This window comes from Pan troglodytes, chromosome 3 (genome assembly GCF_028858775.2).
Source record: "Pan troglodytes isolate AG18354 chromosome 3, NHGRI_mPanTro3-v2.0_pri, whole genome shotgun sequence".
Classification (NCBI taxonomy): domain Eukaryota; kingdom Metazoa; phylum Chordata; class Mammalia; order Primates; family Hominidae; genus Pan; species Pan troglodytes.
The window spans coordinates 100,903,472-101,191,829 of record NC_072401.2 but is presented as its reverse complement, the minus strand read 5'-3'; the positions used below and the strand labels follow the sequence as shown (position 1 = coordinate 101,191,829).

Here is a 288,358-nt window from a genome sequence, read left to right as displayed (position 1 = left end):
AATGGCTACCTTTGGGTAAGTGTTGGGGTCCTGTGACATCTTTCTGACAACCACGGAAGTGACTATACTGTTGCGGGAAGTCAGGGACCCCAAATGGAGGGACTGGCTGAAGCCATGGTAGAAGGACATAAATTGTGAAGATTTCATGGACATTTATTAGTTCCCCAAATTAATACTTTTATAATTTCTTACACCTGTCTTTACTGCAATCTCTGAACATAAATTGTGAAGATTTCAATGGACATTTATCACTTCCCCAATCGATACTCTTATAATTTCCTATGCCTGTCTTTACTTTAATCTCTTAATCCTGTCATCTTCCTAAGCTGAGGATATATGTCACCTCAGGACCCTGTGATGATTGCGTTATCTGTACAAATTGTTTGTAAAACATGTGTTTGAACAATATGAAATCTGGCCATCCTAAAAAAACAGGATAACAGCAATTTTCAGGGAACAAGGGAGATAACCATAAGGTCTGACTGGCCTGCAGGGCCAGGCAGAACAGTCATATTTCTCTTCTTGCAAAAGTGAATAGGAGAAATATCGCTGAATTCTTTTTCTCTGCAGGGAACAGCCCTGAGAAAAGAATGCATTCCCAGAGGGAAGCCTTTAAAATGGCCACTCTGGGAGTGTCTGTCTCATGCAGTTGAAGATAAGGGATGAAATACGCCCTGGTCTCGTGCAGCGCTTGCTAGGATTAGGAAATTCCAGCCTGGCAAATTGTAGCCAGACCAGTTGTCTGCTCTCGAACCATGTTTCCTGTTAAGATGTTTATCAATGACAATGCGTGCACAGTGGGACATGAAACCTCATCAGCAATTCTAATTTTGCCCTGGCCTTGTGATCTTGCTCTGCCCCCATTTGCCTTGTGACAATTTATTGCCTTTTGAAGCATGTGATCTCTGTGACCCACACCCTATTAGTACACTCCCTCCCCTTTGAAAATTGCTAATAAAAACTTGCTGGTTTTGAGGCTCAGGGGCATCACGGAAACTGCCAACATGGGATGTCACCCCTGGAGAGCCAGCTGTAAAATTTCTCTCTTTTGTACTCTTTCCCTTTATTTCTCAGACCAGCCGACACTTAGGGAAAATAGAAAAGAACCTACTTTGAAATATTGGGGGCTGGTTCCCCCGATACTATACTACAGAAACCCCCTACCCAAAGGCTAACTTTGGGTAAGTGGTGGGGTCCAGTAACATCTTTCTCACAAACCACAAAAGGGACAAACTGAGGCCACCCCTGACCCAAAGGAAATAGACTGGAGAACTGATTGGATGACTTTGGGTAAGTGGTGGGGTACCCAGATAAAGAATGGGATTGGGTTAGAGGCCCAACTTAGGGGAGTTAGAGTCTCTCCTACGACAGAGTGGGTTAGAGGCCCCTCTTAATAAAATGCAAGGAAGCTTGACCAACCTCGGGTTAGAGGCCCAACTTAGGAGGGTTAGATTCCCTTAGATTTAGGGGGTTAGAGGCCCCTCTCAGTAAAGTCCCTCTCGGCTAAGAATAAGTTTGGCACTGTGGGATGTTAACTTCTATTCTCTTTGGATTAATCTGCCTTGAACTCTTTGCTGATGGCCGTGGGTGGCAGGGTTAGGCATGTACAGCATCGTGGGACATGGGGAGCTTTTTTCTCTACCAAAAGGAGAAACTTGAGAGCTAATGAAACTGCTGGAAAAAAAATCCCTTCACAACAGCAGCCTCCTGAAATTTTCAGTGTTGCTGCAGTGGGTGGATCTTTCTCTGGCCGCCCTGAGAATTTTGCCTTCGCCACCTGCCACAGGTAATGTTTGTCTTTCTCTCCTTTCCCTTTCTCATCTTTTCTATTACTTAGGGTGACCATCTTTCCCAGAGACCACGTGTTGAAACTCCTAGTCAGAGGTTGGATTAAAGATGACGGGGCCCATCTGAGGGCAAATTTAAGCCTTGCCAGTTTGATATTGGGTGCTAAGCAGAGTGGCTAATGTCTATGTTTTATCACATGTATTTTGCTCTGGCCAGAACGAAAAAAAAAATAATTTTTCTTTATGATGTGACTTGGCCCCCAGGGCAATGCTGCTGCAAGCTGGATCACTAGGGCTGCTCAGGAAAAGGGAACCTAGAAGCCTGACATGCAGGGAAAAGGGTAAGAATTTCTTACCCATCAGATTTCTGGCTTCTCTTTCTCTGTGCAAACAGTTGAATAAATGGTTCAAAAAAAAATCAGTATTTATCTTCCCTGTGAAGTTTAGATTAATGCAAAAAGCAGTTATTTTATTTTTTGAGACAGAGCTTCACTCTTGTTGCCCAGGCTGGAGTGCAACCCCCACCTCCCAGGTTCAAGGGATTCTCCTGCCTCAGCCTCCCAAGTAGCCACCATGCCCAGTTAATTTTGTATTTTCAGTAGAGATGGGGTTTCTCTATGTTGGTCAGGCTGGTCTCGAACTCCCGACTTCAGGTGATCCACCCACCTCGGCCTCCCAAAGTGCTGGGATTATAGGCATAAGCCACTGCGCCCAGCTGAGAATTCTAAGTCTAATCTTAAGCTGGTGTATTTTGTGCTTGAATTCGTTTATCTTTAGGATAAAACATGGGCTTAGAACACCTGTAAGCCCGCTTTTGAAGACGACCCGGCAAGCTGGTCTGTAACAAACTTGGCTTCGGGTCCCTGAAACAAAGAAAAAAACTGGATGAAGTCTCCACCTTGTTTTATGTCCTTGGGAGCTTGATCTTTTAACCCTGTGGTGGTGCTTTCTTTTGGTCTCCGCCTTCAGGGAATAGGAATTTTACGGTTCATGTCATAGTTAGCTCTAAAAATCATATTAAATAGTTAAAAACATTTTGAAGCTCAAAATTAACTACTCTAGACTTCTTCTGGGAGACAAAGTAGCGACTGTCCTGTGCTGTAGCTCAGTAGTCAGGGTCTTGCACTTTCACAGTGGCTGTCTGGTGTTCGATTCCCCACCTACAAAATAAGTCATGTCTGGTTTAGTATCTGAGTGACCTTGTCTATTCTCTTCTCATCCATGGACTGTCTTAAATTTTCCTTTCTCTAAGCACCTAGGAGGTTACCTTTGGTAAAGTTCAGAAGCTAGAAATATTGGCCGCTTGGCAAGGCTAAAGTCGGGTAATAAGAGATCTGAAAGGATTTTGTTTGTTTGTTTGAGACGGAGTCTCGCTCTGTCATCCAGGCTGGAGTGCAAGCTCCCCTTCCTGAGTTCACGCCATGCTCCCGCCTCAGCCTCCCGAGTAGCTGGGACTACAGGTGTCCGCCACCACGCCTGGCTAATTTTTTGTATTTTTAGTAGAGATGGGGTTTCACCAAGTTCGCCAGAATGGTCTCCATCTCCTGACCTCGTGATCTGCCCGTCTCGGCCTCCCAAAGTGCTGGGATTATAGGCATGAGCCACCACGCCCAGCTAAGATCTGAAAGGATTTTTTTAAAAAGCGCTACAGTTAAAAGTCAGCTTAATTAAAAATGGATGAACAAGCTATAGATATATTTAAAAGGTCTTTACGTTATTCTCTTCTTGGAACTTGTTTTTCTGGGAAAAGGTTTTTTCTTCTCAGTCGACTGAATTATTCTCTATTTCTTTTGTCTTGCCACTCTTAATGCACACACGAGAGGCCCTAAAATAACTTCTGGTAGCCTGGGACTCCTTGGGAAAAATAGAGGAGGCACCCCGTTTTGGGAAAAAATTTCTGTTTTCCTCATGAAACCCTAGAAATTAAAAGCAGATAGATCCCTCTCAAAATCAAAGGTTTCCGTTCTGTTTTGCATTGTGTTATCTGATGGTTTTGAGTTTTGGGGGTATCAGAAATTACTTCGCATTATGAGAGAGTTTTGGTGTGTAATAACTAGGTAGGAAATATACTTTAAGGGATGGCTAATAGTAGTTATGGAGGGATACTTGACCAAATCTTTGCACACTTGGATCAAAGAAGCATGCTTTTGTCCACCTGGAAGATAAGGAAACACCTCCACCCCGACTGGGAGATGGGAATCCCATGAAGGTTGGGCTAATTACAAAATAGGCTAATTGGATTTGGGTTGCCTTGCAATGAAATGCAGAGTAGAAGCACTGCTCTGTCTTCTCCCATAGTATTTCCCTGCTTTGGGGGATCCAGGAACCAGTAAAAAATGGCACTCTTAATTCTGGGGATCTGTCTTTGCCTTCAGCTGTTTATTTGCTGCTTTTTTGGCCCTAAAAAGGCATGCTTTTCTGGCCCTGTTCCTCTATGGGGTCCACCCTAAAGCCAGTCATCCAATTAAGAAACTGGCAAATGAAAAATCTTACTAGTGCTGAATCTTCTCTCTGCCTATGTATTTATACGTGTTGTATGTTTATATATAAAAGAGCTCTAATTAATTGGCTTAGAAAACTAAGTGCTTAAATCAAATAGTTTGTCAGAAAAATGGGAATTTTAATGCCTTTTTCTTCACATGACTTTAGTAATCTTTAGGAAAAGACAGTTTTAAAGATTATTGGTAATATAAAATGCCTTGAAAATGGAGATATTTGGTCTAAATTGAGGTCAGATATCAGATTTGCTAACTGCTTCAAGGTCACACGATTTCTTTGACTTTTGAAAACTATTCAATTTACCTACCTTACAGCCATTAGATTCTAGATAAGGCCTGGGGACATGTGGAATTAGCCATGCCCCCTAACTATACAAGGAAGATTATAAAGAAAGAGATTTTATATAAGAAACGATCTTGTATGGTAAATTCTTGTCCTAAAGTAAAATGACTGGTTGTTTAATAGGAGGAATGTTTAGGGCAAGTCCGAAAGTTCAAGGATATCTCAGATGGTCTGTGTAAGTCATGAAAGGATCTGTGCAAGGAAATTTATGTGAGAAATGTACATTTCAAAGGTTGTTAGGCCACCTCAATGCTTCATAAAATGCCACTATGACTCTTACTGTAAAACTTGCCTGCTTAAGTAAGGTAAGGCCTGGGATATGTGGAGTTAGCCACAGCCCCTAGTTATGCTGGAGGGCCAGCTGTTAAATGCACTTCTGTCTGGTGTGTCCTAGGCTAGGCTCCACATCTAGTACATAATTAAAATCTCAAATTTACCAAGGTTTTCACCAAAAATAGAAGTTGCTAAGACTTAACATTATAACATGTAATTAAAACTACTAAAGAAACAATTTTTCATGAAAGGTGTGAAAAGAAAGTAAAAGGTATTTTTGGTGAAAGATTATAAGAAGTCGTAGGAATGTGGATTTTTTCAGCCTAGAATAAAGTGTTAAAGGATGGTTTTAAGTAAAAAAAAATCTAAAGGTTTAAACAAGTTATGGAAGATTTATAAAAATTAATTGTAAGACATTCTGTGTGTGAACATATTGGCTAAAATTAAAAGGGTATTATTCAATTTTTCTGTAAATTAAACATTGGAATAGAAGCACAACAGATTTTTCTTAGAGCATTAATCTGCTGTTTCACAAAAATATAAAGGGTTATAAAAGGTTTATAAGAATATTACCTTGTGGTTAAACATTAAAATTGATTAAATATGTCTATAAGGTTTTATTAAAAATTGGGATTAACATTAATAGCACATTAATGTAAAGGTGTAATTTGGCTTATTTGGTATAAAATCATACAGGAAGCATTATCAAATGTGAAATAGTGTTTTGCTTTCTTTGGACTATATTTGCATAAAAGTGTTATTGGTATATGTTTCAAAGTTATGGGAAACTCCTATAATTCTAATATGAATTAGTATATGTTATTAATAATTATAATTATTATGTAAAATTTTGTGTGTCACAGAAGTAACTAAATTTCCTTATCAATTGTGGTTAAACTTTTTATCATCCACAGACAATTGTTGTCTTGTTTTAATCCTCTTTAGAAGGTGGTTTATATAATCAACTATAGAACTCTTGCAGGTGTTCTTAAACACAGGTTTGCTGGCTGGGTGCAATGGCTCATGCCTGTAATCCCAGCACTTTGGGAGGCTGAGGTGGGTGGATCACCTGAGGTGGGGAGTTCAAGACCAGCCTAACCAACATGGAGAAAACCCATCTCTACCAAAAATACAAAAATTAGCTGGGCGTGGTAGCACATGCCTATAATCCCAGCTACTTGGGAGGCTGAGGCAGGAGAATCACTTGAACCTGGGAGGCAGAAGTTGTGGTGAGCCAAGATTGCGCCATTGCATTCCAGCCTGGGCAACAAGAGCAAAACTCCATCTCAAAAAAAAAAAAGAAAGAAAGAAAGAAATGCAGGCTTTCTAATAACTTTGGAGATTGTGACATCAGAATAAAAGAAAAAACTTTCAGAACTCTCATAGAGAACTGAAATGTTCATAACCATCAAACAGAAGTTAACTACATGGCCTAAACTGAAGAAGTTTAGTCTTTTTAACTTTGCTTAAAACGTTGCTGATCCTCTGTTTTGTTTTTCAGAGTCAAGGAAACTTTTATTTTGAGCTATTTACAGCTTTTAACCGTTGATTGTACTCCTATGAACAAAATTTGGAGCATATTTATTTCTCTCTACCTGATTTCTCCAGAATTTGGAAACTAGTTGTGAGTATTCTTAACTTATGGCACTATAGTTATTTGCATAGGTGCAATAAGAGGCTGTTTTCCTTTGTAACAGGACACAATTGGAGAAATTGATTATTTTGCCAAGGCCTTGACTGGAATAGTGTGTTTCCCTTTAGGGAATTTAACTTGACTTACAGAGCCACTAAAAACCCCTTGGGGAACTGGCCTCATACCTTGCCTACAACAATCCTTGTAGAGGGTTTCTAATATATGGTAAGTAAAGAATGTAACTTTCTCACAGGTCTGGGAGCCCCAAGTTATCTCCTCAAAAGGAGAGGAATTTACCCAACTCATAGGTATTTGGCAGGGCTCAGCTTTTAAAAAGTCTTGTCTGAGATTCCTTATGAAACAGAGTTCCATCAAAGATAATTAAAAAGCCTATGTGAAAAATAATTATTCTTGCTGCATTTTATACAAATAATCAGGCCAAGTATAATAAAGCAAATCAGTCGTACTATAATTTGTCTTTAGTAAAACTGGGAAACTAGAGTGAGAAATACTATGTTTCAAAAGCTATGGTACACTTGTTATTAAATTCTAGTCTTATTATTGTTTTTAAGTTTGTTTCTGCATTTAGACTGACCCTGCTTAATCCTGTAAACCAACCAGTGATCTCTGGCTGCTGCTCAGAAGAAACAAGAGGGATGGGTAATGTAAAAATCTGGATCAATATTCTAATTCTGGGCACATTACAATCAGCTAACAACTCTGTATCAGCTTAGTTCCAGCAGTTGCCCAGTTCATGAAAAGCCTTCTAATTTAATTTACCTGGAATAACGTTACTTATTTTTATTTGCTTTTGTGGAATATATTGCTGTTACACTCTTTGTGTAGGAATACGGGACAAGCTTACTGAATGTTTTCTTAAATTATACACTTATTAATCTTGCAGATATCACCTTTTGTTGAAACTCAAGAGTTATGAATGGACCTTACCATATTGATGCTTTCTGACTGAGCTCCTCTCTACCCTGAATGCAAGAGACCCCTGATAGTTAGGCAGGAATATCATTGCTCAATTCAGCCTGAAGAAGTTATAGAAGATGGACCTTCATCCCTCTGCAACCCTTAGGATTAAGAGTTCTCTTATAAAAGGGACGGGGGAATGTCAGAGGCATGTGAACCAGAACAACTCCATCTTAAATAGGAGCTGGGTAAAATGAGGCTGAAACCTACTGGGCTGCATTCCCAGACAGTTAAGGCATTCCAAGTCATAGCATGAGATAGGAGTTCAGCACAAAATACAGGTCATAAAGACCTTGCTGATAAAATGGGTTGCAATAAAGGAGCTGGCCAAAATCCACCAAGACCAAAGTGGTGATGAGAGTGACCTCTGGTTGTCCTCACTGCTACACTCCCTCCAGCACCAAAACAGTTTACAAATGCCATGGTAATGTCAGGAAGTTACCCTATATGGTCTAAAAAGGGAAGGCATGAAAAATCCACACCTTATTTAGCATATCATCAAGAAGTAACCATAAAAATGGGCAACAAGCAGCCCTTAGGGCTGCTCTGTCTGTGGAGTAGCCATTCTTTTATCCCTTTACTTTGTTAATAAACTTGCTTTCACTTTGCACTGTGAACTTGCCCTGAATTCTTTTTGTGTGAGAGCTAAGAACCCTCTCTTGGGGTCTGGATTAGGACTCCTTTTCTGTAACACCACCACCATCCATTTGTAATCCAAGTCGGGAACCCAATACCATCATTGATCCTCTTCTTCTCTCCCCAGTTTGTCACTGAGTCTTGAGGAGTCAACGTTTTTCTCTTTTTAAAAGACGTTAAATGCAGAAATAGAAATCTAAATTAACCTTCCACGCAGGCACTTACTGATGAGTCTAATATTGAATCATGGGCTAATACACAACATCCTATGCTGTATTGTCTTCCTCTCCTTCTACCTTGCCCTCCTTCCCCTTGAAATTTCTTCCTTTATCGTTTGGGAGGAAATATCCTCCTGGAGGCTCGGTAGGAAGTCCATTGTTTCCTGATACCTCACCACCTTTGTTTTTGGATATAGACTCAAAGCCAGGTAGATAGTTGTTTTCAAAGTGAAAATCAGGATGTGAGCAAAGGCATGTGTTTTTGAATATAGACTCAAAGCCAGATAGATAGTTGTTTTCAGAATGAGAATCAGGATGTGAGGAGCAAAGGTGAGTGAGATCCTCAACTGAGGCCTATCGAATGAGAACAGGTGGTTTTACTTTGCCGGAGTTCCCTCTGGTTCCTTAAGTTCCCAAGCATGAGTCTTTGAGGATGTCTGGTACATCTTTCTGGAATGCATGAGCTAATTGGCTAGTCTGGGGATGTCTGTCATATATGTAAGAGGGTACCTCAATTTATGACTCTGTGCACTATTTGGCTTTATGCACATTTAGCATATAAACTCCTATGTATAGTAAAAGACTTACTATGGCTTCATTATTCACTCCTTAAAAGATGTTTTGCTTGTGAAGTTACTCCCAACAGTGTAATAAAGACCATTCCAATGCAATTAAAATATATTTTGATTTACAAACAAATGTTTCAAAGGCAGATATCTTCTGCTGTGTCCGGTGATATATATGGGGTGGAAGAAAAGGACAAATGGGCAGTCCCTGCATTGCTGGAAGAATCATATGTATACACACATTGAAAAAGGAGAAAAAAGCTTTCTTTTAAAAACTTATTGATGCAAATCAGTTTATAGAACCAAATCCAATTTTAAATCCATAGTATCTTCATTGTTTATAGTTTACAAATCTCTTTCTATGGTTTAATATGAACATAAATAAATGCAGTAAAGTTATTTATTTATATTTTCTTTCCCTTGATGTTTTGATCTCATGATAGTATAAAATCTCAGCATGCAGAAGTTCTTTAGTGAAATGTCCTTCGAAAATTCCCAGTGTCACTTAATGACATATAAATGGTTACAATACAAGCATTGGCTTCTTCCCATAAGACACACATTTTTCCTGTTACATAGGACCACCCATGTTCTGATTTGATCCCAGCCATAAAGCAAAAGGGAACAATCTTGCAGTAGTTGGCTCAGCCATCATGCCCATCCTTGCACAAAGCCAGACTGGAAACTTCATTCCAACATGAATACTAGGTTACCTTTCTTTTCCCAGGCTATACATCTCTTTGACTAGCTTTCTTCATGTATGAACACCAAGCCTCCTGGTGGTGGGGATGATTGAGGAGCAGGGAAATAAAAGCACACTAGATAAATCTCATTTTACAAATTATGAGGAAATCTGGGCTCTAAACTCTAATACAACATAAATTAGCTTATCCTGTTGGATTTTTATATAATTTTCTAGGGCCCTATATCTCATATTTACTAGTTTTAGTGATGTTAATGCTTATGGTTGTGCATGGACAGAGCTGTCTGATGGGTTTATAGGGAGGCTAACTCTGAAACACATACCAGACTGAGACTGCCCCTGTAACAATTCCAATAGACTTTCCAGGAAAAACCTCTTTCTAACCCAGAAAAAGCCCATCCTCTATTTTTTCTTTCATTGAGCTCCATCTAATGGCAATTGCATGCTTTTCAACAAGGAGAGAAATTCATGGCTTCCAGGTAAACGGTAAACTCTCTCAAGGGTGTCAAGGGAGCTGAGTTTGGGCTTTCTCAGTAACAGTAGTAAGCCTTGGGGTTTATCATTTTCTGCATCAGGATTTTACTGATTGGACTGATTTCAGTTCAGGGCACACAGAAAGTCAATGCAAGAGAAAGAATATGCTTTTACTTAATCATATCATAAAGCAATGTACCCCTGGTGCACAGCTCCAAGACACATTTGTCAGAGCCATCCAGCTGTTTTAAATGCCAAGTCAGATAAGGAAATAGCTGGCTTGAGACAGAAGACTTCAGGCAGCCTCTAGAACAGCCCTTTACTGCATTGTTTTATAACACTGAGGCAATGTAGAAACGTGCAGAAAAATGCACACAGCAGTGGGTGTGCATTTCAAGATGAAAACAGTAAGAGCAAAGATCCATGCCTCATTGGTCACTATACTGCTCATAGGAGTGGAGAGACCTGCAGTAACTGTTCCAAGGCTGTCATTCAGTAGCTGCTGAATGCACGCTCTGCTGAGTCACTGGCCTTGGCAAGTCGTGTTGGCTGGGGCATGGTAGGCAGGTGATAGAGAAAAAAAAGCTGCTCTTTAAACTTAGCTGCTCTTTAAACTAAGTTAGTTCATTTTATAAGACACACTTTTAATTTTAGTACATCTCTTCTACTTCTTATGTTTGAGCCATTCAAACAATATTATAAATATTTTTACTTATAAATGTCTTGAATAATTACAAATAATCAGTCTCCAGGGAGAAGGAGACTGGCTTTTTCTTCTCTCCCACCAAATATGTAGATACATGCATACACACGTATGCACACATACACACACAGATGTATACACACACACACTTACAACTGCCTGCCTAGGGAGAATTTGTGTTTTTTCCTCATAAATGCTGGTTTGGAGAAATTAAAGAATCCAATACTAGATATGGAATAGTACAGAAAAAATGAGCAAGACCCATCGAAGGCACCCCTGTCCCACATCTGTGACTAAAGGCCTCTGTTGTATACAGCGCTGTCCTTGCATTCAGCGTGAACTCAGGCTACCATGCGAGGTGGGCTCCTCTGGGAAGCATTGCCAGCTCCCACCTCAGGCCTTTACACCAACTTGCCTAATTGGAAAGATTTTCTATCCTCTGAGTGAGCCAATAAGTATTTCCGCTGAAAGCCTGTGAAAGGTGGGAATGATACATCCGGAAGCAGCTGTTTGAGTTCCAAAACACCCATCAGGCCAGCTGGAGGTCCCTTTATTGTCTGTTTGTTATTGAGATAAAGGTGCTCCTTATAGAAGAAACTGGCTTCTCAAGGGCATTGCATTTCAAGTGTCTTACTATATTTACCCATGTCCAGTAGGAGTGACTTTGCTCTTCCAGTCAAAGGTGAATGATGATCACAATGCCTTGAACATAAAACATGACCTAAGGGCTGGGATGACAGTAAAAGAGAGGCCAAAAACACAGTCATATATCTCCTTTCAATTTCAATTAATTTAGGATCATCCACCCAGCTCCCCAAACCAGATACTTCTTTAATATCTCTGCTACTGTTTTGTTTTTTGGCCATAATTTTTGTTAACAAGGAAATTCTTGTCCTGGGCAGCCTTCTCCTAGAGGGCAGTAGAATAGCAATTTCTGTAAGGAAATAAGGATTTAAAGAGAGAGAAAAAGTCTCTGTGTCCTTCTATACTGAACTTGTTGCCTCCCTTCGAAGTGCCAGATTGTTGCTCAGGAGGAGTTTCGTAGCATCACAGGAATTGATCCTTCACTTATAACCTTATTTCTTTACCCCTCCACAGAATGCAAGCTCCAAAAGGATTCATTAGCATGCAAACTCCCTTATAACCAACACCCACACTGTGTCTCAGACCTAAAGGTAATAATGTGGGCCCATAATCCTCTTCCTTCCCTGAGACAGGGGAAGGTGTATTTCCTCAATTCTTCTCATTCATCCACCCACTGGGAAGATTTCAGGTTGGCCTAGAAATATAAAGCTCAGGATATGACGCAACAACATTTAAGCCCTGCTATTCTTCTGACTGCCACAATTCAACAGTTCTTAGGATTGCCTGTGCCAACTTATCAGATATTCATTCAGCCTCAAATAACAGAGCTGTCCCAAGAATGGCTTACATTCATGAGGGTTATTTCCCAGAAACTTGCAGTTTATTTTATTGTCTGCAACGGTATCACCCCTCCAACTCTGAGAGAGTCTAGGGAGTTGAGATTTTTAGTCAGGTACATTGTTACTTGGAAAAATATGAATAAGGAAGCTGGGGGAAGAAGAATGAATTTTGGATAACAAAATAGTAACTCATGACTGCTACAATTCCAGCATTTGTTGTGCTTGGCAAATAGTAAGTTACACATATGTATTAAATGAGGCCCTAAGATGGTAAGACAAAGCATGATCAAAGCCAGAGCACTTATCCTGAAATGATTAGCCCTTTTGGGATGTTACATGTGACTAAGAAAGCGTACCCAAGAAAGTTTCATGGTCATAGACATAAGCATAAAAAGCAAATAACTGATTCAGTTCTACTTCATCCTTGCCTCACTCTATGAAACAGAGAGAGAGGAAACTCAGAATAGGTCTTTAATGTGATTCTAGTCATTCTTATAGTAGTATTATAGCTCTCAAAGTTACAAGGACCTTGACACTAGCTCTTTCCTCAATTATGTGTATGAATTCCAAGGGCAACGGTCCTCACCACATTTCAGATCTGATATCATGTCTATAACTTCATAGAAAGCATCTCAAAAAAGGTACATGACTCATTATTATTGTCTTGGGAGAGACTTCATTATTTAGCACTTTAATCACAGATGAATTTTCATATAACAGAGGTGTCCGATGATGTCTTTGACTTCAATGAAACCTTGACAATTCACTTCAACAAGGTTTATGATGCATCAACTGTATTCCAAAGACTGTGCTTGTTCCTGAGAATACAGAGAGGAATTATACACTGCTTCTCTCCTCAAGCAGTTTATAATTCAGTGGTGAGAGATTGCTGATACGGTGAGTGTTATGACAGTGGACAAGCATGATGCTGTAAGATGATGATGGAACTAAACTCATTTGGAAAATATTCTCTAGGGTTGTTAGAAAGATCTGAGATGGGCCTTGGGGTAGAGTAGGACTTTATCAAGTAGAAGGAGGTGGTTGAAAATTGTATCCTTTTGCATTTAATTTATTAAAATAATTACATTAGCACTAGGTAAGAAAGAAATGCTGAGTATGAAAGAAGTCTGTGTTTGGGAGAGTTAAAGTTTGAATTTGAATTAAAACCATACCTTTAAAGATGGTTACTAAACCTGTTGAAGATATGGTCATTAGGCACATCACTGCCACAATCCTAAGAAATGTGAAAAATATTTTGCAGACTGATGAAACTCTCCAAAGACTAAAGATATAAACTCTCTTTTCCCTTGACCTTTGATAGAGAAAGTTGAGAGTCACAGGCAACCTTCCCATAAATTTGTAATTGTGAGTTGGGAAGTGCCATTCGGTCCCTTGGAGAGCAAAACCTTTCCCAAACTAAGGATTCTCAGATTACAGTCTGCTTAAATGATTTCAAAATACTTAAAAGGATATTTAAAAATTAAGTCAAGGATCTAGCAATTTTCTTCATAATGCAAAATGCCCAGATGTTTATAGAATTTACATTTGCAAAGTTGGAAAGTAGGTAAAAAGCAATGTGACCAAAATCTTCAGACTGAAGTTTTGCCCCTGCTAGGAGAGAACAGCTGCTTCTGTGACAGTCTAAGAAAGAATTCATGCCCCCTCCAACCTCCACTCTAATCTCCTTTCCCTGACTAACATCAGGGGAGCAGAGATAATCTAGCTCAGAAGTCACATGGAGGTAGATGTTACAGGAGACCAAATATCCAAACTGTAGTCAATCAAAGCACATGATATGGTTGTAGATGACTGACCCAATTGGAGCTTAAAATGATAGTACAGACGAGATGCCTTGGCACTCTGTGTAGAATAGTTAGATATTTTATTCCCTCCCAGATACTCTGTGTTGCTGTTTGTTTTTTAAACCCCAGTCAGCTTGGATGTTTCAAGTTGTGTTTTTTTCATTTTTCAAAGCTCTGATGTGTGTTCCACATAGAGGTATCCAAATTTAGCACATCTTTGGCTTGAGAGAATGTGCTTACTCTTTTATAGCGTATTTACTGTCGTGTTACTTTAATTTAGTTGTGGGTTGCAACCGAGCATGGCACAACTGCCTGTTTCATTGTGTGTGTGTGTGTGTGTTTTCTCTTGCACTGCTTTTTGCCTCTTCACGGAAAATTTATACACAAGCCAGGCTGATGATTGGTTCCCTAGTGAGAGTAGCTCACACTCTCCTCTGGGAATGTAGGAAATGGAGCAACCTCAGTGTCTCTCAAAACCAGTTAAGCATTTATACATAACCTGTGCCCAAATCTTATCAGACAATTAAGACGAAAGGACATTTCAATATAATGAAATGAAATTGCAACTTTGACTTTTGAACTGGAATCATTGAAATGTCCTACTCTCCCTTAACTCGGTCAAAAACTAATCTATTATAGGTATGACAGATTAAGGACAACAGCCTCCCTTGGTCCTTTCCAGCAGTTCCCTTGGAGAAGGTCCTTTCCTGTGTGACCATTAATGAGCTGGAGCTCCTTAGCACCTAAATATTCCTAACTGTACCCAGGGGCCAGAGCACATGCAAGGAAACTGAGGGTGACAGATGGGGAAGCAGAAAGAAATCCTTCTTGGCAACAACCATTTCTTCTAAGAGGCATTTTTCTTGTTTGGCTGGCTCAAAGAGCATTCTATTTTTTTTTTCATGGAGGGTATAGACAGCTTTCTGCAACACCTATTTTCTTGTTTATTGAAATTAGGAATCAGGTGTATATGAAAAATAGAAATATTACAAATAGGTAATTTTAAGATTTGTAGACCTCAAAAATAATATAATATCAGTCATTTAAAAAACCCATTAATTCTGGGATATTCAAATATTGCTTGATACAGAGGAGATCTCTTAAATAGAAACTTTTTTTTTTTTTTTTTTTTTTTTTGAGATGCAGTCTCCCTCTGTTATCCAGGCTGGAGTGCAGTGGCGTAATCTAACTGCAACCACCACCTCCCGGGTTCAAGCAATTCTCCTGCCTCAGCCTCCCAAGTAGTTGGGACTTTAGGCACACACCACCATGCCCAGCTAATTTTTGTATTTTTAGTACAAAAGGGGTTTCACCATGTTGGCCAGGCTGGTCTTGAACACCTGACCTCAGGTGATCTGTCTGCCTCAGCCTCCCAAAGTGCTGGGATTACAGGCATGAGCCAACATGCCTGGCCTTAAATAGAAACACTTTGCATGATATTTCCTTGTTTATATATGAAAATCAGATATAGATCAAACAACAATCAGCTGATTAGCAGATCGTACTATATTGCTACTCTAGCCCAAGTTAATTGTTTATTTAAATTAGGATGTTATTATCTTTACGAGGTTTAGTTTGCTAGGGGCTCCATAACAAAGTACCACAGACTGAGTAATTTAAATAAGAAAAATTTATTTTCTCATAATTCTGGAGGCTAGAAGTCTGAGATCAAGGTGTCTGCAGGGTTGATTTCTTCTGAAACCTCTCTTCCTGACTACATTGTAGATGGCCATCTTCTCCCTGTGGCTTCACCTTTTCTTCCTTCTGTGTCCTAATCTTTTCTTACAAGGATATCAGACATATTGGATTAGGGCCCACCCTAATGACCTCATTTTAACTTAATTACCTCTTAAAGACCCTATCTTTAAATATAGTAAATTCTGAGGTTAGGACTTATATGAGTTTGCAGGTTGGTATGGTTTGGCTGTGTCCCCACTCAAATCTCATTTTGAATTGTAGCTCCCACAATTCCCATGTGTCATGTGAGGGACCTGGTGGGAGGTAATTGGATCATGGGGGCAGATCTTTCCTGTGCTATTCTTGTGTTAGTGAGTAAGTCTCATGATATCTGATGGTTTTATAAAGGGGAGTTTCCCTGCACAATTTCTCTTCTCTTGTCTGCCACCATTGAGATGTTTCTTTCACCTTCTGCCATGATGGTGAGGCCTCCCCAGCCACATGGAACTGTGAGTCCATTAAACTTCTTTCTTTTGTAAATTACCTAGTCTTGGGTATGTCTTTATCAACAGTACGAAAATGGACTAATACAGAGGTATATAACTTAGTTTCAAACAGGAGGTATTAGCAAGCAAAATAAATTTGCAAATACATAAATTTTTCTAAGCCTACTACATTTCAGGCAATGGGATAATTGTTTTATATACATTATTTCATATACTTCTTACACTGACTTGAAAAGCTAGATTATTAGAATCTCCATTTTACAAATGAGAAAAGTTGAGCTAAAAATGTTCATTAATGTTTTCAAATCTATAGAGAATGAATTCTCAAAACCATATCTGTACATTGTCTCCAGAAAATGGAAAAATTACTGTTATGCTCTTGTAGGAGTGAAGGGAACTTTCCTTCTACTCTGATATTTTGATAATTTGCATCTCTGGAATAAACTAACAGTAGACAGATTAACAAGAGGAAAAGCATACAAATTTATTACATGCAAATGCCCAAGAGCCTCACAAAATATAAGACTCAAAGAAGGGTCAGATGGTTGAAGTTTAAATAGCAATTTATTTTTAAGAGACAGGGTCTTGCTCTGTCACCCAGGCTGAAGTGTAGTGGTGTGATAATAGCTGTCACTGCTGCCTCAAACCTCTGGGCTCAAGTGATCCTCCTGCCTCAGTCTCCTGAGTAGCTGGGACTACAGGTGCATGCCATCATGCCAGGCTATAAATGGCATTCTGAGCTACAGAAAGAAATAGAGGCTTAGGACTTCTTCATGTGAGGGGTCAACACAAGCTGTGAAAGGGTGAGGGAAGGAAATGTATGGTGAGCAAAGGTGTTTTGTTATGCAGGTAGTCTCTCAGGTGACAGTATAGGTGGTATAGTGACCTTTAGTCTTCTTTCCTATGAGTTAATCTTCCCTGTTCGATGGACTTTTAAGGCAGGAGCTCATGACAATTACATTCTTTTTTTTTTTTTTAATTATACTTTAAGTTTTAGGGTACATGTGCACATTGTGCAGGTTAGTTACATATGTATACATGTGCCATGCTGGTGCGCTGCACCCACTAACTCGTCATCTAGCATTAGGTATATCTCCCAATGCTATCCCTCCTCCCTCCCCCCACCCCACCACATGGATGAAATTGGAAACCATCATTCTCAGTAAACTATCGCAAGAACAAAAAACCAAACACCGCATATTCTCACTCATAGGTGGGAATTGAACAATGAGACAATTACATTCTTTTGCGAGGAACTTCCCTTAGTCAAATAAACAAACTTCAGGGAAAGCCCCTCCCTGCACTTGGAGGAGAAAGAGGGATGAGAGATAGGAGGGCAGAAGAGGATCAGAGACCTTGGTTCTTCTTTAGTTCAAAGTACTCAGCATGCCAAAGCACCATACTTTGGGGTATTGTTTTCTGAGCCCCAACATTCCTTTGCAATTTACCCAAGTTTACATAGCTGATTGGCAGACAATACAGGCCTCCTGATTCCTTGTGCAGCACTGATATGCAAATAATATTAAATAAATCTATAAACAAATGTAGTTTTTAGTGAAGCAGGAAAATTTCCCCGACCCCTTTGTGGACTGGAACTAGAGTGTGAGCATGGGAACTAGCTGGCTGCTTCAGCGCTGGCAGGGGCAAACTCCACTCACTCAAACCCGCTGTGCTCAACTCCTTGCAGAAGGGAGCATGCAGGTGAGCAAGTGCAGGAGCCTGGGTGAGTGCTTTTGGCTGTTGGCAGGAATGAACTCTGTATAGGTCCTGTGGCAGCATCTAGTGGGGGTGCCTGCAAACCCTGAAGCCCCAGAAGAGTGTTACAGTCAATGTCCTTTTAGTTTTGCCACCTGTGGACAGCTTAAGTGTTAACACCTCAGTGGAGGGTCAATGTGACAGTCTTTTGCACCCGCACCCGAGTTCTCATCCAGTATCCAGGAGGAATGAGGTCACATGAACAAATTTGAAGGATGGTAAATGTGGAGGATCTTATTGCCAATGAGAGTGGCACTCAGCGGGAAGGGGAGATGAAAAAGGGATGGAGCAGGAAGGTAATTTTCTCTTGGAGTCTGGCTGTCTCCAGCTGGACTCCTCTCTGAAGTTATGCCATCAAGCTGTCCCTCTGAAGTCAAGCTGCTTCTCTCTAACTGTAGCCTCCGACATCCATTGTTTCTCCTCTCTTCTGCTGGTGGAACCTGTGGTTTTTATGGACATAGCATGTGGGGCAGGGCAGGCCATGGGAGGTTTTGGAAAAGGCAACATTTGAGCAGGAAAACAGGAATGTATGTTCTCACTTTGGGCTGTGGTTCCAGGCTCCCAGGTGGCACCCTTGCCAGGGACCTGCCCCCTTCTGCCCAAAATTTCCCTGCCTCTTGTCCCTATCATTACTACTCTGCTTATTAAAAACAAGGACTTTACTTTTTCCTTCTGTTAGTTAGACTTTTTAATTTTTCTAGGAACAGAGAATATTGAACAGGATGAGTTCTTAAAAACCATCAATGCTTTGCTTGTTAACCCAGTTAATTAGGGCTATGGAAAGGATATATACTGGCAGGATAACTAACCATCCCAGTTTGCCTGGAACTGAAGACTTTCCTGCAGTATGAGAGTTTCTAAAGCTGAGATAGTCTTAGTTTAGAAACAGAAATGGTTTTAGAAGCAGAAAAGAAAAGAAACCATCTTAGTGATCAGAGAGCCAGGCCTATGAAGGACTAGGTGATCAATCTGAATACAAACAATAGAGACTCCCAAGAGACTGATATGCAAATGGACAATGTCCAGACCATATATAAAAACAGAACTTTGATCCACAACTTGTAGAAACCTGCCCAGGAAACCAGCTCCTTATCTGCAATGAGCAACACAAGAAGCCATCCTGCTGTAAGTCAGACCTGCAGGAAGCCAGATTGCTATCTGTAGTGATGATCCAGGAAGCTAAACAGTAGCTGCTATAGCAATAGGCCCCAAATAGCCAGGACTTGATTAATAATTGACAGCATCCCTAATTTTGATCTCTGCTTCCAACCTAGGACCAGAGAAAGCAGAATATATACCCCTAACTAATCACACAGGACAACCTGATTCTGGTTAGCCCACTTATAGCTTCCCCAGGCCAAAGCCTCCGATCAGTGCATGCCTGAAGCCTTCCCTTTTTTCCATTGTAAAGCTTTCCCACTTCTTTGCCTGCCTTTAAATCTCTGCCAAAACTCAAGGGATGATGCAGACTCTTCTGCTATAGCAAGCTCAGAATAAATAACCTTTGCTTTTCTCATTTGGATGGTCTCTGTTTATTTCCACACTCCCGTAACTGCCCGATGGGTTCTTCCTGCTCACTACACAAATAAAATCAACTCACCAAGACCATGACATTGCAGTAAAGAAAGAGTTTAATTGACATAAGGCCAGCTATGCCATGTGGGAGACTGAGTTATTACTCAAATGAATCCCTGAAGGCTCAGAGGTTAGAAATTTTTCAAAGATAGTTTTGTGGACAGGAGGCTAGGGTAGGAAGCATGCTGATTGGTTGGGTTGGAGTTGAAATCATAGAGAATCAAAGCTGTCCTCTTGTGCTGAGTCAGTTCTAGGGTGGGGGCCACAGGACTGGTTGGCACGTCTAGGTGGTGACATCTGGTTGTCAGAAACGCAAAAACCTGAAAAGACACCTCAAGAGGCCAATCTTTGTTCTACAATAGTTATGTTATCTTCAAGACTAATAGGGGAAATTGCAAATATTATGACCTCCAGAATAATGACTGAAAATTATTTAGAATTCAAGCCGCTCTCATCCTCCTAACTTGGTGCCATTTCATTAAGCTTTACAAGAACAGTTTAGTTTTTAGAAAGGTCTATTATTATGTAAGCTATAAATTAAATTTCTCCCAAAGTTAGCTTGGGCTATGCCCAGGAATGAGCGAAGGGAACCAGCCTGTGAGGCTAGAAGCAAAATGGAGTCAGCCACGTCAGATTTCTCTGACTGTCATACTTTAGCCAAGGTGGTTTCAATACATCAACAGGGCACATTGTTGACTCTCTAGTGTTCCAGCATTGCGGCGACTCAGCATCTTATCCTTACTGCTCTTATCTCTCCAGCTGCCATAGAAAATACCCTGTCATCCTTGTGTTCCCAAGGCTTCTGTTTGCTACCTTATTCCTGCCTCCTTCAGGTTCTCTTCTCCTCCACTAGCTGCATTTCTCCTAGAGCTAAACTCTCGAAGAGATAGAAAATCTGACTGCAGTATGTATTGAGCACCTAGTGAGCATCCTTATTATGCATTGTTATGGCTCCAGCCAACTGGTGAACTGCAGGCCAGACTACAGATTGCTGCTTTTGGCTCAAAAGCCTGTTTTGAGGCAATTATCTGTGCTCATCGTAACACCATCATATGGTTCAAAGCATGGCCGTTTATGCATAAAGTATCATTTCATTCAAAAGGTGTATGTGTACACTCCATGTATTCTCTACTTTTTTTCTTGTTTCCAAGAGCTCCTTTTCCCGGTATATCTGGAAATAAGAAGCTCTGAGTAAGTGCTCAATCTGATTTGGCAGACTTTTATCCCTGCCTTGTTACTACTGGGTTTTCTTGAATAGAATCTTACAAATCAGATTCCAAATGAACAATATGGCATTCTCTCACCTTACTGAATAGTCCTTTGCATACGAATAATTGTTATTAATTCATAATTCTATAAACTACTTTATTTTCAAAGGAATTTGAAACAAATAATGGCTACTTCCGATTCCATTTTTCATAAAGTTCTTCAAGATATTTAATCTTGAATTACTTGTATTCTCTTATTTGTCATGTATTTCTCATATTTTCTGAGTACCTAATAACTTTCGGGCACTATATGATTATCTATCTGTCATATAGTCCTATTTCCAAAGCAAAATTGTTATGCTTAAATCTTCAAATTACTTCACTGTAGTTAAATCAGTAGAGGAGTAGTCAGAGAAACAAGCATAATTTCAATAACAGAAGGTCACTAGGCTTAAGGGTTGCAGTTTTAGGATCTAATCTCCATTGCCCATGGAGATGAGAACTCCTATTTTGTGGCACACAACTAATCTAGATTGCAGGAAGATGAGTTCCAGAGGCAAAGGGAACTAGATTCTGTCTTAATCCCACAGCCACCCAATTCTCTTAATTTTTAACTTTGTAGTCACTAGACAAATAACTGTTCTTTTTTACAAATAGCTTTTCTAATGGGAAATACAACCTGTTGACCAGTTAAAATTAGAGTTTACTCTTCCTGGCAGTGGTGTTTCTCTCAGTGTGCTGATAACAAGTATTTCATTGTACAAATTTTTATTTCCTGAGTGTGATTTGCTTGTCTCAAGATCTTATCAAACTTGAAGGAAAGAAACTTAATCAGCCTAGAGGTCCTCTCTGACCAGAAAAGAGATGATACACCATGGAGTGGACATTCCTTTCATGTCTTTCTTTGGTGCTGAGTATAGATGCTAGGGCGTATAAACAAGTATGAATGACAGTAGTTGTCAACTCATTTCTGAAAGCAATTGGTATTGTGAGTTTATCCAAGGAAGACCCAGATAGCACAGATCTAGGAATAAAGACAGGGCTGTGGCATTCTGCTATGAGAGCCAGATGGGTCAACACTCAGAAGCACAGGGCAGGTAATGGATGTGTGTGTGTGTGTGTGTGCACGTGTGTGTGTGTGTTCCAGCTATAGAGAGGTGTGTGGGCATGGGAAGTAGGAAAGGGGATTGGGAATGACTGGAATTGGGGGAAAAAGAGTTTTATTTTCAAAAGCCCAAATCCAGGTGTTGGGTTCAGAAAACAAGCCCAGGAAAAATGATTTCTTCAAAAACTAAGAACTGAGAAACAGACCCTAGCAAGCTTGGGACAATTAAGAAGGGCTTGCTGTTTCCATTCTGTATCACTTAGTATTCTGCACAAGGTATGGCCCTGTTTTGAGATTTCTATCATAAGTTAAATCCATTCTTATACCTTTTCTAAATCTTGCTGTAGGTTTGAGAAGCAGAGTAATGTTGAGGGCCACTGCTGTGTGCACAAAGCTGCAGCTTATGTAAATGCTCTATTCATCATTACTCAGCGATGGCAAAGGTAATCACTAATAACCTCTGCAGGTTTAAAACTTCTCACCAGCTGTCAAATGACCATAAAAAGTATAGTTGACATATCTGCAGAGAAAAATTCCAGGCTGGATGAGGTTTACAATCCTTAGCTGCCCTGATTCTGTCCCACCTTTTTGCTTTGCTTTACCTTTTTGCTTTGCTCATCTCTTTGCTTTGCCCTACCACCGTCTTTCCAGCTTCCTTAGCTAGAATGGCCCCTGTCATCTGCACACCACATCCTTACTCATACACTGCACCTCTCATCCCAACCATGCTGCCACCATGTAGGAAAATTACTCTTACTTCACCTGAGCAGGTTAGTCTTTGACTCTAGCATAGAATTGGATGGCACAGAAAGCACAGCTTTTTTCCCCTTACCTGACTAAACCTCACCTCACGTGACTAAACCTAACCACATGTATCTTAGCTAGAAAGCATTACTCCACCTTAGTTCCTTCTTGTTCACACCCTGTCTACGTTTACTAGATTAAACAGATGTGGATTCATGCTGTTAAAATTATGGTAACAGTCTCATCCAGAATTGATTCTCAGAGTCCCAGGGTGCTCAGTCACTGTGTCTTCATTTCCACCCTACTCACTGTCCCTCAGGAAGAAAGCCATTTCTCAATGTGTTCTCAAGCTTTCTGTCTTGAGCCATCACCATCTCACTGACTTCATTCATGGTGGGCTCTATGGCATTGGGGCCCAAAATATTCAGCCTTATGCCCTCATTCATTTCACTCCAGCTTGTATAATTTACTTGATACTACATGTTTACTAGCTAGTGAGATACTAAGATTCATTTCACCCTCAAAATAAGCTCAGCTTCCTCATCTACTATTCCAAATTGGCATCAGGGCCAAATCTTATCATTATTTATCTGTCTCTGATGACAGATTCCATCCATTCTCATTTCAAATCTCTATCAGTTACTTCTGACTAGGAGAAACAGAATGTCTGTCTTTTCATTTTGGAATTGTCCATATGGGTTCCCTAAGTTCCTATTTCCTCTCTAAAAGATGCCTTTAAATCTTAGCTCATTTTCAGAACAAGGAGACTCTCAGTGAGTAACCAAACTTATGTCAGCAGCTCTACTCATTGCCCAGGTTGTTCTAGGTGACTCACCCCTGAGGAAACTCTGAAATGTCATTCTCTAGTATCCTGTACCCGCACTACTTAGCAACAGCAAAACTATTTTACGCTGACTATAAGCACAACAGATACAGTTTCCATCAAGGGAAAAGAAGAGCTAGTAACTGACAAATTCAAAGTATCAATTACTCCCTAAGCTTAATATCAGAAAGAGCCCATAGTCTCTATTTTGAAAGTGGTTTTCCTGGTCCACAAGACACACTAGTATGTCTCAATAGGATGTTTTTAAAATAATGTACTACATGTAAACTGCAGCTCAAAGAATGTAAACAATTGAAATCATCATACCATGATTCAGGAAAAGTAAGAAGTTATTTTAGAATAGACCTGATCTTTTTTTTTTTTTCTTTGATGGAGCCTCACTCTGTCACCCAGACTGGATGGAGTGCAGTGGCACAATCTCGGCTCACTGCAACCTCCACCTCCCGGGTTCAAGCAATTCTCCTGCCTCAGCCTCCTGGGTAGCTGGGATTACAGGTGTGCACCACCACGTCCAGCTAATTTTTGTATTTTTAGTAGAGATGGAATTTCACCATGTTGGCCAGGCTGGTTATAATCTCCTGACCTCAAGTGATCTGTCCACCTCGGCCTCCCAAAGTGCTGGGATTACAGGTGTGAGCCACTGCTCCCAGCCTAGACCTAATCTTTACATTAGATTTTTGGCACACAATGCTGGTATCATTCAAACATTAAACTTCACTAAGTGTATAGGAATTTAATTCACTCACAAGCATTCTGTAAACTTTTAAGGTTTATGTATTTTTATGAAACATTTATTTCTATAGGTTCTTATGTTTTTGCAATTATTTTAATTAAAGTACATTCTGGATTTGCTATGTTATCTTATTAAGAAAAGATTAGAGAATCTACATTCTGATGAGTCAGCATAGCCAGTTGGCTAGTCAGAAATGACTCTGTGTTCATCAGTATCAGCTGTGACAAGTATTTATGTCAAAGGGCAGCCATGAGCATTTGTGCAGGCATAATATTAATCAGGGGAAATATTAATCAGAGAAAATGTATAACATGCAAATGATGAGTGTAAGCCTTCTACTGAAAAATTACATGAGTAGTTCTCCAATTTCTGCTTCAATATATTATAGCTTCTTGGTAACACAAGCAGGATAATCCTTTAGTTCTATCAGAAATACAATTGCCTACCATGGTTTAACATTTGAATTTTCTTCTCAGGAAACGTTATGGCGTGAAGCAAACTGTATCGGAAGATGCAGCTCCACATCATGTCTTAGCCTCAGCAGAACGGTAGTCAACATGAGCTACTGAAGCTCAGACATGATATAATAGGGTTTAAGTTCTCTCTTCTTCTGTTCTTCTTCAAACTAAAGTAGATTACTTTCACTTTACTATTTTAAAAATTATATTTTATAATAAAGAAATATACCTCCATAAATGGTAATGGAACAAATGTTATCCACATTACAAAATTATTATTATTGGATCCCTACTACCTACCACAAACAAAAATCAGTCCTAAGTAGACTAAAGATTTAAGTGAGGAAGAAGAAAATATAAACCTATAGAAGAAAATATAGTAGGATATCTTTAAAAATTGGAATAGGGTAGAATTTTTTAGACAAAAGTAATCCAAACCATGAAGGAAAAGATGAATGAATTTGACCACATTAAATATAAGGACACTTTCTTTTCCCCTCCCTCCTTTCTGTCCTTCCATAATAATGCTACCCCAAAACTATAGGGACCAGGGGCCTGAGCAAGGAAGGCACATCTTACAAAGGCAGCAGCATCTCACAGAGGTGTTGGGTGCTTTTATGAGATAGGAACATCCAGTTCTGTAGCAGCCCGGCGAGGTCAGTAGATTGCTTTCATATGAGGACTGACCAAATGTGAAAGCAGATTGAGAATAATGGGAGCGAGATTTCACAAAGTTGGAGAAAAAAGTTGCAATTACAGAAAACAGGGAAAGCTAATATAAACCCCAAAGTTTTCAATATATGGAGGTCATAAAAATAAATATATTCATACATACGTAAGTGTGCATGTGTGTGTTGCTCTCTGCATGGCATATTGCTCATTTGGAAAATATTGCTTCACTGAGATATGCAGATCTTCCAAATTTGACACTTTTTATTGTATAATATCAAATAAACACATTCTTAATAAAGCCATTAATCAGAAAAGTCTTTATGTATTGGGAAACTGTTTCTTTACTGTGCAGATACAAGTTTTCTAAATTCTGAATTTGCCTAAAAGCTTAAAATGGAATTTTGTCATTGGCCATAAAGACTGCCTGGATTCTCTAGAGAATACACCTTCCAGTCCTTGCTAGATTGGAGCAGAGGTAGTCACTTAGCTATGAGGAGGTGTGGGAGGCTACCTGGGAATCTACATGCTCTTTATACATACTTTTATCATTTCTCACTATATTTCTCACCATCTACTTCCACAGTAACTGGTGCATCCAATGCTTGGGACTCTCCTTGGTGCTGCTGGATGAAACGGCTTGCTATTTTTGAACATCTTCCTTTGCATCTTAGATGCTTACATTTCAGCTTTCTTTACTCTGCCTAGCCAACATCTCATCTTCCAAAAGTTTATTGACATACCTCATTTCCCGTAGTCTATTCTCTTTTTAAATTGTGGTTTTAGAATATTTTTATCTTTTATTGTTGTTTTAATAGGGCTTAGGGGAGGAAATAAATATTTGTGCTTAATCTGCCATGTTCAAGGCTCCTGCATTAAGAATGTAATTTTAAAATTTGTCTTTCTCACCTCTTCAAACAAAACCGTTCAAGCTTAGAGGATTCATGTCTTAGATTGCATTCATAATGTAAAGAATATCACCCATCTTTCTTCGATAGTGAAATTGTGAGACTTCTTAGTGGTACAGGTTGCGCATCAAAAATCCCAAATCTGAAATGCTCCAAAATCTGAAACTTCTTGAGTGCTAACATGATGCTCCAAGGAAATACTCACTGAAGCATTTTGAATTTTAGATTTTCTGATTTGGGGTGCACAACTAGGATGTATAAAGCAAATATTACAATCTAAAAAAAATCAAAATCGGAAACATTTCTGGTTCTAAGCATTTTGGGTAAGAGATACTCAACCTGTAGAAGGCAATAGAGATGAGGAATGCTAACAGTCATTTTTATGTGTGCTAATTTTCCCTGTGGATTAAAGCTCCTTTCTGGGTGTAAATTGTGGTTCAAATATTTTGCCCACTTTTAAATTGGGTTGCCTTTTCTTTTTTTAGTATTTCTATTCTGGGTACAACTTCTTTGTTAGCTATGGGTATGTAAATATTTTTCCCGTATATGGTTTGCCTTTTCATTTTGTTAATAGTGTCTTGATGAATAAAAGTTTTAAATTTTAATGAAATCAAATTTATCTATTTTTCATATATAATTAATACTTTTCGTGTCACCTCTAAGAAATCTTTGTCTCCCAAGGTTCCAAAGATGTTCTCTTATGTTTTTCCTAGAAGCTTTATAATTTTTGCTTTTACATTTAGGTGTGTGATCCATCTTGAATTGATTTTTATGTATAATGTGTGGTTGAAGTTGAGGCTTATTTTTTTTCCATATATTTATTCCAGTTTTTCCAGCTCCATTTGTTTAAACAATTTTTCTTCACCTATTGAATTGTCTTGAAACCTTTATAGAAAATCAACTGACTCTGTATATAAGGGTTTATTTCCCAACTCTTAAATCTTTCCTATTTTTTGTCTATACTAATGATAATTCTAAATTATTTTAATTACTGTAGCTTTATCATAGGTCTTGAAATAAAATGTGAGTGCTCCAACTTTTTGTAGAATCATATTGTTGATTTCTATAAAAATGCTTCAGTGTTTTGATTGGGACTGGGTTTAACCTATAGATCAATTTGGGAAGAATAGACCTCTTAACAGTATTGTGTTTGTTGATCCATGAACATTCTATATCTCTCCTGAAATTCATTTAGATTTTTAAAATTTATTTCAGGAATGTTTATAATTTTAAGTATAGAGATCTTTTATATCTTTCATTAACTTTATTCTGAAATATTTTGTATGTTTGTTGCTATAATTTAAAAATATTTTACAATTGTTTTGGGCAAGTACATAAAAAGAAAGTTAATTTTTTGGTATATTGATCTTATTTCTTATGACCTTTACAAATTCACTCACCAGTTCTAGTACCGTAGTTTTTAAAAATAGATTTCTGGCCAGGCACGGTGGCTCACATCTGTAATCCCAGCATTTTGGGAGGCCAAGGTGGGTAGATCATTTGTGGTCAGGAGTTCGAGGCCAGCCTGGCCAACATAGTGAACTACGTCTCTAGTAAGAATACAAAAATTAGCCGAGTGTGGTGGCATGCACCTGTAATCCCAGCTACTTGGGAGGCTGAGGCAGGAGAATTGCTCGAACCCGGGAGGTGGAGGTTGCAGTGAGCCAAGATCGCGCCACTGTACTCCAGCCTGGGCAACAGAGCAAGACCCTGTTTCAAAAATAAATAAGTAAGTAAACAAATAAAAATAAAAATAGATTTCTTCATGATTTCTAGATGAAAAATCATGTCATCTGGAAGATAAATATGGTTTTCATTTTTTCTTTCAAATTTATATATTATTTTATTTCCTTTCCTTGTCTTACTGGGGGGTTTCTCAACCTCAGTGCTATTGACATTTTGAGTCTGTCCTGTGCGTCCTAGAATGTTTAACAGCATCCCTGACCTCTACCCTGTAGGTAAGAGTAACATCGCCTTTTCCCCAGAGTTGTGAAAACCAAAAATGTCTCCTGGCATTGCAAAATAATCTCTTGCAGGGCAAAATCATCCTCCTGAGTACCACTGCCTTTCTGCATAGACTGGGACCCCCAATGACATGTTGAAGAGAAGTGGTATAAATGGACATTCTTGTGTTGCTTTCAATCTTAGAAGGAAAATATTCAGACTTTTGCTATTAAGTAAAATGTTGGCTGTGGGTTATTGTTATATATGCCTTTTTATCAAATTGAGAAAGATTAATTCTAATCCTGGTTTACTGAGCTTTGTTTTTTGGTCATGAATGGATATTGGATATTGTGCAATGCTTTTACTGTGTGTATGGAGATGATCAAATGATTTTTCTCCTGTATTTTGTTAATATTGTGAGTTGCATTCTTGATTTTTGAATGTTAAACTAAACTTACACTTTACTTAGACTGTATTATGCTTTTTACATATTGCTGAATTTCAGTTGAAAATATATTTAGGATTTTTGCACCAATATTCTTGAGAAGTATTGTTCTGTAATTTTCTCTATTTGCAGTATTTTTGTCAAGTTTTGGAACCGGGGTATGGTATCCTCAAAAAGTGAGTTGGGAAGCTGGCAAATTTGTAATGTAATTCTCTATTTTCTGAAAAAGCTTGTGTAATATTGGTATTATTGTTTGTTTACAGATTTAAGAGAACTCATCAGTGAGCCCATTTGAGTCATGATTTTTGTGTGTTTGGGAAGATTTCTAATTAGCAATTCAATTTCTTTATTAAATGAAGAGTTATTAAGAATTTTGATTTCTACTTGTGTTGATTTTGATAGTAGTTGGTTTTGGCAGGGGTAATTTGTCTTTTTCATCGAATTTGTCCAATTATTAAATGGGTTCTTGATTGGATCCATCTCATACTAATTTTGGTATATAATATTTATCATATGAACATATATTCATATTTATATACACAATTAAAATTAATTAGACCAAATAGGAAATCATCCTGGCTTTTCAGTCTTTGTAATGACAGTTAGTAAATAATCTGAACAAGGAAACTAAGTAAGTGTTCATTATTCCGGTTAATATCTTTGTGTGTGGAAATAAGATATATTTTATACAAACTCCAAAGTGTGATTGATTGAAGGGAGTATAAAACCAGTTTCATATGAATTATTATTTTTTGTTTTTGTTTTTCATTTGTTTTTTATTATAGCCATCTCTTTTTAAATATACTTTAAGTTCTAGAATACATGTGCAGAATGTGCAGGTTTGTTACATAGGTATACATGTGCCATGGTGGTTTGCTGCACCCATCAACCTGTCATCTACATTAGATATTTCTCCTAATGCTATCTTGCCCCTTGCCCCCTGCCCCCCAACGTGCCCCAGTGTGTAATGTTCCCTTCACTGTGCCCATATGTCCTCATTGTTCAATGCCCACTTATGAATGAGAACATGTGGCATTTGGTTTTCTGTTCCTGTGTTAGTTTGCCGAGAATGATGGTTTCCAGCTTCATCCATGTCCCTACAAAGGACATGAACTCATCCTTTTTTATGGCTGCATAGTATTCCATGGGGTATATGTGTCACCTTTTCTTTACCAAGTCTATCATTGATGGGCATTTGGGTTGATTGCAAGTCTTTGCTATTGTAAATAGTGCTGCAGTAAACATACATGTGCCTGTGTCTTTACAGAAGAATGATTTATAATCCTTTGTGTATATACCCAGTAATGGGATTGCTGGGTTAAGTGGTATTTCTGGTTCTAGATCCTTGAGGAATCAGCACACTGTCTTCTACAGTGGCTGAACTAATTTACATTCACACCAACAGTGTAAAAGTGTTCCTATTTCTCCACATCCTCTCCAGCATCTTTTGTTTCCTGACTTTTTAATAATCGCCATTCTAACTGACGTGAGATGGTATCTCATTGTGGTTTTGATTCGCATTTCTCTAATGACCAGTGATGATGGGCTTTTTTCATATGTTTGTTGGCCACATAAATATCTTCTTTTGAGAATGTTCACATCCTTTGCCCACTTTTTGATGGGGCTTTTTGTTTTTTTCTTGTAAATTTGTTTAAGTTCATTGTAGATTCTGGGTATTAGTCCTTTGTCAGATGGATAGATTGCAAAAATTTTCTCCCATTCTGTAGGTTGCCTGTTTACTCTGATGATATTTTCTTTTGCTGTGCAGAAGCTCTTTAGTTTAATTAGATCCCATTTGTCAATTTTGGCTTTGTTGCCGTTGCTTTTGATGTTTTAGTCATGAAGTCTTTGCCCACGCCTATGTCCTAAATGGTATTGCCTAGGTTTTCCTCTAGGGTTTTTATGGTGTTAGGTCTTACATTTAAATCTTTAATTCATCTTAAGTTAATTTTTGTATAAGGTGTAAGGAAGGGGTCCAGTTTCAGTTTTCTGCATATGGCTAGCCAGTTTTCCCAACACCATTTATTAAATAGGGAATCCTTTCCCCATTTCTTGTTTTTGTCAGGTTTGTCAAAGATCAAATAGTTGACGTGTGGTGTTATTTCTGAAGCCTCTGCTCTATGCCAGTGGTCTATATATCTGTTTTGGTACCAGTACCATGCTGTTTTGGTTACTGTGGCCTTGTAGTATAGTTTGAAGCTAAGTAGCGTGATGTCTCCAGCTTGGTTCTTTTTGCTTAGGATTGTCTTGGCTATACGGGCTCTTTTTTGGTTCCATATGAAATTTAAAGTAGTTTTTTCTAATTTTGTGAAGAAAGTCAATGGTAGCTTGATGGGGGTAGCACTGAATCTATGAATTACTTCGGGCAGTATGGCCATTTTCACAATATTGATTCTTCCTATCCATGAGCATGGAATGTTTTTCCATTTATTTGCTCTCTTATTTCCTTGAGCAGTGGTTTGTAGTTCTCCTTGAAGAGGTCCTTCACATTTCTTGTAAGTTGTATTAATAGGTATTTTATTCTCTTTGTAGTGATTGTGAATGGGAGTTCACTCATGATTTGGCTCTCTGTTTTTCTGTTATTGGTGTATAGTGATTGTGATTTTTGCACATTGATTTTGTACCCTGAGAATTTGCTGAAGTTGCTTATCAGCTTAAGGAGTTTTTGGGCTGAGAGAATGGGGTTTTCTAAATATACAATCATGTCATCTGCAAACAGAGATAATTTGACTTCCTCTCTTTCTATTTGAATACCTTTATTTCTTTCTCTTGCCTGATTGCCCTGGCCAGAACTTCCAATACTACATTGAATAGGAGTGGTAAGAGAGGGCATCCCTGTCTTGTGCCAGTTTTCAAAAGGAATGCTTCCAGCTTTTGCCCATTCAGTATGATATTGGCTGTGGGCTTGTCATAAATAGCTCTTATTATCTTGAGATATGTTCCGTCAAAACCTATTTTATTGAGAGTTTTTAGCAGGAAGTGGTGTTGAATTTTATTGAAGGCCTTTTCTGCATCTATTGAGATAATAATGTGGTTTTTGTCATTTGTTTTGTTTATGTGATGGATTACCTTTACTGATTTTTGTATGTTGACTTAGCCTTGCATGCCAGGGATGAAGCTGACTTGATTGTGGTGGATAAGCTTTTTGATGTACTGCTGGATTTGGTTTGCCAATATTTTATTGAGGATTTTCACATCTATGTTGATCAGGGATATTGGCCTGAAATTTTCTTTTTTTGCTGTCTCTGCCAGGTTTTGGTATCAGGATGATGATAGCCTCATTAAATGAGTTAGGGAGGAGTCCCTCTTTTTATATTATTTGGAATAGTTTCAGAAAGAAAGGTACTATCTCCTCTTTGTACCTCTGGTAGAATTTGGCTGTGAATCAGTATGGTCCTGGGTGTTTTTTGGTTGGTAGGCTATTAATTACTGCCTCAATTTCAGAACTTGTTATTGGTCTTTTCAGGGATTCGACTTCTTCCTGGTTTAGCCTTGGGAGGGTGTATGTGTTCAGGAGTTTATCCATTTCTTCTAGATTTTCTGGTTTATTTGTGTAGGGGTGTTTATAGTATCCTCCGATGGTAGTTAGTATTTCAGTGGGATCAGTGGTGATCTCCCCTTTATCATTTTTTTATCGTATTTATTTGATTCTTCTCTCTTTTCTTATTTATTAGTCTGGCTAGCAGTCTATTTTGTTAATGTTTTCAAAAAACTAGCTCCTGGATTCACTGTTTTTCTTGAAGGGTTTTTTGTGTCTCTATTTCCTTAAGTTCTGCTCTGATCTTAGTTGTTTCTTGTCTTCTGCTAGCTGTTGAATTTGTTTGCTCTTGCTTCTCTAGTTTTTTCAATTGTGATGTTAGAATGTTGATTTTAGATCTTTCCCACTTTCTCCTGTGGGCATTAAGTGCTATAAATTTCCCTGTAAACACTGTTTTAGCTGTGTTCCAGAGATTCTGGTACATTGTGTCTTTGTTCTCATTGGGTTCAAATAACTTATTTATTTCTGCCTTAATTTTGTTATTTACCCAGTAGTCATACAGGGAGCAGGCTGTTCAGTTTCCATGTAGTTGTGCCATTTTGAGTGAGTTTCTTAACTCTGAGTTCTAATTTGATTGCACTTTGGTTGGAAAGACTGTTTGTTATGATTTCCGTTCTTTTGCATTTGCTGAGGAGTGTTTTACTTCCAATTATGTGGTCAATTTTAGAATAAGTGCTATGTGGTGCTGAGAATAATGTATATTCTGTTGATTTAGGGTGGAGAGTTCTGTAGATGTCTATTAGGTCTGCTTGGTCCAGAGCTGAGTTCAAGTCCTGAATATTCTTGATAATTTTCTGTCTCATTGATCTGTCTAACACTGGGAGTGGGGTGTCCCACTATTATTGTGTGGGAGTCTAAGTCTCCTTGTAGGTCTCTAAGATCTTGCTTTATGAATCTGGGTGCTCCTGTATTGGGTGAACATATATTTAGGATAGTTAGCTCTTCTTGTTGAATTGATTGCTTTACCATTATGTAATGCCCTTCTTTGTCTTTTTTGATCTTTGTTGGTTTAAAGTCTGTTTTATCAAAGACTAGGATTGTAACCCTTGCTTTTTTTTTGTTTTCCATTTGTTTGGTAAATCCTTCTCCATCCCTTTATTTTGAGCCTATGTGTATCTTTTCACGTGAGATGCATCTCCTGAATATAGCACACCGATGGGTCTTGACTATTTATCCAATTTCCCAATCTGTGCCTTTAATTGAGGCATTTAGCCTGTTTACATTTAAGGTTAATATTGCTCTGTATGAATTTGATCCTGTCTTTATAATGCTAGCTGGTTATTTTGCCCATTAGTTGATGCAGTTTCTTCATAGTGTTGATAGTCTTTACATTTTGGGTTGTTTTTGCCATGGCTGGTACTGATTTTTCCTTTCCATATTTAGTGCTTCCTACAGGAGCTCTTGTAAGGCAGGCCTGGTGGTGACATAATCCCTTAGCATTTGCTTGCCTTTAAAGGATTTTATTTCTCCTTCACTTATGAAGCTTAGTTTGGCTTAATATGAAATTCTGGGTTGAAAATTCTTGTCTTTAAGTATGTTAAATTCTTCTCTTCTGGCTTGCAGGGTTTCTGCAGAGAGATCTGCTGTTAGTCTGATGGGCTTCCCTTTGTGAGTAACCTGACCTTTCCCTCAGGCTGCCCTTAACATTTTTTTCTTCATTTCTACCTTGGTGAATCTGACAATTATGTGTCTTGGGGTTGCTGTTCTTGAGGAGTATCTTTGTTGTGTTCTCTGTATTTCCTGAATTTGAATGTTGGCCTGTCTTGCTAGGTTGGGGAAGTTCTCCTGGATAATACTCTGAAGAGTGTTTTCCAACTTGGTTCCATTCTCCCTGTCACTTTCAGGTACACCAATCAAACATAGGTTTGGTCTTTTCACATAGTTCCATATTTCTTGGAGGCTTTGTTCATTCCTTTCCATTCTTTTTTCTCTAATCTTGCATCTTCATGCTTTATTTCATTAAGTTAATCTTCAATCTCTGATATTCTTTCTTCCACTTGAATCGATTTGACTGTTGATACTTGTGTATGCTTCACGAAGTTCTCATGCTGTGTTTTTCAGCTCAATCAGGTCATTTATGTTCTTCTCTAAACTGGTTATACTAGTTAGCAATTCCTCTAACCTATTATCAAGGTTCTTAGCTTCCTTGCATTGGGTCAGAACATGCTCCTTTAGCTCAGAGGAGTTTGTTATTACCCACCTTCTGAAGCCTACTTCTGTCAATTCATCAAACTCATTCTCCATCCACTCTTGTTCCCTTGCTGGCAAGGAGTTGTGATCCTTTGGAGGAGAAGAGGCATTCTGGTTTTTGGAATTTTCAGCCTTTTTGCTCTGTTTTTTTCTCATCTTCATGGATTTATCTATCTTTGGTCTTTGTTGTTGGTGACCTTCGGATGGAGTTTTTGCGTGGTTGTCATTTTTGTTGATGTCGATGCTATTGCTTTCTGATTGTTAGTTTTCCTTCTAACAGTGAGGCCCCTCTGCTGCAGGTCTGCTGGAGTTTGCTGAGGGTCCACTCCAGACCCTGTTTGCCTGGGTATTACCAGCAGAGGCTGCAGAACAGCAAAGGTTGCTGCCTGTTCCTTCTTCTGGAAGCTTCATCCCAGAGGGGCACCCACCAGATGCCAGCCGGAGCTCTCCTATATGAGGTGTCTGTTGGCCCCTGATGGGAGGTGTCTCCCAGTCAGGAGGCACAGGGATCAGGGATCCACTTAAGGAGGTGGTCTTTCCCTGAGCTGAGCTCGAGCACTTTGCTGGAAGATCCACTGCTCTCTTCAGAGCTGGCAAACAGGAACATTTAAGTCTGCTGAAGCTGTGCCCACAGCCGCCCTTTCCCCCAGGTGCTCTGTCCCAGGGAGATGAGAGTTTTATCTATAAGTCCCTGACTGGGGCTGCTGCCTTTCTTTCAGAGATGCCCTACCCAGAGAGGAGGAATCTAGAGAGGCAGCCTGGCTACGGCAGCTTGGCACGCTGTGGTGGGCTCTGCCCAGTCCGAACTTCCTGGCGCCTTTGTTTACACTGTGAGGGGAAAACTGCCTACTCAAGCCCCAGTAATGGTGGACGCCCCTCCCCCCACCAAGCTCCAGCATCTCAGGTCGACTTCAGGCTGCTGTGTTGGCAGCAAGAATTTCAAGCCAATGGATCTCAGCTTTCTGGGCTCCTTGGGGGTGGAATTCACTGGGCTAGACCACTTAGCTCCCTGGCTTCAACCCTCTTTCCAGAGGAGTGAACGGTTGTCTCTTTCTGGCATTCCAGTCACCACTGGGTTATCAAAAAAACAAAGCAAAACAAAACAAAAAAACTTGTGCAGCTAGCTCAATGTGTGCCCAAATGGCCACCAGTTTTGTGCTTGAATCCCAGGGCCCTGGTGGTGTAGGCACCCAATGGAATCTCTTGGTCTGTGGGTTGCAAAGACCATGAGAACAGTGTAGTATCTGGGCCAGATAGCTCCATCCCTCACAGCACAGTCCCTCACAGCTTCCCTTGGCTAGGGGAGGGAGTTCCTTGACCCCTTGCACTTCCTGGGTGAGACGAAGCTCCACCCTGCTTCTGGTCGTCCTCTGTGGGCTGCACTCACTGTCTAACCAGTCCCAATGAGATGAATCAGGTACCTCAGTTGGAAATGCAGAAATCACCTGCCTTCTGCTTTGGTCTCACTGGGAGCTGCAGAAAAGAGCTGTTTCTATTCAGCCATCTTGCCCAAGGCTATGATAGCTATCTTATTGAGTGCCTCAAAAAATTATTAAGCAAAGTGTTACGTGAATTCAGAGTATGCTAAATAGCTTCCAGTCAGGGGAAACTAGTGAAGTCTTCAGGAGGTGGAAGCTGTGAGGCAGCCAGAAATGGACAGCAGAAAAAAAAAAAAAGGCATAAGCTTGGGGAAGCAATGAAGAGACATGGAGGCAAATCAACATGAGGAATAGTTAAGAAACAGCAATGTGTCCAGTTTGATGGGATCAAGCCTGCTCAAGAACAGCAATTGTGGTTACATAAGGAATGGTGTCTTGGGAAAAGTTTCTGAAGGTCCAGAAACGCCAAAATTTGAAGTTTAGATTTTTTCCTTTAAGCCAATGCTTTTTAATATTTCCCTCTCTTCTTTCTTTTCCCTTCATTCCCTTTCCTTCTTTTTCTGAATTTTTTCAAATATCAAAGCAGAGCCCTTCCTTCAGATTAAATATTACATGGCTGACTAGAATTGAAAATAGGCAAAATCAAAGATGTTTCATCAAAATGTGTGCTGCATGGAGGAAACCTTAAACTTGTCACATGATCCTCTCCTTGAGATGGCTCCTGAGGGGTCCTCCTAGGGCACTTTAAAATCTAGATTAAAACTGCAACTCTAAGCAATCGGGAGTCAAAGATTTTTCAGATGAGAAGGTGAGCCTTTTCCCAGTAAGCCTTGAGAACATTATTTTGCCTCTGTGGGGCTCATTTTCTCCCTTGTAACATGGAGATAATGATACCTTCCAGAGAGCTTGTAACATTGACAAAAAAAGTATGTGGCATAGTGCCTGGTCTATAGGTGTTCAGATAAATGTAATTGCAAAGTTAATGATTATGACTATGATAATGGAAACAGAAGGCATTGCCAGACACCAAGTTTCAAATTCCCAGTCTTATTACCAGATTTCTATTGGGATTGAATTCCTGGCTTACTCCAACACCAGGGTCAGAAGATCCCAGAAACTCAGTAGCCCTCCTGAAGAGTTACCACCTCTCTATGTGTGTACCTCTGGCTATTCCCGGATATTCAGGAAATGAATCTCTTTGAGGTTTTCCTGAGTCTGAACAAGAACCGAGCTTGACTGATCCTCTATGGTGGCGCTGATTGTCCTAGCATGCCTCCACTCAGAAGTGCTACTCTGGTATGAACCTGGTGCACCAAAGACAAAACAAGGAACTCTCTCCTCTCCACACTCAGCGTGGCATAACCCTAAGTATTTCCTACTCCAGAGGAATCAATGCAGCAGATTTCTCCACTCCAACTCTGGAACTCTGAGTAAAGCAGCTGGTTACACTCTTTTCCCTTTAGATTCCCATGTGTCATTTTATAAATAAAATACATCTGACTTATGTCATAGCTATGACATATTTTCTGTGAATAGTCATCTTTTATGGGAAGGTAAATTCATTTACTGTTTATTTATTCATTGACGCAACAAACAACTATTGAGTGCTCAGTGTGTGCCAAGCACTGGTTTGAGTAGACACTAAAAATACACTGACAGACCAGCCTGCAAACTAAACATCACAAAAATACTAGTGATATGTTTATATTTGCGTGTGCATGTGTGCGTGTGTGTGTACAGATAGATGTACACACACTCAAAGGAAATTTAATATGGAAAGTCAAAGTCAACTTCTAAATGTGTTTGTGTCTTTCCAGGCTGACTTATGTGGCATTGCCAACACCATCTGCTCTAGAGCAGAAAGACTACTTAATAGGCAAAAGCAGCTGCCAGCTTAGGCTCAAAGTACTCTTTTAGTTCCCTCCAGGATGACCTGGTATGACCACCCTTTCTAGGTAAAGAGGATTCCATCGCCATTTGACAATGAATCCTCAACCCGATCAAAGAGAGATCATGTCAACCTGGCTGACTTTAAGTCACAGGAGGGTGGCATTTTTATGACTTAGTACTACCAAGCAAAGGCCAGTGTGTCAATCACTCAGAAGGGTGAATCTAGGTAAGTTTGGTTTGGGATTTGACTATTATCAATGTTTCTATACCACTGATGTGAGGAAAAATAATATTTCTGAAAAACTAACATATATTAATTTTTCCCTGATATTTTGAGACATAGTAAAATGTGGTGGCTAATCCCTAGAAAGTGGGTGCAGGGAGGGGTGAAGGTAGCGGTCATCTGGGGAAGAAAGGAGAATGAAATTTGAGGTCAAGGTGTTCTCCTCTTGCAAAATGATGACTTGAAATAAAAATTAGTTTTGCTATAGGAAAAAAACCTTAAAAATCTCTTTCTTAGAGGCTTGATATTGTCAGATGAGAGTTGCAGTTGCTTCAGATACTTTATAGGGATTTGGCCTGAAATGAAAGTATCCTAATGCCAGCTGCTCTACAGTAGGCAACTTTGGCAAATTGCTTGATAATGGCAGCAAATATTGCAAGGTTATTGTAAGAAATTTCGAAAATGTAAAATGCCTAAAGAGAAAACAGTCTCATTTATAACCCATTGACATCCATTTCCTATTCTCTCTTCATTTAAAAATAGCATAATTAAAACTATCCATATATAGCTTTTAGTCTACTGTGTTTTGACATTGTATAAGTAATATTTTATGAAAGTGTATTTTATTAAAGTGTTAATGTTAACAATTATTTTACTGTTAAATGGCCATACTGCCCAAAGCAATCTACAGATTAAATGCTATTCCTACCAAACTACCAACATTATTTTTCACAGATTAGAAAAGATTATTGCAAAATTCATATGGAACTAATAAAGCCTGAATACCCAAAGCATCCCTAAGCAAATGGAACAAAGCTGGAGGGTTCACATTACGTGACTTTAAACTATAAGCCTATAGTAATCAAAACAGCATGGTACTGGTACAAAAACAGATACATAGAACAATGGAACTTAACAGAGAACCCAGAAATAAAGCTGCACAACTACAGCCATCTGATCTTCAACAAAGTCTACAAAAATAAGCAATGGAGAAAGGACTCTCTATTCAGCAAGTGGTACTGGGATAGCTGGCTAGTCATTGGCAGAAGAAGAAAACTGGACTTCTACTTTTCACCATATACAAAAATTAACTCAAGATAGACTAAAAATGTAAATGTAAGATCTCAAACTATAAAAGTCCTAGAAGAAAACCTAGGCAATATCATTCTGGACATTGGCCTTGGCAAAGAATTTATGACTAAGTCTTCAAAAGCAATTGCCATAAAAGCAAAAATTGACAAGTTCGACCTAACTAAACTGAAGGGCTTCTGTACAGCAAAAGAAACTATTAACAGAGTAAACAGACAACCTACAGAATAGGAGAAAACATTCACAATCTATGCATCTGACAAAAGTCTAATATACAGAACATTTAAGGACTTAATTCAACAAGTAAAAAACAACAACAAAAAAACCATTAAAAAGTAGGCAAAGAACATGAAACAGACACTTCTCAAAAGAAGACATACAAGCAGCCAACACATGAAAAAATGCTGAGCATCACTAATCATCAAAGAGAGCAAAATCACATTGAGATACCATCTCACACAAGTCAAAGTGGCTGTTATTAAAAAGTCAAAAAATAACAGATGCTGTTGAGGCTGTGGAGAAAAGGAATGCCTATTCACTGCTGTTGGGAATGTTAATTAGTTTGGCCACTGTGGAAAGCAGTTCAGATATTTCTCAAAGAACTTTAAACAGAACTACCATTCGACCCATGGAATATTATGCAGCCATAAAAAAGAATGAAATCATGTGCTTTGCAGTAACATGGATGCAGCTAGAGGCTATTTTCTGAAGAAAATTAACACAGGAACAGAAAACCAAATACTGAATGTTCTCACTTATAAGTGGGAGCTAAACAGTGGGTACTCATGAACATAAAAATAGCAACAACAGACACTGGGGACTACTAGAGCGGGAGGGAGAGAAAGGGGGAAAGGTTGAAAAACTATTGGTTACTATATTACCTGTACGATGAAGTCATTTGTACCCCAAATCTCAGCATCACCCAAAATACCCATGTAATAAACCTGCACCTATATCCCTTGAATCTAATGAAAGTTGAAAATATTTACAAAATTAATATTTTAATGTTTTAATGTCATTAAAACATGTAAATAAGAAAATTATTTTATTATAAAAACTAACCTATGTTAATCGCAGAAAATTTAGAAAATAAAGTTTAAAAAATTAAATTTTTAAAAGATAACTAATCACTCTTAATATAGTTAGCTCTAAATTATAGGCAAATGTCTTACCTCTAAAAGCTTCCTATTATTTATCTTTAAAATGGACATAATGATAGTAATTTCCTTATAAGACTTATATTTCATGTTAACGTAAAATGTTTTTCACAGTTCCTTGTACATCATAAGCACATGTTTATAATTTTATACCAGTTTTAAGCAAAGCAACATCAACCTATACAAATTGTTCTGTAAATGTAATCTGCTTTTTTAAAAATATGAACAATATATCAGGATCATTTTTCCATGTTAGTAAACATAAATCTGCAGTATAATTTGAGTAACTATGTAGTATTTCTTTTTATGACTGTGCCATACTTATGAGACAATTAGACTGCAAATGTAATTTTTAATGGTTGTATAATATTTCATCATAAATATGTACTTGGATTTATTTAACACTTTGTGTCATCTGTTATGATTCAGCTGCCCGGGGAAAATGAGGCCATCTTAATAGTAATAAAATATATTTCTCTGAATCTCTTCCAATTTTCTTCTGCTGAACTTTAAGTTCTCTTTAAAGACTCCTTCTCTCATTTCCAACAGTCCCCAAGGGATTCACCCATCCCTTCAATCCAAAAATAAGGAGCACATGCCATGTACCAGACAGTGCAATAGGGATGCAATAATGAGAAAAAAAAAGATGCAGCTGCTGCTATCTTGGCATTTCCAATCTTAAACGAGAAACCAAACCTTAACCAAATAATCTCCCAGGCAATCAAACACAGACTATGTTATGCACTACAAAGACAAAATAGAATGCCATTAGAACAATGGCAAATGGCCAAATATAGACTGGGGCTCAGGGAAGGTCTCTGAGGATTTAGATGATTGAGATGATATCTGAAGTGTGGAGAGGCTCCCTAGGTCTGGGGAATGGTTCAGGATGAAGAGGGTTGCTTCTGGTTGGAGGAACAGCAAGAGCAAAAGCTCCCTGGCAGGAGGAATAGTGTTGCTTGAAGCCTCTAGGCTGTGGGTGAATGCATACAAGGATCAACATGCAAAGCCAAGTTGGCAGGTACCACCCATTTGTTTGAAAATGTAGGCTTTATTGTTATTCAAGCATAGTGGGGCCAGCAGATCAGGAGATCACTGTTATTAAAAATTTAGTTTGTTATACTCACACATCCCCAGAGGAGGAGGGCCTGCCACACCACACCCAAGCTGAGTTAGGGGTTGGGTTGGGGGCGGGGACATGGAGAAACACCAGAGTCAGTCAGGAGGCAGAGAGATTTAGTGGGAAATGTGGGAAATAACCATTATGGTGGTTTTCATGGGAAGGAACAGAACAGGCAGGGTATGCAGATTTAGGATTGGCTAATTTGAGTAATTTCAGCAGGCTCTAGGGCATAAACCTGTCTCTAGTTTTCTGGTGCCATGCCCTGGGGTGATCAGGAAAGGGGTATAGTAGCCCTGAGTGTGAGAGCCCAGTGGAGGAGGTGGTTGGGGGTATGGAACCTTAATTGGTTAGCGTACATATAAAAGACACTCACAGGCTAGTTGTTTACTATCTCTGGGAATTAGCTAGCCCAGGAGGGGCAGGTTTTTCAAAGTCAGCAAGGCTGGAAGATGTTAATGCCCTTTTTATGGAACTCTGCAACTCTCCGCAACTACCCCTTTGGATGGAAGCTGGGAAGCATGACTATTTTTATCCCATTAAGAACTGTGCTCCAGTTGGCTGTTACAGTTTGGGAGACTCCACTAAGCTCACTCAGCCTACCCCAAATCAGTAAGCACGGTACTAAATAAAGGAAAAAAATTAATTAAGGGAATAATGAGCCCTTGTAATGGTTTGACACCTACTCCAGAAGAGACTGGCTTTTGAAAACTCTGATTCCAACTTACTTAACACCTTTGCAGAGGTGTTATAAACTAGGAGAGATCAGTTAAAGGTAATGACAATGTTGGGAAATATTTCCTGATATTACTAAAGTTCTGTTCTGTGAATTGTTCCCTGAGAAATTAAACACCTTCTCATTGAGCGTGAGAACTAGCCCTGAATTTCATGAAAGATTGAAAAGCTCATCACCAGCAGGTCTATTTCTGCTCTCAAGAGAAATTGATAATCTTCAGAGGCCAGGCCCTTCCCCACCCCTCAGAGTAGCTATTGTACCTCTCAAATGGTCAGAAGTTTTTTTTTTTTTAAGTTTTATCATTCTATATTGTTTTAAATGGTTTTGTTCCATTATGACCTTGTTCAATTATAAAATAAAACATGAGCTATCTAACTAAATAAGCTTTAGTAAATGCATAGAATTGTACACTGCGGTATAGCTTAAAAGTGAGTGTAGGAGGGTGATATCAGCAAGATAGTGGAGGAGAAATTTTCAGTACTTGTTCCTTCACAGAAACACCAATTTGAACAACCATCCATGCATGAAAACATCTTCACAAGAGCTAAGGAATCCATATAAGATATTACAGCACTTGGGTGGAGCATAGATATAAAAAAAGACACCCTAAAGAAGGTAGAAAGAACAGTTTCACCTTATCTGCATCACTCCTCCACAAACCTGGGCACCACAGTATGGCAAAAGATACCCTCCACCTAGGGGAAGAAGAGTGAAGTGAGCACCTGACTTCACCATCAACTCTAGTTAACCCTGGCACCAGGCCCACTCCCATGGACCCAAGTGCCAAGCCCATCTCCGTGGACTCAGGTTCCAGGCCTGCCCCAGCACCAGGCCAGCCCCAGTGGACTCATACTTAAGTCATGCTCCAGCACCAGGTCAGCTTCTATGGAAACAAATTTCAGGCTCACCCTTGTGGACCCAGTCTCCAGGCTTGTCCCTGAAGACACAGACTCCAGGCCAATTGTTATGGACCCATCATGAGCCCCATCCCATTGGACTCAGATCCAGGCACATCCCTGCAGACCCTGGTATGAGGTCAGACCACCTAAGTACACCAACAGGAAGCACACACATGGACCCCACTAGATGGCCCACTTAGAATTTCTAGGCAAGGTGATGGGAGAATAGCTTTCTCTTTTGAAGCTAGTTTGTAAATACTGAAAGAGGTGTCTACTTCTTAAATGTGTAGACACCAATACAAAGACACATGGATCATTAATAATCAGGGAAGCACAGCACCACCAAAGAAACAAAATAAAACACAAGAAACCAACCCTAAAAAAATGAAAATGCATGAACTGTCTGACAAAGCACTCAAAATAATTGTCTTAAAGATGCTCCACCTAGCTACAAGAGAACAGAGACAATGAAATAAAATCAGAAAAATAATACATGAACAAGATAAGTTCAAGAGATAGAAACCATAAACAAGTACCAATCAGAAATTCTGGAGCTGAAGAACACAATGACTGAACTAAAAACCTCCATGGTGTGCTTTAACAGTAGGCTCAGTCAAGCAGAAGGAAGAATCAGTGAGCTCAAAAATACACCACTAGAAGTTACAGAGAAACAAAAAGAAAAGAAAATGAAAAAGAGTGAATAAAGCCTACAGAACTTGTAGTACACCATCAAGCAAACCAATTATGAAAGTTTCAGAAGGAGCAAAGAAAGGGAAATGGAGCAGAAGCCTATTTAAAGAAATAATTACAGAAAACTTTCCAAATGTGAAGGGGTAAATAAACATTCAGATCCACAAATTCAAATAATTAAAGAACCTCAGATAAATAAAGAAATGGTCACTGGGACACATTACAATCAAAGTCTCAAAAGTTAACTACAAAGGGAGAATTTAGAAAGCATTAAGAGGAAAGTGACCAGTCACAAGTAAGGAACTCTCATAAAACCATCAGTGGACTTCTCAGCAGAAACCTTGCAGGACAGGAGAAAGTGTAATGTTATATTCAAAGTGCTGGAAAAAAAAAACCTCTGCCAACCAAGGATACTATATTTAAGTGAGCTATCTTTCAGAAATAGACAGATAGAGACTCATAGACAAACAAAAGCAAAGAGAGTTCATTACCAGTAGACCTGCCTTGCAAGAAACACTAAAGTGAGTTCTTCAGGTTGAAAAAAAGGATGCTAACTAACAATATAAAAACATAAAACTCACTGTAAAGATAAGAATATAGTCAAATGCAGAATACTCTAATAATGTAATAGTAGTATGTAAATTACTTTGACCTCTAGTATGAAACATAAAACTATTAAAAATAACTATTATTATAATATTGGTTAATGGATGGATAATATAAAAAGATGTAAATGGTGATGTCAAAAACATTGAATATGGGAGAAGGAGAAATTAAAGCATAGAGTTTTTGTATGTGATCAGAATTAAGTTGTTATCAGTTAAGTTGTTATCAGCTTAAAACAGGCTGTCCTAACTATGAGATGATTTATGTAGGCTTCATGGTAATGACACAAAAAAATGTCTAGTAGGTATACAAAAGATCAAGGAATAAGCATAACACTGCAAAATCATCAAATCAGAAAGAAAGACATCAAGAAAAGAAGAAGAAAGGAACTACAAAATCACAGAAAACAATTAACAAAAGACAACAGTAAATTCTTACCTGTCAATAATTATTTTAAATGTAAACAGATTAAAATATCTAATTAAAAGACATAGGGCCAGGCACTGTGGCTCTTGCCTGTAATCCTAGCACTTTGGGAGGCCAAGGTGGGCGGATCATCTGAGATCAGGAGCTCGAGACCAGCCTGGTCAACGTGGTGAAACCCCAACTCTACTAAAAATACAAAAATTAGCTGGGCGTGGTGACAGGTGCCTGTAATCCCAGGTACTCAGGAGGCTGAGGCAGGAGAATCACTTGAACCCCGGAGGTGGAGATTGCAGTGAGTTAAGATCATGCCACTGCACTCCAGCCTGGGTGACAGAGCAAGACTCCATCTCAAAAAAAAAAATAAATAAATAAAATAAAAAATAAAATAAAATAAAGACATAGAGTGGCTAAGTGGGTAAAAACAAAATTCAAATATATGCTGCTTAAAAGAGACTCAACATAGTCCTAAGTACACACACACACACATAGGCTGAAAGTGCAGGGTTGTAAAAAATATTTCACAAAAATGGTAACTAAAAGAAAGCAGAGGTGGCTATACTTATATCAGACAAAATTGACTTTAAGTCAAAAACTGTGACAAGAAACAAAGAAAGTCATTATATAATGATAAAGGGTCAATTTATCAAGAAGATGTAACAATTGTAAATATATATTCACCCAACATTGGAGGACCTAAATATATAAAGCAAACATAAACGGAATTGAAGGGAGAGTAGACAGCAATACCACATGAACCAGCCATCTCACTTCTGAGTCTATATCTAAAATATCTAAAGGAAATGAAATCAGTATTCTTTTATTATTATTATTATTGAGACAGGGTTTTGCTCTGTTGCCCAGACTGAAGTGCAGTGGCATGATCATGGCTCACTGCAGCCTCCACCTCCTGGGCTCAGGTGATCCTCCTGCCTCAGTCTCCTGAATAGCTGGGATTACAGGTACCTAACACCATGCTGGGCTTATTTTTGTATTTCTTTTTGCTGTTTTTTTTTTTTTTTTTTTAGAGACAAGGTCTCACTGTGTTGCCAAGGCTGGTTTCAAACTCCTGGACTCAAGCAATCTGCCTGCCTTGGCCTCACAAAGTGCTGAGATAACAGGCATGAGCCACAGTTCCCGGCCCTGAAATCAGTGTCTTGAAAAGATATCTACATTCTCATGTTCATTGTAGTATTATTCACAGTAGCCAAGATATAAAATAAACTTAAGTGTCCATCAAAGGATGAATGAATAAAGAAAACATGGCATGTATATACAATGAAATATTATTGAGCCTTAAAAAGGAAGGAAATTGCAATATGGATGAACTTGGAGAACATTATGCTAAATGAAACGGGTTAGGCACATAAAGACAAATATTGCATGATCTCATATGTAGAATCTAAAAACGTCAAACTCATAGAAGCAGAAAGTAGAATGGTGGTTGCCAGGGGTAGGGAGAGGTAGGAGAAATGAGGAGATATTGCTCAAAGGGTACAAAGCTTTGGCTATATAGGATGATAAGCTCTGGAGATCTAATGTATAGCATGGTGACTATAGTTAGTGATACTGTATTGCATACTTTAAATTTTCTTTCTTTTTTTTGAGATGGAGTGGCGCTCTGTCACCCAGGCTGGAGTGCAGTGGCATGATCTCAGCTCACTGCAAGCTTCACCTCCTGAGTTCACGCCATTCTCCTCCCTCTGCCTCCCGTGTAGCTGGGACTACAGGCACCCACCACCACGCCCAGCTAATTTTTTGGCATAATTTACATTTTCTAAGAGAATAGATCTTAAATATTCTCAGCAACAGAAAAGAAAGCTAATTATGTGAGGTGATGGATATGTTAAGTAGATTGATTGTGGTAATAATTTCACAGTGTATGCATATATCAAAATATCACATTGTATACTTTAATATATATGATTTCTATTTGTCAATTGTACCTTAATAAGGCTTGGGGGGGGGAAGAAGACCCCCAAAAATGAGACACATAAAATAAGTTGAAGAACAGTACATAAAATGTAATTTCAATTGTGTTATTAAAAAGAAAAGATATTTTAATATTCATGAAATATATCTGTGCTGAGAAAATGCTGCCATAGGCAAGAGGTGTAAGGAGGTCAGGAGAGTGATAAGATACAGGAGATGTTTGTTTTTCAGAGGTTTTGAATACACTATTTTCTTTTCCACCTGAGATTCTCCAGGTGACAGGATGCCATTTAGGAGGCTCATGCCTTGTATGTAATTTAAAACATTAAGCTCTTTATTTGTTTGCTAAATGTTGTACTTTAATTATAGGTCAGAAAGACTCCTAATAAAATAAACTAGTCTTTCACAAAACTGTTTTATGTGCCATTCACTTTTCAGAATGGCTATACCTTCCACCAAAGAATATAGTGAATCTTTCAAGTAACTAATATATTTCTCTTGTTTGATCAATGCCCACCTAGTTGGCACGTTTCTATTGACCCGTAGCAATACTGATTTTGCGGTAAACAGTTACAATAGTTTCTAGGCAAAGAATGCTTTGTATGGTAGACATACACTACCCCCCAAAATGAGACAAGTCACTCAGTGGCTGATCACAGTTGAAAGCAGAATCAATAAATCTTTGTAACGTTGGGCTTGCCAAGCAAAGCCCTGTTGCACTACAAATATACTGACTAGTGAGAGAGAGAGTCTCCAGGTCACATCATTCACTCCACACCCCCAACTATCTTTCTTCTTCTTGTCCAACTTTTTTTTCCATGACCATACTGCAGTCTCTGCTGAAACTTAAGAAAGACTAAAAATCAGGGACAGCTGTTGTAGTTGGAAACAACCATGTTTTCTGTGTTATAGTGGTCATTGAGCCCAACAGCTGCACATATGCAAGGCCAGTCAGTGTTCACTTTAATAGAAGTGTCTTCTCTGGAAGAAAAAAAATGCCATCAGAACCTCAGATTATAAGCTGATACTGTGGGTTGTTTCATTTTTGCACAAGAAATATTTTTTCATTTGTTTCTTCCACACATATAAACTTACATGACAGCACTTGCAGTTAATTTAAAGTCAAAGTGGGGAATCATACAGATATATGTATCCATGTTTAAATATTTTATTTTATCTTAAACTATAGACGTTTATTTATTTTCTAATGTCTAATGTAGGTCCAATGATGATTTTGGTGTGAACATGGTGTTTGGAGTTCTGTTGTTGCCTCTTTTATGTGGATGTCACTTTTGTATTTTGTAAAATTTCTTAATGTATTATGCATTATAGATTTCTTTAAAGTAGAATTAACACTCCAAGATAGTTATAAAACAATCTGAGAGTAGCTTCCATCTAGATTTTTACAATCTTTCCCCAAAGAATTAACTCATTCATACATAACTCCTCAGCAGCATTGTTAGTAATTAGTTTTCTGATGCTAATACTTCTTAGTATTCATAGAAACAATGTATTAGTCAGTTTTCACACTGCTGATAAAGACATACCTGAGACTGGGAAGAAAAAGAGGTTTAATTGGACTTAAAGTTCCATATGGCTGGGAGAGTCCTCAGAATCATGGTGGGGGGTGAAAGGCACTTCTTACATGGTGGCTGCAAGAGAAAATGAGAAAGAAGCAAAAGTGGTTTTTTTTTTAACATAAACCCATCATATCTTGTGATACTTATTCACTATCATGAGAATATCATGGAAAAGACTGGCCCCCATGATTCAATTACCTCCCCTGGGTCCCTCCCACAACACGTGGGAATTCTGGGAGATACAATTCAAGTTGAGATTTGAGTGGGGACACAGTCAAACCATATCATTCCACTCCTGACCTCTCCAAATCTTGTGTCCTCACATTTCAAAACCAATCATGCTTTCCCAACAGTCCCCCAAAGTCTTAACTCATTTCAGCATTAACCCAAAAGTCCCCAGTCCAAAGTCTCATCTGAAACAAAGCAAGTCCCTTCTGTCTATGAGCCTGTAAAATCAAAAGCAAGCTAGTTACTTCATAGATACAATGGAGATACAGGTATTGGGTAAATACAGTCATTCCAAATAGGAGAAATTGGCCAAAACAAAGGGATTACAGGTCCCATGAAAGTCTGAAATCCAGCAGGGCAGTCAAAATTTAAAGCTCCAAAATGATCTCCTATGACTCCAGGTCCCACATCCAGATCATGCTGATGCAAGAGGTAGATTCCCATGGTTTTGGGCAGCTCTGCCCCTGTGGCTTTGCAGGGTACAGCCTCCCACCTGGCTGCTTTCACGGGCTGGCACTGAGTGTCTGCAGCTTTTCCAGGTGCACAGTACAAGCTGTTGGTGGATCTACTATTCTAGCTTTTGGAAGGCAGTGGCCCTCTTCTTACAACTCCACTAGGCAGTGCCCCTGTAGGGACTCTGTGTGGGGGCTCTGACCCCACATTTCCCTCCCACACTGCCCTAGCAGAGGTTCTTCATGAGGGTCTTGCCCCTGCAGCAAACTTTTGCCTGGCCATCCAGGTGTTTCCATACCTCTTCTGAAACCTAGGCAGAGGTTCCCAAATCTCAATTCTTGACTTCTGTGCACCTGCAGGTTCAATGACACATGGAAGCTGCCAAGGCCTGGGACTTCCACCCTCTGAAGCCACAGCCCAAGCTGTACTTTGGCCCATTTCAGCCATGACTGGATTGGCTGAGACACAGGGCATGAATTTCTTTCTCTCTGAACTTTTCTTCAAGACTGTTACTTTCCAGTAGTACCTAGTACGAGGACCCTGGGCCCGATCCATGAGACCACTTTTTCCTCCTGGGCCTCAGGGCCTGTGATGGGAGGAGCTGCTGTGAAGGTCTCTGACATGGCCTGGAGACATTTTCCCCATGGCCTTGGGTATTAACATTAAGCTCTTTGCTACTTATGCAAATTTCTGCAGCCAGTTTGAATTTCTCCTCAAAAAATGGGTTTTTCTTTTCTACTGCATCATCAGGTTACAAATTTTCTGAACTTTTATGCTGTGTTTCCCTTTTAAAACAGAATGCATTTAACAGTTCCCAAGTCACCTCTTGAATGCTTTTCTGCTTAGAAATTTTTTCCACCAGATACCCTAAATCATCTCTCAGGTTCAAAGTTTCACAAATCTCTAGGGCAGGGGCAAAATGCTGCCAGTCTCTTTGCCAAAACATATCAAGAATCACCTTTGCTTCCATTCCCAACAAGTTCCTCATCTCCATCTGAGACCACTTCAGCCTGGACCTTATTGTTCATGTCACTATTAGCATTTTTCTCAAAGCCATTCAACAAATCTCTAGGAGGTTTCAAACTTTCCCACCTTTTCCTGTCTTCTTCTGAGCACTCTAAACTGTTCCAACCTCTGCCTGTTACCCAGTTCCAAAGTTGCTTCCACATTTTCGGGTATCTTTTCAGCAATGCTCCACTCTACTGGCACCAATTTACTGTATTAATCCCTTTTCATGCTGCTGATAAAGACATACCTGAGACTGGGAAGAAAAACATGTTTAATTGGACTTACAGTTCCACATGGCTGAGGAGGCCTCAGAATCATGATGGGAGGTGAAAGGCACTTCTTACATGGTAGCAGCAAGAGAAAATGAAGAAGCAAAAGCGGAAACCCCTGATAAACCCATCAGATCTTGTGAGACTTATTCACTATCACGAGAATAGCACAGAAAAGACTGGCCCCCATGATTCAATTATCACCTCTTAAGTCCCTCCCACAACACATGGGAATTCTGGGAGATACAATTCAAGTTGAGATTTGGGCGGGGACACAGTCAAACCATATTAAAAAAAGTACTCTCTTTTCACTCTATTTCACTGACTTATATAACATATAATTAAATCAATATAATCAAAATAACAAGTACGACTGGCATTTACTGGCTTGAAGACAAAGTCCAACTGATCCTTGGACAGTAAGTGGCTCTCCTGGAGGGACTAGCGGGGGTAGCTCTCTGTGGGAACAGCCCACAGCAGTGCCCCATCAGCCACCAAGTGCATCTGTCAGCACATCTTACTTAACTCTGGGAGAAGGTGAAGTACATGTTGGTTCAAGGAACATCTGCTGTTTATTAATTTCTTTTAGAGATTTGCAATGCGTTTTAAGCAGCATGACCCTTTCTTCAGTTGCAATCATACACAGAAAAACAGAATATCCATCAAGAGAGGAGCTGTTCTGGGGGAGTTATATTCATCATCTTTATTCCCCCACGGTGGTCCTTGAGAAACATCTAGAAATGTCCCAGGCTATATGAAGCACAATATGACAACCTATGACAGAGTCCAGTCCTTTTGTATTAAAGTGATAAACTGGAATCTAAAGATCTTGTGACCAGAACTCAGTTTTTCTACTTCCTGAGCTTATACTTTTTTTGTCACATTTTCCATCTTTTACTTCCCATGTGACTTGCAGCTGCCTCTCATGGGGTCTTTTAGACATCTGATTTTCTCTGAGTGGCAGCCCAGAGGCACTTACAAGTACCCAAGTGCCCACCTCCTTGGTGTCAGCCCTGACATTTGGCCTAGAGGTTAGGAAGGAAAATAGTAGCTTGGCTCAGCATGTCCTTACTCTATATAATTTACTGAACTTGCCGCAAGCGACTGACCCCTGTGAATCAGGGGTGTGGTGGACCAGGCATGAATTTCTTTCTCTCTGAACTTTTCTTCAAGACTGTTACTTTCCAGTAGTCTGTGGGTCTAAGAGGTTTTATTTTTTTGACGGAGTCTCACTCTGTTACCAGGCCTGAGGGCAGTGGCACGATCTCTGCTCACTGCAATCTCTGCCTCCCAGGTTCAAGCGATTCCCCTGCCTCAGCCTCCCGAGTAGCTGGGACTACAGGCACACATCACCATGCCTGGCTAATTTTTTGTATTTTAGTAGAGACAGAGTTTCATCAAGTTGACCAGGATGGTCTCGATCTCCTGACCTCGTGATCTTCCCACCTTGGCCTCCCAAAGTGCTGGGATTACAAGTGTGAGCCACTACGCCCAGCCAGAAGTATTTTTATTGCCTGCAAATTGCTCCCAGGGGGGGTTATATCCAAGCTGGGCTTGGTCAGTTAAAAGAGATGGAAGGGTAAAAGAAAATTCTAGGCAGAGGGAATATCAAATGCAGAGCCCTTAACTTGACTTGAGCAAGCACGGTATTACAGAAGCAAAAGATAAGAACAAAAGCCAGAATCATGAAGGGTTTTATAACTGTGCTAAGGAGTTTGGATTTTATTCTGAAGGGAGTGGAAAGTTATCAAAGTTAAAAGCAAGCAGGGGAATGGTATGATCAGATTGTGATTTAGATGGGTCACCCTGTCAACACCAGAAAATGAATGGGGACAAGGAGAGATTGAGGCAGGGAGACCAGATAGGAGGCTGTAACAGTAACTCAGGGGAAAGATGATAGAGACCTGAACTAAGGCAGTGATAATTCAAATAAAGAGGAGGAGATAGATTCCTAGATATTAAGCATGCCTCTACTTAGGACACTTTCCAGTGCTAACTGACTAGAAAGCCAGATTAAAGTGGCCAAAACAATTTTCAGGGGCATGAAAGAGAGTGTAGATTTCACATGTAATCAAGCTTCAGATTCAGTTTAAGGAATATTGTAGAGCTTCTAGTTTTCCTATTGGGGTTGCCATGTATGGCTAGATGTGCGGTGCACTAACACAACTTTATTTTTTAAATATTTTAAATGTTTTTTGAGATGGAGTTTCGCTCTTGTTGCCCAGGCTGGAGTGCGATGGCACGATCTTGGCTCACCACAACCTCTGCCTCCTGAGTTTAAGTGATTCTCCTGCCTCAGCCTCCCAAGTAACTGGGATTACAAGCATGCGCCACCCCACCCGGCTAAGTTTGTATTTTTAGTAGAGATGGGGTTTCTCCATGTTGGTCAGGCTGGTCTCTAACTCCTGACCTCAGGTGATCCACCCGCCTCAGCCCCCCAAAGTGCTGGGATTACAGGTGTGAGCCGTCATGCCCGGCCACAACTTTAAAATGTGCTATGATTATAGACCAGAATGTGTTTGAAGCCTCTTTGAGTTGTGCAATGCTTCAACTCTTCTTCTTATGGTTGTGCAAACAAAAATTTCCAAAGATAGTCTACACAGCTTCTTGAGAAATGTCATGCGAGGTATATAAGCCCTAAGATCTAATGTAAGACTGAAACAGTTATTGCTCCACACAGGTGCTGAGAGAGGTAAGAGAGGAATGCCGATGGCAACAGGCTCTGAGGTAGCTGGGGAAGGACCCCATAAGAAGGTAATATAAAGCCCTTTGTATCAAAGCAGACTGAGGGAAAACTTCCATCAATGTGTCACAGCTTGGAAACTAGTCCCAGTAGGGACACTCCACAATGGTGCCCAATTCAGGGGCTCAGGATATGGACTGCAGAAGAATGTGGAAGAGTCTCTAGATTGCTAAGCTCCTCCATAGGATCTGCTCCCCAAAACCAAGAGTCCTTTTCTTTCCATTCTCTTTTTGGGAAAGGCTGAGATACATGCACCTTCCTTTGCTTCACCATAGCCAATAAAGTTTGTAAGTATTCTAGAAGTAGACCCTTTGTTCACAATCCATGATGTACCTGAAATATGTGAAGAAGTAAATGAATATGTGTACTTGCCCATTACTGTACACAGTAGATATATTTCTGATAAGTTGTAGATACACTACATAGAAACCAAATTTTACTTTTAAATAGTTTTTATCATGGTGACATTCTAAAAATATGTAGCAACTATAGTTTATTTAAACATTTATTAAGCATTTTAACCCAGGGTGGACATCTGTAAGACAGGAAAATTGCAGATGAAATTACACACACTGTGTTGATTTTATCAGTGCTTAACACATATATGTATCTGACACATAGTAGACACTTGATGAATGTTCACTGACTTCACAAATAAATGAGTCTGTTCAACCAAGAGTTTCTACACAAATTATCTCATCACTAACAAGTCTGTGAAGTAGGTGTTGTTATCTCTGTTTTACATAAAAGAAAACAAAAGCTCAAAAATGTTAACTGACAAGTCCTCAAGGCAGAACTAATAAATAATGTGGCTGGAACATTAATTGAGATTTTTCGATTCTTTCCACTATTTGGCAGCTATTTGTAAAAGCTTTATTCTGAATAATTCTGATTTTTGAGAAAGCTACTGAAGAATCCTCTTATAAAGAAGAAAACCATGTCCTCATTTAAATTTTGTAAGTAAAAAAAATTGGCAGGGGGGATTTTTCTATAGTGGGATTCTCATCTTATAAATGCATGAAACACTAGTTTCCATTCATTTTGAAGATGGAATAATTGAGTACCTGAAGAATATACAAATAGTTGATAGGCACAAAAAGAGAAAAAGAAAAAGGGCAAAATACAAAAAAATCCACAAAATTTTGACTTCTTAACTCTCCTATTTTGTTCTGCCTATTGTTATCACTTCTTTCATTTTTAGCTAGCGTTATATAACACATTTCTTTTTTTTTCTACCTGCTTTCAGATTGAAAGATTTGTTTTCCAAAACTGTTATCCTAATTTGTTGAGTTGACTTGATAAACTGATAAAATAGAAATCTTCCAGAGAAGAACAAACAAGCTTTGAAAGAAATAACAGGTGTTGAAAATGATGGGTGAAAGGGACCATGATTCACTGGGACTCTGAGGTTTCCTCTGCACAAAATCTAATGCAGTTGACCCTAATGTTGGGGGAAGCTGGTTTCATAGTGTCACCTCTCCAATATGCCACAAAGAGTATACTCTGCCCATTTGTGGTTATTCAGATTCCCACATCTCTCCCACCAGCATAGGGACCCCTTGGGCTAAAGTCAGCTTAAACCATCACATCCTCCCTTGGTGATCCCCATGGCTTCCACTGGAGATCATGTTCCTTGGTTCCTGTCCTAAATCAGTGCTGAGCTTTGCACACTTGATGTGCTTTTTCTCCACTATCTTTTTTTAGGTGAGGGTGAACAGAAGTCCAAGGATCAGGTGCTGGCTACATAACAGAGAGATTTAGTTTCTGTCAGGATCAAACGTGAACATAAACCAAAAATAAGGTCAGTACCTCCACTGTTAGGGTCCTTTCAGACAATAAAACAGGATACATATTTATAATCTGTAAACACCACTCAGGAGAATTTGTAGCAGGCAATGCACTACCTTAATTTGATTGACCCAATCCTTTTTTTGACTGTGAAACTGTCCATGAGGACACACGGCAGTGGGTCTCTGCAACCTCAGTTGGCATTTTCCAAGAACTGAAGAAACTTCAATCTTATCTTTGGTTAATCTTCTTTCATTCAACCTGCTCTGATTCAGAGATCTTTTTATTCATACTTTTTCTAAATCATTGAACAGGAATTGATTAAATATCAGATTTTAAAACAAAAAAATAAATTTGCTGGGGGTTTTAACTGATAAAAGAAGGTCCAATAAGATATAAATAAATACATGCATGCATGAAATTTTGGTGGAGGTGGCAAGGTACTCCCCAGCAAGTAAACTGCAAACTCACAATGGTGTTTACTGAAGTGCACTATTTTTAGAAAAGGCAAGTCTAATAGAAGTTGGCTTTGAGAGCCGTTTGATCCAGCCTTTCATCACTATGAGGTGGAGACGACTTTGGCAAGCCCTGAGCTGGGAGAAATCACCACCAGGGCTTCCACTGCACGAACCTCCGCCCTTGTGACCAAACATAGCCTTGCTGTTTCAGGAAGGTTTGCATAAAAAGGGATTGATTTTCATTTGATTCTGCAGATGGACTCCCTGAGCTAGCCTGGTGGAAAGGAAGAGAATAAAAAGGGCAAAAAAAAATTCTTTGGCAGTTCTGGCCAGCTTCCAAATGCTTCAAGCTGCCAGCACAACTGGCTTAATCTGCTTCTTTAGAGCTGAAGACATGCTTAACTTTCAAGGCCAGAAACTCAAGACTTAATGAGGGATAATCTAAAATTCTGAATCTTTTTTTCTGGTAAGAAACAAAAACAAAAGAGAAAAAAAACAAGCTACCATTCTTGGACTCTTCTGCATTTAAAAATTTTTAATTGCAGGAATGGTGGTCGTTCTCATTTAAAACCATTTTTAAAATTGTAAAAATGCACAACATCAATAAGAAAGAATCCTCTTGCATGTGTTGTTATTATATGATTGAGTTAAAACTGTTTAAGACAAGAAAATATCTCCCTGAAATAAAATATATTGAATTTGATCTAAAATTGTTACTTTTTTGCAGACCATTTATCATGGGCAGGCATTAATTTTAGTTTAGTTACAAAGATGAAAGATCAATAAAACATATTCCCTATACTCAGGGACCTCACAATCTAGCAGGGGAAACACAAAATCATGAATATATAAAGATACGTCTCCAAATTTTCATGCAGTGTGAAGAGCATTATGCGAAAGATATGGGCAAGATGTGAAAACAAGATAAGGTAGCAACAAATTCAGCCTAGGTGGAGAGAAGTTGATTAAGGCTTCACTTGCATATTAATGTTTGAGCTGGGCTTTAAGGAAATATTATCTAACAAGTGTTGGAAGTGAGACCAGGACTAAGTGAGGACTTGGAAAGCACTTGCTAATGGTGAGGTCAGCTCTGTTCAGACAAGGGGGTTGGGCCACACACAAGATTGCACAGCTCCTACCACCTGGTCAGAGCTCCAACAGACTTCACCAGAACTGGAGCATTAGGCTTCTGACAGGGCTTCTTGCTTCACCCATCATCCTTCTATAGAAGACTTTTCTCCCCAGAGTTTTAAGATTCAATACTTTAATATATAAATCATTTATTTCTTAAACACATGTTTATAGAGTGCCTACTATATGTCAGGCACTCTACTAGACACTTGGAATACACCAGTAAACAAAACAGAAAACTCTGCCCTTGTTGAACTAATTCCCTGGCAGTGGGAGATAGTCTTACCATGAAAAAACATAATAGATAAATATAAACTAAAATTTATTGTATGTTAGAAAGTAGTATTATTTTTTAAAAATATGAAAGTGGATCAGAAATAGTGGAGTGGGAGGAGGTTGAAGTGTTTAAAAAGAGTGGTCAAGGTAGACTGCACTAAGGCAGTAGTCTTTAAGCATAGACCTGAAGGGGTTAGCCATGTGAGTCATTGGGGAAGAGTGTTATAGGCAGAGGGAATAGCCAATACAAATGAAAAAAGTATTTTCAAAAACAGCAAAGAGGTCATTGTGGCTGGAACAGGGATCAAGGGAGAAAGAAATAAAGTCATCTCATGAAGGGTCAGGGTATCACAAGATATCTGGCTTTACTTGGTGGGAAATGGGTTTAGAGCAGAGGAATGAAATGCTCGGATTTATACTTTAAAATGAAACAACCTGGCTGACTCGAGAATAGACTGTAGGAGAAAATGTTGAAATGGAGCATGCTTGAGAGACTACATCAGCAACCAGCAGAGAGAAGGAGGCTGAAAACAGAGAAATAAGCAGAGGAAGTTGGGTGAAGCAGTGAGAGTCTGGATATATTGTGAAAGCAGAGCCAATAGGATTTGATGATGAATTGGCTGTGAGGTGAGAATGGAAGGAGTTGGTGATGACAGTTGGCCTGAGCATCTGGAAGAATGGAGTTGCCATCCACTGAAATGGAAAAGGCTATAGGTAAAACAGGCTTGGGGATAAGACAAGGAGATTAATTTGGGGCATATTAAGTTTAGACACCCCAGCAGAGACAGAAACCTGAGTTTGTGGGAGAGGTGAGAATGGGGATATTGATTTGGAAATCATTGGTGTATAAATTGTGCTGAGTCATAAGCCTGGGTGAGATCACAAAGTGAGTATGTATACAGGGAGAAGAAAAGAAGATCATGTGCTGGGAAAGGAACAAGCTCAAAAGACGGAGAAGGACCAATGATCAAGTTAGGAAGAATACCCAGGCACTGTAGTTGCCTGCAAACCAAATAATGAAAGTTATAATCAAAGAGGAGAAAATGGACACCCCTGTCAAATGCTGATGAAAAAAGCAGAGAACTGCCCTTTGTATTTATCAACATAACTGTTAAATTCAGGGACTCATTGGTAAATTTTACAAGAGCAATTTTGGTAGAGTGGTCAAGGTAAATCTTGATTGGAGTAAATCATTCAAAATTTCTGCTTTAGAGCCATATTCCCAAATTTTCCTATTTTTGCCCTGCATCTGATCCTCCTATTCACCTTGCTGTTTTCATTTTTTTTCTTCTTCAACTTATATTTTAAGTTCAGGGGTACATTTGCAGGATATGCAGATTTGTTCCATAGGTAAAGGTGTGTCATGGTGGTTTGCTGTACAGATTATCCCATCACCCGGGTATGAAGCCCAGCATCCATTAGCTATTCTTCCTGATGCTCTCCCTCTCCCCACTCCCCCAATAGGCTCCAGTATGCAGTGTTTCCCACCATGTGTCCCTGTATTCTCATCATTCAGCTACCACTTGTAAGTGAGAACATGCAGTGTTTGCTTTTCTGTTCCTGTGTTTTCTGAGGATAATGGCTTCCAGCTCCATCCATGTCCCTGAAAAGGGCATGATCTCATTCCTTTTCATGGCTGCATGGTATTCCATGGTGTTATGTACCACATTTTCTTTATCCAGTCTGTCACTGATTTACATTTAAGTTGATTCCATGTTTTTGTTACTGTGAATAGTGCTGCAGTGAACATACATGTGCATATATCTTTATAATAGAATGATTTATAATCCTTTGGGTATATACCCAGTAATGGGATTGCTGGGTCAAATGGTATTTATGCCTGCAGATCTTTGAGAAATTGCCACACTGTCTTCTATAATAGTTGAACTAATTTACCCTCCCACCAACAGTGTATAAGCATTCCTTTTTCTCCACAACCTTGCCATCATCTGTTGTTTTTGACTTTTTATTAATAGCCATTCTGACTGCAGTGAAAAGGTATCTTATTGTGGTTTTGATTTGCATTTCTCTAATGAGCAGTGATGTTGAGCTTTTTTCATATGTTTGTGGTCTCATGTATGTCTTCTCTTGAGAAGTGTCTGTTCATGTCCTTTGCCTGCTTTCTAATGGGTTGATTTTTTTTCTTGTAAATTTGCTTAAGTTCCTTGTAGTCTTTGGATATTAGACCTTTGTCAGATGGATAGATTGCAAAATTTTTCTCCCATTCTGTAGGTTGTCAGTTCACTCTGATGGTAGTTTATTTGGCTGTGCAGAAGCTTTAGATGCCATTTGTCAATTTTTGCTTTTGTTGCAATTGCTTTTGGTGTTTTTGTCATGAAATCTTTTCCTGTTCCTATGTCCTGAATGGTATTGCCTAGATTTTCTTCTAGAGTTTCCAGAATTTTGGGTTTTACATTTAAGTCTTTAATCCTTCTCGAGTTGATTTTTGTATATGGTATAAGGAAAGGGTACAGTTTCAATATTCTTCATATGGCTAGCCAGTTATCCCAGCACCATTTATTAAATAGGAAATCATTTTCCCATTGCTGGTTTTTATCAGGTTTGTTGAATATCAGATGGTTATAAGTGCGAGGTCTTATTTCTGCATTCTTGATTCTGTTAAATTGGTTTATGTGTCTGTTCTTGTACCAGCACCATGCTGTTTTCATTACTGTAGCCTTGTAGTACAGCTTGAAATTGGATAGCATAATGCCTCCACCTTTGTTCTTATTGCTTAGCATTTTCTTGGCTATTTGGGCTCTTTTTTGGTTCCATTTGAATTTTAAAATAAATTTTTCTAATTCTGTGAAGAATGTCAATGGTGGTTTAACAGGAATAATATTGAATCTATAAATTACTTTGGGCAGTATGGCCATTTTCATGATATTGATTCTTCTTATCCATGAGCATGGAATGTTTTTCTATTTGTTTGTGTCCTCTGATTTCTTTGGGCAGTGGTTAGTAGTTCTCCTTGGAGAGGTCCTTCGCTTCCCTTGTTAGCTGTATTCCCTGGGTATTTTATTCTCTTTGCAGCAATTGTGAATGGGAGTTCATTCATGATTTGGCTCTTTGCTTTTCTATTGTTGGTGTATACGGATGTTAGTGATTTTTGCAAATTGTCTTTGTATCTGAGACTTGGCTGAAGTTGCTTATCAGCTTAAGAGGCTTTTGGGCCAAGATGATGGAGTTTTCTAGATATAGGATTCTGCCATCTGCAAACAGAGATAATTTGACTTCTTCTGTTCCAATTTGAATACCCTTTATTTCTTTCTCTTACCTGATTTCCCTGGCCAGAACTTCCAATACTATGTTAAATAGAAGTAGTGAGAGAGGGTATGCTTGCCTTGTGCTGGTTTTTGAGGGGAATGCTTCCAGCTTTTGCCCATTCAGTATGATATTGGCTGTGGGTTTGTCATATATGGCTCTTATTATTTTGAAGTATGTTTTTTCAATACCTAGTTTATTGAGAGTTTTTACATGAAGGAATGTTGAATTTTATTGAAGGCCTTTTCTGCATCTATTGAGATAATCATGTGGTTTTTGTCGTTGGTTCTGTTTGTGTGATGAATCACATTTATTGATTTGTGCATGTTGAACCAAACTTGCATCCCAAGGAAGAAGCCAACTTGATGGTGTTGGATAAGCTTTTTGATGTGCTGTTGGATTTGGTCTGTCAGTATTTTGTTGAGTATTTTGCATCAATGTTCATTAAGGATATCAGACTGAATATTTTGTTTTTTGTTGTATCTCTGCCTGGTTTTGGTATCAGGGTGAAGATGGCATACAACAAGTTAGGGAGGAGTCTCTCCTTTTCAGTTGCCTGGAGTAGTTGCAGTAGAAATTGTGCCAGGACTTCTTTGTACCTCTGTAGAATTCAGCTGTGCATCCATCTGATTCTGGGCTTTTTTTGGTTGGTAGGATATTTATTAATGTATAAATTTCAGAACTCATTATTGGTCTGTTCAGGGATTCCATTTCTTCTTGGTTCAGTCTTGGGAGGGTGTATGTGTCCAGGAATTTATCTATTTTGTCTAGATTTTCTAGTTTATCTACATAAAGGTATTTACAGTATTCTCTGATGGTTGTTTGTATTTCTGTGGGGTCTGTGGTGATATCCCCCTTATCATTTGATTGTGTTTATTTGATTCTTCTCTCTTTTCTTTTTTATTAGTCTAGCTAGTGGTCTATCTATCTTATTATTTTTTTTCCAAAAACACAGCTTCTAAATTCATTGATTTTTTGAAGGTTTTTTTGTGTCTCTATCTCCTTTAGCTCAGCTCTGATTTTGGTTATTTCTTGTCTTCTGCTAGTTTTGGGGTTTGTTTTCTCTTGGCTCTCTAGTTCTTTTAGTTGTGACATTAAGGTATTAACTTGAGATCTTTCTAGCTTTTTGATGTGGAAATTTAGTGCTATAAATTTCCCTCTTAACACTGCTTTAGCTGCATCCCAGAGATTCTGGTACATTACCTCTTTGTTCTCATTAGTCTCAAAGAACTTCTTGATCTCTGCCTTAATTTCATTATTTACCCAGTAGTCATTCAGAAGCAGGTTGTTCAATTTCCATGCAGTTGTGTGATTTTGAGTAAATTTCTTAATCTTGAGTTCTAATTTGATTGTTCTGTGATCTGAGAGACTGTTATGACTTTTTTTTTTTTTTGCATTTGCTGAGGAGTGTTTTACTTCTGATTATGTGATTAATTTTACAGTAATTCTCATGTTGCAAAGAGAAGAATGTATATTCTGTTGATTTTGGGTGGGGAGTTCTTTGATATCTATCAGGTCCACTTGATCCAGAGCTGAGTTGAGGTCCTGAATATCTTTGTCAATTTTCTGTCTCCATGATCTGTCTAATATTGTCAGTGGAATTTTAAAGTCTCTCACTATTATTGTGTGGGAGTTTAAGTCTCTTTGTAAGTCTGTAAGAATTTGCTTTATGAATTTAAGTGCTCCTGTATTGGGTGCACATATATTTAGGATACTTAGCTCTTCTTGTTGAAAGGCATTATATAATGGCTTTCTTTGTCTTGTTTGATCTTTGTTGGTTTAAAGTCTGTTTTGTAAGAAACTAGAATTGCAACCCCTACTTTATTCTGTTTTCCATTTGCTTGGTAAATTTTCCTCCATCCTTTTATTTTGAACCTATATGTGTCTTTGCATGTGAGATGAGTCTCTTGACCACAGCATACCTATGGATCTTGGCTCATTATCCAGCTTGCCATTCTGTGTCTTTTAATTGTGGCATTTAGCCTATTTACATTTAAGGTTAGTATTATTATGTGTGAATTTGATCCTGTCATCATGATGCTAGCTGGTTATTTTTTAGACTTGTTTATGGGTTTGCTTCATAGTGACACTGGTCTGTGTACTTCAGTGTATTTTTGCAGTGGCTGGTAACAGTTTTTCCTTTCCATATTTAGTGCTTCCTTCAGGAGCTCTTGCAAGGCAGGCCTGGTGGTGATGAATTTCCTCAGCATTTGCTTGTCTGAAAAGGATCTTATTTCTCCTTCATGTATGAGGCTTAGTTTAGCTGGATATGAAATTCTGGGTTGGAAATTATTTTCTTTAAGAATGTTGAATATTGCACCCCAATCTCTTCTGGCTTGTAGGGTTCCCACTGAGAGGTCTGCTGTTAGTCTGATGGGCTTTCTTTTATAGGTGACCTGGCCTTTCTCTCTGCCTTCCCTTAACATATTTTCTTTCATTTTGACCTTGGAGAATCCGATGATTATGTGTCTTGGGATTGCTCTTCTCATGAAGTATCTTACTAGGGTTCTCTGGATTTTCTAAATTTGTATGTTGGCCTGTCTTGCTAGGTTGGAAAAGTTCTCCTGGATGATATACTGACGGATATTTTCCAACCTGGCTCCATTCTCTCCCTCTCTTTCAGGTATCCCAGTCTGTCACAGGTTTCATCTTTTTATGTAATCCCATATTTCTCAGGGGTTTTATTCTTCCTTTTCATTATTTTTTCTCTATTCTTGTCTGCCTTTTTTCAGCAAGATAGTCTTCAAGCTCTGGAATTCTTTCTTCCACCTGGTCTATTCTGCTATTGATATTTGTGATTGCATTGTGAAGTTCTTGCATTGTATTTTTCAGCTCCATAAGGTCGGTCATGTTCCTCTCTAAACTGGGTATTCTAGCTATCACCTCCTGTATTGTTTTATCATGATTCTTAGCTTCTTTGCACTGGGTGACGAGACACTCCTTTAGCTCAGTGAAATTCCTTATTACCCACTTTCTGAAGTCTACTTCTGTCATTTCAGCCATCTCAGCCTCAGCCCAGTTCTGTCTTTTCTGGACAGGTGTTGCAATCATTTGGAGGACATGAGGCACTCTGGCTTTTTGAGTTTTCAGCATTTTTGCATTGATTCTTTTTCATCTTTGTGGGCTTATCTACCTTCAATCTTTGAGGTTGCTGACCTTTAAATGGGGTTTTTTGGAGTTTCTTTTTGTTGATGATGTTGTTGTTGTCTGTTTGTTTTTCTTTTAACAGCCAGGCTACTCTTTCATAGAACTTCTGTGGTTTGCTGGGGATCCGCTCCAGATCCTAGTTTCCTCGGTATTTCCCATACCTGGAGGTATCACCAGTGAAGTGTACAAAACAGCAAAGATGACAGCCTGCTCCTTCTTCTGGAAGGTTCATCCTAGGTGGGTACTGACCTGTTGCCAGCCTGAACTATATGTGTAGGAGGTGGTTGGAGACCCCATCAGGAGGTCTTACCCAGTCAGGAGGAATGGGAATAGGGACCCACTTAAAGAAGCAATCTGGCTGCTTTTTGGTAGTGCAGCTGTGTTGTGTTGTGGGGGACCCTTCCTCATCTGCACCATCTGAACTCTTCAGAACTGGCAGGCTGGAACAGCTGAGTCAATGGAACCACAGAGATTGTAGCTTCCCCTCCCCCTTAGAACGCAGTCCTTCTCAGGCAGACTCTAGCCTGTTGCTGTCAGCTGGCTGGAATTCCAAGCCAGTGGCTCTTACCTTATGAGGTGCTGTGGAATGGGTTTAAGACAGAAACCAATGGCTCTTAATTTATGGGGCCTGAAAAACAATGCTGTTTGGCTCCCTGGATTCAGCCCCTCTCCTAGGGGTATGTATGGATGGATCTCCCATCTTTCTGGGAATCCTGGGGCAGAATATGCAAAACTCCTTGGTCTCTGTGCGTGCCTGAGTGGATGCTCTGCTGGGACTCCACACAGCTCTGTGTGTTGGAACCAAGGCCCTGGTGGCATGGGCTTACAAGGGGATATCCTGGTTGCAAAGATTCATGGGAGAAGCATGGTTTCCAGGGTGGGATCACACAATCACTCACTGCTTCTCTTGGCTGGGGTGTGGGTTCCTTTGGCTCTGTGCTGCTCCTGCGTGGGCCATTGCCTCACCCTGCTTTTCTTCATTCTCTGTGGGCAGAGCTGTTTTCCTAGTCAGTCCCAATGTGAGAATCTTGATACTTCAGTTGAACATGCCAAATTTACTTGCCACTTTGATTCTTTTCTGTGAGTTCTGCAGACTACCGCTGCTTCTAATCGGCCACCCTGTTTTACTGGTTTTTTTGTTTCTATCTTCCTATCAGGTTTGTACTTGGTGCTTGGCCCCATCTCCATGGTTACAACTTTGCTTCCTTTAAATAATGACTATCTGTCCCAAACACATTGCCTTCAGATGTGTCAAATACAAATCTCTTCTAGCTCTCACTGACCCTTATCTTCATGGCTTGTTGCTACTGGATTTTTTTCTGGCTTTAGAAGGGACCAGAGAAAAGCGTCAAAGAGCTTACTGTAAATTGGATTGCTGGCAAGTCTTCCTGGTACATAGATCCTAAACCAAGTTTCTTTTTTCCCTTCAACCCAGTCTGTTTCATTTTCCCTAAGGCAGATTCACCAACCTGGCTGTAACAATTTGTCTTCCTTTCCATGAAACTGGGATATTTCATGTCTTTATCTGGCCACAAGACCTAGTTTTTTTAATGGAGAGTTTTATCTCCTGGAAACCTGTCTTTTCTGAATTCTTTTGAATTCTTTGGCACTTTCTACTTCTAAGATCATCCCATATGAGAACTTCCACTAAGTTTTTGTTATCAAGAACAGGTCTTATATTCATCATATTTGCAACACTATATGCTAGGTTCTGCTGAAAGCTAGAAAAGAAGGTCACGAGGGTTCCTAATACTTTTCATCAAAAGAAATATGATATAGAGTATTCTTCAGAAGCTTATGCTGATCCTTATGTTTGTTGTGGCTCCATTCAATACCAAGACCTGGCTATAATGTCAGCATGATGGTAGATCTAGTATTTAAATGTCCTTGAAAATTAAGGGGATGAGGGGCTAAGAATAAAGAGTTGTTGAATAATGACTGCTAAAAGACACTATCCAGGGAGAAAACTAATTTCTCTTTGTCCGTATTCTTTAGTCCAAATATTTTATGATGCCTTCCTAAAAATAAGCACAGTAGTGGCACTTTAGAATGGCCGTAGTGGTTATGTAAGTCATCCTAATAGCAACTGTGTAAAATTGACCATTTACTTAAGTTAACAATGATGGAAAATTGTGATGGTAAGCTCTTTGACACTTTGATAAAAATGATGATAGCCAGCCTCCAAGATGGCCCCAGTGATTTCTTCCTTCCAGTATTCCCACTCTTATGTAGTCCTCTTCCACAATATAATGGATGTGACTTCCAAAACTAGGTTATAAATGGTGCCATGGATTCTGTAGTGCTCTCTCTCTTTCTTGGATCACTTGCTCTGGGAAAGCCAGCTGCCATGTTAGGAAGCCATTCAAAACAGCCCTGTGGAGAGGCCCACATGGTGAGGAACTGAGGTCTTCTACCAACAGCCAACAAGGAACTAAAATTTCTTGCCAGTGTATGAGTGAATCTGGAAGTGGATTCTCCAGCCCCAGTTAAGCCTTTGTATATCTTGAGCCCTGTCCCACATCTTGACTGCAACCTCATGAGAGATTCTGAACCAGAACCCACTAGCTAAGTTCCTTCCAAGTTTCTGACTCACAGAAACTATGTGAGATAGTACAAATTTTAAGCCACTAAATTGTGGCATAATGTGTTATGCAGCAATAGATTACAAATACAGTGTTGTATGGAAACTTTTGAAGGTACTATCTTCTCTCAAATTCTAGAGCGCTAATAAAATAATTGACTTTGTTTATCTAGTGTCTATGTGTACAATTTAATCTCCATTTGAAAATGTTTTCAGAATTCTGGAAATTTTATTTCTTTACCTTAGTATTTATCAAATTTTAACAACAGCACTTGATGATTCAAAAGTTGGGCCTTGGAATCAACAAATTTTAGTTTAAATCACAGTCCTGCTATTCATTACCAGTATGACCTAAAGAAAGATGGGCCTCTGTTTTCTTGTCTGAATCATGATTATAATAAACACCTAACCTAAAAGACTAACATGAGGATTAATTAGATAATTGCAGGATCCCCTAGTTTCCTCTTGCTTTCTTCCTGTGTCCTTACTGAAAATCACAGAGTGCCTTGACCATTTTGTGACCCAGCCAGCTGCAAGTTTTTCCCAGCAGGCCTGAAGCCAAACTAGGGCCTTGAACATTCATAGACATTAATAAAGGTCTCTAGGTTGTTGCCCAAAACACTGAGAGGAACTGGCTCCAGCCTTGAGTAAAAATTTTTAAACCCTCATATAAACTCTGTACCCTGACCCCCGCTCTGCAGACATACCTAAGTAAAATATCCTTTTTCTCTCACTGTCTGTCACAAGGATTAATGCAGCACTCTGTAATTAGGTTCCCCTAATAAATGCTTTGGGCCGATTACCCTGGCATTTATTGCTTCTTTCTTTGGAATCCCAACCAGCTCCATCTCAGCTTCGTGTGGGGACACCCCTTGTAGGAATTCCCCTGACACTGCTTTTGGGGGTGATTCCAGCCTCAGCGTCAAAGGACCAAAACAATAATATATGTAGACCGGGCACGGTGGCTCACACCTGTAATCCCAGCACTTTGGGAGGCTGAGACGGTCGGATCACGAGGTCAGGAGATCAAGACCATCCTGGCTAACACAGTGAAAGCCCATCTCTACTAAAAATACAAAAAAAAATTAGCCGGGCGTGGCGGCGGACATCTGTAGTCCCAGCTACTTGGGAGGCTGAGACAGGAGAATGGCATGAACCTGGGAGATGGAGCTTTCAGTGAGCCGAGATCGCGCCACTGCACTCCAGCCTAGGAGGCAGAGTGAGACCCTGTCTCAAAAAAAATATATATATATATGTGTGTGTGTGTGTGTGTGTGTGTGTAAAACAGCATATTGCTAGCTCATAACAACTACTCATTAAATTGTACCATTGATGATGATATGATGATGATGAGGATAATGTTGACATGATGATGAGGATGATGGAAAAGGAAAAAATCTCCTTGTTTTTAACCTGTAGGTAAATTCTTTATGAGGTAAAAGATAGAAACTTTGCATTTCTGTATTATGGTGTTCTTAGTTTATTGCCCTGTATTTTCTTCTTGAACATGTATAATTACATCTTTAATAATCATTATTTAATTTGGCAACATAACTCCCTAGCTTCTTCACCGTTTTCCATAGCCCATGATAAAGAAGGCATGTTGCAGGTATTATCATGATAAAAGCACATACTATCGAGTCAATTAAGGGACAATTTTATCTATAAGTTTAATTTTGGTCATTATTTAGATTCCTACTGATTGCTTTTTCTGCAGTTAGTTTACTTGATAGTAAAGAGATAATGAAATGCATAAATTGTTCAACTATTCAACCCTTTGTAGAGAGGTACAACCATATCCTTTGGCCAAGGGTCTGAAAACCTTGTAAAGTTAGTTAAATCTCAATAGTAGGATTAATTTTAAAAGCTACATAGAGTTCACTTTCTTTAACAAAATTTTACTGTGTCTCAATCTCATAGTTAAATGTGAGTTTGGATTTCCTTTCCCCATGGAGTTCAACAAATGAGAAAAGAAGACCTACTTATTATCACTGATATGACAAGTATTTGGTGCTTCTCCTAGTCTCAATTTTCTTATCTTTAAAGTGAGTGGATTGAGCTAAATGACTTACAGAGTAATTCTTCTTACAGATTTCTACTCATGGTCCAAGTGGTGAACCACAAATCCACTTCCCAACAAAGGCTACAAAATAAATGCTTTGCTGAATCTTGTTTCTAAATGAATATCTAGCATTAGAGGAGAATTCTACCCAGCCTTTTATGTGTCTTTGGAGTATCTGGGGTCAGTAAGTTATGAAAACTTTACTAGATGGTCCCCAAAAGATCAAAACTCATTGCTAGGATGTCGTTTGTGATGAGACTGCAATAGAAATGATAGCAACAAACAACACTGATGGGCTCACTGTTTTAAGCAATTCACATGTATTAACTTGTTCAATCCTAAATCTGACTCTATCAGCTATTGCTATATTTTACAGGGTCACCTGGTGTCTCAGTAAGAGTATTCTACCTTCTCCACTTCCAGACATAGGAGAGATCATTCTTATTCTCTCTACAGTGCTGTGGCCTAAGCAATTGAGTCATTGGCATTGTCTTCTTCATGCCAGTAGCCATGGAAGCTGAACTTTTAAAAAATGTAGTTCTGCAAACCTAGAACTAAATAAGAAAATGTCCATTCACGGCAAAAGGATAAATGTGTGCTCTAGAAGTCCGTTCTGAGAGATATAAACACTTTGCTCAGAAGCCGTAAAGCCCAGTATTCCCCAACCCTTTCACTCCATTATAAACACAAATACTGTAAACACATACAGAGGGTGTTCACTCCTGCCATTTTACATAACCTAAATTTGATTGAATACCAAAAGAAATGGAAACACATTTAATGGCTTTTTTAAAAAATGCAAGTAAACCAGATGAATGAATCATTTTATACAAGAAAGGAAACAAATAACAGGAATTTGAAAAGATCAGGGCTATGGCTAGGAAATAAAAATTTCTGCCTTTCTAGCTAATAATATGGGTCAGTGGTTCCTAGATACGTGTTTCTTGTGTTTATTTGATTTGTCTAACTAAGGCCATTGGTATTTATGAAAGCGTTTCCATGGAAACAATGTCTAAGGTGCACAGCTGGTTCCAAATGGACTTGTTTCAGACACAGAACAGGAAGCAAGACTTCAGAATAGAACTCAGAGGCCAAAAGGTATATCTAACCTCTGAAATAGAGAACTTTCTTGAACTCAAGGGCATTTGATTTATATAAATTCATCCACTCTGTGTGTGGGGATGGGGAACTCGGAAATAAAATGTTGCCAAGTGTTATTTTGCATATATGTTCTTTATTATATACTGAATAAATACGTGCATTTATATATTGCATACAAGTATGTGCATTCACATATTATGTTATGCAGGTTTTTACTCAAAATCCTGAAATCAGAACTTATGAGTGATTTAAAGAATTTCTAAGGATAATTTTCACCTTTCCTGCTTTTTATTTTAACATGTCTTAGAGGCCCAACCAGATAGCAGCCTGAGATGCCACTGTGAATTAAAATGTCCCTGTGAGTGAGTGACAAGGCTGAAAGGATGGATGCCTCCTGGTTCCAAGTATTAATTCAGATCTGTTTGCTAATAAAGTAGTGTCTCTCCCTTTCAGATACTGCAATTCACCTGGAATAGAGAAGGAGGAGAAGTCAAAGTGGCTCAGGAGTGTATTTGATCAGTCTGTTAGATTTGATCCAGAATTGTGCAGAAGTTGCTTTAGTTACACTAGGACAGTTGGGAGAAAACCCAGGTAAGAATATCTTTCAACTAGGAGGACACATTCCAAAATCAGTGAGAGAGTATTCTGTAAGGTATCGTATTAGAAGTGTGTTGTGTTGAGTTAGAAATGGTTTTCTTGCACACAATTTTGCTTCCTCAGCTGCTGAAGGCATACAGAGAGGATGGCTTATCAGAGTTAGTCAGAAAAGCCCTCTGCAGTTATTTCTATTCTTAGAGGCTGTGTGCGTGGTAAAGGTACAGAAATCAACTCAAGTCTTATGGAAGGGGGTATATGTTTCAGGGACTAAAATAATACCACATTTAAATCAGGTAGTTACTTGCCTAGGAATGAAAAACCATCCTCTCTAAAAAGTCTCTGGAGGTTTTTATTTAAATGTTTTCAGCAAAATAAACTGTTACTAGGAAAACATGTTCTCATAAATATAAGAAGGGTCTGCAGGCCTGAAATGTATCTGGCTGATGTCTCTTTCTTTGTAATCCCACTAAGCCCAGATACTCAGCCATGAAAGTCAGAACTCCCTGCACCCTTCATCACCCATGGCTGCTGGCAGAAAGCAGCCAATGTTCTGAGCTTAAAGTAAACAGTCTTTCTTGATTAATGACCCCTGACCTTTTAAAGACTATGTATTCAGTGAGCTATTTTGACCACAGAGGCTCTTACATGATATATGGGCTGATCAACAGACATGGAAGAATTCTGTTGGCCTGGTTTAATGAAGTGCTATAGCATACTCCAAACAGACCTACTCTTGATTTGCCTCATCACTTTTTGAGCTGAATTATAAACTAAAATCATTACTTCAGAATTTATTAATTCTGAATTTGCATCATTTAATAACAGCATATTAAGTATTTTATCTTTGCTTTAATTTAAAAAGTGTTCTACTAAGCAAATTTATAATGTAAACAAGATGAGGAAATTTTTGCAAACTTTTGAAAATTAAGTGTTTCTAAGGAGTTTGTATACAACTATTTGTAAACAACATGTTTGTAATACCCATAGATCATAATGCTTTGATGCATTAATTATAAATTTTTTTGCCTATTCAGTAAAGGAGTATTTTTTCCTAAATAATCTTGCTAGCTTCTCTCCAGTTATCCAAAAGTAATTATTAGACTATTTAATTATTGATTCAGTAATGTAGATAAAAGAGCATTTGCTGAGTTTCTATTGTTCAGTCATTACAGAGTTAATAAAGATGTATTGATGCTCACTATGTGCTAGGCCCTTTTTTGGGCACTCAAGACAATATCATGAACAAAAGAGAAAAAATAAAAAGAACAAAAAGAAAAAAGAAAATCTTTGTCCTTATGAAGCTTGTATTGTCCTAGATGTTAGAATTAAAACAATAAATATGTTAGACATGATTCTTGCCTGTATACAGTTTTGATTCAGGTGGGAAAGATGGGCAACAAACCAGGAAAATAATTTTATAAAGAGAATTCAATAATAAGGTAATGTACAGGATGATGGGATAGGACATGGTCATTCTGACTCCCACTTTGGATACAGTGGTCAGAGAAGATCCCATGAAGAAATGATTAAGCTAAAACATGAGGGATAAGAAGGAGCCGGAAATTTAGAGCCAAGGGAAAGGGGAAGAGTTTTTCAGGCCGGTTTATAGCCCTAGGCAAAGAAGAGTTTGCTGGGGGAGGAACCTATGACTGGAACTTAATGTGAGCAGCCCTGGAGGTTCAGGTGGGAACCAGATCATGTGTGTCCTTGTAACCTGAAGTAAGGGGATTGGGCTTTACCTAAATGAAATGGAAAGGGGTTTAAGACAGGGAGTAGCAACCAATTTCTATTTGTAAAAAAAAATTTCTGCCTGCTGGAGAATGGATTGCAGAGGGGCACGGAGGGAGCAGGAGGGCAACTTGGAGCCATGTAAGAATGGTGAGGGCTTGGACCACGGTGGTGACTTTGAAGATGGAGAGTAGGGAATGGGTTTGGGATGGACTTTGGAGGTTGATTTGAGAGCGTTATTTAAAAATGGGAGCACCGTAAAAGGGAAGAACCAGGTCTAAATTGATGAAGTGCCACATATTAAAATGGAAAAGACCAGGGTAGAAATAAGGTTTGCTGAGGGGAAGGTTGACATGAACAATGATGAGTTCACTTTTTGATGTGTTTAACCTCTGTAATGCCAGTCAGGCATCCACATGAAAATGTCAAGTAGCCCATGGGATATGTGAGCTAGAATTGAGGACACTGTTTAGGCAAAGGCATAAAAATTAGCAATCATCAGTAAACACAAAATGTTTAAAACAAAGGGCCAGGATGAGATCAACGGAGAAAAGAATATAGGTGATCAGGGGTCAATTAGTCAGCAATTCTTTATTGTGTGCTCCTTATGTGAGAGGCACATTGCCTCATCAATGTTGACAGACAAAGATGTATAAGACAATATCTTTATCCTCAAGAGACTTACATTCAAGGTGAAAGGAAAAACACATACAATTGAAAGCAAATGTCAATAAAAGAATCAAAATGTATTAGTCCAGAGAGTAATTACTTTGGGTATCAAGAATTAGACTCATTTTGTGATGGTGCTGGTAGTCTGGGGAACCCTAGATGGGAGGCTGGTCTAGGATTCAGGGGGATTGTAAAACTTCAGAAACTAGATGGTTTGTATACATGTGCGTATTTTTTTTTAAAAAGAGTGAATTGTGAAATTCTCAAAGGGTTTTCTGAATCAAAAAAAAGGATTAGAAGCATTGCCATGGGAGATAAATTTAGTCTCAATCTTAAAAGGATTGGTTAAATTATAGAAGGTACAGAGAAGGAAGAAGGATATTTCAGGAATGGGGAGAGTGCAAAGAAACTTCCTGAGATAAAAAGACATTCAAGGCATCTGTGGGAATAGTTTTAGACACTGTGTTTGGGACAGGGGATTTATATAAAGCAGTGAATAAACTAAAACTGGAAAAATAGGTGAGAACTGAAATGAGGGACAACCTTAAAGGAGAACTAAGGAGATTGAATTTTCTTCTACAGACCATGGGGATTTATTGCATTCAATTCAGCTAAAAAATATTGAGCATCTGATAAATGCAAAACAATGTGTGATGTCCTGGTGTGTGTGTGGTAGGGGGCGGAGACTCACATGTAGTAGGAGAAGGGTTAAAATTTCTCCAAAGAATAACAATAGTTACCAATCATTAGCATTTATTCAGTGCTTACTATGGGCCGGGTTCTGTACTGAGTGCATTAAATGTATTCTCTAACTTAATCGGCACAACCTTATTGAAGTGTACCCTTTTGGGATACAAGGAAGCTAAATTACAATTCCTCGGTTATGTGACTAGGAATGGTGGAGTCACTATTCAAATTCAGGCAGTGTGGCACTGCCCATGCCCTGAATGTTGGCTCTGACTCCCTGCTTCTCACACCAGGGGCACTGATACCTCTGGAGGCACTCTGCAGTGTACTAAGTGGTATGTGAAGGACAAAATAAATATTGTATATTTTAATAAGCCATAAACTGTATTTCAAGATTTGAAATATATACATATGAAAACAGACATGATTGTAAAAATCACATGAATTCTTAATGACTATATTGTATAACATTTATTCAGAAAAGTGCACAATCATAAGGATACAGCTCAATATACTTTCACAAAGTGAATGCATCCATGTAACCGCCACCCAGATGAAGAAATACAAGATTATCAGCACTCTAGAGCCCCAGTGTGCTCTCTGACAACTGTAACTAAAATTAACCACTATCCTGATTTCTAACTAATGACTGATTACTTTGTCTTGTTTTAGATTTCTATATAAGTAGAATCATATAGTATGTTCTATTTGCCACTGACTTCTTTTCCTTAAAAGTATGTTTGTGGCCGGGCGCGGCGGCTCACGCCTGTAATCCCAGCACTTTGGGAGGCCAAGGCGGGCGGATCACGAGGTCAGGAGATGGAGACCATGCTGGCTAACACGGTGAAACCTCGTCTCTACTAAAAATACAAAAAATTAGCCGGGCGCAGTGGCGGGCGCCTGTAGTCCCAGCTACTCGCGAGGCTGAGGCAGGAGAATGGCGTGAACCCGGGAGGTGGAGCTTGCAGTGAGCTGAGATCGCGCCACTGCACTCCAGCCTGGGAGACAGAGCGAGACTCCGTCTCAAAAAAAAAAAAAAAAAAAAGTGTTTGTGAGATTCATTCATGTTGTTACATGTGACAGTAGTTTGTTGATTAAATTCACATAGTTTTTAAGATAAAATATGATGTCACAATGAAATTTTTTGCTTTTTGAGGGAATATACAGCAATTTTTTGAGAATGCAATTAAGTCTCCTTCTGGTCACTCTGATGACAAAGTCTGAACAACACAAGAGCAAACACTGATTTGGGGTCAGGAGAAATGGATTTTAGTCTTCCTCCACTATTCATAGCTGTGTGACCTTGGGCAAGTCTCTTCTCTAAACTTCTGTTCCGGTACTGATAAAATAAGAAAGTTAAGCTAAAATGTCTGTCTTTAGTCTACTTCATTGTGAATGTTCTTTACTCTAACCCCAAGCTTCAGCTTAGTTTGGGTTTAACTTAAGGAAAAGTGATAGAGAAAATACATTTTTCCAAAATAAAATTATTTTTTCTATTATAAAAGAAAAGCACATTTGTTCTAACAATTCAAACAACACAGAGCTACCTAAAGGAAAATGTAATAATGCACTCATCCCTTTGTTGAATTCTACCTTCCCAGACATACAAAAATAATGTTAGTTTTGTATTTATACTCCCATAATATTTTCCATGCTGATAGAACCCTATGCTTACTTAAATGGATGTTACTGTTATTGTTATTGTTTTTTTTTTTTTTTGAGACGGAGTCTGCACTGTTGCCCAGGCTGGAGTGCAGTGGTGCGATCTCGGGTCACTGCAAGCTCCGCCTCCCGGGTTCACGCCATTCTCTTGCCTCAGCCGCCCGAGTAGCTGGGACTACAGGCGCCCGCCACTATGCCTGGCAATTTTTTTTTTTTTTTTTTTTTTTTTTTGTATTTTTAGTAGAGACGAGGTTTCACCGTGTTAGCCAGGATGGTACCGATCTCCTGACCTCGTGGTCCTCCCGCCTTGGCCTCTCAAAATGCTGGGATTACACGCGTGAGCTACCGTGCCTGGCCTGTTACTGTTATTTTTGAAATGGAATGGTACTAACACATTTTATTCTTCAATTTTCTCTTCATGGAAATCCCTTCAAGGTTAAAACTGTTCATTTGAATTAAAGTCTGCACAATGTTCCATAGCATGCATTCACTGTAATCAGTCAATCATTTCACTATTGATTGATATTTAGGTGGCTTCCTTTTTTTTTTTTTTTGCTATCATAATGCACTACAACAAGCATCCTCATGCATATAATATTAAGCCTTCATAGTCTTTCTCATTTTGTATGATAGATATAAATGGTCAGATTGTTTTCTAAAAAGTTGCTCTAATTTGCATCTCAGTACTTGAGGTTTGTGAAGGTTTGAATGTGAGATTTAAAGAAAGCGAAGACATGACATCTTAAATAATTTTCAAAAATATTCATAGAAATAGAAAGCTAAAAAATAAAATATTGAGTGTATCTTTACAGGCTCGTGTTTGAAATTGCTGAAGTCTGAAATCAGATGTGTAGGAAGAAGAAACATTTTCCAAAATAAACAGAAACAGAAACATGGTTTTAGCCCCAAAAATGCAATATCAAGAATTAAAAGGTGAAAAAAATTATTTCTTAAAAAAAAATCACAGAAATAAGTCACTCATGTGGTTCATAGACAGGTAGCTGAGCTGGCTGGTTAATGAAACACTGTTTCAATATCAACCTGAAAAAACTTACAGTAACTTCTTAAAGCCTAATGAGGCAGCTCTTCTGTCCTGCCCTCCACAATGGGGAGGGTATCCTTGGCCACTCACTTTTTGGGTCCTATATCGTTCATGCTGGGATAACAGACAGATGTCTCGGATAAAATGGACCAAGATTTAGGGTTAGGCTACTTGAAGTTGCCAGTATTATATAGAGAAAGATTTGTTTGTCCTGTTGATATTTCATTCTGAGGCTAGTCTAGAAGGAATAATTTTCCATTATCCAGCAAAATCTGAAACACCAAAACTTCCACAACTCCCTTGAGAGAAAGCTAGATGAAAACCACTATCTGGGACAACAAGTCAGGTACTAAGAGGAAAAAGAAGGGCAATGGGAGTGAGGAAAGGGAGGGCAGATGCCTAACAGACCATTCAGAGAGGAGAAGGAGAGGGAGGGAGATCAGAGAGGAGTGACTCCTTGATATACAACCTGATGCAAGGGGGAAAGTAGCAAACATTTTTGCATCACCTCTGGCCTCTGTGTGCAGGCTTGAGTGGCTGTTAGTAAGGTTTTATTTCTGGTGGTGAATTGTTTCTTCCTGTCCTTCCAAGTTTTAATGGCATAGCTAAGGGGTTGCATCTACAATGTGTATGGCATGAGTCTACAATAACGTGCTCTTCTTTGCACAAGAAGATAGTGCTACTTATTCATCCTCACGGTACATGCTGTTTTTCTATTCACAGGGATAGTTTTATACTAATCCTGCCACTCCGTTTCCTTGGACTCCATGGTGACCAACTGTTCCTGTGTGCAGGCAGCTGGTTGAGGCTGTGAAACAGCTAACTGGCCAGCAGTGGGCATGACCCTGTGACCTCCACCAAATAGACTGAATGCTCAATCATCAACTTAGCGTGAGCTCCAGTCACTCAGAGCTGGGTTCTAATCAAGGCTCCAGCACTTATGATTATGAAAAGTCATTCAGGGCACATGTCTTCACTCAGCCTCCAATTCTTATCTATAAATGGGAATAATAGTTGTTCTTTCATGGTATGTTTGAGAGGAGTAATGAGCAAAAATATGTAAAGCATTTACCCCAATAGACAAATAAATAACACTCTTTGGCACCCTCAGGAAAAAAGATAATACGGTGCCTCTCCTTCAGATGTAATTCTTTTGCATGCCTACCTTGGCCAGGAGGAGAAACAGCTGGCCACCCTCTGAGTATTAAGCTGTGGCCCACAGAAGAGACTCCTTTCCATCAGTGTGTGTGAATAGCTGTGCAAGTGTCTATGGAAAGCCTGACACAAAATTTCAGGTAGTCAGAGAATATCCCTCACCCACCACAGCCCAGAAAATCCTGAGAAGGTCTGTGTTTGGTAAATCCTTTTTCTGACTCCTTATTTGAGTCTGAGTTTGACTCTCTCTTCATTTCTGGTCTAGTGGTACACCTTTGATAAACTGTTCTTCCTTTTGAATAACATATTTATTTATCTTATTATGCCACTGTCAGAAACCCTAAATATAGCCGTGTCCTTTTACCAACTGGTGGATAGTCTGGCCTTCATTCTTTTACATACCATCATCTCCAACACTTTCAGGGAATGCTAAGAAACTTTCTCTGCAGAGATAAAAATAATGATACTGAGTCATTGCCTTTGTTACTCTTTGAATTCCCATATAAAGTTATCAACTAAGTGTACCTAGCCTGGTCTAGCAAGTATGCCTGCTTAATATGGTTTAATGCTGGTGACATTAGTCACTGTTAATTGCTCAAGAGTTGAGATCAGGTAGGCAATCACTGAGTTCATCTGTTAAAAAAATGACTGTAGTCATATTAAGGAATAAAAGGCTCCATGGCTACCCAATGACTGCAAGTTATTTCAACAAAACTGACAACATCCATTTTCATAGTAACATATACTACTCCAGAACTCTGAAAATGCCAGAGGGAAAGCAGTTTGGGGTTCTTAATTGTTTTACTTTAGCCTTTATCGTTTTTCTATTTATCAGTTGTTTTTTGCTTTTAATAGAGTCTGTTCTATTCAAAATTTTCAGCTCACATGGTTTTTAAAGATAATTTGTGGTTTGAATTAAACCCGACTGGAAATTGACTTCATTTGAAAAAGATTTCTCTTCAAATTTTTTCCTACACTGGCATTCATTTAGCTAGAAAGCAGTAAAGGAGCCACACAGATACTTTGGAGGTAAGTACTACTGTCAGAATGATGCTCTCTCTTTGCCTCTTGGGGAGTTTTAACTAGGGCTGTGCTCTGTGGAGGAAGCAAGATGCTGCAGGTAGATTTTCAGAACTTTGGGTATTAAGCAATTATGTTTTAACCTACACTTAGGGCATATGACCTTCCAATTTTGTAGTGTGCCAACTGCAGAGAGAAACTCAGCTGAAATCTGTTGTCATGACAGACAAGGCCATATGAAAAGTGCTGGAAAATTCCTCCTTAGACTATAATTGCCTTGATGGGCAGAAACTCTGCCTTCTATTCCACTATGGAGTATGTATGCACCACAGTGCTCACAGCTGTGTTCATGGTTTATCGTCCAAGACATGGTTAGCCTCAAAGCAAAATTTAAATGGGACATTGAAAATACTCAGCTTGCCTGAAGGAGCCAACTATATGTTATTTCATTTTATTTCTAGGATTATGATCCTTAATCCCTGAGTACATAATGTGTACACAGTTTTGTTATATGAAAAACCAGAAAAAACAAACAAGTTATGTGGTATATGTGTGGTCATGCAGATGAAATGAAATTGCCTAGTGGATAAGTGGCTTCCTTCTAATTGTGAATCCGGGTGCCCTGTAGAGTATTTGAGCATGGAAGTCAGCAACACTGTGTAGCATAATGGTAAAGGTCCAAGCTCTGAAGCCAGACTGCCTGGGTTTGAAGTCTGTCACATAATTTCTTAACATCATTCTGCCTCAGCTTTTCCATCTATAAGGAATTAGAACAATGATTACACCTAACTCATCAAGTTGTTATGGGGATCAAATAAATTAATACACACACATTTAAAAATGTTTCAAGTAGTTCTTGGCACATAGTAAATGCTATGTAAGTCTTAGCTGTGAATATTGTAATTACTATCATTAAGAATCTAAGAGCTGGGCATTGTGGCTCACGCCTGTAATCCCAGCACTTTGGGAGGCCGAGACAGGTGGATCATCTGAGGTCAAAAGTTCGAGACCAGCCTGGCCAATATGGTGAAACCCCATCTCTACTAAAAACACAAAAATTAGCTGGGCGTGGTGGGGTGCTCCTGTGGTCCCAGCTGCTAAGGAGGCTGAGGCACGAGAATTGCTTGAACCCGAGAGGCAGAGGTTGCATTGAGGCAAGATCATGCCACTGAACACCAGCCTAGGCAATAGAGTAAGTCTCTGTCTCAAAAGAAAAAAAAAAAAAAAAAAACTAAGATAAAAAAAAACATGGTTCTCTATAATCAAAGAGTTGATTGCACATTTAGCAAGTTCTCTCGCTCTTTACTCTTTCATTCTCTTCCTTTCTTTGTTTCTTTCCTTTTCCTTTCCTCTTTTACTCTCTTCACCTAGATCTCTGGCTTTATGTCTATATTCTGATTCTTGGTATTTTTAGTCTTGCCTTAAGTCATACTTTTAATGGCAGTGGTGTGGGCAGAAAGGAGTTGAGAGGATAACGGCAGACCTGTGTTGTCCACAGCCCAAGTATGAGAAGGTAGATGCTTCAGTTGTTAGGGGCTCCCACTCCATACCTACCCACATGCCTATTCGGAGGAAAGAACATTTTTCTGTGTGGAGGTGGCATTCATGTTGAAAGGGGATGGTTGATGGTGTTATTTTTGTTCCCTGCAAATGTGGTTGTTTAAAATAGTGCTTTATTCAATCGGCATAAGTGACACATAGACTATGTATAGTGGTGGAACTGGGCCTGGCAGGTGACAAGGGTCAGATCTCACCAAAATCAAGCATCATGGTTCTCCACCGATAGTACCCAAGGAATCAGCTCTGAGGATGGCCAGCACAGACCCCCATCTTAAGTTGACTGGCAAATTTGCTTGCACAACTACCAAATTGTCTGAAATGGAGGTACCTCAGAGCCAGTGAACGGGGATTTTGGCTTCGTTTCCATGGGGCATGCCAGTGGGTCACATTTCCTCTCTGAATCTCCCTCCAAGCCGCACTGTACTCTTGAAGGGTAAGTGTATTTGTTATTCTTTTGCTTTTTGACTCAGTGCCCTGCAGGCCTGGAATTCAGCCAGCGTAACCGAATCATGAGGCTGCAGCTCAGGCTATATTTAATTGGAGGTTTGTTGTCTTGCCATGGTTCTACAAGTTTAGGGATCTTTTTTGAGATTGATTAAGGCACTGTAGGGATTTGAAGTAGTGTCAATTTTGGCTCCATGTGCCCTTTTTAGTGACCATAATGAAAAGTTTGCTTAAAGTGTTAAGTTTAGGTCTTTGAAAATTGCCCTTTTATACTTTGAGTCACCACAGTAAGGATTCTAGGAGAGATTCTTCTATTTTGAACCAAACAGGTCGTGTTTCATAGAGTGTAACTTTGGGGAAAGAGGGATGGAATATTCTATTCCTGTGAAAAGTTTTACTACCAAAATTCATCTGATTTGGCTCTCCAAAGAAAAAGAAATGCATAGATTTTGAGGCAAATATAAGGCTACCATATGTACCAGGGAGACTTTGAAATATTTCCAGAGTGTCCTTAATTCATGCGAAATGTGTGAAAAATTTGAATTTTATTTAAGAACAAGTGGGGGGAACCATTTAATCAAAAACTTGAGAGTGAAAGATGGCTGTGAGGAAAGAATAATTTCATACTTGCTAGACATCGCTATAATAGATTACATAGAACATTTGGCTGATTTGAATTAGAATCCACATGCCTCCTCCACCCCCAACCTTCTCTTTTCATCTCATTAGAGCCTCTTCTTTCTACCCTCAAGTGTGGTTTCGATATGACTACGGAATGGACACTAAAAATATTTCTGGAATGACGTGACCCTCTCTCACCCCATCCAGGAAAGGGACAAGGCTTCACAAGAAACAGCACATGCTTTCCTTTCATTTCTGGAAGTCCCGGGGTCAACCTACAGATGCTGCTTCTTCCGTGGCCGATGGCATTCAGACTCCTCGCTGCTGCCGACGGTGCCAGGCAAACAACTGGACAGGACAGCTCAGCTACAGAACACTGGCCACAGTCTCGGCCAGAGCAGCAGCCCCCCAGCCACAGACCACCTCCACCGCCTCATCCAGGAGCCTTCCCACCTCCCTCAGGCTTGCTGCGGCCCCGCCACAGGGGCTGAAGAACTGGGAGGTGGTGGCAGCAGTGACAGCAGTGCCTACAGCCTTGGGGCCAGTCCAGATACGTGGGACCCTGCTTCGGGCAACTCTGCAGCCCCTCCGGGGCCAGAGACGGACCCAAGACTTCCCCAGCGATCACCATTGTCTCTTCCTGTCGCTGAAACCTGGGCAAGGGCTCATAATGGAAGCTGCCCCTCCTGAGCTGAATTCGAAAGCAAGACAGGCGGAGGTGGGGGACGGGGTGAGCAGTGCTCAAGACAGCCAGGAGCTCAAGCAGCAGCTGTGGCCACTTCCCAAGCCTTCAGCCTCCTCCCAGCGAGAGGCGAAATATGTGGACATGTGTGCTTCAGCTGAAGTCCAGAGGGAGAGTCCCCGGACCATGAAACTTACCCTGGGGCACTGCCCTGGGGGTCAGAGGGCCTCTAGGAGCCCAAAGCAGAAAGCCCAAGATGAACCCAGCAGCAAGACTCCAAGCCCCAAGAACAATCCTGCCTCCTCCCCACTCTCTAGATCCCAGCACTCTGCCTCTGAAGAGGGTGGCAACTTCTCATCTTCCTCATCCTCCTCCCCGATGAACAAAGCAGAAGAGGATGGCCTTTCCAAAATGGAGGACTCCACCACATCCACAGGCGCTCTGGCCACCTCCTCTTCATCCTTAGGCTTCGAGAGTGAGAGTGGTGAAAGTGAAGGTTGCCAGGCCGTGGGAGGAGAAGGAGAGAAAATATCAGGAGGAGGGGGAGGAGGAAAAGGAGGAGGGGGAGGAGGGGCAGGAGATGGAACAGAGTGCAGGGACATTATTGCCAAGTCCCAGGGCAGCAGGGACCCCCCCAAAGTCGAAGAGGCTCACTACATCACCACCCATGAGATCCAGCTGAGTGAGGTGGAACAAGACATGGATTTCGACGTGGGACTGGCCTCCCGCTGGGATTTCGAGGACAACAACGTGATCTACTCGTTCGTGGATTATGCTTCCTTTGGTGGCAGCGACGAGACCCCAGGGGACATCACCAGTCTGACCGAAGAGGACGACGACAACAGCTGCTACCTCAGCACCACTCCCAGCACCACCACCACCCGGACGCCCAGCCCTACAAGCAGCGACCTAGCCCGCCCCAATGCAGGCCACAGTGGCCGCGACACCAGCAGCACCGAAGTGGGCAGTGGCCCCTCTGACAGTGGCCCCACTCCCCCACCCACTGGGCCTGGCACTGCCCCCCTGACTGAGCCCTTGCCTGAGACCCCGGAGGCAGCTTCAGGGGCAGCAGCCGCCGCCGCAAGCAGCTGTGGGAGTGCAGCAAGCCAGATCCTCCTATCAATCAAACCGGCTTCCCGGGCTATAAATGAGCCTAGCAACGTGCGTGCAAAGCAAAACATTATTTATGCTGCCAAGCATGAAGGCGACATGAGCCTCCGCGTCTCTACAGCTGCTGAACACAATTCAAGTTCGCTGAAGCAAAACCCGGCTGCAGCAGTGGCTCAGGACCATGCAAAGAAATTCATTGCTGTACCTGCTCGCCTGCAAACCAGGTGCGGGGCCATCCGGGCGAAGGAGCTGGTGGACTACTCCAGCGGAGCCTCCAGTGCCGTGAGCGAACTGGACGATGCGGACAAAGAGGTGCGTAACCTGACCTCCCGGGCCTTCCGGAGCCTGGCTTACCCCTACTTTGAGGCTCTGAACATCAGCTCCCGGGAGTCCTCCACCACGCTCTCCGAAGTGGGCTTTGGGCGCTGGTCAACTTTCCTGGACTTAAAATGTGGGGGTGTTGGGGCCAGGGTGGAGCAGAGCCTCCTCAGGAGCAGCGCGGCCTCTGTGGCTGCAGGTCTGAGGAAGGGCAGTGGGGCCCGGGCCACTGCCGACCAGCTCTACATCCAGTCCAAGAAGTCTCAGACCAAGGCCTTGGAGTTCGTGGTCAGCAAAGTCGAGGGGGAAATCAAACATGTGGAGACGCCCCTGTGTTTCCAGAAGCAGGTCCAGACGGGCTCCCGCGTCGTCACCCTTTTGGAGCCCCTGAATGTACGCAGTGAGAGCAAAGCCAGCTCGGCCCCTGGGCCCGGCAGGGCCACCAAAGGCCCCGGCAAGGGTCCCGGGTCGGCATACACGGACGACGGCTCCGAGACCTCCGAGGGCAGCAAGCCCACCTCCCGCGCCGATGGCCCCCAGAAGTCCAAGTTCGCCTCCAGTCTGCTCAAAAATGTCATTTCCAAGAAGATGCAGCGGGAACACGAGTTCAAAATGGAGAGGGGAGAAGTCACGGATACATCCCAGCACCTCTCAGGCACCTCCAAGGAGACGGAGGGCGCCCGCGGGAGCGAGAGACAGCGAGAGAGGGGCCTGCAGAGGCAGAGCTCTCGTCACTCCGAGGCCGGCTCCGAGTACACAGTGGTCAGCATGTCCGACGCGGGCGGGGAGGGGTCCGTGGCGGGCTCCAAATCCCCAGTCTTCAAAGCCAGTACTCCTCGCGAGCGCAACGCAGGCCCTGTCCGGAATTTCGCCGATGGACACACGGAAGTGTGTGAAATTAAAAAGAGTGCCTCAGAGACCGTCAAGGGCATCTTCCTCCGTAGTCAGAACAGTGCGTTCCGGTCATGGAAGGAGAAAGAGGCCGAGAAGAGGGAGGAACAAGCCCCCATAGGGAAGCTGAAGCTGCCCAAAGGAGGCGACTGGCGGGCTGATCTCGGGGAGATTTCTGCCAGCAAGAACACCATCATGTCTCGCCTCTTTGTCCCCAACATCCAGCAGACACCCAAGGACAAGCAGCCGAGGAAGCAGGCCACCAAGTACCCTGCTGCTCAGGCCACCTCCACAGCGGTGATCAGACCCAAGGCTCCCGAAATCAAGATCCGGCTGGGGAGTGTGCAGCAGCCGAGCTCAGACTTCAACATTGCCAAGTTGCTCACGCCCAAGCTGGCCGGTGGCAGCGCCTCTAACCTGTTCAAGACCATCGAGGACAACAGCAGGGCACAGCAAAAACTCTTCCGCGGGGACAACCTAGAAAAAGTGCCCCATTTCCAGGTGAGAGACATCAGAGACAAGTCCAAGGCTCAAGGCCCCCTCCACCAGGTGAGAGATGTCAGGAAACTAATTAAAGGGTCAGGGGATAGTAGTGACAAGGGCAGTGTTACCCCAGAGCAGGGGCTGACTGGACCCAAACCCAGGCAGCTGTCTGCAGCAGCTGGCGGATCTGGATCCCTGTCCCCCATGGTGATTACATGCCAGGCTGTAGTGAACCAGAGGGAAGACAGCATGGACCGAGAGCCCAGGGAAAGCATGGGCAAAGGGGGCGGCAGCAGAGTCTTGAATTCTTCCTCCCCAGAAGGGACAGTCTTGGTTCACAGGGCATCTGGCAGGCTGCCTGTGGCTACCATTGCCCCCAATAAGCCCGAGCAGGGCTCATACCTGCCTGTGCTCAAGATTGTCTCCAAGGCTTCCACCCAGAAGACCCCAGAGAAGCTCAAGGAGGAGGAGGTCAAGGAGGAAGGGAAAGCCACGAAGCCAGCCCGGAATGCCCTGGAGAAGCTGACTGCTGCCGTGAGGTCCATGGAAGAGCTGTACAGCTTCAACAGGAACGAGTGGAAGCGCAAAAGCGACCCCTTGCCTATGATGATGGACAGCCACGTGCTGTCGCTCATTGCCAGTGAGGAGAGGGAAGGGGTAGTGGTTGCTGATGGAGACCACGACAAGCTGTCCAAACGGCTGGGTGAGGTGGAAGAGCGGGGCACAGGAAACAAAGCTGGTGTGGTCCTGCGAGGGGCCCCCATAGAACGTCTGCAGCGGAGAAACTCCAACCCCAGCGCTGAGAGTGTGTCTGCCAGGGCAGCGGCCTTTGAGAACCTGGCCAGGGAAAGACCCCGATCTCTCTATATTCCCCCAGTCCACAAGGATGTAGAGAGAACCCAACCCCTGCAGCCCCTCCCACCACTCCCCAGCAACCGGAACATGTTCACAGTGAGTGCCAGCAGCATCCAGAAAACTGGGGGTGTCGCTGGCAAGTTCCCACAAGGGCCTTCTCCGGAGAGTCCTTCAGCAGCTAAGGGCATCAAGTCGCAGGGACTCCGGTCCCTCAAGATCTCTCCAGCCACCCGGGCACCTCCTGATGAGGTGACCAACAGGAAAAGTGGCAGCAATTTGGAGAAGAGCAACAGTGACTGTGAGAATTACCTGACCATCCCTCTTAAAGGAAGCTCTGCTGCAGGGGAGCTTCTTAGCAGGCCTGGGGCTTCCAGGGAGGGGCCCCCCAACTCCTCAGCTGCCACTCTGTGTAGTTTACCCCCGCTGAGTGCCCGCAGTCAGGTCCCCAGTAGCTCCAAAGGCTCTCAGGTTAGTGGAACCAGCCGACCAGCTTGGCGTACCAAACCTGACAACGCCAGGGAGACAGTAGCTGCCCCCCCAGGGCCACAGAGCCCCGAGCATCCCCCCACCACCATCTACCACCAGCCGCCGCTGCCCTTCACCCTACAGGGGGCCCAGCCTCAGGTCCTCTGCTTCTCCCCACCCAGCATGCCTGCCCCAGCACCTGCAGCCTCAGCTCCCGTCCCCACAGACCCCTTCCAGCAGGCACAGCCTCAACAGACCCAGCGTAAGATGCTCCTGGATGTGACAACAGGCCAGTACTATCTGGTGGACACACCAGTACAGCCCATGACCCGGAGACTGTTTGACCCTGAGACAGGGCAGTATGTGGATGTGCCCATGACCTCCCAGCAGCAGGCTGTGGCTCCCATGTCCATCTCTGTGCCTCCCTTGGCCCTGAGTCCTGGGGCTTATGGACCCACCTACATGATTTACCCTGGGTTTCTGCCTACCGTGCTGCCCACCAATGCTCTGCAGCCCACACCAATTTCTCGCGCTCCAAGAGGCAGTGAGCTCTCCCCAATGGTGGCAGAACCTTCCAGCAAAGAGGCAGCTGCAACGTTCACCGAGGCCCCATACTTCATGGCTTCTGGTCAGTCTCCGGCCTCCTCAACCTCCTCAGCCCCAGCAGCCACATCCCAGCTCCTAGGGGCCAAGGCCTTTGCCCAGCTGCATGGCAAGCCTGTCATCAGCATTACTTCGCAGCCCCTGGGGCCACGGATCATTGCTCCCCCTTCCTTTGATGGCACCACCATGAGCTTTGTGGTAGAACACAGATGATGAGCAGCCACCAGGAAGTGGAATGAAAAACTGCTGGTAAGTGAATTTCACTTTGATAATCAGGTTTAAGAGAGTAAGAACAATATTTTTTTGTTTGTGTTTGAAGTGAGAGATTTACAATAAAGGAGGCTGTCTCTAGAAATGGATGTTTTGAGAGAATAGAACAAAACTGCATCCAATTTACAAAGGGGATAATTTTGCCAGGATTCCCCCTCTCTCTAGGCTTCAGTCCCCAAGGTCGGCCTTTGCCCTTTGACCTTTTCAGATTGCCTGAGTGTTTTTTCCCACCTGAGAGTAGAAGGGAAGTGAACCTTGGGTCTGTTCCTTCAGTCTGTGGTGAACGTTGTCAGGGCAAAGAAATGAAAACCCAGCTTGGATTTTGTGGAGTGAGCCTTACTCTGTTCATGACAGTCCCAGGGACAGGAGGCACTGAACATCCCAGGAGGTCATTGGAAACCCCTTCAATCTGTTTGCTCCCCAGAAGTATGGAGAAGCAAAGACAGATGTTTTCTTGTAGGAACATTTTCTAAAATCTGCAGAAAAGCTTCTTTCTCCTCTGTATCTTCCTTTTGAAATTGCTTATACAAAGCGACTGTATTTTTTAAGCTCTTGTTTTTCAGTTTTCAGATAATCAGAACATGTTCTCAGGATGAGTTCAAGGTCTCTGATGTGTCTTACACACACACACACACACACACACACACACTTTGTTCTCTATGGGGGAGGGAGGATTCTGGAGCTGCAGTTACTACTTGCTTGAATGGACTTTCTGTGTTTAATCCAGTCCTGTCCAGACTGAACACATTATGCTTTGCTGCTAATCCCCACAAGACTGTTATTTTCATGTCTGCATTCTTTCTTCAGAAAAGAATCAACTTCCACACCTACCCCTAGGTAAAGGAAATCAGGGTAAATAGATTCCTGACAACTAAGTTAATCCAAATGTCCAAACAGGAATCCCTGGAAATACAGTACATGGAACTTGATAGGAAGACTGAGCTTTACTTGTTCAAACCGGGACACTTCAGGTCAAACACATGACAGGGCAAAGACACCTTCAGATAGGAGCGTAAAGGTGTCAGAACTGTGTGGGGACAAACTTGCCCCTTACACTCCTGTTCTCTTCAGATTGGGAAAGGGTGATATTATAAAAGCTTCTAGGACTTTCAGTCTTTGGTAAGATCATATTCTGAACCAAAAAAAAAAAAAAAAAAGAAAAAAAAAGAGATGGAAAGAAGAGAAATCCTATTTATGCTTCTATAATAAAAAATATGTTATTTCTCTCTTCTCTGTTATAACTGAAAAGGAACAGGAATATTGTTGCTTTGTGCAATGAAAGAGCCTTCATTCGGGAGTTAGCATCACTGGATTTTGGAGTCACACAGCTTCTCACCAGCTGTGTGATGTTGGGCCTGACAAACTTTTTAGCATTCATGTGTCATCTCTAGTAGGGACAATAAATAATATCTAACCCTAAACATGTGTCTAAATATCAGATGATATAACAATGTATTGCAAGCTAAAAATTTTGTTCAAATTAAGAGATTGTTACTGAATATTATTACACTTATTGGACTGTAAGACAATATTAGACACTTTAAAAAACCCTTAAATCTTTCTCTAAGAATTCACTTGAAAGCACAAGCCTCATTTTAGCTGCAATCTAGAAATACATTATTTAAATTCTTCTTCTGGGATAGTCTGCAACAGACACTGTGTGATGATAACAGATGAAGAGGGGAGGGAGAAAATTAAAGACAAATAAGTCATCTTTTGTTTAGTGTAGAAAATTAAAAAAAAATTCAATATGCATGGGTAGGAGACTCAGAATTAGAGAATTAGTTTCGCAGAAGGAAAAGAGTAGCCTATAGGCAAAAGTGTTTTAATCGCTTAGACAGGTGGTGTGTTTACCTAGGGCTATTTTGGACCAACTAATGCTATGAGGCCTTTGTGCAAGCTGTGGAGGTGCAGAAGCAAGGGGAAGGGAGGACAGGGAAGAGAGAAGGGAGGATCGGGCACACACTTGCACAGTATCCTCTTAAGCAGCTGCCTTTGGCCTTTCCCCTGTCTGTTGAGTCTAGAGAGATTAGACTTGGAGTTTTTTCCAGTAGACACAGATATACATTAGAGTTTTTAGCGTTTGGGACTTGAATAGTGATATTTGAAAATTTTTTCCTTTTTGAAAGCACGACCTTTATTTTAGTAAATAAAGCCCTAAAGATAGACAGAAAGGCCAAATCTGGCTGGCAACTAAAGATTAGCTTTTTGTATGCAGGTAAAAGTTGACTTAGCCAAATTGAAATAATGAATTAAAAATTTTTCAAAACTCACCTTTGTGAACATTCAATACCACCCTCCAAAGAAAAGCCAGATGGATTTTTTTTAAGTGTGTAATTCTTTTCCTTGTGTAAAAAAGTTGTAAGTACCGTTCAGATATTTCAAGATGGTCAGTGTGAGAAATCTTGAAAGGGATTTCAGGTCAAAATTTCCCTTAAAAACCAGACTTATTGCAGATATTTGTTTTGAGGTAGGGTAGGTTTATGTCCCCTTTTCAAATGAGAATTTGTGTAAATGATTTTATCTGACCACAGTATTTCACAGAGAAGAAAACTGGGACTTAGAAAGAAATGGTTTTACTGAGGTCCCCAGAGAATGAGAGAACCAGGACCTTTAGAACCAGCTCTTAACTCCTGGGCCACACCTTGCTCCCTGCAGACCACTCTGTGTTCCTTGGTGTGATGCATGGAGCAAAAAAGGGACAGTAAAGGAGGTGGTAATGAGCTCTGAACTGGCAGCAAGGACACCTGGGATCTGCTCTGTGGTGGCATTTGGCCATTAACCATCTGTGTTTCCATTTGCCTCTCTGGACATTTGTAAAATGAATGTTTCAACAAAATGCACTAATTCAACAAGCATGAATTACATGCCTACATTCTACGAGCCACTGTGTACTCCCTGTTGGGGCCGTAAACCCACATACGGATAACACAAATTAGGGGCCTACAATCCAGCAGGAGTGTAGACTTGTACACACAAAACTGCAAAACAAGTGTTCAAGAACTGTCATAACCTTTAAGATTCATTCCAGTTCAAATAATAAGTATTTCATCATCTATTTTTAGCACCACATTGCAATAGGGAGCTTCACTTTTGTTCCTTCCCGTATATATTTGGACATAAACAGCTGCTGTTATCTTTTTCTGATTATTCTCTTATAAATGTTCCTTTATTAAAAAAAAAAATTATAGGTGGGGTTTTCTCACTTCTCTTCATCCTGTGGTCAATATCCCAGTTATTCTCGGATTTTGCCATGCCACAACCCATCTAAAAAGATAATATTATTCACTTTATTATTATTTAGTACTCTCATCTCACATTGTGATTAAGGCACAAGGCTGTGTACCACCTGGGACCCAACTGCCCAGATGGCTACAGCAGTAATCCAATTGCAACACACCAGTGTACTAGGCACAGCAGTTGCAAAACTTCACCACTTTCTTTTTTGTTGTTGTTAGGCCTTTTTGTCTGCCTATTTTGGTTTTTAATGTTCCCTCTTCACATGATCTTTGACAACTTTTTAGTGAGAATTTTTTTTTAGATTTCTGTTATTTGAGGAACATGGCTATATTTTTCCCTTCCTGACATGCTCTCCTGCCCATCCACTTAGATGCTGTATTTTTGTTTTAAGATTTTAATTGGGACTTGATGCTAAATACCATTTACAAGGGCATAAAGATAAAATAAATATGTAATATTAACAAAAGAAAACTTTCATTGGCACAAGTAGTGGATATCAGCCTAAGAGAATTGCAATTATTTTGTTTCATTTGTATGTTCTTTTTTTTTTTTTTTTTTTTTTTTTTTTTTTTTACTGTAAGCCTTTGTTTCTTCATTTCTCCCTGTGTTTCATGTTGCTCCTGCATTGTTGGTCTTTCTTTTCTATTTAGTCCCTCAGAGTTATTTCTACCCCCTGTATAGGGCCCCATGCATCAGCAACTAAAGTAGCAAGAGCAAGGGCTGGATTCAGGGAGAGCTGTTTTATTATTCTAATGGGTCCCTAGACTGGGTCCTTAGATCATCAAACCCAGTCTCTTTGTATTGAAATTCCAAGAGGAAATTGGCACTCAGAGAGGTTAAGTGACCCTTCCTTAGTCACAGAACTGGGACTCAAAACCTAAATATTCCATGCCAGAGTCTTTTTCTTTTTTAGAGATGGGGTCACTACATTGCCCAGGCTGGAGTTCAGTGGTGCACAGGCGCCTTCTTCTTCTCGTCCATTTCTCCTTTTCCTTTTCTCCCTAAGGCCACTTTTCTTTGATGGAGTTACTTCCTGGTGTCTGTCCCACTAGTCTCTCTTTTTTCCATTGCCATTTGCTTGAGAATTTATTTTCTGTCCTTTGCTTTTTTTTTTTTTTTTTTTTTTGCAACTTGTTCCTTATTGCGGTTTCTCATTTTCCATTCACTTCAACTTGATTTAGTTCAACATTCCACCACCTTGCTTCTTCCCTTCTCCTCACTTTTTTTGTAGTTTTTTTTTTATTATTATTATCATAGATTAGACAGCTTAAAGGGTAGGACTGGGTGAGTCCTCCAGCTCCCTCACCTGAATGTTCTTGAAGCGTTGTACTTGGAGCCCACGCAAGTCATCTGAAGGACAGGAAATTTGCTGCTCCGGTGCATGCAGGCCAGGTAGCTAATCTGCAGGCTATAACCTAGACGTTTTATTTTCACTTCATTCCATAGTTACCTTCATGAATTGATTAGTTTATTTCTATTTTCCCCACTAACTTGGTAGTGACTTCCTCTCCCAATTATTGTAAATAGCTTCTGTTTTATTTTATCTTCTTAATGTATTTGTTTGTTTTTGCCTTTTCTTTTCTCCCTTTCCCTTTAATTGCATTGTGGCTTTCCTCTAGCTTACTATTTTGTACCTTTCTTCACGATTCCATTACCTTTATATTTTCTTTTTTAACTTATCTAAAATTAATAAGAAATTAAAAGTAAAAGCTAGTATGTATTAATCATTTAGTATATACCAAGACTTAACATCATTGAATTATTAACACAGGTAGGTACTATTTTTAATCTCTGTTTGACAAATTAAACATTAACTTATCCCAGATCAACACCTATTGAAATCCAGGCACTTGGAGCTCCGTGGCCCGTGCTCTTATAGATTACCCCCTTGCTCATTTATTTGTCTTATTCTCTGCTCGCTGGTCTCAGTTCTTTGTTGTAAATTGTCCCTCTTCCCTTATTTGTTCTTTGTGTCAGGACTTTCCCACTACCTAACTTCTCCAAAATTTTTCAGCCATTGCATTTTTCCTCTCGGCCACATCAGTACGCTAAAGGGTTAATTATATGAAACATTAAAGTCCTTGTGGATGGTGGAAAAGAACACAGTTGGAATTGACTGGCTGCCCTGCTGCTAATTTTCCAAATTTCTGTTTCATTCAGAGGAAATAGAATCTTCTGGCCATTTTACTGCCGCGGAGGGTGTGTGTGTGTGTGTGTGTGTGTGTGTGTGTGTGTGTATGTGTGTGTGTGTTGTGGCTTGGGGGAAAGGGCAGGGAAAGGGAATAAGGTAAGAAACTGACCCTGAATCTGTCAGTGTTAAGCATATACTAAAACTCTATGTGTGTTTTTCATTTGATTAAAAAACTAGCTGTCCTTAGAACATTATATGCCCCAAAAAGAAACCTGAGACGGCTTAAGGACTCCTAGGAGCTGTGGCTCCCAGAGGTGGGAGAATTTTTGTTTATGTAAAGCAGAAGAATGTGGGCTGTAAAGGTAAGGGTGAAATCTTCTTGGATGCCAGTGGATTAAAGCATTTTAGTTGAAGGGAAGCTGTGTGGCTTTTACTAAATCACAAGTACATGTGCCTTGAAGTCAGGCAACCCCAACTCAGATTCTAATACTGTTACTTACTAGTCTAAGTAACTAGTCTTACTTACTAGTTACAGTGTAGTCCAGGCAAGTGACTTGTTTTCACTGAGCCTCATTTTCCTCATCTGTAAAATGGGGTACATTTCAGGAGAGTAGTGAAGACTGAATTATAAAACCATGACAGAAGACATAGCACATAGTACATTGCTCGTAGTAAGTGTTCAAGCTCCCTTGAAACTAGATCCTCATAAATGCCTCAGAATCCCCTTATCTTCTCAGGGCCCCTCACCAGAGCGGAAAATCAGCCCTTATCAATGCAGACTCCCAGGGTAAGCATCATGGACCTGTGCCCAGGATTGCTCTGTATTTCCCCAAACCGGAGGCAGTGCCCACAGCTCTGCAGTCCTCTTTGAACTAGCTGGCTGATCTCTCAGGGCAGGCCAGTTGGCTGTGTGTCAGGGTACTCTAGTATCCCCCAAGGCCTTCCAGAATGTTATACAACTCTGAGCATAGCTTGCCAGCTGTGTGCGGTGATTTTCCCCTCTCTCTGGGCACAGGCCGGCGTGGAGAAAGGGAATATCTGACCCAGCATCCCTGTTGAACTCTGTCATGTGTTCTGGTCCTAAAACCGTGGGAAGTCATCCAGTTAAACTCCCTGGTGACACAGTGTAGTCATCCCTTCATCTTTACTGACTTCTTCGTGATCCATTCTACTGCAGTAAATATTTGTGAGGCCTCTAACAGGTTAGCTATATTGGTGATTTTTATTACTTTTTCTTTAATAGGAATTGGGAGCAACTTTACTACTTTTCAATTTCAAACCAAATTCCTCTGAAATTAATGTAAGCAGAAGCGATATTCTGTGACTATCCAAAAAGGCAATATCTACACTATCAATCCCTAAATATGATCCTAGCAGATTGTATAACCAGATTTCTCCTTCATTTCTCAGACTATTACCGTCCTATAGTGCAATCTCTCTCGACTGTTTCTTTCTTTTCTCTCTGTCTCCCCTCAATGTCTTCTCACTGCTCAAGGAGTCTTTGCAAATCTTGCCTAGTGATAGGACTCAGTCAGAGTTGTTATCAAATCCTTGTATCCACATTGAAATTATTCTTCTCAGTCCCATATTTTCTTTTCTCCCTCTTGTAATTAAATTTTCTTTTCGTATTGCTGCTTTTTATGTCCTAAGGTAGAAAAACTTACATTTAGCATATGAGAGGTCTCCAAATTCACAATGGTCCCTTTCATCTTGCAGGTCATTCCTCAATATAAAGTACAACACAATAAAATAAACATGGAGTGTATACATATAAGCTTAAAAGTTATTCTTATAGACTTCTTTTTTAAAACACATATTTAAACAGGTTTGTTTCTAGATGACAGAATTAAAATGTCCCTTGCCTTGCTACTCTGAGTGCATATAATTGGCTAGATAGCTGTTATTTGATACTTCTTGGAGGTTATTTTTCACATGAGCTTTCTTAATCCCTAACAAATATTACCTGTAGGCCACTCTATTTCTGTTTTCATAATATTATATTCAAATATCAACTCCCAAATGTTAAAAAAAACTTACTTAGGCAAAGTTCTGGTAGATATACTAGAACTTATATGGAGATAGAGAGAGAAGGCTAACCTTCAGCAAGCTTTTGAACATGTCAATGCTGTTCTAGAATGGATTTAACTAAGTTAGGTTCTAACCAGTACATCTTATTTTGAACAAAATGTACTATGTGAATTTCCACATAATTTAAGTACTGGTCATTTGCTTTACAAGAATTCTCAGCATGGAGTTTACTCATTTAATAAGATTGATAACTAAATTTCAAATATTTCCATTTAGCTTAAATATTTCTGCATGCTAATATTAGAAACATATCTATTATAATATTTTATCTTTGCTATGAATGATTTCAATGAAACGGAACATTTAACTTTAAAGTCATTTTTGAAGAGTTGATTAGATTTGATTCAAATTCCACTTGGGGCAATTTCTTGAAGTTGGCATAATGTTTAGTAAGTTCATAAACACATTTGCCAAGCACATTTTAAAATGTTAACTTCATTATTAGCATTGAAATTAGTCAAACAGTTAAATAAAATGTATTTTAATATTTTTCTTGTTTGTAAAAGTGAAATTTGCTTTTAGAACTAAAAATCTTTTCCTTGACTATGTTTTTTCTTAATTTTTTTATTTTATAGGAGCAAGACAAAAAGATGGACTATTCTTCTTTAATCTGGAATTTGCATTGTAATAGCACTAAGAATTATTTCATCTGAAAAACTTCTTCCACATGTGTTATTCTTAATTTTTGCTTCTTATAAGCTAAGTGTGTAAGTTTCTATATTTTTCTGAACAATCCTCTTAAGGCAGTTTTTATTTTAATTTTATTAAGTTGATTGAATGGTTGCATTTTTTCCCTTTATGACTATTTCTTTTTATACTTCAACACAGGATATAAGCTTTCTATTCACCTCCTTCCCCCCTGTACTTGTGACTAGACAAACAATTCCTTTGTTCCCATTGTTCAGTCAAAACATACCACAGAATGGGATTGATTCTGTTGTAAACCAAGCTAGTAAATGAGTAATTTGGATCACGAATCTCCTTATAGTTTCTTGGAATATATCAAGACTAGCTGGCTGAGTTGTAATACGTATTTAAGTTTTCACTATGATGGTCTGCTCTTTGAATCATATATCAGCCAAACCTACCCATTCTCTTGGTTATGCTCTATATGTTCTTTTATTAGGTTTGGCATGATTTCAAATGTGATTGTGAAAAATGGTGGTTGTAATGTTTGTGCTTTATTTTATTTTTCCCATTTGTACAATGCCACAACACTATTTGTTGCCTTAAAATAGAATGGCTTGAAATACTGGAAAGCCAATGATTGCATCTAAAATTAAGTACTTAGTCTCAGAAAGGTATAAAATATCTATTTTCCTTTAAGAATCCAATTATTTTTGTGGGTGCATAACATTTTTCTTTTCTTCAATAATTCCCTCCATAGTTGCATACTCGTGTCTCTCATGGATTGTTTAGAGTCTAAAGAGTGACCCATTTGGGGCAGTAGAGTAGAATATGGCACTAATTCAGTGGCTCTGATTCACTCCAGCCCTAGCCTCGCTATCCCAATAACAGTAACCTAGAGTTACAGCACTTGCTCCTTATGAGGATGAGGCAGGTTTGAAGAGATGTCAAGAATCCAAATCACAGAATCTTTTATCGACATTTAGTACTGTCTCAGTTGTAACCCAATTCTGAAGGCTATTTGAGTGAGTGTTCACAGGGAGTCTTGAAGACTGGAAGACTTGATTGAACAGATAAATATTTAGCTTGTCATAATAAGTGTATCGATATATACTTGGCAAGTGTTACATTGAAATATTACTTAATTACTTTTTAAAGGAATAATTTGAAGGTTTTCCCAGGATTTTTTTTAAAGAATCTCCTTTTATTTACCAATTTGTTTAAAGATAAAGCATTCTGGTAATTTTTTAAACACCCTAATATTATTTTAAACCTCAGCAATATTTGATTTCTGCTTAAATTTTCTTCATAAGCCACAGAATTTTATGCTACTCATGACAAAAAGTGTGAGTAAAAAACTAGGAGACTGAGTTTTGTATGATTTATATAATCTTTTTACTTTGTAGTTATGCTTCCCATCTCAGACTCTTAAAAAAAACTTAATTTCACTTTCAGGGCCTTCCTTTAAGGGATCTTACTCTGAAAAAAAGTTCTCTTGGGTATAGGGAAAGGTTTGAGGCGGGAATAGTCAGCTCTGATCACAATTCAATTGCTTGTTGTGCTGATGAGCTATGAAATGAAGCTATAGACTTTATGAGACATGAAATATGAAACATAGTCTCTGTGTATAAAAAAGATGCCCTTGTGCCAAATTCAAGAAAAAGATATTTCTTTATCATAGAGGTCTTCTTACCCAGGCACATCAATCAATTCCCCCCAGAACTTAAGTAAGTTTTCTCCACTGGGGAACAAATCTTATGGCATCAGAGCTTCCTCGTTTTCAGGAGAGATTGGCTGGGTATAAGGTAACTTAATATTGACCCAAGAAAGTAGAATCCCTTTCAGAAATCTTACACTTATTTTACTGAAAGCAGCACCAAGAAACCTCCAGTATTTGAATACACCTGGTGAAACCTATATAGGATTTGGGTGGATAGTACCAAAATTGTTAAGACTGGTTTAAAGCGAAATGCGACTTTCAGGAAAAACCAGTGGCCATGTTGAGTAGTGACTGCTCACCAACTCTTCCAAAAGAGAGACAACTCCTTCTCTAGAAAATGTGGTAGAGTTGAGGGCTTGGGACCCCTAATCTATGTATCAGTGTTTCTCACCAGCAGATTTGAGTTTTAAATTCTCACACTGAGGTAAATTAGGACACAAACTAAGGAAAGAAAGAAAAAGCTTTTCATTTGTTTGTTCTATACAAGAGGCTTCACCTTTTAGGAAGTTGCCAAGGACACAGTGATGTCCAAGTGGCTAAAAACGCAACTTTTAAATAATGTTCTATTAATATCATGTCATCTATCAATAATTTTATGGTTCTCTATTTCACCAAATCATACAAAGCTGCTAGGCCATTCACTACCTCCAGTGATAGGGAAAAAATATTTTCACGGGCATGAGGTAAATCTCAATCTTGATTTTTATTGTTTTGTCATTTCTTGAGGTTGCATGAATATTTGAATGAAGTGATATACCCTTCCTTTTATAGCTCAAGGGGAATCAAACAAGAGCCTATGAAGCCTTCTGACCCATAAAACTATTACCCTAATAATGTCCCTTTAGTTACTGAACTTCCCTTTTATTTTTTATTACTATAAAACCATTAGTAAAACATTTCCTAAATAGTGCCTTGAACTTGAATCTAATCAGAATTGCAGAGTCTGGCTTTTATAATATCCTCTTAGGGTTATATGTGTGGCTTAGTTTTCCAGAAGATCCACTTTTTACTTGTTGATAAAATGGTCATATTTGAAATATGTCCCATTTCAATCATTTCTGGAAAACTGAACACATGTGTAACCGTATAAAAATTTAATTCACCAGAATGTATGTTTTTAAAAAGTACTCAATGAAGTTGCCCTCAGGATTAAGTGAAGGCCCAGATATGTAGGTAATGACATAGCAGAGAGGCTCTCTATATGTCCATTTATCAGGGAGTAAATAAGCTAAAGCAAATCATACTTTATATCTTTATAACAAATCTCAACTATTGACATGCATTTCTAATACATCCTTATGTCACTGGAAATATCTGGTGATATAAATTCCTTTTTCTTATTTTCAAATTTGACATTATCATCCTTGCCTCTTAAAAAGATACATTTTAATTGTTTTCATACTTCATAGAAATCAAAGTCTGTGTTTGCTACAAATTGAATGCTCACGTTACCTGAAATAATACTTTGGACTGCAGGACAGGACAGTATTGATTCCTAAGTAGATTGACTATAATCTCATGATAAGTATGTATATGTGCATAGGAAAACAACATTCAATAATAGTCTTTGTGTTTAAAACTATCATGGTATACATTTTCTTATGTGGTGCTTGAGGAGTTTCATTCTACAGTTTACAAGGTGTAGGTTTGCACCCCAAATTCTCAGGGTATGCTATTTCACCCAAATACTTGAAAGAAAAAGGTGCCCTGTATTTTATCAGTACTGTAGAGGGGGAAATTTTTTGTGTAAGTTTGTTTGATAAAACTGCTTATAAAAATCAAATTCACAAAATATGTTAGGCTTTCACATAATTTCTAAGGAGATATATGTAGAAATAAGATATATATTATCAAGAGACTGCTTATATATTCTTAACTAGCTTCTGGGTCCTAAGTAGACCTCACAGGTGCATAAAATTATTAATAAAGCATGTAGCACTTGCTAATTGGTGCCTTAAGCTTGAATCTAATCAGAATTGCAGACTCCGGTCCTCTGGGAAAAAAACATGTCCGTCTGTGGCACGTGTGAGTACTAGGCCCAGGGGAAGAGTCTGAAAATTGAATTCTTTTGTGTGTCCTGTGTCTCAGAAGAGAACTGAATGTTCAGAGCAGCGTTTGTAAGCTATTAACATTCAGTATTTCGTGTTGTAACTAGAACACATTATTAGATTTATTCCTGTTTAATTCATAATGGTGCAGAATAAAACACACACATCTGATTTGATTTCTTTTTCTTTTTTTAAGTTTCATAATTGCTTTTTATGGCTAGTGTTAATGGCAAAAAGTCCTTCCCAGGGCTCCCTGAATAACCTACCATACCTGTATCCATAGCAGGTGATGCTTTTTTTTATCCCCACTTTGAAGACGTGTGTTTCTGTATTTACACATAAATCATACTATTGTATAGTAAAGACAGCAGTGGTTGAAAAGAATGTGAACACTGTAGAAGTTATGTTGGAAAAAAGGAGAGTAAATTGTGTGATTAATGGGGAAGGATATTGGATAATGTTATACCCCGGACTATGAAAAAAGCTGGTGGTAAATGGGAAGAATGTGAAATTTTAAACTGCTCTCAACGTAGGAATCTTGGTGGAAAAGTTCCTACCTGAGGTCTGATATGATTCAATTATAGAATGCAATGAGCTTGGCCAAGGGGACTTTGAATCCAGCCAAGGGAACTTTGAATCTCGACAGCTCTGAGAATCACATTTTCAGTGCATTGAATATGGAGTAAACTATTTAGACAAGGATTCTGTGAGACTAGGCTACTTACCTTTAATTGCCAGCATTTGTAAATGATTGTGCAATCTTGTGTAATGGTCTTTTATTTTGACTGTTTTGGAAAAAAAATGTTTTATTGTTTTTTTTTCCCAGTAAAAATTACTTAAAAGAAAATGTACATTGTTTGTCTTTACTTTAACTCAAAAAACAAGCTATGGATAGTTTTATTTTCTTCTACTTTAAATCCTTCATTTAATTAAAATACTCTATTAGTATTTCACATCCAGGTACTATTAATTTTCTATTGCTGTGGTAACAAATGACCACAAATTTAGTGGCTTAAGACAACACAAATTTATGATCTTACAGCTCTGGAGGTCAGAAGTCTGGTATTGATTTTTGTCTGTACCCAGAGTATTTTACTTCCTGTACCTAGAGTATTTTGGCCAACCTAAGGAGTCTGATCTGAGCTTGGCTCATTAAGTAGCATTGTGAGGAACACCTACCAAGGTGTCTGACACTCCACTGACACCAAAGAGCACCACAGACAACATGTGTCCCTGAGAGTCCACAGTGAGGCCCCAGAAAGTAATGTGGTCATCCCTCTCAAAAACTACATATCAGAGACATACATTTTGGAAACCTACTGCACAGTGAAGATTAATGCTGTAACATGTCCCTTAAATAATACACTAGTCAATTGAGATCACTATAAACCTTAAGATTAAGACCCCAAAACACTTGAACCCATATTGCACAAAGACAGACATCCAGGATTCCTCACATCTGTCTAGTGGTTGGGGAATATAGAGCAAGAAAGGAAATTAAGGGCAGTTTCAGATCTTATATGTCACCTCTGAGTCACCTCTGGCTTCCGGCTCTTGTTTCTAATCAATTCTCAAACTACAGTCTCCACTTTACATCAAGTATGCGTCATTTTTCTCTGCACTGCATTACCCCACCAGCCTTCATTGCAGCACACTCACCCCATCCTGAGTATTCCAGAAACAGCGACTGTATGTGTGGCAGGATTTGGCTGAAGGTTTGCTGTAACTCGATGGAGATTAGCAGGTAGTTCATCATATGGCAGGCAGCTGCATTAGCATACACCTTAAACCTGAACCACTGGCATTCCAATTCTTAAATAGCCCCATGCCATCTCTGGCACGAGATCATTTTCACTGGTTGTTGAGTTTATTTGTGCTCCAGACACTCTCCTAATTGCTAGAGCCCTCTCCTTTCATCTTCCACTTCCTCTGCTCCCTAGATTTCTGGCTCCCCATCCTCCATGTTTCTGTAATTTCTTGTATAAAGCAATTTACCTATCTAATGAATCCCTACTGATGCAGACCCACTACACTATATCCAGAAGATCTTACTTTCATAAACAAGCATGCCCATTGTTCTAGTTATGTACTGCTGAGAAACAATCTACCTCAAAACTTCGTGGCTAAAAATAACAAAAATCATCTGCTTAGCTCATGAATCTGCAATTCAGGCAGGGCTCAGCATGGCAGATTTGGGTGTGATTCACATAGTATCAGTCTAGGAATGGGAGAATCCACTTCCAAGATGGCACACTCACGTGACTGGCAAGTTGATGCTAGCTGTCAGCTGGAAGCTTAGCTAGGCCCAAGAGAAAAGGGTCTTGATTCCTCTTCATTTGGGCATCTTGCTGCTTGGGCTTCCTCAGAATATGATGGCTGGGTTATAACAGTAAGTATCCCCAGAGACAGGAGGCAGACAGTGCCAGTTTCTTAAGACCTATTTCAGAAACTGACAGCGTCACTTTCATCATCTCTATTTGACAGGAAATCACAGAGCCCAGATTCAATGGACAGGAACATAAATTCTACCTCTCAATGGGTGGAGTGCCAAGAACTGGGGGACATGTTTTAAAAGCACCATACTCATTAAGAGGTGTTTTTAAACGGTTTTTTTTTAAAAGGAATTCTTAAGTCAGTTCTTCAATCAGTATCATCTCTGTGAAATAAGTTTAGTAATAGCACTATTATTAACAGTATATAAAATACTATAGTGTGTGTATATGTATATAATATACACAAACACAATATATTTAACAGTATTACAATATACCATATTATATTTATGACATATGTATCATTATAATGAGAAAATTATGAGATAATATGTATCACTCCTAGCCTATAGTTAGCATTCAAGAAACATTAACTGCTATGATACACCTCCCCATTATAGCACCTCTGCTTCTGAAAACTTCAAATTCACTGTTATACAGCGTACTTAAAAATACTCAATCATTTATTGGGATTCCTTGTATGCATTATATTTACAAATATAATGCATATTCATTGAAAAAATTTAATTACAATATTTTAAAAATTAGAAAGCAGGGGGAAAAATTTTTACTTGGAGACCCACTGCACAAATTGCCTCTAGAAAATAAATATTTATAAGTATATTTGATATTTTACATGCTATTTTGTTGTCTACTTTTTTTTGCTTCATAATATTGTACCTCTTCATTTACCAATTGTCAGGTTCTAACGAAGATCCAAGGGGAGTCGGTGGGCGAGTGCGGGGGAGCTGGAAAAACACTCAAGGAAATGTAGACAGTTTCGACATGGCTTTACTCTTTCTAGGCACAAGCGAGTCCAGGCACGAGCCATATGTACAGCATTAGCAGGATAATTATACCTTTTACAAACAATAGTCGCTCCAAGCCTAGCATGAACTCACGTGGGTGATCACCTAATGCGCCTCATGTGGCATGGTTACACAATGAGCAGAGTTGTGCACCTCTGCTCCAAACTCACTGAGTCATGCTGGACTGGATGTCTGCCTCGGCCTGTTTTGACCACAGCACATCCATTTTCCTTACACCAATATTCTACCTCTTTGTCTTCCAATATTCTTGGAGGAATGATTTTTAACTGCTCTATCTTTTTTCTCATATAGCTGTATTATAATATGTTTAATCAATCTCATATTTTAAAGTATTTATAGTTTGGAGCTATGAAAATGATGCTGCAATAAATATTTTTGAACATAAATCTTTGTAAGCATCTCTGATTATTTTCATGAGGTAAAGTCCTCTAATTAGAGTTACTAAACAGAAGTGCATGAGCATTCTTAGAAATTTTGACACATGAGATTTTGAAATGTCTTCCTCCCTCCATCTCCCAATTCCACCATCCCCCTACACACCTAAATCACCAGTTCCTTAGAAATATTCTATGCTAATGAGAGCTGCCATGCAAACACTGCATTTAGAAACCTCATATTTTAGCACTTCACTTATTTCAAATTATCTTGAAGGTGGAAGCATGAGCAGCTCCTTGTGATTTGCAGAAATACATATTTCACTGCAGAAAGTAGTATATAAACTTTTACTTTGACATTTCCCTCACTTGCTACTTTACAGACATCAGGAAAGAGTAATGGACTAATGGTCTTATGTGGTCTTAGGATTGTCATTGTCTTTCTTCGTTCCTGGGTCAAGTTTCTCTAGAACAGGGCTCTCAAAGTGTGGTCCCCACATCAATGGCAAGGGAAACTTAACGTGTTTTCAATGCAAACCCTCAGACCATCTTACACCTGTTAAATCAGAAATGGACAGGGAGTGGTGAGAAGCTGCAATCTGTATTTTAACAAGCCCTCCAGGTGCTTCTCATGCAAATTTGGGAACCACTGCTCTGGAACACTGTGCCCTGGCAACACAGTTTGGTCACTTCCTGGACGGCAGCAAGACTGATATTCCTGAGTAGAAAACTCTGCTCTTGACCCATTATATTAGTGTACTAGTCCCCAGTGAGATATTTTCTCTCTAATCCTCATTTTCCTCAATGATCTTTAACAATGGAGACAATAAATGCCTGTCTCAGGGTTTTTGTGAACATTTCATAAAAACAATTCTTAAAAAATATTGTTTTCCTTCTATATTGATACAATTAATCTAGCCTTTATTTTTTTGAACATTTATCTTTTTTTTTTTCTTTTGAGGGAAGTGTCAGAGTACCAGGGCATGAGGGGAGAGTAAATTGCTTTGCTATGGAGGCTGTAACAGAAATCTTCCCACTTCAAATGGCACCTTGGACATCCTGAAGAGCAGTTTAAGTTATGGATGTCCTTAGCATCCATAGGGAATAGCTCAGGGGTCATTGAACACAGACTATACACTGCATGGAGAATACTGAGGATATATACATGGCGCTGAGTTTGAGAAGCTCACACTTTATTTAGAAAGATATTTACATAAGTAATCTCAAAGTAAAACTTCTAAAAAATAATGACATAAGGCAACAGAGAAAGGCAGTCGCCTAAGTTGGTTTGGTTAATTTCCAGTTGGGTTATATATTTAATAAGCATACATGGGAAGCAAGTGTCTCCATCGCTGGCAGATTCTATGTGCAGGAAATGTAATAGGAGCTGGGCTTGGTATGATTTGTTTCGGCAGAAGGGAAGGGGGAAGGCAAGAACACAGAAACAAACAGCTAAGGGTAAGATCTGTTTGGGACAGTGCATATTTCAGGGGCAGGAAAGGTGATATTCATGAAGAGTCATGCATAGGAGACAGGAATGAAGTGTGGAACCTGAGTGTGAGGAGAGAATTGAATTCTAGTCTTAGGAGCTCAGACTGGATCTTGCCATAGGTAGCAGACTCCTCTAGAGTTAAATCTTTCAGAATTAAATCCAGACTCTGCCTTTCGCCAGCTGTGAGACATTGGACAAGTCACTGAATCTCTCTGTGTTTTGATTCTTCCTAAACAAATCTAGTGTGTAATAATAGTTCCTACTTGGTAGGGTTCTTACGAGAAGGAACTGATTTAATGCCTGTAAAGGGCCTAGAGCAGTACATGGCACTTAACAAGTGTAATATAAAATGTTTGCTAAATAATAAAGGTAGAGAAAACTTTGTTTAGGCATGTTAAGTAATGTTAATTCTTGGGAATTGTCTGCTCATCTAACAAGTGCTTTGTATTTACCATAACTCCTTCAGATCTCATTAAAGAGCGAATGTGTTTTTGTTTGTTTGTTTTCTTTTGTTTTTTTCTTTTTTTGACGGAGTCTCACTCAGGCTGGAGTGTGGAGTGCAGTGGCATGATCTTGGCTCACGGCAACCTTCACCTCCTGGGTCCAAGTGATTCTCTTGTCTCAGCCTCCTGAGTAGCTGGGATTACAAGCGCCCACCACCCTGCTAGTTTTTGTATTTTGAGAAGAGACAGGGTTTCACCATTTGAGGAATATATGAGAGCATCTCTACCTTTAAGCATCTCTGTGTATCTTGGCAATTTGAAAGATTCATTGCACCCTGAAATTTTACTCCATGACTGTTTACATGGTTAATCTTCAGGCAAATTGAGTGGGAGAAGTCTTTTAAAAAGATAGATATCCCCAAACCAAATAGCATTGACTCATTTTCACTAACAAAGGAAATCAGTTAATTTATAACTAAAGCCTATTCTGGAAAGAGAATGTCCACACTTTTACATGTAATCCTAGAAGATTATGGCAGGAATCTTTCTATTAAAAATAGAAGGGTGAAAATAGTTTACAGATTTACATCATGTTCCAGTTAACTATGAATAAATTAAGCTTTTATGAATAGGACGGTAGCAAAGGATGACTAATGTCACTCTAGACTAACTATAATCCCAAGATAGGAGGTAAACGATTAGCTAATATACCTCCAGCAGTGGAATTTTTATCAATCTAAATATTCATTTTTTTTTCTACTCATCAAATAGGATTGCAGTTTTTACAACAGGCTCTGTAAGACTGCAGATTATTTCTCTGCACACTCAAGCTGAAGACTAGCAGACCTGACTCTGCTGGGGTCTTAGATGTCGTGGACAGTAATGGAAGCTGATACAAAGTTAAAGGAAAATAGCAGTTGGTTAAGTAGCAGCTGGGGTTGAGGTAAAGTACCCATGTAGCCTAATTCAAATATCACCACCTCGATGATGTTTTCTTTATCTTTTTTCTCTTTATGCTCCATTAGGATTTTGAATATGTTTCTTTTACATTTGTATCATTGAACTAAACTATTTTTACATGTATTGCTTCCCTCACTTCACCAAGTTTCTTGAGATAAAGCAGCATATCTTGCTTTTTTTTTAATCTAATACATTTCTTGATTCTAATAGATGCTCCATATTGCATAAGACAAATGATTAAATAAATTAACAAGTTGTAGAGAAGGACTCATCATATAAGCTTGGCTGGATTTCTTTCATTTTCCCCTTCAAACTACTCTTGACTGTTTCTACCTGCTTTGTATATAGTTTAGATTAATAGTGCACTCTTGCCCTCTGGCTCCTGGCTGATTCAGCTAAGGGGTACCATCAACAGAAGACAGAGAGATGAAAGAAAGTGAAAACAGAGTTTCCCTAGTTTCCACCCAGTGGAGATGGTGAGGGTGGTTGCATCCCTCTACCCAAGGCCACAGACCCACACAGTTTATACTCTATGGATGCCAATAATCACTCCCTCCATTGACTTTTCGGGATCCCTGTTGTTAGGAGCCTCAGGGAGCTACATCATCTCTTGTGGTTTTTTCTATATCCTGCCCACATCTTTATAGAGTTTTTTGAGCTCTCCTCAAATTACCCAGTTTCAGTTTCATGTAACAACCCTATTTCTTATAGGGGCCTTGACATGGAAGGAGAAACTGATGTTAAGGAAGATGAAGACTGAGAATAGGTAGAAGTTTAAACATAGATATGACATTCTGCTCAAGTCCTAAACAAGAATGACTGAGCTGGAGTGGTGTCTTCTGGTATTTTCTTTCCTCTCAAAAATCCTATCCATTTTATTTATGATGTAGAGTTCTCTTAAGATTTTCTCCAAAAACTTTCTACTAGAACTTTCTTAGTTTGTGGATGAATTTTAAATTCATTCCATGCCCCCTAGTGAAAAGACTTATTCTTTTACTCTTGGTAATTATCATATTTACAGAGGACAAAAGCAAAGAAAAATGGTAAAGAAAGGATCAGTGAAATCTCAGGTCAATTTAGGTATGCAGAGAAATGGATGAAAGTCATGTTTTTACAAAATGGAGGAATAATTTTTTATAATGTGAAAGTAGTGTTTTCATGATAAATAAACAAAACTGGTAGCCATTTCAAAACTTATGATGTTCATGGATGAATGTCCAGAAAATAGATTCACTCCATTGAGTCAAAACATAAAATGTTGCTTTACTCAGAAATTGTATAAGACTGCACATGAAAAGTTAGTATTAATGAGTACTTATTAAATGCTTGTTATCTGCCAGGAACTTGCTTATTACCTTACTTCATCCTCACAACAACCTATGAGGTGCTGCTCATTTTCCCAATGTAGAAGCTGAGAGGCTTGAAGGTTTATGTAGCAGTAGTAAGAAGAATAAGTGAGATTTCACGTATGCAGGAGTATCTTACTCCAAATCTCCTCACTGCTGCAATCCCCTGCCTCCTACCTTCCTGGATGCTGCATGGGAAATGTTTTCATGCCATTCTGCACCAATTCTGGAGAGTTAGAGAGAAAATTACTACTATGCTCTCCAACTACCTGTAAGGAAGAGGTAGAAATAAAGTGCAAACAAACTCCTTTTTATTAAAACTGATCAGTTATAAGATATTGCTCACTACATCTCCAAAATTAAAAACATTAACCAAATGCTACCAAGTATGTGCTGAGCAGTATGCTTTACATGCATTATCTCCATGAATCCTTAAAACAACACAATGAAATAAAGATTATAATACCCATTTTGGAAATGGCAGATAGGTTGAATCCCATGTCCAAGATCCAGCAGGTAGTGGAACTGGATTTCTAAGCCAGGCCTCCCTGTCCTATTCCCTTTCTCTCCCCACTTCCTTCTAGGGGAGGAAGTTGACTAAGTTGACAACACTGAAGCTTCAACCAATCTGAATCTCAAACATATTCTTAGTGCTGGTACAGGCACCTCAAGTTGTGTATCTCTTCTCTGTGCAGTCAGACATCTAGACTATCTTGAAAATGTTTTAAACGTTCAAATAAGCTTTTATTAATTTTCAAGCACAGCAGAACTTACAATACTTCATATGCATGAGTTCTCCATCTATGGATAGATTCAACTAACTGAGAATCAAAAATATACGGAAGAAAAATTTCATGAAGTTTCAAAAAGCAAAACTTGAATTTGCCCCACATTGACTACTAAGTTGAAGCCATGTGAATGAAGTGATGTTTAGACATTGTATTAGGTATTATAAGTAATCTAGAGATGCTTTAAAGTATACTCAAGCATGTGTGTAGTTTATATGCAAATACTATGCCATTATATAAGGGATTGAGCATCCACAGATTTTAGTACCCACAGGGGTCCTGGAACCAATCCCCCACAGATACCAAGGAACAACTGTATATTACTTAGTGAAAATAGAACTAGAGCTACTGCCATACAATTTGGGCCTTCCTTTCATGTCCCATGGTTATTAGTGTCTGTCACTGCTGTCACCACCACCACATTTTTCACCAGCATTATCATCTTTGCTATGTCCACTCTCACCACTTCTATTCAAGATTGTGCTGGAGGTTCTTGCCAGGGCAATTAGTCAAGAAAATAAAAAAAGAAAAACATTCAGATGGGAAAGAAAGAAGTAAAACTATGTCTATTCAAAAATGACATTATTCTTTACATAGAAAATTCTAAAGAATCTATTACCAAAAGATATAGAATGAATAAATGAGGTCAGCAGTGTTGCAACATAATTTGTTTTCACATGAGCAATATATTATACAAAAATAAACTATATTTTTATATACTTGCAATGAACAATGAAAAAATGAAACAAAACAAATGTGTTCAGAATAGCATCAAAAAGAATAAAACATTTGAAATAAATTTAACGTAAAAAGTGCAAAGCTTATACTCTGAAAATTACAAAACACTGTTGAAAGAAATTCAAGATGTGCATAAATGAAAAGATGTTTCATGTTCATGGACCTGGAGACAATATAATTAATTTTTGATGCACAGGTTCAACACAATCTCCATTTGAATCCAAGCTGGCTTTGTGGAAATTGACAGGCTAATCCTAAAATTCATATGAAAGCTTAAGGGACTCAGAATTGCCAAAACAATCTTCAAAAAGAACAAAATATGCGATTCACACTTCACAAGTACAAAACTTACTACAAAGCAACAGTAATCAAGGCAGTGCGGTACTAGCATAAAGATCAACATAGAGATTAATGGAATAAAACTAACAGTCCAGAAATGAGCCTTCATGTTTGTGGATGCCAAAATAATTCAATGGGGACAGAGTTGTTTCTTCAACAGTCAATGATGGGACAACTGGAAATCCATACACAAAGGAATAAATTTTGATCCTCTACTTCTCACTATATAAAAAATTAACCATGATGGACTAATTTAAGAGCTAAAATATGAAGTTCTTAAAAGAAAACATAGGGTTAAATCTTTGTGACTTTGGATTTGGCAATGGTTTCTTAGATATGACACCAAAAGAACAAACAAACAAAAAAGAAAAAGTAGAGATAAATTGTATCTCAGCGAAATTACAAACTCTTGTACTTCAAAGGCCGTTATCAAGAAAGTGAAGATACCAACAGAACGAGAGAAGATTTTTGCAAATTATGTATGTGATAAGGGACTTACACTGAAAATATATAACTAATTCTTGCAATTCAAAAATAAAAGGAAAAATATTCAACTTTAAAAAGGGCAAGGACTTGAATCATTTTTTTTTTCTTTTTTGAGACAGGGTCTCGCTCTGTCATTCAGGCTAGAGTGCATTAGCACCATCACGACTCACTGCAGCCTCAACATCCTGGGCTTGAGCGATCCCCCGACCTCAGCCTCAGAGTAGGTGGGACTACAGGCATGTGCCACCAAGCCCAGCTAATTTTTTTATTTTTTATTTTTTTGTAGAGATGAGGGTCTTCCTATGTTACTCAGGCTGGTCTCAAACTCCTGGCCTCAAGCAATCATCCCACCTTGGCCTCCCAAAGTGCTGGGATTACAGGTGTGGGCCGCCATACCCAGCCAAATACATTTTTTTATTTATTCGAAATATAGTGCTAACTTCACACCCACTAGGATGACTATAATCAAAAAGAAGTATATTAATAAGTGTTGGTGAGAATGTGGAAATATCAGAACCCTTATACACTGCTGGTGGGAATGTAAAATGGTTCAGTTACATTGGAGAAAATTCTGGCAGTTCTCAAAAAGTTAAATATAGTGTTACCATTTGAGTCACCAATTGTACTGCTAAGTATAAAGAAATGTAAACACATGCCCACCAAAAAGTTTGTACACAAATGTTCATAGCGGAATTATTCATAATATCCAGAAGGTGGAAACAAACCAAATGTCCATTAACTAATGAATGGATAAACACATGGCATAACTGTATAGTGCAATATTATTTGACCATAAAAAAGAATAAAGTGCTCATACATGCTACAAAGTGTACGAAACTTGAAAACACAATGCTAAGTGAAAGAAGCCAGTCACAAAAGACTACATAGTATATATGATTGCATTTATATGAATTGTCCACAATGAATCTAGGCACAGAAAGTAGGCTAGTGATTTCCTAGGGCTGGGAGATGGGTACATTGGAAGTGATAGCTAAAGTGTACAGGTTTCTTTTTGGAATGATGGATGCGTTCTACAATTGATTATGGTGGGCTTCTGATTCCATCAGAGGAGGAGACTGAACGACCACAGAGAAAGGGCAACAAGTCCGCCGGGCGCAGTGGCTTACACCAGTAATCCCAGCACTTTGGGAGGCCAAGGCAGGCAGATCACGAGGTCAGGAGATCAAGACCATCCTGGCTAACACGGTGAGACCCTGTCTCTACTAAAAACACAAAAAATTAGCCAGGCATGATGGTGGGCGCCTGCAGTCCCAGCTACTTGGGAGGCTGAGGCGGGAGAATGGCATGAACCTGGGAGGAAGAGGTTGCAGTGAGCCGAGATTGCGCCGCTGCACTGCAGCCTGGGCGACCGAGCAAGACTCTGTCTCAAAAAAAAAAAGAAAGGGCAACAACTCTTAGCTTTATTGCTGCTGTCACATGTTTCTCATTTTCATAACCTACTGTCTGTATTCGTTTGGCAGCAAATCTTTAAAACCAAAAGCATGTGGGAAACATCCTATAATGGGTTCAGAGAGCAGGTTCTGAGGTGAAACTACTCATATTTGAGTCCTGATTCTTTCACTTTCTAAGTGAGAAAATGTCTTCTGTGGGGCAAATTAAATGTCTTGTGTGCCCAATATTGTACTATGCAATACAGCAGCTTCTAGCCACATGCATCTACTGAACACTTGAAATGTGTCTCATCCAAACTGAAATGTGCTTTATATACAAGATATATACCACATTTTGAAGACCTAATCTTCCCCACAAAAGTAAAGCTTCCCATTAATAAATTTTATGTTACTTATATATTGATACGATAATACTTTGGATATTTTGGGTTAAATAAAATATATTATTACAGTTTACTTCGCCTGTTTTGGTTTACATTTTTAATGTGGCTACTAGAAATTCCAAATTACTTATGTGACTCATATTATATTTCTCTTAGTGCTGATCTATCATATGGAAATAATGCTACCTGTTAAATATAGTTTTTATGAAGATTAAATTAATGTACGGAAAAGGCTTTAAAATACCTCGCATATAATAGGCACTCAGTAAGTGTTAGCTTTAACACTTAGTTGAAGGTGGTCAGTTTAGAGAAGCAGGGAGCAACTTGTCACAGGCAGGACTGCAACATGAGCCAGGGAATGACAATAACACTTCACAGAAGAAAAGAAGCCACGCTAATCTTAAAGCTTGCAGGAAAGATCTGACTGGACAGAGGCCTGGAGATTCACATTAGGGGGCTATACAATTCCCAAATAGATGTCTTTTCAGAAGACAAATGTGTCTGTATGCTGGCATTTATAATGGAGAAGTAGTCAGAACTAGAGGACTGCAAATGAGGTTTAAAGTTATTTTTCTGGCTCCAATATCTTATTTCCAAATGTGGACTATCACTCTACCCCTCTTCATTTTCTATCTTGTTTATTTACAAAGGAGTTACTGTTTGTCCTATGCTGCTGCTTTCTTGTTTCTTTGGAGCATGTTAGAGTTGCTCAGGATCATCCATTCTCCACTGGGTGGGCAGATACTTGGCTCAGCAGCCCAGTAAACAGTTGGGAAATGGCAAAACACTAACATTCAGAGCACCACAGTCGTCACTGTTAAGTAAATGATTACATTTTGCAGAGGTGGCTGTGATTTGTTAAACCTCACAGGGCTGAAGCGCCTGAGTCCACAACATCTTCAGCTTAGTACCCTAGACCAACTCACTTTCCCTGCGACGTCAGCATCTTTCCAGAGTGGTTTCCCCAAGGCTGATGCTACCACATACCATGTTCCACCCACCACCTTAGTTTCTGATTCCTTTCTTCCTTTTTAGTAACATGACAGTAAAGGGGCCAGTCCAGAGCTTTATGAAAACTGGGGTTATGGCATGTTTTCAAGCTCACAGGTCCTTAAGAGGTTCTGACTGCTGATATTTTCAGTGGCCTATTTTTCAAATGGGTCTGGTCTCCCATCTAGAGAACCTGGCCTGACCTGTATTGCTGCAGAGGCTTAGCTGTGTATGTGTCTAGGCTCAGAAAGTGGCAGGAATGAGAAATATGGTGTTGGAAGTAACGAAAGACAAAAGGAATTCAATATGATTTCTACATATTTATTTTATCACACTTCGTTTTCAATTTACAACAAATAGTGGGCTAGCTAAACTTTCATTTCATGTGTCTGTGTTTAGTGGAAAATAAGCACCTGTCATTTGTTTTGGGTTTATCACCACATCTGTTTATTAATAAATATTTGCAAATGTTCAACATGGATCTTTTAATTCATACAAATAAAGACTTTTTTTCCTTATTTCATATTTTGGAAATCCAAATCCACCAGTTTCTTGAAGCAATGTTCTCTTAGTCATCCTAGCTATTGTGCAGATTACAGTTAAATGAACTAGAGCTCTCACCCCCAAAAAGGTGAGATAAAATGAGGATGTCCCTTAGAGGACAGTGTACCATATTACAGTCTCAAAAAGACACAGCAAAAGAAAAATCAAATGGAGTTTCTGAAATTAATTTTCCTGATTCCTCTGTGCTAGGTCCAATATTTTTGCAGGGCTGGAGGTAGAGACCTGAATGTCTTTGGAACAACCTCACTAAAATGGTCAGCAGAAAGATGAGATGTTATTTCTATGTGCCTTCTACCTTAAGGCTTAAAACTAACAATAACAGAGACATAAATATTAATTCTTGAAGTTGGCTAACAAGTCTTTTAAAAGTCTTGTCCCTTCTCCCCGGGCCCCCAACTCCAAAAAAAAAGAGAAAAAAAAATGGTTTGTGTCTTACTTATTTTTTTTTTTTTTTCCTGATTAGGGAACGTGTTTGGTTTTCCCGTCATGCTTAAGGAAGTCCTATCAAGAGCTTCATATACATTGACCAAAAATTGTTGAAACAAAATTGGGTTCTCCTTGTGTGGTTTTGTTTTTGTTTTTGTTTTTAACAAACACTAGTTTCCTCTTAGAGAATAACTATTCTGACTGTACCAAATGAGATTTGAGAGAGGTATAAGTAAACTAAGAACGTTGTTGAAAGCGTCACATGATGATTCAAAATGACACTGTGGGTAGCATACTGCATATACCCAAATTTGATCAAACTGCAGTTTTTTGTAGCTTTTTACAAAAATCTTAAATACAGGTAAATATGTAAACGCTGTGCTCTCAGAGAGCAAGTACTTAGTCATGCCACATTGTGTCCCTTTCGGGGAGACAAATTCAAGTAAAATATCACAGGTCAGTTTCAAAACCATCCGCTGGAAGTACTATCCAGCTGAGGGGCAAACACCACTTTGCACATCTCCGAGTTCTCTTGATGGAGCGGGAATTCACATCCTGCTAATACGCTTTCTTTTCTTTTCTGAGAGACATAACCTCTGCCTGTGGACAGCCTTTCATACTTTTTCTCAAATTGCCTGTACAACAACAGCAACAATAACAGAATTACACACACAGTTAAGTCACCCTATACCTCTCCAGCCAAGTTACTGAATGTACTTGAAGTTTCTGTTCCAAAGCAATCTGAGAAAGGATATGAGTGTCAAAGGCTACTCCATGAATGGGTGATTTTCTTCTCATTTCTTTTTATATCAACAGAAACACTTCAAATGCCTGGGATATGGGAGTCCTGCCATACATTTTTCTAGAACGAAAGACTAAATTCATTTCAGCTTTTTGGTGATGCCATTAAGCTTTGCAGGCCGTGCTGTGTCTCACCCTTCATCCCAGAAGCCCCACCTTGGGAGCACTCTCCTTTTGAGTAACAGGCAAGCCCAGCTGGATTTAAGCAGAGAATGCGGACAGAGAAACATTCTAAGAGCTCTGGCCCAAGGCAAATGTGGAACCAAACCAATTAATCATGTGGGTGGGTTGGTGGTCACTGCATTTCAACCATTAGAAGGTTGGGGTTTTTAAAATGCATCTGTGGAGGTTCATTCTAGATATAAGTTAATGTAAGTTAGTGACAGCTTAATAGTTTAACTATAATGCACAATCTTTCATTCTCTGAAAATACAACCGACTCATGTTTACTTTTATATAATCGATGCGTTTTTTAATATGAATCATGAAACGTCAGTAAAATAATGAAGGTGCTCAATTTTGGCCTACTTAAAAAAGGAGATGATGTAAGATGTGGCTTGCTGTTTTAACTGTACAAATGACCCTTATGGTTACCGTAGGTCAACTATTATGAAAGGGTCAGTGCTACCTAGACCCAAGGCATTCTAGCTCTATGTGATAGTATTGTTACAAATAATGGTTACAAAATTCAAATGACACAGCATAAATGTTACATGGAAATTATATCTTTGTATTTTAAAACACTAACTATTTTACCAAAAGCATTATTTAAAAAAATTCAGAATCCCAAACTCTGAAACTTGAGCTAAAACTTAAACAGGGTCAAGTTGCTGCTATATGGAATACTTAATAATTGCGAATTCATTTTGGCCCTTAAACATGGTAAATGGATTGCCAGGTGTTTTATTTGAAATCTTTTGTCCAGCAGTTTATTGTGAAGATACCAGACAGTAAATGTGTATCTGATTTTTTTAATGAAACTATGTGGCAACTCCTATGGTAAATCATAGGCCTTTCTTTCCTGGATAAATTGTTTCTGGATTAGAATATGATAACTATCTCCAGAATAGTCATTAGATTTTTTTTGGTATCCCAGAAACTGACTTTTTTGGCCTTATCAATTATTCTTCTACTCATTTAAAGAAAATTCATCTTTCCCTGGGTTTCTACTGTTTCGTTTTAATTCTGAAACTGAATGTTCTAAACTGAATGCAAGTTCCTGGTGCACTGGGGATGGTCCTGGAACATGACCTGAACGCTGCATCTTACCTGAATGGAGCTTCATCCTTGTCCATCTGCATGCAAACTAAGAATGGGTACTGAGAAAACTGCACTGTGGAGATAAACTCCAAGCCTGCTTCTGTTTCTGTACTGGTTTCCAGGCCAGCTTTCACAAAAGAGGAGTCCACTGTGATGTCAGTGGTTATTACCACAGTCACCCTAAACATTTGAGAAAAAAAGAAAACACTTGTTCATATTATATTTAATGGAATTGGACTAACAGCTGTAACTTTACAGGGTCTGAACATATGATGCCAGTGACTGGAAGGAAACACTTAAGGGATTCAGAGGTGACCTGGATGTGCTTAGAGTTCTGCTGGTAACCAGGGCCTGGTGAGTCTCAGATATTGGGCAGGGAAAGTTTGCCCTTCCCCTGAGCTCTCCCCTGCCTTCAGTTGCAGATGTGGGGAGTGTCTGTAAGATACTACATTGTTTTGTATGGGCATAACAAAGAACAAAATGAAAACATTCTTGGAACCCAGTCCTCTCAGCAGGTCAGAAATACCCAAGTTATATTAAAATGGAGTCTAAACTCACCAAGAAGACAATCGATGCTTATAGTTTTTTGTTAACTATCTCTCTGTTGGCTTCTAGGCAGCTATTTTAATTCCATTTCATTACCTTCTCCAAAGAGTCTCTAGAGGCGTAAGCCCTTGATTGCCAAGATATTTGAAAAAATATTGTGTTACAAAAAATCATTCTTACAGTGGGGCATGTACAGTAGGTCCTAGGAGGAAAAATATGGTGGGTCCTTTAATGATGCTCTAGATAACTGGATAAACAGATTGCATTGGCTGGGGAATATGCCCTGGATAATAATGAAGAGGATAAATAATTTCAACAGAAGACTTACTTCTACTGTAATTGAATTGTGGACTTTAAATCAAACTGTGAGAAATTGCTTTCACAATTAAATGAGAGTTCTATGCCCTTATGTTTTGACAGGAATATTAATTTTTGCTGCGCAAATTAAAACCCCTGCTGCTGTTATGATCAGTGTAAAAATAGGTCAGAGTTCGTTTTAATCCCTGAATCACTTAGAGTACCTTCTGATGTCCTATATTCAGCAAAGGTTTAAAAGATATTTTTTTCAAATGAACAAGTGGAAATGGAAGACAGATTGGTTACAATATGGATAAGGGTAGATTCTTAAGGATACTGTGTACTTTTTTAAAAAATCCAAACTACTTTTTGTTGTTGTTGCTGTTGTTGATTTCTCTTTGCAAAGAATTCAATTCCATTTCATTTGGAAAAACTTCTGTCTAGAAAGTACTTTGGAAAGAGGTGAAAGATGACTGATTATGTGGGAAGCCCTAAGTTATATTGTGAACCTTTTGATGACCAGTGTCATTTTTCATTCTGTGGTTCCTTTTAGTAACACTGTGGGTCACACTTCACATTAAATGTGCTACTGTTTGATTGCTCTCAGTTCCTTCATCCATAGTTCAAGATGAATCAAAAATTTGATTTTATCACATATCTCACTTTTGCCTGAATGTGTTTTTAAATATCAAAAAATTAAAATTAGTTGAATTTCTATTTCCTTTTTAAAAATTCTGTAACAAACAGAAGGCTAATAATTTTCATCTTCACACTAGTTCAAAGACATTGTTTTATATTCCAAGTAAAACACTTTCATTAAATCTCACAGGTAGATTAGAAAAATTAAAGGAGCTTAGAGTATTTTATTTAGAAAAAGGAATGCTGATGAAAAGACTTAAGGACTCCTAACACTTAATAGTTAGTTTCTGCACAGATGAAATTATCTATTTTATTTTTCCCCACTGAAGACAACAAAAGAGGAAAGTTTACCTTAAAGTGAAATTTCTTCTCTTGGTGGAATACCAAAAGAAGATGAACCATCTGATTCACAGGGCATCCTGTCTATGTATGTCTTTAAAAGCAGGAAAATTCTTGGCTGAGTCATATTAGGTACTGACCTGCTCATAAGAAGCTATAGACAGAATAATTTCCTATGATCACTTCCAACTCTATCATTTTATAATTCCAAATAGAAAGCATAGATTTTGAAAAGTCAGAAGGTTAATTCCCAAAACATATTAATGAAGTTCTCTGTATATAGTCTTATATGTAATTCATAAATGTATAATGCATAAACACTTACCTATTTTTCACTCGGGTTTTAGACTCACGATACCACAAGCTAAACTCCATTGCACCTGAAATATCAATAGCTAGACCACCCTGGACCTCTATATTGGCTTTTAGTCCAGATTGTAACTGAAGTTCCTAGAAGAAAAAAGCATAATAATAGTTATAAAAATAATAAGTACAATTTAGTTAACCCCCTTTCCAATGGCACATTTGACCTCCTGCTGTAGATAATTCCATTTGAGTTGTGTTGATGTTGGAGTCTTTCTCTAGGCTTGGAAACATGCTGTCCTAATTTTAAGCACCAGAAGTAGACTCTGTTGATTTGCTAAATTAATTAGTCAATTAAAATACCAGAGTGATGAAGTGCCAATTAAGAAGGATGTTTTCCTTCAATCATTGCTACACTTTGAAAGGAACAATGGTTCTCAAAGTGTGTTTCTGTGAACAACAGCATTAGCATTGCCTGGGAACTGGTTTGAAGTACAGATTATAAGTTCCCCTTCATACCTACTAAATTAGAAACTCTGAGAATGGGGTCTAGCAATCTATGTTTTAACAAGCCCTTGTATGATTCTGATCCACCTAAATTTGGAAACTTTTGAACTAAGGAAAATGAAGGCATCTCCATCGGAAATCTAGCTGTGGCTTTTTGTCCAGGGAAGTAAGGGGAGGAGGTTTGGATCAGGTGATCTCTCGAGGTCCTTCAGCACTTCTCTAGTTATGTGCTGTGGCAAATACAGTCAACTGCATCCTGCTAGAAAATAACAGACAAGATTTAAAACTGCCGGTGGAGTGTGTTTGTCCATTAGTATCAAAGGGGAACTGGTTATAGGACTGCCTGTGCCCAGCCCTGAGTATAACAAAATCCAAGGGTGCTCAAGTCCCTTATATAAAAAGGCATAGTATTTGCATGTAACCTACACCCATCCTCCCATACACTTTAAATCATCTCTAGATTACTTATAATATCTAATACAATGTAAATGCTATGTTGCTGTTATGCTGTATTTTAAAAATTGTATGAATATATACTGTCATTTTGCTATATTTTATTGTTTGGTGTTTTTTTTCCAAAATTTTTGATCTGAGGTTGGTTGAATTTGATGAGGAACCAGCGGTTACAGAGACGCCAACTGTATACAAGTTCCAGGAATTGCCTACATCCAACTAGAAAAAGAAGGCAAAGCAATTTAACTAAGCCTAATACCCTGCTGTTTGACATTTGAAATGACACTGAGTTAACAGTCAAGTTCAACATGAACTCAATAGTATTTTTCATAGGGACAGTAATTATTTACAAACATGGCCCATCCTGAGCAAATTTTGTGGTTGTCTGAAACCCATTGTTTTGTGCTGTTTGGCTGCATTTAGCCTTTAAGTCTTGCATTTTTTTTTCATGTACATTAGTTGAGGTGATGTTGGCACAAAACTTTTTAGTTGGATTGGAATCAGATTGTCTGGGGACAGTGTTGGAAGTGATAATGATTTTGAGAAAGAGACTCAGTATCCTTAATTTTGATATTCCTCCAAAGATCTTAAATTCCTAGCAACTGGCAGGATGACTAACTTCTTTATGTAACTGCCCTACTCAGACCAAACAAGCCATGCATTTGCCAGCTATAACTGCCATGATTTAACTTTCTAGCAAGGATTGTGTTGATCTCCCTGAGTTCTCTTCACTTTCCAAAAAAAGGTCACAGGAAACCCCAGGCAAAGGACTTGGTTTACAACCAGGTGTATTAAAAAAGTACGGTTGTGGCATGAAGCTACTTTCAGTCTGAAGGACACTCTTTGATGGAAGCATGAGATTCTCAGTGCCATGCTCAGGACACATTAGGAGATAGCCCTAAGGATACTTAAAGAGACATTTGATATAGAACAAAATATGGCTGCATGGGATGAAGGGATTGTTTGAGGCATTATAACTAATGTGATGGACACAAACTATCCTGAAGAAAACACAATAGTCATGCCCACATTTTCACCTATGCCTGTGAACTATGGGACCAAAATATGAGAGTGCTGTACGTGTACTCCAAACATGATTGTTTCCAAATGAAAGCTATGGTGTGCCTCACCTCAGAAGTATTCCTTTCTTTGCATCTTTTTCTCTCTTCCTAATTTGAAAATTATAATCTTGTTCATCCACCCAGTCCAGCAGAGGCCTGTGATGTGGATCTTGGCCTTCCCACCAACCATATATTAAATGGAAGGCAAAATACACCAAGTGCCATGGAAAAGGCCATTTCATGGCTGTTAGACAATGCACCTTTTGTGGGGAGAGAGCACTTCCATTGCAAGGTGGGTTATGAGGAGTGCCTTGGATTTCTGGGAAAATTCTACTTCCTTACACAAAGGGACAAAAGAAGAATGCATGTGCAAAGAGGAATTTTCTTGGACCCCCTTATAAAGATAAACCACTGACCCCTGTAGAAAAACAAAGCACTCTTTCCTTAGCACCAAAGGGACTAAGCCACATGGTGCTAATTTTTAAGCAGTATAAAGTAAGTGGAACTAACAGGTTTTGAGCACCTACTGTGTGCCCAAAGCTCTACAAAGCTTTGGTGTCTCATTTAATCCTCATACCAATCTTCCATGGTTGGCATTATATCTTAAGATTGAAAGGAAAAATCAGGCTCAGAGGCTACACATGAAGCCAGAATAAACACTCCAATTGTCTCTAGGGTGAAGACATTTCTTTTCTTTCTTTCTTTGAGATGGGGTCTTGCTCTGTCACCCGGGCTGGAGTGCAGTGGTGTGATCATGGGTCACACCAGCCTCAACCTGCTGGGCTCAAGCAATCCTCTCACCCCAACCTCAGCCTCCTGAGTAGCTGGGACTACGGGCATACCCCACTATGCCCAGCTAATTTTTTTATTTTTTGTAGATCTGGGGTTTCACCATGTTGCCCAGCCTGGTCTCAAACTTCTGAGCTCAAGGGATCCACCTGCCTTGGCCACCCAAAGTGCTGGGATTACAGGCGTGAGCCACTGCACCTGGCCTGGGTGAAGACTTTTCTACTAATATTCATGGCTATCACAAAACCTCTCTTTTGTCTCCTGGTGTACAAGAAAGCCTGTTCTAAGAAATATTGCAAAAAAAGAAAAAAAAGAGAGAGAGAGCATAGGTTTATGTCCTTGTTTGGCCCAGAGTGCATATTTATTTAGATTCTTTACTATGAACTAGAGGAAAAAGATATTAGAACTTTGTAGCTAATGTGACCGCTTTGATCCTCTTGGTCCCATAAGTGTTTCTTATAGCTCAGATGCTGACATTTTGACAACTCATCCTGTTGCTTCCATTTAGGGAAATATGTTCTTTACTGGCTAAAGAGGATCCCCTTATTAAACTGACTTTATGAGACATCTTTCTCTGAAGAGTAATCCAATTAGCTGAAGAGAGAAAGTGTGAGCAAGCACAGAGTAATTCCATCTGCCCTGGTGGCTGTGATGGGCTACCCACTGCCAACATTTCCTTCAGTGTCAGCACTTGACCTAGAGTGGTATGTGTCTCTGAAGCTAGGATGGCATTACTGGAGTGCTCTGCAGAGCCAGGGGGCCTCAGACAGCTTAATTTGTATAATAACCTCAGATCTGCCAAATACTCCAACCTGACACACAGACACTGGGCTATGTTTAATAGCTAGGGGGCAATCTTTCTCAAAGAATATGCCTTGCCTTAGCTGCCCTAGCTTAGTGAATAGAAAAACTGTACAAGATAATCTAGATCAGGGATTGGCAAACTATGGCCAGCAGGCAAGTCTGGCCCACTGGCTATTCTTGTACATAAAATTTTATTGGAACACAGCCATACTCATTTGTTAATGTATTGCTGATGGCTGTCTTCACTCTACAGTAACAGAATTGAGTGGCTGCAACAGAAACCATGTGGCCTGCAAAGCGTAAAATATTTACTTTCTACCCTTTACAGAACAAGTTTGCTGACCCAGGTCTAGATTACTCCTCATGGTTTTACACCCCGATTCAAATCCTCAGGCATTGTTTATGGGTAGCTAAGCACATACAGGTGGTGTTGAGCTGTCCTCTGTGTCCTAAAACGTGGACTACTTTTTCAGTACTTATGCTGCCTTTAGACGATTCTTTCATTAAAACTGGAATTGTGCAATGTAAAATTCTGATATAATTTGAGAACTGTTTTTTTCATGTGTGACTTGAGGATTAAGGGATACAAGACGCACTGCTCTTTGTCCTTTCTACATTTGTATTGACAGGAACAATTTTGTTCAGACACCCATTGAAAAACTATGTTCAAAAGCTTCCCTCTCAGCTAGAGATAGCCATGTAACACCGTTTTGGTCCAAAACCTAGACAGGGATTCCAAATAATTCTTGAAAAAGAGTCAGACTCTGTGACCTCTTATCCTTCCCTTCTTCCATCTTGGAATGAGGAAGTGGTGCTGGAAGTGGAGCAGCCATCTGATAATCACAAGGTGACAAGCATGAGGTCAAAAGTCACAAGTGAGAATGGCTGAGCTGAAGGAAGGCAGCTTGGATTCTGATGATATCTTAAGATTTCCATATTAACCCTGGACCACCTACTTCCAAATGTTTGTTACACTATAAAAGTGAAACTATTTAGTTAAGCCACTCTAAATTGCTTTTTGTTTTTGTTATATACAGCTATCCTGAGCTGATATGAGGAACAAGAAAGATAGAAAATTAACACTGTTTAATCCCAAATAATGAGCTTTTGGAGGAGTTTTAATACAGTCTAATATCTAAGATATCTCCCAGCCCTTAAAATCTATGATTTCATAACCAGAACCTAACAAATCAGAATCCTCAAATTATCTGGCAAACAAAAAAGCTGATAAAATCTTCAGACCACCTGTTCCAGGTGCCTCATTTTACTAGTATGAAATTATGGCTTAAGGCTATTAAGTAACTGCCCAAGAGCACATAGCAAGAAGGTAACGGAGGAAAAATTCAAACGTAGGCTATTATCCATTAATGTATTAAAACAATAAAGTAAACTTTACAAGTCAGTCCAATCATCTGTAAATTTTTATTTCAATCTCCTTATATATTCTCAATATAATAAGTATGAATTAGAGTACACAGTGATCACTTTGATTCCTTATAAGATTTTATTTAGCAAATATATCATTTTTTATGTTGCCATGCTTAGTGAAGCAGAAAATAAATCAAACTATTAAAGAAAAATTTTAAGCACCAAACATTCAGACTCAAAGGTTATTCAGATTAACCCTCTTCTGTTTTTCAGAAAATCTAATTAGGCAGACCATCTCCATCCCACAGTATCTTGGCCACTTAAATCTTACTGCACCAAAGATAGTATTGTCATTTTTTTGGTACAGTATCATAAGATTTCGGGCCACAAAAAATTGAAAACCATTTTGAAGAATGTGGCTCTAGAGAATGAAAGTACTCCTATACTCTAAGAATGAACACATCTTTCTGAGATTTTATATACATGAGAATTTTGGGCCAAGAGTCTTCATGATTTCTTGCATGTGGCTCATGGCCGTGGTTGCTTGTGCCTCTACTAATTTGGCAGGGTCAAAATGATGCACTGTATGCATCTTCATCATCGCTGTCATTACAAATGTCATCAGTGACTTATAAGGCCACATAGTTCAGCTCCTGCCTTCAGGATAAATATCACCTAAGCCCTCGTGCCTGAGAAAGCCAAGTGAGGAGACAGTGGTAGCTCTATTCTGTTGTGTCCTAACCTTTCTTGTTTCTGTTAACATCAACATTTTCTCTTTGCCTCCAATTAAAGGCACTTATTAATCATCTAATAAATGAAATTATAACATATCTATAGTAAAGGAGAAAGGGGAACAATACCAAGAGGGCCAAGTGCTTGGAATATGAGCTCCAAGATGGGCACAATTTTGTCTTGTATCCTCCAAGAACTAAGCATATTTAAAACGTGCCTGGCATATTTTAGGGACTCAATAAATACTCACAGACTGAATGAATTACCTGAGAATGATCTATTAGCAGAATAAGTCCTTTCACCACACTGATAGGGTCGCCAGATGCTGACAGCATTTTGGACATCAAATCACTGTATCCGTTGAAAAAGGTGACAGGTCTGAGCTGAACATCAAAGAGGATGGCTGACATACCAGCATAGGAGTCAAGGTTCTCCTCCCCCTCGTCAGGGGTGGCTGCGATTAAGGCTTCCAGTCCTTGGGCTTCAATAACCACCTGGATAAAATCAATATAATGTTCATGACGCAAGCTCCCTGCCTGCTCTGTAAATAATGGCGAAGCTTCTGAGCTGCAGCTAGAACTTCTCAAGGGGCCAAAAACTTAAATATTTGCAACAGCTAAAAACAAAAACTAAAACAGACAAAAACCTCTATGCCTGAATATAAGGTGGGTTAGTTTTTCATTGAATCCTCACAACCACTCTTTGAAGTACATATGATATTACCCATTTTGTAGATGAGGCAAAAAAAGTTTCAAGTTTACTCAGCTAATAAATGTCAGAGGCAGGACCCATACCCCTTCTGTCTGACTATGAAAACCATGAGCTTTCTATTTTATGATGTCATCCTACAGACTCTTAGTCTTTCCAGGACTGTCATATACAACGCATCAGCTGTCTTGCAGAGCATCTAAAAGTAGAGGGAAAGGTGTTGGCAGAGTCATTCTAAGGCTGCTGCTATGTGAGGACATGGTATTCTCTAAGCCATGACTCACCCCATTCCATGTCAAACTTTTCTCCCTAGCCAAAAAAAAAAAAAAAAGTTGATAAACACCATGAGGGGGCTAACACACTTATTTCCACAACAAATAGGAATCCTACATATTTTCTGTCCTCCATACCCAGCCCTTTAACCCCTGGATGTTTTGCATTTCAAAGTACATATCAGAAAACAGATTGTGATTCCTCAGGACAGAAAGGCATAGTATTCTGACTACAGTACTACCAAAAGGTATAGTAATATAAGATTGATAAAAATTCAAGTTTTTATAGCATTGGATCATTTAAAAAACTTAAATGGCTGTATTTACAAGGTAATAATTTCATGTACATAAAAACTAAAAAGAAAGTACATGTCATTATTAGGAAGTCTTTATAGACCATCACCTCAATTTGGATAACACTAAAGGGGTGGAAGTCAGCCAGCTGTTGAATGCCTACATTTTATTCTTTTCTCTTCTAGCAGTGTTGGAGAAATATAGATTGACTCTTTAGAGCATCATATTCTATTATGAACGGTTTTATTATGGGGAATCAATCTCTTCATAGAAACAACCAGAAAAGGAAAATATATTCTAGAATTAAATACTTGGGGGTGAGAGGAGGCTAAGAAATATATCTGTGAATAAAAATAAAATATTATTTTTAAACGTTTATGTGAGAAATATTGGCACAATTTCAGTTTTGTGAATATGTGCACCTTTGAAAAGACAAATGGACATTTGTCAAGTTCAATGGATCAAATTACTTAGGTTTCAAGTTCATATTCAAAACTTTCTCTGAGTGACTATAAACCATACAGCCTCTTACAGATAAGGGAATCATGGGCAAAATATGACAGAAGCTACCATTAACTTATACATTCTATAGCATTACCCACAGTATATATGTTTTATTTTACCTCAGCCTGATTTCTTGCATACTTTATTAAGCAAAATCCATGAGAAGTGAGTTACCTGGCTACCGTGAAGACCAGCCTTCCCAATGTACTGAAAGATGTTCAGGTTACTTCTCCTTAGAATGCCAGAACCCGAATAGAGAATGTCTAGGCTGTAAGTAGATGCCGAACGGGGACTACCTGATGACACACAATAACTGTAATTTAATAGCAGTTCCAGCAATGCTAAGTTGTGGGGTATGGAAGGAGAACCTCTTTTTGGTGTACATACGTTCTATGTAGCCAGTGTAGGCAGAAGAAGATCCACTCCTGGAGAAACGGTCATAATTGTGAGCGACCATTTCCTTCAGAACTCGACGGACAATTTTGCTGCAACATATGAGGGAAAAAAAAGCTGCACATTCATTGTAATGACTGTTTCCCAAGTCAAATTTGGAAAAAAAAAATCCTCAGTGGAAAAAAGAGGAAGCCAAATTTTCCTCATGCCTTTCCAAGAGCCAGGGTGGTGCCAGCTGGCGTGGTAGCATCAGGATTAGGGCTAGCCCCTTCATTACTCAGATATTTGAAATTTAGTTTGGTATCAAAATGACAGCAAGGCAAGGGTGTCCAGCTTTGAGGTGGCTTAAGTTGACTAGTAGACACATTTCAGGCATGGCAAAATTCTTTGATTCGTCATGGTTTTATTGTTTAATAGTGCATACACTTAAAGGAAAATTGTGCCAAACTGGGGAGATTGCACAATATTTCTTTAAATGTTTTTCTGCATTCCCTAATAGTCTCTCTCACTAATGACATATAGCAGTACATTTCCAGTATTTCTTCTATATCTGTGAAGTTTCCAATTACAGAAACAGCTCAGTAAAACCCATATAGAAATCATTGTCTCCTCTGGAGTAAGTCTTAATCCTTACCCCATTGCGTCCATCTTGTCTAAGTAATTAGTGTTAAGATGTTCATTTCTGATTACATAACATTAATCATATCAGTAATAGCAACATTATGACAACATAGCAAAACATCAAAATAATCAACTATAGAAATCTGGTCCTAGGTCTAAGGTAGAAAATAATTGAGGGGAGGCAATGGCATCCTGAGAGGTTTCCCCTCCAATATCACTAGGTTATAAGATTTTAGCCTAGAGAAGCAAAGATGAGGAGGGTTATGACAGCTATCCTCAGATATTCAAAGGGTCTTCTTGTGGATGAATGACTAGACGTGTTTTGCTTTGCTCCTGGGATAAAACCAGAGCCAATAGGAAGATTTCAGATTATACAAAGACATAATGGTAAGAGTCTCTGAACAACACTGGCACAAGTTCCCTCAAAGATGGTGAGCTTCCTGTCATCGGGAGAGGGAAGCAAAATCTGAATACCACCTGCTGGGAGACTACAGCCCTACAGTGGAGAGATACCAAGCAAGGGAGCCTTTAGTGTTCCTCCCCACTCTAATGTTTTTGGTTCTGAGACTCTGAACCATAATGTTGGTGATATTTTCCTCACAATTTCTAATCTGTTCTCTACCCCACTGTCTCCTCTTTCCGGGTCCCGGAAATGCTAGAGCCATAAGACGAAGGCAGCAAGTACACCCAGGATCTCCTTCACAGGGTCTCATAAAAGCAAACAAAGAAAAGGAGAAGCTAAATGCATTCAACTAGAAATACATGGCTGCAGAGAGATTTGGCTTCTTTTCTCACTCACTTGCTCCATTGCTCTTTCCTGAATGTCCTGCTCTTATCTCTGTTCTACTCACACCCGTTTCTTATGTCTTCCTTCAGTCTTAGTCCTTGTTTCTTTTTCTTTCAACCTTTTAATGCTGTCTTTTTTCATTTTCTTTCTCTTTATTTTCCACCCTTCCAATCTCTGTGGTGAATGCTTAAATCTGATCTTTCGTGGGGGTAGTGTTCTGCATGTAACTCAGGAAAAATGAAACTTCCTTCTCTGACCCTCTAATTCCAGGGAGGAGGCACCTTGGGGGAGCCACTTTGCATTTGGGAGGACAGACTTGGTAACTGGAAGGAAATTAATTCAGCAAGAGTTATAGAGTGATGAACTCTACTGATTGCACTCTTTAAATTTTGAATCATCTTAAAATGTGGGCCGTGCCTAAGATTTTAAACTTAAATGGGAAATTTATTTGATCTGTGATAAATGAGGCTTCAAAAATTCCTAACACTTGAAATGTTACAATGAAAACCATTTGGTAAGAATTTACATTGTTTTGTTGTACTTATTTTTAAAATCCTGTTGAAAATGCAGTTAGCTTTTAAAACATTTGGCAATATACACTTGCCAGACTGAACAAGACATCCCTACTAAAAATTATACCCAGAGTTACCACTCATGGACTCATAGTGCCAAAATGAAGTTGTTTCATCTGGCCCCCTAAATATCCCTATTATGGGAAATCTGGCACTCTTTGGTTTTATGCAACGTAACCCTGCATAATGACCACATCATTATTATTAGCTACATCGGTACCCCATGAACACACAAATAAGCTTGAATACACAGAGAGACATGTGCAATATATTATACCTTGCAGGCATTTCAAAACGTAGGATGTCTTGAACAATGGCGAGCATGTATTTATTCATTTCTTGGGGCAGCTCCCCAATAGACAGCAGGATGTTCTTGACGTCCATGTAGGATGGGTTGTTATTTAAAATGATAGCAGCTGCAGCAGTGCGCACAGTCTTTTCATGAACTTTACGGTTTTGGTGGTATATTCTGTTTAAGGTCTTCTTCACCTGTTCATAAGATGTTCAAACTTAGTGCACATCTAGATTTTTAAAATGGACATTTCAGAAGGAATAGCAGGAATAGTGAGTGTTCATAAAAATATACATGTGTTACTACATTTCCCAGATTCCTTTGTGATTTGGTGGGGGGCACGTGACTAGTTCTGGCTAATAGGCCATGGATAGAATCTATGAGGATCACTTCTAGGCTGAGGCCGTTAAGAGCTGGTGGCTTTCTCCATCTCTTTCTTCCATGACTGTAGTGAACTTCAGACCACATACTTCCTCATGCACATTAGGCATAGCATGAGAAATAAACATTTTTTTTTGAGGCGGAGTCTCACTTTGTTGCCCAGGCTGGAGTGCAGTGGCATGATCTCGGCTCACCGCAACCTCTGCCTCCCAGGTTCAAGTGATTCTCCTGCCTCAGCCTCCCAAGTAGCTGTGACTAGAGGCGTGTGCCACCATGCCCAGCTGATTTTTGTATTTTTAGTAGAGATGGGGTTTCACTATGTTGGCCAGTCTGGTCTCGAATTCCTGACCTCGTGATCCACCCGCCTCGGCCTTCCAAAGTGTTGGGATTACAGGCATGAGCCACCACGCCTGGCTGAGAAATAAACTTTTAACACATTGCTGAGATTTTGAGGGACATTTGTTATTGCAGCATAACCTGGTGTTACCTAACTAATATAGAATTTTAAGGATACTACATGGCATGGGGCTCTGGGGAGAGGTAGTTATATGAAGTAATGTTTCCTTACAATGAAGTACCTCAGAATCTTCCCATCTCTCTTTTTTTTAATTAATAGACTTTTTAAAGAGCAGTTTAGGTTCACAGCAAAATTGAGTGGAAAGTACAGAGAGTTCCCACACACCTTTTAACCCTACACACGCACAATCACCCCTTGTATCAACAATGCCCTCAGTGGTACATCTCTTACATTCAATAAATCTACCTGGCACTTCATTATTACCCAAAGTCTGTAGGTTACATTAGGATCCTTTTGTTTTCTAAACAAAACATTAGCATCGAAGAAAACGTGCCAAAATAATTGCATTCCATAGCAACAAGTAACTTCATTGATTATTAAAAATGCCTAATGATATTCAATGTGTAAGGATCTATACTAAGCATTTATAAATATTTCTTTAATTTCATTTCCCTTTACCTTTTACTAACTCCCTCAAATCTTGGCTTTGCTCTCAGATATGTAGATGTTAAATAAGTCACCCAAGAACAAACAACCAGGGAAGGACAGAGCCAGAGTTTATATGTAGGTCTGTCTTTCTCAAAAGCCTGTGCCCCTAACCATCATGATTTGCAGCCACCAACTTCAACACAAAACTGGTGGGAAGGTGCTTAGCTACAAACTTGAAACACCATTCTCGGCAGATGGTTTATCTTGAGATTTATAGATATTCTCTGCCCTAACAAAGGTTTAATTTAGATGGCTTCCTGAAAAATGTAGTTGTAGTAACAAACAAAGTTATACTTAAACCAGGATATTTCAGTATTGAAAAATGTAACAGCATCTTAAAACTTATAAAAGTAAATATATTTCAAAAAAGAATTTGTTTCTTAAAATAAGAGAATATGCTTCAATATTTATGCTTCAGGATATAGGACGTTACCCTGTGAGGATATTTAGAATAGCCTCAAATGCAATTTAAGAGTTATTTTTAAGCAGGAGAGAAGACTATTTGGGGAAAATACAGAGTGACTTGAGCGGAATTTGCATTTGACTCATGTTCAGCATGCTTTTTTTTTCTTCTGTAAATGTTGCAAATATTCTTGGAGATTTTACCTCATCAGTTATGAAAGGGAGATCATATCTCTGGAGAGCAGTGGCAGCCAGGTGGCTGATGGGCCCTTCTCCTGCTTCTGCATACTTCAGAAGACTTGGGATGCCTTCTGGAAGCAGGGCATTCTTCAAAGCCAGCAGATACATCCTAGTGTCCTCTTTTTTCTCTGCTTTTTCAAGTCCTCCCAGGATTAACTTCTTAGCTTCCACTACTGCCTGAAAAATCATATACCTTAGATATATGCATGACCATACATTGAAGAAGACTTGGGCAAGACTGGCTTTATTCTTGGGTCCAAGAAAGCAACCTACAGTTTTACAAAGTTTTGCATTGGTTGCTTGACTGAGGCACACAGTGGAATAAAAGCAAACAAGTAAAGCCTGATAAAGGTGTTATGCTTTTTTTAAAAAAAAAATACATATACATTCTTAAGAAGCAACGAGTATTATCAATAATGGGCATATTTTGTTTTGAACACATTTTGAATATATAAGGCCACTTTTTAATTTCATTGTGATTGGTTATTCAAAAAACTGCTCATTCACTGAATTGCTAAAGCAACAATTAGATGGAGGCTTAGTGTCACCATACACCTTTCCTTAAGTAAGAACTTGGGTGAGACCTCTTAGAGCTCAACCATAAAGTCTGGCTCTAAATGTTTTAAAAGTGTTTGTTTTCACTTAATTCCAAATTTAATTAATGCTGCAATATAGTTCAAAGAATATTTCTTAAGTACCTCCTATGTGGTAGGTACTTTACTAGGTACTTTTCAAATATGTTCTGTAATCAGAAAAGTCCTTTTGTCCTAGTCTGAGAAAAAGGGGGATTGAGTGTAAGTTAATAGTTTAATGGGAAAGCAAATTAGGAATAGGGACATCTGGGTTCTGGTCTTATATTTGCCACTACATATGTTTTAGAGGCTTCAGTTTCATGTTTAAAATAAAGATTCTTTGTATGACAGAGTCTAGGCTGAAAAAAATTTTTCAAAAATAAAGAGTTTTAAGATCTAATTCATCCACAGGATTCATAACCTCTGAAATTAGGCTACAAGCACACACAAACACACACACACACATACACACACACACACACACATACATGGGGTTGGGGAGAATGGATGATATGGGGAAGAGTGGAGAAGTATTAACAAAAGGCTCCCAATAGAAGGAAAGATGCTAAACATCACACTTAATCGGAGAAGTGACATTTCTCAACTATCAAATTGGTGAAAAATTCAAAAGTTTGCTAACATATTTTGTAGGTGAGACTATGGGGAAATAGGCCTTTTCATAAATTGCTGATGAAAGCCTAAAATGGTACAATTCCTATGGAAGATAATGTGAGAAAAACAAACAGAACTGCTTTTTGACCAGCAACTCTATCCCTGAAGCTACATCTCAACAATAGCAAAAATCTGTGCCTGAGATTATTCACTTCAGTATTATTTGTAACAGCAAAATAGTGGAAGCCACTTACGTGACCAGTCATAGGAGATATTAAATAAAACATAGTCCATAGACACAATGGAGTACTAGGCAGTTGTCAAAAGGAATGAAAAAGATCTCTATGTAGGGAATATTTTCACAATATATTGTTAAGTGAAAAATGTAAGATACAAAAAGAGTATGTATAGAATGATATATTTTGTGCAAAAAAGTATGTAAATGTGTGAACATCTGTTTACTGTTGCAAAAAGAAACATAGAAAGAAAAATTTTTTTTAATCAGTGATTTTTTTTACCTAGAGGAAGTAGGTGAGATTGGGGGAAAAGCATCGAGAAGCGATGAGACCTCTCTGTTAATACTTTTAAAACACAGTTCTGCCTTTTGAACCACATTACTATTTCACATGTTCAAGAAATAAAATTAAATTAACAGGATGGAAAATTATCAAAATTCAATTTAACCAGAAACAAATGAAACTAAATGTCTACCAACTTGATAATATGACTAAACAGAAGAGAATGAAAAAGAATTAATCCAAGTAACTTTTGAGCGTAGAACTTTGTGTACATGCGATGGAATATATTCTAAGGACAAAAAGAACTGTAAAAGTCTTGAACTTTACTTAGTTTGTTTATGTAGTAATATCAGTGTGGCAATTCCAAAAATATATTGTGTATGTTTTAGAATTGAGCAGGTGAATCAATATATTGGTGTTCTCGAAAACCACAGTTGTCACAGTGGGAGAAGGAAAATATAATGATGAAATGAGGGAAAAAATAACCCTGTAGTGTTGAATTAGAATTAGAATTAGAGATAGCAGTGGGAACTCACAATTTGGTAAATACATGTATTTTTTTCATTGTAAGAGACTAGTTGCAATGGCACTCAAGTAATAAGAAGTAAAAGTATTTAGAGGTAAAATGTCAGATGTCTGCAATTTACTATCAAATTATTCAACTAAAATAAGACAGAAAGAGATAAAGCAAAGATGAAAATACGTTAACAACTGATGAATCTAGATGAAAGATATCTGGGTGTTCATGGAATTGTACTATTCTTACAACTTTTCTGTAGGTTTACATTTTTTCAAGTACAAATTCAGTGAAAATAAGGAATTAGGATGCCAGGAGGTCAAAACATAAGCAAAAGACAAACATAAAAAAGAAACATGTGGCATAGTACTGGTTGTGCACTTGTCTAGCTGCCATTCAGACTGTCACAGGACTGTAGCTTTTATGCTAGTAAGTTCTGAAAGGCTATAGAACTACACAGAATGGCAGGTTCCTTTTACACAGCATGCATATAGTGTGCCCAGTAGCTACCTTAAATTTGTGCTTATTTAATACAATACATAATTTTCTTTCCTTCCTTTCATATATCTTTGATTTGGACAAAACATAGATGAGTGTTTCACAGCAGAAAATTCAAAAGAAAAACTGAACCTTTACTACAGTTGTTCTGTAGTAAATTCACTATGGCCAAATCTTATTATCCTCAAAGATGAAAAAAAAAATGTTTGCTCAAAAACATTAACAAAATTGAATGCCAGTGATAGTAGATGGTTTGCAGCTACCTTCAAGGTAATTTTAAAGATGTGATGAGAACCAGGCTGTCCATTATCAGAAGAACTTTAAATTTGATCCTTTGTTCTGTTTCCTTATGCTACATGACTTTCCTAGGTAACCCCAGTCTCTTTCAAGGTTTCAGCCACTCTCTATTTCTGACCCTAACTTCTCTCCTGAGCTGCAGGTGAATGTGGACACCTGCCTGTTGGACAACTGAGCCTGGTGACCCAAAGGATTTTGAACTTAACATGGCCAAACCAAACTAATAGCTCTACTCTCCTCCCACCCCCAACCAGGCTGTATAAACCTTACTTAAGTGGTTGGCATCACCATACACCTGGTAACCTCAACTGAAAGCTATAGAGTCACCTGGATTCTTATCTCTTTCTCATTTTCCACATCTTATCAGTCACTAAATAAAGTGGCCCTTGAATCTATTTCCTCTCGGCCCTCTGCCCCTACATTAATTCAGACCTTTACTAATTCTTGCCTAGGTTATTGCAAATGCTTCCAGTCAGATCTCACTAACTCCAATCCAGTAAACAATCAGTCCACACAACATCTTGCTTCTTTCTTAATAAAAAATCTGAGTGTGTCATTCATCTGCCTAAAGACTTCACTGTTCTCTTCTTTCTATGGAATGAAGGCCAGACTCCTTAGCTTGTTATTAATGAAGATCTGGCTCACCTTCCATCTCTTTTCCCATCTTTCCTGTGTCTCCACTGTCACTTATCTGCCCCCAGAAACATACATATTTTATGTTCCAACCCCACAGAATTTCTCACTGTTCCCAACCATACCAGGCCTATTTTGACTTTGGGCCTTTTCATACATTATTGTATGTCTCCTAGAATGTCTTTCATTCCATACTTTGACCTCTTCACTTAAAAACCTCTTCTAGATTAAGTGCAAAAATTGTTATTTTGGTGGAAACTTCTTGAGCACACTCAAACAGAAAACTTTGCTGCATCTTCTGTATTGTCTGAGCACTTTGTTTATATTTCAATATTATTTATTTGTTTATATTTGATAAACAGACTAGGAGTACTTTGAGGATGGTAGAATATTTTATGTATCTTTTTATTTGAGGACTAGCATCATGCCTAGTACAGAGTAGATGCTCATTAAATACTGCTGAATAGATCTTTTGATATGTGGGTTTTATCTTTTGCCAAGATATTTAATACACAAATAGCTGAAGTAAATCAGCTACTCAAATAATTATGGAAATTGAAAAATATAAGAAGTCATGCTTCCCTAATATAAAAATAATAAATTTAATTTCTGCCAGAACTTAATAAGTTAATACTCAAGCCTTTTCAGTACTACTGTTTTTAGTGATCTTTTTCATACTTAATGTATATTCTAGTTTTGGCTTGCCTCTTTTGGGACCATTTGGTTTCAAGAACATTTTCCCTACTATTTTTAATAGCAAGCACTTAGTAAGCAAAATGATATATAGTGCTGTCTGAGGTAGAAAAAATGCTGATGGGACACTGGCTGTATAATGTGGACAGAAAAAAAGACTATGTTGTTATATATTTAGCATCTTTATTTGCATTATAGAAAGATGGACTGTGTTAGACATTAATCTATTTTGGTTTTCCATATTTAGTTATACTTAAAAAGTGTTTTTGCTTTTTGCTTTTTAATAAGAAAGACGTGAAAATTGATAGTCCACTCAGGCAAGTGGAAAAGCTTTAGGCAAATGAAATTGAAAATAAAATATAAAGTTCTCTGTGATTAGAAGTAACTAAATTCCTACTATCAAAACTTAAAACTGGAAACCACACTTACTATATACAAAGTTCTACTCTAGGAGATAGCCTTAGAGTCTAATATTTCTCTGAAAACAAGAAGTATATCATACACACCATTTAAAACTGAGTACATAGTGGGCACTCAATAAAGTATATGGGTAGGGAGGTTATTGTACTATTCACTTTTTAGCAAGTCTTTATTAAATATTATCTATGTACCGGGAACTGGTGAGCAATTGGTGTTGAAAAAAACTGAGATCCATTTCTTCATGGAACTTACATTCTAGTGAAATAGAAATATACAATAAACATAATAAATGACTGAATTTTAATATATGTTAGATGGCAAAAATTACTATGCAAATAAGGTAAGTAGAATAGAGTAAAGAGAATTAGGAGTGCCAATAGTAGGCAGCATGGTGAGTATCAAATGGACAATGGTGTAGAATGATGTAATACATGAGATTGGATTTGCACTTACTTTGAGTTTGCAGCCTTCATTCTGACACAACTTTCTGACAAGTGTCCCAATGATGATCATAACAGTTTCTCTGATGTCACTGCTACCAATAGAACCTTTGAACTTACTCTATTAACCAAATAGGGATAAAATAGGTTACCAAGACATTTAAATATTTCCAAGGAACACTTTTAGTTAAAAAATAAACACATACTTGAGAAAGTATTTTTATGTTTCTAGATTGCAAACTCAGAATTTTGCTTTTGAGACACTTACACATTTGCTATCTAGCTTTGAATTGAAGAGTTAATCCCCTTTTCAGGGATTTTTAACCTGTGGTACAGGGAATTCTTAACCCTGGAAGTTTATGGATTGGATTCATGGGGTCAATGAACAAAAAAAAAAAAAAAAAAAAAAAGAGAGGTGAGGGTTATAAAATTTTATGTATGAGTAAAAAAGGGCCTCATCACTTTTATCAGATTCTGAATGGGTACATTTTCCATAAAGATTATGAACTATTCCACTAGATCATAGGTAGACAAGTGCAATTAAATAGATAACATTCTTGGACACAAGAGAAGTCTAGCTTTTGTTTTCAACATAAATCTTTAACAGCAGAAGACTTGTATCTCTTCGATGTAGGTGTATTAAATATCATGAGAATTTTTGAAGTCAAAACAAATCTTGTAAAATTGATTACTGAAGCATAACCTAGATTTCTCCCCTCTGAAATTCTGTCCTATGCTATATAACATGATAGGTGAACACAATCTTTAAATTTCCATATAATTTATACTATTTACTGAAATTATGAATAAGGCACTAACTGAAATAATTTATTATACAGTTAATAATTAGTGGATAGAAAATACCCCAATTTGAATATGAATACTCAGGAGTCTCCAGTTGATAGCCTTCATTCAGATCTAAGAAACTTTTAATTACTGTTAATATTCTTAAGAAGTTTTATAGGAATTGAGGGTCTTTATTTTCTATTTGACTTACAATGAGGGCTCTCAGGAGTTCTTCATTGGGATGAGAAGCAAATCCACAGGCATAGAGAAACCTCTCCTGGAGGATAATGCTGCTGTCACTTTTGAAATCCAAAAAGTCCAAAATGGCTTCTAATGAGTCTGAGGTCTGAGCAGAGGTGACAGCATCCACCAGCTGAGGTCTATAAAAAAAGGCATAATCATGGATATCAATGTTTAGGGGAAGGAATACTTAAAAATCTCTACCATTCACAGAGTTTCTATTGGTTTGAGTTTTCTCAAGAAGTGATTTTTTTTAATTTGAACAAATGAAAAAATGATTAAGACTTTCTCAAAAAGACCCCTCCCCATTTTATTTTAATTTTCTCCTTGAACGCCCCTCTCTCTCACTCAAACAATGTATACTCAGAATATACAAACTAATTTTACTATATTAACCTAAGCCAAGTATAATTTGGAGATTTGTAAGTAAAAGTTATATAAATACAATTATAAATTAAGTTCAAATTCTTTCCTATATGAGTAATACATAAAAGCTATGGGTCCCCAAATTTATTCTCTTTCTTTAATTAGCTTTGCAAACAAACATATTTCAGAAGTGCCTAATTGAACTAAAGCAGTATTATTTGATGGAAAATCCTTTAACCTTAAATCCAAGGGGAAAGGTTTTCCTCTTTTTAAAAATAAAAACACACCATAGTATAGTTCTATGTTTAACCACAATGAATATGTGTGAACAGAATGGAACCCCTACAGGAAAACTCTAGTTATATATTCTAGTCATCAAGAATCTTTGGCTTTTTGAGCCTGGGATGGTAAAACTTCTAAAAATAGTTGTCATACTAATTAACACATGTATGTAAATATTACATACTACCCCTATATAAGCACAACAGACAATGTGACATGTGCTTAGTAGTTTATACTTTTAAAAAATGATATACTTGTACTATTTTGATCATAACAAAAAACTAGTGAATTAAGCTTAGATAACTAGAAGACATAATACTTATTGAGTTTATATTGTGCAAGCACTGTACTAAAAATTTTATGCGTCTAATCTCTCTTTAAGTTCTTCATCTGTAAAATGAAGCCAAAGTAGTATTTACCTCAGGATTGTTGGAAGGATTAAATTATGTTATCTCTGTAAAACATTCAGAAGAGTGCTTGACATATAGTAAGTGATTGATAAATATTAGCTGTTACTAATACTACCACCTCATTTAATCCACTGAACATCCCTGTCAGTTTAATATTAATATTCCCCTGTACATGCTAGGAAACAGACGCAGATATACCTAGTCATTTGTTCAAGGTCACATAGCTGGTAAATGGTAAATGGCATTGCTGGGATTGAAACCTAGGTTTTTCTGACTCTGGAGTCCATGGTTTCTTAATTATAGTGATGTTTCTCAAAGTGTTTTCCATGTTAACACTAGTCTTACAAAATGCTTTAAGAAAAGGGATTTTCAAGATCATGTGTTTTAGAAAATATTCAAAACTTACCAGAATATTATCTGATTAAAGATACTGAAAAGTTCTGCAACAGAGAGAAATTAACAAGGTTTCATCCAGTTTTGCAAACTCAGTTGCTCACAGAATCTTTTCCTTTTTGCATACCTGTTAACTTCCTGCAAATTACAGGATACAACATATAGGCTCTTTGGGAAATGTTACATTCCACCACCCTGCCTCTCACTAGCCTACAATACATAGAAAGAATTATTATCCCTATTTTACAGATGTTGAAAGTGAGGCTCAGAGAAGCTAAATATAAAAGACTTCCTTGGCCATGTGCGGTGGCTCACGCCTGTAATCCCAGCACTTTGGGAGGCCGAGGCGGGTGGATCACCTGAGGTCGGGAGTTTGAGACCAGCCCGACCAACATGGAAAAACCCCATCTCTACTAAAAATACAGAATTAGCCGGGTGTGGTGGCACATGCCTGTAATCCCAGCTACTCGGGAGGCTGAGGCAGGAGAATTGCTTGAACCCTGAAGGTGGAGGTTGTGGTGAGCCGAGATTGCGCCATTGCACTCCAGCCTGGGCAACAAGAGCGAAACACTGTCTAAAATTTAAAAAAAAAAAAAAAAAAAAAAAAGACTTCCTTGAAGGATATACTGTTATTGGAGGTCAGAATTTAAACTAAATTTTCCAATTTTAGTTCATCTTAGTATCCTTTCTATTACACTACACTACATGTGTGTTGCATGTTATATGGTTCAATATTGTATAAATAATCTGATTTAGAAAATACATCATGCAGTCCTCCAAATTATTGCTGCCTTAAGATTTTTAGGATACAGATAATGCTAATAAGGTTTAATGTAATCTCTATTCTAAATTAATACCTAATTATTCCACTTTTATTCTCAGTAATGTCTGCCTTTAATGTTAAGACAATGCCTATGTACTTTGAGAGTGGTAAAATTTTTAAAGAATCTTAAAAATATAAAAAATAATGTTAAGACAAGTCCCTCTACCAATATATTTTAACATGCTGTAATTAAAACAGAGCCTGATAATTTATGATTTTGCTTCTTTTTCAATTTCTGGTTTATTTATTTTTGAAGAGAATAACCAACTTTGATTAGTCATTTGGAATTCCTATCAATTTTTTAATGTCCTTAAGGCAAGTAAATAAATGCAATTGAGCATAAACAGACTTTTCAGAAAAAAGCTGCAATTTTCCTCCTGTTGGGGAATTCAGTTCTTTGAACTCAGTGACTGCTACTGCTGTGTGTGTGTGTGTAACTTGGCTAATTTCCACTTTTGATTATGTTAATGACTGTTTTTCACTGTTTGTCAAATTAATTGGGCCTTGTTCTATATCATCAATTAGGATAATTGGTATCATAAGCTCAATTTGTATATATACACAAATTCTGTATGATAGACTAAAAATACATTCTATTTAGAAACAGATGCAATGTTTTGGGGAAAAATTAAGTCAACTCTGTTTATTACACATGTAAAATGGATCATAGTTTCACCAAATATTAAGTAACATATGGATTTATTTTCTCCAGATTCTTTTCACCATTCGCCTCAGTTCTCAATTTTTTACATAAAACATAGTTTCAACTGGCTGTTTAGTGAAATCACATTTTCAACTGAAGAAGTCAAACTCTTTTTGTTGTTTTCTTTTAAATGAACTCAAATCTGTTCAGGTGTCAATTAACAGCATGAGGAACATAATTTCAAAAACAGTGAGGCAGCACATGCCCCACGACGTCACGACGAAGCCTTGCCTTCACTTATCTATGTATCAATCTAGTCCTGATTTAAACTCATAAACACAACAACATGTTTATTCCAAGTCCCTGCTGAAAATCTGCTATTGTATTTCTGGTCAAGTGACCATTAAATTACTGCACTGTGGCATAACTTTTCAATGAAAATGTAGTACAAGAAAATAATTGTTTTGGAGGTGGGGCAGTTGGTTTAAAAGGTGTCTTTCTTACTTCAAAAAACCAACAATCCAGAAATGTTTCTGACAGACAACCCCACACAAAGGTTGGGGAACTTACAATACTTCCTTATTTTCCATCTTTAGGATTTGAAGGATCTCTTCTTTCTTCGCAGTCCTGAGGTGCTGAATGAAGGCCAGGAAGTTTCTGACAGCCTCGGCCTTGGAAAGGTTGTCAGGCTGCAGGTATTTCCTGGTGGACTGCCAGAGCTCCGAGAGCTGCAAAACATACACTGCAGGCTCATACCCCACTCATAACTGTGAACATCCACATTTACAAAGGGTGTTCTCCTAGGAATAAAATGTCCCTTGTGTCTGAAGCAAAAGCAGCTTTTTGTACCTTACCTCAATACACATGACAGTTCCCTGCCCATATCATACCCCTGTGACTTCCATCCACTCTGTGAACCATTCCTCTGTAGAAGGACTGTTTTTGTCTATTCGTATTTAGCTTGAAGATCCTAGGGCAATAATTAACTGGTTTCTGGGTATATAGGTCATTTCACGGCTACACCAAGGGAATTTATCCGAGGCCAGGCTTTGACTACCATAGTGCAATTTAAATTGTGCAGAACTTTAATTAACAGCAAAATATTTCAGAGATAAAATAATGAGAACTGCTGAAGAATTGCATCAGGTTTCTAATTTACCTGTACCTCACTGAAAATCAATTTTTCGGTGAGCTCCCTATTCTCTCTCTTTATTTTATTATTTGTACGAAATTCAATGTTTTGCTGTTGCTAAGGTCTGAATTATTCATTTCTTATATCTATGTTTTTTAGAGTAGCATTTAGATAAAGGTAATTCTCACACACACTAAGTTATTCTATTGAGGTTTTAAAAATAATATTAGGTTGTCACAAAAGTAATGGCAAAAACCACAATTACTTTTGCAACAACCTAATAAATAGTTCTAATTAACAGCATCTCTCAGCTTTGAAACTAACTGAATAACTTATTTTTCATACTTTACTACTTTCCCCCCTAGTTTTATGAAATCCTATCAGTGACTACTAACTCTCTAACTCTATAGTAATAACTTGCTGCCAGTTTTTAAATTATTCATTACTTCTAATAAGCAATGGATCCTTTTTTTTCTCTTTTTCAAGTGCCTTTTAGCTATGTAATCTTAAGAAGATATTCCAAGTGAAATTCCAGCTGCACTTAGCTAAAGATTTACTGGGTCATTTCTGAAGGCAGAGAGCATATCAATATGAATTCAGGTGTTTTTGTTTTTGTTTTACTTTAAAGGGCTGCAATAGAATTTACAAAAGCAAATTCGGAATTTGGAATTCCAAATTTGGAAAAGCAAATTCCTCAATGACATAAATAAATCCTTTTCTATAATAATTAAGAAATAATTATCAAAAATCTTAGATGGCTCATAATGTTTAATATCTATGGGAGAGAAATTAATAGTGCAGAGCATAAGGAAAGATTAGTTTTATTAGCCACCTTCCTAAATAATTTCCATCTCATACAGCATTAGAAAATTACATTAGAACATTAAATGACATATGAAAAATAACAGGTAAAAGAAGAAACAATGGTTGAAAATGATGATTTTGTGTTTTAAAATGTTTCCTTTTTCCTCTAACTCAATTTCAGAAACTAATAAGCAATTACTGTCTTGTACTTTAAGCAAATTATGGTATTACATCTTGATGATTTCACTTTTCTGAACACCAGTAATACTGAAGGAAAGAGCATCTCCCTATAGTTACACACAGAGCATGAAGCCAATGGTTTGCTCTTCTGACAAGAGATTACAGATAAGGAAATGCTGGGTGGTAAGTCATTTCTCTGAATGTATATCATAACTGATTCATGCAATAAAAGGAAAATTTTCTTTGTTGGATTAAAAATGTTACAAGATGATCTACACTTTGCCCTGGGGATGAGATACCGCATTTCTGACAGGAATTGTAGGGGAAACTGGGGTAAATAAATGTTTCCTAATTTAGGCAAAGATCCTGGTATCCTTTTTCAGTCCTTGCAGCAATAATCAGAACACTGAGGCCAGTAAAGTATGTCACCTGTGGACAAATAACTATTATGTGACAGAACTTTCAAGGTTCAGCCTTTGTCCACATTCTTGACACCATATGCTTCCCCCTAACTTCATTAAGCCCTCTATCCTCCCTGAATTCTAGATGTGACTTATTAAAGGCTGCCCTTGAGTTATAACACTTTTTGAGAGGAATGAATGGTAACTATTTGTTAATTATTGATGTGTCATGCACTATGTCAGGTGCATATTGTGAGACTGCTGTCATCACAACTCTGTGGTAGCTGGTAGTTCTTTAGAAACTGTCTTCATTGAATGAGTTGATGCTTTCACTGGAGACAAAATGAAAACAGAGTCTGATGTCATGATTATTCCCATATTTGTCTGCACTTACAGAAGGACATCCTTTACACTGGCTCTGGAAGACCTGCCCCACAATGGGAATGGCCGTGTACTTTGAATCAACTGCTTTGATTATGGCTGCAGCCTGCTTTCCAGACATCAGTCTTGGGCCTGCTTCGGTTGTCTTCAGCTCTAATTTCTGCCTGCATAATACCAAAGGGAAATGCTATATTATAATCATTCTTTTGAGTGAACAAGATACTAATTGCCATTCTTTTGGCAAACAAGATAGTAATTTATTCAAGTTGTATATAGCCATGTCTTTAAAACTGTGATATCTCCAGAGGTAACTGAAAGCTCATTATGAAGTCTTTCTGGGGCAACAATTATATTAAAAGATTTGAAAATTTAAGTTTGCATTTTCAAAATATTATTTCAACAGTATACAGGGAAGAAAAATTGCCTGGATGATGAATAAGATATGCAATGTCAGCTCTTTTGAATTTAGCCCAGCTTTCTGAAAATGATATCGTCAATACAACCACGTGTTACTTATTAACCAAGACAGCTAGAAAATCTTATTTTCCAAAAATAGTCTCAACTATATTTTTGTCTGACATGCTCTTCCAGAACCTGTCTGTCATCAAAAGGTAGGGTCTACATCCCTCTCCTTGAACCTGGGTAGGACTCTGTGACTGCCTCAACTAATAGAGGAGACTGAAAGTAACACTGTGTGATCTCTAAGGCTATGTCTTAAAAGAGAATTCAGCTTTTCTCTGGCACACTATCAGTACATGTGCTTCGGAGCCTTGAGCTACTACATAAGAAGTCTGACATGAAGCTGCAATGCTGAGAGGCGACAGGGAAATAAAGATAGTTGCACGAGGAGCCTCAGATGTTTGAGTCTTTCCAGCCCATGCACCAGATACATGGGGGAACAACCTTTGAACAGTTTGACTGTCTGAAACTACATAATAGATGCCTAGCAAGGCCAAGCCAAGCCTGTAAATTATGACAGAGAACAGTACAGTGATTGTTGCATTTTATACCACTAAATCTGGGGTTGTTACATAGCAATGGAAATCTCATAGGCCTGATAAGTTATTTAAAATATTTATTTTATATGAAAATATAATAAAACACTATAGATATACCAGTAGTATATGAAGTAGAATGCAAAATTCTATTCCAGATGAGACTTCTATAAAATTTCAAGCATCTTAATCAGGCATTTTTACTACTATTTTGCATCTATTTGGTGCTAATATTACAGCTACTCCAGAGAAATTTTTTGAGAAGCAATGGCATAAGGTATAACACATTCACTGCTAGAAAACATTGTTTTCTGAATTAAAATCTGAAAATAACAGAAACTCTAAGATTTAACATTCTAGTTCTTAATCCTATTAGAACAATTCTGTCCAGAGAATGGTCTTCAAATGATAAACAGGCCTAAATATTTAAGTTGCATAAGTCATATCAAAAATTTTGTCACATCTCTTTACTACGGAACTTTTTATGTTTTTTAACAACAATTTTTTTTAAAACCCTTAAAAATTACAAATGCTACCACTTTTTTACCTTAATATTAAAAACATTTGACAGAGAAATTAGAAAATGAACTACAATGAATCAAGTAGTTTGTCTTTTTAAAACTTAAAACCTGTTCAATAAATAATTGATTTTTAATACAATTTTATTTAAAAAGTAATTATTTACCATGTGCCGTGAATTGTTGTAGATGATGTAAAAAATAAAGATGAACAAGATATAATCACCATTTTCAAGGAGCTCACAGTTGAAATGAGGAAGCACAATAAATACAGTCATGTGCTGCACAAGGACATTTTGGTCAATGATGGACCCATGTACAAAGGTGGTCCCATAAAATTATGAAGCTGAAACATTCCTCTTGCCTAGTGACATCATAGCTGTCCTATCATCACAGTGCAAAGCATTACTCACGTGTTTTTGTTGATGCTGGTGGTTAACACACCTACTGTGCTACTGTTATATAAAAGTATAGCACGTGCAGTTCTGTACAATACATAATACTTGATAATGATGACAAATGATTATTACTGATTTCTGTGTTTATTATACCACACATTTTATTATTATTTTACAGTGTACTTCTTCTACTTATTAAAAAAATTAACTGTAAGACAGCCTCAGGCAGGTTCTTCAGGAGGTATTCCAGAAGAAGGCATTGTTATCAGAGGAAGTGACAGTTCTATGTATGTTATTGCACCTGAAGACCTTTCAGTGAGACAACATTTGGAGGTTGTAAGTGCCTTCCACTGGAGGAAGACAGTGATATTGATGATCCTGACCTTGTGTAGGCCGAGGCTAATATATATGCTTATGTCTTAATTTTTAAACAGAAATTTTTAAAAGTAAAAAATAAAAATAAAAAATTTAAAAATAGAAAAAAGCTTATAGAATAAAGATTTAAAGAAAAAATATTTTTTGTACACCTATACAATGTGTTTTAAACTATGTGTTATTACAGAGTAGTTCAAAAGTTAACAAAAATTAAAAAGTTTTTAACGTAAAAATATTACAGTAAGCTAAGGTTAATTTATGATGGAGGAAAAAAGTTTTTTAGAAATTCAGCGTAGCATAAGTGTACAGTGTTTATAAAGTCTACAGTAGTGTACAGTAATGTCCTAGTCTATGACATTCACTCAGTGCTCATTTGGTGATTCATCCAGAGCAACTTTCAGCCCTGCAAATTTCACTTATGTACCTTTTATGAATAAAGGTACACCTACATAGTATCTTTTATACTGTATTTTTCTGCTGACTTTTTCTATGTCTAGATACACAAAAACTTACCATTGTGTTTAATTGTCTACAGTATGCAGTACAGCAACATGCTATACAGGTTTGTAGCCTAGGAGCAATAGGCTATACCATATAATGTAGTGTAGGCTATGCCATCTAGGTTTGTGTATGTATACTCTATGATGTTTGCACAGTGATGAAATTGCCTAACAGTGCTTTTCTCAGAACTTATTCCCATTGTTAAGCAATGCATGACTACACGCACACACACACACACACACACAAACACAGATCTATTTACAAATCAAGTATAATAATATAACAAAGAATAGCAAAGAAAATAAAAATTTTAGCATTATCTTACTTCGATACTATTTTCCCCTTAATGGTTTGTAGGAAATTCAGTCCAAAATTGTGTGTTTCTTCAGCAAGCACAGCTATAACAAAGCTGTCTTCTATCTTATAGGTGGTGACAGATGTAGCTTTTGAACTGACACCCAAGACCTAAATAAATAAATAGCCATCTTTATAACAAGTAATCATCGTTTAAATTATCGAATCAAGTCAAATAGCAAACTGTCTTTCAGTCTACAAACAGCTTCCCCATTACACCCATCCCTCATTACTAACACCTACAACAATTGAAATGGGTCTATTCATTACATATGTGTGAATTTGTAGCCTAAACTAAAAATTACAAATGTTTCAAAATTCTATTTCTACTTTATTTTTCTATTACATTAAATTAGTCTCTACAAAATGTAATTATTTTAATGCCTCAAAGAAAGTGACATCTATCATACCTGATTTGGGGTCGTAAATCCAGACCTCGCTATTTTGCATGAATCCAAGGCCTTAATTTTGACCACTTTGTCTTGATGAGCCTGGTAGGTCACTTTACAATTTCCAGAGATATCTACCTAAAAAGAAAGGCAAGGGCATAATGCTTGGGATTCCTTGTGGGCCATTTGAATTCTAATGAGAAGTGGCTTGAAAATTGAGGTCTCTAATAGGCCATAGGGGACTTTTTTTCTCCCCCAGGATGATAAGATACAAAGACAAGAACAAGGTTTCTGGTAGCTCATTGATTCCCTCCCATTCTCTTTGGTTGAGTGTCTTAATAGCGCCTTCTCATTTTTTTTCACGAATAATGTGGGATTTCCTACTTCTCTCGAAATCCAATTAAAATTAGACAAATGGCCTGGTAATAATTGAAACTTTGGATAAATGGGTAATTCTGTGGCAAGGGAGTTGATTGTTAATGCTCTATCTAGATTCTGTGTGTGTGTGGTGTGTGTGTGTGTGTAACTTCAACTAGCTGAACATGATTAGAAATTCTTAAAATCCTGTGGGATTAATTAAAATCCAGTGGGATTAACTCAAATCATCATTAGCTACATCATCAGTTTGAGTTTAGGCAAATGTATCCCAATACAGACTCTGTCTAGCTTCTCTGAGCTTTTTCCTGGGGCCTCTGCCAGCATCACAGAAGCAGAGGTCTCTTTTCTAGCAAGCTAACCAACATTCTTTTGGTCCAACCCTACCATCAGATTTTTCACCCACTCATGGGCTGGTTGAATTCAGTCTAAGAAACTTGGACTCCAGCCTTGACTCCAGGTATGATACTGGAAGATCCACCTAACTTCTCTAGTTTCTTCTTTTGCAAAATGAACAGTGTTGGTATAGACCAGTGGTTCCCTACATTGACAATGCATCCAAATAATCCACAAAGACTGTTAAAATACAGATGTTTGACCAAGCGCGGTGGCTCATGCTTGTAATCCCAGCACTTTGGGAGGCCAAGGCGGGTGGATCATCTGAGGTCAGGAGTTCAAGACCAGCCTGGCCAACATGGTGAAATCCTGTCTCTACTAAAAATACAAGCTGGGCATAGTGGCACACGCCTGTAATCCCAGCTACTTGGGAGGCTGAGGCAGGAGAATCGCTTGAACCTGGGAGGCAGAGGTTGCAGTGAGCCGAGATTGCGCCATTGCGCTCCAGCCTGGGCCACAGAGTGAGACTCCATCTCAAAAAAAAAGACGTTCAGGTCCTCCCCGATCTACTGAATCAGAATCTCTGGGATGAATATAGGGAATCTATATTTGTAACAAGCCCCTCCATGGTACAGTGGTGCACAGTGATATCTGGGAACCACTGGAATGATCCTCACGAAGCTCCTTTAGTATAAATATTTCTAATCCTCTCTACCTTGTAATTAATTAACAAAACATTGGGATAAATGGCAATTGTTTCATAGGCAAACGTGACTTCACTACACAAGTCACCATTTCTGAGAATTACCTTAGTAACTCTTCTACTGAAATTGTATAAGTAGAAATCCTTACAAATTTTATTGAGATGCTGAATCCTTATTAATATTGGTAAGTACCTCATTGGTGGTTCCAGAGCTTAACTGTGTCTGAAATAGGCTAGCCAGGCCTCTCTTGATATTTTCTATGGCCACTGCCTCATTTTGATATGAGTAGAACTCTTTGACCTGGTGGGGAGAGGGGAACAGAACACAAATGAAGCAAAAATGCATCATTTATCAGATTTAAATAAGTGTCAGGCAAGGTCAGATTCTTACCTGTATTAATCCTGGGAGAAAGAGATCTGACACTCCAAATCTGGGATTTCCTTTTTGTGAAAAGAAGCTATTTAAATCTCTGAGACCATCAGAATATGAAGTTTAGGGAGACCGATAATGAAGGCTCTTGCATGATGGGCACAGCATTGGGAGAGAGCACTGATATAGGCTGGGAGCCTCATGAAAACAAGGATGGCCCAGGGAAGAGAAATGATGAACATTCTGTTTGAACATGTCAGCATGTTCTCTACCTGTAACTGTACTTGAAACAAAAAATAACTAAGGTTTAAAATAATAGCAAATAAAAAAGTTCTTGGACGAAAATGGCAATCACTACCTTTGAGATTCCTGAGATGGCACAGCCTTTATGGGCTATTGCAAGGCCCCAGGCATGGCCATAATACCCATGGTCAACATTTCACAGGGGCAATGTTTTCCACCCTCCAGAGCATTTATGTTGGTATTGGGTTAAAAAAAAAAAATATATATATATATGAATATATATATGTTCATATATATGAATATATATGAACATATATATGAATATATATGAATATATATATGAACATATATATATGAATATATATATGAATATATATATGAATATTTTATATATGAATATATATATGTGTATATATATATTCAGAAGGCTGGAAAATTTGAGGTTGAGATTGCTACTGCTGCATAACCTGCCCCAGGCACTGCGTTGAGGTTCCCATCAGAAGGCAGAGAAAGGAGGTTGAAATGAGGAGGGTGACTATGATTTGGCAGGAATAGTAAGCCACTTAGTTTTGTTTTATCATCTTTGATATTTATAGGCACAGAGATGATAAGTGTCTTTTGCCATTTTGATAATTTAACTAATGTTTAAGAAACAAGGATAAAAGTACAAAGTGAATTTAATGAAAATCAGCTTGTTGGCTTTCACCCTGTAGACTTGATATGCATCACACAATTTAGAAATAGAGGATAGATACATGTTCCCTGTAAAAATTCCCAAGGTCTATGATAATTATAGCTGAGCATTTCTACCAGAAATATCCTGAATGCCTTCCTAGTACTCTTTAAAACCAACCATAGCTTCTAAAGTAAAACATAAAGCTCAATAGCTACGCAATGAATCCAAATAATACCAAGCTCAGTAATTTAGTCTACATGAAAATTCTCTTGTGCCTTAGAAGAAGAGAATACTTTTCCTGAATTATCCAAACAAGTGTCTCAAATCTCTATTTTTACTTCCTACATATACTCTGCCTAGTGATGGATTTACTAGGTACTTTATCTGGCAATCAGTTTTAGTCATTAGACTGGACTAACCTATAAATGTTGGAATAGTGTTTGTCCGACTTAGAAAGGAACTGGAATAATGACCTCAGTGTCTGAAAATTCACAGTATCATATTCTCAAACAAATCACTGGCAATATCTCAGACCCAAGCCTGAGTTTCTGAAGTTCTATTTCGTAAACTGTATCTCCTTCCTCTAATAATCACAGTGTAATTTCCTTTTCAAATATTTGGAAGTGTATCTCCAGATATCATGACCATTAGAAGTTCATAACTAGAGTGCCCCAAAATAGTCAGAAGTGTTCACTCAGTGGCAATGCACACATGTCTATATGGCCCATGTCTTTTTGGTATGAACCTTAAATACTTTAGAAAGCAAGATCTCCTAAGTGGGAAAAATACCAGTATTGTCACCACTATGTCACTTTCCTTCCAGGCTACAAAATGTATCTGAGCTATTTTTAAAGTTTTACCTAAAAGGTAAGGAAACCCAGTTCTTGGATTTAATCTTTGGACTGTGCATGAGGTTCAGTGCTTATCTGTTACTGACCAACTGCAATGGATCAAGTTTTGATCTTGACCTCTGGATCCCTTAGAAAATGGTGTTAGAGCCTTTTTTCCCTCCTGGCAGGCTGAATGATAGATATAAACTGTGAGACACAATGAAAAAAGTTTTTTTAATCCTTTCTATTAGTTTTTATTGCTTCCCCAAAACTAGAAAAATGAACACATCTCTTTTTCTTTTATATGACTGCTACTTCTAGGGCCTAAATTCTGTTTCTTTAGTGTAGACTGATGAGATCCAAAGTGAAGATAGTACTGATATCCATACCAGCTAAATGTCAAAACTGTTAGAATTGAGCTGCCTTGTAATCATTTAAAAAATAATAATCTGAAATCAGAATTTTGCAGTTCAAGCCACATGGCTGTCACAGCAATAATCTTAAATTTATTATTTCACAACAGGAACTGAGTAAGTTTTATTATACTCAGGCCATAAAGTTGATTACTTCATTCAGCAATGAAATTAGTTCTGAACATCCAAGAGCACAGCGTTCTTATCTAAATTCACAGTACTCAGAGCTTCCAAAGAGCAGCAGCAGGTACGACCTGGTTACAAACGAAGTCTTTAACCCAAGGAAACCACAGCTAGAGGGAGACTGGGTAAAATGGCTGGGAAGGTGGTACAGTGCCTCTTCCAGCCAAATATGAGGGGCCAGTTTCCTCTTGAAATAGGTAGGCATCATTCATATTGTTTTTTCCTTAGGAAGAAGATGGCTTTCTCCACACCTTCCTTTGTATTTATTTTAAGAATAAGAGGAGACTAAATTCCATTAAGTGGCCAAACCATAAAAATAATAAAAAGAATCCCAACAAAGATTAGTAATTTTATCTTTGATATCTATCTAAGACAGAGCATGGCTAGGAAATGACACACTGGAGAACAAACAAGTAAAGAAATATACAACAAATTTCAGAAGGACTTTCAAGGTGTCACATTTCTTGTGGCAGTTCAGTGTGTTTACAAGAGCCATGCTGATTTAGAGAGCAAATCAATGCCCGGAAACAATACAAAATAAAGGTCTGACTCAGCAGCCACGTGGTTAATTTAATCAACACAAAGCCAAAACCAGAAATAGAAATCTGGTAATTATCCAGTTAATTGGAGCAGCATTTCAGGCCTAAAAAAGAATCCATGGTATAACTTGAGGCATCTTTCACTCGTCAGCATTAATCAACTTAATCGGATAACTGTCACGTTTACAACTTAATGATTTGTAGACAAAACTAGAGTTATGCCCACTTATGTAGGGAAGATGAGTGGGCATGGAAAAAAGAAGATGTGCAATGAATATATATCTAAGTATTTTAATGGACTCTCTTTTAAAATGTAAATATGAGAGCCTCAGATGGGAAAGGGAGACGGGGAGGTCTGGAAGGACAAAAATTACATGCTGATGAGCATCCTTGAAATCCCAGAAACTTCAGGGAGCACAACTTAATTTAAGCCTGTGGTAGAAAATGCTCTCTAAGAAAATAGCCTGTCCATAGCCTTACTCTGCCTGTCCATAATTTCTCTCATAGTAAACCGAAATGATAATTTAAGTAATGATCTTTCTGACAGTGACATGGCCAAAACTTCCTGTTGGCTTCTTAGTCCTCATTGTTAAGTTTTTTCCAACAAATATTTTATTATATACTTGAAAGATACAATGATGTACTTTAACCTGTGGTTACAGTAAATCATCGCAAATCATAGCTCCTCTAGAATTGGCCCATTGCAGTTACTAAAATAATGATGTGGCAGTTCCATCCCAGCCTTTGAACAGTGAGGGTACTGAGTCCTTTCATGTGTGTAGCAGAAGACTTTGTACTCAGCTGCTACCAAAGGAGCTATAAAATGATTGGTTGTCAGTAAGATTATAAATGCAAATAATATCTATGAACTCAAGTGTCTTGCCACATTGGAAGCTCAGAGAAGAAAATAACAATATTTCTTGTTGTTAACAAAGTTGAGCCATAAGAAAATCAAATAAGTCAACTGATCTCATGATGTAAATAAGGAACACTACAAGTCAACCAAAGAGGCAGGCATTTCTCCAAATACTTTCCAGCTGGAAGACAGTAGGCATAGAAGTTTGAGCATAGACTCTATTTCAAATCCCAACTCCACCACCTGCCAGTTGTATGACCATAGGCAAATTTCCTAACTTTTCTTAACTTTGGTTCCTCATCTATCACAAGAGGTTGATAAGGCAGCCCTTACTGCTCAGGGCCGTTACAAGAATAAAAGAGACAGTTCGTGTAATGCCTTTAGTCAGCACCTAGCACACAGTAAGTGCTTAGTTCATTTTAGCTATTATTAAGTAAACAATAAGTAAAACCTTTATCAAAGTTCAACTCAGTTGAGCCCCATATAATCTTATTTGTTTATCCTTTATTTTAGAAGCATCTATATTCAGTATCCCCTATGAGCAAGGTGCTGAATAGACAGATACAACTCTGCCCATGAGAAACTTATTCTGAATGTGGAGAGCCAAGACATAAAAGGAGAGTGACAATACACTGTGATAAATGCTTTGACAGAAATAGGCCCAGGGGTTTGGAAAGATGTCAGAGAAGGCTTCATAAAATATTCAGTGCAAGGCATAATTCTGGGTGCTTTGGGGAAGGAGGGAGTGGAAGGGCATGGAGGTGAAGGGGAGAGGCTGAAATACAAAGAGGAATTGGATTTTTTTCTATCCAACACCCATAATCTAGCAATGAACACAAATGACCAAAAAGAAAGTGATAAGGGTCATGAGTGAGCTGCAAAGTGCTAAGAGCATTCTAAAGAGTGATGGTTATTTCCAGCTGGCTGGAAGGGTATGAACTTTATGACAGAAATGGCATGTGAGCAGTCAGAAACATGGCAAGTATTTTGACAAGTAAAGAAGGAAGAGAAAGCATTCTTGAAGATAGTGATTCATATTTGGTTGTAGGCGAGGTGAAAACACAAGATTTCTTCTTGTGAGTTCCTTTTTAGAACTTCATATAAAAATGTGCATCATGATTAGCAATATACATATATGAAATGTCCAAAGTATTTGTTTTCAAATACTTCAGTTGAAAATAAATAAAGTATTACTTTATCAGTATATAAAGATCAGTTTTTCTTTATTTTGAATTTAGAAAGTGAAATTTCAGAGACGTATGGAATTATAACTCAATGTTCCCTTTCTGTTTTCCTGCTTTTGTTCCTAAAATTGAGCTCTCATCTTTAGACACATTTTTATGTATGTAAACACACTATCTGTAATTTTCATAAACACAAATATGTAATGCCTAATAATCAACTGATCACAATTGTTTCTCAATTCCAAATTTATTAAGACCATTTCAATTGACTAGAATCAAGCCATAAGTAATGCACACATAGAATTTTTAAAACAGATTTTCAAATATATATTATAAAGTGTTCAATCATTATTTTAATATATAAAAGGCTTTTCCATGTCATAGTTTTAAAATAATTTCTAAAGGCTTTAAAAAAACTCTACTTTAGACTTGTCATACCCTTTTAAAATCTTTAACCTTGTACTTTAGCCAGATATCGATAATCTCATAACAAATCAATATTACTAATCTCAGTTGGATCATTTCAGTCTCATAATTTGTCTCCTTTCCTGAATTCATCCAATCATGCTTTGATGACTTGCTTTGTTACATTATGTTTGTAATCCCTTATAATTTGATGAGAAATTTACCTTTTAATAATGCCTTTCATCAATAAATAAATACTTGATTCCACTATAAAGATTTCCAGAAAAATAGGAAACAAATTGGCTAGTAAATGTAAGGGAACTCAGGGCATTGATTCAGTTTGGAAACATTTAATTTACAACCTCTGTTCTTTAGTTCTTGAAGAAATTCCATTTACCATAAAAGTAGTTACAATGTGATTACCTCAAAATAATATCTGCTGAAGGGAAGAAAAACATGAAGTTGGAGAAAAAGTTGTGGAATCTAAACGCCCCTTTACCTTTCCATGGATTAGATGAAGGAGCGTAGGTCTTTGCAGAGCTTCCAAGTTTTCCTTTCCCATTATTTTAGATGGACTTTTTCCTTTGAAGATGCTCTTCTCTCCTCTCTGCTGATTCACATTTTCAACATTTACATCCTTTATCTGGAGTAACAGAAAGAAAGCTGTTAAAAAAAACTTCCTATATCTGTCTTCATCAGAGTCTCTCTGAAAATAAAATGATAAAGAAACAGAAAGAGTTGGCCACAATTTCTTCTGTCATTTTTCAATTCATGATTTATAGGACCTTGCCACTCACTTTAAAAGAATGGAGAAGGTATTTAAAAACTAGGTTTTTTAATAAGGCAAAAATAGCAATACTTAAAGAACTCTGTGACTTTAGGCTTAAAATAATTGTGACTTGAATGTGATTCTTTCCTATCATTGCCACTCTTCATTTGTTTTTTGTGGTTGCTGTCTGCCTGATCACTTCACTTTCTTTACCACTTGTTGGAAAGGACCCCTGCCCTATTCTACCTTATCTGTGTAAATAAAAATAAAGTCTAATTACTGAATAAGGAGGAATATAATGTTTTCTGGAGAACAGTTTACTGTTGTATTGAGAAATGGCTCAGAGAGATGGATGATGATGCTTAGATCTAACTTGGAAAACACAAGAGCAATTAGAGACACCCAAAGAAGCAAATATCACTTGTAAATGTATTGCTATGACACCTCAATATAAAGGACACCAGCAACTACTTGTTCCAAGTACTTTGTCCTGTGTACCTGTTTCACACCAAGATGTAGAAGAATAACTGACTTTACACAAGGAATCTATTATCTTTAGGTTCTTGAGAAGCAAATAAGGGAATCACCATATATTACAATTGGAAAAGTCCCCAGAGACCAACTAATTTGGCCTCCCTTCTCAACACATAAATCTAAACCATTTTAACTGACCAAACACTGTTATTCAGGGGAGTACTTGGTTCCTTCCTCAGGAAGAACACAGACTAGGTTTACTCTCTCTTCAGTAATTCCACCTGTTGTATCAAGGAATGCAGGAACCTCCTAACTGATCTCCTCTTGAGTTAGAGTGGTCTAAATTGTTTTTCATACAACATGGATTATTGACCCTTCTCTCCCAGAACATTTTGAAAAGACTCTAGTATAACGTCCCTATTAACATGATCTATAGAATTGAACACCATACTCTGGTCGTTTACCAGTATATACCTTCTATTGTCTGTTGCAATAACTTGGAAAGATCAGTTCACTTTTCATCAGCAAAACCTTTAAATACATAGAACTGCTAGTTTTAGTGATAGATAAGAAACTAAAGGGATTTATAAACGGGAACCCAATACAAGTGCTGTCCAATGGTACACTTCCCAAAAACTTCTTATATCTAATCTTTGCATTTATCTGGTAGAAAATGCCCACCGTTATTTGGATCAACTGGTCATCATCACCATCAGGATTCCTCCATAGTAAGGCCACATCCACGTTGGAGGAAATGCGGTAGCCCACGCTGTCTTGCAGTTTTCCTTTGCCCCAATCAAGAAGAACTTCAGTGGAGTACGTGAGCTTGTACAGCCGGTCATTATTTAATGAGAGACCAGTTGTGTGACCTGCATAAAGATAATGACACATATCCAGTTTTCATTGTAAGGGAACATGCTGTCTCACCATCAGTGCATCTCTCTACCACAGTGGGGCTGAGGAAGCTTGGTAAATATTCGCTGATTGAAACATGGTGCTACTTCATCTGCTGAAATCATTGACTTGAGAAACATAGATAAACAAACAAAAAACAAACAAATAAGCTCCCATTTCAGAGAACCTTAGTTTGTATTCCTAATCACTTATCAGATAGTGCCATGGTTGAACTATAGATATTTTGGGTTTTTTTTGTTTAAATGCCATTGTATTTCTCTTAATTATATGAACATGATTTCAAGTAGAGGACCCACCAGGAATTGGTTGATAAATTTAATATTAGCCATTCGTAATTAACGTATTATTTAAATGCAAGCAGATCAATGCCAAGGTAGTTTTAGTGGTTAGAAGGAAGTTCTTTAATTTGGATATTTTTGATATTTAAGAAACATCTCTTCAGTGTAATTTACTCTATTAATGTAATTATCAAACTTTTAGTACAAAGGTACATTTCAGCGTTGCACATATGTAACTTTAAATTAGCTGTGCCCGAATAAAATAATGTTTTACTATATGAAATCTTAGTACAGGCTTAAAGTTGGCATGGGGTAATTTAAAAAGATCAAATAGTATACAAATCTGTACTGTGAGCCAAGAAAACTGATGTATGAGTGAGTTCACACAGTATCCAATTCAGTTTACCTAGCCCAAAGAAATGCCAAGGAGCAAGTCTTTCCCAGAGATGACTTAAAATGTATGGTCACATAAATCTTTTTTCTTTTGTATATTTTCTATGTATGGCTCTCAGGAGATAGTTAAAAAAGACTTCAGTTTACCTTATTCCTCAATGCTAATGGGGTTGCATTGCCCAGTTTACTATGACACGCAACCATAATCTTTTTTTCTCTCAGGAAATATACATATGGGGAGAGGGACAGAAAAGGGGTTTGGGGTGACTAGACAAGAAGCAAAGCAGCTGAGAAAGGTGATAGCAAAAATTACTTTGCAATGCCTGAAAAGGCCTTACCCACCTACACAGTAACAATCTGTTCACTGTCTCCTCTACATATGACAGCACGTACTTGCCCAGAGGAAATGGTGGTCAAAAATCCATCATCTGCATGTTACATGTATTAACTTATTTAATCCTCACAAAAATCTAATGAGGTAGGCACTATTATTAGTCTCATTTTATAGATGAAGAGACTGAGGGGACACAGAAACTATATAATTTACCTAAGGTCACCCAGGTAATTCATCATAGAGACATGATTCTTTTTTTTTTTTTTTTTTTTTTTTGAGACAGAGTCTCACTCTGTCGGCCAGGCTGGAGTGCAGTGGCACGATTTCAGTTCACTGCAACCTCCATCTCCCAGGCTCAAGCAATTCTCCTGCCTCAGCCTCCTGAGTAGCTAGTAATACAGGTGTGTGCCACCACGCCTGGCTAATTTTTGTATTTTTAGTAGAGACGGGGTTTCACCATGTTAGCCAGGCTGGTCTTGAACTCCTAACCTCAGGTAATCCACCCACCTCGGCCTCCCAAAGTGATTATAGATGTGAGCTACCACGTCTGGCTGGAGATATGATTTTAATCCAGGCTGTCTGTCTCTAAAGATGATGCTCTTATCTATACTATATATCTCTAAAACTATAGGTTGAATTATTTTCCATTCCTAGGCAGTGAGCTAGAAATTTATTCATTCATTCAACTAGAATATAGTGAGTACCTGTTGAATAGTAAGTACTTTTTAAGGCTCTGGGACCACACCAGTTAACAAGCAGAGAAAGGCAGAGAAAGTTTCTTCTTCTTTCTTTACTTTTTTTTTTTTTTTTTTTTTTTTGAGACAGGGTCTCACTCTGTCACCCAGGCTGGAGTGCAGTCGTGCGATCTCGGCTCACTGCAACCTTCATCTCAAGTGATCCTCCCACCTCAGCCTTCTGAGTAGTTGGGACCACACACTCACGCCACTAAGCCCAGTTAATTTTTATATTTTTGTAGAGATAGGGTTTTGCCTTGTTGGCCAGGCTGGTCCTGAACTCCTGAGCTCAAGCAATCCACCCACCTCACCCTCCCAAAGTGCTGGGATTACAGGTGTGAGCCACCACACCCGACCAGCAGACAAAGTTTCTACCTTTTGTAAATTTAATACCCTTTGTAAATTTTCTACCCTTTGTAAATGTAAATTGGAAGGTACATTTAAATGCGATGGAGAAGGGCAATAAAAAAATGAGTACATAAGCAAGTTATATAGCATGATAGAAGTGCTCATAAAGAAAACTGAAGCAGGAAAGGGAATGGAGATGCTGAGAGAAAAACCTCTGTGGAAAGGTGACATTTTGGACAAAGGTTTTCGGTGAGCCACACGGATATCTGTGGGAAGGGCATCCCCCTCCCCCAACTCCTACCCTTTCTACCCCTTCCCCTCACAGAGGAAACAGCAAGTGCAAAGGCCCCGAGGAGGGCTCCTGCAGGTGTAATGGAGGAAGAGCAGGGAGACCAAAGAGGCTGGAAATGAATAAGTAAAAGACACAGTGAAGGAGACAAGGTAAAGGAGGTACCTATGGGTGGCAGGAAGATTTGGGGAGTTTGAGTGAGATGGGACGCTGCCATAGAATTTTGGGTAGTGAAGTCACATAATCTGTCGAACCTTCAAAGAAAAGGGACAAGCATTTTCATAGGAATCAAGAAGAGCCCGGAGAAGGAAGTATGAAAGGATCTAAATGTGTATACACAAAACCAAGCTGTGTCCAAGCACCAAGTCAGGCAGAAACTGAGGTGTGAGACACAGAAGGCAAAGAGAGTCAGGAAAAACCTTGAAGGGGATGAAGACTGGGATTCCCTCTTATCTCTATGTCTTCTGCATTGTAATTGGGGACTCTATAGCGGGTTCAAATACTGGCTTTCTGGTCAGGAAAAATATTTCGGTCAGGAGGCCTTCTTTTTATGACACCTATCAAATTCCACATAGGGCATAAAGGAAATACATGTTGTCTTATCTAATCCTCAGAGCAATTCTGAAAAGTAAGCATTGTGTGAGAGCAGATAGAAGCTGACTCCAAGTTCAACCCAACATAGCAAATATAATGCAGATTTGATGGTTAAATTGACCAAAATCCAAGTTCTGTGGACTATATTAAGGTGTCCTCTGGTTAAAATAACTACGAAACATTTGTAGGAAGGTAACCTTTCTTAAATTCCAAAGCTTTCCAAACTATTATGTTATTCACTTCTTTTCTTACCTCTACTTTACTGGCCATATAATAAATCAATTTTTGACTATGAGTAGGAAATGTTAAAGCACAGAAAAGAATGGGCCCTTTATTCCTCCAAACTGTTTCCTACCTCTTTCAACAGGAGATAAAGCCTAAAACGGTTCAAATAAGGTGGACTGTGCTAGAGTGTCATCCTCTTATACTTTCCTTTTTGATAAGTATTTCTCTGTTTATGCTTTGCAGAGATCTGGCAACACTGGGCATTGGGGCATGTCCCATTTATATTGTTGACTTAATTCCTTTTGTAGGATAGTGCTCTTCAGAGTATGTATAGTAATATTTTTTGATAACTGTTGTTAGATAAAACCAAAACAGAAAGTAATATTAGCCAAAAAAGTCAGAATCTCTTTCATTTGCCCTTCAAGTGCATTTAGAATTTTTAAGTGACTTAAAAGCAACAAAACTGTTAGTTTTGAATCTTCAAGAAATATTTTTTAAATACTCCTTTGTCAGATTTATATGAGTACAATCACTGATAACTGGCTTAGTCAAGAAGACAAAGCAGAGCTGAGTTATTGGTGAGGTTTGAAGAGACATGCAGTGATGATAAGGGTGATAGGTAATGGCATTTATGAACCCAACAGAAAACTAAAGGGTCAGAAGTTAAAAAAGAGGATGAAGGGTAAGAAGAAAAAAGAACTGGAAGATGATTAATAAAAATTGACTAAAAAGTAAGGGTGGGGTGAGGGATTGAGAGAAAGACTGGAAATGAAGGAAGTGTACAGGTTTAAAGGTGACAAAATTAAATAGAAGGTAAAAATACTATATAAGGAAAACACAGAGAAGACGCTGAAAATAGTCCAACCATGACAAAGTATAATTAAGAAAAAGTAGGGAAAACTTGAGTCTTTAGAAAGTTCACACAGCAAATCATATAGATGTGCTCTTTTATCCTAATCCTAATACCCTCTTCAGATTCCAATCTGCCATTCAATTTTCCTTTTTCTTTTCTTCCTTCCTTTCTTTCTTTCTTTTCTTTTCTTTTTTTTTTTTTTTTGAAACAGAGTTTCGCTCTTATTGCCCAGGCTGGAGTGCAATGGTGTGATCTCAGCTCACTGCAACCTCCACCTCCCAGTTTCACGCGATTCTCCTGCCTCAGCCTCCTGAGTAGCTGGGATTACAGGCATGCGCTACCATGCCTGGCTAATTTTGTGTTTTTAGTAGAGATGGGGTTTCTCCACGTTGGTCAGACTGGTCTCGAACTCCCAACCTCAAGTGATCTACCCACCTTGGCCTCCCAAAGTGCTGGGATTACAGGCATGAGCCACCACACCCAGCCTCAATTTTCTTTAGATTCTAACCTGCCCTTCAACATCCACCCAGATCTGAGGATTTACCAAACAGTTGCATTGGTAATTTAGAGATGAGTTTTGAGGCAATGAGGCATGGGATCCCCAAATTTTAAATGGACTGATTTTAAGGTAAACTCTTCACAAGTTATTTGCTAATTAATGTCAGTTGTTACAAGGGCAAAGAATATATAATTAAATCATGGTACCATAATGCAAAAAGTTATTCCATCTAGGTAAAGAAGCTCTCAAGTTGTACACTTTTAATTTATGATATCAGCATAAGCAACGTACCACGATGCTGATGAAGCTTAAGCTCTCTTGCTCAGGATCCTTCCAAAGACTCCAGAAGTGGACCCTAGCAATGTATCCACATGCCATATCTTTTTCAGTAACCTTTGCAATAGTAAGATATTTTTGTAATCTTTTCTCAAAAGTGGCCCCTAAATTATGTATATTTCAAGCTTTAAAAATCTAGATTTACTACTAAGCTTGTTTACAATAAACTGTAGCTACCTATAATATTCTAAACCACATTTTCTCATTTATGCCGTTTCCCAATTATGCCATTGTCTAGTGTATGTGTATATTTAAATTTTTTATAAGTATATTTGAAAACATGAGGTCATCCAATGTTCTAGTTTATAAAATGGGAAAACAGGAGAAGCTCATGATAAGTACCATGTCTCAATTATTTTTCTCAAAATACTTATGGTATTAGGTTTGATACTATGGTATTTAAATCACACATATTTTGACTACTCAACAGTTTATTTGGCAGATGAAATAGTAAGTCCTCTATATAACACTCTCAGTCAGATATAATTTATAAATCTTCTTCTCATTAAAAAATTTCTTTTGTCCAAGTAAGAACTGTATGTTTAAATAGTAAATATTTAGAAATTGGTGAAAATATTTTCTTTAGTTCAAGAACCTACAGTGTGATTTGCTGAGGTGAATTGGTTTAAATTTAGCCCTCTATTGCTCCAATAATGAAGATTAGGTTTTTTTCCTCGTGTGGAAATTTTCTACACAAAAAATCCTGAGGCAAACTTTACTTTAATATCAAAAGCCACATTTATCCCTAACAGGTTTTAGAAGTTTATAAGTGAATTGTTTTCTATCAATTACTTAGAGTACATGGTTTTAAAATTGGTCCCTATAATGCTATGTTGTTATATCAATTGGTTTTTAACAGTGTGTCTTCCTAAGAAACTAAAAAGTGATCATTTTACACAATGCAGCATTTGGAAAACCGATGTTTATAATCTAGCTGATCTGAAACATGATTCTATATTAATACACTTCACAACAGTTTTATGAAACCATTCCTCATAAAATGTTTTTTCGCTTGCCTTTTCAATGGTATTAATTCATATGTATTTTTAAAATTAATTTCATCTTAAAATAGAAACTGTAAGTAGCAACATTGTTTTTCCAAAGATAATGTCTTATTTCTTAAATCTGTATCAGGAAATTTAATTTTCTTTAATTCACTATGAATTCTATCATTTTTTAATTGTAACGGAATTAAATATATGTTGTGCCATTTCATTCATAATTCTTTGGCAAATCAAATGCCTTTTTCATTGGGTCTAATTCTTCTTGAGGTCACATTGCTAAGCAACTAAAAGAAAATTTAAGAACTCGGTTTTTTTAAAAAATCCTCATTTACAATTCAAATGAAGGAGCTGCATTCAATGTGACCAACAGCAGCAGGTAACAATAGTGGGTATCTTTTTTCCTTCTTTTAAAAACAGACCATGAATGAGAAATTGAAGCAAGAACACACTGGTCTGAGGAACTGAAACTAAAAGAAATATCTGTTTTCTTAATGTTCGTAGGGATTTGAATTTGGTTTTCATTTCAACTCAGCCATGCTTTCACAAACATTCCAAAGTTACATGGTTTTGAAGATAGTTTAGTCAGAAACTCTTTCACTATTCACTCACACAAACACACACACACACGTATCTGCCTCCAACTCCAAAGATGGAAATTAAAGTTTAGCAAAAGGCAACACAAACTTACCTTTAACAGAAGCTGAATATGAGGAAATGAAGCAGAGAAAAAGCACAGCAAGAAGAATCATATTGACCAGCAATCCTCAACTGCATCCAGTGCCCAGCTAGGAGTCACTGAGAAGTGGACTCTTTCAATGGCAGCCAGTGAGGGAGTGACCCTCTTCAGAACCTGCAACAATCATGTTTATCTTTGGGGAAAGGTCAGACTCCAAACTCCAAAATCAGGACCTAAGTTCACTGAAGGGCTCACTATTAATGATTAAACGTAGGTGGGCTGCAGTTTTCAGTCTCTCACTCTTTTTAATTTTTTTTCACCCAATGAGGAAACTTTAAATGTTTTCACTTTTGAGAGCTAAACCAAACCAGTCTACCATCCTATAAATGCAGAAGTACTGAGGGGCATTCAAAGAAAAAAACTGGTGGTGATACTTCTTTCTGCTTAATACATAATCATCATTATGCCTGTAATAGTAACTGCCTATATTCACATTACAATACTATGTGGGAGGGTAGTAAGGATTCTCAAACTCTGCTAAACCTAACCAAATTTTAATATTTCTTGTATGGACATCTTTGAATTTTTATGCTATTATAAAAAATTCACACTGAATTTTAGGATTTAAATTTAAACTGTTAAGTCATACCACTACCAATCACTTCAAAATAATGTTAAAGTAGATAGAATTTTCATGAAACATAGATGATTGTCCTTATGTGTGAAACTGTATGAGGTTGGAGCAAATCAGCATTGTCTGTCATTAGCACACTAGCAAGCCAATTATTTCATAGTAGACCTCTATTTGTGTCTGTGACAACACACATTTGTCTGAGTTCCCAAACAGGCTGGATGCAGTCCTGTCCTTTCTGAATCTCATTTCTAGGAAGAGATTAAGAGGGGGAATTCCAGATCTTAGTTCTTTTGCTACAGAATATTAATTAGAAAACTTCTGTAGAATTAAAGCAAATACCCTAGTATGGCTAAGGCCATACTAACTGAAGCAATCCTTGTCCCTGGAAACTCCCATGAGAGAGACCTGATATGAACAAAACCTACTAACCCTACTAGAGCACATAAAGCCTGCTAAACCTACTAAACCTATAAAATGAGGTGACTTAGGCCGCCTGTGGGAACGTTTTGGCAAAGAAGGGGAAAAATGTGCTAGCAAAGGGCTATTTGAATGTATTTAAAAATATTTATGGCCATATTTTAGTATAAAATGAATTCTTAAATCTATCCTGGTCACTCTCAAAACCCTTTTCTCAAACCGTAACCTTGAGCTTAAATCTTCCAGACAATCTAGGTAAAAGATAGTAGACTTGGTACAGACACAATGCAATTTAAAATGTAAAAATCTACAAAGTTAAGCATATTTCCTCTTGAATTATATATATGAAGATCGAAACATGAAAATTGTTTGTTCTTCTATTGGGATTAGAATTTCATTTGCTGTCACAAATTTTGTATAAAAAATATAGCTATAGTACCTAGCAAAAATAAATTGTTTGGTTGGAGAAACCCCCTTAAGTTATAAATACTTTCGGGAGTTAAACAGAAAAGTAGCTTTGTTAAAGAAATGTAAGTTTTAATGAAGAGTAGGGATTTTGAATACAAGGCAATGTGAAAGTGCTTTGTTACTTTCCATTTGAATAGATTTCTACAGTTTGCCACAATTTCTGTGATACATACATAGGGATATAAAATCATTATAGTCACTTGAACTTTACTTACATATTTATTTAAATTAAAAGCTAGTTTGTATTGTATTTGATTGTATGAGAGCTGTCCTTATGTATTTTCATTTGAGGCTCACAGTTACAAGACCTTTAATGTTTGTGGTTAGGCTATGTGGTGCATGATACGTGCCCTTCGGGTAAAGTACCATTCGTTGTCAAGTGTTTTCCAGAGTCCAACCAATAAAAGACATATCACTATTGCCTAACAAACTAAATTCTATTTCATTTGAGCATTTGATTTCCACTAGAAAGCTCCTATGAGTCACTGTATTAAGTAGCGATTTCAACATAAGATGTTCAAATAAGGCTGCTTCTGCTGGTTATAAATAACATCATCATTTTATAAAATATAAACATAACTTTTTTCTTTTTACAAGGACATTTTAGAAAAGACTTCTGGAGATTGTTTCATTACAGATGACATAAGAATGCCAAAGCCTTTCCAAATTCAGTAAACTCTGTGTATCGAAGAAGTATGCTCTTCTGTTACTGTTGATCGTGCACAGCAAACACTGTGCAAGCATGTGAGCACTACCTCCTAAAACTCACCAGCTATTTTACATAACATGTGAAGCAGGGCAGAAGCAAAGCACAGTAAAAAAACAAGAGCTGCCATCTATGGAACAATTACATACTTTGTTAATCACCTTACGTTTTTATAATAATCCTTACAACAGTCATTTGACATATTAGAAAAATGAGTCTCAGATTAATTTACTGAAGTGATATTAGGACTACAGAAAAATAAACCTTGAAACCTAGACCCAAGTATTCTTCTTTGCTTAAAAAACATTACAGGTGGGGAGTGAGAAAAAAATTGATTTCTTACAGATGACATGCAATTGTTAATTGGGACTGTCTTCATAATAAGTCATCACAATTTTGTATGAAAACTAACAGAGCCCTTGATTTTTGTGAAATTGTGGTTAGACATTCAGGCTGAACATACAGGGGTAAAACTGATCTATGATAGTTAGATCAAAATCAAATGATACATTTCAAAACAATGCTATTGCAATGAAATTCCTTAGGTAGTACATGACACTGTGAAATATTTGCCATACTTCCATTTGCATTGATAAATAAGGAGACTATGAAATAAAAATGGATGATTAATTCCAAAGTACAGTTGTGTTTCTGTTGAGTGTCAGAGGTTGTCAGGAGTTAACGTATTTTCTTAGATTAGAAGACAAATGAACTTCACCCCACTAAAGGTTGGAAGGAAATGTATTACCCTACTAGATATAGAAAGTCAGGATGTATGAAAGCTATGTGAAAAAACAGTCTGTTTATAACATTGAAACACTTTGTTCTTAGAAAGAAGCATGACATTAATGAAAAAAAAATTTAGAAGGACACTTTAAGTTATCCCTACATGGTCATAATAGTTTAAACTCTAAAAGTATTTTCAAATCAATGAGGGAGTTAGCATTTTGAAAGAATCTTGAAAAAATTTCTTAAGTTAAAAATATTCTTAATGTGATGACTTTTTTTATTCCAAGGCAAAATTATATAGGAATACATACAATAGTTTGAAAGGTATTGTTTAAAAATTCTCTACAAGAAAATAAAGATTCATTGAATTCCTTATCAAAAGCAAACTTGGTTTGAAACACTGGGAATCTAAGACTCCAAAAAGAACATTCATTTTTCCAAAATAGAGTCACTAACCAAATTTTCTACCCCCTATACATATATATGCACATACAAATTTGACAACAACCAAAAAAATCCTTTGTATCATGTCAGTTACCATAAAAGGATTCTAAATTATCTTTGACCACACAAAACTGAATTGCTAGCATTTAAAGGAGAGAATTGATGGAAACTCTTTTAGTAGACTACTGTAAATACAATAAGATTTTAATTTTGATCAGAATAAATTTATCGGACATTTAAAAAAAGAAATTTCAAAACCTAAAATATAATAATATCCAAGTATAAATGCAATTTTCCTTTTAAAGTATATATGATACAACAATTACATTTATGAACTAATTCTTAATATGTAGATATAAAAATATGAATTTATTTGAAGTGGAACAAGAAGCCAATTGTTTTAAATAATTACCAAAATAAGAAAATAAAAAATGTTAAAGAGAGGTCAAGAGATATAGAGGATAGAGTGAGTGGTGCAAAGGCAATATTTGGGGAATATATTTGAAGAATTTCCAAGAACTATTGAAAGGCACTGTATCAGTTCTCCATAGCTACCATAACAAATTACCACAAAACTTAGTGGCTTAAAACAGCAGATTTATTGTCTTATACTCTTGGAGGTCAGAAGTCTAACACTGGTCTCACAGGGATAAAATGAAAGTATTGGCAGGTGTATCCCTTTCTAGAGGCTTTAGGGGAGAATTTGTTTCCTTACCTTTTCTAGCTTCTAGAAGCTACCTGCATTCCTTGACTCGTGGTCCCTTCCTGCATTTACAAATCCAGCAAGAGTAAGCTGAATCCTTTTTACTTCATATCACTCTGACCATCTCTTCTGTCTCCCTCTTCCGTTTTATGAATCCTTGTGATTATACTGGGCCTGCCTAAATAATCCAGGATAATCTTTTTACCCTGAGGTCTGTGGATTGGTAACTTTAATTTCATCTACAACCTTAACTTAGAATATCACAGGTTCTGGAGATTAAGACATTTAACATCTTTGGGGAGCCATTGTCTGCCTATCACAGATACCAATCCACAGATTCACAAGGCTCAATAAGTCTTAAGCAGGATAATTTTTAAAACACACATACACACAAGTAGATACATCATAATTAAACTGCAGAATATCAGAGAGAGAGAGAAGATATTTAAAGGAACTAGATAGAGAGGACAGATTATTTTCAAGAAGAAAGAGAAGCAGACAACTACTAAATTATTAACAGTATCAATGAAAATTAGGAGACATTAGAATGTTGTCTTCAATGTGCTGAGAGAAAATACTTGTGAATTAAGTATTCTATATATATTCTGTAAAGATGTCTTTTAAGTATAAACTTGAAATAGAGATTTTCCAGAAAAATTAAAACTGAAAATTTACCAGTAAAGGACTCCTCCAAATGACATCTTTAAAAATCTGCTTCAATTATAAAAAAATTGACCCCAGATAAAATCTGAGATGCAAGAAGGGATGAAGAGCAAAGAAAGTATGGTGGAGAAACACACTGGCTCTAATAATAGTGTCTTGTGGAGTTAGGCATAAAGTGCACAAAAAAAACCATTAAAAATGGTGTCACAAGGAACTTTGTGGTATAGTGAAAATTTGGATACCATGTTTGGTTAATGACAAAAATAGTTCAAAAAATTATGGCGTATCAATTCAACAGAATTCCATGAAGCCATTTTAAAATAATACTATATAAGTGTGTATTTTGTATAGTTTGGTATATGTAAAATATGTAAACTTGTAAATATAGTATATTTACCATATCTTAGTAAGTAAAGGAAGCAGTCTGCTAAACAGCAGATGTAGATATGGTTTGAGATTTCTTGTTTAAACAATATACATACATATGAGCACAGAAAAAGGATTAGAACAATATTCACTGAACACCTTAATAATTATTATCCCTGAGAGACGGAATATAGTTTGTGCTTGCATTTTCTTTTTTTGCCATTATATTTTCTCACATTGTATAATGTATATGTTACTTTAAAATAGGTTTATTGTTTATAACAGTTTTAGATTTACAGAAAAATTGCTAAAATAATAAAGATTTCTCATATAGCCTGCACAGTTACTTCTGTTAATAACTTAGTGTAGTTGATTTGTTATTATTAATAAACCAATATTAATATATTATTAACTAAAATTCATACTTTATTTAGGTTACTTTTGTTTTTACCTAATTCTTTTTTTCTTTTCCAATCTCCCATCCAGGGTACATTACATTTAGTTCTCAAGTATCTTTAGGCTCCTCTTGGCTGTAATAGCTCTGAGGAGAAATGGTCAGATACTTCGCAAGATACTCCTCTAGTGAATTTTTGTGGTATTTTTCTCATGATTTGACTGAGGTTGTTAAGTTTGGAGGAGGAATACCACAGAGGTAAAGTGCTATTTTCTTGATACCACATTACATCAGAAGTACATAATATCAACATGATTTATCTCTATTTACATTGACTTTGATCACCTGGCTCAGCAGTGTTGTCAGATTTCTCCATTGTAAAGTTAATTGTTTTTCTTCACCCTTTTTTTCATAGTGCACTCTTTGGAAGGAAATGCTATGTACATCCCACATTTATGGAGTGAGGAGTTATGTTCCTCCTCCTTGAGGGTGGAGTAGCTACGTAAATTATTTGAATTCCTCCACATGGGAAATTTGTCTTTAATTTCCCATTGATTTATTTAATCACTATATCAATAAGGACTTGTGGATATTTAATTTATACTTTGGGTTAAGGTTGAATCCTTCTTTGTTGCAACAATTGTTCTATCTTTAGCCACTGGGAGTTCCTTCAGCTGGCCCCGTGTTCCTTTGACATACCCCATAAATGTGTTTTGTTTGGGTTCTGGTTTTAGTTTTGGTTTTTAGCATCTCCTTATTATCTGGCACTGCAAGATGCTCCCAGCTCATCTTGTGCATTTTTACTCCAATCTTAGAATCAGCCATTTCTCCAAGAATCTCTGGTTTCCTTTATTGAAGAACTGTACTAGAAACCAAGATCTGGACTCTAGGTGTGCTCATTTTTACAGCATCGAGTCTCTCAATCTATGAACACATATCTCTCCATTTATTTAGATCTTCTTTGACTTCTTTCATCAGAGTTTTGCAACTTCTTCATGTAGATTCTGCTCAAATTTTTTAGATTTATACCTATTTCATTTTGGAGGGGTTGTTTCTTTTTAATTTCAAGTTCCAGTTCTGCACTGCTGCTATATAGGAAGGCAATTGACTTTTGCATGTTAACCTTATATCATGTGACCTTACTATAATTGCTTATTAGTTTAGTGAGTGTCTTTTTTTGGTATGTTTTTGGGGATTTTCTAGACAGACATTCAGTCATCTACAAATGGTTTTATTTCTTCCTTCCTTTTATTTTCTTTTTAAATCTTATTGCACTGGTTAGAACTTCCAGTACAATGGTGAATATATGTGTGTGCTTTCTATATTTCTTATTATTGTCTGAGTTCTTTTATTCATCTTCAAATATTCATTTTTGAATCATTTTCATTTTTATGTGGTTCTTTAATATTTTCTATTATTTAAAACTTGCTGTTTTGAAATATTGCATTATAGTTTTCATCCACTTTTTTTTTGCTTCATATTCTCTTTTCTATTATAGCAACTTTAAATGAAATTCAACCATGATCCTTTTCTGTGGTATATTTTTAGGCTAATTAAGTTATTCTGTATTTTTAAGAGGGAGGATTGGGTAGAATATCTTTTCCAGTTTCATGGCTCTAGAGGTTCCTTTTCTAATATTTCATAAAATGACACACGTGTCTTCATATTTTCTGAGATCTGTCTCCTCTCTACTCTCCCACTTTTATCTGCATCTGCTTTTTTGTTGGCCCCTATTGTCTCTGTTCTGTTCAATTTGGATTCTACTTTCAGCAGTTTCTCCCTAGTGTTGGGCTATGTTCAAGAACGGAGCTCCAGTTTGTTGGTTTCGAGAATTTACAGGCCTCACATCCCTCCAGCAGCTTCAGACCCTCCTGCTCATTCCTTCACACTTAGCTGAGCTTAGAGTCTGCTGAACAACCTGCCAGTTTTGACGCCGACCTCACATTGGTTTCCTCTGTTTTTTAGTGATTATTTGTTGGCAGTTTTGGGGCCTTCCCATTCTGAGGGTCTTCAGATGACCTGTTGTCTTCCCACTATTCCCTCCTACACAGTTGCTGATATTAAGTTGGGTTTGCTCCTTCCTGTTCATATTTTGAGGTTTTAGGGATTCCTTTTCACCTAGTTATGTTATAGCTATCTTCTGGGATTTTGTTATTGTCTATCCTAGATGCTTTACCTGTTTTTATCAGGAGATTCAGGAAGTTCACAGACTACACCGCCTGTCTAATCACCTTCCCAGAGTCTTCAATATTCATATATTACGTGGGAGGATACGAGTAATATGTATGTATAAGTATGTAAATGTACAAATACATTTTAAAGGTTTTTTTCTGTATTTTTGGAGTCAGTCGAAATGCAGGTTGAAATGATTATAGATGAGTGGTCGATTCTTCCTTGTAGCTACCTTTCAAGTCATGTTTAAAAATGGGTTTCTTTTTGGCTTTCCTAGCCTGAAATTAAAGTACTCACAAGTGTTACTCTATTTCCACATCTCCTCACTCCCAACTTGCTGAAGAGTATCCTAAGACTTAGAATTAAGCTTAAAATAATGGAATTTGTAATGATTGCCCAATGTTTTGAAATCAAACTTACGGAGGGGTTCATAATCATAGTTATTACTGTATTTTTATGTCCTAAAGTTCTAGTTCTGTCTGTAGCCTCCTTCTTATTCTACCAACTAGGGCCCAATTTAACAAACTGGTTGCCAACTGTCTGAATATAGCCCACAGACATATTTTATTTAGTCTGCTCAGTATTTTAAAACAAACAAAATAGCTGCCAACACTTTAAAACCAGATTTCATATTTATGGCTGTTCTTAAAAAAATGAGATCTGGTGCCATTAGGCCCATATTCTCTCCTGGAACTTGTACCCTGATTAAAGAGGAATTGCACTCTCAGGTTTGTGATACTTTCCTTCTAGACGCTTCTCTCATTTGCTACCTTCCAGTCCCCATAGATACTATGCATTTGTAACCCATGGAGTAGTATCTCTTTGAGTCCAACCTCTTATATTAGCTTAAACTACAAGTATGTGCTCATTCTTTTTAAAATCTGTTTCTACTCAGATGTCCTGCAGACTCCCCAGAATGCACATATTTTAAAACAAAACTATTTTTTCAAAACCTATTTTTCTTTTCTTTTCTTTTTCTTTTCTTTTTTCTGAGACGGAGTATCACTCTGTCACCCAGGCTGGAGTGCAGTGGCAGGATCTCGCCTCACCGCAAGCTCCGCCTCCCGGGTTCACGCCATTCTCCTGCCTCAGCCTCCGGAGTAGCTGGGACTACAGGCGCCTGCCACCACGCCCGGCTAAGTTTTTGTATTTTCAGCAGAGACGGGGTTTCACCGTTTTAGCCAGGATGGTCTTGATCTCCTGACCTCGTGATCCGCCCGCCTAGGCCTCCCAAAGTGCTGGGATTACAGGCGTGAGCCACCACGCCCGGCCTCAAAACCTATTTTTCTTCCAGTATTCCCTAAATGACCCGGTTAATGTTACTGCATTCCTACAGTTGTCCAAGTTAGAGAAGCCCTTAGGGTTATTATCTCCTCCTTCTTCCTCATTCTATCCACAGCTTTTCAGTCATGTGCAAAACTATGACACGCTTAGGTCTTTGCTTTCACTGTTCCCAATATCTTAAACTTCTTCACTTTTCTGACACCTGTACAACTCCTACTTACTTTCCAAGATGAAACAAAATTATTTAATCTCCAAAACTATGTCCTCTGCCTCAAGGAGCATTTAGTTGCTTCTTTCAAAGTACAAGCATCTCAAGTACATGTTGTATGGTATTTATTTACTGCTGGCTCCCCTATTAGATTAAGGATTCCTTAAGCACAGAGAGCATGATTTCGTCATTTCTGTATCACCAATACTAAGACAAAACGCATAGAACTCGATACATGTGTCAAATAAATAAATACATAATTTTACAAATCAATGAAATTATTGTTTCACATGATTTCACCGTCTTAAACTTTCTATATGTTTCAATTTTTTGTTAAATTGACTTTTGCTGGTGCTCTTTTGGTGCTTACTTTGGATTAATAATAGAATCATTTTAAATTTTGCACCAAATGACTACAAAGTTAAATGTCTATGTCAAAAGAAAATTTATTGACTTCATTATTAGAATATGAAGTTTTTTTTTTGCTTTAAAACTTTGTTTAAAATATCTAAGGATGCCAGGTATTAACTCTGAAAAAACTGTATAATTATTTATAAAACAGATCCCATAGGAGCAACTGAACAGCTGTGGAAAGATTTGGCACATCACTTTGCCAGCCTGAATTTAATGACCTACATATGAAGGGCTACATATCCAATTACTAATCCTCCCTCAGCTACTCTTTGCCCTCATATGGAGGCAGCTGAAAAAAGATGCCCTACTAACAGATCAGAAGTGGATCCAGACTTTTTTGCCAGTGCTCAGTTAACAAAATCTTTTAGGTTTGAGATGAGGAAGAAACAGAAGAGGGACTCACAACAGTGTTATAGCTGACACAGTGTTTCAAGTAAAATTTAAGGGCTTATGGCAAGAGTGACTTTAGTTTTGTAACTAAAGTCAAAGAAATTTCGGCTCTTTTAGAGAATCTCAAATTCTGGATTTAATTTTCTATTCACTGAAGCCTTTAAACATGTTCAAATATCTTCAAGCATCAAGGATAATTTACTTCAAAATTATTTCTATATGAGAAGCCAGTCTTCTATTCAAGATGCAAACCTCATTCTTACCTTCAAATTCTGCAATAATCACCTATTAGAAGTAGAGGAGAAAAAAACTAAATAGAAAACGACAATCTACGGGATTGTATTTCATTTCTCTCTCAGTTGACATGATCTATATATAGCAAAAAGATTATATAAGGTCAAGTATTATAAACAATGAAATGTCATCTGGTGTTTTGCAAAACAGCATAGGAAAAATAGCTCAAGGAATGAATAAAGAGTAAAGCTATGGCTGTTTTACTTCAGCCATAAAAAAGCCTTACAGATTCTAAATTTAAATGCATTTTATTGTGAATCTGACTCACTTTTTGAATTTAATTTTCCACTTGAGTTATGTAAAATCATGTGATATGGTAATTTTCTGAATAAATTAAAAATAATATAGGCAAGAGATGTTTTTCTCTCATTTTCAACACAGAAAAATTAGGAGCCTTTCTTCGTTGTTTTTGCATTTTTAACAGTGGGACTATCTTAATTCCTTCATCCAATACTCACAAGAATATATGAATGAATACACGTCTGCAGGTACACACTTAATTCTTGAACGGGAAAAAACAGACATCACTGTAACTACCTCCCACTCCCAAAACACTAACTCCAGACCCCGCCCCGCATAAACCCCTCCCCTTTCTTCCATTGCGGGTTCGAAATGGGCGCAGTTCGATGACGTAAGACGCAACCGCCGTAGCCTCCACCGTGTAACTACCGCCCCTGCCTCTGGGAATTGAAGTTTCTGTGGAAGGAAGCGTGAGCCGTAACCAGGCCAACCCAGAAAGGCTTTCTTTCTGAGATTTCACTTCCCTGTCAACTCTTCAGCTCGGTAAGTGTCCTGGCACTGGTTGGCGCTCCCCCGCACTATGGTATTCTCTGGACGCAAAGGGGCGCGTGCCACACAGCCCCCTACTAGCAACAAGGGCTTCCGGGGGAGAGGGGAGCAGTGGTGTGGAAGTGGTTGCCTGCGGCGCTCTTGCTGAAGGAAATGACGTCGATGACAGGCGCCCCCCGCGGCCTACCCAGCTGCTCCCTGGTTCTCCAGAGACAGCTTAATCCCGTCTCTGAAATGCGTTTGCTGGCTGGGAGCCTAGAAGGGATAGTGGGCGAGGCTCCGCCCCGTGGTGGGGCGCTTTCCGTCGGCGCGTGTTTTGGGGTTGCCATCGGCCCGTAGTATGTGAAAAGTGAGTTTGCAAAGAATCAGTGGGAAATCTGTACTCTAAAGGGCCGGAAAGCGTGTTATGGCCCTGCCACTTCGTGGCTAGAGACCGTGGGCTTTACCTCTCTAAAGCTGCCTTACCTCATTTTTCCTGCAAAGGGCTGACGTCGCTGAACTCTCTGAAATGTAGAGAGCCCGAGGGGAAGTTGCTGCAGGTGCTGTGAGCTGAGGACAGTTTTATAAAGATCGAAGTGTTACTTGATTTCACTGAAATACTTTAAATTTGGGGATTTTTCTACAGATATGAAGAGGATGGCAACACATTACTTGTCACTTTCTGAAAGAATTTCCTCTGCCCCTTCCATTCCCAACCCTCTGCCCAAAAGGCTTGACAACTGAAGTGAACAAAGGGCTTTTCGCTCCTCCACGTTTAGTCCGCATGTCTTTAAAAAGGGCATTCCTGGCCGGGCGCGGTGACTCACGTCTGTAATCCTCGCACTTCGGGAGGGCAAGGCGGGTGGATCACCTGAGGTCAGGAGTTCGGGACCAACCTGACCACCATGGTGAAACCCCGTCTCTACTGAAAATACAAAATTAGCCGGGCGTGTTGGCGCATGCCTGTAATCCCAGCTACTGGGGGGGCTGAGGCAGGAGAACTACTTGAACCCAGAAGGCGGAGGTTGCAATCAGCCGAGATTGCGCCATTGCACTCCAGCCTGGGCAACAAGAGCGAAACTCCGTCTCAAACAAACAAGAAAGGCCGGGCGCGATGGCTCATGCCTGTAATCCCAGCACTTTGGGAAGCCGAGGCGGGTGGATCACGAAGTCAAGAGATGGAGACCATCCAGGCCAACGTGGTGAAACCCCGTCTCTACTAAAAATAACAAAAATTAGCTGGGCGTGGTAGCGCGCACCTGTAGTCCCAGCTACTCGGGAGGCTGAGGCAGGAGAATCGCTTGAACCCGGGAGGCAGAGGTTGCAGTGAGCCGAGATTGCGCCACTGCACTCCAGCCTGGGCGACCTAGCAAGACTCCCTCTCAAAAAAAAAAAAAAAAAAAAAAAAAAAAGGCATTCCTTTGCTATCGCTGTCAAGTCATTAATTCCAATCTGCATTATTCCCACATTCGTTGAGATTTTTCTGAAAAGGAGACTGTCATAAATTAACGACGATTATTTATTTTATCCCAATCCATAACTTAATGCAGTTTTAAAAAACTTTTTTTTTTCTTTTGGTGCTCATTGATGTAGGATGTGTCCTTGCCTTACAAAGTGAGATAGTTTGTAAGCCCACTTGATAACCTATGTCTGCGAATGAACCCCACAAATTTTTAAAATTTTATGCAGAAGTAAAATTTCACACACACACACACACACACACACATATATATATATATATATAATTTTTTTTTTTTTTTTTTTTGGAGAGGGAGTCTTACTCTGTTGCCCTAGTTGGAGTGCAGTGCTGCGATCATGGCACACTGCAACCTCTGCCTCCCGGCTTCAAGCGATTCTTCTGCCTCAGCCTCCCGAGTAGCTGGAATTACAGGCGTCCACTACCACGCCTGGCTAATTTTTGTATTTTTAGTAGAGACGAGGTATCGCCATGTTGGTCTTGAACTCCTGACCTCAGGTGATCCGCCCACCTCAGCCTCCCAAAGTGTTGGGATTACAGGCATGAGCCACTGCGCCCGACCTCACACAAATATTTTTATAGTTACTGTAAAATACGTTCTTGAACATTTGTTGAACTTGGTTGAATGAATGAAAATGTACTGTGAGCATCACTGCATGTGAGAAAGGAATGAAAAACTCTGCCATGGAATTTTATAAATTATTGCCCAAACTAAAACAATTAGAAAGCAAGTATACCTAATAAAATGCTGTTTTGCTTAACAGGTAATCTGAACACGCTAGTACATAGTGCAGTGTAGATATACATTATACTTATTGTATAGTGTAGACAGTGCGAGTTGGTAGATATCTTTGTAAAGTATACTATACGGAATAATTTATAAGATATCAGGTTAGCATCATTTTTGTTGCATTCCATTTGTCTCAGTGCACCTGGCTTATTTAAAGCCTAAAAACTTCACTTAGTACAGTCGTTTTCTTAGTTAGGAATAGTTTTAAAAAAGATGATGATGATGATGATGAAGATGTTGACCATCTCATGACCTTTCCTTGTGTTTGAGAGATTGAAACATTAATGTACTATGACAGGTCATATTAAATTTAACTTAAGACTTCTTAGATAGGAAAGGCAAATGCTCCCCCTGGTGTACATGACCTGTAAAACATTACATTGCTCTTTAAAAAGGCTTCACGTAGGCCAGGCCTGGTGATTCACGCCTGTAATCCCAGCAGTTCAGGAGGCCGAGGCAGGCGGATCATGAGGTCAGGAGTTCGAGACCAGCCTGACCAACGTGGTGAAACCCCTTCTCTACTAAAAATACAAAAATTAGCCAGGCGTGGTGGCGCGCGCTTGTAATCCCAGTTACTCAGAAGGTTGAGGCAGTAGAATCGCCTGAACCTGGGAGGCGGAGGTTGCAGTGGGTGGAGGTTGCAGTGAACGGAGATCGCGCCACTGCACTCCAGCCTGGGTGACAGAGTGAGACTCTGTCTCCAAAAAAAAAAAAAAAAAAAAAAAAAATCTTCATATAGAGCTAATCAACACATGCCGTTTTTGAATAAAATAGAGAACTAACTGAAAATGATGCCACTGATAAACAGAAATGTACTCTCTTGGAATATTATTATTTCATGAAGAGAGCAATTTGTTTCCTGTGAATTTTAATTGTGCTTTTAAGTTTCCTCCACTCGGTGTCGTTTTGGATACCTGCATAGCTGAATTTTATTTAATGTATTGTGTATTGAAAGAAAGGAAAATAAAAGTGATCCAGGGGATCAAAATACATATTTTTAAATTTTTTTCCATCTAGCCTTTTTAGGCTTATTCAGTTTCCCCACCTCCAGTTTCTTAAATTGAATGCTTACCTTACTTTCTAGCTTTTTTAAAAAAAATTAATGAATGCATTCAAGGCTATATGTTTATCTCTAATTACCTTTTTTTCCTGTATCTCTCTTATTCTGTTATCCAAGTCTTTACTGCTCCTCCATATTATTTTTCTGTTCTATTTGTGTCTGCATCCTGAGTCAGATTGTCTTCTAAGTCATCAGTTACTTCTTGGGACTCCAGATAATCTGGAGTTTGTCTCTTCTATTGAACTTATGTCTTCATTTCCTAGTTTTCACAGATTCTTTTTCACTGATTCTGTTCTTTTTCACTGATTCTTGTTTTACTTTTTAGTAAAGCCTGCTTTTATATCACAACTTTCTGTTTTGTTCTTATACTTCTTATTCCCTTATGACCTCTCTGAAATATTTCAGCCAAATTTATTTTAAAGTCATTTTGATTGCCCTATTTTTAATTTGTATCAAGTGAATTTATTTCTTGGTTATTGATTTCAGTTTTAAAAATCAGTTCTGTCTTTTTGTAGTTTCCCTCATTCTACAGCATTAAAAAAGACTATAGAAAAGATGCTTTTCATCTCTTTTTAAAATTTTTTGTTTTATTAAAAACAATATATTTTCATTATATAACTTTAGAAAATGCAGAAAACTGTGGGTAGGAATTAAACGTGTGTGTGTATACCTTTTTTAAAAAGTTGGTCGTAATGTATATATTGTTTTCTTTGATTTTGTTTAATGTATAACCGTTTCCCCTTATCATTAAATATTTTTGGATATATAAGTTTTTCTGGCTGCTTAATATTCCTTGCCCATGTTATAGATTAACCGTAATTGTTTAGTTTCCTTTCACTGACATTCAGGAGGTTTCTAACTTTTCACTGTTAAAAATAACACTGCATTGCATATACTCTTGTGCACATTTTTGTGTGCATTTCTGATTTATTTACAGAAATTTAAGGAAATACTGAGTCAAAGGGTGTCTAAATAGAGATTTTGAAGCTCTTAAAACATATATATGTGTTGCCTTCTGGAAAAATTGTACCATGACCACCAGTAGTGTATGAAACACCCCATTTCTTTAGACCTTTACTAGCATTGCTGAATATTTAATTGATATTAAATGGTATTTAAATGATATTTACAATTAAATGACATTTATTTGTCTAAAGTTTTATTTCTATTATTTTATGGTTTAACTTTAATCATATTGATTATTTGAGTTTTTTAACTTTTTTGTGCTTGTAAATTATCTATTCATGTCAAAAGTTGTTTTTCAGAGGCACCAAATAATGTCATCTGAAATGTTGCCAGCATTTATTGAAACTTCTAATGTTGACAAAAAGCAAGGCATAAATGAAGATCAAGAGGAGAGCCAGAAGCCAAGATTAGGTGAAGGATGTGAACCAATATCTAAACGACAAATGAAAAAACTAATAAAACAGAAACAATGGGAAGAGCAACGGGAACTCCGCAAGTATGTGTTTCAAAATGTATATGCTCTCTTCCTATTTAGAGATATGGAATGTTAGACCTTGCATAGCCCTTTGGCATATTAAATGTAATTGTGTTGCTTAAAATTCAATTACTAATTTTAGACAAAAGCGTAAAGAAAAACGCAAGAGAAGAAAATTGAAGCTAACAACGTATATTGTTAGCTAACACTGTCAACTGGCTGTTAAAACTATTCTTTAAAATTGTTTGGGTTTCTTTTAGCACTGTTGATGATCTTGCACTCAACACTTTTTCTAATGCAGAACCTTATTATGAGTAGCAGCACAATTTTTGAAACAACTGACTTAGATAAGGGATGTAATTAGTGTCCGTGTGCTAGTTATGGAATAAAAACAGCCAACTCAGAAAGATCAAGTTTTGGCCTAACATTGATTTTGCCACAAGAACTGTTGCAGGTTTTGGTGAAAGCAGTTTGGCTAAATTTGTCGTTGTAATAAATGCCAAAATTTATGGAGAGAAAATAAACTGTAGTTGGTGTAAATTAGAGAAAAAGTATGTAATTTTTTTAATGAACAATTTTATTTTGCTTTTTTCTATACCTTATAAATGTGGCTTAAAAATCATATAGGTAAATTATGAAAATAAAATTCGTCATAACTCAAACTCAGTATTTATAAGGTTAGGGATAGTATGATACCAATAACAAATGAAACTATTCAGATAGTATAGTTAGGATTTAGATAGAAAGCTTTAGATCATTTTTGGAAGCTCATTTCCTTCCTATCTGAAGCTTTTAGATGGGTTGTATAAAACTGCTAATACTTGCCCATTTTTGAATGGTCACAGAAGTGACAATTTCATATGATTTAACCTGATGATTTTTAAAAGGAATTGTTTATTTAGAAGAGTCTTGTAAATAACTGAATACACAATAACAAAATGTTATTTCAATTACTAATTTTAGACAAAAGCGAAAAGAAAAACGCAAGAGGAAAAAATTAGAGCGACAATGTCAAATGGAATCAAACTCAGATGGACATGACAGAAAACGTGTTCGAAGAGATGTTGTTCATAGCACCCTTCGCCTTATTATTGACTGTAGTTTTGATCACTTGATGGTATTAAAGGTATCATGAATCATTGTCAGAAAAATCTTGTATGTGAATTAGGTCGAATCATTTTTGTTTTAATATGGAATATCCCTTTTATGTAAATTTGTGTATTGAAATGAATCTTCAGTTTTTCAAACTTTCCCCTAAGTTAAATTAGCTAGCAAATTGCATTGATATAATAAATATGTATATTTATATATGTGTGTATGTGTGTGTGTCAGTATGTGTGCAGACAGGAAAGAGAGACAAACACACACTTCGTAGTCTAGATGACAGAACTAAATTAACTACTTATTAATCATAAAGATCTGTGGGGTTTTACCAGTGTTGTTGGTAAAACATGAAAATAGTAATAGTATGGCTCTAAAAGTCTTGTTGTTGTCTCTTAAGAGAGTAGCCGTTTTCATGAACTAGCATTTTAAATAAATACAAAATATGAAATAATGGGTCACTTACAGAGCATTAACTTACAGTAATTTTGCTAGTATGTAAGGAAATCAAATAACATTTATCAGAATGCATTTGTATTTAAGAAGAAAAATTGTATGTATATAGTCATCCCTTCTGCTTATTCCATTCCTTTAAGATCATAGAATGGCCATAGACAATTTTAATAACTTTGCTTTAAAAATTGAACTCTGTGATAGGACATTAAGAAACTTCATAAGCAGATTCAACGATGTTACGCAGAAAACCGACGGGCACTGCATCCTGTGCAGGTATGTGTGAAGATTTTAAAGCAGACTCTAGTTTTCTTTTATATCTTTTGTGGCAAAAGACATAGATAATTCCTATAGTCTTTGCAGTAGTCTTACAGGTAATCTTGTTTAATGCCTATGTGAAAAAAAATTTTTTTGACAGAAATAAAGGAAAATATTTTAAACATCTTTTTATATGTTATCTTAGACACACTCTTTCCAGTAATCATCAGTCTTATACAAATTGGCCTTTTCATTGCCTGTAGTTGTTATCTTCATTGTGGGACATACATATATTTTTATACCAGTTTTTCAGTTTACAATTACTTCCAATGTGGGAGAGAGATTGGACAGAGAGGCAGAAGCTGTGGCTGCCACCGCTTGACATATGTCGTGGTATCTGTTGTATAGGTTTTGTCTACTTAAAGGTTTTTAGTTTTCTTTTGGGTCACTGAGAGTTTTGACAGGTCTTTTTTAAGCTGAGGTGAGGGAGTGATTTGGGAGACTATTTGGCTACTGTTAAGAATAACATCTTTCTGTTGGAATTCTAGGTGACCTAAAAATTAATACTGGCTCACTGATGTTAAGAACCAGGAACTATTAATATATTTTGGTTAGATATTTTGTTTTTACCAAGTGATAGTAATTTTATATTTTTGTTTTTTGTACTTTTTGTTTTATAGTCTCATATCACACTTCTCTGATAGTCCTTTTATCCCCATTTTTATCTGTATTAGACCCCTTCTCACCCTTGTTTCAAACTTAAATAGGTGTCAGGGTTTAGAATCAAAGAAAAATTATGAAGACTTTGTATTGTTTTAAAAAAAAGGAGTGGGAACTTGACATGGAAGCAGGGAGTTTGTAGACAAGTGATGATTAAGGTACAGGCATGTTATAACTACTTGGGATGAAAATGTAAATGGGATACTGCAGCTACTGGGTTATGAAACATGCACACAAAACGTACTATTTCTACCACAGTTTATTGTTTGCTCAAAGCATGTCACAAATTTTTTTTCTAGATAAATGAGAATAAATATATTTTGTGTTTCATTGATCGTCAGATAAGTAGATGAGAGAAATAAAATATTAGACTTAAATGGTCATTTGTTCTCTTTTTCTATACTTACAAATCTTTTATCAGTTTTACTTGACAAGCCACGGAGGCCAGCTGAAAAAGAACATGGATGAAAATGACAAAGGATGGGTCAACTGGAAGGTAATTAAAACAGATAAACTCTCACATAATTCCAAGTATTTTTATGTTTCTAAAGGTCTACATTTTGTACCTAAATTCTATATAATGCTACTTAATACAACAATCTCCAGATGCAATCTCTGAACCTAAGTCTAAGATTACAAATCAGAGATGCTGAAGAAGGGAGTGAGACATCTGGTAGCTTGTATTTGTTCTCATTAAATCTTCCCTATTTTATGGTCAACTTTTAAAACGTATTTTTAAAAAGAAATAATTTTAAGAGCCTTTATATCATTTCTCCCTAACATACTAGCTATACATTATATGTTACCTATAAAAATGAAGTCACTCTAAATTTTGGAAGTGTGCCTGCATTCTGTTTCTTCTTACTCTGTGCTGGCCACTAACCGCATGTGGCTATTGAACTTGAAATGTGACAGTCTGAATTGTGAATTGAGATGTGCTATGAATGTGAAATACATACTGGATTTCAAAGACTCAGTACCACAAAAGAGAAAGAATGTGAATATCTCCTAGGTAATTTTTAAAATATTTATTATATGTTCAAATGATAAACTTTTAGGTATACTGTATTAATAAAATAAATTGTTAAAATTAATTTCACCTATTTTCACTTTTTAAAATTTGGATACTAGAATATTTAAAATTGCCTATGTGGCCTCACAGTTTTTTCTATTGGACCAAATTGTTCTCAGTCATTGGTAAAGGTGACTAAATAGATTGGCCTTGGTACCAGTCCCTGAGGAACTTGATCCTATTTAGGGAAGTACTGGGTTATCCCTATACCTTTTTTCTTTCTCAAAGTCAGTTCTCTCAGTGACACACTTTCCCTTTCACACTCACTAATTCCATAACAAAGGCATTTATTTTATTAATAGCCTATGATATGAAACATTTTCAAAGGCTTTTAAGTTTTTAAGTACAGTATATTTACCAAATCCTGTATTTGTGCCCATTTTTCCAAGAACTAGTGTAATAAATTAAAAGAGGCATGTTTTCAGTTATTTTGCGACTTGTTAAATTTATCATTTATACCATCACCTTTCCAGAGAGACTTGAGATTCATTGGTCTCTAATTAATCAGGTTCCTCTTGGGGCCTTAAATTTGTAATATAACATTTTCCAGAAAACTGGCTATTTATTAATTATACATTTTAGGAGAGAGTTCTTTTGCCTCATTCTTGGTTTCATTAAAAATTATGGATAAATGTCATCTGAGCCTGGTGATACATCTTTTATGCAATCAGTGTGGCTTACAAAATCATGACTGCCAGCTATTGTTCAATTTTGTACCTGTGACCTGACAATTTTGGTGAAGAAGTTTTCAAATGTGTGTCTCTTTGTAGAAACAGATACATGGAATTAATTAAATCTATAAGCTATTTCCTTTTCTTTTTTTTTTTTTTTTTTGAGACGTAGTCGCTTGCACTGTCACCCAGCCTGGAGTGCAATGGCGCAATCTCGGCTCACTGCAACCTCTGCCTCCGGGATTCAAACAATTCTCCAGCCTCAGCCTCCTGAGTAGCTGGGATTACAGGAGCCCGCCACCACACCCAGCTAATTTTTGTATTTTTAGTAGAGACAGGGTTTCACCATGTTGGCCAGGCTGGTCTCGAACTCCTGACCTTGTGATCCACCTGCCTCAGCCTTCCAAAGTGCTGGGATTACAGGCATGAGCCACCGCACGTGACCAGCTATTTCCCTTTCATGATTCATGTAGATGGAGAGGAAGTAATTGGAGAAGGCATTCTTTGGTCATAGAACAATGTGAGCAAATATGTGGCAGTAAAAATGCATTTGTTTTGTTGGAACAGAAATAAAGTTGGAAAAGTAGATTACTGCCATATTCAGGAAAGAGTTTTTAAATTAAGGATTTCAGATTTTATCCCACAGAAAAAGATAAAACATTGAAAGTAGTGTTTTTAGAAAATGAGCCTGCTATCAGTGTGTGGAAGTAGGTTGGAGGGGTCTGAGGCCAACAAGGAGGAAATAAAATTAAGAGGCTATTTAAATGATCAAAGTGTGAGATATAAGAAATCGATGTAGTAAATTCAAAATAATGCATTGTAATTATATTATTTCAAACTTTGTTTCATATATTTTTGAATGGATTTGTTTTGGGAAAAGAGAATAATCATTTTTAGCCAACTTTCATAAGGTCTTATTAATTAGTAACCTCTTTCCCTGTTGTCTTAAAGGATATCCATATCAAACCAGAGCACTATAGTGAACTCATAAAGAAAGAAGACCTGATTTACCTTACGTCAGATTCACCTAATATACTGAAGGAATTAGATGAATCAAAGGCCTATGTGATTGGAGGATTAGTAGATCACAACCATCACAAGGTACTATTAAATTTTTATTTTTGCTTTTGCTTGTTCTTAAAATTGATATATCACCATTTCCTGAAAGTAACAATAATACTAATGATAGCTCATCTTTATTGAGTGCCTACTATATGTCAGTCACCTTCTGAGCTAAGCAAAGTATTTCACATAAGTTAGCTTGCTTAATCTTCACTCAACCCAGTGAGATTAGGGCTATTATTATTTACGTTCCACAAGTAAGGAATTCATGGCACAGAGAAATTAAGTCTAAAATCAACAGTAGTAGGTGACAAAGCAGCTATTTGAAACCAGGCTGATTGTTCTGGAGTCCACATGCTTAAATGCTATACTGATAGAAGATTCTGCTGCTAATCAATTGCTAAGCCATTGGAACTTAAACTAGTTTTTAAATATGTTATTTTCATGGGATGTTTTTTCTATTATCTTTCATTTGTACTTTTCTCTCTTCCCATCCATACCTTTATTTGGATGAAAAATTACAGAAATGCACTTTCTGAAAGAAAATGTCATTTTGTACTTCGCCAGCTACATTGCAGCATGCAAAATTCTTCGTATCTGCTTGTCCAGTATGTTAGGTCTGTGGCTATTGAGCACTTGAAATGTGTACAGTATGACTGAAGAACTGAATTTTTAAAATTGTAATCAATTTAAATTTAAGTAGTCACACATGGCTACCAATTGGACAGTTGCAGCTCTATTGCATCATAGGGAATTTTATCAGAATGATCTTTTAGCCTTTTTGTTTTTTTCTTAGTGGAAAAATTCTGTTTTGTTATTTATATAGAACCACATTTTTTCTCATGTTTATGTTTCTCTGAACTAAAACAATTTTGTTTTCAAAAGCACCTGCTTCAATCTATTATTATTTGCTGCCCCCCCCCCCCCCACCAAGTATGCAAACCATCAGTTGACAAATTGAGCTTTTCTTTCTCCTGTACTCTGTTTTTCGACCATTTCAGTTCTGGTTGGACATAGGTTTCAAGGATTTTAATTTTGAGAAGAGATGAAATTCATATTCTGCATTTTTTTAATTGACAGGGAAAAATAAAACTTGTCAGTTATTTAAAATTTCTCAAGTTTTCATTTAATTTGTCTTTGTCATTTGTGCAAAGTAGTGTTACTAATTGAAATTTAATTTTTTTTTACACTTACGGGAAGAATGATGGTGCTTCCATAGGAATTCAGTTTAAGTTCAGTCGTATGTTGCTTAATGATGGGGATGTGTTCTAAGAATTACATCATTTAGCGATATCGATATTATAGAGTGTACTTACAGAAACCTAGATGGTATAGCCTACTACACATAGGCTGTATGGCATAGCCTATTGCTCCTAGGCTACAAACCTATACAGAGTGTTACTGTACTGAATAGTGTAGACAATTGTAACATAAAGGTCTTTGTGTTTCTAAACATATTTAAACATAGATGATATAAAAGATTTTTAAAATACAGGTATACGCGGTATACATGTATAGGGCACTTACCATGAGTGGTGCTTGCACAACTGCAAGTTGCTCTAGGTGAGTCAGTAAGTGAGTGGCAAATAAATGTGAAGACCTGGATATTACTGTACACTGCTGTAGACTTTATAAATACTGTACACTTATGCTATACTAAATTTATTTAAAATTTTTTCTTCAATAATGAATTAACCTTAGCTTACTGTAACTTTTTTACTTTATAAACTTAATTTTTTAAACTGTTGGACTCTTTTGTAATAACATTTAGCTTAAAACGTAAACACATTATACAGCTGTACAAAAATATTTTCTTCATATATCCTTATTCCATAGGCTTCTTTCTATTCTTAATTTTTTAACTTTTTAAAATTAAAAAAAATTTTTTCCTCTTTTTTTTTCCAACTTTTTAAACTTTTTTGTTAAAAACTAAGACACAAACACACACATTAGCCTAGGCCTACATAGAGTCAGGATCATCGAAATCACTGTCTTCTACCTCTACATCTTAGTCCACTGAAAGGTCTTTAGGGGTAATGTCATGCATGGAGCTGTCATCTCCTGTGATAACAGTGCCTTCTTCTGGAATATCTCCTGAAGGACCTGCCTGAGGCTGTTTTATATGTAATTATTATTTTTTTTTTAGGAGTAGGAGGAGTACACTCTAACGATAAAAAGTATAGTAAATACCTAACAGGTAACATTTATTATCATTATCAGGTGTTATGTACTGTACATAATTGTATGTGCTGTACTTTTATGTGATGAGCAGAAGGTTTGTTTCTGCCAGCATCACCACAAACACATGAGTAATGCGTTGCAGTATGATGTTCCAACAGCTCCAAAGTCACTAGGTGACAGGAATGTTTTAGCTCCATTATAATCTTATGGGACTACCACTGTATATGAAATCTGTCATTGCCTGAAACTTTGTTATGCAGTGCAGGACTGTATTTTAAGCTGAGATAAAGGCAGGGTAGAATGGGGAAAAGATATTTGAGTTAGGAGATATGTGAGCCAGATTTTTCTCGTGATTCTGCCACTGAGGAGCTTTGTAACTCGGCAGGAAACATAATGTCTTTGGTTTCCTCATTTGTAACTTGAGGAGCTTAAAACAAATGCTCTGCACATTGACTATACTTATTGTCAAGAGAATGTTTCCAAATGAGCAGTAAAACACACACATACCCCCCATTCAGATAATATTCTCTGAACTATAAATTCTCTGAACTATAAATCTTATCTAAAAATTATTTATACTATTACAGAAACTTTAAATAATTTAATGTTCTTGTCGAAGTCATAGTGTCTTTGTTTTAGGGACTCACATATAAACAAGCGTCAGATTATGGAATCAATCATGCACAGCTCCCACTTGGAAATTTTGTGAAGATGAATAGTCGAAAAGTTTTGGCAGTTAATCATGGTAAGCTGTAAGGGATAAACTGAAAATATACCTGAGCGAACATTGTGAGAAAGAATATTACATTTAGTATTTGAACAAGTAGAAAGTATTACACCTTCCTGGAGACAAAATTGTAAAAAGTAATAATTTATAATTTGTTTAACAGAAATAATGTGTATTAGAAAATTTTGAAAATGTACGAAAGTATTAAAAAATTAGCTGTGTCTTACTACACAGAAATACTTGGTGTTAACTTTTTGGTGTTGACCTCTAGTTCTTTTCCTATGTATATATATTATTATTTATTACATAATTGGATTTTCACTATATTACATACAATGTTGTGAATCTGGGATATTTTCTCTCCTTTATTACTTTATTTTTTCATGTCATTGAATGATTGTTAATGGTGGCCAGGCACAGTGGCTTACACCTGTAATCCTAATCCTAGCACTTTGAGAGACCGAGGCAGACAGATTGCTTAAGCCCAGGAGTTAGAACACAGCCTGGGCTACGTGGTGAAACTTCATCTCTACAAAAAATACAAAAATTAGCTGGGCATGATGGTGGGTGCTTGTAGTCCTAGCTATTCAGGAGGGTGAGATGGGAGGATCACCTGAGCTCAGGAGGTGGAGGCTGCCGTGAGCCATGTTTGTGCCACTGCACTCCAGCTTGGGTGGCAGAGTGAGACCTTGTCTCAAATAAATAAATTTTAAAAATGGTTGTTAATGGCTATGTAGTCCATCATTTGAATATACAATTATTTAACCATTCTACTATGGTTGAATTGTGTTTTTTTCTTTTTGCTGTTGCAAATAACATTGAAATAGACATCCTTGTACCGGTCTTTGCCTGGACTTTGCTTTAAAAAAATTTTTAAGCCGAGTTTTTAGTCAATACACAACTACTTATTAAACTTTTTATGTGCTACTTTCTATATAGCAGGTTCTAGGGAGTTATAAAAATGAAATTATCGATTCAACAAATGAATTGCCTCTAAAACCTTTGATATATAGTAGAAATTACTTTTTCCACAAAGTAATTCAGGTTAGCCCTTCAGCAGTATGCTGATGTGAGAGTACCCTGGAGACAATATTGATACTCTTGACTACAACCAATGTGAAAAGAAAAACAAAAGAAAAAAAAGCAGGCAAGGAGATCCTAGTGTGAGTGGCTCTTTACAGGAAACATGAAGAAAGTTAAGTGAATGCTAACTAGGTTGTTAGCATGTAAAGGATAAAGATGTGAAGGGGCTAAAAAAGAGTAGGAGAGAAACTGAAAAGGTCTTTATTGATTATAATTGACATGGGATACTGGTAAATTTCTGAGTGCTTAAGAACTGAACTGAGAAAAAGCTAGATAGGAGGTAATAGACTTAAGTACCTTGGGGCAAATTGGGCTTGACAGACAATAGAAAGAAGAGATAAGAACAAAGTAGTTATTAGGACAAACTAGCACTCTTAACACAAAGGCAATGTATTTTAAAAGACATTGTGCAGCATTGTGATGAACTTGGCTAAGAAATGTACGGAGTTTGTCTTTATTGCAGTGTTTGAAATTATTCTGGAATACCTGGAAACAAGAGACTGGCAAGAAGCATTTTTTACTATCTTGCCCCAACGGAAAGGAGCTGTTCCCACAGACAAAGCCTGTGAAAGTGCTTCTCATGACAATCAGTCTGTCAGGATGGAGGAAGGTGGATCGGACAGTGATTCCAGTGAGGAGGAATATAGCAGAAATGAACTAGATTCACCACATGAAGAAAAGCAGGATAAGGAAAATCACACTGAATCTACAGTGAACTCTCTGCCACACTAATGTTACCTGGTTTCCTTTTAGTTTAAGGAAAAATTAGGAGAAAGTGAGGTGCTATATAGAATATTGAAATTGGAAGAACATTTTATTTTCTCTTATTTCTGTTGTGATTTTTAAAAACTTTTTTTTGGACCTAAATAATAATAATAAAAAAAAGCCCTTTAAACTTCGTAAGGAAATATTTTTTGATTTTGCGTAAGAAGATTTAAATGTGTATGTGATTTTTTTGTTTTTGTTTTTAAAGCCTCAGTAGTTTCTAGATAATTTTACTGTATTAGTATATTTTCATTTTCTTTCATTTTATATTCTTTAGAATGTGCCTTCTGACCTTTCAGTTTTTTAATTTTATAGTCACATCAACATCTTTATGATCTATTGCCTATATATCTGTGAGGGCACATATTCATAAATATACTGTCAATCTATCAGAATTTGTGTATGGTAGGTTACCCTCTATTTGCAGCTTTTATGTTTAAATTAGTTACTTGAAAGAATGTAGTAATTTTAGGAGGAAGTATCAGTTTGATAGACTTAATAAATCATTTCTTTTGGACTATGGAGCGCATATCTGTTCCTTCTTTATGATGCCTTTTTATGGTTCTGAAGTAATTACTGAAGAGTTGAGAATCTCTTTAATGCATTTTCTTAATTCTTACAATGGTGATAAGTTACTTCAATTATAAAATTGAATTTTGCAGACTAAATTATTTTATAAGGCTGTTGCTATTGAAAGATCAATTTTGTCTTTACCTGCATTTAAAATGGAACAGCTCTTAGCAGCTGTGGTTTTTTTTTCCATATTTTTTTTTAAATTTGTTGGCTCTTAAGATGAATAAAGTTTATAGGTGCATCTGCCTCCTCTTCTATAAGAATATGCATACTAATGTTTGTTTCTATAAATCAAATACACATGTGATAATATGCATGTAAATACATAACTATCCTCCTCATGTATGGCTCTCAGTTCTTAATTGATGATAACATGATTGATTTGCCATATATCTGTATTACTTGTGTGAATGGTTGTGTTGAACACGCTAAGAACAATTTGAATTTTATTAAGTACAAAAATCCTTAACGTTTGTATGGGAACATTGGCAAGAAAGAATAGTGTGAAAGGGAACTGTTTTAGTTTCCTATCAGTAATTGTACATGCAGTTAAATGTTTAAGGTAAAATGATTGGTCTCTGTCACAGCTAAAAGATTTCAGTAGCCTTCATTGAGTTTGGGTAAAATAAGTTGCTGTTCTTTTGTCTTCTTTTTAATATATAAAAGTTATATTTAAAAAGTATATAACATACTATATATGTTACATACTAACATATATATACACAACAGAAAGTTTATTGGATTTAGTACTGATATTTACTGTCTATTTTTGTTACTTTGTTCTTAGTAATCTATTATAGTTACCTATTTTAAGGTAAGGTCTGTAGGCAAGATATGTAAGTAAAGACAAGCCCTACAATTTTAAAATAACAAAGCTTATGTCTTAAGTTGTATTCTTTCAAAGGTTCATGTTTTTCTGAGTAAATGTGGTTTATTAGCATGAAATATTATGCCTTTTACTTAAATTATTTTATGTAAAATAGGGCACTGTTTAATTATGAAAGGGGGAAAATCATTCCAAATAAGAGTTTAATTTTTATTAATTATAAAAAACTCTGTATTAGTTTCCTAGATGTGCTATAACAAATTACCACAAACTGGGTGGCTTTAAACAACAGAAATTTATTCCCTTAACAGTTCCAGAGACTAAATGTCCAGACTCACAATGTCCCAGTGCCATGCTTCCTCCTTAGGCCCTAGGAAAGAATACTTCCTAGCCTCTTCCTGGCTTTTGGTGGTTGCCAGCAATCCCTGCTGTTCCTTAGCCTATAGTGGCTTGACTCCAATCTCAGTTTTGTTGTCAAGTGGTCTTCTACCCTGTCTTCTATGTTTGTATCCGTGTCCAAACTCTTTTTCTAGGGAGACCAGCACTGGATTAGAGTTCACAATGATCCAATATGACCTCATCTTGACTACATCCGCAAAGACCCTGTCTCCAAATAAGGTCACATTTACAGGGTACCATGTGTTAGGATTTTCTTTTGGGGGACACAATTCTACCCACTGCAGGCCCATATCTTATCTAGGATGTTGGTGGCAAGAAGGCGAAGATTACTACCTCTTTTGATATAACTAGTTTCTGAGGTATTTAAAAATTTGGTTTTAAAAATATTAAGCTTTTTGCTCATTTGCATGTATACTTTTCTCTCAACATTGTTTTGGTTTATTTAGGTTATTTGTTAAAACTTCAGTAAATACTAAAGTTACTTGTATTAGAACATAATAAAAGTAGAGAATTAAACTACCTAAATAAACGCATCAAAAAATATATGTCTGCTGAAATACAGAATTTCCTCACATTTAATTTCTTTAATAACCTACAGTCATCATAAAGCAAGCTCATTCTTAAGAGAAGAACCATTCTTCATTCTGATTCTCCAGAGTTTGGTGCTGTTGACATTATAGCATTTGAAAATGCTCAGAATGGAAAAATCAAAAATGAGAAAAGAAAGTAATTCTACTGAATAAACATCTTTTGGGAGGTAAATGAACAATGATGAAATCCAGCAGTGACTGGCAATTATAAAGCAAAGGGACATACTATTTCACTTTATAGACAGAAAAGGTAACAGAAATGATGTAGATAAAAGGCAAGAATTGTCCATAGAGCCCTGAGAAAGTATACAGACAACAGGTGTAAAATGAGATAAAGAAAGAAAGGAGAATGGTAGAGATTTGAATTAAGGGCAGTAAAGGCATTTAGTAGTCATTAAACTTTGATTTCAGTTAGCATGCAGGTATTTATCTCTGTTTCCCTGTCTCATTACCAGACAAATATAGTAGTCATCTAATAAATGTGAAGAAGAGAAGCAGTGACAGAATCAAAAGGTGGTAATATTGACAATCAATGGAAACAGTAGGGAATTGGACTAAGCATAAGCCTTGCCACTGCCACTGTTGGTGATGAGACTTTGGATGAGTTATTCAACCTTTGTTAGGCCTCAGTGTTTTTATATGTAAAATGGAAATGTTATTCCATTTACTCTGTCAGGGCTTGAGCAAACAATTGTCAAGCAGTAGCTAACGATAATGCTTGTATTGGCTTTCTCATTTCTTGCCTTATTTCCCTTGTTTCTCAGTCTTTTTGACATTGCCTGCCCTAAAATGGTAATAATATATAGGCTTTTGTTTCAGGCTGTACTTTCTGAGGAACCCAGGCTTAGATAAGATTTTTAAAATGTAAACTTTCTAAATTACCAGATGAACACTCACTAAACAAAACAAGGAAATTACAGATCATTTAGTGAAACATTTATAAAAGCAACAAAAACAATGCTAACATAAAACACAATCACACGACAAAATCTATATGGCCTATCAGCAAATTTAAATGGTCCAAAAATCTTCCAGATTGGATTTAAAAAAGAAATATATGCTGTATTTAAAACTACTCAGCAATATTGAAAATAAAAAATAGAAAAAGCCATACCAGGCTAATAAAACGAAGTCAGAAGTCACAGTCTTAACATTAGATAAGGTCCAACACATTACAAATAAAGAAAAGGAGAAGGACATGTTGTAATTGTCAAGAAGGCAATCCTTAGTAAAGATCTAACCATTATGAAAATCTGTGTATCAGGTAACATATTATTCAAAGTCACTGACAGCCTTTGGGAATTACATGAAACAATACATCAGTATAAGGAGTCTTTAACTCATACTTCTCAACCTATGACAATGTAAGTAGACAAAAGATGAGTATGTGGAAAATGTACATGCTATAATTAATACAGATAGTGATACCAAATTTTGTAGGCTAAAAAAAATGCAACTCGTATTCATAAAAGTAACTATATTAGACCACAAGGAAAATTTTCCAGAAGTAAAAATATAGGCAACTTCTCTGATAACAATACATTAAACTGGAAAATAAACTTGGTGAGATGGGATGAAAGCCTTATTTTAAATTTTTTTTCTCAAGAGCTTATAAAAGGGGAAAGATAAAGATAAAAGAGGAAAGATAGAAGAGGAAACCAAATTAGAAATTATGTAATATTTTGAAAATAGAGATAATAAACACTACATATCAGATCTATAGATCTAGCTAAAGCTGTGATTAGAGGAAAATTCATCACTTTAAAAATTCATGCTAATGAGAATAACTGAATATAAACATATTAAAAATATTTGACTCAAGGCATTAGAAGAATAATGAACCTGAAGAAATAAAAAATGGAACTTAATAAAAAATGAAAAGAGATACAAAATAGAAATAGGAAAATTGTTGGACATATGAATAAATCCAAGATCTGTTGTTTTTTGAAAATGGTAGCAAAATGTGAAAAGTATTAGCTAACTGGATCAAGAAAAAAATTACAAATACACAAAAATGAGATTTCAGAATAAACAAATTTAGATGAATTTTGAGATAAATCTCAATTCTATGAAAATAAATTTGAAAACCTGGATGGAATGGATAATTTTCTGGGAAAACATGAAGTTCCAAAATTGATCCTCCGCTCCAAAAATACAGAAAATATAAATAGAACAGTTACCACAGGAGAAATAAAATTGTCAAAAAGCTACAACTCCCAAAATACAAAACCTATGTGATCTGATAGATGAATGTTAGCACATTTTTAATGAAAAAGAATTGGCAATGCCACTGTAACATCTTCATAACAGAAAAGCATGAGGGAGTGCACTTTATTAATTTTATGAGTTGAGCATAATCTTGTTATGTGTCACTAGCACCTAGTGCTTAAGCACATAGATTCTAGCCATACCTTGAGCCAGCCATGAAATCTTTGTGTCAGAGAAAGTTGACTGTCCACCAAAAGCTAATTTTTGTTAACATAGAACATAGCTGTAATTGGAATATGATTCCCACTCAAGAGTTTTTAATCAGTTTCCCTTTCAGCTATACTAATTCTCAACCATGGAATGTAACTAGAAGTGATGTTTACCATTTCAAGGCGAAGACTTTAAGCAGATATATCCTCCTTGTGGAAGGCATAATAATGTCCGTTCAAAGATCCTAATTCCCAGAACCTTTGAATATGTTAAGTTACGTGGTAAGGGGGAATTTAAGAATTAAATTGCTAATCGGCTGACCTTAAATGAAGGAGATTATCTTGGATAAGCTGGATAACAGGCCCGATGCAATCACAAAGGTCCAAAAGTGGAAGATGGAGGCAGAAGAGTTAGCATCAGAGTGATTTGTTATGAGAACAACTTGACTGGCCATTGCTGACTTTGAAGATGAAAGAGAGCCATGAAGCAAGGAGTATAGATAGCCTCTAGAAAATGGAACAGGTAAGGAAACAAATAGTCCCCTAGAGCCTAGGAAAGGAATGCAGTCCTGCCACACCTTGATTTTAGCCCAGTAAGACCTGTTTCAGACCTCTGCCTACAGAATTGTGAGAGAATACATTTGTGTTGCATTAAGTCGCAAAGTTTGTGGTAATTTGTTACATCAGCAATAGGAAACTAATACTTTACTCTCATTTTTTCTTTTGCCAGCATGGTACAGTTGACAATGCAGCCTTAGGTGATGGTTGAGCCACAAGATGGAAGGATCCTGGGCCTCTAAATCACCAAGTAAAGCAAAGTTATCTTTGAAACACACACTTTAGACTCTCACGTGGGAAATAATTGTATTTGAATGATAGCATTTGTTACAACTTATCCCATCACAATGAGTTCAAATCTGTGCCTCAGCTTTCTTATTTTAAATAATGAGAAAAATAAGAGTAGTTACCTCAAATAGTTTTTGTGAAAATTAAATAAGTTATTATATCTAAAGTGTTTAGAATGATTCGTGACACATAGTATGTTATCATTAAAAGTTAATGTACATATAGACATGCATGCATATGCACACACCACACACTGAATTTATAGTATCTCTGATGAACATCAGTATGAACATTCTAAATAAAGGATTGGCTTATTGGTAGATAGACTGCAGCAACATGCTCAAAGAATCACATCTGTGGCCCAAGAGTGGTTTCTTTTTTTTTTTTTTTTTTGAGATGGAGTCTCGCTCTGTCACCCAGGCTGGAGTACAGTGGTGCGATCTCGGTTCACTGCAAGCTCCGCCTCCCGAGTTCATGCCATTCTCCTGCCTCAGCCTCCAGAGTAGCTGGGACTACAGGCACCCACTACCGTGCCCGGCTAATATTTGTATTTTTAGTAGAGACGGGGTTTCACCATGGTCTCGATCTCCTGACCTCATGATCTGCCCACCTCGGCCTCCCAAAGTGCTGGAATTACAGGCATGAGCCACCGCGCCCAGCCACGTGGTTTCTTTTAAAAACACAAAAAATTCAGTATGAAATGTTAATGTCCACCATTAGTACTGACTGAAAACTAGTTTCTTTCTGGCTCATGAGTTAGAAACAATATGTATATGTTTTCTTTTTGGAGGGGAGGGGAGCATTTTTTCATAATAGTTCAACAACAGTGAGACACTAGATGATAAAAATCATCTCACATGTTAAAATTCTGTTGTTGGGTTGGTTTGTTTTTGCGGTGATGGTGGTGTTTTGTTTTTTGTTCTTTGTATTTTTTTCCCCCTCTAACAGAGTTTGGGGTAGGTGTCAAACTGTAACTGCCTAATTCTGATTATGGATGATTTTTCTAGTATCAGGGCTCTATGCTCATGTACTAATAGTGCAAGACTGGAAACATAGTATATAAATAAACGTATTTCTTTTACACATCGTATTAACTACAAATGGAAATATCATTTCCAGTAATATTTATTTGTAGCATTACATACAGGTATTTTTAGATTTACATGTGCCACCATAAAGAGGACCACTTGATTCCTCAATACCAAAAATATTCATTTGAAAAATAATTCGATGATGTAAATGTGAAGCTCATATTCATGAAAGAATTCATCCAGTCTAGAACTTCTACCTCCGGTGTGTTGAAGGATAACATGCTCTTTGGGGACAGAGGTTGTATTCTTGTATACTCCTTGCTGACACTGGTTTTGCTGATCCACTCTCCTGAGTGTTAGGCCTGGGAGGAGACTTTGGTTTGCTGAAATACTCTGCAACAGGTATTTTCATATTATTTCTTCTTATAAGTAGTGGAGGCTTGTGCTCAGCCTCTGAAATAGAGAAAAAAATCTAAGTAAGACCATAATTGAGACACTGAATACACCTTCTCCATGTTTTAGTAGTAAATTATCTATAAAAAACTATATGAAGTTTAGGTGAATCAGATACACCCAAAATTTGCAAAAGAATATATTCCTTTTCTTTTTTTTTCCACCACATGCTCATCTTTAATGAGTTATTTGTTCTGTAACATGCAGGATATGTTCCTTCACTCTCAAAAGTAAACATGATTTTGATTGCATAGAACTGGTTATGGGTAAGAGTGACAGTGAGAGAAAGAAGGAAGATCTATGGTCCTGATAGATGTAACAAGAGAAGAGACAAACGGGCTAAAACAAGTTAATTGTGCTCGTAAGACCTACATAGTTGCACCCAAGCAGGAATAGGGATGTAAGGAGATGCTAAATATCGACAATGGAGAGAAAGGGGCATGACTTGGGAATTCTTATACAAAAAATTCCAAATATCTAAATGATAAAATATGTGTGAGCCTTACAGGTAAGACATAAAGTTGAATAATAGAAACCATCACTGTCATGATGTTATAGTCCCAGGATGAGGAGTTTGGTAGGAGAGGCCAGATACAATAGGCTGTCCTTGGAGTCTAAGTAAGGGAGTACTTTGTAATTTTTAAACTATACTTATTATTGGCTGTTAGGAGATAGTGACTTTTTTGGGTTTGGTTAATCACAGTGGAACTTGCTGGGGTCTAGGGTGACCCCAGTGAGCTCTAATTGATTATATTTCATTCCTGGTATAAAGGGAACTTGTAGAAATGACAAGACACATTTTTGTATAAAGCTTGTAGATACACTTCATAGTTGTTGCTCTGTAGTCATGAATGCTCTCCTTGTTTTAAAGCTAGAAACTGCCAAACCTATAAGGATACTTTGGGCTATTTTGGACCAAGGTAGGACTTTCCACAATTCTTGATTCTCCCTGGTTCCCCTACAGACTGGAGCTGGGCTTCTGGTGGAACACAAAACTGCTCTTTTCAATTGTATTTCAGCTGTCTTGTAGGTCACCTGCTTGTGGCTGATTGCCATTTTACTCTTCTCTCTGGTTGACTTTGTCTCCAGTGAAATTATTTAACTCCATTAAGCTGTGAAGAACCAAAACTCTGAGATCATTGTCCTTTTGTTAGGTCAATGCAGGGTTTCCCTTTTCACTGAATTGCTATAACCAAACCTATAGTTCCTGTTGTCCTGCTGTCTTGCTTCTCAAAGAGTGTCTGTCCATGATCAGGCACTTTGCCTTTCAAAACAAAGGTAAATTTATCTTTATGAGAAAGTAAGCAGATGCTCTCTCAAGAATTGATCTGGAAATTACTATTGTATTTTTCTGTTTTTTTAAAAGCACTGATCCTTAAAATCTGTTCCCTGAGTCATTAGTACTTACTGGTTTCTTTATACCAACTCAATAGTTACCAAAAACTGTACTTAACCTTTTGGTACTTCCTTGTTTTCTTCAGATCCTTGACTTGACACTCTAGATCAGTTGGAGAAAGAAAAAAGTGAATTTCACAGATACAAAAAAGTATTTTCTATAGACTACACTGTCATCAATAAGTTCAGTGTATATGTATCTTAAATATGCTACCCCATTCTTTGTTTTTTTAATGCATACAGTATTAAATTTACTTCCCAATGAAAAATTCTTCTTACTTTGAGTAAATATTTAACTATTGTATCATATGTTAGTCATTAAGGTACAGATTAACTCTTACTATCTTCTAGTTTCTGATTTTATGGAAACTTTAAGATACGGACAGTTAGTAATACAATTTTTTTGTCTTAATGCTTTTTAAAGTGACATATTTATATTTTCAAAAATGTATTTTTCCTCTAACTTTAAGCTTTACTCAACTTTTAATTTTAAAGCAACAAGATTTTCTCTCCTAGCTTAAATAACATCCTACCACACATTCTTTCACCATGATTCTACATAAATATATATTTTTCTTCTGTTATTGAAATAACAGCATTTAAGAAAAATTTCTCCTGCAATAATTTCAATTATTTTAGTAGTTATTTTTCTCTCTAGGGGGCCCCAGGAGTAAATCAGAGGAAATTAAGTGAAGCAATTTATTTTAATCTTGCATTGTTCTACACAAAAAAGTGAAACCTGTGTGATACACATTTAACAAAATATACAATAACTGTAACAATACAATTTTGTTTTCCTTAATTGCATCTATTTTCAGTTAAACTATAAAAATCTTTATTATCTTAGATTTCTAGGTAGCCACTCTTGCTTTTCCCTTAGTGGAAAAATAATTTTTCTTAAAAAGAAAGGTTACCAGATAAGAAAGACATAGTTTCTGCCAAAATGTTCTAAACAACAGAATTGAGAACAATTCTTATATTACATATATGAAAATGAAAGCAAATATATATTGCAGTCACTTACTGAATAAAGCGGAGCTTTAGAACCTCCTGTTTAACATTTTGAAAGATAAATAACAAGAGAATTCAAAGTCTTCATGTGCCATAGGCCCTCCCTCTAGGGGGCCATTATATCTAATTACCTGGTTGGTTGATCCCCTTCTGTATCTCTGGTCAGCACTTTTGATTTTGCAGTAAAATTTGGGGGCAATTTAACTGTGGGTGGTGATTTAACTGTGGGTGGTTTCCCAGTCTCTGCTGCTGGTTCCATTGAGGTGTTTCTTCTGTGATGAGTTAACAGGTTTATCTCGGCAAGCTCAGAATGAATCAAAGCTGAGATCCACTCTTTTTCTGGTTTAAAAGACAAAAAAGGGTGGGAGGAGTGAAGGTTGCAATTATCATGTTGCATAGAAACACAGGAATATCCAGCTCCTGAGTATGAAAGACTGGTCATCTATTTTCTGGATAGTTACCTATGTGGGAGTAAGGACTTCTGCAGAAAAGTTGGTTCATTTTAACATAGTTTCTGTTGACCTGTGATACTGTAGAGTGCCCAGAGTAGTTAACTCACTGAGGCACTTGTCCCTGAATAGCAGTGGAATAGTTTTAAAATATTGAGTACAGTAGCCAGTCTTACAGGCTGCTGCCAAAGATATAAGGATACCTATACAAAAATAAGAAGGGTAATATGATTCCATTAAAATACAGACTAATAGGTAATAAATAGTTACAAGCATATCTAGGAAGATATACACCAAAGTATTCACTGAAATGATGTCTGTGGTAATTTTATTGATTATTTTTGTTCTGTCTCATCTCTTTTTTTCTTTCTGGTTCATCTGTTCTTTCTCCCAACAATAAGGATTTATTACTTGTATAGTTTATTAAATGTTACATTCTTTAAAAGGAAAAATAATTGGAAGGTAACTAAAGACCCATCGCCTCTAAACACTTCTCAATTGCCTAAAAAGTAGTATTGAATTCCTGGGGCAAGGTAATATTTCCAGAATGCTTCCTACTTTAAAACATTAGACTTCCTCACACATTGGTACTTGCTAGCATTGATCAGTGCAGTGATTCTCAAAGAGTAGTGCTGAGACCAGCATTATCAGCATCACCTGAGAACTTGTCAGAAACACAAATTCTCAAATCCCACTGCAGAGATTTTGCCTCAGTCAGTCTGATGATCAACTACATTTGAGGATCAACTACAAGTGAGGATAGCTCTCTGCCATTTATCATTGTCCCGATTGGGAATGGCATGTGTTTTCATGGAACAGGCCAGGAAGGGCCCAAAAGAGGTTAGGAAATGACTGAGTTGATGGTTTTGCTGGGCAAATGGCAGAGCTGTTACAGGTTGGATAGCTGTTCTACTGTTCTCCTTACCAAAGGAAAGAAATAAGCTTTGTGTTCAGAGTTAACAACAGGCCAGAGGATGTGCTCAGGGAGGCCTCTGGGTGTGTGGACTCTGGAGGAGCATAAACCAACTCTAGCTGAGAATAAGACCGCCCTTGGACACAAGTGTTTCATGTCACCCAAATGAGTTCAATTTAAAGCGTACTGAATTTTGGGTTCATTGAATGACCCACATGCATGCAGCTGGATATGCAGAACAGCAATTATTCTGATACTGAAACATTGCGGAAATAATATTGCAACGTTATCTTTGCAAATCCAAGGTACAAAACTTCAGATATTGGCATATTCCCAGTTTCTGACAATAAATTGAGCTCAGTGTTTTAAAATTTATATCTTAATCGCACCTTTTGAAGTTGCATGAAGCAGCCACTGTAAAACTTCTGCCAGAGAATCAGTATGCAAAATGCCACAGAGCTTTGCCAGGATCTGACAGAGAACATTAGAGTTACATATGAGCAAATAAATAGTACAAGGCTTATCAGTTTTCCTTTACCTTCTCCAGAATCCCATCTTCCCAAATATCACTTTGTATATGATGTGCAATTTAGTCAATTGGGATTTTTAACTCACGAGCTCGATTTCAAATAGCACACAGTAGAATCTTAGTGAAAACAACATTTCCAGTACAATTAACAGTTTAGGGTAGGCTATGGAGTGTGTTTGTCTGACGTATTGCTCCTCACAAGAGGGCATTAGCTGCGGGGGTCTGCCTGCAGACCCTGACCTCAACGACGGATGAATAAAACATACACTGACACACAGATATTCTGTTTTGCCAGTCCAGCTTGAGTGTCCAACCGCCTGCGCACCAAGAGAGGTTTGTCACTGCGGCTTGCCCTGAGCAGCTCACACTCCAGGCATTTATTTGATATACAATTAACAACAGAAGCTTTGAGTAAACACACTTGCAGATAATTAACATGGTTAAGAGAGTAGTTCTAGGAATGATTAAAGCTCAGGTACCGAGGTCTAAGGTAAATACCATTAGGGGGCAATATCCCTAGTCGACCTCCCGCCAAGAAGGCCATCTGGGTCAAAGGTTAGTTAATGGAGGTGGGGTAAACAGACAACTGGGGAAGCCTCTATTGTCCCTAGTATTTACCCTATGACCTGATGTTCTGAGGTAAGAACAGGCTGCCTCCAGCCTGTTCAATTATTACAAGCTGTGTAACCTTTTGGCCTTCCAAAAGGTTCGTGACTATTCCCTATAACTTTCCCTAATATTTGACTTTAATATTTCTGCCACCATCCTGAGTGAATCCCAACATTTGTCTTGTTTTGTCTGTTCAGTACCAACATCTTCTAGTAGGAACATACTTTTGGTGAATTTATCCTTCCCACTGTACCACAGGGTTCTAATGAGAATCCATCAGTCACAGAACTGGCCCCATCTGCCCTGCTCCTCTACATAGTCTGAGACAGAGGGAACAGGCTGGAGACTGCCTGTGATGGGACCAAGTTCCCAGGGGAAGGGGCAGCCAGCATATCTGTGTTTTGGTCAACTCAGCTGTTCTAGCCTGCTGGCTCCAGGGAGTGCAGGCCATCTGGACAAGGAGGAGTCCCCCACAACACAGCACAGCTGCTGTGCCAGATCATGCCCAGACTGCTTCTTTAAGTGGGATCCTGGTCCATTCCTCCTCACTGGGTGGGGCCTTCCTGTGGGAATTTCAGCAACTCCAGCCAGGGTCATACACACAGAGCTCTGATCTCCCCCTGGGACAGAGCCCCTTGGGGGAGAGGCAGCTGTTGTCTCTGCATTTCAGTTGACTCAGCCATTCCAGCCTGCCAGCACTGGAGAGTCCAGGTCTGGACGTGGAAGAGTTCCCCACAATGCAGCGTACCTGCTCTTCCCAAAAGCAGTCAGACTGCTTCTTCAAGTACGTCCCTGATCCCATTCCTCCTGACCCGGTAATACCTCCCAATAGAAGCCTCTACACACCTCCTATAGGAGCATTCGAGCCAGCAACAGCTCAGTACCCCCCTAGGATGGAGATCCCAGAGGAAGGAGCAGGCAGACACCTTTGCTGTCTTGCAACTCTCACTGATGATACCTCTAGGTATGGGAAAACTCAAGGCAACCAGGGTCTGGAGCAGACCCCCAGCAAACTGCAGCAGCCCTACAGAAGAGTGGCCTGACTGTTAGAAGAAAAACAAACAAACAGAAAACAACAACAACAACAAAGATGCCACAAAAATCCCATTTAAAGGTCAGCAACCTCAAAGATTGAAGGTAGATAAGCCCACAAAGATGAAAAAGAATCAACGCAAAAATGCTGAAAACTCAAAAAGCCAGGGTGCTTCTTCTCCTATAAATGACTGCAACACATCTCAAGCAAGGGCACAGAACTGGGCTGAGGCTGAGATGGCTGAATGAGAGAAGTAGGCTTCAGAAGGTGGGTAATAACAAATTTTGCTAAGCTAAAGGAGCATGTTGTAACCTAATGTAAAGAAGCTAAGAATCATGATAAAACAATACATAAGCTGATAACAAGAATAGCCAGTTTAGAGAGGAACATAACTGACCTTATGGAGCTGAAAAACACAAGAACTTCACAATGTAATTATAAGTATTCATAGCAGAAAAGACCAAGTGGAGGAAAGAATCTCAGAGCTTGAAGCATATCTTTCTGAAATAAGACAGGCAGACAAAAATAGAGAAAAAAGAATGAAAAGGAATAAGCAAAACCTCGGAGAAATGTGGAATTATGTAAAAAGACTGAACTTACAACTGATTGGAATACCTAAAAGAGATGAGGAGAATGGAACCAAGTTGGAAAACATACTTCAGGATATCATCTAGGAGAACTTCCCCAAACTACCAAGACAGGCCAACATTCAAATTCAGGAAATCTGGAGAACCCTGGTAAGATACTCCATGAGAAGATCCACCCTAAGATACATCATCATCACATTCTCCAAGGTCAAAACGAAAGAAAAAACATTAAGGGCAGCCAGAGAGAAAGGCCAGGTCACCTACAAAGGGAAGTCCATCAGGCTAACACCAGATCTCTCAGTGGAAACCCTACAAGCCAGAAGAAATTGGGAGCCAATATTCAACATTCTTAAAGAAAAGAGTTTCCAACCCAGAATTTGACATCTGGCCAAACTGAGTTTCATAAGCGAAGGATAAATAAGATCCTTTTTAGACAAGCAAATGCTGAGGGAATTGTCACCACCAGACCTGCCTTGCTCCTGAAGGAAGCACTAAATATGGAAAGGAAAAACTTTTACCAGCCACTATAAAAACACAGCTAAGAACACAGACCAGTGACACTATGAAGCAACCACATAAACAAGTCTGCAAAATAACCAGCTAGCATCATGGTGACAGGATCAAATTCACACATAGCAATACTAACCTTAAATGTAAATGGGCTAAATGCATTAGAGAAATGCAAATCAAAACCACAATGAGATACCATCTCACACCAGTCAGAATTGTGATTATTAAAAGGTCAAAAGACAATAGATGCTGGCAAGGTTGTGGAGAAAAAGGAACAATTTTACACTGTTGGTGGGAGTATAAATTAGTTCAACCATTGTGGAAGACAGTGTGGTGATTCCTCAGTTATCTAGAGGCAGAAATACCATTTGACCTAGCAATCTCATTACTGGGTATATACCCAAAGGAATATAAATTACTTTGTTATAAAGATATATGCATGCATATGTTCACTGCAGCACTATTCGCAATAGCAAAGTCATGGAATCAACCTAAATGCCCATCAATGATAGACTGGATAAAGAAAATGTGATACATATACACCATGGAATACTATGCAGCCATGAAAAGAAACAAGATCATGTCTTTTGCAAGGACATAGATGGAGGTGGAAGCTATTATCCTCAGCAACTAATGAAGGAACAGAAAACCAAACACCACATGTTCTCACTTATAAGTGGGAGCTGAACAATGAGAACACATGGACATATGGTGGGGAACAACACACACTGGGACCTGTCAGGGGGAGTTGGGGAAGAGGGAGGGCATCAGGAAGAATAGCTAATGGATGCTTGGCATAATACTTAGGTGATGGGATAATCTGTGCAGCAAACCACCAGGGCATACATTTACCTGTGTAACAAACCTGCACATCCTGCACATGTACCCCGGAACTTAAAATAAAAGTTGAGGGAAAAAATAGTGTTTTGTTCTTGAACATAATTAATATATTGGCAAGTGAACTTGATGTCTTGAAATTTTAAGATTTGAGAATCTAGCCTAGAGTAGGCTCTATTGCAGGGCTATTTTTAAGGTGTAACTTTTCTGGGGTCTGAATTGAAGTCCTGGTGTGTTCCACAAGGTATCTTCACTCTGTCAAGGTCTTTTCAAGGTTTCTTAGAACTCCAGCAACTCTAAGCTCTGTGATACCTCCCATTAGCTCTCCTTACCAGGTCTCAGAATCACCCTGTACATGTGAGGCTTCATATTGGACTGAACACTTAATGGTACCCCTAAATTTCTGGAGCTCATTCTCTGCATAGATTTATCTTCTTCAGATCTTACTTTGCAAGTTCCAGCCACCTCAGCAACCTCAAATGCTAAACTCTGTTTTCTGTACCTAGTGAAGCTGCTGCTCTCTGTTCAGGCTCCACTTCTCTGTGCCATGATTAGGCATGTGCCCCAGGCAGAAGTCTGGGTTGAATATGGAAATAACCCCAATTGTTTCTCTTCTCTCAATGGTCCAATCTGTAGTGTCTGTTGCCCAGTACCTGAAAATCGTTTCTGTATATATTTTGCTGAATTATATAGTTTTTTACAGCAGGAGGTTAAGCGTTGAGCCTAATCTATCATTTTGGAACCAGAGTCCCTTGTTTGCAACTTTGTCACCCCTTATCTCCCCAAATTAATCTGCATATTGTATCCAGAGTGATTTCTAAAGTACAGTTCTAACTATGTAATTCTTACGCTTACAAAGTAATTCAGTATCATTTAGTGCTTAAAATTCTTTGCTGGCTTCCCACACCCCTTGGGATGAAATCTGGACACCTTGATAGGACTTATAAAGTATTACATTATCCAGTCTGTTCTTAAGTCTCCAGCCCCATCTCTTGCCACTTTCTCCATGCACTGTCTGCATCAACCATATTAATTGTTGTTCGTTGTTTTAAATAAGCAATGCTCTCACTCTTTAGTCTTAAGATACGAAGGTCACTTGACTGGGAAAGATCTCTTCCACATTTCTCTTTATCTTCTAATTATATCCTAAACATTCTTTAGGTCCCTTTCTCCTTAAAGGCTCTCTGAGCTACAAAGTCTCCTGGTACATATTCCTATAACAGCTGCACTATTATTTCATAACCTCTGTGAATGAAGAAATTAATTGTGTCCTCACACTCTAGTATTTTGTAGTTTGACATTAAATATTTACAGAATAAATGGATGTGTTTGGTCCACTCTTCTTTTTAAATTTGAGACTCAGCGGGTACATGTGCATGTTTGTTATGTGGATATACCAAATAATGCCGAGCTTTGGGCTTCAGTTGACTCCATCATGCAAATAGTGAACAGAGTTCCTGATAGTTTTTCATTCTTTGCTTTCCTTCCTTCCTCCTACCTTTTGGAGTTTCCAGTGCCTATTGTTCTCATCTTTATGTCTACATGTACCCAGTGTTTAGCTCCCATTTACTGGTGAGAATATGCGGTATTTGGTTTTCTGTTTCTGCATTCATTGACTTAGAATAATGCCCTCTAGCTGCATCCATGTTGCTGCAAAATGTATTATTCCATATTTTATGGCTGTGTAGTATTCCATGGTGTATATGTACCACATTTTCTTTATCCAGTTCATCACTGATGGGCACTGAGTTTCATTCCATGTCTTTGCTATTGTGAATATTGCTGTGATAAACACGCCAGTGTGGGTGTCTTTTTATCTTTTAGAACAGTTTATTTTCCTTTGTGTATATACCCAGTAATGGGACTGCTGGTTTGAATGGCAATTCTATTTATAGTTCCTAGAGAACTCTCCAAACTGCTTTCCACAAGGGCTGAACTAATTTATAGTCCCACCAACAGTTTATAAGAGTTTGGCAGACATTTTGGTGTTATGTCTATAAAGATCTTTGGAAGGAAGGCTTAAAACAAGGTGCTAATAGACACGGAATTATGTTTCTCTTTCCTTTTAAAGTAATAATCATGAAACTGCATACCTTTTCACACATGCCCCTGCAAAAACATTTCCTGATTTCACAGCCCATTTAGAGTTACTCAATGGATAGTAGGAAATTAGAAAATATTACACATTTTTTTGTAGGAAACGTGGAAGAATAGAATGCCTCCAAGATGAGCAGTATTTCCGGGGCTCTTTTATACAAGCCAAAACATCTTGATAAAACCTACTTTATCACTTTATTCCCGCTCCGTTCATTTATATAGCAAATAGTCAACAACTATTTGGCAAAATGTCATTGTCTGTGTGCCAGTTAATATTTTTCAAGCGAAGTGGTGAGTGCTAAGAAATCAGTTGTGAACAAGGCAGACAAGATCCCTGCCTTCAAAGAGTTTATATTTTAGTGTGTTTTATATCAACCGATGTCCAGTGAAGTTGATTTTTGTAGGATAGAAGATGCTTTTGAGAGGAGGGCTCTTTCATAGATGCCCAGAAAGCCAGCTCTATAGGATCACGCTGTTCTATTGATATGCCCAAGGAAGAATGACAGTCTTACTAAAACTGCATTCATTTTTATGGATTATTTGAGTTGAGAACTATGTATTTAGCTGATTTTCTACAGTTATCCTTTTGATTTTGAGTTCACTTTTCCTTTTAATTTATTTATTCAATATCCAACAAATACTTATCTAAAAATTACTAGGTGTCTAGCACTCACCTAGGCACTGAAGATTAAGCAGTAGCAAAGGCAGACAAGTGTGAGATCTTATATGATTTAAATTTCAGTGGGAGTGGGGCGAGGAGAGAGACAAAATATTGAACTAAATAAATAAGTCTGAACATACATATATAGCATATTTATGCAAAAAAATAACAAAGGGTAATGGGATATAGAGTGACTGGTTAGCTACTTCAGATTGGATGGTTAGAGAAAGTATCTCTGAGTAAGCAATACTGAAACTGAGACCTTAATGAGCAGGTGATCACTGAGCCAATAAAGAGAAAGATAATTCTTAGAGGAAAGCTCTTAAGGTGAGAATGAGAAAATTATAGAAAGATCAAAGTGGCCAGAGTGTAGCAGGTGAAACAGTGGTTCTGAAGACTCTGTATAATATAAAGTCTTTAGCCAGAATCATCAGGAAATAATGTATAAACATAAGTCAAATATGTAGATACTCTCCTTTCTATACATTTCCTTTTAGTCTCCTTCTCAAGTTTAATTATCAGCATAAATTATTACACCAATGTCACTATCATACTCTGTGCTCTACTTTTAAAATACTTCTTTGTTAGGCTTATTCAATAACCATCTCTACAACATGCTCTGTTATTTGTAATTATAACTATAGACACTGATTACTTAAAATTCCAGTTAGAGGCATCATTACAATCTTCTAACCCTTAGTTCATTGTAGTGGGACTTATGGTGGTTCAATATGGAGGTTACCAAAGAGATTAAAAGAAGGAAAAATGGCAGATGACAAATATCAGCTGACTGACGTATTCTTGATTTTATATCATTCTCAGAAATAACTGTGGCTGGGAACGGCCTTTCAGGAAGCTGATATGACATATTACTATTAATATAACTAAGTTTATAACCCCAGACAGAGAAAGTTTGAAGACATAGTTTTGCAAAGAAAAGAGGAAGAGATGAATGTTGATTGGAGGAATCTATGCTTTAAAATATGAGAAGTAAATGTATAGATTGCGGCAAGACATTCAGAGTAGTGTCTCTCAAGTATTAGAAAGATGATAACGAAAGATGGAAAGAATAGGGCTGGGTTTGTGTGATAAACACCAAGCTTTTCATTACGTCTGAATCAAAGATTGTGTTTATCTGACAGTGGCAAGATTCCAAGGAAAGTTAAGACTGGAAATGAAAATAGGAGTATGCCTTGGATTTCAGGCTAAGCAGTCTTAAATCAATTCAGTTATCAGTAAGGAATCATTTAAGAGTTTTAAGGATGCTAGTGGTATAAATTTTTTTGTATATTCATGCTGTTTCCAAGTTATGGATTTGATAAACCTGATACTTACTTTTATTTCCTGATCCAGATAGTTTGGTATGCAAATGGTGTTTGCTTTCACATCATTCTTGGTACTTGTCATCCCTGAAGAACAGGAGCCAGTAGTAGAGCATGCCTTTGGAGGTGATGGTGGTCTTTTGGCCTTAATTTCTTCCTAAATCAAAAGTATAATATAACCAATATACATTTGCATCCACCTATATTTTCTATGAAAATTCAATGTAAAATGAATGAGAAATATTGTGCCTAATAAGAGAGATACATGAAAGTAACAAAAGGTTAGTTTTATCTTAAGCTATCAAATATTTATATTTAGAGACAAAACAAATAGTGGTATCTTATTAACTTTTGATGAGATCATTTTAAACTCTTGGCTAAATAACAAGATAACAAATTTGTAATATGCAATGTATAACCTTTTATATTGCAGTTCCAGATAACAGCCAACTCATGACACATGAGATTTGCTGTTAAGTTGGGAAGATTTCTCTTTTATGGCCAGGAAAAGACAGCTGAGAGGTTTTATGCTTTGTCTGTGAAGCAACTGCATGATGCAAATTGCTACTTCCTTGCTGCAAGCAACAGCTAACAGCTGAGAGTTAGGCAAACTAAATTTCTTCCCTTTTTCAGTTGGAATGGAAATAGAAAGGTTATTTTCCCATTCTGGGAGGTAAGTATACTGTTTGCAATTTTTAAAAATTAAAAGGTTCTGGGAGCTTTAAGTCCATGAAGAGTTACAGAAGCCTTAGATCCATGGGCCTGTTCCAGGAAAGGCTTTCTACCCTTCAGAAGTGACTGATTTATAACAACACATAGAACTTAGTGCCTAAATGAGCCAACAACCTGGGATTTTGATGATTGGAATTGATAAAACAATATTTAGCTTTATGTTTAGCAAAAATAAATCTGCATTATATTTGAGGCATTCTTTTTTTAAGTTTATTATACAGACTTTGTTATGGAAAAATAGTAACACAGTAAGTCCTTAATGTTGTTGATAGCTCTTAGAAACTGACTTTACGTGAGATGATGTATAACAAATCCAATTTTTTTTTCTCATCAACTGATATGGTTGGCTCTCTGTCCCCTCCCAAATGTCACCTTGAATTGTGATAATCCCCATGTGTCAAGGGCAGGACCTGGTGGAGTTAATTGAATCATGGGGTCAGGTTCCCCCATACCATTTCCATGAAAGTGAATTCTCATGAGATCTGATGGTTTTTATAAGTGGCCTCCCCCTTTACTTGGCTCTCGCTTTTCTTGCCTGCTGCCATGTAAGACATGCCAGTTTTGCCTTCTGCTATGATTGTAAGTTTCCTGACTCCTCCCTAGCCATGCAGAACTGTGAGTCAATTAAACCTCTTTTCCTTATAAATTACCCAGTCTTGGATATGTCACAAAAATAAAGTCCAGCAATTGAGTCATGAGTCAAAGAAGAAATAATAATGAGAATTAGAAAATACACTGAACTCAGTGAAAATGGTATATACAAAAATTGTGAGAGTGGCTAAAGCAATCTTCAGTGGGGAATTTATAGCTTTAAAATACATATATTAGAAAGATAAAATGAGTTAGAAAAACAGCAATAAGATAAAGTATGTAATAGAGAAAACTAATAACAGCAGAAATTAATAAAATAGAAAATATACAACATAGAGAATTAAAAAATCATGAAAATCAATTCTTTGATACACTAATAAAATCAATAAACGTATTGAATAAACTTTTGTTGAAAATTATAAACTTCTTTTAATTGAGAAAAACAAAGACACAAATTAACACAACTAATATGTAAAAGGGTACTTCTTACAGAACCAGCAGATATTTTTAAAAGAATATAAGGATATTATGCATAACTTTGTCAATAAATCTGAATTTAGACTGAATAAACAACTTTTAGAAAAGAATATATTACCAAAAACTGATTCAAGGAGAAATAGAAAATCTGAACAGTTTTGTAACAAAATAGATTTTAAAGCAAAGAATAATGTCAGGGATGAAGAGAGTAACTTCATAATGATAAAAAGGTCATTTTATCAAGAAGACATAGCAAACCTAAACAGTTTTATGCCTAATAAGAGAGTTTCAAAATACATGATTAAAAACTGGTAGAAATGGAAAGAGAAATTTAAAAATCCACAATTATAATCAGCGATTTCAACACCTCTCCCTCAATAATTGGCAGAAAAAGTAGCCAATCAGTAAGGCTATAGAACGAGGGTCCCCAAATCCCTGGACCACAACCTGCTGCACAGCAGAATGTGAGCAGTGGGAGGGCAAGTGAGCATTACCGCCTGAGTTCTGCCTCCTGTCAGATCAGCAGTGGCATTAGATTCTCATAGGAGTGCAAACCCTATTGTGAACTGCACATGCAAGGGATGTAGGTTGTGTGCTCCTTATGAGAATGGAACACCTAATGATCTGAGGTGGAACAATTTCATCCTGAAACCATTCCCCCCACCCCACCACAGGTCTGTAGAAAAATAGTCTTCCAAAAAAGTTTGGGAGCTGCTGCTGTAGAAGACTTGAACAACAGTATCACCTAACTTGACCTAATTGATATTTATATTGTGTTCTACCAAACAACAGCAGAGTGAATATTTGTTTCATGGGTACATGAAAAATTTATTAAAGTCAACAATATTCTAGGCCATATAACAAGTCTCAATAAATTTAAAACATTACAAAGTATATAAAGTGTGTTCTCTGACTACAATGGGATTAAACTGGAATTAATAACATAAAGATATCTGGAAAATCCCCCAAATATTTAGAAAGTAAATAATATGATTTTAAGTAACCCATGGGTGAAAGAATAAATTAAAAAGGATATTAGGAAGTATTCTGAACATAACGAAAATGAAAATTCAACACAGTAAAATTGAGGGATGCAGCCAAAGTAATGCTTATAGGAAAAATGTAATAATAAATGCTTATATTAGAAAAAAAAGTCTCAAATCAATGACCTAAGATTTTACCTTCTATAAAGATAGGAGCCAAAGTCAATGAAATGGAAACACAAAAGCAAAACAATAGAGATACTCAATGAAATGGAATACTGAATCTTTAAAATGATTAGTAAAACTCACAAACCTCTAGCTAGACACATCAGGAAAAAAACAAGACGCGAATTGCCAAAATCAGGAATGAGAGAACAAACATTAAACATTATAAAATAATAAAAGGAATATTTTTAAAAACTTTACATCAGTAAGTCAACAACTTAGATGAAATGGACATATTCTTTGCAAAATACAAACTACCAATGCTGGCTAAAGAAGAAATATACAACCCAAATAGCCTATATCTATTAAAAAAAAAAAAAAGAAAGAAATTGAATTTGTAGTTAAAAACCTTGACTCAAAGGAAATATCAAGCCTAATATTTTACTGAAGATTTCTACTAAACTTTTAAGGAAGAATTAATATCCATTCTACACAAAATCTTCCAGAATATTAAACAGGAATTCCCAACTTATTCTATAAAGCCAGCATTATGCTGATATTAAAACCAGAAAAAGACTTTATAAGAAAACTACAAACAAATATTCCTCATAGACACAAGAATGCTAATAATTTTTAATGAAATTTTAGTGTATGACAAGGATAATACATCATGACCAAGTGAGGTTTTTACTGGATATGCAAGGTTGGTTCCAATTTGAAACTTAGCCAGTGTAATTCACTATATTAACAGACTAAAAAAGAAACATCATTTGATCATCTCAGCTAGATACTGAAACAGCATTTGGCAAAATACATCTCTCCCCATTTCTGTTAAAACTCTTAGCACACTAGGAATGGAAGGGAGCTTTCTCAGCCATATAAAGGTCATCCACTAATAAAGTAAATGAACATAATATTTAATGGTGAAAGTCTGAATGCCTTCCTCCTACGATCAGGTACAAGGCAAGGATGTCTGCCCTCATCATTTCTATTCAACATTGTACTAGAGGTTCTAGCCGTTGCAATAAAGCACAATACAGAGATAAACAGCATGCAGATGTGAAACTATGATGGAAAAAATTATAAATTTTTTAAAGACACTTATCAAAAAAAGAGCAAGCCTCAGACTGGAAGAAAATATTTGCAAAAACATGCATGTAACAAAAGATTTAATCTAGAATATACGAAGAACTTTTACAACATTATAATAAAAAAGTCAACAACCAATTTTTTTTTTTTTTTTTTTTTGAAACAGAATCTTGCTCTGTCACCAGGCTGCAGTGCAGTGGCACTATCTTGGCTCACTGGAACCTCCTCCACCTCCCAGATTCAAGCAATTCCCCTGCCTCAGCCTCCCAATAGCTGGGACTACAGGTGCATACCACCACGCCCAACTAATTTTTTTTGTATTTTAGTAGAGACGGGGTTTCACCATGTTGGCCAGGATGGTCTCGATCTCCTGACCTCATGATCTGCCTGCCTCGGCCTCCCAAAGTGCTGGGATTACAGGTGTGAGCCACTGCGCCCGGCCAACAACCCAATTTAAGAAGTGGACGAAAGATCTAACAATATATTTCCCATGAAAAGATATATACATGGCAAGTAAGAATTGGAAAAGATGTCAACGTCATGAGGAAAATGCAAATTAAAACCACAATAAGATGCTACTACATACCCACTAGGTTGGCTAAAAATAAAAAGACTGACCATTCTAAGCTTGGGGAAGACGTGGAGGAAAAAAAAACTCATACGCTGCTGGTGGGAATGTAAAATGGGACAATCATTTTGGAAAACAATTTGGCTATTTCTTAGAAACTTAAACATCCAACTACTATAAGACGCAGTTATTTCACTCATAGGAATTATCCAAGAGAAAAGAAAGTATATATCCAAACAAAGACTTGTAGACAAATGTTCGTATTAGCTTTGCCAGAAATTGGGAAGGACCTAAATGTCCCCCAAGAGGTAAATAGATCAACACATTGTAGGATAACCATACAATTGAATACTACTCAGCAACAAAAAGGAATGAACTATTGATGCACATAAAAACATGGATGAATCTTAAAATAATCATGCTGAGTTAAACCAGATTTTAGAAAGAGAACTCACCATATGACTTCATTTTTATAAAATCCAAAAAGTCCATGCTAATGTTTAGTGACAGAAAGCAGACAAACATTTGCCTGTGGGAGGGCCAGAATCGTGAGAAAACTTTTGGGAGTGATGAGGACGTGCATTCTCTTGACTGCAGTGGTAGTTTCCCAGGTGTGTATTTGTCAAAGCTCATTAAATTGTGCATTTTGAATATGTGTATCTTATATTATGTTAATTAGACTTTACTAAAGCTGTAAAAATATTGTGAAACATGGTGACTTTTCAGAAAGGTATGTAAAGAAAAGGAGAGGAGCTTATAGAAGTCAAACTAAATAGATAGCGGTAAATAGCTGTTCCTTACCTTTTTAATTACTAAGGGATTCTCACTGGAAGTTTTGAAGCACTCTTTAATTTTTCTACTGGGCTCTGAAATAAAATTGAGGAAAAATGTATTTAGATTAAACTGAAAAAGAATTTATATCACATGATATATGTGTCAATTGCTGAAATAGATGAGAGTATTTCTGACTTTAAGGTCAATTCAGGAATCTGTTTATAAATATTAGGAAATTTGCAAGTAAATGGCATTATAATAACATAAAGTATTTGCATTTAAAAACTAGTTCTATGCCCAAGATGATGATATAAAAACACACGGCAAATGCTTTCTTGATCTGGTTAAACTGATTTTAAAAGTATATATTTTAGGGAGGCCGAGGCGGGCGGATCACGAGGTCAGGAGATTGAGACCATCCTGGCTAACACGGTGAAGTCCCGTCTCCACTAAAAAATACAAAAAAATTAGCCAGGCGTGGTGGCGGGTGCCTGTAGTCCCAGCTACTTGGGAGGCTGAGGCAGGAGAATGGCGTGAACCCAGGAGGTGGAGTTTGCAGTGAGCGGAGATTGCGCCACTGCACTCCAGGCTGGGCGACAGAGCAAGACTCCGTCTCAAAAAAAAAAAAAAAAAAAGTATATATTTTAGTATAAGACATATTTTTCTCTGTTTTCTGTCCATATAAATGTCACTTTATCTAATTAAAGAGAATTTTTTTGTTATTTGACCTTTAGACAGAAAGATGGTTTGTGCTGAATTACAATTACATTCTTTATTTTCTTTCTTCTTTTATCAGCCTCTCAACCCTACCCATTTCATACTCAGTCATATAACTAAATCCCCCTAAGCTGCCCTAAAACCACTTAAAGTTTTACTTAATTTCCCTTTACATTAATTTATAGATAAAAGAAAAAGATGACTTTTTCCCACATCTGCTATAGAAATCTTATTAGGTGGTGACACCTGATTCCCATCAAAGGCCTCTTTCTTGCAAATGTAGTTTTTAAGTTTCTAGGTTCTACAGTATAAAAAGGGACACAAGAAATAAGGGAAAATAAGTGGGCTTTGACTCTTCATTGCTAGTGGAAGGGAGGGAAGAGAAATTCTTGAAAGCATGAAATGAATCAAGTATGAAGACTTTAGAACGGTATATGTCCACATAGTGAGTACTCTATAATTGACCACTCTTATTGCTATCTTTAGAGATATATTTTACTACATTATGCCATAATAATTTTCATGTATCCTGATAGTTTTAGTAATAGCATGTAAATTGTATGGGGCAAGAAAAAGAGAACTGGATATAATTTCTATCATGCAGAATTCCTTTCTTCTATTTTACCTTGCTCTTTGGATTTTTCCACATTTTACTTTTATCAGTGCCGTTTTCCTTCAATTCAGTAAAAATTAATTCAATTGTTTACTAAGGACCAGGCACTGTGCTGGGACCTGGGGAGAAAGGAAGGATGGCAAAAACACAGAAAGCAATAACACAGGGCCTGACCTTAAGGAGACGACAGTCTCATGAGGACAATGTAAACATGCAATTTCATTCTTACTGTGTTTCCAGGACTCGATTTTCGTCTGACATCGTTTCCCTATCAGTGTTGGAACAACATTCATTTCTGGCATCTTTTAGCTAGTTTTGTAGGGATTAAAGACTAGGACCACACCAAATATGTCTTAGGCACTGTTAATAGTAATGGTAATAACATTTTTGACATCATTGTGCTACTGATGAGATTAGAAGAGTGAAAAAAAATTATATAACAAAATTTATGTTCCTCACAGTGAGGAAACTTGATGTAAAAACCACTGCAGCTATTTTAGCATCATATAGACTCCCCACAGCCTTGTTTGCAGGAGGCATAAGGAAACATTTCATCAGTTCTAAATCAACTCACCAGAATGAGGCCGTGGAGGCACTTTGGCACCGTTTGGGGCTGGCGACACTCCTCTTACAGGGCTCTCCTGGACTGCAGTGCTGGGTGGGTAACTGCAATTGGCAAATGGTATCCTGTTCTTCTCTAAGTAGTTAGACTGGCCAACTCCCCACAATGTTCCAAATGCATTCTCATCATCATTCACAGTACAGATTGGAATGTTATTCAAGCCTAGGTGAGTAAAGATTAAAAAAAGAGACAGATCAAACAACCAGATTAGATGTTTGGAAGGTTTTCTTTGAATGATCAACAATTTCCCAACCAAATATCATTAAATGTATGTAAAATGTTGAACTTCAAATTGTATAAACCAAAAAAAAAAAAATTGTATTATGAACCAGTGCAAGGTAGACATTCTTTGAAAGTCAGTGTGGCCAATTACATGCTTCCTTAAAATCTCCGGCCATTTTGTCAGTCTTGAGAGCCAGACCACATCGTCGATGTTGGTCTGGGATTCAAGTGGAGTAGACCTTCTATCCCAGACAAATCTCACACTTCCCAAAGCTTGATAATGACTAAGAGGGTTTGTGCTAGCTCTCTTCATGAATGCCAGATTTAAATTTTTTAAAGCACTCAGAATGCCTCAATGTAACTAGGTCTTCTAGAAGAGATACAGTGGTTCCTCTTTTGTCCTGGCAGAGGTAAAAAGGTGTAGGAGCTGGAAATAGGAGACAGGATAAGGTAGATTGTGACAGAAGGAGGAAGGAGAAGTTGGTATAAAAGGAACTCCTTCCTCATGTGAGAGACTTCTGGGTTCACTCTCTCTCCTAAAAATAACTATTCACTTTTGGCTCAAATATAGGATTTGGTTCAAATAATAAGTTATAGACAGGTTCTCTTTTCAATATCAATGCTAAGTCATGTGGAATTGGACAGCTTAGGAAATGGGGGTGTGCCGGGCATTGCTTTCTGTTAATCAATGAGTTATGACAGGTAGTAAGAGATGGCTGCGTTGTCTTCCCAGAAATTGCCAGGCAAGCTTCTGGATAGTGTTTTCTACACTTGCTCATTTTTCCAAATCTCTCTCCAGTACCACTGGTTCACCTAATTCTTAATTGTCTTCTCAAATAGCATCAAAATCATCTTTGCTGGCAACTCTGTCTGAAATGTGCCCGATCACTCTCTGTCCCCTTATGTGCTTTTATTTTTTCCACAGCATTTATCACATATCATAATACATCTGTTTGCACACTGCTTCTCTGAGCTGCATTAGAATGTAAGATTAAATTATTTAAGATATAGATCTTAAATACACAATATGCAATGGTCACAAATTAAAATCTACTTTTTTTTTTTTTTGAGACACAGTCTCTCCCTGTTGCCCAGGCTGGAGTGCAATGGCGCAATCTCTGCTCACTGCCACCTCCCCCTCCCAGGTTCAAGTGATTATCCTGCCTCAGCCTCCTGAATAGCTGGGATTACAGATGTGCACCATCATGCCCGTCTAATTTTTTGTATCTTTGGTAGAGACGGGGTTTCACCATGTTGGACAGGCTGGTCTCGAACCCCTGACCTTGTAATCCGCCCACCTCAGCCTCCCAAAGTGCTGAGATTACAGGCATGAGCCACCGTGCCTGGCCCCATCTACATCTTAAATACACATTTAAGCTAATGCTTATTAGCTAATTTGGAATATTAGAATATCTAACAAATTAACTTTGGAATTACAGTTTAAAATGTTAAAATGATTTTACATTTCTGATTTTAAATAGAACACTATGAAAATATTATTAAGTTGGTAAACAGTAAAGAAATGGCTTAATCTATACTTATAAGTATAATTTATTTAACTTACAGGAGTTATTTACAGCTTAGTGAGAATTTAAGTATGTAAAATATTTTTAAAAATCAAGTATATTTAATGAATAAGTGCCATTTAAAGCTTTTAAAGCTATTAACAAAGTTTGTAAATGGGACCAAATGTTAATCAAAGATTCCCCCCAACCAAGAAATGAGTGTTAAAATTTGCTAGATTTCTAAGGCAGACAAATAATGTTGGAATTGAAATTTTTCTTTCAATTGAACATATATTACCATGAGCATGGCTTTGTGGCAGGCATTAGAGGAGAGTTGAAGACATAAAAATTAGTCCCTTGCCTGCCAATAGTTTTATAGTATATGATAAGAAAATGTGAAGCAGAATGTGAAATAAAATAAAGAAGAGGTATACATCAAGTGCTTTAAAGTATATAAAACCAGAAAGAAAATTCTTCAATGTAATACTATTTGTTTTTCATAGGAAAAAAAGTTTCAATTAAAAATTAAATGTGGGTTGGCTGGGTGCGGTGGCTCACGCCTGTAATCCCAGGACTTTGGGAGGCTGAGGCGGGCGGATCACGAGGTCAGGAGATCGAGACCATCCTGGCTAACACGGTGAAACCCCGTCTCTACTAAAAATACAGAAAAAAAAAAAAAATTAGCTGGGCGCAGTGGCAGGCGCCTGTAGTTCCAGCTACTCGGGAGACTAAGGCAGGAGAATGGCATGAACCCGGGAGGCGGAGCTTGCAGTGAGCGGAGATAGCACCACTGCAGTCCGGCCTGGGCGAAAGAGCGAGACCCCGTCTCAAAAAAAAAAAAAAAATTAAATGTGGGTTTTGGGGTTTTTTCCCACATGTAGGTTGTGAAAAACTGCGCCCTCAGGTTTGGCCAAGACAATGTATTCCAAGGCCATCTATGACTTCTTTACAGTGACATCTGTTTGCTTCCCCTTGGCCTTCATTTTCCTAATCTCCTTTAGGAATATGTCTTTGCTCGTCACCTAGCCATTTTCCTTGAATTTGTTTCCCTCTGCTGGTTCTCTCTGTGCTGCTTAGCTGGACTTTCCTCTCTCTACCCCAAGTTCAACCTTCTCTGCTCCTCTCTCTGCCCTGGCCTGTCCCTCATTCCTTCCCACTTTGATGACTGAATCAGTCTTCTAACTTATCTCCCAATGTCTAGTGAGGTCCTGCTCACCTTCCACTTTCTACAATGCAGCTAGAATGATCTTTTGAATGAAATCAATTGCTCAGGGACACAGAACTGTGAGACTACTGATGTAGAATATAAATCCTATTTAAAATCTGTCAGTAACTCTACAATTTTATCTGGATGCAATTTAAACTCCTTTCCTCCCACAATAATTTATCTAGCACCTCACTTGTGGCAACTACTCCTTAGGAAGTTGAGGTAAATCATGAACAAAACAGACACACCTTCATGGAGCTCACAGCTTAGTGGAGGATTTCTGAAACTATTCAAATAATGAAGAAAATAACTATTACCACACCATAAGGTGTGGTAATTGCTGTAGTACATCCACCACCTACCTAGATCATGCCTTCAGCACCTAGGCTCTCAGCTCTGCAGCTCCACATATGTCAGTTACTTATGGCTCATTCTGAGTCCCTCTCTAGGAATTGCTCTTGGCTGAAGGCAGCTCTTGTACACAGTGAGAGCTCTTGTATATAGTGACTGGTTGGTGGGAATTACAAAGGCCTGGCCCCCTTACCTGGAATTGAGACACCTCTGAAGGGATATCCCAGCTCCACAGCTCCTCGTGCGATTGGCTGAGGTCCCTATTGTATCCGCAGTTCCACTTCCCCTTCTACCCAGTTCTTCTTCCTTCACTTATGGCTTTCTTATCAGTGTTGTTCCCAAAAGCACTTCCTAATAAAGCTCCTTCACACAAATCTCCACCTCAGAGTCATCTAAGACAATTACTTTAAAGAAAAATATACAGTACTATGAAAAAATACCATAAGAAAATCTAATTTAGATTGAGGATGTGAAGCCTGAAAAGTCTCTCTGAAATGATATTTAAACCAAAATGAGGAACCACAAATAATGAGGGGAGGTTTATAATTAGAGGGAATAGTATGTGTGGAAATCCAGACGGAGGTGGGAAAGGGCCTGTGACATGTTCAAGCAACTTAGACAAGTCCACTGTGGCATATGCATAATGGGGGAGGGAGTTGATAGGAGATGAGGCCACATCATAGGGAACATTTTAGCCTATGTCAAAATTAACCACTTTATCCTAAATGCATGGGAAGCCTCCAAAGGATTTTGTGTAGGATAAACAGTCTCTCTCTCTCTCTCTGTCTCTCTCTCTCTCTCTCTCTCTAGATATATATATTCTTTTTTTAAAGAGACAGGGTCTTGCTTGTCACCCAAGCTGGAGTGCAGTGGCACAATCATGGCTCATTGCAACCTTGAACTCGGGGCTCAAGTGATCCTCCTATCTCAGCTTCTGAGTAGCTAGACCTACAGGCGCACCACCAACTCCCCACCTCAAGCAATCCTCCCACCTTGGCTTCCCAAAGTGTTGGGATTGCAAGTGTGAGCTACTGAGCCTGGCCTAAACAGTCAAATTTACACTTTAATATGATCTTTCTGGTTGTTCTATGGAGGATAGACTGGAGAGAGGGCAAGAGTGGAAGTAAAGCTGCTATGAGGGCTACAGATTGCAAAGTAGTAGTCAAAGCAGGAGATAACAGTGGCCTAGAATGGAGCTGTGACAGTAGCCATGGAGAGAAGTGGCTTAATTTACAAAATATTTAGAAGGAAAATGACAAGGTCAAGTGAAGTATTGGAAGGGGAAGAGAATGAGGGAGAGGAGTTAAAGAAGAACTTCAAGTTTACAAACTTCAAATTTACAACACCATTTATTTGTTAGGATACACTGGTTGGGGGACCTTGCTTTTGAAGAAAGATCAAGAGTTCAGTTCTGAAGAGCACAGTTCAAGGTGCCCATGAGGCATTCCATGCCTTGCAAGTAGACAGTTGAATATACAGGTCCAAACTTTTGAAGAGGTGTCTGAGTCTGAGATACATATTTGAAAAATATTTGGTCTATAGAGGGTATTTGAAACTTGTGAATGAACATATTTGCCTAGCATCCCAGTACAGATTAAAAAGAGAAAACAGCCAAGGACTGAGCTGTGAGGGACTCCAGCATTTACCGAAGAACAAAAATTAAGCTAGGAAGGAGAAGGCACAGAGGTAGAGGAAAAACAACTGAAGCGTATATTGTTACAGAATCTACATTTTTTTAAAGGTGAAGAAAGAAAGAGAGAAAGAGGGAAAGAGAGACAGGAAGGGAGGGGTGGTTAGCTGTGCCAAATGCAGCTAAGGGGTCAAGATGAGGATTGCAGTGTAGTGGATATCTGTCAATTCTGCCCAGAACCTGTTTCTATCTTTCCTTAACAACAGTACCCAGGTTATTTTGCTTCATTATCCTCCCCTTGTCTACCACTCTGCAGCCCCTGCAGCCCCTGCAGCCATATGTTCTGGGGAAGATTGAACCCATTCCCCTTGCTGTAGTGATTGGTTATTTGAATCATGGCCTACTAATCTGTGCATGCCACTTCCCTGTCCATGAGGATTCATTCAAGGATAGCATGAGAACTGCTGTGTGCTGGTAAAATGAAAATGTAAAGAGAATTTTGCAAAATCTGCTGGGAAAGAAGTCAGAGTGGCATGCAGATGTGAAACTAAGAACTGATGTAGCTATGTTGCCACTAGGAGAGGAGCAAGCCAGCTCTAGGTTGAGTCTGGAATTGTGGAAGACAGAGAGAAGCGCTTTTAAAAAGCAGGTTGTTTAAGCGAGCCATCAAATCAAACCTAAAGCCCACCTCCCTGATGGACTTTCCAGTGACTTGAGCCAATAGATCCTCTTTGCATTGGATTTGTCTAACTGAAGGATAGTGGTAACCTTAGCAAGCCCAGCCTATGCAGAATGGTGGATGAAAAGGCCACGCTTCAGTGGGCTGAAGAGTGGCTCCGAGGAGAAGAAGTAAAAACCATGAATGTAGACATTTATTTTGATTGTGAAGAAATATAAATTCCCTAGCATGATATCCAGAGCCTGCCTAAATCTGGCCTCTTATCCACTTCTCCACCCCGACTTCCCATTATCCCTTCCCTCCTCCCCACATGCTCCATAACAGGCATATGGAGCTTCTTCTACAAAGTTTCCTAATATTCTTTCGCTGTTCTCTTTGCCTTCCTTGTTTGTATACTTAACCCCGATGTAGATATTATTGTTACTAATGTCATTTTACAGAGTGGCTGGACCAGCCAGATAGTCCAGCTCCTGAGGGTAGGCTCTTGGCTATATTTTCATTCCAAATAAATGTTTGTTGAATGAATGAATAAACGTATAGATGGCTGAATGAATAAAGAGATGATCAATATTCATGCCTTTAAATATAATTTCTATGCTGATGACTCCCAATGTGCATCTCTACTCCTAAGTTCCTGTTTGAGACTCAGACATAGATTTCTATTCTAGGTTTGGGATTGTGGGCAGCTCATTTCCATTTGGATGCCTGATGTTACTACACATGCAGTATGTATACCACTGAATTGATTTTATTGTCTGACAAGAATGTGAGCTCCATGAGGGTAGGGACATTTTTTTCCTCCCTCAGAAACTTTGGTCTATCTCCCACATCTAGAACAAAGTTTGTTATATGTTTGAAATTGAGTAAATATCTGCTGAATGAAATGACTTCACCTTCTCCCTTTCAGCTTTCCTGTTTCATCATTTTTTAGTTATAATAACTAAGGGTGGAGAAAGGTGCAAAGGATATGTGATTTGTTCCTCTTCACCTTCTATACTAATCAGTTACCAGGACCTTTTCATTTCTTCCCTGCAAACTCTCTCTAGCCTCATATTCTGCCATTGCTTGGCAGAATATGTCCTCGTGTATCTGCACAGGTGCAACAGCCTCCTAATTCTCTTCTCTATCTCCAGGATCTGCCCTTTTTTTCAACAAAGCTTGGTTTATTTGTATCATGACATTGTTTTTTTTATTTTTAATTTTTTTAATAATTAATTTTTATTTTTATTTCAATGTTTTTGGGGACACAGGTGATTTTTGGTTACATGGATAAGTTCTTTTTTTAACTTTTATTTTAAGTTCAGGAGTACAACTGCAGGTTTGTTACATAGATAGATACACTTGTGTCATGGGGGCTTGTTGTACAGATTATTTCATCATCCAGGTGGTAAGCCTAGTACCCATTAGTTATTTTTCCTGACACTCTCCCTCCTCCCAGTCTCCACCCTCTGAATGGCCCCAGTGTGTGTTGTTCCCCTCTATGTGTCCCTGTGTTGTCATCATTTAGCTCCCACTTACAAAGGAGAACATGTGATATTTGGTTTCCTGTTCCTGCATTAGTTTGCTGAGGATAATGGCTTCCAGCTCCATCCATGTCCCTGCAAAGGACATGATCTTATCCTTTTTATGGCTGCAGAGTATTCCAGGTTGTATATGTACCACATTTTCTTTATCCAGCCTATCATTGATGGGCACTTAGGTTGATTCCATGTCTTTGCTGCTGTGAATAGTGCAGCAGTGAACATACAGGTGCAGGTGTCTTTATAACAGAATGATTTATTACTGGATAAGTTCTTTAGTAGTGATTTCTGAAATTTTGGTGCACCCATCACCCAAGCAGCGTACACTGAACCCAGTATGTAGTCCTTTATCCTCACCCGCTTTTTAACCTTCCCACTGAGTTCCTAAGTCCATTATATCATTCTTATGCCTTTTCATCCTCTAGCTTAACTCCAACTTGTAACTGAGAACATATGATCTTTGGTTTTCCATTCCTGAGTTACTTCACTTAGAATAATGGCCTCCAGCTCCATCCAAGTCACTGCAAAAGACATTATTTCATTCCTTTTTATGGCTGAGTAGTGTTCCATGGTGTATATATACCACATTGTTTTAATCCACTTGGTTAATGAGCACTTAGGTTGGTTCCATATCTTTGTAATTGTGAACTGTTCTGGTATAAACATGCATGTACATGTGTCTTTTTCATATAATGATTTATTTTCCTTTTAGTAGATACCCAGTAGTGGGATTGCTGGATTGAATGGCAGTTCTACCTTTAATTCTTTAAGGAATCTACATACTGTTTTTCCACAGTGGTTGTATACTAGTTTACACTTCTACCATAAGTGTAAAAGTGTTCCCTTTTCACCATATCCACACCAACATCTATTGTTTTTTTAACTTAATTATGGCCGTTCTTACAGGAGTAAGATGATATCTCATTGTTGTTTTAATTTGCATTTCCCTGATAATTAGTGATGTTGAGCATTTTTTTCACATTTGTTGGCTGTCTGTAGATCTTCTTTTGAGAATTTTCTATTCCTGTTACTTGCCCACTTTTTGATGGGATTATTTGTTTTTTTCTTGCTGATTTGTTTGAGTTCCTTATAGATTCTGGATATTAGTCCTTTGTCGGATGCGTAGTTTGCAAATATTTTCTCCCACTCTGCAGATTGTCTGTTTGCTGATTATTTCTTTTGCTGTGGAGAAGCTTTTTAGTTTAATTAGGTCCCACTTATTTATTTATTTTTGTTTTTGTTGCATTTGCTTTTGTGGTCTTAGTCATGAATTATTTGCCTAAGCCAAATGACATTGGTTTTTAATATCACTTTTTCTGTCACCTCAGGAATATGACACATTTCCATCTGCTGGAGCTCACTATGGCAGCATTTCTCTTGGGGATAAGAATCTCAGGGATGGGTGTGAGGGTCTGTTTAGATTACGCCCAATAGCCAGTGTTGATATGCTACTTTGTCGGGGGTGGTATCACACAGTCACCCCATCCTAGGTGAATTGGCTGGTTCACCCTATGAAGTCCAAACAATTCTGTTTGTTTTCCATATATTTCATAACCTTGAGAAATGTACCTCTCAAAACGTCAGAACCCTTTTCTCTTTGTACCTCTCAAAACATCTTAGAATGCAAGATGTGTTTAAAAACTGTATACTTTTAAAATTCTTCAATCCAAGCTCAATTGAACTGCCTCCCTCAAAAGGGAAAGCTGTTATTAATGTCTAATTTTGAGTAATTCTACTGTATAAAGTTAAAGTAAAAGCTAGGAAAAGAGAGAGGAAGGAAAGAGAAGAAAGGGAGGAAGGAAGGGAGGGAATGAGGGCAGGAGGCAAGGAGGGAGGGAGAAAAGACAAGACAGAAGGGAAGGAAGCAAGAGTAAAACATATGCTTCCTTAGGGATGATATTTAGCATGCAGATGCTAGCATGGATGTGTGGATTGTTAAAATACTGAAATATTTTTATATCAATTGGTCAAGGCTGCCCTGAGCTCCCTGAGTGGTCCCCATTTTCCTGGCCACTTTGGCCCCTCTCCAGGCCCCTGTCCTAACAATCAAGCAATTTAACGGTTACTGTCCAACACAGAGAGGGACTGCAGGCCTCTGCTCTCACTCCAGGCCTCTGCTTTCACTCCAGTGCTGGCATCTAGTCCCAATAGTCAATTCCCATACCTCTCCAGTGGTTAAATATTTTGAATAGCAGCGTTGTGTTTACCTGCCAGAATTATCAAATAGCCCAAGTGTAGAGAATAGAGACACATACTAGGACCTTAAGTCACCTTACCTTTGATGTGGCAGACTCTTCTGGGATGAGGGGTGTGCCTGACTAGAAAGCAGCTTACATTTCTAGCCATAATATGGCTGCCTTTGCCCTCGATCTGAAGAGCAGATGTCGGGGGGTTGAGGTTCATGTTTGTGGTGTGTTTATTTTCCCCTCTTCACTGTTGTCACAAAAGTTTTTGGGGTCTAACTTGATTGACCTCACTTCCAGATGTGCTCAGACCCTGAAATCACAAAATGACAAACATTCTGACAAGAGTTTCTTGTCACTTTCTTATATATCAAACATTTCTCCATCTTCTTTGCTTGAACTAAATTGTTTCTCATGTTACAGCAATGTGAGGCTATTTTGTTTTCAGACCAAATTTTTGTAAACGTTGAAAAGTATAGGCATGGGTGGATCTAAAACATTTACCCAGGGGAAAATCAAAGTGTTTGATTTCAAAATATTTATATTATATTTGTAAAAAGTATAAAGTATATTCTGTTTTTAATTTCATTTGAGCTCACTTTGTTGACTTACCAAAAAAAAATTACATGATTATCAATTTTGATATAGTAAATTTAAATGATGACTTTTAAATACAATACTCACAAATGCACTTTACATTGAATTAATTTTAAGTTAAGTCCCTTCATATTGTACTTTTAAATCCCAGCATCTTAAAATGTATATCATCTTCGGAGAGAATGGTAAAACCCAAAGAAGGAAAAAAATCCAAAAGAGTGATGTATCTGGAGATGATAAACCAGAGAACCTTTGCCATGTTGTTGTTTGCAATATTGAGTAACAGTTAACATTTTTAGACACCTATGGTGTCATAGACCTGGGAGATTAAAGATAATGTTGTGTATCTTGGTGAATTCACAACCATGTGAGAAAGAACATTTCTGGATTAAGAACATAGAAAGTCGTTATTTAAATTTTCTTGAAAATAGTATGCTTTTGAAATCTAAGAAGGATGATTTTCTGGTGCCTGTTGTATTTTTTCTATCTTACATGAAAATCTTATTCATCGTAGCAGAATTGGGAAATACACATTTTATTTATAACCATGGCAGAGACTTTTTGGGTTAGAATAATTTGCAGTGTCAAAAAATGTTCATGTTCTAGAAATTGATCTCAGGATTTTGTTGGGATGGATGCTTTTAGATCGTTGACTACCTTTTTAGAACAAAGAAATCTATGTTTAAGTGTTTCATGCTATATACTTAGACTGTATGGTGTATAAATTCCCAGACTTGTTGCCACAGAATATCTGGTTTTCAGGAACTTCAGTTTGATATATATAAATACTAAAATTATCCTAGGTTGGGTAAAATATATGTAGACATTAAATGCAGAAAATATCTATCTAGCAATAAAAAGTATATTTTCATATTGCTGTTTATGAATATCACAGTGAGGAGCTAGTTCTAATCTCTTTGTTTAAATCACACTTTAGACTTACTCATTCTTTTGGTGTGGGACCTTTTTTACAATTAAGCCAGTAAATTTGCTTTTTACTTGTATTGAGGGGAAAAGAGTACAGCAGACAATTTGGAGAGTGAAAAAGACATTAAACCAGAAATTTAAAGATAGGATTCATGGTCCCAGATTTGCCATTAACCAGCAAAGTGACCACAGATTAATTGTTTTATTGCCTAGATTTCAGTCTGTTTATCTATAACCTGATGAAATTGACTTAAATGTTAGCTGATATTATTCAGTTATTCTATATGTGTCTGTCCCACATGAATTCTCTTAGATTAAAGGGTAGTGATACACTTTAAATTTTGGAAAAAAAAGTCAACAAGAAAACAATGTGTATTTCATTTTCTTAAAACAGACTTATTTGGCTTTTACATACTCTTGAAAAAAGAATGAACTTGAGGACTATTAACTAAATCATACCTAAAATTTTAGAACATTATTGTAATGATGAATTTAAAATTATACCTGAGGACAATATTAAAAGCAGGTGATCTTGCTGACAAGAACTCAAGTCTGTTGATACCCTCCCAGCCTCATAATATGTCTAGACTGAGTTTTTGTTGATCTCCTTAAATCTCTGCACTTAAGCTAGAAGTTTTTAGTTGGTAGAGACAGACCAATCTCGAACGCTTCCAAAAGAATACAGCTGTCTTCATCCAGTTTCTCACACTCTTACTCCAAGGAGCCTGTGTGGCTCCCTGGTTGTTAAGATATGTTACATAGCTTAGCAATGTGGTAACATTCCTTAGAAAAATCTAAGTTCTAGAACCTCTCACCCACTATTCTTCTCAGACCTCCAGTTACCCACTTGACAAAACCATGTGGCCACAAATGGCTTTCCTCAATTTTGGACATATAATAGAGTTAAATCCAATGCAAGAAAAAGAAAAAGAAGAAAAATAAAACAGAGAGCAATATAAATCAAATTTATAATTTTTCCCACAATTCTGCTTAAAGAACAGTTATGATATAACCAAATATAGCTTAATCCAAAACCAATGGGGAGAAGGTATACATGCTTTTAAGGAGTTTCTAATAATTGTGAATGGAATATACTGCTCTGGTAGTCAGGATGTCTGTGCTGATGACATGTTCAATAGCCATGAAAAAATATTGAAATGTTAATTAGAAGTCATAGAGAAACACACACATGTACATGCGGTGCTTCACAAGACTTTTCAGAATACACATGATTTTGAATTTCTGAATTACAATCTCTAAGAGCAATATAGACAATTTCTGAAAGGCAAATACTAGCTTAAAACAATGCAAGGATAGAGCCTAATTTGTCTGTTTTCTTGACTGGCCCAAGAATTAAAGGTTTAATTGCCTTTGCCTATAACCCATTCTTATGCCTTATGCCTCCCTGTTTTACGTAGTTTATGGGGAATTTTATGGGAGATCTAATTGACTTTCTAAGGTAATTTTTGTATTCTGAGATTTTTAGTTTTCACTTTGTATCAGTTGAGAAACTTTATTACACAGCTAATAACAGAGATCAGAAATAGTGTTCTAAGTAAGATAGATGTGTATTTCTTCCTCACATGGAAGACTTCAACCGTCTAGGGTTGGTACGGAAGCTTTATGAAGCATCAATATGGACCTTGGCTTCATCTATGTTTTAGGTCCATCTTTCTTAATATTAGGCTTCCATTTTTGAAATTATCCCTTTTTCAAGATGGTTCCTGAAGTTCCAGTCATCCAAGATGGCTGCTATATTTGCACATATCAAATCTGTACTCCAAGCAGGAAACAAGAGGAAGGTTGGGGAGGTAAGGGCTGGCAAGGGCACATGCTAGCTATCTGCTCTCTTTGTAAGAGCCTTCTCATGAGTCTCAGACAATAATCTAGGTTGCATTGACGATTTATAGCTACAAGGAAGGATAGAAAATGTAGTTTCTTAATAGGGCACATTGACACCCCATTCTAAAACGGGGGCTCTAACAAGAGAGGGAGAAAGTGTAAATTGGGTTATAAAAAGCAATCTCAACCACAGATCCTGACATTAATACCTAACTCTGGGTAGGAGAATTCTACACTCTGTGTGCTGTGCTTTCCCTTAGAGAGGGTCACTAGAGATAAACATGTACTTGGCTATGTAACTATGTTATTTTCCATTTATGAAGCCCCATGGGGAATTTTCCTGTCTCATTACTAGGAAAAAAATGATACAACTGGCTTGTTTGCATTAATTTTGTCAGAATCAAAAAGACAGAGGTTGCTCTGCTGCACTGCTCAGGGTAGCACAGGTATCCTTGTTGCCTTGGATACTCTATTATTTTAGCAAAGAAAACAGATGGAAAGTTTTTTTTGGAATATGTGCATATATTTATGAATGGTAATTAGTGATTTTTAAACATTATCTGGGGTCATGATAAGCAGGAAATCCACAGGTTTTTCATTGCCCACAGATATTTTGAAAATTGTTATGGACTGAGTTGTGTCCCCCAACAAATTCGTATCTTAATCTCTAACCCCCAATGTGACTGTATTTACAGATGGGGCCCTCAAGGAGATGATTAAGTTTAAATAAGGTTATAAGGGTTGGACCCTAATCTTATAGGACTGGTGTTCTTATATGAAAAGGAAGAAACACCAGAGCCCTCTCTGTCTCCTTGCATGAGCTGGCCATGTTAGGACAAAGGAAGAAAGGGACATCTATCACCAGAAAGTGGCCCCTCAGCAGACATTCAATCTGCCAGTGCCTTGTTCTTAACCTTACCAGCTTCCATAACTGTAAGAAATAAGTTTCTATTGTTTCTAAGCTGCCCAGTCTAGGGTATTTTGTTATAGCAGCCCAATTTGACTAAGACAAGGCTTCACCAAAAAGTAAGCCTGCCAGTACCTTGATCTTGGACATTCAGCCTCCAGAACTTTGAACATATAAATTTCTGTTGTTGAAGCCACTCAGTCTATTGTATTCTGTGATGGCAGCACAAGCTGACTGATACAAGTGTAAATATGCAGGATACTCTGTAAGCTCTGTTCTCTCCATGAATAAGCAGTGTGGCCACATCTCAAAGCTGTGAACTAGTTAGGCCTATTCATTTTGATCACCTAAAATCCTCACTTTGCATTTACTATAAAAATGCCACAGGTGTCTGATTAACATATGAGAAAGCAATGTAAGTGATTTCGGAAAGGAAAAGATGCTAATTTAACATAATGGAAGAATAAAATTTAATTTCATCTGGTGCCTTGACAACCCTATATTCTGTTCTGTCAATTTTGAAAGCATATGGTTCAGTCTCGAATTTGTAACAAATATCTACAATCACAGAAAACGGTACTTTTCACTCTGTGATCTCGAGTACAACAAAAATGCTGACATAAGTGTCATAGAAAGAATTCTACAATGGCCGCCAAGATTTCCTCCCCATGGTGTACATACTCTGTGTTATCGCCTTCTCTTGAGTGTGGGTAGACCTGTTAATATGATAAATATCACTCCTGCAATTAGTTTGCATTTTCTGGCAAAGATGAAGAGATTTTACAGATATAAAGTCCCTAATCAGAATGACTTTGAGTTTATCAATCTCTGTTAATCAAAAGGAGATTATTTTGGCCTGTCCCAAACTAATCAGATAAGCCCTTTAAAAGAAGATTTAGGCCTTCCCCACTATCAGAGATGCTCCCTTGCTTACTTTAAAAAAGCAAGGCATTATGAGTTCTCAAGCTGGGAGGAAATGAACCTGCAAACAACCATGAGAGCTTGGGAGAAGACCTCAGAAGAAGACCCAAGCCACAGCACATATCTTGATTGCAGCCTTTTGACAGTTCTCACCCAGCCTTTTCCAAAGACTTCCTGTTAGTCATACCTTCCTCTAAGAATATGAGTAACTCAAAACTTCAAAAGAATTAAAAAGAAGCTCTTCAAAAAGGTGAATACACCCTTAGAGTTCTCTTCATGGGTCAAAATCTGGGTTCACATTTGATAGATAGAAAATATAAAGCTTCAGGCCAGGCATGGTGGCTTATACCTGTAATCTCAGTGTTTTGGAAGACTGAGGTGGGAGGATTATTTGAAGCCAGGAGGTCAAGAGCAGCCTGAGCAACATAGCAAGACCCTGTCACTACAATAAAAATTTTAAAAAAGAAAATATAGTTTCCTGTTAGAAGAGCACTGTAGCAAAACTCCTAAGCCCAGTTGCTTACCTTGTTGTTGTCCAGTCATAACCAACCCCATATGATCATCTGAGAGCCTCTTTTGGCAGGCATAGGAGTCCTGTGGCTTATAACATTCTCTTGCTGATAACATTGACTTTTCTGTTCTTCTTAGGAGTTATGTAATTAGATGAATTAAGATTATCTCCAGAGTCTCTTCTGGCACTATGATTTGATTTTGTTTTCTTCTGTGAGGTAGAAGAATATTATTTTCAGACACAAAAAAATAAAAATACAACAAAACCACCTTTGAAATTTATAATTCCTTGATATCAAAAGATGATGGAACAGGAAGTTCTAAGCCCTCATCTCCCTATAGAAACAATGAAATACTTAACAATGTTAAGTTAACAATGATATGCAGAGCAAAATATCTTTGCACATATTTCAGATTGCAGTTAAGAAGTACCCCCAGATGAGCAAAAATACTGATATCAGCCACACTGAAATGAGTTGGAAGAGCAATTTTACTTTACCATCAGCCCCTCCCCCAAGTTGGCACAGCTCTGAGCTGGGAGAAATTGCCTTAGCTTGTGGATGCTCCATTCAGGAGTAAAAAGAGGGTGGAGCATATATTCATCATTCCTGGCATTTTGGCACAGTGCCCAAGGGACTTCTTTCTGCCATGCCTCACTCAGAACACTGAGAGAATCAAAATAGTTTAAATTCCTAGGGGAAGTCAAGAATAAGGAAAAGAGGTGAGTAGCTCATCACAGCTGGCACAATTCTGCAAGATTGGGAAAAGATACATAACCCTTAAACATTTTCCCCAGGAGGAAAGGAGGGAAGTGAAGTATACATATCCCTAGAAAAAAAATGAGAGGCTCCCAAAATCTCTAGCTAGGCTGATTGGTGAAGGGCTTTCCATGTTGAACCCAGGCCTAATGAATGGGAGAGGTGACTATTTCTTCAAATATACAGACACCGACAAAAAGCTACAAGAAATATAATGAGTTGCAGAACTGTGACACAAACAAAGAAGAAAGAAAAGCACTAGCAACTGGTCTTAAGAAAAGAGAGATCTGTGAATTGCCTGACAATTCAAAATAATCATTTCATAGAAACTGTTAGTTATATATGGCAATGCAGAAAAACAACTAAATGAAATCAGAAAAATAAAACATAAACAAAATGAGAATATCAACTTAAAAACTATAAAAAAGAACCAAACAGAAATTCTAAAGATAAAGAATATAATAATTGAACTGAAAATTTTACTAGAGGGACTCAATGGCAGACTTGATCAAGCAGAAGAAAGGCTCAGTAATTTTTGAATACATGTCATTTAAGATTATCCAGTCAGGCTAGGCATGGTGGCTCATATCTGTAACCCCAGCACTTTGGAAGGTTGAGGCAGGTGGATCTCCTGAGTTCAGGAGTTTGAGATCATCCTCGGCAACATGGTGAAATCCTGTCTCTACCAAAAATACAAAAAATTAGCCAGGCATGGTGGTGCCCCTGTGATCTCAGCTCCTGGGTGGGAAGGAGGTGGGAGAATTGCTTGAGCCTGAGAGGTGGAGGCTGCAGTGAGCCAAGATTGTGCCACTGTACTCCAGCCTGGGTAACAGAGTAAGACTCCATCTCAAAAAAATAAAAAAAATTTTAAAAGTATCCAGTCATAGGAAGAAAGGTAAAAAGAATGAAAAAGAGTGAAGAAAGACAAAGGGACTTATGGAACACCATCAGGCAAATTAATATATGAATTATGAATGTCCCAGAAGGAGAAGTGAGAAAGAGGCAGAAAGCTTATTTAAAGAATAATGATTGAGCCAGGTGTGGTGGTGGATGCCTCTAGTCCCAGCTACACAGGAGGCTGAGACAGGAGAATGGCTTGAGCCCAGGGCTGTAGTGTGCTATGATTATGTCTGTGAGGAGCCACTGCACTCCAGTCTAGTCAATGTAGCAAGATCTCATCAAGAAAGAAAGAAGAAAGAAAGAAAGAGCAAGAGAGAAAAAGAAAGAAAGAAAGAAAATGAGAAAGAAAAAGGAAAAGAAAGAGAAAGAGAGAGAAGAAAGAAAGAAAAAAGAAAGAAAGAGAAGGAAGTAAGGAAGGGAAAGAGAAAGAGAGAGAAAGAAAGGGAGAGAGAAAAAAGAGAGAGAAAGAGAAAGAAAGAAAGTGAGAGAGAAAGAGAGAAAGAAAGGAAAGAAGGGAGGAAGGGAGGGAGGAAGGGAGGAAGGAAGGGAGAAAACGGAATGGAGAAACAAAGTGGAAAAACAAAGAAGGAAGGTTGGTTGAAAACTTCTAAATCTGGAGAGGAAAATAGTCATCCAGATTAATGAAGCTCAAAGGATCCCAAACAGTATAAACATAAGCGAATCCACACCAAGACACAATATAATCAAATTTTCAAATGTGAAAGAGAATACTGAAGGCAGCAAAAAAAAAGTGACTCGTGATATACAGTGCAGCCTCCCTAAGTCCATCAGCAGATTTTCCAGTGGAAACTTGCAGACTAGGAAGGAGTGGGATGATATATTCAAAGTGCTAGAAGAGTTTGTTATTTTTCCCCAAGATAACAGATAGGAGACATTGTTAGCATGCTTCTCCCACTTGGAAAGACAAAATAGTGTGTAGAGATTCACACGTGAACTTTCTTCCAAGAAGCAAACACAGGAACGTAATAAGAAAATTGAAAGCCACAGACTATTTGAAAGAAGCATTGGGCTGTAGCTTACACTGTGAGCCAACTAGAAAACTGTAAGTCCCCAGAGTGTGAGAAGAGGATAGACTACCTCTGGAACATACACTCCCACTGGGAAACCTGGCAATCCAGGCCATGGGGGAAGGCCTTAACTCTACCCAGTGCTGAAGCTGACTTAGTGAGTGGTAGGGAGTATATGAGAAGAATTGACATTAGAACAGGCTTTATATTCATTTTCAGTCTCCAGCAGGGTTGGAGGGAAGACATTCCTGATCCTGCCTCACAGGGGACCTTGCCGAAATCTACCAGCTAACTCAGGTGGCAGTCACAGGTAGAAGGAAGCTCCCAACTGAGATTCATGATATAATCTTCAGTGGAGACAAACCCCCTTGGCCAGAACTGAGGGTTGGGTGGGAAGTGTGCTGCAGCCACAGGCACAGGAGCTGGGTGCCCCTGCTTCACAGGCAAACGAGGAGAGGCATGGCCTGAAAGCCATGGTTGCTGTCTCCTTGGGGGAAGAAATATGGCCTGGGGCACTTTTGAGTTCTGAGCACAGACTGTGTGGAACCTAGCTAGCTGCTGCTAGTGGAATGCTGCAAGTGTGAGACTGGCCTTGCCCAGTGAGTGGGAGCTGGGTGGAGCTTACTGCCACCTGCTACTCTCCACTCTCCATATGGACTCTTCTATACAGCAGAGGCAACTGTGCTCTTCCCTGGAACATTACTCTGGTAGCCAGAGAACTGCTCTATAATCCCCAGTGGGGCCACTGCTTTTGCTCACATGTGGAGGGCCCGGGCACAGACTTGCCTGACCCAGTTCCCACTTGCCTTTGCCCTTCCAACCACCCTGGCAGCTTCAACAAAGAACAAAAACTTTTGTGGGTTCTGTGTGGCCCCATCCATTTCCTGAGTCACCACAGTACATCTTCTGGATAACATAAGGCAAGCACAAATCCCACTGCTACCACTGCAGCTGGTGCTCTTTTGCAAGTGCCACCTCCTGGCTGGAGGCCAAGTGCCACCTCCTGGCTGGAGGCCAAGTGCCACAGTTCATTATAGTCTCTACAGGCAAAATAACAGTGTGCAGAATGGAGAAAATTTGTGTGTGACCTCAGCTATCACCATTGCCTGTATCATCCCGGCTAACCAAGAGGTCCTGAGTCTGTCCACATGACTAGTTCCTTACTAGTACAACTGACATTTGAGAAAGCCAACAATACAGTAACGCAACTTGTATTCAAGGAATCTCACAAACTCTATGTCACTCCCCACCACCCTTTTCAGAGCTGGCGCTGATACCCACTTCTGGGCACCTTGAATACAGATCACATCACTGGACCCCTTACAGACATTCCCCAACACCACTCTGGAGTGTGGCAGCCCCACTGGGCAGCTAGACCCAGAAGAGTAGCAACATTCATAGTAGTCTGGCTCTAAGGGACTCCTACTCCTAGGGGAAGAGGAAGTGCGCCACATCAAGGGAGCACCTCTTGGGACAAAAAAAAAAAAAAATCCAGATGGTAGGCCTTGAGTTCTAGAATTTTCTAGTTGTGGGAAGTTTCTTTCAGCAGAGGCAGAGGTGCAGTGCTGGGCTTGGTGGAGAAAATCTGCAGCTCCACTCCAGCAATGAGGCAGTCCTGGTGCTCCTGAAGGGTCTTGGAGAATGGGACTTCTTTTCCCCCTCATCCACTACTGCAGATACAACTGGGGCTCCTCCCACAGGAGCTCGGCATGGATGCGCCTGTTGACAGCCTTTCTGGAACACTTCAGGGTGTCTGCAACCTCACAAGGGGAGTGCCTTCCAGGTGCAGGCTTGCATGAGGGGTAGAGTCATAATCCCTCTCTACATGGAACATCAGCATTCCTGCAAATGAAAAGAGGTGCCTGCCTAATCTGAATAGCCATGACACTGCAACAGGAGTGTGACTGCGAGGTGGATTGCCTTCCTGCTGAACTGGCAGGGGAGCTGAGGTGGCTCCCTCCCTTCCCCTGAAAAGACCTTAGTGCCTTTCACAAAGAGCTCCCCAAGCTGTCTCTGTCAAGGCTGGGACCTCTGCCTACCATTGGGTATTGGGTTTGCCAACCTGTGTTAACCACAGCTGGTTTGAACCCATGGATGCCTCCCCTCCTGGCCTGAAGCCTGAACTGTTCAACCCAGTAAATAAAATGGTGGGGGAAAATAAATAAACAAAGTACCTACCGCTGGAGAATGAGATGAGCTTCAAGAGACCTCTGCCATTCCAACCCCACAGGAGACAGTGAACCTGCACACAAACTAAGCACATTACTACTACAACCAGCATCTAAGAAGCCACCACACAAAGACTCTATATAACCAAGGAACTCATTTAGAGTCTCCACCCCTGAAAGCACCCAGAGCTGAACTAGGTTACCATAAACTAAAAACATTAAAGTCACATCCTCAAGGGGGCATTTTTTTTTAAATCACAGTCAAATACAAAAGAACCTGGGTCATCACATTTAACCATCTATCTTGAGCACGCTATGGAAAATTAGCTCATTGGATTAGCTAGTTAAGATCTTGGAAAGGACAAAGACTTGTGACATAGGACCAGTTTGTTTTGAATAGTCATGTGACAAAATGGGAAAAGGCTGGGGAAAATGGCATTAAACCTGGATAACTAGGTGAAAGGAGAGAAGGGATTGCTTGAGGAGGGCACTGCACCCTAGGAGTGGATGGGACAGGCTGACACAGGCTGGTGTGTGTCATGCATGTGTTCTTTCTCACACTAGATGGTGAGCCTCTGAATACCAGGCCCTGCGTCTTACACACCTTCATATTCCTCGCTGTGATCTACACACGGCAGCACCGCACATACTGCATGTCAGTTAGTTGAGGTCCTGAAAAGGGAATGTCCTAAAGAAGACTCTGATAAAAGGAGAAAGATGGGGGAATTCTGAGATAGGCAGGGCAGTGGGAGAGGGGTCAATTTTGAAGCAGGAAGAAAGGGAAAGGACTTAATGAAAGAATGGAAGAGAAAGAAAAAGAACTGACAATGACAGAAATAGAGGTAGAGCAGAGACTGAGATCCAGAAGAGCCAGTTAGTAGTGGACAAAAAGAGAGAAAGCAAGGAGAGTGTAGATGTGGTTGCTGGATCTGTGTGCCCCTTAGACTGTTGCCCCAGAGCCGATAGAAAAGGAACCCACAGCAAATAGTTGTTACTCATGGTGCTTAATCTGTGTGAAACCTTTTACCTCCATCATAACATCTAATTTTTAAAATATTTATGAAGCAGCTATTATCTACATTGTAGAGATTAGGAAACTGGCACTCAAAGAGGTGAAGTGATTTGCCCTGATAGCAAGGAAGTTTACCAGATTCCAAATCCAGTGCTCTTACCAGTAACAAGTGCACACTGAACTGCTGCCAGACCCACGCGTCCAGATTCTGCTCTGGCGGGAAGAATTGATAATGCTGTCTGAATGTAGCTCTGAAAGTACCCCCTGAGAGTAGCGCAGGGTTTTTTGTTACTAACAGCTTTCTCCTCATGCTAAGAATCCTATACAGTACAGAGCAGGGCCATCAGAGTGAGACATTGGAGCTTTGACTCTGCCAGTTACATGTGACCTTTGACTTGAGCACTTGGCCACTGTACATCTATTTTATTATCAGAAAAGGAAGGATCTGAGAGGACCTATTTCATTGCATTGGCTGCAGAGAAGCCAGTGTTTGTAAAGTTCTTAGCGCATAGCCTGCTTAACACAGGGCCACTTTAAATATTATAAACTTCCCCCCCCGTAGTCTATAGAAGGAAGTCAATAGGCTCTGTGGGGGCTGCAGGTCTGGGAAGGGAACCTGAGCACCTGAGTTTAGGTCAGAGCACAGTCAATAAGGCCAAATTAAAGGGAAAATGTGTGGAATGCTGTAGCCAATTTGGGGTTTGCAATGGACCAAGAAAATGTGCATACCTCTAAAACAGAGTTTGACAATGTAGGAAGAGTCGAAGTAGATCTTGAGAGAACAGGCAGAGTATAAACACCAAACAGGGAAGCTAGGAACTGCTCCTTGAACACCAGGACAGGTACTCAGTAATATCATTACTGTTCTCTAATCGTGTGGGAGAGGTTAGGAAGTGCCTCTTCCAATTATATTGTGGCCAGACAGAACAGTGAGTGGGATCCCTAAATGCTTCTCCTCTTTTTCTTATTGTATTGTGTCTGACTTCTTTAACTCAACCTTATATTTGTAAAATTTACTCCTGCTGTTGGGGGCAGTTTTAGTTGATTTTCATTTCTGCATAGTATCCCATTATAGAATATGCCATAATTTGTGTATTTATCCATTCTCATGTTGATGGACATTTGGATTGTGTATAAATTTGGCTGTTATGAATAATATTTCTCTGAAAATATTTGTGCATGCATTTTAAGTGGACACATATTTAGAAATGGATTGCTAAGTCACAGGTTGTGTATCTTCAATTTAGTAGATAAGGCCAAAAGTTTTTCAATCCAGTAGTATCAATTGATGTTCCTGTTAGTGGTGTAAGAGGTTTCTGGTTTTTCCATATCCTTACAAACAATTGGTATTATAAGTCTTTTTAAATTTTAGATAGTTTAGGTGGTGATTAGTGGTATCTAATTGTGAATTATAGATTTAAATTTTTTACTTACTTATATGAAATATAATTTGCACATAAAACTCATCTTTTTATAAGTACACAGTTCAATAATGAGTTTTGACAAATGTATTCAGTCATATAATACCACTACAATCAAGATATAGAATGTGTCCTTTAACACAAATTTCCCTCCCTTTCCTTGGCAGTAAGTTCCCTTCCCTCATGTCTATGACTGTGCAACCACTGCCAGGACTGAATGTTTGTGCTCCGCTAACATTCATATGTTGAAATTCTAACCCCCAAGGTGATCATGTTAAAAGATGGGGCCTTTGGAATGTGATTAAAACGTAAATGGATTAGTCCCCTTATAAAAAACCCCAGAGAGATCCCTTGTCCCTTCCACCATGTGAAGGCACAGCAAGAAGACATCAACTGTGAAGCAGAAAGTAAGCCCTCACTACACAATGAATCTGCTAGCACCTTGATCTTAGACTTCCCAGGCTCCAGAACTGTGAGAAATTAATTTCTGTTGCTTATAAACTACTCCATTTATGGCATTTTGTTATAGTAGCCCTAACCGACAAAGACAACCACTAATCTCTTGTGTCCATATGATTTTACATTTTTGAGAGTATTACACGAATGGTTTGTAACTTTTGGATATGGCTTCTTATATTTTCACAATATTTTGGAGATTCATCTGTGATGCTGATTATATAATAGTTATTTCCCTTTTATTGCTGGGTAGTTCCACTGTTGGGATACACCACAATTTGTTTATTCATATACCAGTTGATGAATATTTTAATTGTTTCCAGTTTTTGATTATGATTAATAAAACTGTTATGAACATTTTTATGCCAGTTTTTGTCTGGAAAAGTATGTTTTCATTTCTCTTAGGTAGATACCTAGTAGTAAAATTGCTGTGATAAATTTACATGTTATCTGCTCTTTGGAATAGGAAACTACAGAAGAAGTGTATCTGGTCACTTAAATATTTCCTGAATACTACTACTGGCAATGAAAAAACCAAGTACATAGAATATACACATCATTTTATTTAATATACTAGCTTACATACAAGACACCTATGACCTAGACAAATCCAGGGACTTATCGAAGGTCACACAGACCTTGTCAGAGTTAAAATTCCAACTAAGGCTTATTGAACTAACACTCATATTCTATTCCCAGCCTCTGTTCCACAGAGGGAGTAATTGTTGTTCAGATTCCTGTGGATTGATTTAAGCATCAGCCAAATTAATAATGAATGTAAAAGTGCTCTGCAAATGATAAAGCAATATGGAAAGTTTGATGTTACTATGACATGCTGAATTTGATTAGAGGTGGCAGATGATACAACAACTCAACAGGCTTGGCTGCAGAGCACAATAAAGCTGTGAGGGAAGCATGGTTAATGATTAAGAGCATGGACCTTATAATTAGACAAACTTGAATTTGAATCCTGCCTCTGCTTTGTACTAAATGTCTGGTCTTATAAAATTATGTAAACCCTCTTTGGGTTAGATCTTCACTAGATACAAGATAATAAAACCTGTTGGATAAGGAATCCATGAAGACTGAAAGAGATAATATTCAATGGCTGGCACAGAGAAAACTCTTACTTAATATACAGAAATATTTACTACTGGTTGATTCTTTTGAATCAAATATTTTTCTAAGGAGGAAGTAGATAACTGTTCACAAGTAGCATGTATTTGTTCAGATCCCTGCAAAGACATGAAATCAGAGGAAAGGAAACGTAAGCACTCCTGGTAGCCTTTTAACCTTAAACCATTTTAGTTATCCTTTTAATTATTAGTTACTCTATGGGAAGGCTTAGTTGACAACAACTTATGAACAAGAATAGAACATAGATTATGGACTTGGAAAGAAGTTATAAAAGGGAGCCCTTGGCCTCTTTCTCACTGTCGATTACTGTTAGTTTTGAATCAAAATATCTTCTAGGTCATTTTTATCATATTTGACAGAGGTTGCCTATAATTTACTAGTAGTGTGACATAGGGGAGTAGCATTATATGAGCATTCAATCAGTTTTAACTACAGGTGTTGAGAGTGTGGGTGAGTAGTAAAGGGACCTGGATGAGTAAACTGACACTATAGATAGATGAGGCAATTTGGCGGCCCTTCTGCTCAATGAACATCTGCCCTGGAGTGAGAGTGACAGGAGAGATATGAATCTATTTTTCACTGAGCAGATCTCAGTTACCTTGCAGCTCCCATGGGGCGATCCTCTTGCTTCATTTCTTGATTCTGGTGTTTAAAGATCAATCTTTTTTTTGTAGCATGATCATAAATAGACGTTAACTTCATGATCTTGTGCCCAAATGAAGAAATAGAAAATCCGTTTCAAAGCTGGTAGAAAACTAGCTCTTAATAAACTGAGAAACTGAATATCTGAATACTATAATTTATGAATGATTTAAAAGAATTTCAAGGATGGTTCTGATTTTCAAACCTATTCTCTGCTTAAGGTATATCTTCATTGTAGATCAAAGACAGACTCCACATTATAAGATTCTCCTACATTGTATGGTAAAATCTGTGTGAATATAATGTATTTTATCATAGGAGCTTGCTATAGTTTAATCAGCCTACCCATAAACTAACATGAACCCACATGATAATACCATTCATTTCTTTTGATGCCTTCCAGTTATTAAATGCAAGGCACTTGTGGTGTGGGAACCAAACATACCCATTTCTATTGAGGAGCTGAGTTGTCCATCTCAAGAATCATGAGATTCGAGTAGAGACACAGTGCATACTGCATATCTGAGGACTAGGCTGGACCATGAGGCACCTATACCCCAGCACCGTGAAAACTTACAGAAAGGCCTCTTAAAACTTTCCACTTAAATAATACCTTTGGTTTCATGGCTGAACTTGTTGGGAATAAGCCCCCAAAATCTGGCCATAAACTGCCTCCAAAACTGGCCATAAACAAAATCTCTGTAGCACTGTGACATGTTCACGATGGCCATGGCGCCCACGCTGGAAGGCTGTGGGTTTACTGGAAAGAGGGCAAGGAACACCTGGCCCACCCAGGGCGGAAAACTGCTTAAAGGCGTTCTTTTTTTTTTTTTTTTTTTTTTCTACTTTAAGTTTTAAGGTACATGTGCACAACATGCAGGTTTGTTACATATGTATACATGTGCCATGTTGGTGTGCTGCACACATTAACTCGTCACTTAGCATTAGGTATATCTCCTAATGCTATCCCTCCCCCTCCCCCCACCCCACAACAATCCCCAGTGTGTGATGTTCCCCTTCCTGTGTCCATGTGTTCTCATTGTTCAATTCCCACCTATGAGTGAGAACATGCGGTGTTTGGTTTTTTGTCCTTGCGATTGTTTGCTGAGAATGATGGTTTCCAGCTTCATCCATGTCCCTACAAAGGACATGAACTCATCATTTTTTATGACTACATAGTATTCCATGATGTATATGTGCCACATTTTCTTAATCCAGTCTATCATTGTTGGACATTTGGGTTGGTTCCAAGTCTTTGCTATTGTGAATAGTGCCGCAATAAACATACGTGTGCATGTGTCTTTATAGCAGCATGATTTATAATCCTTTGGGTATATACCCAGTAATGGGATGGCGGGGTCAAATGTTATTTCTAGTTCTAGATCCCTGAGGAATCGCCACACCAACTTCCACAATGGTTGAACTAGTTGACAGTCCCACCAACAGTGTAAAAGTGTTATTTCTCCACATCCTCTCCAGCACCTGTTGTTTCCTGACTTTTTAATGATCACCATTCTAACTGGTGTGAGATGGTATCTCCTTGTGGATTTGATTTGCAGTTCTCTGATGGCCAGTGATGATGAGCATTTTTTCATGTGTGTTTTGGCTGCATAAATGTCTTCTTTTGAGAAGTGTCTGTTCATATCCTTCACCCACTTTTTGGTGGGATTGTTTGTTTTTTTCTTGTAAATTTGTTTGAGTTCATTGTAGATTCTGGATATTAGCCCTTTGTCAGATGAGTAGGTTGCAAAAATTTTCCCCCATTCTGTAGGTTGCCTGTTCACTCTGATGGTGGTTTCTTTTGCTGTGCAGAAGCTCTTTAGTTTAATTAGATCCCATTTGTCAATTTTGGCTTTTGTTGCCATTGATTTTGGTATTTTAGACATGAAGTTCTTGCCCACACCTATGTCCTGCATGGTATTGCCTAAGTTTTCTTCTAGGGTTTTTATGGTTTTAGGTCTAACATGTAAGTCTTTAATCCATCTTGAATTAATTTTTGTATAAGGTGTAAGGAAGGGATCCAGTTTCAGCTTTCTCCATATGGCTAGCCAGTTTTCCCAGCACCATTGATTAAATAGGGAATCCTTTCCCCATTTCTTGTTTTTGTCAGATTTGTCAAAGATCAGATGGTTGTAGATATGCAGCATTATTTCTGAGGGCTCTGTTCTGTTCCATTGATCTATATCTCTGTTTTGGTACCAGTACCATGCTGTTTTGGTTATTGTAGCCTTGTAGTATAGTTTGAAGTCAGGTAGTGTGATGCCTCCAGCTTTGTTCTTTTGGCTTAGGATTGACTTGGCGATGCGGGCTCTTTTTTGGTTCCATATGAACTTTAAAGTAGTTTTTTCCAATTCTGTGAAGACAGTCATTGGTAGCTTGATGGGGATGGCATTGAATCTGTAAATTACCTTGGGCAGTATGGCCATTTTCACGATATTGATTCTTCCTACCCATGAGCATGGAATGTTCTTCCATTTGTTTGTATCCTCTTTGATTTCCTTGAGCAGTGGTTTGTAGTTCTCCTTGAAGAGGTCCTTCACATCCCTTGTAAGTTGGATTCCTAGGTATTTTATTCTCTTTGAAGCAATTGTGAATGGGAGTTCACTCATGATTTGGCTCTCTGTTTGTCTGTTGTTGGTGTATAGGAATGCTTGTGATTTTTGTACATTGATTTTGTATCCTGAGACTTTGCTGAAGTTGCTTATCAGCTTAAGGAGATTTTGGGCTGAGACGATGGGGTTCTCTAGATATGCAATCATGTCATCTGCAAACAGGGACAATTTGACTTTCTCTTTTACAAATTGAATGCCCTTTATTTCCTTCTCCTGCCTAATTGCCCTGGCCAGAACTTCCAACACTATGTTGAATAGGAGTGGTGAGAGAGGGCATCCCTGTCTTGTGCCAGTTTTCAAAGGGAATGCTTCCAGTTTTTGTCCATTCAGTATGATATTGGCTGTGGGTGTGTCATAAATAGCTCTTATTATTTTGAGATAGTCCCATCAATACCTAATTTATTGAGAGTTTTTAGAATGAAGGGTTGTTGAATTTTGTCAAAGGCCTTTTCTGCATCTATTGAGATAATCATGTGTTTTTGGTCTTTGGTTCTGTTTATATGCTGGATTACATTTATGATTTTTGTATGTTGAACCAGCCTTGCATCCCAGGGATGAAGCCCACTTGATCATGGTGGCTAAGCTTCTTGATGTGCTGCTGGATTCGGTTTGCCAGTGTTTTACTGAGGATTTTTGCATCAATGTTCATCAAGGATATTGGTCTAAAATTATCTTTTTTTGTTGTGTCTCTGCCAGGCTTTGGTATTAGGATGATGTTGTCCTCATAAAATGAGTTAGGAAGGATTCCCTGTTTTTCAATTGATTGGAATAATTTCAGAAGGAATGGTACCAGCTCCTCTTTGTACCTCTGGTAGAATTCAGCTGTGAATCCATCTGGTCCCGGACTTTTTTTTGTTGGTAAGCTATTAATTATTGCCTCAATTTCAGAGCCTGTTATTGGTCTATTCAGAGATTCAACATCCTCCTGGTTTAGTCTTGGGAGAGTGTATGTGTTGAGGAATTTATCCATTCCTTCTACATTTTCTACTTTATTTGCACAGAGGTGTTTGTAGTATTCTCTGATGGTAGTTTGTATTTCTGTGGGGTCGGTGGTGATATCCCCTTTGTCATTTTTTATTGCGTCTGTTTGATTCTTCTCTCTTCTTTATTAGTCTTGCTAGCAGTCTATCAATTTTATTGATCTTTTAAAAAACTAGCTCCTGAGTTCATTGATTTTTTGAAGGGTTTTTTGTGTCTCTATTTCCTTCAGTTCTGCTCTGATCTTAGTTATTTCTTGCCTTCTGCTAGCTTTTGAATGTGTTTGCTCTAGCTTCTCTAGTTCTTTTAATTGTGATGTTAGGGTGTCAATTTTAGATCTTTCCTGCTTTCTCTTGTGGGCATTTAGTGTTATAAATTTCCCTCTGCACACTTCTTTGAACGTGTCCCAGAGATGCTGGTATGTTGTGTCTTTGTTCTCGTTGGTTTCAAAGAACATCTTTAGTTCCGTCTTCATTTCATTATGTACCCAGTAGTCATTCAGGAGCAGGTTGTTCAGTTACCATGTAGTTGAGCAGTTTTGAGTGAGTTTCTTAATCCTGAGTTCTAGTTTGATTGCACTGTGGTCTGAGAGACAGTTTGTTATACTTTCTGTTCTTTTACATTTGCTGAGGAGTGCTTTACTTCCAACTATGTGGTCAATTTTGGAATAGGTGTGGTGTGGTGCTGAAAAGAATGTATATTCTGTTGATTTGGGGTGGAGAGTTCTGTAGATGTCTATTAGGTCCACTTGGTGCAGAGCTGACTTCAATTCCTGGATATCCTAGTTAACTTTCTGTCTTGTTGATCTGTCTAATGTTGACAGTGGGGTGTTAAAGTCTCCCATTATTATTGTGTGGGAGTCTAAGTCTCTTTGTAGGACACTAAGGACTTGCTTTATGGATCTGGGTGCTCCTGTATTGGGTGCATATATATTTAGGATAGTTAGTTCTTCTTGTTGAATTGATCCCTTTACCATTATGTAATGGCCTTCTTTGTCTTTTTTGGTCTTTGTTGGTTTAAAGTCTGTTTCATCTGAGACTACGATTGCAACCCCTGCGTTTTTTTGTTTTCTATTTGCTTGGTAGATCTTCCTCCATCCCTTTATTTTGAGCCTATGTGTGTCTTTGCATGTGAGATGGGTTTCCTGAATACAGCACACTGATGGGTCTTGACTCTTTATCCAATTTGCCAGTCTGTGCCTTTTAATTGGAGCATTTACTCCATTTACATTTAATGTTAGTATTGTTATGTGTGAATTTGATCCTGTCATTATGATGTTAGCAGTTATTTTGCTCATTAGTTGATGCATTTTCTTCCTAGCCTTGATGGTCTTTACAATTTGGCATGTTTTTTCACTGGCTGGTACCAGTTTTTCCTTTCCATGTTTATGGCTTTCTTCAGGAGCTCTTGTAAGGCAGGCCTGGTGGTGACAAAAATCTCTCAGCATTTGCTTGTCTGTAAAGTATTTTATTTCTCCTTCAGTTATGAAGCTTAGTTTGGCTGGATATGAAATTCTGGGTTGAAAATTCTTTTGTTTAAGAATGTTGAATATTGGCTCCCACTCTCTTCTGACTTGTAGAGTTTCTGCTGAGAGATCAGCTCTTAGTCTGATGGGCTTCCCTTTGTGGGTAACCCGACCTTTCTCTCTGGCTGCCCTTAACATTTTTTCCTTCATTTCAACTTTGGTGAATCTGACAATTATGTGTCCTGGAGTTGCTCTTCTTGAGGAGAATCTTTGTGGCATTCTCTGTATTTCCTGAATCTGAATGTTGGCCTGCCTTGCTAGATTGGGGAAGTTCTCCTGGGTAATATCCTGCAGAGTGTTTTCCAGCTTGGTTCCATTCTCCCCGTCACTTTCAGGTACACCAATTAGATGTAGATTTGGTCTTTTCCCATAGTCCCATATTTCTTGGAGGCTTTGTTCATTTCTTTTTATTCTTTATTCTCTAAACTTCTCTTCACACTTCATTTCATTCATTTCATCTTCCATCGCTGATATCCTTTCCTCCAGTTGATCACATCAGTTACTCAGGCTTATGCATTCGTCATCTAGTCCTTGTGCCATGGTTTTCAGCTCCATCACGTCCTTTAAGGACTTCTCTGCATTGGTTATTCTAGTTATCCATTCGTCTAATTTTTTTTCAAAGTTTTTAACTTCTTTGCCATTGGTTCAAACTTCCTCCTTTAGTTCAGAGTAGTTTGATCTTCTGAAGCCTTCCTCTCTCAACTCGTCAAAGTCATTCTCCGTCCAGCTTTGTTCCATTGCTGGTGAGGAGCTGTGTTCCTTTGGAGGAGGAGAGGTGCTCTGATTTTTAGAGTTTCCAGTTTTTCTGCTCTGTTTTTTCCCCATCTTTGTGGTTTTATCTACCTTTCGTCTTTGATGATGGTGATGTACTGATGGGTTTTTGGTGTGGATGTCCTTTCTGTTTGGTAGTTTTCCTTCTAACAGTCAGAACCCTCAACTGTAGGTCTGTTGTAGTTTACTGGAGGTCCACTCCAGACCCTGTTTGCCTGGGTATCAGCAGCAGTGGCTGCAGAACAGCAGATATTGGTGAACCACAAATGCTGCTGCCTGATCCTTCCTCTGGAAGTTTTGTCTCAGAGGAATACCCGGCCGTGTGAGGTGTCAGTCTGCCCCTACTAAGGGGTGCCTCCCAGTTAGGCTACTCAGAGGTCAGGGACCCGCTTGAGGAGGCAGTCTGCCCATTCTCAGATCTCAAGCTGCGTGCTGGGAGAACCACTACTCTCTTCAAAGCTGTCAGACGGGGTCATTTAAGTGTGCAGAAGTTATTGCTGTCTTTTGTTTGTCTGTGCCCTGCCCCCAGAGGTGGAGCCTACAGAGGCAGGCAGGCCTCCTTGAGCTGTGGTGGGCTCCACCCAGTTCGAGCTTCCCAGCCGCTTTGTTTACCTACTCAAGCCTAAGCAATGGCGGGCGCCCCTCCCGCATCCTTGCTGCAGCCTTGCAGTTTGATCTCAGACTGCTGTGCTAGCAATGAGCAAGGCTCTGTGGGTGTAGGACCCTCTGAGCCATGTGCGGGATATAATCTCCTGGTGTGCCATTTGTTAAGCCCGTTGGAAAAGCGCAGTATTAGGGTGGGAGTGACCCGATTTTCCAGGTGCCATCTGTCACCCCTTTCTTTGACTAGGAAAGGGAATTCCCTGACCCCTTGAACTTCTCGGCTGAGGTGATGCCTCACCCTGCTTTGGCTCATGCACAGTGCACTGCACCCACTGTCCTGCACCCACTGTCCGGCACTCCCCAGTGAATTGAACCTGGTACCTCAGTTGGAAATGCAGAAATCACCCATCTTCTGCATCACTCATGCTGGGAGCTGTAGACTGGAGCTGTTCCTATTCGGCCATCTTGACTCCACCCCCCTCAAAAGGCATTCTTAAACCACTAGCAATAGCAGGAGTGATCTGTGCCTTAAGGACATGCTCCTGCTGCAGATAACTAGCCAAAGCCCATCCCTTTATTTTGGCCCATCCTTTGTTTCCCATAAGGAATACTTTTAGTTAATCTATAATCTATAGAAACAATGCTTATCACTGGATCACTGGCTTGCTGTCAATAAATACATGGGTAAATCTCTGTTCAAGTTTGTCAGCTCTGAAGGCTGTGAGACCCCTGATTTCCCACTCCACACCTCTATATTTCTGTGTGTGTGTCTTTAATTTCTCTAGTGCCACTGGGTTAGGGTCTCCCTGACCGAGCTGGTCTCGGCAAGCGGTGCCCAATATGGGGGCTTGAACCTGGGTTGAAGGGTCACGAGAAAGATGGTTGGAGAATGTGGAACTAAGCTGGAGGACACCCAAGTACTCTTATGCAATCCCCGTGATGAGTAAGAAGGGGAGCTCAGAAGCATCAGGGTAACAATGGGACAAGTGTGGGCTCTGGTTCATTCCACCTTGGAACCTTTTCACACCGATCATGAGGAGGAAAGAAAGAGGTGACAGAGCAGGTTTGTTTGCCAGCTAAAGCTAAAGCTGCAAAGGAGGAAGAGGTTCATCCCTACCCTTCTGCACTCCCTCATTATTTTGAAGAAAAAGAGTGGCCTGACCCTCCAGATCTTTCTTTTCTGGAGGACACTGAGTGAAAAGTAGCTGCCCCAGTGACTGTTCGAGCAGCATCTCGAGTGAGCACTTTCAGTTCTATTCAGGCAGGAATTCAACAAGCTAGACGAGAGGGTAATTTAGAGGCTTGACAGTTCTCTGTTAGAATACACCCCCAGATCAACAGGGAAATATTAAATATTAAATATTAAATATTAAATATCAAATAGCTACATTTGAGCCTTTTCCTTTTAAATTACTCAAAGAATTTAAACAAGCTATTAATCCGTATGGACCAGGCTCTCCTTTTGTAATGGGACTGTTAAAGAATTTTGCTGTTTACAGTCAGATGATTCCTACTGACTGGGACACTCTTACTCGAGCTTGTCTAACTCCTGCTCAGTTCTTACCACAATTTAAAACTTGGTGGGCAGATGAAGCTTCCATCCAGGCTGCTCACAATGCCCAGGCCCAACCTCAAATTAATATGACTGCAGACCAACTTTTGGGGGTCAGCAGCTGGGCTAGTTTAGATGCACAAGTGGCCACGCAGAATGATGCCATAGAACAGCTTAGAGGAATGTGCATTAGAGCTTGGAAAAAAATGTCTTCAGGTGGAGAACCATATCCTTCCTTTAGTGCTGTAAAGCAGGGACCAAAAGAACTGTACATGGATTTTATAGCTTGGTTACAGGAGCCTCTTAAAAAGGTGATTGCAGATTTGGCTGCTCAGGATATAGTGTTGCAGCTATTAGCTTTTGACAATGCTAATCCCAATTGCCAGGCTGCTCTGTGACCTATTAGAGGGAAAGCACATTTAGTTGATTATATCAAGGCCTGTGACGGTATTGGAGGTAATCTGCATAAAGCTACTTTGTTGGCACAGGCAATGGCAGGAATGAGAGTGGATAAAGGAAATACTCTTTTTCCTGAATCTTGTTTTACCTATGGGAAGCATGATCATATTAAAAAAGAATGTAAAAAAAATCAGTGAGTCAGGCTGCCAGATAGGGGAAAAAGGAAAGCTGCTGAGCCTGAAATATGTCCAAACTACAAAAAAGGAAAACACTGGGCTAATCAGTTTCACTCTAAGTTTGATAAAGATGGGAACCTGATTTCAGGAAACACCAAGAGGGGCCCATCCCGGGCCCCATTCCAAACCAGGGCATTTACAGCTCAGGCCATTCCCTCACCCCTATACAATGTCTGTCCCCCACCACAGCTGGTAGTGCTGCAGTAGATTTATGCTGCACAAAAGCTGTGAGCCTTTTGCCTGGGGAACCCCTGCAAAACGTCCCAACAGGGGTCTGTGGACCCTTGCCAACAGGGACCATAGGATTACTTTTAGGAAGGTCTAGTTTAAATTTACAAGGGGTACAAATACATACAGGAGTCATTGATTCAGATTACAATGGGGAAATTCAAATTCTTATATCTATTTCTGTTCCCTGGAAAGCAGAGCCAGGAGAGCGCATACCACAGCTCCTGATTGTGCCATATGTAGAAATGGGGAAAAGTGAAATTAAACAAACAGGAGGATTTGGAAGCACAAATAAATAAGGCAAAGCAGCTTATTGGGTGAATCAAATTACTGATAAACATCCTACCTGTGAAATAACTATTCAGGGAAAGAAATTTAAAGGTTTGGTAGATACAGGAGCAGACATTTCAATCATTTCTCTACAGCACTTGCTGTCCCTGTGGCCAATTCAACTCACTCAATTTAACATAGTTGGAGTTGGTAAAGCCCCTGAAGTATATCAGAGTAGTTATATTTTGCATTGTGAAGGGCCTGATGGACTACCTGGGAATATTCAACCAATTATAACTTCTGTACCTATAAATTTATGGGGGAGAGATTTATTACAGCAATGGGGAGCACAAGTTCTAATTCCAGAACAATTATATAGCCCTCAAAGTCAGCATATGATGCATGCAATGGGGTATGTCCCTGGTATGGGACTAGGAAAAAATTTGCAAGATTTGAAAGAACTGCTTCAAGCAGAAAGACAAAGTTCCTGCCAAGGTTTAGGATATCATTTTTGATGACGGCTATTGTTAAGCCTCCAGTACCTATATCTTTAAAATGGTTAACATATAAGCCAATTTAGATAGAACAATGGCCACTGAGTAAAGAGAAACTGGAGGCTTTAGAGGACTTAAAATTGGCCTTTAATAGTCATAGATTTAAAAGACTGTTTCTTTACTAGCCCCTTAGCTGAGCAAGACTGTGAACAGGTTTGCATTTACAATTCCTGCGGTAAACAATCTGCAGCCTGCTAAGTGTTTTCATTGTTTTACAGATGGGTCTAGTAATGGTAAAGCTTCTTATTCTGGCTCGAAAGGTAAAGTTTTTCAGACGCCCTATACTTCAGCTCAAAAAACAGAGCTTGTAGCTGTAATTGAGGTATTGACTGCTTTTGATATGCCCATTAATGTGATTTCTGATTCTTCATATGTCGTTCATTCCACACAGTTAATTGAAAATGCTCAGTTATGATTTCATACAGATGAACAACTGATGACTTTATTTACCCAATTGCAAACAGCAGTTAGGAGTAAAACGAACCCTTTTTATATCACTCACATTAGGGCTCATACACCTCTTCCAGGACCTTTGACTGAAGGGAATCAAATGACTGATCGCCTAGTTGCTAATGCAATATCTAATGCTAGACGTTTTCACAATTTAATCCATGTTAATGTCACTGGTCTCAAACACAGATACAGCATTACCTGGAAAGAAGCTAAAGCTATTATCCAGCAATGCCCAACTTGCCAAATGGTACATTCCTCATCTTTTACAGGAGAGTTAATCCTTGAGGATTGGAACCTAATTCTCTTTGGCAAATGGATGTCACACATGTTTCCTCATTTGGGAGACTAGCTTATGTACACGTATGTGTGGACACCTTTTCTCACTTTGTCTGGGCTACATGCCAATCAGGAGAATCTTCTGCCTGTGTTAAATGTCACCTTTTGCAGTGTTTTGCAGTGATGGGCATTCCAGCTTCTATTAAAACAGATAATGCCCCAGGCTATACTAGCCAATCTTTAGCTACATTTTTCTCTATATGGAATATTAAGCAATCACTGGTATCCCATATAACTCTCAAGGACAAGGCATAGTGGAAAGAATAAATCTCTCCCTATAATAGCAGTTGCAAAAGCAGATGGGAGAAAACAGCGACTATGGAACACTGCAGATGCAACTGAATCAAGCATTATTAAGTTTAAATTTTTTGAGCCTGCCCAAAGGCCAGACGTTATTAGCAGCTGAACAGCATCTACAGAAACCAGCTGCAAAGACAGAAGCAGAACAACTGGTTTGGTGGAGAGATCCAATAACAAAAAGTTGGGAAATAGATAAAATAATAACTTGGGGTAGAGGTTATGCTTGTGTTTCTCCAGGCCAAAATCAACAGCAGATTTGGATACCATCAAGGCACCTGAAAACCTTATCATGACCCAGTTGCTGAGGAAGAGATTCTGGGAGGATCCCAAGGACCCCCCAGTGGCAGCCACATTGAGACTGACACTGAGGAGGACCCCAGCTATCATGAGCAACACCCATTGAACACAGCAACCCACCTGGGGAAGATCAAGACGCTGTCACAGATGGTGGAAGAAAACCTGAGGAAAGCAGGACAACCAGTCACAATGAGCAATTTAATGGTAGCTAGGATAGCAGTGATCATCACTGCCATGAGTATTCCTTCAACAAGGGCTGACACAGAGAACAATTATACTTATTCAGCATATTTATCAATCTTCGCTGGCAATAATGCCTGGATGTAATCATTCTATGACACAGTTACACATGCTTTCTGATCTCAGTATTTACCATAATAAATCTGCTCCTATAATTGAGGCATACCACCCTCAAAAACCTATTTGTAAACAAAATTGAAACTCGCCAGAAAATATGAACGTACTTGTTTAGGAAGATTGCATTGCAGAGCAGACAGAGGTGCTGCACGATGATTCCTATGGAAACATTATTAATTGGTCCCCTAAGGGGATGTTTAGCTTAAATTGCACCTCTCAGACTGCATGCCATGGTCATACTATGTTCAGCTGGTCTGAACAAAATGGTCAGATGGTGGAAATGGTAAGAAGTATGGCAAGAGTTCCTGTTATCTGGAAACATAGTGGTATAGTGGCACCTCAACCTCAAATGATATGGCCCAATGTAGGAGCTAAACACAATGATTTGTGGAAACTATTAATAGCTCTTAATAAGAACAAAATTTGGGAAAGAATAAAAAAGCATCTAGAAGGACGCTCTACAAACTTGTTTTTGAATATTGCAAAATTAAAGGAATAAATATTTAAAGCATCCCAGGCACACCTGACCTTAATGCCAGGAACCAGAGTGCTTGAAGGAGCTGCAGAGAGATTAGCAGCTATTAACCCATTAAAATGGACAAAAACACTTGGAAGATCTGTGATTTCAATGATGACTGTGCTTTTAATCCGTGTTGTTTGTCTTTGTATAGTCTGCAGATGTGGATCCCGACTCCTGCTAGAAGTAGCTCACTGTGACAAAGCTGCCTTTGCTTTTATTGCTTTGCAAATCAAAGAAGGGGGACATGTTGGGAATAGGCTCCAAAAATCTGGCCATAAACTGGCCCCAAAACTGGCCATAAACAAAATCTCTGTGACATGTTCATGATGGCCATGATGCCCACACTGGAAGGTTGTGGGTTTACCAGAATGAGGGCAAGGGACACCTCTCCCACCCAGAGGGGAAAAACCACTTAAAGGCGTTCTTAAACCACAAACAATAGCATGAGTGATCTTGCCTTAAGGACATGCTCCTGCTGGAGATAACTAGCCAGAGCCCATCCTTTTATTTCAGCCCATCCCTTTGTCTCCCATAATGAATACTTTTAGTTAATCTATAATCTATAGAAACAATGCTTATCACTGGCTTGCTGTCAATAAATATGTGGGTAAATCTCTGTTCAAGACTCTCAGCTCTGAAGGCTGTGAGACCCCTGATTTCCCACTCCACACCTCTATATTTCTGTGTGTGTGTCTTTAATTCCTCCAGTGCTGCTGGGTTAGGGTCTCCTCAACTGAGCTGGTCTTGGCAAGTGGCGCCCAATGTGGGCAAGCTGGTCTCAGCATGAACTCAGTTAATGTTTGTTTATCACTCTAACAAAATTCCTGCAGTATATTGGTATCCCTCATAAAAAAAGCTATTGTTTGTAATTTGATTATGCATTCTTTATGATTGTGATATCTGACTATGCAAGTTAGAAATATGTAAGGCAGACTGGCATGCTAGCAACTCTAGAGCAGGAGCCAATTCTATGATCTGCAGGTGGAATTACTTTTTCACCAGGGAAACTTCAGTTTTACTCTTAAGGCCTTTCAACAGAGTAGATGAGTCCCACCTACTTTGTTGAAGATCATCTCCTTTACTTAAAGTCAACTGATGGCAGATGTAAACCACATCTGCAAAATATTTTCACAGCACCGCTCCTATTCAACATTGTGTTGGAAGTTCTGGCCAGGGCAATCAGGCAGGAGAAGGAAATAAAGGGTATTCAATTAGGAAAAGAGGAAGTCAAATTGTCCCTGTTTGCAGATGACATGATTGTTTATCTAGAAAACCCCATCGTCTCAGCCCAAAATCTCCTTAAGCTGATAAGCAACTTCAGCAAAGTCTCAGGATACAAAATCAATGTACAAAAATCACAAGCATTCCTATACACCAACAACAGACAAACAGAGAGCCAAATCATGAGTGAACTCCCATTCACAATTGCTTCAAAGAGAATAAAATACCTAGGAATCCAACTTACAAGGGATGTGAAGGACCTCTTCAAGGAGAACTACAAACCACTGCTCAAGGAAATCAAAGAGGATACAAACAAATGGAAGAACATTCCATGCTCATGGGTAGGAAGAATCAATATCGTGAAAATGGCCATACTGCCCAAGGTAATTTACAGATTCAATGCCATCCCCATCAAGCTACCAATGACTGTCTTCACAGAATTGGAAAAAACTACTTTAAATTTCATATGGAACCAAAAAAGAGCCCGCATCGCCAAGTCAATCCTAAGCCAAAAGAACAAAGCTGGAGGCATCACACTACCTGACTTCAAACTATACTACAAGGCTACAGTAACCAAAACAGCATGGTACTGGTACCAAAACAGAGATATAGATCAATGGAACAGAACAGAGCCCTCAGAAATAATGCCACTTACCTACAACTATCTGATCTTTGACAAACCTGAGAAAAACAAGCAATGGGGAAAGGATTCCCTATTTAATCAATGGTGCTGGGAAAACTGGCTAGCCATATGTAGAAAGCTGAAACTGGATCCCTTCCTTACACCTTATACAAAAATCAATTCAAGATGGATTAAAGATTTAAATGTTAGACCTAAAACTATAAAAACCCTAGAAGAAAACCTAGGCATTACCATTCAGGACATAGGCGTGGGCAAGGACTTCATGTCCAAAACACCAAAATCAATGGCAACAAAAGCCAAAATTGACAAATGGGATCTAATTAAACTAAAGAGCTTCTGCACAGCAAAAGAAACTACCATCAGAGTGAAAAGGCAACCTACAACATGGGAGAAAATTTTCGCAACCTACTCATCTGACAAAGGGCTAATATCCAGAATCTACAATGAACCCAAACAAATTTACAAGAAAAAAACAAATAACCCCATCAAAAAGTGGGTGAAGGACATGAACAGACACTTCTCAAAAGAAGACATTTATGCAGCCAAAAAACACATGAAAAAATGCTCATCATCACTGGCCATCAGAGAAATGCAAATCAAAACCACTATGAGATATCATCTCACACCAGTTAGAATGGCAATCATTAAAAAGTCAGGAAACAACAGGTGCTGGAGAGGATGTGGAGAAATAGGAACACTTTTACACTGTTGGTGGGACTGTAAACTAGTTCAACCATTGTGGAAGTCAGTGTGGCGATTCCTCAGGGATCTAGAACTAGAAATACCATTTGACCCAGCCATCCCATTACTGGGTATATACCCAAATGACTATAAATCATGCTGCTATAAAGACACATGCACACGTATGTTTATTGCGGCATTATTCACAATAGCAAAGACTTGGAACCAACCCAAATGTCCAACAATGATAGACTGGATTAAGAAAATGTGGCACATATACACCATGGAATACTATGCAGCCATAAAAAATGATGAGTTCATGTCCTTTGTAGGAACATGGATGAAACTGGAAACCATCATTCTCAGTAAACTATCGCAAGAACGAAAAACCGAACACCGCATATTCTCACTCATAGGTGGGAATTGAACAATGAGATCACATGGACACAGGAAGGGGAATATCACACTCTGGGGACTGTGGTGGGGAGGGGGGAGGGGGGAGGGATAGCATTGGGAGATATACCTAATGCTAGATGACGAGTTAGTGGGTGCAGCACACCAGCATGGCACATGTATACATATGTAACTAACCTGTACAATGCGCACATGTACCCTAAAACTTAAAGTATAATAATAATAAAAAAATATTTTCACAGCAACACCTTGTGTCTTCGTCCATTTTCTGCTGCTATAACAGAATACCACCAACTAGGTAATTTATGAACAATAAAAGTTTACTTGGCTCACAGTTCTGGAGGCTGGGAAGTCCAAAAGCATGGTGCCAACATCTAATGAGGGTCATCCAAAGGTAGAAGGCAGAAGCAAGCACAGAACAGAGAAAAGGGGGGCTGAATTTATCAGGAGACCACCCACATAGTAACTAACCTACATCCACAATAATGGCATTAATCCATTCATGAGGGCAGAACCCTCATGGTCTAATCACCTCTTAAAGATCTCACTTCCCAGTACTATTGCATTGAGGATTAAGTTAAGTTTCCAAAATGTATACTTTGCAGGGCATGCTCAGACCATAACACCTACTTTAATTGAATAGCTGGGCACTATAGCCTGGCCAAGGTGACACATAAAACTAACTATCATAGTACATTCCTGTCAGCATGGCATTCACACACATCTTAAATTGTACATAATCTTGAAATGACAACAATAAATTCCCATCAAGATGGCTGACTGAGAGAAGCTAGTGTACACCACTCTCATGGAGAGAAGAAAGAATGGTGAGTCAGCACTAACTCTTCAATTGGATCATCCAGGTGGACACACTGGGAATCATCAAGAAAGCAATGCAACCCACAGGGAATGGAGAAGAGCAAGACAGGATAACCTTTGACCTGGGAGTGGTGCAGAGCCAAGGGAGGCTCCCCACTGTGGTGAAACGGTGAGTGAGAGTTCCCAGGGACCCGCACTTATGCCATGAACCTTTGCAACTCTAGGCTCAGAAAATCCTCCAATAACTCCATTACCCTTCACTCTGGGGATTCCAGATTGACATGAAAATTTATGTGGAGTCTTAGCAAAGCTTCCACTCAGGCACATGAGTGACTCTGCATTTGTCTGAGGTGGACCTCCCAGAGGAAACTGAAAGCCTCTTTGCCACTACCCCTACTGCCCACGGGCTAGGGAAGGAACAAAGATCCTGTGAGCTTTACCCACACCTCCAGTAAGCCACCACTACCCTAAGAAGAGGCCAGTCTGTCTCCCTCATGATCCCCCTCCTCCCCTTGTTTATCACCAGGCAGAGGATCTTGGCTTGAGCCCACAACACAGCTACCCCACTCCAAGCCAATCATGTCAATTGGTAGTGGCTCTGCAATTCTCTGGTGGAGCCCCAAGAGACAAGTAAAAGGCCTTCTGCTACAATAACAGCCAAGATCTCTTCCCCTGCTGCCTCTAAGCTGGGGAGTGAGCATAAAGCCCGAGCTTCACCCCCACAGCTGTGGTGTGGGGCCCAGCAGTGCCAAGCCAATATCTGCAGCCAGAACTCAATGGGGCAAGGAGCCCACACTTTCAGAATACTGAGAGGGAGCATGGTTGCAGTCATGAGGAAACACAGAGGAGCAATGTAGCTGAGCAAGAGCCTACCTACTGGCCATTAAACTTAAGCACCATCTACTGGGTCGCAGCCCAAACTTCAACATGAAAATATTTTACTAATATGCCCCCCACAACATGAAAGCAAGGATAAGAATTCAGCTACAAATACGACCCTACACAAAGCCTCAGCCTTCTGAAAACATCCAGAAAAGAACTTAACTGACTATACTCAAGTTACTCCACCATTGTTAAAGGAACATCAGCCCACATAGATGAGAAAGAACCAGTGCAACTTGTAATCTGGTAACTCAAAAAGCCAGATTGTCTTATTTCCTCCAAATGACCACACTAGCCCCCCAGCAAAATTTCTTAATTAGACTAAAATGGATGAAATGACAGATATAAAATTCAGAATATGAATAAAAGCTAAGATCATCAAGATTCAGGAGAAAGTCAAAACTCAATCATGGAAATAAAAAGATTATAATAAAATAATACAGGAGCTGAAATATGAAATGGACTCTATAAGAAAGAACCAAACTGATCTGATACAGCTGAAAAAGAGTACAATAATTTTATAATACAGTTGCAAGTATTAACAGCAGAATAGACCAAGCTGAGGAAAGAATCTCACAGCTCAAAAATAGGTTCTCTGAACTAACTCAGCCAGATAAAAACAAATTTAAAAGAATAAAAAAGAATGAATGAAATCTCTAAGAAATATGAGATCATGTAAAGAGGCCAAGTGTATGACTCACTGGTGTCCTTGAAAGAGAGGGAGAGAAAACAAGCAAGTTGGAAAACATATCTGAAGATATCATGCACAAAAATTTCCCCAACCTCACTAGAAAGGCCAACATTCTAATACAGGAAATTCAGAGAACCCCTGCAAGTTACTATATAAGATACCATTCCCAGGACATATAATCATCAGATTCTTCAAGATCGACATGAAAAAATATATATATATATAAAAGGCAGCTGGAAAAAAGGAACAGGTTACCTATAAAGGGAAACCCATCAGGGTAACAGCACATTTTCAGCAGAAACCTACAAACCAGAAGAGACTGAGGGACTATATTAAACACTCTTAAATAAAAGAAACTCCAACCATGAATTTCATATCCAGCCAAACTAAGTTCCACTAGCAAAGGAGAAAGAAAAATCCTTTTCAAACAAGCAAATGCTAAGGGAATTTGTTACCATCAGACCTGCCTTACAAGAGGTCCTTAAGAGAGTGCTAAATATAAAAAGACCATTACCAGCCACCACAAAAACTTACTTAAGTCTACAGACCATTGACACTATGAAGCAACCACACAACCAAATCTGCATAATAACCAGCTAATAATGTGATTGCAGGATCAAATCTACACATATCAATATTAACCTTGAATGTAAATGGGCTAAATGCCTTAATTAAAAGGCACAGAGTGGTAATTTGGATAGAAACGCAAGGCCCAACTGTATGCTGTCTTCAAGAGATCCATCTCTCATGCAATGACACCCATAGGCTCAAAGTTAAAGGATGGAGAAAAATCTACCAAGCAAATGGAAAACAAGCAAATAAACAAAAAGCAGAGGTTGCTATTTTAACTTCAGTCAAAACAGCCTTTAAATAAATAAAAAGAGACAAAAATGGGCATTACATAATGGTAAAGAGTTCAATTCAACAAGATCTAACTATGCTAAATATGTATGCATCAAAGACAGGAGCACCCAGATTGATAAAGCAAGTTCTTAGAGACCTACAAAGAGTCTTAGACAATCACAGAATAATAGTGGGAGACTTCAACACCCCACTGACAGTATTAGACAGATCAGTGAGGCAGAAAACTAACAAAGATAATCAGGATCTGAACTCGACACTTGACCAAATGGGCCTAACAAATATCTACACAACTCTCTACCCAAAAACAACAGAGTATACATTCTTGTCATCTGCACATGGCACATACTCTAAAATTAACTACATAAATAGCCATAAAACAATCCTTAGCAAATTCAAAAAAAAACCCAGATCATACCAAACTCGTTCTCAGACCACAGTAAAATAAAAATTGAAATCAATACTAAGAAAATAATTTTAAAAATGGAATTATATGGAAATTGAACAACCTGCTCCTGAATGACTTTAAGGTAAATAATAAAATTAAAACAGAAATTAAATTCTTTGAAACTAATGAGAACAAACATACAACATATAAGAATCTTTGGGGCATAACTAAAGTGGTGTTAAGAGGGAAGTTTATAGCACTAAATGCCCATATCAAAAAGTTAGAAAGATTTAAAATTAACAACTTAATGTCACACCTAAAGTAACTCGAGAAACAAGAGCAAACTATCCCCCAAACTTACAGAAGACAACATGTAACCAACATTAGAGCTTGATGGAAAGAAATGGAGATGCAAAAAACCATACACAAGGTCAATGAATCCAGGAGTTTGTTTTTGGAAAGAATAAGTAAGATTGAGAGACTTCTAGCTAGACTAATAAAGAAAAAAGAGAGATTTAAATGAACACAATCCAAAATAGCAAAGGGTACTTTATCACCAAATCCCACAGAAATACAAAAACCCTCAGAGACTACTATAAACACCTACAAGCACAAAAACTAGAAAACCTAGAAGAAATAGATAAATTTCTGTAAACATAAAACCTCCCAAGATTGAACCAGAAGAAGCTGAATCCCTGAACAGACCAATAATGAGTTCCAAAATTGAATCAGTAAGGAAAAAAACCTCCCAACCGGAAAAAGCCCAGTACCAAATAAATTAACAGCTGAATACTTTCACAGCAACAGTTGTACAAAAAATATCCGGTGCCATTCCTGCTGAAACTATTCCAAAAATTGAGGGAGAAGGACTCCTCACTAACTCATTCTATGAGGCCAGCATCACTCCGATACCAAAATCTGCTATCAGACACAGCAAAAAAAGAAAACCTTAGGCCAATATCCTTGGTGAACATAGATTTTAAAAAATCCTCAACAAAGTACTGGCAAACCAAATCCATCAGCACATCAAAAAGCTCATCCATCAAAATCAAGTAGGCTTTATTCCTGAGATGTAAGGGTGGTTCAACAAACACAAATCAATAAATGTGATTCATCACATAAACAGAACTAAAACCAAAACCCACATGATTATCTCAGTAGATGCAGAAGTCTTTCAATAGAAATCAGGATCCCTTCATGCTGAAAGCTCTCAATAAACTAGACATTAAAGAAACATACCTCAAAATAATGAGAGTCACCTATGACAAACCCACAGCTGACATCATACTGAATGGGCAAAAGCTGGAAGCATTCTCCTTGAGAACTGGCACAAGACAAGGACGCCCTATCTCACCACTTCTATTCAACATAGTACTGGAATTCCTAGCCAGAGTAATCAGGCAAGAGAAAAATCAGAATCATCTGTTTGTAGATAATATGATTCTATACCTAGAGAACCCCAGAGTTGCTGCCCAAAAGCCTCTAGATCTGATAAACAACTTAAGCAAGTTTTCAGGATTCAGAATCAATGTACAAAATTAAGTAGTATTTCTATACACAACGTCCAAGCTGATAGCTAAATCAAGAACAATTCCATTCACAATCACCACAAAAGAGTAAAATACCTAGGAATACAGCTAACCAGGGAGGTGAAAGATCTTTGCATTGAGAATTACAAAACACTGCTGAAAGAAATTAGAGATAACACAAACAATTGGAAAATTATTCCATGCTCATGGGATGGAAGTATCAACACTGTTAAAATGGCCGCACTGCCCAAAGCAATTTATAGATTCAATGCTATTCGTATCAAACTACCAATAACATTATTCACAGAATTAGAAAAAACTATTTTAAAATTCATATGGAACCAAAAATGAACCCAAATAACCAAGGCAATTCTAAGCAAAAAAAAAAAAAAAAAAAATGAAGAAGAAGCTGGACTTTGTTCCCATTTTCAAATAATACTACAAGGCTACAGTAACCAAAACAGCATGATACTGCTACCAAAATAGATACATAGAGCAATTGAACAAAATAAAGATCCCAGCGATAATGCCACACACCTGCAACCATCTGATCTTTGACAAAATTGACAAAATCATAAATTGGGGAAAGGACTCTCTATTCAATAAATAGTGCTGAGATAACTGGCTAGCCATATGTAGACTGAGATGACCCCTTCCTTGCACTATATACAAAAATCCACTGAAGGTGGATTAAAGACTTAAACGTAAAACTTAAAACTAAAAAAATTCCTGGGACGTAACATGGGAAATGCCATTCTTCACATAGGCCCTGGAAAACATTTCATGATAATGCCAAAAGTAACTGCAACAAAAACAAAAATTGACAAATGGGATATAATCAAACTTAAGAGCTTCTGCACAGCAGAAGAAACTGTCAACAGAATAAACAGACAACCTACAGAATGGGAAAAAATATTTGTAAACTATGCATCCAACAAAGGTCTAATATCCAGAATTTATAAGGAATTTAAACAAATGTATAAGCAAAAAACAAACAATCTCATTAAAAAGTGAGCAAATGACATGAACAGATCTGTATTAGTCAGGGTTCTCTAGAGGGACAGAATTAATAGGATAGATGTATATCTAAAGGGGAGCTTATTAAGGAGTATTAACTCACATGATCACAAGGTCCCACCATAGGCCATCTGCAAGCTGAGGAGCAAGGAAGCTAGTCTGAGTTCCAAAGTTGAAGAACTTGGAGTCTGATGTTCAAGGGCAGGAAGCATCCAGCATGGGAGGAAGATGTAGGCTGGGAGGCTAAGCCAGTTTAGCCTTTTCATGTTCTTCTACCTGCTTTTATTCTGGCCTCACTGGCAGCTGATTAGATTGTGTCCACCCAGATTAAGGCTGGGTCTGCCTTTCCCAGCCCACTGACTCAAATGTTAATCTCATTTGGCAACACCCTCACAGACACACCCAGGATCAATACTTGGCATCCTTCAATCCTATCAAGTTCACACTCAGTATTAACCATCACAAGACCCTTCTCAAAATAAGACATACATGTGGCCAAAAAGCTTATTTTAAAATGCTCAATACAACTAATCATTGGAGAAATGCAAATCAAACCTCAACGAGATTACCATCTCACAGCAGTCAGAATGGCTATTATTGAAAAGTAAAAAAATAACAGATGCTCTTGAGGTTGCAGAGAAAATGGGACACTTACACACTGCTGGTGAGAATGTGAATTAGTTCAATGCTTGTGGAAAGCAGTGTAGCAATTTCTCAAAGAACGTAAAACAGAATTACCATTCAACCCAACAATCTCATTATTGGGTATACACCTAAAGGAAGAGAAATTATGCTACTATAAAGTCACGTGCATGTGTATGTTCATAGCAGCACTATTCACAATAGCAAAGACATAGAATCAACTTAAATGCCCATCAATAGTAGACAGGATAAAGAAATGTGGCACCATGAAATACTACACAGCCATAAAAAAAAGAATGAGATCATGTCCCTTGTAGCAACATGGATGGAGTTAGAGGCCATTATCCTAAGCAAACTAACACAAAACAGAAAGCCAGATATCACATGTTCTTACTTATAAGTGGGAGTTAAACATTGAGAACATATGGACACAAAGAAGGCAACAATAGGCACTGGGGGCTATTTGAGAATGGAGGATGAGAGGAGGGAGAGGATCATAAACCTACCTATGAGGTACTATGCTTATTACCTGGGTGATTAAATAATCTGTACACCAAACCCCTGCAATTTGCCTTTATAACAAACCTCCACATGTACCCCCGAACCTAAAATAAAAGTTTTTTTAAAAAAAGGACAATAATAAAATTGTATTTTCACTTAACAGATGTAACTATTCTGTATACAATAAAAAATGTGCTAATACTTTCCCCCAAAAAATATGCAAAGACCTTGGGTGATGTTCATTCTTCTCATTGATCTGCTCTAACTTATATACTGTAATGGAAAATTAACTATCATTAATACATTTTAAAAGATAAAGAGATAAGTGTGCAAAGGAAAATATTTTTATATAAGCATATATATGTATATATACATATATATATATAAATAGACTCATACCAAAATATGAATATTCATAACAATTATAGTCCTCATTTCTACAGCTGGTCATATGATTGTAGCTTGTATTTATGACTATCATATTCTACTACTCTTTCTGTGTTCCCTTTGCCCTCGGCAGGTATTTCAGCTGGTCATGGTTTTTTCCTGGAAAAATGACACAAACCTTCATCCTAAAGGATCTGGTAGTTCTGCCAGAATTGAATTGTAGTTTTCCATTGACCTTAGTCACAGGACATGTTTGTACTGAAAGATGCTCTAAGGGATCTCCTCTACTCAAGACACATTCTTTTTAATTTAATTATACAATAGCAGCCCAATTTCCCCTTGATAATCAGGATCAATCACTCCAACCAGTACAGTAACTCCCTTCTTTGCCTAAAGAAGGGAGGCATAAAAGACCAAAGTGTCTGAATCATAGTCTTAATTTCCACTTCAGTGGAATCATGTCTCCTGGTGGAATCATTCTTCCCTTTGGAACTAAGACCTCTAGGTCAGCAGAGCATTAGGTTTTTGGGATAGGAAGAAAAGAATTGCTAGTGAGTCACTAAGGGCAGCCTGCTCACTGTCTGCAAGCTGAACAAGGTAAATGTTGAGTAGCCGGATGCTCAATCCACCAATTTTCCTACTACTACATACTCTATCCATTAGTGTAAAATAAGCAATTAATTGGGAGAACTAGCAAGCATTAGGAGATTGTCCTATTCTTCAAGGTTATTGGGAAGGAGAAAATGTTAATTGCCACTAAGAAAAACAAAACAAAACAAAAAATGAAGTGCTGAAATCTATCATATTCTGGCATTAAGAATTTTCTGTTTTTCCCATAGAATATTGTAAAACATTTAGACAATAGGGTTTGTACTGTTATAAGATCATTCTGTGTTTATAATGGTTTCTTTAAAACATCATGTTAAGAATAAATTCTGGCCTGTAATATCAGCACTTTGGGAGGCTGAGGTGCAAGTATAGCTTGAGGCCAGGAGTCTGAGACCAACCTGGGCAACAAAGCAAGACCCTGTCTCTACAAAAACTAAACAAAAATTGTAAAAAAGAATAAATTCTGCTATTGAACAATATCAGTGAGGTAGTATAGCTTATTGAGATTAAATAAATAATCAAAGAACATACATAGAAAAAATTAACAGCATGCAATTTTGGTGGGATTGATGAAATAAGTGCAGAGCCAGTAGAATGATCTCAAAGGACTGAGGATTACATGCTATTGTATTTTAGGATAGGAAAGTAAATTGAGCTAATACATTTTAAACTTTTGACTTAAATGAATGATACAATGTTATTTATATAAGTCTATGCTTTTATAATTGATTATAACCAGAAAATATAAAAATAAAATACTGTCACTCTATTTGAACTATCTTGAGAGAAATATTATCTATGTCATAAAATACTAATGAATTTTGTGTATCTTTCTTGTTTTATCTCCTCACAGATTCTGGCCATCAGCTTTTGTGGCACAGACGACTGTGCAATTAATGGAAAATTAAAAACTAAATATCCATTTCTTCTAGGACACGAAGCAGCTGGAATTGTAGAGAGTATTGGAAAAGGAGTGAGAAAGGTAAAACCAGGTAAAATAACACAAAAGTAGAGACTTGTCAAATAGTGTTGGGGGGTGGTGGTTTCTGACAGTTTACAGATTGGAAAGAGGAATTCCAGTATGATCTTCATCCTATCATAGATTTGACTAGTGTATATTTAGTGCCAAGTATCTGCTAAGTAATAGTTTGGTGCTGAATCTTTTTTAAAAATTAAAGAACCAAATCTCTCCTCTCATAGAACTTACATTCTGGTGACAGTGAACAAGATAAAAAGAAAGCTAGGCCCCAGTGTGTATTGTTCCCCTCTATGTGTCCATGTGTTCTCATCATTTAGCTCCCCCTTATAAGTAAGAACATGTGGTATTTGGTTCTCTGTTCCTGAGTTAGTTTGCTAAGGATAATTGCCTCCAGCTCCACCCATGTTCCCGGAAAAGGACATGATCTTGTTCTTTTTTATGGCTGCACAGTATTCCATGGTGTACATGTAACACATTTTCTTTATCCAGTCTACCATTGATTTAGGTTGACTTCATGTCTTTGCTATTGTGAATAGTGCTACAGTAAACATACGTGTGCCTCTGTCTTTATAATAGAACAATTTATATTCCTTTGGGTATATACCCAGTAATGGGATTCCTGGAACAAATGGTATTTCTGTCTTTAGGAATTTGAGGAATCACAAAAACCATCTTCTACAGTGGTCAAACTAATTTTACGCTCCTACCAACAGTGTATAAGCCTCCATTTTTCTTCACAATCTCACCAGAATCTGTTATTTTTTGACTTTTTAATAACAGTCATTCTGTCTGGTGTGAGATGGTATCTCTTTGTGGTTTTGATTTGCATTTCTCTAATGATCAGTGATGTTGAGTGTTTTTTCATGATTGCCGGCTGCATGTATATCTTCTTTTGAAAAGTTTCTTCAATTGCCTATTGCAGGGTGGAGAGTGGGAGGAAGGAGAAGATCAGTGCTAGGCTTAATACCTGGGTGAAGAAATAATATGTATGACAAACCCCCAGGGCACAAGTTTACCTATTTGACAAACCTGCATATGTATCCCTGAACTTAAAATAAAAGTTAAACTAAAAAAGAATAAATTGAAAATGACAGATACAAATTTAAGCAAAGAAGATACACATAAAGCCTCATGTAATTAAATAGTATGTTTTAAATGGACATGAAGTAGAACACTGTAGTACACTGTAAGGACTTTTACTCCTAAATGATTTTGAGTAAAAATGATAAGCATTCTTATATGTTTAAAAGGAACACTCAGCTGCCATACTGAAAAAAAGAGATGAGGAGGAAATAAAGGTGGAAGTAGGAGGCAAGTTAGGATGTTATTATAGCAGTAAACACGAGAGGTGATGATAGCTTGGACCAGGATGATAGTATGAAAGTAGTGAAAAGTGATTGGATTCTAAGTATATTTTGAAGATAGAGTCAACAGAACTTGCTAAAGTGTGCGAAATAAAGGCATCAAGGATGACTTCAAAGTTTGGGTAGAAAGACTAGTAAGTATGTTGGGATTGCAATTTACAGAAAAGAAGGCTATGGAAAGCATAGATTTTGAGGCACTATAGGGAGCTTGAATTTGGCCAGGTTATATTTAGGGTGTCTGATGAGAGCTTCCTTATGTCTTCATTATAGTGGAGATATATGTGTGTGTACATATATTTTTATATATTATATATAAATATATATAATTAATATATATTACTTTATAGATATTTTAAAAATTCTTTTGCTCTTGGAGAAGAGCTAAACGTGTAAGCTCAGTTTATCATCTTAAATCAGAAATATCCTCTATATTTTCTTTACTTCTAATAGTTTTTTCTTTCAGATGTTGTCAAAATATTAGGTTTCTTGCCCCTAAACTCAGGCCAGATAATCTTGGAAGTTGAAATAACACAGCCCTTATTATACCCATATGACATAGTTACTATAGTAACTCAATTCCATGGTCATCCAGTAAAACTTCCCCCAAAGAAGTGGCTTGTCAGATAGAGGTTCAATGATCCATCATAATTTCAACCAAGTTCCAGAAAGTTGAATAAATTCCCTGTGATTTAATAAGATTTTACTTTACCAGTATCATACAGATGAAATTAAAAATTAGAGGTGTCAGCTTTTTGGGTTTCTGACAAATGGAGTGAAGTGAGTAGGTTTAGCTAAAGTGACCTGAGGCATGGCCATTTGAGGTTCTAGTATTCATTTGACTAGGGACAATGTGTCTCACAGGTTAAATTTCTATTCCTCTTTAGGTATAAAAGGCCTCTCTTTCTCTGAAGCACTGTCTTCACTTTTCTTCCTTCTTCTTAATTTTAACCTTGCCTCACTCAGAAGGTAACAAGAATACTGGGTGAGATCTGAGGTGGGGGCCGCTAAACAGCCTCTCTACCTCCAGTTCTTCCCAGGCCCATCATCTCCAATGTCCCCAGTGTTGTGTTTCAAAACTAGATTTCACCTCTTGAGCGGTTTCCTCAGTTATCATCAAGATGTAAATATTGTAACAGAAATCTTTTCCTTCTCAGGAACCTTAATAAACAATAAGAGAGTTCTCCTAGTTCTCTTCTTAGGGAAAAAAATATTTCATGAGCTACTATGGCTAATGTGTAAAATTGCCAAGTGCCAATAAGAGATAGCTGTTAAATGCTTTCTATCTTTACCACCAACTTACTGAATGCATTAAGAACTTTATTGATGTGTATTTCACACACCACACAATTCACCCATTTAAAGTGTACAATTCAATGGTTTTTAGTATATCTGCAAATATGTGCAACCATCACCATAGTCAGCTATAGAAAGTTTTTGTCACCTTAAATACAAACTCTGTACTCTTTAGCTACCCCCATTCCTCCTCCACTGACCAAGCCCTAAGAAATGTGCAATCTCCTTTTTTGTCTCTGTAGATTTGCCTATTCTAAACATTTCGCATACGTTGAATCATATGATATGTAGTCTTTGGTGTCTGTCCGGCTTCTTTCGCTTAGCATGAAGGTTCATTCATGCTATAACATGTATCAGTATTTCATTTCTTTTTATGGCTGAATAATTTTCCAATGGATACCACATTTTGTTTAGCCAATCATGAATTGATGAGGATTTGGATTTTTTTTTTTTTTTTACATTTTGGCTGTTGTAAATAATGCTTCTATGAATATTCACATACAAGATTCTGTGTGAACATACATTACCATTTTTCCTGGGTAACTCTGTGTTTCGTAGTTTGAGTACTGCCATACTGTTTTACACTCCTGCCAGCAGCGTAGGAGAGCTCTTATTTTGCTACATCCTCATTTTTTGATTCTTGCCACATGCTAGTGGGTGTGTAGGCAGTTTCAAAGGATGATGAAAATAGCCCCCACTAGGACAATGTCAAGCAAAACTGTGATGTCAGGGCAACCACAGAGAATCCCCACTAGGACAATGCCTAGTGGAGCTGTGGGAATGGGGCTGCTTCCAAGATGCCAGAACTGTAGAGCCACCAGCATGCATCATCAGCCTGAAAAAGCCTCAGGTATGTGACTTCAATGAATGAGAGCTGAAGCATGAACTGTTCCCAGCAAAGCCATAGGTGCAGGGCTGCTTGAAGCCTTTGGGGCCCAACCCTCACCCCAGTGTGTCTAGAAGATAGGACATGGAGTAAAAGAATATTATTCTCAAGCCTTAAGACCTGATGTTGTTTGCTTTGTTGGGTTTTGGACCTACTTGGGACCTGTTGCTCTTCTTTTTTTCACTGTTTCTCCTTTTTGGGATGGGAATGTCCTTCCTGTAGCTGTCCCACCATTGTATTCTGGAAGTGCATAGCTGGTTTGCTCACAGGCTTACAGTAGAGGAAAATTTAACATGGAGCTAGTTAAGACTTCAGGGGCTATTAGGGTGGAATGCATGTATTTTGTACGTGAGAAGGACATGAATTTTAGGGGACCAGAGGTCAAATGCTATGGTTTGAATGTGTCCTTTTCAAAATTCACGTGTTGGAAACCTAATTCCCAATGTTACAGTGTTGGGAGGTGAGAACTTTTGGGAGGTGATTAGGTCATGAGGGTGGAGCCCTCATGAATAAATTAATGTTGCTATGAAAAGGGCTTGTAAAAGTGGGTTTATTCTCTCTTATCCTTCCACACTCTGTCATGTGAGAATGCAATAAAAAGGCCCACATTAGATGCCCACATCTTGATTTTGGACTTCCCAGCCTCCAGAACTGTGAGAAATAAATTTTTGTTCTTTATAAATTACCCAGTCTCAGGCATTCTGTTATAGCAGCACAAACAGACTAAGCCACCTTCCTTTATTTAATTATAGTTTTCTTTAGTTCTTTGATCATATTTATAATGTCTACTTTGAAGGCTTTGTGTGTTAAATTCAATGTCTGGTTGTTCTCACAGGCAATTTCTTTTGCCAGCTTTTTTTTTTCCAGTGTATGGGTCATAATTTCTGGTTTTATTTTTTTGCATGTCTTGTAATTTTTGAGAAATTGGACATTTTAGATAATACTGACAGAACGATCAAGTGTCTTACCACAGCTAGGAAATAGTAAGTACATGGCTCAAAACCCAGTTCTTTGATAAATTTAATCAGGAAGATAAAGGATATCTAACTTTGTTAAAAGTGAGCTTGGGCATGTGTTGTGAGAGGTTTTAATTGAAATACGCCGTAGTCTTTTGTATATATTTATCCTTTCAACATTCCAGAGAGACTTTTTGATGAATGATTGCATTGTTCTCTCCAGGAGACAAAGTCATCCTTCAGTATGGAAAATCTGACCCTTGTTTGATCCCTAAAGGAAATATATGCGATCAATTCAAGTAGGTCTCTTTAATTACTAAAATTTCATCCTATACCTCCATTCATCTCTCATATGTGCTTTTATGGTTTGCTTTACTAAGCTTTGATGGTATTTGTGAAACCATGGCTGATGACACCACCAGATTTACCTGTAAAAGAAAACCAATCTACCAACTCCCTAACACAAGCACCTTCACTGAATACACAGTGTTAAGAGAAAGTGCATTTGTCAAAATTGATCCTGATGCTCCACTAGAAAAAGTATGTTTGATAGGCTGTGGATTACTTGCAGGAAGAGAGCAGGAATAAATAATGCAAAGGTAAGGATTTAGATTGGCTTTTTTCCATCACAGTCTTTTAAAGCCTCCATCATAGGCTCTTTCATTTAATGTATACAAGAAGTAAATCAAGCTCATCTCTGTGATGCCTCCTTCAGGCCATCCTGTTTAAAAAGCTCAAGGCACAAAAGAAAGGGGGGTAGGAGGAAGAGATGTGTGCTCAAGATTGCCATTTTTCAGCTTTTATGGTTGCCTTCTTTTCCCCCATTCTAGGTTTAATGGTTTTATACATTTTCACAAAATGAAAGGAAGGAACAAACACATAATGTTACAAGTCAGGCTTCCTTGTTGCTTAGCACATTTGAGAATACACAACTTAGTTTATACCACTTAGTATTTTACATTTACTTATTGCATTTTTCTTTGTTTTCTTGCATATAGAAAAGAATGCATGGAAAACAGGAGTAAAGGGAAGTGTTGAGAGTGGGATAGCAACTCATTAGGATTCTTGGAGTTCTCTCATAAAGTACTAGCAAAATGGTAGCATCTGTTCTTAACTGGTATTTTTAGGAGATTATCATTTAGAAAGCTTGCTTTTTGAAGAAAACTGGAATATGAAAAGTAAAGAGTTTGCTGGTCTTCTCTTTTGGTATAGGAAATTTAAATACCCTCATATACTAGTCTGGGCTGTCTTAAAGTGGAGAACAGAAAGGGAAAGAAGACAGATCTTTCATTTGCCCTTTGTCTACAAGAATTTCTGCTTACAACATTTGGGGCCAAATTTTAAAGGCCCAAATAAATCTATTAAGAAATAAAACCCCCTAATACTACTGATTTTTGCAACTCTCAAGTCTGACACAAATTCATAACTTTATAAACTGCCTATGCTCCATTGGTAACTGGGCATTGTGTATGCTCAGTTGACTAACATGAATAGACAATCCCCCAAAAGAAGTGACACTGAACTAATGACTGAAGGTGCTGACCATTTCTGTCTCAACAGAAATTGCCTGAAGGGCCAAGGGCTTCTCAGTCAAGAAGTTATTTTTTTTAAAAAACACCCTTTTCAGGAAGATTGCATAAGTTAACTGGCTTTTTTTACTGCAATAATGGAAACTAAGTGTTGTCCTCTTCTAAACAAAGGTAAATAGGTTCTTGTTAAAGATAACAATTCAGCTACCTTTTGTTGCCCTTTCTCATTTTTATGAGCCTTAGTCACATTTCCTACCCCCTTCCAGTTATTTCAAAGGAGAATAAAGGCTTTATAAGGAATGACAGTTACTAAATAGATTCTATGGATGCGTACTTTATTAGAATTGTTTAGCCTAATCATTAGAATGGAATCATTTAGAATCATTACATGTGTATCCTTGGTTAAAGGAGACGCAGTCAGTACAGATTTTTATGTGCATTCCTAGGAAATTCTTAGCCACATATTTCTGTTTTTTATGCATGGCGACCTCATAAGTACACACCAAAAACTGAATCACAGCTTCCTTCATGTAAATATAATGCCCAAAGGGAGAAAGTTGCATTGACAGCTACTGCTGCTCATCTGGTCTTCAACCTAAAAAAGAAAAATTGGAAACTGCTCTCCAAGCCCTTAGGGGAGTCATAATTTTGACAATTCTAATACTAGTTTCTGACGTTCCTATAAGAAATCTTTTCCTCTGTTGTCTAGAGATTGGTAGTACATCACATAAAGCTCTCAAGTTCCTTTCAAAGGAAAGTGTTATTTGAAAGATTTAATAATTTAAAAAGACAAATTGACCAGAAACATCACCTCCCTTTCCCAGTGGAATGGGGTCCACTCACTTTCTCAGCCTGCATTGCCTTTGGATGTCTGTGTCTTCTGATAATTTAGGTCAAATTCTTTCTAACTTGTACTGTGTTTGGCCTGGGTGAAGTTGGCCTCTTTATTATTATGGGTTGCAAAGCTACTGGTGCTTCCAGGATCATTGGTATTGACATCAACAGAAACAAATTTAAGAAGGCCATATCTCTGGGAGCTGCTGAATGTTATTAGTTCCAGGGATCTTGAGAAGCCTATCTGACACGTGCTCATTGAAATGAGTGACAACATAGTATTTGAAGTTACAGGCTTTGTTAAAACCAAGGTGTACTCCCCCTTGTAATTTTTAAGATTGCAGATTTTATAGTTGGGCAACCAATATGATTTGGCTGTGTTCCCCCACCCAAATCTCATCTTTAATTTTAGCTTCTATAATTCCATGTGTCATGGGACAGACCCAGTGGGAGGTAATTGAATCATGGTGGCAAGTCTTTCCTGGGCTGTTCTGGTGATAGTGAATAAGTGCCATGAGATCTGATGGTTTTATAAAGGGGAGTTCCCTGGCACAAGCTCTCTCTTTGCCTGGTGCCATATGAGACGTCTCTTTGCTTTTCCTTTGTCTTCCACCATGATGGTGAGGCCTTCCTAGCCATGTGGAACTGTGAGTCCATTAAACCTCTTTCCTTTATAAATTACCCAGTCTTTGGTATGTATTTATCAGCAGCATGAGAATGGAGTAATACAGCAACCCATCAGTTGCTGGGAATCTGGCTTTTAATAGCCTCTCAGAGTTGGGACGAGGCCTTTAAGATGGTCTAATCCAGCCACTATGTAAGAGCAGGGAATCCCTTTCTTGCTGTTGCTACATTAACACTTCCAGTGAGGGGAAATGTCACACAAGAAAAGGCAGCCATTGCCCTTTCAGAAAAGTGGCAGTTTCTCATGTTCACCCTTTAGATAGCTCTCTCCTTCCTCAATGTATCCACAATCAGAAAGATAGGTTCTTTTAGTATCCCAGAATATAATTTGCCAGCATTCAAACCTACCACTTGTTATTTTACCATCATTTGACCTGTATTAGAATTTGTTTCTTAATGTTTAGTCTACCCATGATCGACCTATCAGAGTTTTCCTTACTGAAAAGATGTAAGAAAAATGACCTGAGTAATTCTGCTTTCTCTAGCTACTCTTTTCTCTTCCTTTTTCCTTGTTTGAGACATAGCATTATAACATTAACCACATTAAAAGCCTCCTTATTTGCCCTTAACTTTTTTTTAAAAAAAGAAAGTCTCAAGTCATTCTTTTGGTCTTTAGCTTTGAGACACTGTTCTTATAGGTCCCGAGACTCTATTTTATTATCCTGGATAGCAGGGCTCTCCTTTAATTTGTTGTTCTCTTCTTTGAGAAGTCTGTTTTAAGAGCTCTAGTGCAGCCATGTTGGAATCGTTACATGTGTATCCCTATTCTTCCTCCAGAGATCATTTGCAGAATCCATTGTCAGAGTTTCATCCTTTAAATATTCCTCCCCTTTGAAACAACTTATTGTCTTGAGTACACAGCCATGGCCTCTAACCTATTTTTCCTAAACTTTAAAAAATTTGGCCTTTACAAAGCTTAAATATAAGTCTGATTCTTCTTAATGTTGCTTCCTTGATGATTAGGAAGGAAATCATCTAAGATGACATGGTCATTTCCATCCTTCATCTTACTACCAAATAACGTTCCCTATTTGCATAGAGTTCAGTCAGGAAAAAGAGTTCTCTTCATTGCTCTTTGAGTTGGTTGGAAAATGCAGCTGTCAGCAAACAAAGGCAAAATGAGACTTCCAGCACATATTCAGTTAGTCTCCAGCACTGCTATTCATCACTGAGCCTTATCTCTATGGTTTATTTTGCCTTTTGATTCTTTGTTGAAGTGCTATCCTCTGCACTTAAACTCAGTTATTGAAACTTCATAGGGATCTTCTAGGTGCACAGAACATTTATTTTTATTTGTAAGTAATTTTCTCACAAAAGGGGGTCATTTTAATGGACAGATTGTGATAAAAAGAGATTATTTTAACTAATGGGAGGAGAGTGGTTTTGCCAGGGATTGCTAAGCAGGAGCAAATCTGACTCCATAATTAAATGCTGTCTTTATATGAAAAAGTCTCTCTTTTTCATTCTCTGACCTTAAACAAGTTGACTGCCCTGAAATCCTGCAATAAGAATTATGGAAAATGTATGATTAATGGAATAGTTCCTTTTGGAACACACTTCATTTGATCCAGTGCTGTTCTTTTTTGGAAAAATAAATAGAAAGGCTCTCTGTTTGGAGGTAAGGAGGTAAGAAGACAATAATTTCTAGTATAAATGTGAACATAGCCATACATAATTCATGTCTTTCCAAAACCCAGATTGCTATTTTACCTGATGAAAAGTATTTTTAAGAAGTTTAAAAAACAAAACTAACAAAACACAAAACAGTAAAATGTGAAGGAGAGATTTTAGCTACTGTGAGTACCATTCATCTTCACGCCTGGCTGCACTCGGTGTCAAGAGAATTCCTCACCAACTCCCATCTGCAGGATGTGTCAACACAGTGGTTTAAGCAGCCTCTACTACCACACCTCCAAGAATTAAAATAAAGGGAAATAACCCATCAGCAGTCCAAGAATTAACATAAAATCAAGGCTTAAAACATTTTGGTGGGGTGAATTGTTTGAAGGTTAACACACAGACAAACACACACACACACACACACACACACACACACACACACACATTTTGGCTGTCTTAAAAATAAAAGAGAAAAGCAAAAGTGGGTACACGTTCACATATAGTTTCCAAATCTCTTCTAGTCAGAGGATTCTCTTCTAGACTTCATCATAATTTTCTTTCAGCCACTAAAGGTTTTATAATCATTTTTCAATAGCCAGGACACCCAAGGGTATTTAATCATCAACAGATACAACATGTTCCTATAAATGGAAGAGAGAAAATTCCTTAAAATAAAGGGTACTATATATATTCTATACCTTATGGGAAAAGGCCTGAAAGAAAATTCTCCAAAATGTTAAATGTGTTTTTTCTGATTTCTTTTCTTTCTTTCTTTCTTTCTTTTTTTTTTTAAGACAGGGTCTTGAGACCAGGCTGGTCTCAAGCTCCTGGGCTCAAGTGATCCTCCCGTCTTAGCCAACCAAAGTGCTGAGATTACAGATGTGAACCACAGTGGCCAGCCTAAATGTGGTTTTTCTGGGCATAAGGAGGACAGCTAATTTGATTGATTTATTTTAGTCTTTATTTTCTAACTCTCCTCCATGAGTATATTATTGTTTTTTAAAAATTTATTTTTAGATTGGACAGCAAAAACTTTTGTTTCTTTAATTTTTATTCCTTTCTTATTCATTTTTTAGTTGTAAAAGTAATATAAGAATAAATTTTCATTATAAAAATTTAAATCATATAAATGTAGAGAATATAGAAACTATAGAGGCATAGGGTCCAATGAGGTAGCCACTAGCCATATGTGGCTATTAAACACTTGAAATATGGCTAGTCCCAATTAAGTTGTGCTATATGTGTAATGGAAAATATTTGATTCATACTTTTTGATCTTAATTACATGTTGAAATAATATTTTGGGATATACCTGGTTAGATTAAATATGTTATTGAGATTAATTTCACCTGTTCCTTTTTGCTTTTTATAATGCAATAACTAGAAAATTAAAGATTAAATATAAAATTCACCAGTAAAATTAAATATATAGTCAAATTCAGAATATGCCAATACTGTTATGGTGCTTTGTACATCTCTAGTATAAAGATTAAGTCAAAACAGCCAAAAATAACTACACAGGGGGATTTATTCCTGGTATGCAAGGCTGGTTTAACATATGGAAATCAATCAATGCAATACATCACATTAACAGACTGAAGGACAAAAATCAAATGATCTTATCAATTGATGCAGATACAGCATTTGACAAAGTTTGAGATTTTTCTTGATAAAAACTCTTAACAGTTTAGACATAAAAGGAAACTTCCTTAACTTAAAGGTCATCTGTAAAAACTCCCAGCTAACATCCTAATCAATGGGGGAAAACTAATTAATTGTTCTTGATAATACTTTTAAACAAGAAGAAGAAATAAAAGGTATCCAATTTGGAAGTGAAGAAGTAAAATTATCTCTATTTTCAGGTGACATGATCCTATATGTAGAAAACCCCAAAGGCTCCACCAGAAAACTGTTAATATAATAAATGAATTCAGTAAAGTTGCAAGATATAAAATCAACATACAAAATTTGTGACATTCTATATACAAACAATGACCTAGCTGAAAAAAAATCCCACTTGCAATAGCATCAAAAAATAAAATAAAATATTTAAAAATAAATTTAACCAAGATGGTGAAAGACCTCTACAAGGCAAACTATAAAACAGTTAAAGAAATTGAAAAGAATACAAACAACTGTAAAGACATCCCATGTTCACAGATCAGCAGAATTAACATTGTTCAAATGACCATACTACTCAAAGCAATCTACAGATTCAACGCGATTCCTACCAAAATACCAATGACATTCTTCACAGAAATAGAAAAAAATTATAAAATTTGTATAGAACTACAAAGCCCTCAATAGCCAAAGCAATCCTGAGCAAAAGAAAGAGAGCTACAGGTATCACAAGATCTGACCTCAAAATATACTACAAAGCTATAGCAACCCAAATAGCATGATACAGGCACAAAAACAGACACATAGACCAATAGAACAGAACATAGAGCCCAGAAATAAATAAATCCAAATATGTATGGTCAATTAATTTTCAACAAGGGCACCAAGAAAACACAATGAGGAAGGGATACTTTCTTCAACAAATAGTGCTGAGAAACTGGATTTAGTCCCAAAAATAAATAAATGGGACTATATCAAACTGAAGGGCTTCCGCATAGCAAAGGAAAGAACCAACAAAATGAAAATGCAATCTACAGATTGGGGAAAAAATACTTGTAAACCATATACCAGATAGGATGTTAATATTCAAAGTTTATAAATAGCTCATACAAACATATATAACCTGGTTTTAAAATGGGCAAAGGACTTGATGTAGACATTTGTCAAAAAGCACATAAAAATAGCTAATGGATACATTAAAAGGTACTCAATATCCCTAATAATTAGAAAAATACAAATCAAGCCTGGGCGCAGTGGCTCACCCCTATAATCCTAGCACTCTGGGAGGCTGAGGCGGGCAGATCACTTGAGGTCAAGGGTTTGAGAGCAGCCTGGCCAACATGGTGAAACCCTGTCTCTACTAAAAATACAAAAAATAATTAGCTGGGTGTGGTGGCAAATGCCTGTAATCCCAGCTACCTGGGAGGTTGAGGCAGGAGAATCGCTTGAACCCAGGAGATGGAGGGTGCCGTGAGCCCTGATCGCGCCACTGCACTCCAGCCTGGGTGACAGGGTGAGACTCTGTCTCAAAAAAAAAAAAAAACAAATCAAAATTACTGTGAAATACATCTTTACAGATCTTAGGTTAGCTATTATCAAAAAGAGAAGCAACAGAATGTGTGGGTGAGGGTGTGGAGAAAAGGGAACCCTTGTACACTGTTGATGGGAATGTAGATTGGTGCAGCCATTATGGACAACAATAAGGAAGTTCCTAAAGAAATTACAAATAAAGCTACCATATAACCCAGCCATCCCTCTTCTCTTGGCTTGCTGGCTTACTGTGTATTTCTCAACTCTGCCTCTATTTTCACATGGTCTTCTCCATCTCTCTGTGTTATCTCCTTTGTGTGTCCTAAAAGGATACAGGGTGTTGGATTTAGGGCTTACCAAGATAATATAGAATGATCAAGAGATCGTTAACCTAATTAACATCTGTAAAAATCATTTTCCCAAATAAAGTCACATTTATAGGTCCCAGAGAATTAGTATATGAACATTTTTTGGGTGTCCACCATTCAACCCAGTAGAAGGTGACTGTAGGATCATGGTTCTTTTAAACAAAGTAATGTGGCAGGGGAATTGAAACCCAAAAACACGTGAGCAAGTTCCCCAGTGTCGCACAGAAGCCAGTGGCAGAACTGGTCCCATGTTTAGAAAAAATGGGAGAAGTGGTGCATCATCAGCCTGAGAATGCTGACAGATTCTCAAAATTCACACATATGAATGAGCTCTTTGTTTCTCATTTTTCTGCTCCCTCAGCTGAATAAAAAGGACAGACAGTGGAAATGTTTCCTGAGCTCCTTTAGGGAATCTTAGGATGAGTGACATTACTTTGGATTACCAAAGTAATGCAAAGTATTATGCATTTACTTTTTCCAGCCAGTGGGTCTAATTACTATCAGCTGTTATCAAGCAATATCTTAGGTTTATTTCTGTTAGAACTCAAAATGGAGCGCTTCTGAATGCATAGTTCTTCTGGCTCTGAGAAGAGATATTTCAATTCATTGAGAGAAGTGCTGTAATTTAAGTGTTGATAAAAGAAGTTTAAAGAGCATTCTCTGCCATTTGCATATCCATATTAGATATTTCACAGATACTGAATAGTTAAAATGATAGTTGGTTTATGATTTAAAAAAAGCTTTTAAGGAAAAATTACTGTAGGGTGTGACAAGAGAAAAGACAGCAAAAAGGCACTGGAATGCCTACTTTTAAAAATAGCTGATTATGTACTATCTAAACTTGTCAAAAGAATATATCTATATCAGGGTGGCTTTCTGGAGTGGGAAGAGAAATTCAAGATTCTTTTCAAACCGATGTTAATCTAAGTCTACCTATATATTCTCTTCTAACATCTTGTTTCCAGTCACAGGGTTTAAGTGCTATATTCACCACTAGGTGGTGGTAACACACCAGGCACAGACTTCACGGTGCCCAGTCAGCTAGGGAAGAGGTGGAACACAAGATTGGAGGCAGGAAAGGCTGTGGCCATTTACCTCCCTAAACTAAAAACCCTTAGAAGGTAAAAGTAAAGGCTACTGTATAGCCCTTTCAATAAGACATTATTGGTAAGTTGGAACATTCTGCAATACGTTACTTCCACTGACATAATTGACATTCTGCAGCCTACCTCAATAATTGACATTCTGCAACCTACCTCAATAGTCTTCCATTTTTTCTTCACTAAAGTTAAGCTATAAATACTTATAATTATACATCCCAAGATAAGCAGAATTAACAATTAAAATAATCCCTACAAAAATGCTTTACAAACTCACAAGTGCCAGAGAAATATGGATTATGCTTGGCCCTTAAATTTTTATTCCAGGATGAGAATATTTAGAAGAGTCCTTCTCGCTCTGGGAATACCAAAGGATCACTTGGGGACTTTTTGCAGCAGATTCTCCAGATATTTAGGTGGGATTTACCCTCTGTGATAGTTCAATAAATATTTACTGAGTGAATGAGTGACTTAATGAATGAATACATAAGACAAGTGCGGAGTTGGTGAAATGAAAGGCACTAACTTAGAGATAAACTCTTATGGCTGGACAGTAGGCTGTGGGAAAGGAGGGCAAGGGAAGAGGGGGAGACACAAGGAATCTCCAGTCAGTGACAGGCACTGTCCTTCCAGAAAAGTTGGAGTTTGGGCAGTTGCAGTAACCCTGAAACACCTGGATGTTAACAGACCATGTGCAGAAGTCAGCAGTTTGAGAGTTTCCCTCCGAGAATACTGAGTTTGTTAATATCTGGTACCAGGGCTTTATTCCAAGTTGAAGAGGTGTCTCCCACTTCTAATCTGTGGCTGGTAACCTTGCCTCAAGGATAAATATTATCCTCCTAACCCTAGGATTTTCTAAGTATTTGCTTTCTCTGAAGATATGTTGGTCCTCTCTGGCTATGGACTAGAGGAAACCTACAGGGCATAGCCCAGGACCACCTCTGTCCAGGACAGTACCAATGACCCTTGGAATAAAGAGTTTTGGCTCTTAACCCAAACATCAGAAGCTCCTGAGGAGCTTTGCAAAATCATGTAGGCTCTGAAGTCCAGCCAACAGTTTATGTTTGAAAAACCTTCCCTGGTGATTGATAAAGACCCAGGGTTGAGAAAAATAACTAGAACCAGGCCTCAAAGACTTGCTCTAGGGCCAGAGGGCACTGACCGCTCCACCAATGCCCGGTCACCCTGTTCCCTGTCATGTTGGGTTTATACAATACTGAGTTTTCAGTAGCTTGACCAGTACCAGAAATGTTACAGTATTAAAGGCAAATTTGACAGCCCAGCTGCTCATTTATGGTCGCCTGGGGGGACATCCTTTTCTTTTTCCTAGCATAATAATATTAATAGCTAAATGAATGATCACAATGTTCTACTCTCCATTAAGCAATTTACATGCATTTATTCCATTTAACCCCCACAATCATCCTACGAGGCATGAACTATTATTACCCATATTTTACAGGTGAGAAAATTGAGGCTTATAAAGAAGTTGTGGATGGACCACTTAGTTTGGAAGGTGGCAGAGTCATGACCAGAACCAACTTGTGTTTGAAACCAAAGCTTCTGTTCCTCCAGAGCACATATTTCTGTTATCTGTGGAGGCAAGCTTCATGAAATAATCTGACTCATAATATCTATAGGTTATTGAAACAAAATCCAATGCAGTTTGGAAGAAATAATAGTAGAAAATGTAACAATCATTGTGTCATTTCTGGCTTTAGTAGGAAATAAATAGGTGGTGTCATCAAGGTGAGTTATTGCAAAGAGTTTAAGAGATTATTTATAAACCTATGGATAGCATTTTGTAAAAGCAACCAGAAAGGGTCTAAGACCCTGGAGCTGGTATGTGTGGGAGCAGGAGAGGAAGCACTTGCTGGAAGCTGGAGAGAGGCAGGGCTGTATGAAGAGGGCCTCAGGACAGAGATTTATTCGGTAGAGGGAGCCAGCCAAGAGGTGTCTGGGGAATAAATACCCCAACCTGACTCTGCCTCATTCTGTCCCTGCACTCTGTTTCCCAGCCTCCAACTGACACCTCCCTTGGCCAAAATGCAGCCAAGGGGCAAGAAAGCCCTTGACTAGTCCACCTGAGTCAGTTAGCCCACCCAGTTACAGAGCAGGATGGACGGGGGACCAGGGAAAGGAAGTTGGTGCTGTCCAGAAGACTTATATTGACTTAAAATATATCTTTAGGGCCGGGCGCAGTGGCTCATACCTGTAATCCCAGCACTTTGGGAGGCCGAGGCAGGTGAATCACTTGAGGTCAGGTGTTCAAGACTAGCCTGGCCAACATAGTGAAACCCCATCTTTACTAAAAATACAAAAATTACCCAGGCATGGTGGCATGCACCTGTAATCCCAACTACTTGGGAGGCTGAGGCAGAAGAATCACTTGAACCCAGGAGATAAAGTTTGCAGTGAGCTGAGATTGAGCCACTGCACTCCAGCCTGGGTGAAAGAGTGCAACCCTGTCTCAAAAAAAAGTGCATATATATTATATATATCATATATATACAGATATATAGCAGAATATATATATCTATGTATCAGAATATATATATATATATTATATATATAATTTTTAGGTACTTTGGTTGAAAAATGAAAGGTATTACCCTCCAAAATAATGATTAGCAATCACAAATAAAACTATCCTAGTAAGTACCTATTACAGTGTGCACTTTAACTTCATTATGTTATTCTACATTTATAATACCTCTTTAAGACATGCCTTATTTACTGGGTCTCTGAAAAATGCAGTACCTTTTTCAAGGTGCATAGTTAGTACCTGGTCAAGCTTAGATTCTAACTCCAAAACCTGTTTTCTTTTCACCATAAAACACTGAAAATGAACCAAACTGAAAATGACTAAGCAAATAATTTTATCTAGAAAGACCTAAAAGAGTAAGAAGAAAAAATATAGTTAATATTTTTTAGATAAATTATTTTTATAACATAATAATTCAAAGTATTAAAAACATTGATGTTTCTCAGTCTTCTCTCATTTTTCTCTTTAAAAGGAACTACTCCAATATGATAGTGCACTCAAAATAAGTTAATAATTGGCCTGTCTTGCTGAATCAGTTTAGACTTACCTAATTTGTTTTGTTGACTTTCACTCCTCCACTGGGGTGGATGGAGAAAGCTACATTTACACAGGGCTATGTTTTAACATAAACTGAGGTGGGGTTCCTGAAGCTGGGCTCTCCAAAGGAACAGAATAGGCAGGATATAGTGCAACCATGGTATGACTGCCTCAGACTGACTCGATGCCTTTCTCAAAGTCCCAATAATAGAATCAACCTTTAGCTGGCACATTTCCTAGCGTGGTGCCATTTTAATCCATGAGCCCAAATTCGTTGGTCAGATGGGTTGGCGAGCTCTCTCCTCACACGGAGCAAAACAAGAACAGAAGGAGGGATATAAGTCAGGGGAGAGGATATAAGAAAGACCTGGATCTCAAAACATTTCAAGGAGGGAGCTCTACTTTTGAGACCCTGTGTTGTGTGAGGCAATCTAGCGGGCAGACTAGGCAGAAACCAAGGAAACAGGAGATTCATGACTAAACATGCATAATTATATATGGCACTAGCCACAGGCAAGAGTCATTCTGTGAGCTCACCTGTTCCCAAGCCCATCCCAGATTCCAGTGCTCTTGCCTCTGAATTAATACAATACTCCTTGTTTGATTAATTAATGTTAGCTGCTTATCGTCTTACGAAACTTTTCATAGGACAATGTCTTATGTTTTCTGCCCTACTGTAATGTGTCTTTTATGTTGCACATACTACAATGTTGCGCCACTGTTAGGATAATCGGTAGCTAAATGAATGAGTGGAATGAAGGAATGATAGTTAAGAATCTTTGCAGACTAGGGCAGAGACAGGAAGGTGTTGGGGGAGTCTGAGACAGGAATCAGGTTTCACCTCACAGCGTTCCTTAGGAATGATTGTTCATTCAGACAACTCCAATTTCCTGGTTTTCTTCTTTTGGTTAAAATGTGTACACCTCTTCTTTCAGAGTCTGTTCCCTGGAAGCAGCTCATCTTCCTCGGCGGCTGTCCTTTACCCCAAGGCTGTCCTCACCTCCTGTGCTCCTCGGCCATGCCAAGAGTCTCCAGGCCTCTGCTCCTTTATTTTTCCAGCTCTGGGGGGAAATTACCTTTTGTGAAAAGTAATACATAGAAACAAATAAGAAACAGTAAAATCATTTAATATATTGATTATTTCTTCTTGTGATGACTTACTGGATTAGAAAAAGAAATACAATGTATACTTTATTTCCAAGAAAAAGTTTCTGCATTTAAATATCCTAAGAATTCGAGTCCGTACAGGATTTGGAATCCAGATTTGTGACTGTTATAGAAGAGAAGGTTACATACATGGTTTTCAAAATTGCTTTAGCCATAAAATTCTTACCATTCTTCCCTTGTGCTGTCCCTGAGGGAATCAATAAAGAACATTTGAAATCTGTTTCTAGATGATTGGAAAAGGTAGAACTCCAGACAGTGCCAGTTAGTGGGGTGCTAAGTTAGTTGGCTATCAGGCTGAGGAGATATGGAACCACTGGCTGTTAGATTTAAGTCAGTATTATGATACACATTGGTGGGGGATAATCTATTAATAGTTAGAAATATTGGTCTTGATGAAGTCGGGATTCAGATTCCACTGCTGCTTAGCTGTGTGATATTGGATTAGTTACTTAACCTCGCAACCCTTCAATTTACTTATCTGTGATATGGGAATACTAATATCAACCACTTCATAAAGTTATTTCATAAAAATGAAATGATGTAATGCATGTAAAGCTCTTAGCCCTGCATCTGGCACATGGTAAACATTCAATAAATATTAGCTAACATTTGTGTAATCATATCTCTTAACAGCTTGAATTGATTTTCATTTATGCATAGTGCAGAAAGCTTATTGTCCAGTACAACGCCAAACTACTTTTGATGACTTTAGTTGAAGTCCACCAGGGAGACACCTGAAATCAAAGAAAGATTTGGGTTTATTTGCTTGTTGCAACAAGAGACAACATGCCTTTGGGAACTGTAAGGTATCTCATAAGAGGATGCCAGAAAGAAGTTATTATAAGAGTTGTGCTTGTGTTAGATGAGTCTGCAAAGGGTTTAAGGAAATGGAGCTTTGCCTGGGATTGGATGCTGTCAGGAAGCAGGGGCAATTCTATGATTGGGCATTTTAATAGCATTTATCAAGAAGGCAAGAGTAATAAAGTGGAAATGAACCTGTAATTGGTAAAGAAGCAGCAGTTACTCATTTAACCAGATACTGTAGTTGTCTTTTCTGTGCAGCAAATTATCCCAAAACTTAGCAGCTTAAAACAACCACCAGTTAGTTGTCTCTCACTCTTTCTAAGGATCAGATATCCAGGAAAGGATTAGCTGCGTAGTTCTGGCTCAAGGCGTTTCTTGAGGTCTCACTGAAGCTGTCAGCTGGAGCTGCAGTCCTAGAAGACTGGGGCCAAAGTTGAGCTTCCAACTCTTTCAAGTGGCTTTCGGCAGGAGGCTCCAGTTCCTCTCTATAGGGCTGCTCTGACATGGCTTACCCCATTGTGAGGAAGAAGAGAGAGCAGAAGGAATAAGGTCCAATGAGTTGTATGATGGAGTCTTAGAACTACACATTGTCACCTCCACCTGATTCTATTCATTAGAATCAAGTCACTAAGTCCAGCCACCCAACAGGAGGGGAAGCTGTACCTCCTGAGGGGAGGAGGATTCAAAAACTGCAGACATTTTTTTCACACTTCCACATTAGGGAAGTATGATGTTTCGTCACTTTTGTGATTTGAACAATGATCATGTATGTAGACATATGTGTATGCATGCTCTGACATGATTACAGAGTGGCCATGTTTTTCTTAATCCATTATGGTCACACAGCAGATTTGTGTAATGTTGGTATTTGGGAAGTTATTTATGTTTAACAAAGAACATCTGAACTTGCTGTGAGTGTCAGATCAACTCCTGGATATCAGGGACTGATATATTTCTCCTTACTGTCCATAATAATTTCAACATTAAGGACTGTTGCCCTAGACACAATGATATGGCTCGCAGACCATTTTCCATGTATTTCTTTTCTACTCGAGTAACAGAATCTGAGCTTTATTTGGCATACATCTCAAGGCAAGTATCCCCTTCCCCGCTGCTAGTCTAGGTTTCACAGGTGACCTAGTTCTGGTGAAAAGTTGTAAAGGGACATCACCAGGATGCTTTTTGGGAAAGATTGCTTTCCATGAAAAGAAGGAGGCATGTGAATGGGAATGTCCTATTTAGTACTTTTCTGGATTTTTGTGTTTGTGTGAGGATGAGATGTTTGCAACTGCAGGCGCCATCTTGCTAGAATGAGAGGAAGGACAAAAGCCAGCCCAAAGTCCTGACATCACTAGGGCCCTAGACCAAGGCCAGCAATCATCAAACTATAAACTTCTGGCTAGTTTGGATTTTTTTTAACACACACACACACACACCATTTTATTTAAAGTATTTCTGTTCCTTGGAGGAAAAATTTCTAACTGTCATAAAGAATCTCCTCAAGATAAATTTGATTGTTTCCTTTAGGAATTTTGTATAAAACAAAGAGAATAAAAATTGTTTCTATGAAGAAACAGGAAAGCTGCCACTTTGTACGAGGCACAGTATAACAGAATTACCTATGCACTTTGGGTGTTCTCATCATATTCCTACATAATCCCTGTATGGTATTAAAACATTCCCTTTTCACAAATGTTTAAACTGAGATCTAGATGGGGTTAGTAACTTATTATGGTCAGCTGCTAAGTATCAGAGCCAGAATTACAACTAAAATCTATTAGACTCCATACCCCAAATTTGCTTGCTAGCACTGGCCTGATTTAAAGCAGCATGTGATTAAAGTAATATTCTAGTTGTCTGTCTGATAAACGACATTGGCTAGTATTCCTTCATAACATCTCTCATCTCTAGTGGAGAAATTGATAAGGAAATATGAGAAGACCAAAACTAGAGGAGCAGTTCAGCTTATAGAAATGCTAAGGGAATTCAAAGGGACTTGAAAAACAGATAAGCTTTAAAATATGAAAAATGCTACTTTTTAATCAAAAGTGACATTACAATTTTAGAGACTAAAACATGATGTTCAAGAAAATGTCTTTCATTGAAAGAATACAAAAATGTGGACTGGTAGTTCTTCATAGAGTATGTTTTTGCTGAGAACAAATTAGCCTAGATTTTATCTTTACTCTTCTTTTTGGAAAGTAGAGTTATTTGGGGACAAAAGATTATTGATATAAAAGTTGATTAAACATGTATTATATTGTAAACTTCTTGGAACAGAAACTACATCATAACCATTTTAATACTGCCAACTTAAATAACAAACAGAAGAAAAGGCTCTCCAAAAGAAAATGATGTTTATTCAGGAATAGGGTATTGCAATGGGAATATGTGTGCCACAGTGTACTATGTGCACATTCAGGGAGATGAAGAAAGACAAAGGTTTTGAAAGGAAAAATGAGGCAGGATGTGGCCAAGAAAGCCAACTAGAAGCAGCTAGTGTGCATGGCTTTCATGGAGAAAAAGAGAAGGGGCAAGTAAATACAACACCTTCAACTGAAACATCCAGGTACCCGCATTGGGACTAATTAAGGAAACAATTTGACCCATGAAGAATGGAGAAAAGCAAGGCAGGACAACGGCCCACCTGGGAGTAACACAGAGCCAAGGAAACCTCCCACACCCAGGGAAGCAGTGAGTGAATGTGCAACCTCGAGAATGCATGATTCTCTCACAGATCTTTGCAACCCTTGGGTCAGGAGATCCCCTCGTGTACCCACTCCACTGGGGCCTTCTGATACACAGAGCTGTGTGGAGTCTCAGCAGAGCAGCTGCTCAGGAACACACAGAGATTCAGGATCGTTAGATATTCAAGTTCTCTGGGCTTTCCAGCAAAAGTAGCTGCAACTCCAACAAAGCAGGAAGTTAGACTTTGGTACATATCACTAGAAAAGAGGCTGAATCCAGGGGGCTGAGCAGTGACAGTCTGCAGGCCCCATTTCCACGGCACCTCACAGGATAAGACCCACTGCCTTGGAATTCCAGTCAGCCACCAATAGCAGCATTGCACTTCCCTGTGATGGAGCTCCCAGGTATAGGGGCAGGCTGCCATCTTTGCTTTTTGGGCAACTTAGCCATTCCAGCCTTCAGGCTTTGGAGAGTCTGCTTCCCTGGGTGTGGGAGGTTTCCTTGGCTCTGTGTTACTCCCAGGTGGGCCGTTGTCCTGCCTTGCTTTTCTCCATTCTTCATGGGTCAAGTTGTTTCCTTAATTAGTCCCAGTGGAGGTACCTGGATGTTTCAGTTGAAGGTGTTGTATTTACTTGCCCCTTCTCTTTTTCTCCATGAAAGCCATGCACACTAGCCAGGGACAAAGGTAGTACCCAAGCACAGCACAGCTGCTCTGTGAAAATGTGAACAAACTGCTTTTTTAAGTGAGTCCCCAATCCCATTCCTCCTCACTGGCTGGGAACTCCCAAGTGAGGTCTCCAGCCACCTCCTACAAGTACACTTGGGCCAGCAACAGGTCTGTACCTCCATGGTACAGAGCTTTCAGAGGAGGGGCAGGCTGCCATCTTTGCTCTTTTGCAGTTTTCCCTGGTGATACCTCCAGGTACTGGAAAATCCGAGGAGACTAGAAACAGGAGCAGGCCTCCAACATACTGCAGCAGCCCTACAGAAAAGTGGCCAGACTGTCGCTTGGGTGCCTATTCCCATATCTCCTCACCGGGCAGGTCCTCCAGGCCTGGGCCCCAGCTGACCCCTCCCAGACCTATTAAGCCAGTTGCAATTCAACAACTCCCTGAACAGAGTCTCCAGGGGCAACTAAATGCCTTTCTACCACTGCCTCTGCAGTGGAACTGCACTTGCTACCCTTGGACCAGTGAAGGAGCAAAGACCCTAAGTGCTTTAACCATACCTCCAACAAGCTGCAATTGATCCAAGGAAAGGAGATCAGTCTGTCTCCCATGGGTCTCACACACCCAGCACTGCTTGTCACCAGGCAGAGACCCCTGGCTTGGACCCACAGCACAGACCCTCCATCCTGAGATGATTGTACTGAGTAATTGTTGACCTGCATCTCTCTAGGTTGGAGCCCCTAGGAGACAAGCAAAAGACACTTGGCCACAACCACTACTAAGGTTCTTTACTCTGCTGCCTGCAAGTTGGGGAAGGAATATAAACACTGAGACTGTCCGAGAGCTACAGTGGCCAGCCCAGGAGCGCCAAGCCATGATCAACCACCAGCACTCAATGGGGAGAGGCACCCACTCTTTCAGAGCACTGAGAGGAACATACCTGCAACTGTGAAGAAACATAGGGGAGCCACACAGCTGAGCAAGAGTCTACCAACTAATAAGCCTAAGTGACACCTATTGGATCACACCCCAAAGCTTCAACACCAAATCCTTGCTGACACATCCCATTCTGAAACCAGAGACAAGAAATCAGCTTCAAATAAAGACCCTGCACAAAGTCTTGGTCTGGTGAAAACATCAAAAAAGAAGTCTATTGACTGTATGCAATCTACACTGCTGTAAAGAACATCCACATGCAGAGATGAGAAAAAAAAAAAAAGTCAAGAACTCCAGTAACTCAAAAGGCCAGAGTGTTATATGTCCTCCAAATGACTGCACCAGTTCTCTGACAAAACTTCTTAACCAGGCTGAACTGGCTCTAATGACTGAAGTAAAATTAAGAATATGGATAGGAAAGAAGATCATCAAGATTCAGGAAGACAGCAAAACCTAATCCAAGGAAAATAAGAATCACCTTAAAGTGATACAGGAGCTGAAGGATAAAACAGCTGGTATAAAAAAGAGCCTGATGGGTCTAAAAGAGCTGAATAACAAAATACAAGAATTTCACAATGCAATCACAAGTATTAATGCAGAATAAATCAAGCTTAGGAAAGAATCTCAGAATCTCACATGAAAATAAAGAAAAAAGAATAAAAAGGGAATGAACGAAAACTCTCAGAAGTCTGGGATTATGTAAAGAGGCCAAATCCACTAATCACTGGTATCACTGAAAGGGAAGGGGAGAAAGGAAACAACTTGGAAAACATATCTCAGGACATTGTCCCTGAAAGCTTCCCAAACCTTGCTAGACAGGCCAAGAGTCAAATTCAAGAAATGCAGAGAAGTGCAACATTCTACACAGGAAGATCACCCCCAAGACACATAATCATCAGCTTTCCCAAGACTGAAATAAAAGAAAGAATGTTAAAGACAGGTAGAGAAAAAGGGCAGCTCACCTACAAAGGGAACACCATCAGGCTAACAGCAGACTTCTTAACTGAAACCCTACAAGCCAGAAGAGATTAGAGGCTTAGATTCAACATTCTTAAGGAAAAAAAGTCTTTAACCAAGAATTTTTATATCCAGCCAAACTAAGCTTCCTAAGTGAAGGAGGAATAAGATCCTTTGCAAATAAGCAAATGTTGAGGGAGTTTGTTACCACCAGACCTGCCTTACGAGAGATCTTGAAAGGTGCACTAAATATGGAAAGAAAAGTCTGCTATCAGCTAATACAAAAACACACTTAAACACACAAACCACTATCACTATTAAGCAACCACACAAACAAGGCAACATAGTAACCAGCTAACAACACAATGACATGATCCAATCCACACATATCAATACTAACCTTGAATGTAAACAGGCTAAATACCCTACTTAAAAGGCATAGAGTGGCAAGTTGGATAAAATAGCAAGACCTAGTGGCATGCTGTCTTCAAGAGACTCATCTCACACAAAATGACACCCATAGGCTCAAAATAAAGGGATGGAGAAAAATCTACCAAGCAAATGGAAAACAGAAAAAAGCAGGGGTTGCAATCCTAGTTTCAGACAAAAGAGACTTCAAACCAAAAAAGCTAAAAAAAAAGACAAGGGCATTGCATAATGATAAAGGGTTCAATTCAACAAGAAGACTTAACTACCCTAAATAGATATGCATCAAACACAGGAGCACTCAGATTCATGAAGCAAGTTCTTAGAGACCTACGACAAGACACAGACTCCCATACAATAGCAGTGGGAGATTTCAACACTCCACTGACAATATTAGACATAACTTTGAGGCAGAAAATTAACAGAGATATTCAGGACCTGAACTAAACATTGGACCAAATGGATCTGATACACTTCTACAGAACTCTCCACACCAAAACAACAGAGTATACATTCTTCTCTTTGCTACATGGCACATACCCTAAAATCGACCATGTAATTGGACACAGAACAATCCTTAGCAAATGCAAAAAAATCCAAATCATACCAAACACACTCTCAGACCACAGTGCAATAAAAACAGAAGTCAAGACTAAGAAAATAATTCAAAACCATGAATTACATGGAAATTAAACAACATGCTTCTGAACTACTTTTGGGTAAATAATGAAACAGGCAGAAATCAATAAGCTTTTGAAACTAAAGAGAACAAAGATATCATATTCCAGAATCTCTGAGACAAGTAAGGCAGTGTTCAAAGGGAAATTCATTGCACTAAATGCCCATGTAAAAAAGTCAGAAAGATCTCAAGTTAACAACCTAACATCACAACTGAAAAAAATTAGAGAAGCAAGAAAAAATCAGCCCCAAAACTAGCAGAAGACAAGAAATAACCAAAATCAAACCTGAACTGAAGGAAAATGAGACATGAAAAGCCATTTAAAAGATCAATGAATTTAAGAGTTTGTTTTTTGAAACAATTAATAAGCTAGGCCACTAGCTAGACTAATAAAGAAAAGAGAAAAGATCCAAATAAACACAATTTGAAACGATGAAGGGAATGTTACTGCTGACCCCATGGGAATATAAATAACCATCAGAAACTACTACAAACTCCTCTATATGCACAAACTAGAAAACCTAGAAGAGATTGATAAATTCCTGGACACATACACTCTCCCAAGACTGAACCAGGAAGAAATTGATTTCCTAAACAGACCACAACGAGTTCTAAAATTGAATTAGTAATAAATATCTGACTAATCAAAATAAAGCCTAGGACCTGATGCATTCACAAATTCTACCAGATGTACAAAGAAGAACTATTATCATTCTTACAAAAGCTATTCCAAAAAATTGAGGAGACAGGACTCCTCCCCAACTAATTCTATGAGGCCAGCATTATCCTGATACCAAAATACTGTCATAAGACACAAGAAAAGAAAACTTCAGGCCAATATCCTTGATTAATATCAATGCAAAAATCCTCAATAAAATACTTGCAAATCGAATCCAGCAGCACATCAAAAAGCTAATCGACCATGATCAAGTAGGCTTAATCCCTGGGATACCCAAGGTTGGTTCAACATAAGCAAATCAATAAATATGATTCATCACATAAACAGAACTAAAGAAAAAAACACATTATTATCTCAGTAGATGCAGAAAAGGCTTTTGATAAAATTCAACACCCCTTCACATTAAAACTCTCAATAAACTAGGTATTGAAGGAACATACTTCAAAATAATAAAAACCATTCATGACAAACCCATACCTAACATTATACCAAATAGGCAATAGCTGGAACCATTCCCCTTGAACACCAGCACAAGACAAGGATGCCCTCTCTCACCACTCCTATTCAACATAGTACTGGAAGTCCTAGCCACAGTAATCAGGCAAGAAAAGAAATAAAAGGCATCCAAATAGGAAGAGAGGAAGTCAAACTATCTGTTTACAGATGACATAATTCTATATCTAGAAAATCCCATAGTCTCAGCCCAAAAGCTCCTTCAGCTGATAAACAACTTCAGCAAAGTCACAGGATAAAAAATTAATATGCAAAAATCACTAGCATTCTTATATACCAACAATAGCCAAGCCAAGAGTGAAATCAGAAAGGCAATCTCATTCACAATCACCACAAAAAGAATAGAATACATAGGAATACAGCTAACCAGGGAGATGAAAGATGTCCACAATGAGAATTACAAAACACTGCTCAAAGAAATCGGAGATAACACAAACAAATGGAAAAAACATGCCATATTCATGGATAGGAAAAATTAACATCATTAAAATGGCCATACTGCCCAAAGCAATTTACAGATTCAACGCTATTCTTATCAATCTGCAAATGACATTCTTCAACTAGAAAAAAATATTTTAAAATTTACGTGGAACCAAAAAACAACCTGAATAGCCAACATGATCCTAAGGGAAACAAAACAAAACAAAAACAAAGCTGGAGGAATCATGTCACCCAACTTCAAACTATACTACACGGCTACAGTAACCAAAATAGCATGGTATTGGTACAAAAACTGGCACATAGACCAATGGAACAGAATAGAGAACCCAGAAATAAGGCTGTACATCTACAACCACCTGATTCTCAAAAAAAACAAGCAATGGAGAAAAGGCTCCCTATTCAATAAATGGTACTGGGATAACTGGCTAGCCATATGAAGAAAATTAAAACTAGACCCCTTCCTTACACCATATACAAAAATTAACTCAAGATGAATTAAAGACTTAAATGTAAAACTCAAAACTATAAAAACTCTGGAAGACAACCTAGGCAATACCATCCTGGACATAGGAACAGGCAAAGATTTTATGACAAAGACACCAAAAGCAATTGCAACAAAAGCAAAAACTGACAAATGGAATCTAATTAAACACAGGAGCTTCAGCACAGCAAAAGAAACTATCAACAGAGTACACAAACAACCTGTAGAATAAGAGAAAATAGTTACAAACTATGCATCTGACAAAGATCTAATATCCAGTGTCCATAAGAAACTTAAACAAATTTACAAGATAAAAACAAACAGTCCCATTAAAAAGTGGGCAAAAGGCATGAACAGACACTTCTCAAAAGAAGACATACACGTGGCCAACAGTCATATGAAAAAGAGCTCAACATCACTGATCATTAGAAAAATGCATTTTGAAACCACAATGAGATACAATCTCATAGCAGTCAGAATGGTTACTATTAAAAAGTAAAAAAAATAACAGATGCTGGTGAGGCTGTGGAGAAAAGGGAATGCTTATACACTGTTGGTGGGAGTGTAAATTAGTTCAACCATTGTAGAAGACAGTGTGATGATTCCTCAAAAACCTAAAGTCAGAACTACCATTTTATCCTGCAATCCCATTACTGGCTATATACCCAAAGCAATATAAATTGTTTTATTATAGAGACACATGCACACACATGTTCATTGCAGCACATTTCACAATAGCAAAGACATGGAATCAACCTAAATGCCCATCAGTGGTAGACTGGAAAAAGAAAATGTGGTATATATACACCATGGAAT

General features: G+C 38.2%; 4 protein-coding genes and 1 long non-coding RNA gene across 13 annotated transcripts; 3 read left to right on the top strand and 2 right to left on the bottom strand.

Moving 5' to 3' along the window:
* Window positions 1-76,805: 76,805 nt before the first annotated feature.
* Window positions 76,806-98,133, top strand: C4h4orf54 (chromosome 4 C4orf54 homolog). Of its 2 annotated transcripts, none has more exons than XM_009448065.5 (3): window positions 76,806-77,139; window positions 79,963-85,411; window positions 93,467-98,133. In XM_009448065.5, the coding sequence occupies exon 2, from the start codon at window positions 79,994-79,996 to the stop codon at window positions 85,373-85,375; it is 5,382 nt and encodes a 1,793-aa protein (XP_009446340.3). In that variant the 5' UTR covers window positions 76,806-77,139; window positions 79,963-79,993; the 3' UTR covers window positions 85,376-85,411; window positions 93,467-98,133. The 2 variants fall into 2 exon arrangements, with proteins under 2 accessions (XP_009446340.3, XP_001148831.3); XM_001148831.7 differs by lacking the exon at window positions 76,806-77,139 and adding an exon at window positions 78,935-79,123.
* A 12,533-nt stretch (window positions 98,134-110,666) lies between these two features.
* MTTP (microsomal triglyceride transfer protein) lies at window positions 110,667-170,044 on the bottom strand. 3 transcript variants are annotated; one of them, XM_054683218.2, is made up of 20 exons: window positions 169,870-170,031; window positions 163,239-163,404; window positions 159,138-159,299; window positions 152,329-152,516; window positions 150,904-151,047; window positions 144,899-145,006; window positions 143,313-143,429; window positions 142,874-143,013; window positions 139,775-139,925; window positions 137,434-137,591; window positions 133,918-134,086; window positions 132,934-133,041; window positions 127,685-127,897; window positions 125,677-125,888; window positions 123,414-123,511; window positions 123,201-123,322; window positions 121,515-121,742; window positions 115,557-115,681; window positions 113,420-113,590; window positions 110,667-111,984 (listed from the first exon to the last, which is right to left on the bottom strand). In XM_054683218.2, the coding sequence occupies exons 3-20, from the start codon at window positions 159,196-159,198 to the stop codon at window positions 111,813-111,815; spliced, it is 2,685 nt and encodes an 894-aa protein (XP_054539193.1). In that variant the 5' UTR covers window positions 159,199-159,299; window positions 163,239-163,404; window positions 169,870-170,031; the 3' UTR covers window positions 110,667-111,812. The 3 variants fall into 3 exon arrangements, with proteins under 3 accessions (XP_054539193.1, XP_063665775.1, XP_001167454.3); XM_063809705.1 differs by lacking the exon at window positions 163,239-163,404 and having other exon boundaries at window positions 169,870-170,036; XM_001167454.6 differs by lacking the exons at window positions 159,138-159,299; window positions 163,239-163,404 and having other exon boundaries at window positions 169,870-170,044.
* Window positions 169,990-186,558, top strand: TRMT10A (tRNA methyltransferase 10A). 6 transcript variants are annotated; one of them, XM_001167367.7, is made up of 8 exons: window positions 169,990-170,194; window positions 174,761-174,968; window positions 175,911-176,073; window positions 176,706-176,777; window positions 177,901-177,975; window positions 180,174-180,323; window positions 183,105-183,210; window positions 184,739-186,558. In XM_001167367.7, the coding sequence occupies exons 2-8, from the start codon at window positions 174,784-174,786 to the stop codon at window positions 185,005-185,007; spliced, it is 1,020 nt and encodes a 339-aa protein (XP_001167367.1). In that variant the 5' UTR covers window positions 169,990-170,194; window positions 174,761-174,783; the 3' UTR covers window positions 185,008-186,558. The 6 variants fall into 6 exon arrangements, with proteins under 6 accessions (XP_001167367.1, XP_009446337.1, XP_054539199.1 ...); XM_009448062.5 differs by having other exon boundaries at window positions 170,032-170,194; window positions 174,772-174,968; XM_009448061.5 differs by lacking the exon at window positions 169,990-170,194 and adding an exon at window positions 170,223-170,549.
* Window positions 186,559-187,055: 497 nt separating this feature from the next.
* LOC134809900 (uncharacterized) lies at window positions 187,056-278,240 on the top strand. Its single transcript, XR_010156652.1, has 6 exons — window positions 187,056-187,197; window positions 190,576-190,653; window positions 260,112-260,240; window positions 274,349-274,437; window positions 275,484-275,770; window positions 278,039-278,240. It is a non-coding gene; the product is annotated as an uncharacterized LOC134809900 (long non-coding RNA).
* Window positions 191,801-223,026, bottom strand: C4H4orf17 (chromosome 4 C4orf17 homolog). The gene is given in 9 exon segments (NM_001280178.1): window positions 191,801-192,175; window positions 193,630-193,673; window positions 194,713-194,920; window positions 196,333-196,414; window positions 204,142-204,285; window positions 209,535-209,599; window positions 211,412-211,621; window positions 220,850-221,069; window positions 222,785-223,026. Coding segments are annotated over 8 exon segments (1,080 nt in total). The 5' UTR covers window positions 220,977-221,069; window positions 222,785-223,026; the 3' UTR covers window positions 191,801-191,975.
* Window positions 278,241-288,358: the final 10,118 nt, after the last annotated feature.

Coding starts and splice junctions, on each gene's coding strand:
- C4h4orf54 (XM_001148831.7), top strand. CDS start 79,056: ATGGGGCATGCCAGTGGGTCACATTTCCTCTCTGAATCTCCCTCCAAG. Junction 79,124..79,962: donor CCGCACTGTACTCTTGAAGG/GTAAGTGTATTT, acceptor CACCCCATCCAG/GAAAGGGACAAGGCTTCACA.
- MTTP (XM_001167454.6), bottom strand. CDS start 170,011: ATGGAAGAAAGGGGAGGGGTTTATGCGGGGCGGGGTCTGGAGTTAGTG. Junction 143,430..144,898: donor GCTCTGGAACCACCAATGAG/GTACTTACCAAT, acceptor CTTTCTTTTTAG/GTAGATATCTCTGGAAATTG. Junction 115,682..121,514: donor TGCTAATAGATCATTCTCAG/GTAATTCATTCA, acceptor TTTTTCTTCTAG/GAACTTCAGTTACAATCTGG.
- TRMT10A (XM_001167367.7), top strand. CDS start 174,784: ATGTCATCTGAAATGTTGCCAGCATTTATTGAAACTTCTAATGTTGAC. Junction 174,969..175,910: donor GAGCAACGGGAACTCCGCAA/GTATGTGTTTCA, acceptor TACTAATTTTAG/ACAAAAGCGAAAAGAAAAAC. Junction 176,074..176,705: donor ATCACTTGATGGTATTAAAG/GTATCATGAATC, acceptor ACTCTGTGATAG/GACATTAAGAAACTTCATAA.